Here is a 288,358-nt window from a genome sequence, read left to right as displayed (position 1 = left end):
GTATGTATTCTTACCTGTGTGTCACTGGAAATATTGCTGGATCACTGAGTCCCTGTTGTCCACGTCTTCTTCCTCTGCTTCCTCGTCTTCACTGTCCACAGGCTCCACAGCTGCAACAACACCACCATCTGGACCATCCTCCTGGAGAAAAGGCACCTGTTGTCGCAAAGCCAAGTTGTGAAGCATACAGCAGGCCACAATGATCTGGCACACCTTCTTTGGTGAGTAGAATAGGGATCCACCTGTCATATGGAGGCACCTGAACCTGGCCTTCAGGAGGCCGAAGGTCCGCTGTATTATCCGCCGTGTTCGCGCATGGGCCTCATTGTACCGTTCCTCTGCCCTTGTCCTGGGATTCCTCACTGGGGTCAGTAGCCATGACAGGCTGGGGTAACCAGAGTCACCTGCAAATGGCGACGGACAACTGTTAGACACACACCTGGAGTGATATACCCAGACAACCATTCCCACTGACGTACTTCCAGGTGATCACCTAATAGCCACACACGGTGCCTCTGGAGTTGACCCATCACATAAGGGATGATGCTATTCCGCATGATGTAAGCATCATGCACTGTGCCAGGGAACTTGGCATTCACATGGGAGATGTACTGGTCTGCCAAACACACCATCTGCACATTCATGGAATGATAACTCTTCCGGTTTCTGTACACCTGTTCACTCCTGCGGGGGGGACCAAGGCCACATGTGTCCCATCAATGGCACCTATGATGTTGGGGATATGTCCCAGGGCATAGAAGTCTCCTTTCACTGTAGGCAAATCCTTCACCTGAGGGAAAACGATGTAGGGAAAACGATGTAGCTCCGCATGTGTTTCAGCAGGGCAACACTCTGGACAACACGTTGGAAAACATAGGCTGGGACATCCCTGATGCTATGGCCACTGTTGTTTGAAATGTCCCACCTGCAAGGAAATGGAGTACTGACAGCATCTGCACTTGAGGGGGGATTCCAGTGGGATGGCGGATAGCTGACATCAGGTCTGGCTCCAACTGGGCACACAGTTCCTGGATTGGGGCACGGTCAAGCCTGTAGGTGATGATCACATCTTTCCTCCATTGTCGACAGGTCCACCAGCGGTCTCTACACCGGAGGATGCCGCCATCTCCTCACATGTCCCAGCGGACGGTGCCTATGAAGGATAACAGCGAGCACAGAGTCAAACAACTCAGACGTATGTAAACACATCATAATCTGATATTTGGCCTGTATGTGTGTGGAGGCTAGGCCTAGGTATGTGTGACGCAGTTGAAATTGTAGGCATGTGGGCCCCTGAAATGGCAGCTGCCTGACCAGTAAAGTGGGACAGTGGGATGTGAGGTAACTGCGCTGGCGTTGTACACCGTCGTGGTAGGCGGTCGAAGACCGCGGCGCAATGCTGCATTGGTTAACATTGGATCCTATTGGTCCAAGGAGCCAATGACGATGTACGCCGGCGGTGACGGTACGCACCGCCGCGTACGTGACTGCCATTTTCTATCTCTTCAATCACTCGATACCTGATCGTCGACAGGAGAGGATCTACACTGCAAGTGCTGCTGTGACCTCGGTCTGGAAGAGACAATGGCTCGAGTGTCTAGGGAAAGGGCCCCTGCCTTCACATCGGAGGAGTTGGAGAAACTCGTGGACGGGGTCCTCCCCCAGTACACGCTACTCTACGGTCCTCCAGACAAACAGGTAAGTACACTGGGAGCATGCTGTATGGGCTATGCCTGTGGGGGGAGGGGTGGATGTAAGAAGGAAGGGGGGAGAGTGCGGCGTGCATGAAACAACAGTGAGTGCATGTGCCACATGGCAAGGGTAGGGATGGGGGGCAATCACTTTGACGGTGCAGTTGTAATAACTTTCTCTTCCCCCTGTACAAATCATGTAGGTCAGCGCCCACCAGAAAAAACATATTTGGCGTGCCATCGCCAAGGACGTCAAGACCATGGGGGTCTACCACAGACGGAGCACCCACTGCCGGAAAAGATGGGAGGACATTCGCCACTGGAGCAAGAAGACGGCGGAGGTTCAGCTGGGGATGGCCTCCCAACGTGGGAGGGGTGCCCGTCGCACCATGACCCCCCTGATGTTCAGGATCCTGGTGGTGGCGTACCCGGAGTTGGATGGGCACTTGAGGGCATCAGAGCAGCCACAAGGGGGTGAGTACACTCTCATTCTGCTGATTTTGCGCGCAGTGGAGGGGTCTGGGTGGGGGAGGTGGGCTGTGGGTTTCCCTAGGCCAGGGCGAGTTCCGTAGGCAAGGTCCCTCCGTAAGGGAGGCAATGTGGCACCCCACCGCACCTCTGTAGAGTGCCTAGTACACCTAGTCATGCCACTGTGTCATCCATGTGTGCAGATGTCGTCCATAGCCTAGTAGGCCATTTCCCAGGAATTGAACAGTGGAGCCCAAGAGCGCGGCATACTGCAGGGGGCTTGTGTGTCTGTCGTGTCAGCTAATGGTAGCGGTAATGCATGCACTCAACATGTCTTTCTTCTGTTGTCCCCCCCCTTTTTGTGGTCTCACTGTTTTTGTGTGCATTAGCATCATCAGGCAGAGGAGCATTGGCACCGGAGCACGAGGGGGCTGCATCCCACATGGCCATTGAGGGCCACACTACGGAATCGGACTTCACCAGTGGGACGGAGGGCGAGGGGAGCTCCACGGCGGGGACAGGAGCTGAGACCAGTGACACTGACTCGTCCTCTGATGGGAGCTCTCTTGTGGTGGAGGCAACATCTGTGCCCCCCCCATCTGCAGGTACAGCCGCCACACCCCCTTCCAGCACCACCCTCCCAGCAGCCCCTCAGCCTTCGCCCGTGCCCGCTCACCCAGAAGGGTGGGCATCACCTTCGCCCAGGCACCTCAGGCTCTGTCCCAGTCACCCCTGCTGCCCTCAGTGAGGAGGCCATTGACCTCCTCAGGTCCCACACTGTTGGGCAGTCTACCATTTCGAATGCCATCCAGGGTGTAGAAAGGCAGTTGCAACAAACAAATGCATTCCTAAAGGGCATTCATTCTGGTCAGGCGGCCCTTCAGCGAGCATTTCAGACTCTGGCCTCAGCACTGATGGCAGACATTGTCCCTGTGTCTAGCCTCCCCCCTCCAACTTCCTCCACCCAGAGCCAATCCCCTGTACCTCAGCCTATCCCAAGCACACCTACAGACCAGCATGCACACACCTCAACACACAAGGGTAGCTCTGGCAAACATAAGCACCACACATCCCACAGGCACTCACGCAAGCATCACAGACATGCAGACACATCAACATCCACTGCCTCCACTGTGTCCCCCTCCTCCTCGTCTCCCTCCTCCCTCCATGTCTCGTCTACACTCACACCTGCATGCACTACCTCTACAGCCACGAATACTATCACCAGCACACCCACCACCACACCCCGCTCACGTACAGTCACCACTCCCACTACCATTCACACGTCCCCTGTGTCCTCTCTCAGTGTGTCTGTGACGCCCCCTCCCAAGATACACAAATGCAGGCACACACCCACCCAACAGCCATCCACCTCACGACAGCCTCCAGCGCATGCACCTTCACCGAAAGTCAGCAAACGGACACCTCCTACAACCACAACCTCTTCCTCCACTCCCAAACCCCCTCCAGCTACCCGTCCCAGTGTGTCCAAAAAACATTTCCTGTCCAACCTTGAACTCTTTCCCACACCTCCCCCACCCCATCCGTCTCCTAGGGCCCGAACTAGCACCTCAGCCGCAACATCTCCGGGACCAGTGGTGCCTGTAGTCACCAGAATCTGGAGTGCACCAGCCACCAGGGCAGCCGGTGTGGCACGGAGCCACAGCACAGACAGTCCCCCACCCATGAGGCATTAGAAGTCGGCCAGTGCCCGGCGGGTGAGGGGGAAGACTCCAGCCACCAGAGCCGCTCCCAGGGGTACAGGTGGGAGTGTGGAGTCAGCTGCGACACCTTCCAAGTTGGGGAAGGGGCACAAGAAAGTCAGCAAGTCTGGGAGGAGCAGCATGGCTGAGAAGACCGCCATCATCCCAACTGCCCAGGAGGCCACTGCCAGCACAAGAGCTGCCCAGGAGGCCACCGCCAGCACAAGCCCAGCTGCCCAGGAGGCCACCGCCAGCACAAGCCCAGCTGCCCAGGAGGCCAACGCCAGCACAAGCCCAGCTGCCCAGGAGGCCACCGCCAGGACCAGCCCCGCTGGGGCATGAAGGACCGCCAGCAAAAGCCCCGCTGGGCCATGAAGGACCGCCAGAAAAAGCCCCACTGGGACAGAGAGGACCGTCAGCAAAGGCCCCGCTTGGCCATGAAGGACCGCCAGCAAAAGCCCTGCTTGGCCATGAAGGACCGCCAGAAAAAAGCCCCGCTGGGACAGAGAGGATCGCCAGCAAAAGCCCCGCTGGGCCATGAAGGACCGCCAGCAAAAGCCCCGCTGGGCCATGAAGGACCGCCAGAAAAAGCCCCACTGGGACAGAGAGGACCGTCAGCAAAAGCCCCGCTTGGCCATGAAGGACCGCCAGCAAAAGCCCTGCTTGGCCATGAAGGACCGCCAGAAAAAAGCCCCGCTGGGACAGAGAGGATCGCCAGCAAAAGCCCCGCTGGGCCATGAAGGACCACCAGCAAAAGCCCCACTGGGCCATGAAGGACCGCCAGCAAAAGCCCCGCTGGGACAGAGAGGACCGCCAGCACATGCCCCGCTGGTCCATGAAGGACCGCCAGCAGCTGAGTCACTGCAAAGGAAGCTGCCGCACCAAGCACCGCTGAACAGGGCACCGCCGTCTCAAGCACCACTGAACAGGGCACCGCCGTCTCAAGCACCGCTGAACAGGGCACCCATTCAGTCTAAATAATCCCACTACAAGTACCATCATGCCTCAGTGATATAAAGGCAGGTGAATTGTGACCACGTTTGCATATTAATCAGAACCACCTGATGAAGATGAAAGTTGAAATGCGTTGTAGAATTGTAATATGTTTTGGAAGAAATCTGCCATAACTTGCCTGTTTCAATAAATAAGGAGTGCCGTATTTTACCTCCGGGAGTGCAGCGCATTTTGTGATATAATTTAAGGGTGTTTGGTCAGAATCCCACGCTTGCACCAGCAGAAAGAGTGCTCTGCTTTTAAGACCAGCTGCTTTGGATATATATATATATATATATATGTATATATATATATATATATATATATATATATATATATATATATATATACATATATATATATTTATATATATAAATATATATATATATAAAATAAATAACTTAGTGACGGTCTCCACTAGGTAGTTATGGTTAGGACCTAGTTTCTGTAGCAAATGACTTTTTTGACTTGTCTATATCATTGGGTCTGTTATTGGGTAAATGAGTGGTTGCATAAGTGTATGGGTGTGTGTATGTGGGTGGGTGTATGGATCTGTCACTGGCAGTGTGAGTAGCTGTATGAGTGTGTGAATAGCTGATTAAGTGCTGTATGGGTGAGTGAGTGGTTGTGTCAGTGGCTGTTAGAGTGAGTGAATATGTGTGTGTCAGTAGTTTTATGGGTTATGAATGAGTGGTGTGAGTAGTTGTGTGTTTATGGATGTACAAGAGTTTGGATGGCATAGGAGTGGTTCTGTGGATGATGTCACCAGGGATGTCATCAGTGATGACATTTGAGATGTCATCAGTGATGTAATCAGTGATGTCACTGACCTTGTAAGTGAGTGATGTAATATGTGAGGTTGTAAGCAGTGCAGTACAGGGTCACAGGTTATTGTTAGTTCAGGTAACTATAACTGCTGAATTTCACTGGTTTTGTACAAGTGAAATGTGAGTCTAACTATAAAATACCTGTAACCTTTGTTTTTTTCAGTGAATATATTATTATGCATATATGTATAAATATATATATATATATATATATATATATATATATATATATATATATATATGTATATATATATATATATGGAGAGAGTGTCTCTCTACACATGTCTTTAAAAATGTAGTTTCTCTATGCATATATATGAGTGTATAGAGTCTCTCTCTCTCTCCCTCTCTCTTTATATCTTTCTCTCTCTACATATATATATATATATATATATATATATATAACTTTTTTTTAAATAGATTTGTGGTTTCCCTGAGGCTGATTGTGGCCCTCAGCGAAACCACACATCTATATAAAAAAATTAGCTTGCACAGGGAGTCAGCCCTGCTCAAGGGCAACCCCGTCAATTTTTTTTTATTTTTTTACAGTTTATCCCGGGGTGACAGCGCTCTCCCCAGGGGTAAACCATCATATTTATTTTTTTAAATAATGCCTCCCGGGTGAGGGTAGAGAGCCGCCTAACCTGCTGTGCATCTGCTCCGGTGTGCAAAACAAATTGTGTTTTTGTTCTGTATCTATTTTTCTTGTTTGTCTATCCTGCCTTGTACACTAGCATTTAGCCATGATAGGTGTGATATTGTTGTTGTCCATGTCTTTGGAGGTTTTTTCTGTCTTTACCTCTTTTTCCACCTACCTTGAAAGTTTCTGTAACAACAACAAGATGATTGATGCAATGCTTGAACTGATCTCAGCCACTGGCAAATTCTCAGGTCTCAGCCCAGTCCATCATTTATCTCCTACCATGCCACCTCAGTTTCAGCCCAGCTTGCTTTAATAGGAACAGTACAACCCTAAAGGCCAGGACAGGTCCTCCCAGAACCGAAACACAAGCAACCCAAGACTGGTTTGATCCAGATTAGGGCTCATCGGTTGGGTATAGCTTGGTTCCAGTGGCACAGTGAGCACAGTACAATTGTATAGGCATATCCATTGTACTTAGAGCATCAACTGCAACAGCAGCAAGGTGGTGGATGGAAAGTTTAAATGAATCTCAGTTTCTGGCAATTGCTCAGTGCCGCATCCTAGTCCATTGTCTTTTCGACCACCATGCCACCTCAGTTTGGACCCAGCCATATGCAAATGAGTCTTGACTATGCTCCAATAGGAACAGTCCAGCCCAAACTGAAAGTTTCTGGGACCAGCAAATAGTTATTCCTTTCTAAAGTTGCAAAATAGAAAAGTTCTGGCTCTTTAGATATTTAAGACACTAGTCACCCGTAAATTGTGGGAGAGACACTGACAGTGCTAATTTAATTTAATTTAAGACAGGTTTCTGTCGCAGTTTTAGGTTTATCTGTCTCTTACACAGTTGAAGAGTTTGAGCAGTGCTCTGATATTTCCTTATCCTGTGGTAAATGGTTGCATGCCACAGGAACTTTAAAGGCATGCTTTAATAATGAGACAGTAACATATTTTTGCTTTAAGCACTGCCTTAACTTTCCATTGTATATTAATAGTGACAGTCAAAAAGCAAAAAGGTGCTGTGATCCGTTTCTGTCTTATGTTAGCACTTACATTGCTCACTTTATGTGATGCAGCCCTAGGAGTAGCCATGTGAAAACATTTCTCAATCTCAATCACAGACAAATGCAGTTCATAACTATTGTGATGCTTCGGTCAAGCACTCCACACTGGTAAGATGAAGAATTTAAATATGTATTTATTTAATATGTGCCCAGCAACCAGAGCGTGGCTTTCCCCTGGCCAGTCAACTCCCAGCTGTCCTCTTAGGAACACCTGCGCTACAACTGGAACTTAGAATGCAGAATGCATTGGTACTCTAAGCTCCAACTACAAATCATAACAATAACTAGTTTGAATAGCTTAGTAGTATCAATGACGGCCGTCCCCTAGGTTCTTTCTCAGCAACGTGTTTGCGAAACATAAAATGCTCCCATCCTGACAATGGTCCTGACGCTTGGCCTCATTTGGGGGTCACTAAGGTTCACATTGTAACCACTGGCTAGCCCCTTGTGACTCCTGGGACTGCCTTTGTGATCCCTAGCATCAGACGTAGTAAAGGGAGTACCAAGAGCTGAATATAAACCGTGTTTTGGTGAACACAGTTCATTTTTGGGATCAACTGCTGGGAGCCGGGGTAACTTATTTTTTTGTAAAATAAATAAATTCAGTAGAGCCTGTTCATAATTAAATAAAAATGCAACACATAAAAACAGACCTTTTCAAACCACTTATTTCCGTGTTAATTGCTGAATAATGTACTAACAATAAGCCATAACCTATGTCATTATCTTATGTCATATTCAATTTATAGAACTGATTAAAAAAATAGAAAAAAAACTGCAATATTACTTTCAAACCTATGTCAGAGTGTATTTTTATTACATTTTGAAAGTGCTCTAAGCTGATTGAGATCAGCATGAAAAGCTGTGCTTGGTGCAGATTTCCATGCAGATTCCAAGTGAAATCAGATTTTCCAAGCCTGGAATATATTCTGTCTGTGTAGAGGTCTTTAAGGCAGAGAACTCTACACGGGGGATATGGATCCTCTTTGGAAATTTACATTTTTGTTTAGTTTTGCTCCTTCCAGCCCTGGAAAGCGATTTATGCCTTCACTTGCCTGGAATAAAAAAATGACCCTTTTGATACAGGAATGGTTTATGATTGATTTTTGCAAATGCCCATAAATATATCAGTTTCTCTGTGTGGTCTTACACAAACTTGCAATGCAAACCATGCCATGAAACACCAAAGACCGTCTTGAGTCCCAACTCAAGTGGAATTTATGGCTGTGGAGAACGCTGTACTTCTGATGAAAATGTCCACATTCGTGAAAGGGCTTACGTCTGCTACGAATTCCTTTGTGAATTTCTGGCAGGCATAATTGAGGTAAATCCACTCCCAAACCTATGTTTACAAATTTATTTTACTTTGTGAATAGGCTATGGTCAATACCAATTAAAATTCTGGTGAAGATGACTACTATTGTTTTTTTCAATCTCTTTTCTGCCTCTCCCTGTGAATTATTAATATATTTCTCTTTGAGAGATACTCTACGGAATGCATTAAACCAATGATAGTTTGTGGTATAAACAACTTAGGTTCGCAGCATTGCTCTGTGTAGTGTGGTAGTTCATGCTCCATCCTTATGCATCTACCGAACAAAGGGCCACATGTAGCAAAGTCCGATATTGCGACTCGGAAATTGTGAGTCGGTGCGACTCGCAATTTCCGAGTCACAATATCGGATGCAGAACGGTGTCTCAGACACCGTCTGCGACTCGCTATGGGGTCGCAAAGACCCACCTCATCAATATTAATGAGGTGGGTCGCATTTTGCGACCCCATAGCGAGTCCCTTCACTCACAGGGATGGTGGCCTGCTGAAGTCACCAGACATCCATGTCTGTGACTGCTTTTTAAATAAAGCAGTTTTTTTTTCATTTTGCAGCCCGTTTTCCTCAAAGGAAAACGAGTTGCAAAATGAAAAAACTTCCGAAACCATTTGGTTTCGTTTTTTCTGAGTAGGCAGTGGTTCATAGGACCACTGCCTGCTCTGAAAAAATATTTTTGGCGACATTCACAAAGGGGAAGGGGTCCCATGGGGACCCCTTCCCTTTTGCAAATGAGTTACCACCAGTGTGACACTGGTGGTAACTGCGAGTTGCTTTGAACACCCCTTCCTATTTGCGAGTCGCATTCACAAATTGCGTGTCGGTACCGACTCGCAATTTGTGAATGAGCATCGCGTTAGGCTGTTTGCATGGCGCAAACTGCGATTTTCGCAGTTTGCACCATGCAAACGGCTTCCTACATCTGGCCCAAAGAAACACTCAGCAGTCTAAATACATTATAGGCATTTATCTGTGCTGTGCCATATTTAACATGCAGTTATTATGGAACGTCTGTAATGTCAATTAAGATTATATCATCAGTGCTAAGGTTATGTAACATCACTGCTTGGGTCAGAGATCATTTGAGTACACTTGATTACACTTCCTATGATTTCATTGAGGTCAAAGAGTGTGTGATATCACTTCAGCAAACCCTGCCATTTTAGTGAATCTACATCCATGTCTTGGTGCATGTGCGAATGTGGTCAAACCAGCACACCTAGTTGCACTGGAAACAGTACAACTGGCCAAAGTTCGAAGGGTTATGAAAACTACACACAACAGCTTTTTAGAATACTATGAAGGAAACATCATGGAAGTCCTGAAACATATGCTCTGCTGAAACACACTAAAAACAACTTATATCACCACAAGCTGCAGAATAAATCAGAGAGGTTTTAAGGCATCAGCAAAGTGGGCGCTAGCCCCAGGCTCCATCCTTTCAAAGGGCTCCCTCGCAGACCCTGCTCTGTTCGGCAGAGAAGTCTTGCCTTAATGACCTTAAATAATTGTTAAACAGATTGTTTTAAATACCGTTTACTTGTAGTTTATGTTTAATGTGGGTGATGTGTGAGAGTCTATTACAGATATTTAGCAGACAAATGTTGTTTTTGTTCCATGCAACATCTATTAAAGAATGTTCATTTTAGATGACAACAGGACCTCCCATATGAGAAATGGGAGGGTGTCACAGAGATTATATGCAGTACTTTTAGTGAGCTCCTGCTGTGTTACAGTATTGGAAACACACTTTACTATCCCTCAATGTTAGATGTAAACCCATTTACAATTTGGAGTTGTGTCTGTGCACTGTCAGTGACTTGGCCAAAGAGGACATGAAAGAGCTGAAACTGGATAATACATTTAAAGCTGTTCCAAACAGGGGCCCCTGAAGTAGGTTAGACCCAGACCCCCCCAAAATCCATAAGATGTCCCCGAAACAAATACCATAAACATCTACACTTATTTTTTGCAGACTGAGAATTTAATTGTGTATGAATAGTTTATTTTGTATACATATGCATTACAGGTTTCCCAAAGTTGCAATTTGAACACTAACGCTGTCTACATAATTTATTTTTTTGATGAGGTATACAAGGAAGAGGTCGACATGTGTTCTCTCCTGAAGGTGTTTATAGCAATCCAGTTTGAGTTTTTTCTGAAATCAGGCATCCACCTGGTAGATGGTATTGTTTAAAACAAGTTGGCAGAGAAATAATGAAAATCACTGAAGATCAAGCTCACTAATTATCAAACAAGAGAGATTAAAAGTGAGGTTGACTTGCTCTTTCATTTAATGATATTGTTTCAAAATATGTCTACAAAAGCTTATGTCATTTTCCAGATTGCTGCCAAAGGCAAGCCAATAAATATTGCCTCTCCTGCATCGGCTCATGATGCACATTGAAATTTGAACTGGAAGTCTAGATAGTCATACGATTATTCTACACTGGTGTTACAATAACAGAAGTTTCATTAATTTAAAATGAGGATGCAGTTCTCATGTTACACTGCTGAAAGACCCACACTGATCTATGTATATTTATCCTTTTAATGAGTGTCCTGGCTTGTGTCAGTCCAATTGTTAGCATCTATAATGGTTTTTTAGCAAAAAGAATATCCTATAGGGAATCAATATTTACTAGTCATTCATGTAAGTAGCACTACTAGTATACCTCTTTATGCCACACATACTAGGCATAATTAGGAAATGGGGAAAGTGATAAAATATACTTTAGGGTATCAGAGTGACCAGTGCCATTTCTAGGTGATTCTGCCTTCTAAGCGCATGGAGCATATTGTAAAGTTGTCATATGGTCACAGATGAGTATCAAAAACCAGCAGTCCTAATCTTGAAAGCATTTTAAGTACATAATGCTGCCCCCAGTAATACTACTTTGCATACTCAGAAGTGCTATTCACACACCTTGATCAAGGATCTCCAACTATGCCTGCCATGTCTCTAATGTTTAGTGGCATCAGCTAGGGGTGTAGAGAATTTGCCATGTTGAAATTTAAATTTTTGGTGTAAATGTGGAGGGGCAAAGATCGGTGGCTGGAAAGCAGGGTATAGCAACTTCTACATGTGTAATTTTAAGAGGTATATATAGGGGCATGAAAATATTGAAGCAAACCCAAAAAAGAGTAATCTCTGCTAATGTCCAGAATTACACACACCCCTTCTCCAGTAATACTAAAAACCAAACAAGTTCACATTTAGTCCAGCAATGTCTGGAATAAGTCATGCCACAAATTGGCAGTCATTTTCCAATAGAAATCTTTAATAGAATCCAATACATAGGTGGTCATTCCAAGTTTGGCGGGCGGCGGTTGCCGCCCGCCAAACTTACGCCGCCACTTGGCCGCTCCGCGGTCAAAAGACCGCGGGGGCCATTCAGACTTTCCCGCTGGGCCGGCGGGCGCCCGCCAAGGGAGCGCCCGCCGGCACAGCGGGAAAGGCCCTGCAACACAGAAGCTGGCTCCGAATGGAGCCGGCGGTGTTGCAGGGGTGCGATGGGTGCAGTTGCACCCGTCACGATTTTCACTGTCTGCTATGCAGACAGTGAAAATCATGCTGGGGCCCCCAGGGGCCCCACGACACCCGTTCCCGCCATCCTGTTCCTGGCGGTAAAAACCGTCAGAAACAGGCTGGCGGGAAGGGGGTCGGAATCCCTATGGCGGCGCTGCTTGCAGCGCCGCCATGGAGGTTCAGCCCAGCCAGGGGAAATCCGGCGGGAAACCGCCGGATCCCCTTTTGTGACTGCGGCTTTACCGCCGCGGTCAGAATGGGCAGGAAAGCACCGCCAGCCTGTTGGCGGTGCTTTCCGTCGTTCACGGCCCTGGCGGGTTTTACCGCCAGGGTCGGAATGACCCCCATAATTTCCTACGTTTTGAAAGTTATATTACCAATAGTAGAAGTAACATATCACATATAGAACAAGTGCATTGAAATATAATTGTGATACTATAAAAACATACATTTGAAGTAAAAGAAAGCTTTAAGATTTTCCATAGACCAAAGAGATGGGGAGGGGCATAAAGGGGAATGAAAGAAGGGAAATCTAGGAAATGCAATAAATGAGGAAAAATAGAGTTCTCAGCTAGTAAACCACAACTAAATTAGAGATCTAAAAAATGAATGAAATGAACTAATAACAGTACGCAATTATGGTATTATATAGACTATTAACGAACAGAAAGATAAATATTCAGGGTGAATGAAAATTTCCAGATGACGTACTAACAATGGTTAAAACAGCATTCTCAAAATTTTCAAGAAAAGTAGTTAAAGGCAACCACAACTTGTGTCTATTATTAAAAGGAGAGCCCACTGGTAAATAAGTACTGTCTAACTTAAGCTGATAACATACAGAGTACCACCAAGCTTCGCAAGAGAGGTTAGATTAACATTTTAAATTAAGAACAATTTGTTAAAAAGCTATTGCTAACAACACATCTAACAACATGATTGCAGGAAACTCAGCAGAAAACTACCTAATGAGAGAGCCCAGGAATATATTTGAAATAGAAAAAGGTTGGTGTGATTGAGATGATTGTGTAAGTTGGGCCCAAACCTTATGCCAAAGGGATAGTGTGTCTGGGTAGCAGAATAACGTATGCGTTAAATTACTATTGGGAGAATTGCAAGACCAATATTTTTAGAAAAATTGGCCTTACTAAAAAGAGCAACATAAAGTCTATGCTAAATATAGAATAATTTTTTAGTAGCAGCAGCAGCAGATCTAGAAATGTTGTGGATTTGTAGCCAAATTTTATTCCAAAGTGTACCCTGCAAATTAACTCTTACTCGCTCTCCCAAAGGCATTCAGTCTTGGAATTAGTTTCTTGAGGATTTGGAGGTGAAATTAGCTTGCATTCAGGAGAGGCTTTAGGATGGGCTGAGAGAATGATAGATAAATTAGTATTATGTGACAATGAAGGAACAACATCTTGTAGAGTAATTAAAAAATCCAGAATTATGTTCATAAGTAAAGAAAAACAATTGCAAAAAGATTGTGGGCAATGAAAAATCTGTCTGAATTCGGGAAAGGAAATTGGATCCTCAATAGCTGTGATACTCAAAAAATCTGGAGGATTTCCAAAAATAAGTCTATTATTTATTTTAAAACATGTATTATACCAAATAGGCATGATAAAAAGGTAGTATTAGATAAAATCATATGGGGATGAACTGAACGTAATACAGAACAAGAGTGTTTAATAATAGGAGATTTATTAATGGAGGATTTAGAGGTGAAAGAAAGAATCTCTCTAGTAGTAAAAGGATAAACCAATGATTTGGGGATGTAAAATAGAGGAATAATCAGAGAGCCAATGAGCTACTTGACGTAATCCAAATGCTTTATGATAATTAATAGAATCTAGGAAATTAACACCACCTTCCATCTTAGTTTTTTTGCGTTCTGTGGTGACATTCTGTCCTTTTTATTTGCCCATGAAAAATGAGGGATATGAGCTGGCATCATAGATATGACAAATAGTAGAAGGGGTGAAATCATCATTGTAATGGAATATAAACAGCCCCACTAAAACAACAACTAAGGATTCCATGATGAATGTAAAGATTCCATTTTAGTAAAACATTCTTTAAAAGTAATATTAACAGGTTGTTAAACCGAGGGAGCAAAACGTATACCTAAATATTTTATTTTAGAGGAGGCCCACTCAAAATGCTGTATAGTAGTGTATTTATTTAAAGGGAGAATTTTTGTCTTATCCCTATTAATTTTATTGCCTAAGACTTGAGAAAACAAAGATATTCCAGTAAGTAAACTTGGTAAGGATTGCTCAGAATGAGAAATAAAGAGAAAAATATAATCAGCAAATGCTGCTAACTTTAGATAATGGTTATCATATTGAAATCCTGAAATTGACAAACACATAAGCCCACATTACAACCCTGGCGGTTGGTGATAAAGCAGTGGTAATAAAGCTAACAGGCTGAGAATAAATACCTCCAAATTATGACCATGGCCGAAACAGCTCAGACAGACAGCCACTTTAACACACCGACCGCTAGGGCGGAATCAAAAGGCACCACGGCGGTAACCGCCTACAGCAAGGCGGAAGACAATGTTCCACCCACTGTATTAAGACAGTCCAATCCAACACCTTTTCTGGGGCAGTACCAACGACATCAAAAGCCTGGCGGAAACAGAACACAGAAGTCAAAGGACTCACCTGTGGAGACTCAGGGAAGAACCATGCCGCCATGAAGTGCGAGCTGCATGTCTTCCCCATGCTCTTCTACGTGCTGCTCCACTACAAACACCAACGACGGCAAAGATGACCACGGTGAGTACAGCCGCATAGCACACAGGGGAGGGGGAGGAAAAAGAGAGTGACACACACATGCAACACCACCACCCCCAACACCATACAGACAAGCAGATGCAGTTACATACCATATTTACCCCGCACCCCTCAGGAATAATGCATAGACAACTACAATAGATGAAAAAGAGTGTAATAAGATAAAATAGTAGTAATACGTGCATCCAAATCAAAAAGTATGTACATATTTACAAATGTAGTGACTCTGCCCAGCTCTCAATGTTCGTGGGCCACAGGGCCTCATTACAAAGTCCAAGGCCCACTTCACTCCTGCAACAACACGGAGAGAACACTGCAGGTACATCAGGTCGAAAAAAGGCAGGCACCTCATGGGGACGGGGAACGGAGGACATCTCAGCCGGAAGATGGTACAACGCCACTGGTCCTTGAGGGGGCAACATGCCCTGTGCTTGGTCCTGGGGAGTGCAAGGCCACAGTCTCTCAAGTAGGTGACTTGCCCACCTGCTCTGGAGGGGGCAACATGCCTTGTGCTTGGTCCTGGGGAGTGCAAGGCCATAGTCTCACAAGTGGGTGACTTGCCCACATGCTCTGGAGGGGTCATCATGCCATGTGCTCTTGATCCTGGGGAGGATAAGGTGAGTGGATGGCTTCTTCACTGGTTCTGGAGGGGGACTCGTGCCCTGTGATCTTCATCCTGGGGAGGATGGGGTGAGTGGACGTCATCTTCACTGGTTTTGGAGGGGGCACCGTGCCCTGTGAACTTCATTCTGGGGAGGATGAGGTGAGTGTGTGTTTTCCCCACTGGTTCTGGAGGGGGCATTGTGCAAGGTCACAGTCTCTCAGCTGGGTGTCACACCCACTGGATTTGCAGGGGCCAGGCCGCACAACAGCCCATGGACGCAGGTCTACAGAATGTGTGCCGGCGGTGGAGGCTGTTCAGTGGTGGCAGTGGTGCTGCTGCTGCTGGTGGTGGTGGGGGAAGGCAGCAACCCATCCCCTGCAGCCTTGGACAGCTACCCACTGGTGCTGCTGCTGCCTGTTGTGGGGGGAGGCTCCAGCCCATCCCCTGCAGACTCAGACGGCTGCCCACTGGTGCTGCTGCTGGTGGTGGTGCTGGTGGCGGTGCTGCTGGCGGAGCTGGTGCTGGCGGAGCTGGTGGTGGTGGTAGGGGGAGGCTCCAGCTCATCCCGTGCAGCCTCGGACGGCTGCCCACTGGTGCTGGTGGTGGTGGTGCTGGTGGCGGTGCTTCTGGCCGGAGCAGGTGGTGGTGGTGGGGGGAGGCTCCAGCCCCTCCCCTGCAGCCTTGGATGGCTGCATCACCATGGTTGGTGGCGGGGTCTCTGACTGAGTCCCAGCACCAGTCCCCTTGTCCTTACTGCCTGCTGGTGCAGCCCCCTTGCCCTTCCTTCCTGCAGCTGGGCTGGCTCCTTGCACTTCCTTCCTGCAGCTTGGGATGGCTCATTGCCCTTCCTTCCTGCAGCACCTGGGGCTGGCTCCTTGCACTTCCTTCCTGCAACACCTGGGGCTTGCTCCTTGCCCTTCCTTCCTGCAGCACTTGGGGCTGGCTCCTTGCCCCTGCTTCCTGTAGCACTTGGGGCAGGCACACTTTCCATCTGGCTGGCTGGTGGCTGGGATCCTTTCCCACCTTGAGTTGCTGGGGACACTACTGTGCCCGTGGACTCGGTGGCTGAGGTGCTTGCCCAGGTTTTGACCACCTTGGCCTGACGTGAAGGACAAGGGGAGGGGGAGGGAAGAGGTCAATGGTGGAGAGGAAAAGCTTCTTAGGGACATTGGGGCAGGAAGAGGGAGAAGGTTTGGTAGTAGAGGAAGAGGGAGTGGTTGTAGGAGGTGTCAGTCTGCTGTGTTTGGGTGCAGGTGCATGGGCTGGATGCTGTTGTGAGGTGGATGGCTGTTGGGTGTCTGAGTGCTTGCGTTTGTGTACTTTGGGAGGAGGGGGCACAGACACAGTGGGAGAGGACACAGGGGACCTGTGCATGGATGTGGGGGTGGTGACTGCCAGTGAGCTGTGTGTTCTGATAGGTGTGCTGGTGATGGGGTAGTGGAGGAGGATGTATTGCATGCAGGTGTGAGTGTAGACACAACTGGGAGGGAGGTGAATGAGAAGGAGGGGGGCACAGTGGAGGCAGTGGATGTTGGCATGTCTGCATCTGGATGGTGTTTGTGTGAGTGCCTGTGGGATGAAGTGTGGTGCTTGTGTTTGCCATGTCCACTTTTGTGTGTTGTCCAATGTGCATGCTCATCTGCCTGTGTGCCTGGGATAGGCTGGGTTTGAGGGGAATGGGATTTGGGTAGAGGAAGTTGGAGGGGTTGGGTGGAAACAGGGACAATGGCTGCCCACAGCGAGGAGGCCAGAGCCTTGATTGAACTCTGTTGGGCCGCCAAGCTAGTTTGAATGCCATCCAGAAATGCATTTGTCTGCTGCATTTGGGCTGCCAGCCCCTGGATGGCATTCACAATGGTTGACTGCCCAACAGAGATGGATCACAGGTTGTCAATAGCCTCCTCACTCAGGACAGCAGGGCTAACTGGGGCAGGGCCTGAGGTGCCTGGGGCGAAGGAGATGCCCACCCTCCTGGGCGAGTGGGCACGGGCAACTCACTGAGGGACTGCTGGGAGGGCGGTGCTGGTACAGGGGGTGGCGGCTGTACCTGTAGCTGGGGTGGGCACAGAGGTGTCTGCCACCACCAGGGAGATTCCATTGGAGGAGGTATCCATGCCCAAACTGTCCCCTCCAGGCTCCGCCGTGGTGCTCCCCTCACCCTCTGTCCCACTGGTGCCCTGACCGTCGGTGGACTCTGCCTCCTGAGTCCTGTGGGATGCAGCTCACTCCGTCGCCGGTGCCTCTGCTCCTCTGCCAGATGATGCTAATGCACATAAGGACAGGGTGACAAAACAGAAAAGGGAGGGGAAGAAATAAAGGATACACTTGGTCAATGGCAGCACCAACACCACCATTGGTGTACACAACACACTCATACACAGGGAACAGCCCTACGCACTAGGCAATGCACTACCAGGTACAATGCTAGTCACCAGGTCATGGGGAGGGACACATACTGCCAACTGCAGCATACCTGAGACCCACACACCCCTGCCTAGTAGTTGATGCCTACTAGCTAGGTTGGAGGATTTTCACATCAGAAACCTGCCCAACATGGGACCTACTCAGCAATGTCAGGCCTGGCCTAGGGGCACCCACAGACCCACATCCCTCACCCGGATACCACCCCACCAGGCATAAGCAGAAATGAAGGGCACTGTACTCATCTTGTTGCTGCTGTGATGCCCCCAAGCGCCCATCCAGCTCCAGATAGGCAACTGCCAGTATGCGGGCCATCCGGGGGTCAGAGTTCGACGGGCAACCCTTCCTCATTGGGAGGCCATCCCCAGCTGGACCTCCGCGGTCTTCCGTGCCCAGCGTCTGAGGTCCGACAGTGGGTGCTCCACTTGCCGTAGACCCCCAGGGTCCGCACGTCCTTGGCGACGGCACGCCATATACCCTTCTTTTGATGGGTGCTGACCTGGAGAGAAATGCACAGAGCGAAAAGTATTAGTCAAGCCATCCTGCCTGTTACACTCATGGCCCAACGTGTCCCTTCCCATCCCCATTAGCACCGACATGGCCCAGCATACATGCTGCATGCTGCCCAGGGCCCATCCACCAACTCCCCCCTACACGAGGCCTTCACACACACCACTCCATGCATTCATGCCCCATGCATCGTGCTCACAGTGTACTCACCTGTTGGTCTGGAGGCCCATACAGCAGTCGGTACTGGGGTAGAACCCCATCCACTAATCGCTCCAACTCCACCGAGGTGAAGGCAGGGGTCCTTTCCCCAGTCACACACACCATGGTAGGTTCCAGACACAGGTCACAGCAGCACATGCAGTGTAGGTCCTCTTCTGTTGAAGGTCAAGAGAGCAAGTGAGTGAACAGATAGAAAATGGGGGTCACGTCTGCGGCGGTGCACACCGTTACTGCCGGCGTACATCACTATTGGCCACTGTACCACATAGAGCCCAATGATAACCAATGAGGAGTTGCACAGCAGTTCCTAACCATCTCCCGCAACGGCGTACAATGCCAGCGGAATTACCTCATTTCCACCTGTCTCTCCATACTGGACAGGCGGATGCCATTTCAGGGGGGCAAGGCCATGGATCCTAACTGCGTCACATTTCACTATTTCACATTCTGGACATATATCACCAAAATATTATAACAATCACAATATGCATTGAACTGAAGTGGGTACAATGTACAGATAATGACCAGCTGCTCACTATTTTACCCCATAGATTGCATCCGCTGCGGATGAATAGGAAATGGAGACATCCCCCCTTGCACAGACCCCTGGTGGACTTGGCAACAATGGAGGACAGGCACATTATCCTCACCTACAGACTTGACAGGACCACAATCACAGAGCTGTGTGCCCAATTGGAGCCTGACCTGATATCTGCAATCCGTCACCCCACTGGGATCCCCACTCTTGTGCAAGTTCTATCAGTTCTCCATTTCTTGGCAACTGGTTCTTTCCAAGTGACAGTGGGCTTGGCAGCAGGAATGTCACAGCCAATGTTCTCAATAGTGCTGACCAGAGTGTTGTCTGCCCTGATAAAACACATGTGCAGCTACATTGTTTTCCCCCAGGTGGAGATTTTGGCCACAGTGAACGCTGACTTCTATGCAATAGGACATATCCCCTCCCCCCCTGGCAAAATGCCCCCCCCCCGGCAAAATGAACAGGTCTTCAGAAATTGTCAAAATTAACACTCTATGAATGTGTAGATGGTGTGATTGGCGGAACAGTACATCTCCCATGTCAATGCTAAGTACCCAGGTTCGGTGCATGATGCTTTTATCCTGAGGAATAGCAGCATCCCAAATGTGATGGCCCAACTACAGAGGCACAGGGTGTGGCTAATAGGTGAGCCCTGGTTCCCACCCAGTGGATGTTGAAGTATGGGTATGGTATGGGCCCTATGGCATAGTTTGTGGCTAACAAATGTTCCTCAATATTTGCAGGTGACTCTGGTTACCCCAACCTATCATGGCTACTGACCCCTGTGAAGAATCCAAGGACAAGGGCAGAGGAACATTACAATACGGCACATGGGTGAACCAGAAGGATTATTGAACCTACATTCGGCCTCCTGAAGGCCATTTTTGGTGCCTCCATCTAACAGGTGGATCCCTGTGCTACTCACCCAAGAAGGTCTGCCAGATCATTGTGGCATGCTGTATGTTGCACAACCTTGCCTTGCGACGCCATGTGCCTTTTCTGCAGGAGAAGGAGGCTAGAGATGGTCGTGTGGCAGCAGAGGACCCTGTGGACAGTGAAGATGAGGAGGCAGTGGATGAGGATGAAGCAACAGTGTAGTCATTTGTCAATACTTCCAATGACACACAGGTAAGACAGTGTTAGTTCACATTTCATCGACAGTTTGATGTGTGACATTGTCACTGGCAGGCTGTGAATTCCGACTTCTATGCCTTCTTGCCTTTTTGCAGATGTTGGTGCCCCAATATTGCTCCTGGTGTGGTCACTGCAGGCAACTACAGGACTTTCCCTGTAAACATTACTGTACAGTTAAATTGCAATTTATGAACCTTGTTAAAGAATACTTTTTAAAATCATTTGACATATTCCATACTTGTATTTTTTCTAAGTGTGTTTATTGCAGTGCTCTGACGAAAAGGGGGAAGTGCAATGGGCTGGGGTGATGATGGAGGAAAATCCGTGTTAGAGTCCAGTCTATTTGTAGCACAGGTGCACTGTCCAAAGGGTCATATGAAGGGGAGCAATGGCAGTTCAAGGTGGACAGGGTGACAGAGTGGGACACAAGGGTTACATTTAGGGACACAAGGGTTGTTTTGTTTGTGTGTGTGTATCTTGAGCGCAGCGGTATGTACCGACAATGGTTTACCGCCATTGAATGTCTGCTGATGTGACTCGTGGGTCATACTGTTGTGGGCGTTATTCTGTTGGCGTAACGGTGTGGGTTTTGCTACCGCCAGTTTATCACTGTCCTTTGGTGTGGCGGATTGGTGTGTGTGGCTGAATAGTGACGGATTGGTATGTGTGTGTCATAATATGGTTAGCGGATATCCGCGGCGGCGGTGGTATATTGGCGGCAGTCAGCATGGCGGTAAGTGGGATTTACTGCCAATGTCATAATGAGGCCCATTATTTCTAAGAGAAATCAGTCGTGACAGGGATTAACATTAACAACACATATGAAAAATGCTAAAAAGCAGGAGAATTTTAGGAAAACAGTTTTTTTGTCAAAAATGTAAATGTAAAAGTTACATTTTGTGGTAAATTTTAGATTTTCATTAAAGTAAAATATAACACAGGAACACAATGGTAAGTATAGCTACAATTACTAGTGAACACATTGCAAAAAGGATTCAGTATTGTTTAACATATGTATCAGTGCAAGGGAAAGTAAATAGTCATGACTCACCTAAACACAATTACATTTGGGCTTACCTTGGGTAGAACTTCAAAGCACACATTGCTGTGCAATGATAGGAGGTCGGCCCGAGGCTGAGGCCCTCAAAATTACTGCCATACAGCCTGTGGTGAAGGATGTGCACACATTGACATTTGTGTTTGACTTGGGCAGGATGTCAAAGCTTATACTGCTGTGCAGCAATAGAAGGCGGGGCCCAAGACTGAAGCTCTATAAATCACTGCCAGTCAGTCTGTAGTCTCTTTAGTTGTCTCTTTACTTCTATGACCTCTTCCATTTGATTCTGAGGCTTCCCAGAAAAATATGGTTAAGTGTAAGAACCTGGCAAATGTTGTCTTTAATTTAGTTTAATGTAAGTTGAATGTAAGAAACGTAAGCATTTGTCCTCAATTATGCCATTTATAAATTTGGCAGTGGGAGTGTTAGACTTGGCATCCTTGGCGTGGTCTCCCCTAACTTTTTGCCTCCGTTTCATCAGGTTGTTGATGTGTGCTGGACTTTTTCTGTTTTTAATACTCTCTGCACTTTACCACTGCTAATCAGTGCTAAAGTGCAAGTGCTCCTATGTAAAATGTATGTGTAATTGGCTTATCCATGATTGGCATATTTGATTTACTAGTAAATCCCTAGTACAGTGAACTAGAGGTACCCAGGGCCTGTAAATCAAATGCTACTAGTGGGCCTGTCACACTGGTTGTGCCACCCACATTAGTAGCCCTGTAAACATGTCTCAGACCTGCTACTGCAGTGTCTGAGTGCGCAGTGTTAAACTGCCAATTCAACTTGGCAAGTGTACCCACTTTCCAGGCCTAAACCTTCCCTTTTTCTACATTTAAGGCACCCCTAAGGTAGGCCCTAGGCAGCCCCATGGGCAGGGTGCAGTGTATGTTTAAGGTAGGACATATACTGATGTGTTTTATATGTCCTAACAGTGAACTACTGCCAAATTTGGTTTTCTCTCTCATAGGTTAACATAGGGGCTGCCTTTAAATATTATTAAAGTGCAGATTCCCTTTGGGATCATATGTCGGAACAAGTGTTTCAACCACCCATGCCTGAACAACGAGGACGGAACAACGACCACGTAGTTACCACTAATGCCTTTACCATGAATGCCGTAACAACGATTTTTTGTTGTAAAGGCATTCCTGGTAAAGGTATTAGTGAATGGCATGCATGGTTCCAGCATGCATCCCCCTGGCCCCCCACCCCTAAAAATTGCTGCAACCCCCACCCCCAAAATTACCACAACCCCAACCCCCCTCCCCTAAAACCTAAAGCACCCCAACCCCCTACCCCACCCCTAAATCCTAAACCCTGATCCCCCTGCCCATAAACCTTAATCACCCGAGCCCCCCACCCCACCCCCAAAAACTAAAAATACCCGACTCCCCACCGCTGCCTCTAAAACCCAAAGTACCCCAACCCCCACCCCACCCCTAAAACCTAAACGCTGACCCCCATCCCCCACCAATAAAACTTGATCACCCCGAGCCCCCCACCCCCAAAAAAACAACTCCAGTCACAGCCCAACTTACCTCCTCCTTGATCACGTCGACTCCCTTCTTCTGTGCCTTAACCACGCATGTATGTGGTTCAACACATGCGTGGTTAATGCCCTGAACAAGGAAGTCGTGGAAAACAAAAGCGTTGTTTCGCTTTCGTTTTCCACGACTTCGTTGTTCAGGACTTGTTGTTCGGGATGCTTCCCTCCCTTTGGGAGCAGATAGGAATATGGTGTTTAGGGTCTGTGAACTATCAGTTTAAAAATGCATCTTTTAGTAAAGTTTGTTTTTAGATTGTGTGTTTGAAAATGCCACTTTTAGAAAGTAGGAATTTTCTTGCTTAAACCATTCTGTGACTCTGTCTGTTTGTGGATTCCCTGTCTGGGTCACTTTGACATTTGGGCTGTTTGCACCTCTCCTCTAGACAGTGACACAAACGGAGCTGGCCACACCATACACTGTCAATCTGGTACATGTTGTCTCTCTGAAACTGGGGGTAGTTGAAAGTACTGAGCAGTTAACTTATAAAGTGAAATATTGATGCAGCAGGCATGGTGTCTATTTTTATATAATCATATTAAAATGGTAAGGTGTGTTGATTGAGTGGGGGAGGAGGGGTGAAGTCTTCTTGTGAAGGAAATTGTTTAGCAATGAACTTATATAAACGCGAAACACCTGGTAGGCCATTTTTACAGTTCTAATCTATTTGTGCCACAGATTCATCATAATTGGTGAGGCCATTGGGATTCTTCTATTCCCCCTCCTTTTTAAGAGCACAACATTTATGTCTGCTGTCATCCCCGTATGTGGGCTGTAGAGATTTTCCATACTTTGCTATCCAAACTTCAAACTCATTTGAACCACTTTGCTCCTTACCAGTACTGACTGACAGGATAAATATAATTATCTATCTATCACCGACCGATCCTTTCCCTTTAGTGGCTGTCTCCACTCTTATTTCTTCCAAGACAATTAATACTTTGGAATTTTTTTAGTAGAAAATTGAAGAGCTGGGCACTAAGTTCAAAAATAATAAATGGTTGGATTTTATCTGTGGATTTAGTATTATCTAGTTTCAAGAAACCTGGATGGTCGGTAATACCTTTGGTCGGTAATACCTTCTTTGTAAATCATTTTAGTTATTTTTTGTCTCCAGCAATCCCTGCAGTCTCTGGTAGAGCTAAAGGCGGATTATCTACACTGATCTACATGAAACTAGACTGCAAGGCTTTAAACTTTGACTCTTGTTGAAATTTATTAGCAATTCTGCTATGTTTCTTTAGCAGTGATGAACTAAAATTCCCCATTTCCGCAATGGAGCTCTCATCATCTAAGGACACTATGGGCCATATTTTTACTTTTTGATGCAAAACTGCGCCGGCGCAGATTTGCCTCAAAAACTTTACCGCCGGCTAACACCATTTCTTTGCGCCGCTCGGGCGTCAAATTTATACTTTGACACACGGCGGCTAAACCACAGGTGTGAGTCAATTTTTTTGACTCAAACCAATGCGTCACATCGTAAAGAAAAACGACATTAACGCGACGAAAATGACTGTGAGACGGTTTTAAGACGTCGCAAACCAGATACGTGCCTTTGTTTGACACAATACCGTCAAAAAGCATCGCAAACACTGCAAAATGTGCTAAGGAGAGCCAAAATGGATCCCAGATGATTGGACAGACCCAAGGAAGATGACAACAGACCAGGAACCAGCCAGGAGGACCCACACAAGACCCAGGAGAGGAAGAAGAAGAAAAGAAAGTGTTGCTTCAGTGCAGAGGAGCAGGAAATTCTGGTGAAAGAGGTGACGGAACACCAGCACCAACTTTTTGTCACCTCAAAGTTGCCAATTAGTAGGAGAGAGGCAATATGGCAACAAATTGTTGACAAGATAAACAGTGTGGAAGAAGTACGGAGAACAGTCATCGAGTGCAAGAAATGCTGGCATGACTGCAAGTGCAGGAGCAAGGAAAAGATGGCCAGAAACAGGAAGGCAGTATTGCAGACTCGAGGTGGGAGTCCAGCACCCCAGGAGGCCCTGGACCACATGGAGGAGATGGTGGCAGCCGTCATCCCTGAGGATTTCGTCACAGGGATTCAAGGACAGAACAGCGCAGACTACCAGGAGACAACACAGATGCAGGGTAAGTTGCAAGAGGAATTAAAATGCACAAATGTTAACTGCAAGCGGGGGGACATACCTATTACACAATTCATGTAAATCAGGATATTCAGTGAGTGGCATGGGTAAAGGGGCACGTCACGGGGCCTGGGCTGTTCAGAGGAAACCTGGGGCACAGTACTATACTACACCAACAACCTTTGCATGGGTGTATGCTGCCATGCCAAGGATGTTGGAAAGGAAAAGCCAGTCCAGGAGGGTAGGGTACAACATAAAACTGGCCTGCTGTCACACGACAGCTGGTATTCTCCCTACATGAACTAGGGCTCAATTAACAGTCTCAGGCCATATCTGCAAGTGGAATTTAACATTGACAACAGTTGCCACTACCGCCTCTGCTGTGTGTGCAGATCAAGTAGCTAATGGCAGTAACGTCCCCATGGATCAAACACCCCCAAATTAGAGGGTTCAGGATGACAATGTTATCAATCCCCTGTAATCAATAAAAATGTTCTAATCCTGTCAAATGTGAATGTCCATAGTTGCTACAAACATGAGCCATTGTCATAAACATTATGAGGTACACATCACTAATGTCATACCCATGCTGCATATGTCAGGGTCCACCCTGTGCCTGGGTCACAATAGCTCCAATGACACCATGCAACATCCTAAATGTCATACTGCTCAGACAACAGCATTGAGGGGGAGGACATATGTCACCAGCTAGTGTAATTCACCCTCACAGTCAGAAGAGGAAATGGAACATTGCTAGGACCATCAGTGCAATCGAATGTAGCACACATTCCCCAACATCAACATTACACACTACCAATGCTGACATCTGTAGTGTGCCATGCCAATGCTATATATAGTATATGCTAGGTCTCAGTAACATATAGCTGGATGTGAAATATCTGAGACTGGCTCAGTTCCAGATTGTTAAGTGTGGTGCAAGTGCCATCAGAACAACCACAGCCAGTGCAAGGCCTCACCATGAGAATGGAAGTAGACGGAGGGTTGAGTAGGACAAGAAGGTGGCAAATATACAATTTGGCCAGAACCTACACTTAGAGGATGTGATGCTGACAAGTCCCCAAACTGACCTCACTACATGTGACATGCAGGTGGGGCATAGGCCTGGGAGAATGCTAATATTAAAGACACGATTAATGAACAGGAACCCAGATAAAAATGAGCAACAAATAGGAAGGCAGGCACGTCACATTACAAATCCCACAACACAGACACACTAATTGTACAATATCTCATTGCGGAAGATGATGGCTCTCCTGGGGATATGCCTGTCCTGGAATTCCCTGATGACATGGATGACGAGCTGACAAACATCAGCCAGCAGACCCTCCAAGATGTCCTTGGAACCCTCCAGACCCCACCTTCAGTCACAAGGAGGAGCACAGATACAGCAGCCATCACAGAGGACCCACCCACCACCCCAATTGTACAACCTGCCAGCTCCAACCCAGCTGAGGACTCTGACGACACTGGCACCAGCTTTGAGAGAACTGTAATTGGACTGCAGCAGGAGCTGGCCATGGAGGTGGGGGTGGGGATGGAAAATATGGCAGCCAGCCTAGAGGGGGGGCGTTCGTGCATGATGTCAACTGCAGAACAGGTAGAGCAGGCGAACATCTATTCTGCAAGAACTTGAAAAAAGTGTGAAGGAAATCAGCACAGCTGTAAGAGAGTTGATACAACACCTCCAACAACAAACTTTTCAACGCGTGCACTAATGTAATATTGACCCCCTCAGCGCCTACCTGGCTGCATACCACAGTGATGTGGCTGCTATTCTTAAGAAACCAGCAGCTCCTCCTTGCTGCAGTACTGCCCTTAATAGCCCCACAGTTGGCATCTGCCGGGATGTCTGACTCCACATCACACTGAGGTGTGTGTTGCCCCTTCACAACCACCTCCACCAAGGGCAGAGGAGACAACACACACATCAGAAGATGAAGACATGGAACAGATCACCTTCACCCGTAAGAGTACCCGGTAGCACTAGTCCCTGCCACCTGGCCACTTATAACCAAGGTCCTGTGCTTTGTAACATGCCAGTCTTGCAACAGCTGCTCTCAAGCACTGTCCTCCAACCCACTGTTTATCTTGTCACTCTGCCCTGTGATTGTCTCTTACTACCTCATTGGCAAATCATGTCCATCTGCACTGTCTGACACTTTATCCCAGCATATCCAATGACATGTCCTTTTGCACTTGTGTAGGATCACAGTGGAAGGTGTCACACTAATGGACTCACAATCATGGACAATGTAAATGTAGCACTACAGCACTTTATAATAAATAGCACTGATATAACTACTTTGTCTCTGTGTAATGTGACACATCAACCGTGAGGGAGATCAGTGATGTTTGCCTCATGTCAATGATTATAGAATTTCAATGCAACTGCCCTGAAAGAATGTTGGCTGATAACTATGTACTGTGGTCTGGATTGTACCATTATCTGCCCTTCCTGAGGGTTAATTCTGAGTGAAATAGAAACTATACAGTATAATGATGTGTTGGACAGAATAAGTCTTCCTCAAGGGATGTCTAAGCCAAAAATTATTGTCTTCACATTTTTCTTCAAGCCAATCTTTACGTATGTGACATTTGACCCCAAATTTTCCTAACACACACCATGCAGCAGAAATGGATCTGTATGAATGTACATACAAATAAGTAACCTGGCTGAACAATGTAACAAATGATAGGTGTGAGTATTGTATACCATACTACATGAGATCATACCACCACTCACCTTATAAGGCTTCACTTGAACATCAGGCTGCAGGCAGACATAACACCGTGTTCTTAATACCAAATCTGGTCCCATAGTATGTGAGATTGAAAACATACATCAAAAATTAACAACACTTTGGGATCCATAGTAACCTTGAGTGGTGGGTGCAATGGATGGCAGAATCTTAGCAAAGTAGCTCTGGTGTAGCTGCCAATGTAACAGCTCAATTGGGAATTGGTTGCAGGATGGGACACAAATGCAAATAGTAAAGAGATACTGTTCAGCCATGGCAAGGCCCTGATCCCCAAGCATTTGGCACATACTGTAAAGGAGTACCTAAATATTTATTTAACAGTAAAAAAGGAAGATAAAACCGGGGGAAACACCTTAACTACCCTATCCTATCCTAACTACACATTACCTACAATAGGCCCTAACTAACCTAAGCTAAACTTACTTATCCCTTTTAACTAAACACTTTTAACATCAACCCCCCACCCCCACTATAAGACGGGACACATGGAAGACAACATATACGAACCTAAACACATAGGGGCATATTTATACTCTGTTTGCGCCGGATTTGCGTCATTTTTTTTATGCAAATCCGACGCAAAACTAACTCCATATTTATACTTTGGCGTTAGACCCGTCTAGCGCCAAAGATCTTGGAGTTTGCGTCATTTTTTAGCGTGGACACCTTCCTTGCGTTAGTGATATGCAAGGTAGGCGTTCCCGTCTAAAAAATGACTCTGAGGCATGTGCGCCGTATTTATACTCCCGGGCAAAAATGACGCCCGGGAGTGGGCGGGTCCAAAAAAATGACGTCCAGCCGCTTTTGCGTCATTTTTTAGCGCCTGGTCAGGGCAGGCGTTAAGGGGACCTGTGGGCTCGGAAGGAGCCCAGAGGTGCCCTCCCATGCCCCCAGGGACACCCCTGCTACCCTTGCCCACCCCAGGAGGACGCCCAAGGATGGAGGGACCCATCCCAGGGAACTTAAGGTAAGTTCAGGTAAGTATTATTTTTTTTTTTTGTGGCATAGGGGGGCCTGATTTGTGCCCCCCTACATGCCACTATGCCCAATGACCATGCCCAGGGGACAGAAGTCCCCTGGGCATGGCCTTTGGGCAAGGGGGCATGACTCCTGTCTTTGCTAAGACAGGAGTCATGTCAATGGAGGGTGGGAGTCAAAACAAATGGCGCAAATCGGGTTGAGGCAGATTTTTTGCCTCAGACCGACTTGCCCCATTCTTTGACGCACAAGCTCCATTTTCCCCTACGCCGGCGCTGCCTGGTGTGGGTCATTTTTTTGGACGCACACCAGTCAGCTCCGCCGGCTAACGTCATTCCATAAATAAGGCACCCGCATGGCGCTTTGGAATGGCGTTAGCCGGCGTTAAATTTTTTGACGAACAACTGCGTTGGCGCAGTTGTGCGCCAAAAAGTATAAATACGGCCCATAGGCCCTCATTACAACCTTGGCGGTCGGCGGCAGAGGCCGCCCGAAAAGGTTGAACCGACAAACGGCTGCCTATCGGCCGCAAACCCACCGAACACATTTCAACATCCTCCCTTGGCCGGCGGGGATGTGGGCAATAGCATTGCAGCAGACTCCTAATGGAGCCGGTGGCAATGTGGCAGTGCGGCTGGTGCAGAAGCACCTGTTGCGCTTCGCAATGGGGCTGTGCCTGGGGGCCCCTGCACTGCCCATGCCCCGTGAGTCCCCTTACCGCCAGCCTTTCCATGGTGGTGCCTACCACCATGGAAAAGCTGGCGGTAAGGGGAGCCAAAATCCCCAGGGCAGCGTTGCTGGCACCGCTGCCCTGGCGGATTGCGACCGCCGGGACCGCCATGGTGGATACCGCCAGCCTGTTGGCGGTACGAACACCATTTTAACCCTGGCGGTCGGTGACCGCTAGGGTTAAAACGAGGCCCATACTATCTTATACTAAGCAAGTATATATTTTTTTGTATTTTTTTTAAATTATTTTTAAACACCAAAACCCCAACATCATCCCCCACCCACCCACACAGACAATAAAAAAAATCTTAAAATTATCATACTCCCAACCCCAACCCACTACTACTTACTAAACTAACAGCCTATTTTAACCTAACACTAAGCCCCTTAAACCCACTAATTAAAAGAACCAGGAAAGAGGAGGTAGGGGTTCAAGGCAGAGGTTATATTTTTCATAAGTTCGCCCTCCGCAGGGTCTTCTTGATGGCACACACCCTCTTATTAATTTGTGCCACCTCCTGCTGCAGCCTGTTCATTTTCTTCAACATACGTTGCATGTCACGTTGCATCCTTTGGAAATCTGGAGGGTCAATGACTGCAGCAAGGGTGGTCTGGGTGTCAGTTGTAAAGGTTTGTCCGGATGTTGGTGCCATGCTTGTAGGGGGAGGTGCAGGTGGTGCTGTCATAGGTCCGGGAGCAGTGGAGGTCGATGGTCCTGCAGTGGTGCCTGATATGTGTGGTGCCACCTGGGTGGTAGTGGTGGTGCTGGTGGTGGTTGCTGTTGTGGACACTGAAGGGCCCCCTTGGGCAAACTCCCTCCACACTCCGGAGGCTCTGTCATGGCGATAATGCCGTGCCATGTGGCGGAACCCATACTCCACATCCAGAATGTGGCGGTAACGCATAGCCCGGCACTGAAACTCCCGAATCTGGATAGCATTCATATTGGCTGCTGTTAAAAATTGATAAAACCGAACACTAGGTACTTCATTGAGATAGCTACTGAAGTAAATCAGACAATACATCTAATGTAGCTGAAACAGGCCATATCACCATACAGATCACAGATTGTCCCTGAGGAATTACATGCCAAAACAGCCTACACATGTCCTATCTAGCAGCACAGCAATGCTCTAAAAGATGTGTAACAACTTAAATGACCTATGCATCATTGTTCAGCCATTTATACAAAATACTGCAAGTCCCCACATGTGACAGGCCAACTAATGACTATCTTCTGGATGACAATCAAGGGCCACAAGATCTGTGATTTGCAAATGGAATTACCAGAATGGAATGCAGTTGCCAATCATGAGTGGGTATCCTAGTTTTGGACAAGTGATTTACAGATATACATGTCTGTGTACTAAACTTGGATCATCACTCCTAGGTACACATTTCATAACCCTAAGCCTGTGCCTCGGGGAGGGGTGGACAAGCAACAAATACTTTCCAACATCTAGGACACCCGGGAAGCTTTGGACAGCTGTACATGGGTTTGGGCAGTCCACCACAGGTAAGGAGAATGTCCAACTAGGATACACCCAAACCTTGGACAATCCCATACACATTTATGTTTGTAAATGTAGACAATTGTCAACATCATTTAATACCACTAATACATGTCTTACAACAAGCAGAGAGATGCAAGCACACATCTGGGCATGAGCTGCATGCACACCTATGACATTGTACTCAAGTACCACATACACGTAGCACAACATGTGGAGCTACATGCTGCTAGGAAGTCAAACATATAGTCGAACATGTTCATTAGTGAACAGGGAGGCTCAAGTCTGTGGGTAAGACTTTGGCATCCCTATTCTGTGAGATTCAGGGTCTGACTTGCTGACTAAATCATAAATATGGCCCTCTGCTAAATTTTCTTTATAAACGTTTTATCAACAAATGTCACCCTATTCACATGGCCATGCCTACAGGACTGCACTACAATCCAAAAATATGACTATACGCTAATGATTGTCCAACTCAAAGATGGAGAAAAAGTGATACTCCACTCAAGTAACATATCCGATCATTTACCAGCACATCATACCTTGTATTGTGTCTAACACACAGGAATAAATCACACAACAGCTGCAAAAACAACACAGAACTGAAATATCAACACTTACTGGATATGTCTGGGTCTGCAAATCGAGCCACCTCTCCGATTGTGTAGGGGGCAGGTCCACCTATAAAGCATGGAAGCGAGAAATGTGCTCAATGTCTGGGCACTGTACAATATTTCCAAATAAAATTACTGTGTGTAATATTAAATCTGAAAGTCCAGCCTCTCAGGCATGATGATACTGCAACAGACATACCACTGCAAACATGTACAGACCCGGTCACTCCAGTGAGTGATACACACATATCTTTACACATGCATGGCCCTTCCTTTCATATGGTGACAAACATGCTCCATCAATTGTTTGCAGACTCATTTATGGAGTGTACTCCTCTCATCATTTGTAGTAATGAGAGACATGCAAAGCCACTTTCCTGGAGCACTGCAATACCAGTCACTCAAGTGTTGTGGCTTGTGCATCAAAGTACAATCATTTACTCTGTGACGCACCTTTGTGTTGATTAAGGTCATGATTTATCATGCTTTCTATGGTCCCTTACATGCAGGGCATGTGTTGTGTCTAGGTTACATATGCTACATTAACAGTGTATCCTGAGCCACATATGGCCCCTATGACTCCCTAATGGCAGGAATCCTGTGCATTATTTGGTGACAGTTTGAGGCCAGCCATGGATTAACCAGTTTTAATATTTGGATACAACAAGGAGATATATGTTGACAGTGTATATTGTAGTCATCTATGACATACTGCATGGGCACAGGTGTAGTCATTGCACCTGAAATGTGTCACTCATTGCCCTGTGTACCCATTATGGGTTGAGGAAATCACAGTGAGCCCACATTCATCATCTTACATTTGCCAAGTTGGTTGATCAGCGGATATACAGCAAACTGACACTGTGATATTATTAACACATGATTTAGCAAATGTACCACTGTGTCAATCATGATGATGTAGGTTTCAATTTGTATGTACTTTCGAAATGGCAGCAGTCACAGGAATGCTGGTCTTCTGATCTTAGCATACACCCATGTCTGTGATAGCCTCCATACTGGGAAGTTTGTTATTAAACATATGCTGCACTAGATCAGCATGGGTGTGCCAAACTAAACTAGCAAAGTATTAGTGTACTTTATATGTATGATGTAATTGGTCAAGGCTTCCTTGCACGACATCATGCACGTAATACAGTGTGATCATGCATTCCTCAACGTCAGGTATCCCATGATGATCCCATAACTTATGAGAAGTTCATGGCTATAGAGTAACACAGATGGCAAATGTATTAGCTCTGTTCCAGCTATTGTGCCCAAGACCAATGTAAAACACACAGGTACAATGAACAGAGGGCCATTGATAGTTGTTAATCCTCAATTTGTATCATTTGCTTCATTTTATGTGCCACAGCTATGGAAAGTAGCACCAAACATTTAGATATGAACCCGTGTGCATTACTTTTGGCATCCATCCCTAATTTAATTGCGGCACAACCAATTCAAACTATCAGCCTAAGATGTTACCTGAAGTTAGAAATAACATGGTACGTATATGTCAGAATCCAGTTCAGACATGTATCAGAAATAATTGAGGGACACATTAATTCTTGAAAATATCTGGATCAAAAACATGTCTTTCCTGGTACACTCACAGACCATGCCTAAAACATATGTTAGAGCCACATTTGCATCATCTATTGACGTGAAGGCAGCACTAATTTACAGGCTCCAGTTGTGTTTTGTAACTCAGTGCAGCTGACAAACAACAAATGACGTTAATGATGAGCTATTATTGTATAACTCACGGCCACTGTATGTTTAACTTGCATTTCACATGCCCAACAACATTGCCTGCAGCATATGAACAAATCTGCTACTGTTGCTACAGAGCATTTAAATGTGCACATTACTCTGATTTGTACTCACCAACAGGGCCACCAATCACAATCCCCAGGTGGTCCAGCAGGTCCTGCTCCCTGGCAACAAGGTCAGCCCAACAGTGCTTCAGCTGGTGGTCGTTGCACAGGGTGTTGTATATGCATTGCAGACGGTAAAGGACCTTTACCCACCGGAGCCTCCTTGCCTCTGTGTGATACCCCTGTATCACCCAGCCACCTGCTTCTATCATCAAAGGGAGGAAGTGGCGCACCAGCCAAATGAATCCCCCCAGCTCTTCCTCTCCCATTCTACCAAGACGTGGCCTACCCAACATGCTCGAAAAAATGAAGGAATTAAGGGGTACAGCGGATAATGAAGGGAAAGGAGGAGAGGGAAATGAAAACTAATTAATACTAAAACAGCCCGACTATCCCCAAATTAACACTACCTACAACAGACTGCTAACAGTACAAAGACAAAATTAGACACCAGAAATGACAAAAATATACTTACACAGGATACCACAGACACTTAGAAAACACCAAAAGACAATATAAAGAGCACACAGGGGACAAATTCACAATATTCACAGAGAGACAAGTCTAAACACAGCCACACAGTCAAGAAAAATCACAGACTGCAAAGTGAAAGTGAAAGTACACCCACTGTAGCAATTCTGTAAACAGGATATCCTATCACATCACTTCCTGCCTCAAATGCGGTGCGTTTTTATTCTTATGCGTCAAAATATTATTATAACGCTTACGGTCTGTGAATTATTATTTTTTTACGTACATGCTTGGAAATTTCTCCACATCCATATTTTCAAATATTTTTCATAGTCAACCAATTTCATGGGGTACAGTGTGGGAATTACCGCTCAGGGCCAATGGATGTATCATGGCAGTGAGCGTCATTTTTCTACGCATATGCGGCGTTTTTTGACGTATGTCTTTTACTGGCTTTGGGTAATTTCTCAAATTTTATAGTACATGACAGCTGTGACTATACACGGATAGGCTGTTGCACATACATTGTGCATTCCAGTGTATGGGCACATGTGGCAGATCACACTACTGCAGACCATGATCCTCTAGTTGTTGTACCAGATTTGCACTCTTCACTGATGTAATGGATGCCCAAACTTTTGGAATACAAATTGGTATTACCCAGTTTCTGTCAGAGCCACCAGATCCTCGGGGTCTGCGCAAGTTCCCAACACGTCCACCACTGAACAGCTCCAAGACTCTGATAGATAAATCACAGAGGCTAAGAGAGTTCAAGAGGGGAAGAGGGGATTAGGAAGGGAACAGCTGGGAAAGAGACCTGTAGTAAGAAAAAGATTAGAACACACAATATGAAAATTATATCTCCTGAAATCGATACTAGACTATGATTCTAAGCCTAGTCATTCTGAAAACATGAACAATCCAAGAACTAAGCTTAAAATGACTAAGTTTCAAGATGGTCGGATATCTGTAAGGGAATCAAGATGGATTAAATGAAAACTTTCTTATTCAAGTACTTTCCTTTACATGAGAATCAGAAAAACATTCTGACAAAATTTTAAACCAGTCATATAAATCCTTTTTTGAGAATGCATACTAGGACCATACAATATTGCATCTAGAAACTCTGGCCTTCTGTATACTCTTAAAATGTTTTAACACAAATTGAGAATATTGCAGATTTATATATATATATAGTAAACACCATAAAAGGATTGTGTACCATGAATAACACAATATGGATTCAGGAAACAAATCACATAACTTGTCAACTTGAATATTACATAATAAATATCTTAGAATAGTGGCATACAATAAACAACATGAATTAAACTCGAGGAGAGAATCGTGCGTCTTGCCAATTCGAGTGTCACCATGTAAAATGTCAAGAAATGGTAGCACGCAATGAATATCAAAATCAAATCATCATTAAACGAATCGCACGTCTTGCCGATTCGTAAACCACGATGTAAATGCCAAGAAATAACAGCTCACAATGAATAACAAGATCAAAGTACAATGAAACGAATTGCGCGTCTTTTGCCGATTCTTAAGCTACCATGTAAATGTCAAGAAATGGTAGCGCGCAATGAACAACAAAGTTAAATCCTCATGAAACGAATCGCGCGTCTCGCCGATTCGTAAGACATCATGTAAATACCAAGAAATACCAAGAAATGGTAGCGCGCAATGAATAACAAAGTTAAACCTTGATGAAACAAATCGCGCGTCTTCCCGATTTGTAAACCACCATATAAATGTCAAGAAATGGTAGCGCGCAAGTAATTTGTTAATCATTTCAGAATTAAACCAAGAATATGAAAATTCTCGATAACGGTGTCGGAACAGTCCAACCACCGTCTTACCGCCTGGAACAATGATAACCAATGAAGGATGAAGGGCAGAAGCCTGGAAGATCCAATAGGCCGCCGGGACAGGAGCTCAGGAAGAAGCTGCTGCCCTACACCGGGACCTCTGAATAGTGAGCACTGGGAGTTGGGCTGGCTCTCTTTTATAGAGTCTTGGCCCAGCCCACAACCACGCCCAGGCACGTTGCAGGAAAAGTCTCTGGAAGGCCCTGGAAAGGGGCCACACCCTAACACACTCTGACAACCTGCAGCAATACATTGCAAAGGAACATATTTGTAAGCATATTAAAAATAAGTTTCAGTATGGAACTCTGCAATGCAAAAGGTTAAACCACAACATATCAGCACAATGCATAAATTACGTTGTTTTGAGAGTGCTTGGTTCTAGTCGCCAGTAGAGCGCGTACTGCTCTGGTGTTGACAGTTTCAGCAGGTTGTGCATCAATATAGGATAGCAAGGCTACGCAACTCAATACAGTAACTCATTGCCAGTGTGTCAATGTGTGTGAATTGGCTCTTACATTTTTAGTTGTCCCACTGTGTGAACATCACAAGACGTGTTTTCATATATGTGCTTGTATGCATGTGTTGTCAATGGGGACAACCATCAGATGCTATTCAGTGTGGAAATGAGTAAGGAAATGTGTTTGTCATACACGTAGCAAAAAATGCTGTGTGAACTTCCCAGATTTTTGGGACATAAGTATCTCCCATGACAAACCATGCACAGGATAGATAGAGGACGGTTGATCATGGCAGTGTTCCAAGACTAAGCCATCACATGTGCTGGAATGTTGGATACCACTTCCTGGTTACTTGTTTCGATACTACCCATGAGTCAGGCATTTGAAAATGCTATGTGGGTACGGTGTTTGTGACACCGAGTGCCAAAACCAATCCACAAATGTAATGTCACTCCACAGTTTGAGTCGCATAAATGACCTATGTTTCTCTTGTGGCAGTGGAGGACCAGCAGACCAAGCAGCACTTGTTCACATATTTCCAGTGGTTAATTGCACAAAGGTGCCCAGTTCAAGTGTGTGTGCCCATGTGTAGCTTGTGTCATTATTTGGGTCCATGTTGTCTCAGTTACATGCAGGTCTAGTCATGAGTCTGTGGAGCCATTCCCTCATTAACAAAGTATCCTTCACAGTTAAAAAGAATGAAAGCCAAAGAGGAATTGAGAACACACATGGGGATAGTCCAGCTATGGCACTGAAGAAGTTTTATGAGACAGACAACAGGGCAACCTTGGTATGCTCACAAAGTTAATGGATCAGGAATTTTAAACCGTCAGGTTTCCTCACAACATTTGTACACAGGGTGGCCTCTAAAATTCCCACTGCAGCCGGGAACATCAGTGCCTCTGTGCTGATTAATCTCACAGCTATTCACCATGCAAGCCCCATCAATATGTTGGGGCCTATGTGGATTAGTGTGTGGACCGTCAGGGTACAAACATGTGTTGACATTTCATGCACATTATCAAACGTTGTTTGTTGTGCTGGAGGCACAATACCCAATCCATGCATACACTGTCACTTTTTGTCACTCATGCATACATGAAACCCAGACAAGGGATGGGCCGTGATTAGGCTATTTGAAGACAAGTTACACCCCATGATACGATAAGTAAACTGATTAAGCTATGCAATGTATTTGAGTATTCATTGTAGACCTACCTGACACAATGAGACAAATGTAGCCACAGGGAACCTTTATGGTAACGCAAAGACAGGAACCAGTCAGGCTAACAGGATGCAGGGTCATGAACAAGGCAAATACACAGTGAGCAGACTGAGACTGGTCAAAGCTGGAACAACACTGTGGAAAATGTATACCGTTTTTGTCCTGTGTGCTGCAACGCTACACAATAACCCAAGGCCTGTGTTACACAAGTGATTCACACAAGTGATTCATACGTCAATGCATAACAGTGATATGCATATAATGGCAGTTTCTATGCTGTTCCAGCCAGCTGCATGGGCAGTGCTTGTTCAAATGGCTGGTCTGCATTGAGGTGCTCACAGGTGTGTGCAGCTTCAGTATCTCACAAGTCCTGTAGGTGAGAATCAAGTTCAAAGGGCCAACAGTACACATTCACATGGGAAGCAATGGACAGGTGATTACAGGTCCTACAGACTACAAGGCAGTGCATTATCCGACCAGAAGTCCATGCAGACAGATGAACAATGACTATGGCAGACGACACTAAAGAGGGAAGCACACTGGAGTCAGAATGTGAGCCTGGGTGTGTGTAGATGAGGGATTATCTGGGTACAAATAGTCCATTTCCAGGGCCCCCTCGAGAAGGGTGGGGGGAGACAGAAAACATGGCAGTGGCAGGACTTTTGACCTGGGATGGCATGTGCAGTGGATGTCTTGTGAGCCATGCTAGTCATACCTGGGGCACTCGTGCTATCCATTTGCTGCTTACATGGATTTCTTGTCACACATACTCCTTGCAAAGATAGCTGATGTCATACTTACTGCTGTCAAGGGTCTGGTCATACATTCCTGTTACCAATGCAAAAGCACATCCACTGCCTCATGTATGAGGCATTTTTTCCATATTGAATGATGGTGTCTTTGTTGTGGTGCCATATGCTCCAATGAACCATGTTGCCAACATGTATGTGTGAAATAGCTGAGGTCCTCTGCTATTGCCCTCCAAATGTGAAATGGACAGGATATATGTCATTTACAGTGTGTGTGAAGTTGGCTGTTCATTCATACCCATCAAATGTAATGTGGATTTTTCAGTATCCTAATATGTATTTCTGCAATGAGGCTACACTCTGATTATGAATCTTAGTGATTAGAATAGGTGTTTAATGACTTATAGTAAGACAGTGGTGATGGTGACTATAGTTAAAAAATGTTTTGGACAATGTGTTGTCTCCGATGCAATCCTGCGGCTGTGTTTGGATGGTCCCCCTCATGTTGATGGACAAAGTCATCCTCTTCCTCCTCTTCAGCCATTTGTGGGTCTGGTTCATAGAGGTGAATGTTCCTCCTTACACAAATGTTGTGCGGGATGGCACAGGTCAAAATTATCTTGCAGACCATTTCTGGTGAGTATAGGAGGCTGCCTCCGGTGATGTTGAGGCACCTGAATCTTGATTTCAGGATGCCAAACGTCCTCTCGACTATGGTGCATGTCCTCCGATGTGCCTCATTATAGGCACGTTCTAATGCTGTGCTTGGGTTTGCAAATGGGGTCATGATACATGGCTGGATCCCATACCCCTGATCAGCTGAAAGAGAAAATGAATGAGAAAACGTTGATGTTGCTTGCACCATAATTATCACTTTGCATTGCAGTTGTTCTCTTGTGTTGCCTGTGACTCATCTGTGTTTGTGTTGTTGTGTGGAATCCTAGGCTTCTAGGATGTACCATCAGCATTGGGTTGTTTCATTATCTGAATTGGTGTTTGGCTGATTGACGGGATGTCTGCGGTATTTTTGTAGAGTTGCAGTACATTGTGTACTCCCTTGCATTATGTCATGTGAAAGAGGTGTCCATGTGTCTTAACTTGGGGTGACATGATACTTCCACACACAGAATCAATTCCACAGTCGTGGTAACACGGTTGCATCTATATGGCCTGGACATCCCATCCAATTTAACATATGCAATAGAATTTGTTAAACATCAGTGAGGCCCTTTGATTTGGCTAGGTGTCAATGTACAACACATCTCCATAAGTTGTCAGCACTGAATTGTTGACAATTGACAATGCACAAATATCCCATGTGTGACAAGTTCTCTTCAGACCTATTTCTCTGCCTTTGCCGAGTTGACTCATTTTCAAAAGTGTACCTATACTACTGAACCTGTTTCAGTTCAGCTGGCTAACTTGGTTGTAAGGTTGACGTTTTGAGTGTCAGAAGGTCCATATGCCTGCACATCTGTTGTGTATATGTGTAATTGTCTCAAACCGTATGTGTAGGAATGTGCACTTTCAATATTGTCACATCAATGTGTTCTTAGCACAGTCCACTTGCTTATTGGTAGTGGGGAATGTCAGAGCAGGAGTAATGTGAGATACTGGTACTGCCTCAATGATTCCATGTCACCTTCATTAGAGTCATCATCATGCTATGTGTCTCATGGTGTTTGACCTACAGCAAAACACATTGCACACCCCTTACACAGTACTTATTGTTTGGAAGGGTGTTTGATTGAGTGTTATTGATGTGATATTGAAAGATTAATCTTCCAAGTTGTACTGCCAGTTGAGGCCATGTCATTGTCATTGTGTTGTTTTAAATTGTTCCCTTGTGTCTGTGGAGTGGCATCTGTTGTTATTTGGATCTGTAATTTGTCCATAGGAGTGTATCCCATAGGGTGAGGATATAAAACATGCCTAGCAGTGTCACAACCTCAGTGTCTTCCTGGCCACGTGTCAATGTAGTGGTGTATGTGTTATGTGTCCTACAGGGTTGCTGTGCTGTGTGTATATAAGTAGGTTTCTGTACTTACCAACAAGTAGGCCATTGCCATATCGTCCATCCTGGAAGTGTTGATTGATGGTGCAGTGGCGGAAGATGAATGAATCATGTACAATCCCAGGATACTTTGCCACGATGTTGGTGATCAATCCCCGGTGATCGACAATGGCCTGCACATTGATGGAGTGTGTGTGCTTCCTGTTGCGGTATAGATGTTCTGTTGCAGCAGGTGGCACAATGCGTACATGTGTGCAGTCAATGGCACCAAGCACATGTGGGAAGCCGTTGATTTGATAGAAGCCCTGTTTGGTTCTCCTGCTGCTTCAGCTGTGTGTCAGGGAAGCTGATGTGGCGAGGTGTGAGGGAGTTGATGACATCCAATACCTTGGGTAGGAAGGCAGAGAATGAGGGCTGTAATATTCTGGCAACCAGGGCACCAGTGGCTTGAAAAGAGCCACTTCCCAACATGTGGAGCACAGCTAGCAGCTTGGTCTCTGGTTGAATGATGTGGGGTGTGTGCAAGCTGGGTGCCAACTGTGTCTCAATGTTGCGCAGCAGCTGCTGAATGGCTTGCCAGTTGAGTCTGTACCTCTGGATGATGTCTTGTTGCCGGAGTCCCAGTAGGTATGTCCTGGTGCGCAATATCCTCTCCTGCCTTCTGCGTTGCCTTTGGGGTCCCTGCTGGTGTTGTGGAAGCTGCTGTTGTTGGTCCTGTGCTCTGCGTCTTCGTGCATGCTGGATAAAAAGCACCTCCATGTCTTCCTTTTGGAGCTCTGCTGTTGCTTCTGTGTGTTTTCCTTAAGTGCTGGTGTGTTTGCCCCATTTTAATGCCTGCCCTGACCCAGGCATTATTTTTTGACGCAAATGAGGTGCCTCCCAACTTCTATAAAATGGTTCCCAAGTTGTGGGCCCATATAATAAATCGAATTCTTCATTCTGTAGTTAGAGATGGAATACCTCCTTTTTGGTCTTGATCACACCATCATCCCTGTTCTTCAAAAAGGTGAATAGTCCTATTTCTTTGATATTGTAAAGGTAATGGGCAGGGTAGTTTAAATGGGCTATTTGATTAGGCAGAGGAGAATCATGTTATCACTAATTTGCAGAATGTTTTTAGGGCAGGGCGTAGTACAGTATGTTTGATCAATATTCAGATTTGCTTCCTCTTATAAATAAGTATGTTGTGTCTAAGGATTGGCCTTTATGAGTCTAAACTCTGCAATTGATAAGGTTAACAGAGATAATTTGTGGTCCTTAATGATCTATTTGGGTGTTGATTCTAACATTTGTTTTTCCTTTGGTGAGATATGGCGTGGAATGCCAATGTACTGTGAATTTTAATATTAAGAGGTTTGATAAGACAAGGCTGCATTTTAGCCCTGTTTTTTTCACCATATATTAATCAAATTGAAGAGGCTCTTTTTAAGGGAGCTAAAGATCTCCCTCTTGTAGGTGATAGACGGTTCCTGGCACTTCTTTATGGCAACAATGCTATCTGTTTGCCCATACTCCACTAGTCCTTAAGCATCTTATTGATTCATATGTCTCATTTATGTATTCGTTAGATCTTTTTACCAATTTCAAAAAGTCTCACATAATGGTATAATGGTGGTTGGCCCAAAATCAACTAAATATAGATGACATTTTATTCAAGGTCATGAATTCAATAGAGTTCTGATGTTTATTTGGGGATGTAGTTTGACAAAAAAGGTTCCTAGATGCCACCTTTGGTTTTTTATAAAACATCTTTCTTTTGAGGTCAATTTCTGCTATTTTTGATTTTGCATCTGACTGGCAATAAGCTGTTGAAAACTATGATGAAGATATTCCAAGCCAAATGTGTATCATGTATCTCATATGGCTGTAATATTTTGGGGGACGGGGATATAGCCTCTTTACAAATAGTCAAAAATATTTTTCTCAGGCAATTGTTTCCCCTTTCCTGGAGTACTCCAGCTTTCATAGTCCATGAGGAATTAGGCTTGGGTCATATCTCTGATATCTTTGCCTTACTTCTGTTACTTTTATGGCTTCTTGTCTGGTCTAAAAGGGAATTGATGTTTAATAAAGTGCTGTTGAAGGGTTTGCTGTATCTCCCTGGGGCACATTAGATCCAGTGGTTGAATTACATTAAGTTTGTATTTTATGGTCTTGGTCAACCTGAAGTGTTTGACAACCCGGACACTATCATCTCAGCAGATCTGAAATGGACCAAATATTTGTTTTGCATATTGTAGGGATAAACATCGATCCATGAAGCTTATGAAATAGACTGCAAACGAGTGAGCTTTGGTCAACCTTATGAAAGACTGTAGAGAAGTCAGTAATTGTGGCAAACATGGATGTACATCAGGAAATTACACATTTTCTAGAATTAGATTTATTACAATAATATTGTCTGGGAATGTTGACTTTTTCAAGAAACCTGACTGTTCCTGTGGGAGTATATATCATAATCATTTACACATATTTGTAGATGCTCCAGAATACATCTGCAGAAAACTGTGCATGCTTCACCTAATAATGCAATTTGTGTGTAATTTTGTCTGGTGTATTTGAGATCCTTTTGTCAAAGAGACCTCAATCCAGCCATACCATGAATTGGTGATGACACCTGTTTAGAAACAGTTAGCTGAATACAGGAAAAATGTGTTTTCCCAAGGATGTCATGTATCACAGAGATTTCCTCAGGACGTGTTCTTTCAAATTGTTTAAATTATTAACATTATTGGAGATTGACTTAAGGGAAAAGTTATTAGTGGTGTAACCTTCCAAAGCAGAAACCTAAATTTGAAGGAAATAGAAGTCCTGCAATAAGATTGAAAATATACCTATCATAAACCCGAATTTACATGAATTCTTATCTTTTGATGCATTCGTTTAGGAACTCCTCTGTTTATGAGCCTACTCTGTTCTTGGTGGAATTTGCTAGTCATTTTCTAAGTGGAATCCCGGCCTGCTTGTATGTGGTTGATTTGTTAGCATAGTAATGTCTAATTAACTTACTTGCTCAGTTTGTATTTACATTTTTTCTACTCTCTCTGGAGATAAAAGCTAAGGATTGTACTCATGTTTGGAAGACCTACAACATTCCTGTCTTATGGCAGCTTCTTTTTTATTTTTCTTTACTATGAGAAACCATTCAATCTACAGCTATCTAGAGTGTTGGGACTAGAATCTATTAAGGTATCTGTTAAAGAGTCACCATAATTTGAGAGAACCAATGTACTCTTTGTTGGTATGCACATAGGCAGAGGGCCTCACCATAATTTGAGAGAACCAATGTACTCTTTGTTGGTAGGCACAGAGGCAGAGGGACTGATTCGCAAAGATAAGCTTACAATTTTGTGTAAGTTTATGATTGCTTGCTAGTCACAAAGGTAATTTACTTGAAATGACCTTATGACTATGGAGACTCTGTACATAAAAAGATTGGATAATCAGAGACTTAACAGTTGTGAAGATACTATTAGTAAAATATCTTTATGAATAACAAACAATCATAACTCTACACCAAAGTGTAAGTTTACCTTTGTAAATCAGGCTTAGAACACTTTTCTAGATTCCTGAAAGATGCTGGCTGTATGTAATAGAGTGTTTCTGCCTCTAGCATTGGAAGGTCATGTTAGATAAGGGATAGGTTTTTCAAAACAGTTCATATTATGCCATCAGATAAACAAGGGCAGGCCCAATGCACAGGGCAAGTTGAGTAAAATGTCCTGGGACATCCAACCTGATTAGCCTGTTGCAAATTTCGCACCTCAGCTCCATCAAGAACTCCAAAAGTGTACCACAAACACCAACCTTCTTAAAGCTTGTGAGATTTCTGCTTTGCACTCTGCCTCGCTCTGCTCTTTGTTAGACATATGTGTTAGACAATATTTTGATGAAATCTGCAAAGATAATTTTTTTGATTATGATATATTTGTCAAGATCTCTGCAATTAATCTTGCTGTCTCTTTTAGGATATCATGTTGAGAGACAGGGGAATATAAAAATTGCATAGCAATATATTTGTTTTTTTGTGAGGGTCCCTTTAAGTTGCCTTTAATATAATCTTCTGTACAAGAGCGTAACTGATCAATAAAATGTCATGCTGCCATTCACAATTGTTTTTCAGCACCAGCATGATTATTTGTTGATTTTTGTGAACATGAAGTAACCTCTTAAGGAGAGATTTGCAAATCATCAAGCTTGATGTGTTCAGACCAGTAACAGTTTATGAATAATTAAATCATCTAGTTTTTCTAGATGCCAGAGATAGTCCAGCTTATTAACATATTTTGGAAAATGGGTTATTGGTAGGGCAGGTAGGTACCTACACCTAGCAACAAGCCACCAACCTCCACATAGGTACAGTTAGGTCTCAGTAAATTAATCCCAGCTCAACCCTTGGTAGCTTGGCAACGAGCGTCAAGGCTTAACTTAGGAGACAAAGTGTAAAGCATTCAAATATCACAAAACAGTAATTAAATAAAACACAGGAAACAGTTTAAAAATCCAAAACCAATTTATAAAAATAGTTTATATTTTTATCTTTAAAATGACACAAAAACGATTAAAATCGGTTCAGGGGAACCGGAGATATGAATTTTTAAAGAATTATTACTTTTCTAGCGCTTAGAAACAAAAAGCGCCAATCGGGTCATCTGGTTGCACCTTGACCGGGGCAAAGTCAAACTTTCAGGCCGACCGCGATGGAGCCCTGCTCGGCTACAGGTCGCGGGAGGCCTCGGTTAAAAAGTTACCTTCTGACTTAGTCTTTATTTTGAAGTTTTTCTTCACCGGGACGAACCTGCCAGTTGAATCCGACCTCCTGGAGCCCTTGTCCGGATACGCGATGTGGGTTTCCTCGGTGGAGACTTTTACCTTCGGACTTAGTCGTTTTTTCGAGATGAAAATCCTTCGACCGGGGAAAACCTGGATCTTGATCCGACGTCCATGGAGCCCTTCTCGGATACGATGGCTGGGAGGTCCCTGTCAACTTTTTACGTTCGGACTTAGGTGGTCATTCTGACCCTGGCGGTCTTTGACCGCCAGGGCGGAGGACCGCGGGAGCACCGCCGACAGGCCGGCGGTGCTCCAATGGGGATTCCGACCGCGGCGGTAAAGCCGCGGTCGGACCGGCACCACTGGCGGGGTCCCGCCAGTGTACCGCGGCCCCATTGAATCCTCCGCGGCGGCGCAGCTTGCTGCACCGCCGCGGGGATTCCGACCCCCCCTACCGCCATCCAGATCCCGGCGGTCGGACCGCCGAGATCCGGATGGCGGTAGGGGGGGGTCGCGGGGCCCCTGGGGGCCCCTGCAGTGCCCATGCCACTGGCATGGGCATTGCAGGGGCCCCCGTAAGAGGGCCCCTACATGTATTTCACTGTCTGCTGCGCAGACAGTGAAATACGCGACGGGTGCAACTGCACCCGTCGCACAGCTTCCACTCCGCCGGCTCGATTCCGAGCCGGCTTCATCGTGGAAGCCTCTTTCCCGCTGGGCTGGCTGGCGGTCTGAAGGCGACCGCCCGCCAGCCCAGCAGGAAAGTCAGAATTACCGCCGCGGTCTTTCGACCGCGGAACGGTAACCTGACGGCGGGACTTTGGCGGGCGGCCTCCGCCGCCCGCCAAGGTCAGAATGAGGGCCTTAGTCTCTTTTTTGGATGTTTTTCTTTACCGGGACGAACCACGAAGTCAGGCCGGGTCGCGGTTGAGGCAAGCCGGCTAGAATTTCCGCGGCGGGTCGGTCCCTCTCTGGAGCTTTTTTCCAAAAATTCTCAAATCTTTTCCAAACTTCTGGGGCTTCACCCAGATGTTCTTTCAAGGTTCTTTTGGGGTCCACAGCTCACCCCAAGGGTCCAGAAGTTCTGTGATGGTCATTGGGGGGTGCGGACTTCAACTCCCAGAATGCACCTGGCGCAAACTCCTTTTTGGCCACTGGACAGTGGTCAGCTGGTCGCTTTCTTCAGGAGTCGGTGCAGGGGACTCTGGTTTAGCAATTTTTCACCTGTAGCAAACAGGGAGTCCCTCCTTGAACCAGTTGAAGCCAGGCAAAGTCCTTCTTGTGGTGAAGCCCAAGTGTGCAGCTGGTGCAGTCCTTCTGAGTGCAGGGTCCAGGTGCAGGCCAGGGGTCCAGCAGGGCAGTCCTTCTTCTTCTTTAGTTCCTTTCTTGTTGAATTCTGGAGGGGATCTGAGGCGTGGGTGAAGGTCTGCCAGTTTTATCCTTGCTCCTGGGTGAAAAGCAGGGGGGCCCTGGTTCTCCAATCAGGGACAGGGTCGTCCCCCTGTGATGACCACTTCCTGGGAAGTGTGGCAAAAATCCATCCCAGAAGGCAACAGTCTCTAAAAATCCAACATGGATGAATCTGATTTTTGGAGGTTACATCTGGCTGAGCCCACCCACTGGTGTGGCTAAAAATCATAAACACACCCCTCTCCTGCCCTCTCCTAATCTAATCAAGGGGGCACCTAATTGTCTGGGGTTGCAGGATGTGGGGGTGTTGCTGTGTGCTGCAAATGTCCTTCTCTGCCTTTGAAGACCAGTTTGGCAGCCCTCCCCCTTCCTTCCTCACCATCTGCTGAGGGGAGATTCTCTCCCCCAAGCACATTCCTTTGTGTGAAGTCTGGCCACTTCACACCTCATCAAGGCAGCCTGGCAGAAGCTGCTGCAGGCTGGCCAATCAGAGCACAGCAGCAAAAACAATGCAGAGCTGAAATTGGCAACTTTTTAGGTAAAGTCTAAACTTTTTACCTGGACAAGTTATATTAAATCCAACAACTGGAAGTTGTGGGATTTATTACAACAATCAATTTGATACCAAATTCTTGGTATGTAACATTTAAGGAGACTTTAAAATTTAAAATAAAGTATGCCCATTCTAGCCTATGAAGGCCATTTACTTCAATGAGGGAAAAACGAATTTGGCTGTTTTTACCTCACCAGGGCTTATAAATCTATTTTTATAAAGTCCCTGCTTATAGTTACATGGCACCCAGCCCAGGGGGCACATAGGGCACACCTTAGGGGTGACTTATATGTAAAAATAAGGTAGTTTAAGACTTTGGAAGTACCTTTAATTCCAAAGTCGAATTTGCATTTAACTTTAATTTAAAAGCAGCCAGCAAGGCAGGCTTGCTTTTAAAATGACACTGGGCACCTCAGCAATGCACCTAGGTGTGCACCACCTATGCTGTGGTCCCTAAACCTACATGCCCTACCATATACTAGGGACTTATAGGTAGGTTACCTTAGCCAATTATAATTAGCCTAATTTGCATATCCATTTTACACAGAGCACAGGCCCTGGGACTGGTTAGCAGTACCCAGGGCACCTTTAAAGTCAGGAAAACACCAGCAAAAAGTGGAAAATGGGGGCAAAAAGTTATGGGGCCTCTGCAATCAGCCCTGTTTTCTCACACAACCCCCCCCCCCCAGCCCACACGCCCAGGAGACTCAGCCCAACCCTGGGAGAGTCTTCCTGGCTTGTTAGGCGAGGAAGACAGTGAAGAAAACTGGCTGTCCCTTTGCAGGGCCTACTCTGCCTTACATCCCCCTGTCAGGGTCACTCCCTCTGGGTAGTGAAGCCATCCCAACAGTAAAAGGACCCAACTCAAACTGAAACTTCCCTCTAGGGGGGGTCTTCTTCCTTTCTCTCTGCCAACTTGGGTAGTTAGGTGTCCACCACCCCTACTCCAAACTTTGCTAGGGCAACACCTAGCTTACCCAAAGAGGTCACCCAACACTTGAGCAACCCCACCATGACCAATGGGGTCAGGGGGCCTACTTTGCTATTGGCCCTGGGGTCTGCCTCCCAGGCCAAGTACAGTGCTGCCTGGAAGGCTAGCACCCAGCAGAGACTACTGACAGCTGTCAGTACCCAGAACCACACCCTAAGCTCTCCACTGACAGGTGGCTGAGCTGCTTTAGGGGCATCTTTGGGGTCCTGGCACCCCTCTTGCTGTCTAGAGTGGGGGGCTACCACCTCCTGTGGCAGACACCCTCCTTCCACTCTCCCTTCTGTCAGTGCAGGGGCAACACCTTGCATCTGGACAGCTGCCTGACTACTCAGGACTTCCTTGGGGTCAGGTGAGGCCTCACCAGTGCCAACTCTGGGCTCCCCCCTTACTGGGGCAGAAGGCCTTTGGCTCCCTGGAACTCTCTTTAAGAGTGGCCTACCCTTCCTTTTCTTCTTTCCTTTTCTTGGGGACCCCTGTCTCCTAACTGTAGGGACTGACTCCCCAGGACTTTGGGTTGGGGGGGCGCCTTGGGCGACCACCCCATCTGTGACCAGACTCACCTCTGGGAGGTCATTGCCCAGGATACAATCTAGGGGAAGGTCAGCACTGACTACCACCCTAATCCAGTCAAGGATACCCTCCCTCTCTAGGGGCACTATGGCTACAGGTTTGGAGGTGACCTCCCCTGTGGCTATCCTGACTTTCTTTGTCTTTCCTGGGACATACATGTCTGGGGTCACTAACCGGTCACTCACTATAGTGTGACTGGCAGAGGTGTCCCTCAGGCCAGTGGTAGGGATCCCATTCACTTGAATGTGGTGGAAGTGCCTACTCCCACCCTCAGGGATCACCAGCTTACCATCTGGTCCTGTCTCCCAGCTAAATGCTAGGAGGACTTCATCATCTGAGGAATCCTCCTCTATGGCTACACTGGACAGCCCAGTGCTAACCACCTTCTTTGGACAGGCTGCATCTCCTCTGAAGTGACCTGTCTGCTGACAGTCAAAGCAAGCCCTACTGTCCAAGAGCTTTTTTAACCCTGGGTCTAACTGTCTCTGCTGGTCAGAGTGGGATTTACTCTCCTCCTTCTTAGGGTTCTGGGGTACAGAGGGAGTCTCTGTGGTGGGCTTACCACCTCCCTCCTTAGGTTTTTGGGGACCTGTCCCCCCCTTCTTGGAGTCTCCCCCCTGGGACTTGACAACCACCCCGGTTCTCAACCACTCATCAGCTGCCTCCCCTAGCTCTTTAGGGTTGGTCTGCTTAGAGTCCACTAGATGCTGGCGTAACCTTTCTTGGGTACAATTGGTCAAGATGTGCTCTCTCATGATCAGATTGTATAACCCCTCATAAGTATCTACTTTGTTACCAATAATCCAGCCCTCTAGTGCCTTTAGTGAAATGTCCACAAAGTCAACCCAAGACTGGGTACTGACCTTCTGGGTGTCCCTGAACTTCATTCTATATTGCTCTGGGGTCAGACCAAACTTCTTGGCTAAGCACCTCTTCATACTAGGGTATGAATCTGCCTCCTCCCCCCTTAAGGTCAGAAGCCTATCCCTCCCTGAGTTGGGGACCAACTCCCACAAAAGGGAACCCCAGTATTGAGGCCTAACCCTTCTCATTTGGAGTGCCCTCTCAAAGGCCCAAAGCCACTTATCTATGTCATCCCCCTCTACATAAGCAGGAACTACCCCCTTGGGTAATCTGGGGCAAACTCCCCCACCCATGGACACCTCAGCTTCTTTATCGCTGCTTCCATCTCTTTTCTCTTTGTATGCCCACTTTTTATTTTCTAGGGCCAGCTTCTCTGCTTCCAAAGCTATGTATGCTAGCTGGGCCTCCAGCTCTCTTTCTCTGATGGATGGGTTCTCTCCTCCTGAAAGGACCCCCTTCCTACCACTAGCTTTGGATCTGCCCCTAGTGACTGTATTTACTGAGGACCGTTCTTCCTCATCCTCACTTAGGGTCAGATGCCCTCCCTCCCCTGAGTGGTTAGAGCTTGCATCCTCCCTTCTTTCTCCCTCCTCTGGAGCTTCTTCTGACTCTACCTCTTGGGCCTCAGCCCATGCTGTCAGGGATGTGATCAGGATTTGCTTCCTGAGATCAGTGGTTGCAGGCAACCCTCTTTCAATACACAACCCCCTAAGCTGGACTACTGTCAGTGTGGGTAGGCTAGCCAGATCAAGCTCCATGGTTCCCTTGTTTTGTGTCAACAAAAACTTTTTGCAAAAATTGGAAACAAGAATTTAAAAAAATTACAAAAATTCAATAATTGAAATTAATCCAAATTAAAAATTAAAAACAGTTTTTGCACTAGGACAATTTAAAGGATTTTTAATTTGTTTTACCTAAAACTGTAACGTGATATTGAACACAAGTACAGGATCCCGTCGCTGCTTCCAATTATGTTGGAAAATGGGTTATTGGTAGGGCAGGTAGGTACCTACACCTAGCAACAAGCCACCAACCTCCACATAGGTACAGTTAGGTCTCAGTAAATTAATCCCAGCTCAACCCTTGGTAGCTCGGCAACGAGCGTCAAGGCTTAACTTAGGAGACAAAGTGTAAAGCATTCAAATATCACAAAACAGTAATTAAATAAAACACAGGAAACAGTTTAAAAATCCAAAACCAATTTATAAAAATAGTTTATATTTTTATCTTTAAAATGACACAAAAACGATTAAAATCGGTTCAGGGGAACCGGAGATATGAATTTTTAAAGAATTATTACTTTTCTAGCGCTTAGAAACAAAAAGCGCCAATCGGGTCATCTGGTTGCACCTCGACCGGGGCAAAGTCAAACTTTCAGGCCGACCGCGATGGAGCCCTGCAGGCCCTACAGGTCGCGGGAGGCCTCGGTTAAAAAGTTACCTTCTGACTTAGTCTTTATTTTGAAGTTTTTCTTCACCGGGATGAACCTGCCAGTTGAATCCGACCTCCTGGAGCCCTTGTCCGGATACGCGATGTGGGTTTCCTCGGTGGAGACTTTTACCTTCGGACTTAGTCGTTTATCGAGATGAAAATCCTTCGACCGGGGAAAACCTGGATCTTGATCCGACGTCCATGGAGCCCTTCTCGGATACGATGGCTGGGAGGTCCCGGTCAACTTTTTACGTTCGGACTTAGTCTCTTTTTTGGATGTTTTTCTTTACCGGGACGAACCACGAAGTCAGGCCGGGTCGCGGTTGAGGCAAGCCGGCTAGAATTTCCGCGGCGGGTCGGTCCCTCTCTGGAGCTTTTTTCCAAAAATTCTCAAATCTTTTCCAAACTTCTGGGGCTTCACCCAGATGTTCTTTCAAGGTTCTTTTGGGGTCCACAGCTCACCCCAAGGGTCCAGAAGTTCTGTGATGGTCCTTGGGGGGTGCGGACTTTAACTCCCAGAATGCACCTGGCGCAAACTCCTTTTTGGCCACTGGACAGTGGTCAGCTGGTCGCTTTCTTCAGGAGTTGGTGCAGGGGACTCTGGTTTAGCAATTTTTCACCTGTAGCAAACAGGGAGTCCCTCCTTGAACCAGTTGAAGCCAGGCAAAGTCCTTCTTGTGGTGAAGCCCAAGTGTGCAGCTGGTGCAGTCCTTCTGAGTGCAGGGTCCAGGTGCAGGCCAGGGGTCCAGCAGGGCAGTCCTTCTTCTTCTTTAGTTCCTTTCTTGTTGAATTCTGGAGGGGATCTGAGGCGTGGGTGCAGGTCTGCCAGTTTTATCCTTGCTCCTGGGTGAAAAGCAGGGGGGCCCTGGTTCTCCAATCAGGGACAGGGTCGTCCCCCTGTGATGACCACTTCCTGGGAAGTGTGGCAAAAATCCATCCCAGAAGGCAACAGTCTCTAAAAATCCAACATGGATGAATCTGATTTTTGGAGGTTACATCTGGCTGAGCCCACCCACTGGTGTGGCTAAAAATCATAAACACACCCCTCTCCTGCCCTCTCCTAATCTAATCAAGGGGGCACCTAATTGTCTGGGGTTGCAGGATGTGGGGGTGTTGCTGGGTGCTGCAAATGTCCTTCTCTGCCTTTGAAGACCAGTTTGGCAGCCCTCCCCCTTCCTGCCTCACCATCTGCTGAGGGGAGATTTTCTCCCCCAAGCACATTCCTTTGTGTGAAGTCTGGCCACTTCACACCTCATCAAGGCAGCCTGGCAGAAGCTGCTGCAGGCTGGCCAATCAGAGCACAGCAGCAAAAACAATGCAGAGCTGAAATTGGCAAATTTTTAGGTAAAGTCTAAACTTTTTACCTGGACAAGTTATATTAAATCCAACAACTGGAAGTTGTGGGATTTATTACAACAATCAATTTGATACCAAATTCTTGGTATGTAACATTTAAGGAGACTTTAAAATTTAAAATAAAGTCTGCCCATTCTAGCCTATGAAGGCCATTTACTTCAATGAGGGAAAAACGAATTTGGCTGTTTTTACCTCACCAGGGCTTATAAATCTATTTTTATAAAGTCCCTGCTTATAGTTACATGGCACCCAGCCCTAGGGGCACATAGGGCACACCTTAGGGGTGACTTATATGTAAAAATAAGGTAGTTTAAGACTTTGGAAGTACCTTTAATTCCAAAGTCGAATTTGCATATAACTTTAATTTAAAAGCAGCCAGCAAGGCAGGCTTGCTTTTAAAATGACACTGGGCACCTCAGCAATGCACCTAGGTGTGCACCACCTATGCTGTGGTCCCTAAACCTACATGCCCTACCATATACTAGGGACTTATAGGTAGGTTAACTTAGCCAATTATAATTAGCCTAATTTGCATATCCATTTTACACAGAGCACAGGCCCTGGGACTGGTTAGCAGTACCCAGGGCACCTTTAAAGTCAGGAAAACACCAGCAAAAAGTGGAAAATGGGGGCAAAAAGTTATGGGGCCTCTGCAATCAGCCCTGTTTTCTCACAAAATAAATATGTTGCTAAAGAAAATCTCTTGTTGCTTGCTTCCTTGCTGTGTAATCAATCCCTCTAATTGTAGGACAGACCAGCATAAATTTCCCTAGCCCCAAGAGGTTTCTGCTTCTGTTAAACCTATAAGCCTTAGTGTGGTCAGTTGGTTTTCCAATTTTTGCTGAATTTGTTTTTCTTGGCTTTAGGACTGCACAATTCACCACTGCCAACCAGTGCTAAAGTGCTTGCACCCCCTCCTTTAAATGTGGTAAAAATGCCTTACATCCAATAGGCACAATTAATTTATGTAAGTCTGTAGTAATGTGGTGCTACATGTAGCCAGGTCCTGTAAATTACATGCCACTAATGGACCTACAGCAATCATTGTGGTAGGCTTTTTTTATTTTCAGAAAGATCCTGCTTCTGGATTTTTTATTTAAGTTAAAAAAAAATTTGACAGACAGCACTGTCATGTTGATGGAGCCCTGCGACAAACTTAAAAGAGCATTAACGGCAACCCATGTGATTGTAGTTCCTGCCAATGATGACCAGCTTGGCAGTCATTTCTAAATTTGGCAGGTGGTTACTCTCTCAGGGTTACTGAGTAATTTACTCCATCACAAATAGGGAGTAAAGTGGGTACACCAAGGTATAAATCAGCCCCTTAGGTGTTGAGAGTCAGTCAACCCTGTCAGAGATGCTCTTATCTGCAGGGGATATATATAGACCCTTATCCTGATCACTGAAAGTATTAGACACACACAACAATTGGTGTTTGAAATGGTTAGTTACTTATTATGTATAATCAGTGCATAGACCTTGTGTATAATGATAAGAACTATTAATATTATGTCAGCAGCCATAACATAAAACAAAATGAATATTAGAAAAAAACAAAGCATTTTAAATCACAGATTCTTACTGTAGATAGTAATTAAACTAAACCCTACCTATCTTTACAGCCATGTAATTGTTACCCATCGAGTTATTGCTTTGACTGAATTATTAGCACCATCCATGCCTTAATTATGTGAAGCCATGTATTATACCTGCATACCTCAGAAAGGCTTTGCCATTGGATATCAGTTCTCTGGAATATTCCCCAGCAACCACATTTGGGGCCCCTCTTTAATTTGTGTGTCTCGTCATAACACCTCCCTCAATTACTCTAATCCTTCAACATAGACACTCTCTAAAGGATTGGTGTGGTCATGTTTACCATACAGGTAGGCCCCATTTACATTTAACATGCACAAATTGTCAGGAAAAGCCCTACATCTTACCAGAGCTATTTAGGGTAGCTCAGTGCCAGGCTCAGAGATGAGTGCAGCTGTAATAACTGTTTTTAATAGAGCTTATTGGTTGTCCAAGTTCTGCTATTACTGTGAAGGGTTTAGCATTTTCCAATATCAAGCTCAATAAAGGTTGCCTAAACATAGATCAAGAAAGTTGGGGATTGGTATTCAAATGCTCTCAGGAGGTATTTGTTATGTATAGTTGTGAGTTGGGACATCACATTGATTTCTTTTGCTCATCATAAATCAACATTTTCTAGAACCAAGTTGTAAAATATGCCTGAGACAATATCAACTCTTTATGGGTCTTCAGTTATTGCACTTGTTAGAAATGGGGTCCTTGGTTGGCAGTCAGGTTACCGCCTGTCCAAATAAGGGCCCTCACTCTAGTCAGGATTAAGGAGAATCACACTCAGTAAACCCCTGCTCACCCCCTTTGGCAGCTTGGCACCAGCAGGCAGAATTAACATCAGAAGCAATGTGCAAAGTATTTGTACCAACACTCACAGTAATACAGTGAAAACACTACAAAATGTACACCACAACAGTTTAGAAAAGTAGGTAAGATTTTTTTTAATCAAACAAGACCAAAACGACCAAAATCCAACATGCACAAGTCAAGAAATGAATTTCTCAAAGAATAAGAGTCTTGGGGCCAGATGTATCAAGCGATTTTGCATTCGCAAACGGTGCGAATGTCTGTTTACGAATGCAAAAATGCATTTTACGATGTATGAAAGGCATTCGCAGTGGGAAAATAAGAAATCGCAAAAATAGCGATTTATTGCGAATGAGACACAAATTAGCGTGTGACAAACAGCGTACCGCAAATAGCGATATGATTTACCGAATCGCTTTTTGCGAAACGCTAATTGTGATACAGAATAGCGAATCACAGATAGCGATATCCTAAATCGTGCGCTATTTGCGAGATGCAGATTGCGACACGCAAAAACGGATTCGCAATGTGATGAAGCAAAAAATCGCAATTTGCGATTATTCGCAGAATGGCCGTTTGCACATGCAATTTACCACAAACTGAAACCAGGTAGTAACCAGCTGCAACCTATATAAAGAGGCCCAGAATGCCTCAGCCCCTCTTCCACAATGGCTGCACTCTACATCATGGCGAGGAGAATGAGGATCTTGGCAGGTTTGAGGAGAGAGAGGAAGAGACAGGAGCGTATTTTCAGAGTGCGCATAACCCTTTTTGACCAGACTGAGGAGGAAATGTATGATAAGTACAGGTTGAGCTCAGCCATGATACTTGACCTGATAGCTGAGCTACAACCCATGCTGCAGCGCACAACCCACAGGACCAATAGCATACCCACACATGTGCAGATATTATGCTCCCTGCACCGTTTAGCCTCAGGGAGCTATCAAGGGGTCGTAGCAGCAGCTGGAGGAGTATCACAGAGTGCCCTCTCTAGATTTTTTAGGGCATTTCTCAATGCCATGATGAGCAGAATACAACTGTACATAAGATTCCCCAACACCCCACAGGCATTACAACAAACCAAAGTTAATTGTTACCACATAGCACAGTTCCCACATATGCTAGGTGCCATTGATAGGACACATGTAGCAATATGTCCACCATCGGCCACTGAGTATGTGTATGTGTATGTGTATCGCAACCATAAAAACCATCATTCTATGAACATATAGGTGATATGCAATGCCTCCCACATCATTACCGATCTCGTGGCCAGATACCCAGGGAGCACACATGACAGCTACATCTTTCGCAACAGTGGGATTCACACAAGATCGCTAGCTGGGGAGTTTGGGGAAGGATATCTACTAGGTAATTTGATAGTTCACAATAATGCATTGATGTAAGCATGATGTCAGACAGCAAATGCACTCATTATACTCTCTGTGCATTCAGGAGACAGTGCCTACGCAGTGCGCACCTATATGCTAACGCCCTACCTGAGCCCTGCCACTCCAGCAGAGAGGAGGTACAATGCTGCACATAGGGCTACCCGCAATGTGGTGGAGCGCACTTTTGGGCTGCTGAAGAGCCATTTCAGGTGCATTCATAGAAGTGGAGGTGCACTACAGTACAGACCTGAGACAACATGCAAAATTGTGGCCATATGTGCCATCCTGCACAACAGAGCAACCACCAGGGGCATACCAGTGGAACTCAAAGAGCCAGACTCAGATGAGGATGATGATCCCTTACCACCCTACCAGCAGACAGGAACAGTGCAGCAGAAGGCAGGCAAAGACGTGCTGACATCACGCGCAACCATTTTTGATGTAAGTAATGACAAATCCACTTCAATAATATGTATTTCAGTAGTTAGCATCTTTATTGCCTTGACTTCAGGTAAAAAATGTGTCTTTAGGAATTAGCTATTCACAATGGGCAGACATGATCTACTAACAGTGTCACACTATTAGCATCATAGCATGACTTTATTTTTACATGTTGAGGTGGTCCCCCGTAGCCCTCAACATCACTTCTTCTGTCCATGCACTCCACTTGAGTGCTCAGTGCCCTAGTAGCAGGTTCACCTGCAGCACTGTGTCTGGCACTGCGACACCTCAATCACAGGGACTGTCAGACTACTGAGGCTAGAGGACTCCTCACTGTCACCAACGCCCAGATTGCTTGTTGTGGCACTGCGTGCTGCTTGCATGGCATCCACCACGTTGGTAATTTGCACTAGTCCCTGTGCAATGTCCCGACTGCAATGTGCCATCTCCACCTGTGTGGCAATGGCACGCCATAATATCTGGGCTGTTGAACTTGCACGCGAATTGACTGATCTACAGAAGCTATCAAACTTTGCCAAATATTGGTGATGGCGCCTGCGCTGGCTGACACTCTCCTGCTGTATCTCAGTGCATAGTTCCCCAATGGCCTGTGTCAACTCCTTGGTGTTTTCAGCAACTATTTGCTGTACCCCAATCAGGGTCTCCAAGTGCTTGTTTTGTAACCCCATATTGCTATTGTGAGACACAAACTGTCTGTGCAGTGACTTCAAATGTTTGCATTGCAGGCGCTGCACCTTCAGCATGGAAGCTTCCAGGCCACCAAAGATTGATGGGCCCACTCCTTCTTTTCTGCCCTGTCTGTCTCCCCTGAGGGGAGTTGACTGATGCTGGCGCTGGTGCCGGGGCTGCTGTCTTCCCTTGGGACTCACCTCTGTTGGTGGTGGGTTTGTATTCTGGCATCTCATCTGAGTCCAGGTTGTACTCTGGTAGTGGTAACACCCTTGCCCTGCGTCTAGTCAGAACAATACTGTAGGACTCACTGGTATTTGAGTCTGACTGTGGCTGTGTTTCTGCTTCCCCCACTTTTTCAGATCTTGCAGCAGCAGGGACCGAGTCATCTGCAAGGACAATGTGCAGCATGTCAGCTCTAGCATTTGTCACAGATTTCCACAGTGTTGCTTTAAATGTACAATTAAATTGTGTCACCCTGAGTCATTTGTGGTGTTTCTCAATGTGGCTGACCACTATCTTGCTATTTATGTTGTGTATTCACCTTAAGGTTGTGTACTACCACTCCCACAAGACCCTGTTGTGTTGTAGGTAAGATGTGACATGGACTACTTTTCATTGTGCATCAAGCTATGTTCTATTTCCTAAGGGGCATGGGTCCGGTGCTCCTTGTCTCCCTAAGCCTGCTGGCCACCCTCTCCTTGGCACGGGACCGCAAGTCGTACCATCGCTTGCGGACCTCTTCCACAGAGCGCTGTGCAACACCCACTGCGCATATTTTTTAATGTATGTCAGACCAGTTTCCGCTTCTCACTGGAGTGAGGTCTTGCCAAAGAGTCTATCATGGTTCCCAACAACCTCCTCAATGAGCACCTCCAATTCTTTCTCACTGAATTTCAGCTTCCTCTTCCTGTTTCCCTTCTCCTTCCCATTGCCAGCATTGGCCATGTTGCAGTTTGATCCTGGCTTCCTCACAATGCTGACTCCCTGGTGCTGGGCTGTGTCTCTCTCACTGCTCCTATGGGTGTGGCATCTGGAAACAGCATGGGCTGACTCACTTCCTGGTTGTGATGTCATCAGGCTGTTCCGGTTTGCCGTTTTCGCTATTTGCGATTTTCAGTTACTGAATCACAATTTTTTTTTGCGATTCGGCATTTGCATCTCGCAAATAGCATTTGCGAATTTTAAGAAATCGCTATTTGTGATTTTCAAATTTGATAAATCGCGTTTTGCGTTTCGAAAATTGCAATTTCTTAAAATTCACAATTTGGAAATCGCTACCTAGAATCTTGATACTTCTGGCCATTAATCCTTAAAAAACAGTGAGAATGCTGTTGTTACATAAAGTACCTGGCTAGCATAAAAAAAATCCACATTGGTTGAGCGTACGTCAGAAAAGGCAGTAATGCCTCGATTCCTTCCTCGTTTTCTTCTCTGGTCGGGTTGGCGATGCGTCATTTTATTTTTTTCTCACAAGAGAGCGATGTGTCGATTTCCAGACAGGGCACCCCAGATCCGTGCAGTGTCGGGTTGACTTGGATGGCCAGCGACGATGTGTGGAAAATCCATTCGCACAGTATCAGAAAACCATCCTGCGTAGGGTTTGCGTCGTTATCAGCCTCTGTAAGTGGGTATTGCACATCATTTCTCCAGCTGCGATGCATTGATTTTAGCCACACAGCCGGCAGCACATTGTTTATCAGCTGCGTTGCGGAATGTGCATCAAAAATATCTCCACACCGCGTGGCTTTTCAGTTCTTGCCTGCCATATTCACCTTTCAAGGGACTGGATAGGGCACAATTTTGCAGGGCAGGAGTCTCAGCAGAGAGTCCAGGTGCTGGCAGAGGAAGTCTTTGATTGCCCTGAGACTTCAACAACAGGAGGCAGGCTCAGTTCAAGTCCTTGGAGATTCTTCTCAAACAGGAATGCACAACAAAGTCCAGTCTTTGTCCCCTTTCACAGGCAGAAGCAGCAACTGCAGGATAGTCCAACAAAGCACAGTCACAGGCAGAGGCAGCACTTTTCCTCAGTTCTTCAGCTCTTCTCATTGACAGAGGTTCCTATTGATTCCATAAGTGAGCTAGCTTTCAGGGGTTTGGAGTCCACTACTTATACCCCTTCCTGCCTTTGAAGTAGGCAAACATCAAAGGAAAGTCTCTCTTGTTTGTAGGATCCTGCTTGCCCATGTCAGGCCCCAGACACACGCCAGTGGGTTCGAAACTACATTCTGTAAGAGCAGGTACAGCCCTTTCAGGTGTGAGTGGCCACTCCTCCCCTCCCTCCCAGCACTGATGGCTCATCAGGATCTGCAGGCTACACCCTAGCTCCCTTTGTGTCACCGTCTAAGGGAGAGGTGCAAACAGTCCAACTGTCAATCTGACCCAGACAGGGAATTCACAAACAGGCAGAGTCACAGAACGGTTTAAGCAAGTAAATGTCTACTTTCTAAAAGTGGCATTTTCAAACACACAATCTAAAACCAACCTTTACCAAAAGATGTATTTTTAAATTGTGAGTTCAGACATCCTAAACTCCATATTTCTATCTGCTCCCAAAGGAATCAACACTTTAATAATATTTAAAGGCAACCCCTATGTTAACCTATAAGAGAGATGGGCCTTGTAACAGTGAAAACCAAATTTGGCAGTATTTCACTGTTAGGACATATAAAACAGATGAGTGTATGTCCTACCTTAAACATACACTGCATCCTGCCCATAAGGCTACCTAGGGCCTACCTTAGGGGTGCCTCACATGCATGAAAAGGGGTACACTTGCCAAGTCGAAATGGCAGTTTAAAACTGCACTCACAGACACTGTAGTGGCAGGTCTGAGCCATGTTTACAGTGCTGCTCATGTGGGTAGCACAACCAATTCTGCAGGGCCACTAGAAGCATTTGATTTACAGGCCTTGGGTACCCATAGTGCACTGTACTAGGGACTTACTAGTAAATCAAATATGCCAATCATGGAAAGCCAACAACACATACATTTTACATAGGAGCACTTGCACTTTAGCACTGGTTAGCGGTTCAAGAAGCTCAAGGATCCTTTACAGACAACTAATGTTTTAACCTCAAGATTAGAAGCTCTGCTGTATGATCAGACCCTGAATAGACTTCTCCATAAGTGAGATTATTGAATTTAAAACAGAAATAAGTGTGTGCATAGCATTTGAAATATTCACATAATAATAATCTATTAATAGCCAATCGTTAGAACCCTTTATTACATGGGAAAAGCTGGGAAATTGGAATATGAAATGCGTCCATTCTATTTTACTATGTGTGTGCTATTAATTGGAGCCATAATTGGCTATTCAATGGAATGATCAACCTTTCCAAAGGTTTCATCAATGAAAATCAGGGTGATGTTTATATTTTTTGAAGTACTCTCATGTGGCAAATGTGAAGATTTATCATTCAACACACAACATTTTGCTTTACATTCTGAAAGACCTTATTGAGTATGTATTAATTTTTCAGAGGTCACAACTAGTTCTTGCTGGAGAATGCAGTTGTGGTGATCCCACAAACATAATTATAATTTCAGACCAATCAGCTAATTAAGTTTTGGATCTCTTCTTTAGTAGTTTCTTTTGAATGGTTGCATTCCAACACAAAGGTGAATTTCCCAGTGATTTGTAGTAAGAGTAACAAGAGGAGCAGTGAAGATTTCAGTTATCAGTGAGAAAGGGTATGCTTGTTTTCTGCTTAATGTTCCTTTTGTCATACTGTAGCTATTATAGAAAAGGAATTTTCATGTTTTCTCTTTGTCATTTTGTTAGAATTTCCAGATTGAATGTTTATTCATATTATTCTAGTACATAACTTCCAATGGTCATTATGAAATATCATAACCTCTATTAGTATATAGATGTAGGCAGATGTAATCTAATTGTCAAATTAAATCTGATTATAGTTGTTGTGAAAACGGGCAGGATATGGAAGGTGTGTAGGGTCCAGGGTCACTCAAATAAAGTACTGAAGCAAGTAATGAGGTAATAAAACAAAGTGCTGGGCTAGCCTCCACCAACACCCAATCATCATCTGATATCTAGCCACGAGCTGCACCTGCTGCACCTGACCTCTCCCCAATGACTACTGGCTTCAACAACGATTCCTGCCAGTCCCTGCTTTGAGAGGGTAAGGTAGGAAAAAGAGTCAGCTATGCAGCAACACTCTGATGAACTTCAACATTTATGCAAAAATTAGCTAAAGTCTTGTTAAAATGTTCTAAATGATTAATTGAATAGTGTCTCAACCAATCACAAGGAATCACAGATTACATTTGACAAAGACACTTAGGGCCAAGTTTAAGAACGTTTGGCACAGATCAGTGCAGCAAATCACCTAGCTGCGCTACCCTGTGTCAAAGGGAATGGGCAGGAATGTGTTGTATGTAAGCAATATGGTACTTTCCTACTGCTCTGGAGCAGTTGTAGCTGCCTAGCACCAATTCAGGCACCCTTTCACCATGGTGCAAGGGTGTCTGTGTTGCATGCAGGATAAATCCAGGTTTGTTTTTGGTCAGGAAAGGACACCTTCCTGCACAGAAGCAATCCTGGAAATGTAGGACATGTAAAAAGAGGAAAAAACAAGGAGAAATACAGATATTTCTCCTCGTTGCGCCTCATCTGGGGAGGTCACAGACCCAGTACATGACCCCGAACGTGCCTTTGAAGTGGAGGAGACTTCAAGAGTGGTTTTGAAGTGTACAAGTTCCCCTTTCGACCCAGCCCTGTCTACCAGGAGATCTATGGGGGGTTTGTGTGAGGTACCTTGTGTGAGGGCAGGCCACTAGCCTTTGAATTGTAAGTGAAAGCCCTTCCACCCCTCCTGCTCAGGATGACCCATCAGTATGCAGATGAATCCAGATGCAGCTGAGTGTCCTGTGTTTATGGCTGTCTGGGTGGAATGCACAAGGGGAGATGTCAACTAGCACAGACCAGACGTGGATTGGAGATAGGTTGTAAGGTACAGACAGCAATAAGTGCAGAGAAATGTCTACTTTATAAAAGTGGTGTTTCTAAAATAGTAATGTTATATCCATCTTCACCAGTAAGCAGTATTTTTCACTACCATTCCAAACATACCAAACAGGACAATGACACTCCTTTCAGATCAGAAATTGCCACTTAAGAGTATATAAGGGAATCTCCAATGCTGGCTTATGAGAGGAGCATGCTTCCCAGTAGTGTAAAGCAACTTTGAGAGTATCACTACCAGGATAGCTTAAACTTAGTTTACAAGTACATGTCCCACCTTTTACTAACATAGCACCCTGCACTATGGGCTACCTAAGGACTACCTTAGGGGTGACATGTGTCGAAAAGCATAATTTAAGGCTTGGTCAATATTTTTCAATGCCAAGGTGAAGTGGCAGTGAAACTGCACACACAGGCCTTGCAATTGCAGGCCTGGGACATGGTTAAGGGGCTGCTTATGTGGGTGGTACAATCAGTGCTGCAGGCCCAATAGTAGCATTTAATTTACAGGCCCTGGGCTCATCTTGTGTACTTTACTAGGGATTTATAGGTAAATTAAATATGCCAATTGGATAGGAGCCAATATTATCATGTTTAGGGGAGAGAGCACAAGCACTTTAGATCTGGTCAGCAGAGGCAAAGGGTGCAGAGTCCTAAAACCAGCAAAAACAGGATCAGAAAAATGGAGGGAGGTAGGCAAAAAGTTGGGGGAAGGCCACCCTTAGGCTGTCAGGTCTAACAATACACAAAATATCTCCTTGAAGTGTTGCTATGTAGTAGCCCACTCACACCATACTGAATATCAAGGTTACATGATGAGCAGACCCAAGGATGAAGCATGCCACATTAGTAGATGAGGGTGTTTTGTACTTATAATGGGGACATTAGACATGATGGGCCACATTTATACTTTTTTGACACAAAACTGCGCCAACGCAGTTTTGGGTCAAAAGGTTTACCGCCGGCTAACGCCATTTCTTTGCTCCACTCCGGCGTAAAATTTATACTTTGACGCTTGGTGGCGCGAACCACTGGTTAGAGTCTTTTTTTTTACTCAAACCAATGTGCCACATCATAAAGAAAAACAATGTTAACACAGTGAAAATGACTTTAATCCGGTTTACGACATCACAAACCGGAGAGGCGCCTTTTTTTGACGCAATAGCCTCAAAAAGCGGCGCAAACACAGCAAAATGTGCAAAGGAGACCCAAAATGGATCCCAGAAGCTATGAGAGACCCCAGGCAGATGATAACCGACCAGGAACCAGCCAGGAGGACCCACACAAGACCCAGGAAAGGGAGAAGAAGAAAAGGAAGTGTTGGTTCAGTGCAGAGGAGCATGAAATACTGGTGTAAGAGGTGACAGAACACCAGCACCAACTTTTTGTCACCTCTAAATTGCCAATTGGTAGGAGAGAGGCCATTTGGCAACAAATTGTCGATAAGATCAACAGTGTGGCAGACGTACGGAGAACAGTCAACGGGTGCAAGAAGCGCTAGCATGACTGCAAGCGCAGGACCAGGAAAAAAAAGGCAAAGAACAGGAAGGCAGCACTGCACACTGGAGGTGGGAGTCCAGCACCACAGGAGGTCCTTGACCAACTGGAGGAGATGGTGGCAGCCGTCATCCCAGAGGAGATCGTCACAGGGATTTAAGGACAACAGCACAGACTACCAGGATACAACACAGATGCAGGGTAGTTGACATGGGGAACTAAAATGCCTAATTGTTAACTGCAAGCAGGGGGGACATACCTACTACACAATAAATGTAAGCCATGATAATCAGGTAGTGGAAACGGTACGGCACAGGGGCATGGGCTGTGCAAGGCAAACCTGGGTCACAGCACAACACTACACCAACAACCTTTGCATGGGGGTACTCTGCCATGCCAAGGATGTTGGAAAAGCAAAGCCAGTCCAGGAGGGTAGGGTATAACGTAAAACTTGCATGCTGTCACATAACAGCTGGTATTGTCGCTACATGAACTAGGGCTCAATTAACAGTCTCCGGCCATATCCGCAAGTGGTATTTAACATTGACAACAGTTGCCACTACCACCTCTGCTGTATGTGCAGGTCAAGTAGCTAATGGCAGTTACGTGCCCGTGGATCAAACACACCCAAGTTAGAGGGTTCAGGATGACAACTTTATCAATCCCCTATAATTAATAAAAATGTGCTAATCCTGTCAAATGCTAATTTCCATAGTCGCTACAAACATCAGGTATTGTTATAAACATTATGAGGTACACAGCAGTAATGTCATACCCATGCTGCACATGTCAGGGTCTACCCTGTGCCTGGGTCACAATAGCTGCAATGCCACCATGCAACATCTCAAGTGTCATAGTGCTAAGACAACATAATTGAGGGGAGGACTTATGTGTCTAACTAGTGAAACACACCCGCACAGTCATAAGAAGAAATGGAACACTGCTAGGACCATCAGTGTAATCCAATGTAGCACACATTCCTCAACATCAGCAGTACATAACACCAATGCTGACACCCGTATTGTGCCATGCGATGCTATACATAGTATATGCTAGGTCTCAGCAACATATAGGTGGATGTGAAATATCTGAGACTGGATCAGTTCCTGAATTTTAAGTGTGGTGCAAGTGCCATCGGAACACCCACAGCCAGTGCAAGGCCACACCATGATAACGGAAGTAGACAGAGGGTTGAGTAGGACAAGATGGTGGCAACATACGATTTGGACAGAACCTACACCTATAGGATGTGACGCAGGCAAGTCCCCAAACTGCCCACACTACATGTGACATGCAGGTGGGGCATAGGCCTGTGAGAATGCTAATATTAATGATAGGAACAATGAACAGGAACCAACATCACCATGTACAAATAATAGGAAGTCAGGCACGTCACATTACAAATGCCACAACACTGACACACTAATTGTACAATATCTCATTGCAGAGGACGGTGGCTCTCCTGGGGATATGCCTGTCCTGTAATTCCTGATGACATGGATGACGAGCTGACAAACATCAGCCTGCAGACCCTCCAAGATGTCCTTGGAACCCTCCAGACCCCAAATTCAGTCACAAGGAGGAGAAAAGAAGTTTCAGCCATCACAGAGGACCCACCCACCACCCCAACTGTACAACCTGCCAGCTCCAACCCAGCTGAGGACTCTGACAACACTGTCACCAGCTTTGAGAGGATTGTAGTTGGAGGACAGCGGGAGCTGGCCAAGGAGGTACGGATGGGGATGCAAAATATGGCAGCCAGCCTTGAGGGGGTGCGTTCGTGCATGATGTCATCTGCAGAACAGGCAGCAGCCATGCAAGCTTGAACATCTATCCTACAAGAACTTCAACAAAGTGTAAAGGAAATCAGCACTGCAGTAAGGGAGTTGCCACAACACCTCGCACACCAAACCTTTCCTGCGTGCATGAATGCAATAATGACACCCTCAGGGCCGACCTGGCTGCCTACCACAGTGATGTAGCTGCTATACTTAAGAACCAGCAGCTCCTCCTTGCTGCAGTACTGCCCTTAATATCCCCACAGTTGAGTGCCCGGTAGCAGAAGTCCATGCCAAATGGGCAATTTTATCCTAGGTCCTGTGCTTGTCAACATGGCAGTTTTGCAACAGCTGCTCACATGTACTGTTCTCCAGCCCACTGTTTGCTTTGACACTATGCTCTGTGATTGTCTCTCACTACCTCATTGACAAATCATGTTCCTCTGCACTGTATGATACTTCCCCCCAGCATGTCCAATGACATGTCCCATTGTACCTGTGTAGTATCACAATCGAATGCATCACACTAATGAACTCACAATCCTGGACTATGTAAATATTGCACTACAGCACTTTAAAATAAATAGCACTTACACAACCACTTTGACTCTGTGTAATGTGACATATCAACCGTGTAGGAGATTAGTGATGTATGTCACATGTCAATGGCCATAGAATGTCAAGACAACTGCCTTTAAAGATTGTGGGCTGAGAACTATGCACTGGGGTCGGGATTGTATCATCATCTGCGCTTCCTGAGGCTTACTTCTGAAGTAAATTGAGAACTAACAGTATCTTGCTGTGTTGGACTGAAAAAGACCACGTCAAGGGATGTTTAAGCAGAAAATCTATGTGTTAAAAATTATCTTCTAGACAATATTTATGTATGTGACATCTGACTATAAACTGTCATCACACACACACACCATACAGCAGGAATGGATGTGTACGAGTGTATGGACAAATATGTGACCTGGGAGTACAATGTAAGAAATGATAGCTGTGAGTTATGCATACAATACTACATAAGATTATAACATCACTCACCTTATCAGGGTTCACATGAACATCAGGCTGCAGGCAGACGTACCACAGTGCCCAAGATTCCAAATCAGGTTTCAAACGATGACTGATTGAAAACACACATCCAAACTTAAAAACACATTGGGAACCATAGTAACCTTGAGTGGTGGGTACAATGGATGGCAGATGCATTGAGAAGTAGCTTTGGTGTAGCTGCCAATGTGACAGCTCAATTGGAAGTGGGAATAACCATGTCAATAATGGAATTTGGATACAGGATAGAAGACAAATGCTAATACTAAATTGACACTGTTCACCCATGCCAAGGCCCGTATCCCCAAGCATATGACACATACTGTAAAGGAGTACCTAAATATTCATTTAACCCCTAGGGTGCCTTGGACGAGGTGATCTCGTCCAAGGCACCGGTTCCTGGGTGCCTTGGACGAGATCACCTCGTCCTGCACCCGGGAACTGGGGGGAACGCTGGAGTGCTCCCCACCCACCCCCCCCAAGGCAGGGATGGAAGGGGAAGCCCTTCCCCTTCCACCCCCACCCCCCCTGTGACGTCATCGCGTGCTGACAATCACAGAGGGCCTCCTCCCATCGTGCTGGAAGATGTTTTTTTTGCACCAATGTCACGCAGGGGTAGCGACCCCGTAGACAAGGGTCGCTCCCGGGGGAGGGTTGGGGGGTAAATTTATTTTACCCAGGGGGGGGAAGAAATGGCCTATTATTAGGCTGATCTGCCCCCAGGGGGGGCAGAAACCTCTAGGCGCCAGAGCAATTTTTTTTTTTTGTTTTTTTTTTGTTTGTTTGTTTTTTTAGAGATGGGGAGCGACCCATTAGGCAAGGGTCGCTCCCCTGGGGGGCAAATTGTATTTAGACCCTTGGGGGCAGATCAGCCGATATTAGGTCAATCTGCCCCCAAAGGGGCAGAAACCATTAGTAACCGGGGATTTTTTTTTTTTGCGCCAATGTCACGCAAGGGGAGCGTCCCCATCGGCAAGGGTCGCTCCCGGGGGGGGGGGATGTTGGGGGGGCAAATTTATTTTAGCCCATTTCTGCCCCGCCTATTATAAGGCCGATCTGCCCCCGGGGGGGCAGAAACCTCTAGCCGCCAGGGCAAATTTTATTTTTGTGGGGGTTTTTTTTTTGTTTTTTTAGAGATGGGGAGCGACCCATTAGGCAAGGGTCGCTCCCCTGGGGGGCACATTGTATTTAGACCATTTATGCCCCCCTTGGGGGCAGATCGGCAGAAACCATTAGGCACTGGGTTTTTTTTTTTTGCGCCAATGTCACGCAAGGAGAGCGACCCCGTCGGCAAGGGTCACTCCAGGGGATGAGTTGGGGGGTTGGGGGGCAAATTTATTTTAGGCCATTTCTGCCCCCCTGGGGCCGGCTGAGCTAGAGGCCAAAATCCACAGGTAGGCACTTTGCAAAAACACCTCTGTTTTCTGTGAAAAAATGTGATGTGTCCATGTTGTGTTTTGGGCCATTTCCTTTTGTGGGCGCTAGGCCTACCCACACAAGTGAGGTACCATTTTTATCGGGAGACTTGGGGGAACGCTGGGAGGAAGGAAATTTGTGGCTCCTCGCAGATTCCAGAATGTTCTGTCACCGAAATGAGTGGAAAATGTGTTTTTTTAGCCAAATTTTGAGGTTTGCAAAGGATTCTGGGTAACAGAACCTGGTCATAGCCCCACAAGTCACCCCATCTTGGATTCCCCTAGGTCTCTAGTTTTCAAAAATGCACAGGTTTTGGTATGTTTCCCTAGGTGCTGGCTGAGCTAGAGGCCAAAATCTACAGGTAGGCACTTTGCAAAAAACACCTCTGTTTTCTGTCAAAAATTGTGATGTGTTCACGTTGTGTTTTGGGGCATTTCTTGTCGCGGGCGCTAGGCCACCCACACAAGTGAGGTATCATTTTTATCGGGAGACTTGGGGGAACGCTGGGTGGAAGGAAATTTGTGGCTCCTCTCAGATTCCAGAACTTTCTGTCACTGAAATATGAGGAAAATTTGTTTTTTTAGCCACATTTTGAGGTTTGCAAAGGATTCGGGGTAACAGAACCTGGTCAGAGCCCCACAAGTCACCCCATCTTCGATTCCCCTAGGTCTCTAGTTTTCACAAATGCATAGGTTTGGTAGGTTTCCCTAGGTGCCGGCTGAGCTAGAGGCCAAAATCTACAGGTAGGCACTTTGCAAAAAACACCTCTGTTTTCTGTCAAAAATTGTGATGTGTCCACATTGTGTTTGGGGGCATTTCCTATCCTGGGCGCTAGGCCTACCCACACAAGTGAGGTATCATTTTTATCGGGAGACTTGGGGGAATGCTGGGTGGAAGGAAATTTGTGGCTCCTCTCAGATTCCAGAACTTTCTGTCACCGAAATGTGAGGAAAATGTGTTTTTTTAGCCAAATTTTGAGGTTTGCAAAGGATTCTGGGTAACAGAACCTGGTCAGAGCCAAACAAGTCACCCCATCTTGGATTCCCCTAGGTCTCTAGTTTTCAGAAATGTACAGGTTTGGTAGGTTTCCCTAGGTGCCGGCTGAGCTAGAGGCCCAAATCTACAGGTAGGCACTTTGCAAAAAACACCTCTGTTTTCTGTCAAAAAATGTGATGTGTCCGCGTTGTGTTTTGGGGCCTTTCCTGTCGCGGGCGCTAGGCCTACCCACACAAGTGAGGTATCATTTTTATCGGGAGACTTGGGGGAACATAGAATAGCAAAACAAGTGTTATTGCCCATTGTCTTTCTCTACATTTCTTCCTTCCAAATGTAAGAGAGTGTGTAAAAAAGACGTCTATTTAAGAAATGCCCTGTAATTCACATGGTAGTATGGTCACCCCGGAAGTCAGAGATGTGCAAATAACCACTGCTCCTCAACACCTTATCTTGTGCCCATTTTGGAAATACAAAGGTTTTTTTGATAGCAATTTTTCACTCTTTATATTTCAGCAAATGAATTGCTGTATACCCGGTATAGAATGAAAACGCTCTGCAGGGTGCAGCTCATTTATTGGCTCTGGGTACCTAAGGTTCTTGATGAACCTACAAGCCCTATATATCCCCGTAACCAGAGGAGTCCAGCAGACATAACGGTATATTGCTTTAAAAAATCTGACATTGCAGGAAAAAGTTACAGAGTATAATGTTGAGAATAATTTCAGTTTTTTTCACCTCAATTTCAATATTTTTCTTTTTCAGTTGTTATTTTCTGTAGAAAACCCATGTAGGATCTACACAAATTACCCCTTGCTGAATTCAGAATTTTGTCTACTTTTCAGAAATGTTTAGGTTTCTGGGATCCAGCATTGGGTTCACACCCATTTCTGTCACTGACTGGCAGGAGGCTGAAAGCACAAAAAATTGTAAAAATGGGGTATGTCCCAGTAAAATGCCAAATTTGTGTTGAAAAATTGGGTTTTCTGATTCAAGTCTGCCTTTTCCTGAAAGCTGGGAAGCTGGTGATTTTAGCACCGCAAACCCTTTGTTGATGCCATTTTAAAGGAAAAAACCACAAGCCTTCTTCTGCAGCCACTTATTCCCATTTGTTTGAAAAAAATGAAATGTTCACTGTATTTTGGCTACTTTCTTGGCCTCCTTCAGGGGAACCCACAAAGTCTGGGTACCTCTAGAATCCCTAGGATGTTGGAAAAAAAGGACACAAATTTGGCTTGGCTAGCTTATGTGGACAAAAAGTTATGAGGGCCTAAGCGCGAACTGCCCCAAATAGCCAAAAAAAGGCCTGGCACAGGAGGGGGAAAAGGCCTGGCAGTGAAGGGGTTAACAGTAAAAAACGGATACTAAAACTAGGGGAAACACCTTAACTAACCTAATCTATCCTAATTACCCACAACTGGCTCTAACTACCCTAATCTAAACTTACTTATCACATTTAACTAAACACTCTAAACATCAACACCCCACCCCCTTATATGACGGGACACATGTACGACAACATATACTAACAAAACCACATACTATCTTATCCTAAACAAATATATATATATATTTTTTTTAATGTTTTTTATTTATTTATTTATTTTTTTATACACAAAAACCCCAACATCATCCCCCAACAAATATAACACATGTAAAAATATAATCCCCTCTACCCCTCGACCCACTTATACTAACTTATCAAACCGCCTATTCTAACCTAACACTAAACCCTCTAAACCCACTAAATTTAAGAACCAGGAAAGAGGAGGGAGGGGAGTGAATCATGACTGAGGGTCCAACAGTTACAAGTTTGCCCACCGCAGGATCTTTTTTACCCCACGCAGTCTCCTGCTATTGCGGGACACCTCCTGTCCATCCTGCGTAACATCTGTTGCATGTCACGTTGTATGTTCCTAAATTCCGCATTGTCAATGACTGCAGCAGGGGTGGTCTGTGTGCCACTAGTGGATGGTTGGGTAGGTGCTGGTGCCATGCTTGTAGGGGGAGGTGCAGGAGCTGATGTTAGTGGTCTGGGAGCGGATGATGTTGAGGGACCTGCAACGGTGGCTGTCATCCTTGGTGCCACTTGGGTAGTAGTGGTGGTGCTGGTGGTGGCGGCTGTTGTGGACACGGATGGGCACCCCTTGGGCAAATGCCCTCCAGACCCCTGTGGCTCTCACATGGCGATAACGCTGTGCCATGTTGTGGAACCCAGACTCCACATCCAGAATGTGGCGGTAACGCATCGCCCTCCTCTGGAATTCTCGGATCTGATTGGCATCCATATTGCCAGCTGTAAAAAATAAGATAGCCAAACATTAGTTACATCATTGTGTGATACATCTACTGATGTTATTCAAACACTTTCTCAAAATTAGCTTAAACAGCCCAAATCACAGTACAGATGATAGATTGTCCCTGATGAAGTAAATGCCAACGCAGCCTACACATCTCCTATCTAACAGCACAGCAATGCTAACAAATGTGTGTACCTACTTAAATGATCTATGCATCATTGTTATGCCATTAGTCACATAACAAACACTGCAAGTAGTCCTCATGTGACAGGCCAACTAATGACTATCTTCTGGATGACAATCAAGGCCCACAAGATCTGTGATTTGTAAATGTATTTGCCAGGATGGTATGCAGTTGCTAATCATGAGGGGGTATCCTAGGTCGGAACAATGAATGTTGGAATTACATGTCTGTCTTCTACACTGGGATCCTCACATATAGGTACACATATTTCATAACACTAACACTGTGCCTCAGGGGGTGATGGACATGGAACACATACTTTCACACATCAAGGACAGCCAGGAAGCTGTGGACAGCTGTCCATGGGTTTAGTCAGTCCACCACAGGTAAGGAGGGCTTCCAACTAGGACAGACACAAACATTGGACAATCACATCCAAATGTATGTTCCTAATTGCGGAAAATTGTCCACATCATTTGCTACCACTAATAACCTTTACAAAAATAAGCACATAGATGCAAGCACCAATCTGGGCTTGAGCTGCATGCACACCTATGACATTCTACCCAAGTACCACATAAACGTAGCACAACATGTGGAGCTAGATGCTGCTAGGAAGTCAAACATACAGTCCTACATGTTCATTAGTTAACAGGGAGGCTCAAGTCTGTGGGTAATACTTTGGCATACCTGCTCTGTGTGAATCAGGGTATGACTTGCTGACTAAATTATGAAAATGGCTGCCACCAAAATGTTCATTGGCATAAATGTAGCAACTAATATCATCCTGTTCACCTGCCAATGCCTACAGTGCAGCACTCGGTTCCCAAAATATGACTCTACGCCACTGATTGTCCAACTCAAATATGGAAAAACAAGGCAAACGCCAGTCAAGTCCCATATCAGATCATGTGCCAGCATATCATACCTTACTATGTGTCCGACACACAGGAGTCAATCACACAACAGCTGCAAACACAACACAGAACTAACATATCAACACTTACTGGGTATGTCTGGGTCCGCAAATTGAGCCACTTCTCCAATTGTGTAGGGGGCTGGTCCACCTGTAAAACAAGGAAGGGTAAAGTGTGCTTAATGTCTGCTCACTGTACAACACTTTGAACAAAAAATTACTGTGTGTGACATTATATACGATAGACCAGCACCTCAGGCATGTAGACGCCCCAACAGACATACCACTGCAAACATTTATTGACCCTGTCACTCTAGTGAGTGATAGACACACATAGCACACATGCAGTGGCCCTAACTATCATGTGGTGACAAACCTGAATACTCAATTGGTTGCAGATTCATTTATGGAGGGTACTCCATTTCTTCATTTGTTGTTATGAGAGACTTGCAAAGCCAAATTCCTGGTGCACTGCAATACCAGTCACTCAGGTATTGTGGCTTGTGCATCAAGGGACAATCAGTTACTTTGTGATGCTCATGTGGGTTGGGTTTAGCTCATGAATTATTATGCTTTCTATGGTCCATTACATGTGGGCCTGTGTTGTCTGTAGGTTACATATGCCACATTGCCAGTGTACCCAGAGCCGGATATGCCCCCTATGACACCATGATGGCAGGGATCCTGTGTGTTACTTGATGACAATCCTACGTTAAACATGGATTGACCATTTATCAAAAGCAAAACAACAAAGAAATATATGCTGACAGTGTCTATTTTGATCATCATTGACAGTATGCATGAGCACAGGTGAAGTCATTGCACCTGAATTGTGTCACTCATTGCCCTGTGTACCTATACCGGGTATTGTAAATCACAGTTAGCCACATTCATCATCTTACATTAGCCAAGTTGGGTGATCTGCGGGCATACAACGAACTGACAATGTCCCCTAATTGAAACATGATTTAGCAAATGTCCTACTGTGGCAATCTTGATGAGGTAGGTCTCAATTTGTATGCTCCTTGGGAATGGCAGCAGTCACAGGAATAATGGTCTGCTGATCTTAGCATACACCCCTGTCTGTGATAGTCTTCATACTGACAAGGTAACTATTGTACATATGCTGCACTAGATCAGCAGGGGTGTACCAAACATAAATTAGCAAACTATTTCGTCACTTTATATTGATGATGGAAGCGGTCCGGGGTCCCTTGCCCAACATCATGCAAGTAATGATTTGTGACCATGCATTCACCAAGTTCAGGTATCCCATGATGACCATTAACTTATGAAAATTGCATGGCTATAAAGTGACACAGATGGCAAATGCATCAGCTCTGTTCCAGCAATTGTGCCCAAGGCAAATTAAGACACACAGGAACAATGAACAGAGGGCCAGATATATTTTTTTATCCTCAGTTTGTAGCGTTTGCTTCATGTTTTACGCTACAGCTGTGGAAAGTAGCACCAAACATTTAGATATTACCCAGTGTGCATTACTTTGGCATACATTTCTAATTTAAATGCTGCACAAACCAAGTCAAAGTATCAGCCTAAGTTATTACCAGAGGTTAGAAAGAACTTTGTACATATGGCCATGAATACGGTTCAGACATGTATTCCAATTAAATGGGGACTACATTCATTCCTTGCTTTAGCATTGGAAATACATCTCATTCCTGGTACACTCACAGACCATGAATAAAACATATGTTTGAGCAGCCTTACCATCATCTGTTGCTGTCAAAGCAGCACTAATTTACAAGATCAAGTTGTGTTTTGTAAGTTTGTGCTGCTTTTGCATCAACAAATGATGGTAATGTGTAGCAAATATTGTATAAATCAGGGCCACTGTATATTTAATTTGCATTCCACATGTCCACAAACATTACATGCAGCATTTTAACAAATCTGCTACTGTCACTACAGAGCATTTAAATGTGCACATTGGTCAGAAGTGTACTTACCAACAGGGCCACCAATCACCACACCCAGGTGGTCCAGCAGGTCTTGCTCTCTGGCAACAAGGTCAGCCCAGCGATGCTTGAGTTGGTGGTCGTTGCGCTGTGTGTTGAATATTCGCTTCAGATGGTACAGCACCTTTGACCACCTGAGCCTCCTCGCCTCCATGTGATACCCCTGTATCAGCCTGCCACCAGCCTCTAACATCAGGGAGAGGAAGTGGCACACCAGCCAGATGAATACCTCCAGTTCCTCATCACCCATTCTCCCCAGACATGGCCTACCCAACATGACAGAAATAATAGGAATAGGAAATGGTAAAGAGGAAAATACAGGGAAAGGAGGGAAGAAAATGAAACTTAAATAACCCACAAACAGCCCAACAATACCCCAACTAACAATACCCACTACACACTCCCAACAGTACAAAGTCAAAATTTGACACCAAAAAAGACAAAAACACACTTACACTGAATAACTGAGAGAATTACACAAGCAACAGATGACAATTAGTATGGCACACAGGAGACAAAAGCACAATTTGGACAGACAAAACTCTCAGCACAGCCACACAGTCTAGAAGAATCACAGACTGCACAGTGAAAGTGAAAGTACACCCACTGTACAATTTCTGTAAACAGCATATCCTATTACATCACTTCCTGTCTCAAATATGGTGCGTTTTTATTATGATGCGTGAAAATTTTATGACGCTTACGGGCTTTGCGTCAATTTTTTTTAACGCAAATGCTTAAAAATTCCCCCTCATTCAATGTTCAATATATTTTTTATTGATAACCAATTTCATGGGGTGCAGTGTAGATATTACCGCTAGGGACCAATAGATGTATAATGTCCGTGGGCGTCATTTTTAAATGCATATGCAGCAAACATTTGATGCATATGCTTCTTTTTTTACGCGTTTGCGTCAAAATATCTATCTTTAACTGTGTTTGTGTCATTTCTCTCATTTTTAACGTACATGAAAGATGTAACTACACAGAGACAGGCTGTTAGCACCTGCATTGTGTGTTCCAGTGTTTGGGCACATGTGGCAGACCACACTACTGCGGACCATAATACTCATGTTGTTGTGCCGGATTAGCACTCTTCACTGACGCAACAGCAACCCAAACTTTTGGAATGTAAATTGGTATTCCCTAGTTTGAGCAGGTGGTGCGTCAATAGAGGATAGCAAGTTTATGCAACTTTATAAATTCACTCATTGCCTGTGTGTTTATGTCTGTGAATTGGCTATTTCAATTGTGCCTCTGTGTAAACGTCACAAGACGTGTTTTGAATAATGTGCTTGTGTGCATGTGTTGTAAATGTGGATAACCATCAGATGGCATTCAGTGTGGTACTTCAGTCAGGATATGTGTTTGTCATACCCATAGCATCTAATGCTGTGTGAAAGTCCCTGACTTTGGGGACAAAACATCTCCCATGACAAACTATGCACAGGATAGATAGAGAACGGTTGATAATGGCAATGTTACAAGGGTAAGCCACCACATGTACTGGAATGTTGGATACCACTTCCTGGTCACTTGTTTGTATACTACCCATGAGTCAGGCAATGCTAGGTAGGTACAGTGTTTGTGACAAAGTGTCCCCAAAACAATCCAAAAATGTAATGTTACACCACAGTTTGTCATAAAAATGACCTATGTTTTTCCTGTGGCAGTGGAGGACCAGCAGACCATGCAGCATGTGTTCACATATTTCCAATGGTTCATTGCACAAAGGTGTCCAGTTCAAGTGTGTAGCCATGTGTACCCTGTGTCAGTATTGTCCTCCATGTTGTCACAGTTACGTGCAGGTCTAGTCTTGAGTCTGTGGAGCCATTCCCTGCATTAACAGAGTATCCTTCAAAGCAGAATTGACTGAAAGCCAAAGAGAAATTGATAACACACATGGGGATAGTCCAGCTATGGCACTGCAGACGTTTTATGAGGCTGACAACAGGGCAACCTTGATGTGCTCACTAACTTAATGGATCAGTGATATGAAACAGGCAGGGTTCATCACAACATTGGTACACAGGGCGGCCTCTAAAAATCTCACTGCAAAAGGGAACATCAGTGCCTCTGTGTTGCTTAATCTCACAGCTAGTCACCACGCAAGCACCATCAATGGGTTGCGGCCAATGTGAATCTGTGTGTGGACCATCAGGGCACAAACATGTTTTGTCCTTTCATACACATTAGAAAATGTTGTTTGTTGTGCTGGAGGCACTGTACCAAATCCATACATACAGCCATAGTACACTGTCACTGTTTGTCACTCATGCATACAAGAAACCCAGACAAGGGATGGGGCTTGAATTAGGCTTTTTGAATACATGTCCCAGACCATGATATGATAAATACACTGATTACACTATACAATCTATTTGAGGATTCATCGTAGACCTACCAGACACAATACCCCATGAGGAATGAGAGCGCATGGAAAGAAACTATAAGACACATGTAGCCACAGGGAACCTCTATGGTTTCACAAAGACAGGAACCAGTCAGGCTAACAAGATGCAGGCTCTGTTAGGAACAAACACGAACAAGGCAAATACACAGTGAGCAGACTCTGACTGTGAAAAGCTGGAACAACACTGTGGAAACTAAAAACTGTATTTGTGCTGTGGGCTGCAACGTTACACAATAACCCAAGGCCTGTGTTACACAAGTGATTTATACGGCAATGCACAACAAGGTTATACATAAAATGGCAGCTTCTAAGCAGTTCCAGGCAGCAGCAATGGCAGTGCAGGTTCAAATGGCTGGTCTGCATGGAAGTGCTCACAGGTGTGTGCAGCTTCAGTCTCTCACAAGTCATGTAGGTGAGAATCAAGTTCAAAGGGCCAACAGTACCTTTCACATGGGAGGCAATGGACAGGTGATTACAGGTCCTACAGACTACCAGGCAGTGCATTATCGGACCTTAAGTCCATGCAGACAGATGAACCATGACTATGGCATGCCATACTAAAAAGGGAAGCACATAGGAGTCAGAATGGGAGTCTGGGTGTGTGTAGATGAAGGTTATCAGGGTACAAATAGTCCATTTCCAGGGCCCCCTAGAGAAGGGTGGGGAGAGACTAAAAACATGGCAGTGGCATGACTTATAACCTGGGATGGCATGCGCAGGGCATGTCTTGTGAGCAATGCTTGTCATACCTGGGGCACTCATGCTATCCATTTGCAGCTTACATGGACTTCTTGTCACACATGCTCCTTGCATGGATAGCTGATGTCACACTTACTGCTGTCAAGGGTCTGGTCATGCATTCCTGTTAACAATAAAATTGCACATCCACTGCCTCATGTATGAAGCACTTTTTTAACTTATGATTGATGGTGTCTTAGTTGTGTTTCATATGCTGCAATGGACCATGTTGGCAACATAGATGTGTCTCATAGCAGTGGTCCTCCGATATTGCCCTTCAAATGTAAAATAGACAGGATATATGTCATCAACACTGTGTGTGAAGTTGGGTGTACATTCATACCCATCAAATGTGATGTGGCTTTTTCAATATTCTGATCTGTATTTCTGCTCTGCTCCAGGAGGCTAAACTCTGATTATGATTCCTAGGGATCATGTGATGCATAAAAAATTACCCAGACCATGATTGAGTGATGAAGTGAGTTGTTTAATGACATATGGTAAGACAGTGGTGATGGTGACTAGAGTTAAAAAAAGTTTTGTACAATGTGTTGTCTCCGACACAATCCTGCTGCAGTGTTTGGATGGTCCCCCTCATGTGTTGTCCTTACACATATGTTGTGCAAGATGGCACAGGTCAAAATGATCTTGCAGACCATTTCAGGTGAATATAAGAGTCTGCCTCCGGTGATGTCGAGGCACCTAAATCTTGACTTCAGGATGTCAAAAGTCCGCTCTACTGTGGTGCGTGTCCTCCCATGTGCCTCATTATAGGCACGCTCTGATGCTGTGCTTGGGTTGGCAAATGGGGTCATGATCCATGGCTGGATCCTATACCCCTGATCTGCTGAAAGATAAAATGATTGTAAAAATGTGGATGTTGTCTGCACCATGATTATCACTTTGCATGGCAGTTGTTATCTTGTGTCGTCTGTGACTCATCTGTGTTTGTGTTATTGTGTGGAATCCTAGGCTTCTAGGATGTTCTATCAGCATTGGATTGTTTATTTATTGAAACCGGTGTTTGGCTGATTGACCGGATATCAGGGGTATATTTGTAAACTTGCCGTACATTATGTATCTCCCATGCATTATGTCATGTGAAAGAAGTGTCCATGTGTCTTCACTGGAGGTGACATGATAGTTCCACACAAAGAATCCATTCCACAGTGGTGGTATCATGGTTGCACTATGTGGCCTGAAAATCACATCCAATTCAACATATGTAATAGCATGTGAAAAACATCAGTGAGACCCTATGATTTGGCTAGGTGAAAATGTACAACACATCCTCATATGTTTGCAGCACTGAAGTGTTGACAATTGACAATGCACAAATACCCCATGTGTGACAAGTTCTATGCAAAACTATTTTTGTGCCCTCACCAAGTTGGCTCATGTGCAAATGTGTACCTACACTACTGAACCTGGTCCAGGTAAGGTGGCGAACTTGTTTGTGGGGGTGAAGGTTTAATTGTCAGAAGGTCCATATTCCTGTACATCTGTTGTGTATAGATGTAATTGTCTCAATTTGTATGTGTAGCAATGTGCACTTAGCAATAATGTCACATCAATATGTGTTCTTAGCACAGTCCACTTCCTTATTGCTAGTTGGCAATGTCACCCCAGGAGTGATTTGAGATGTTGGTACTGCCTCAATGATTCCATGTCCCCTTCATTAGAGTCATCATCATCATGCTATGTGTCTCATGGTGTTTGACCTGCAACAATACACATTACACACCCCTTACACAGTACGTATTGCTTGGAAGGGCGTGTGATTGAGTGTTATTGATGTGATATTGGAAGGTTCATCTTCCAAGTTGTACTGCCAGTTAAGGCCATGTCATTGTCACTGTGTGGTTTTAAATTGGTCCCTTGTGGCTCTGGAGTGGCATCTGTTGTTATTTGCATCTGTCATTTGTCCATTGGTGTGTATCCCATTGGGTCAGAATATCAAACATGACTAGCAGTGTCACAACCTCACTGTCTTCCTGGCCACACGTCCATGTAGGGGTGTATGTGTTGTGTGTCCTACAGGGTTGCTGTGTGTATCTAACTAGGTTTCTGGACATACCAACAAGTAGGCCATTTTCATATCGTTCATCCTGGAAGTGTTGATTGATGGTGCAGTGGCGGAAGATGAATGAATCATGTACACTCCAAGGATACTTTGCCACGATGTTGGTGATCAATCCTCGGTGATCCACAATGGCCTGAACATTGATGGAGTGTGTCTGCTTCCTGTTGCGGTATAGATGCTCGGTTGCAGCAGGTGGCACAATCAGTACATGTGTGCAGTCAATGGCACCAAGCACGTGTGGGAACCTGTTGATTTGGCAGAAGCCCTGTTTGGTCTCTTGCTGCTTCAGCTGTGTGTTGGGGAAGCTGATGTGGCGGGTGTGAGGGAGATGAGGGCATCCAGTACCTTAAGTAGGAAGGCAGAGAATGAGGGCTGTGAGATCCCAGCAACCAGGGCACCAGTGGTTTGAAAAGAGCCACTTGCCAACACGTGGAGGACAGCTAGCAGCTAGGTCTCTGGTGGAATGATGTGGGGTGTCTGCAAGCTGGGTGCCAACTGTGGCTCAATGCTGCGCAGCAGCTGCTGTTTGGCTTGCCAGTTTAGTCCGTACCTCTGGATGATGTCATGTTCCCTGAGGCCCTGAAGGGTTGTCCTGGTCCGGAATATCCTCTTCTGCCTTCTGCGTTGCCTTTGGGGTTCCTGCTGGTGTGGTGGAAGCTGCTGCTGTTGGTCCTGTGCTCTGCGTCTTTGTGCATGCTGGATGAATAGCACCTCCATGTCTTCCTTTTGGAGCTCTGATGTTGCTTCTGTGAGTTTTCCTTAAGTACTGGTGTGTTTGTCCCATTTTAGCACCTGCCCTGACCCAGACGTTAATTTTTGATGCAAATCAGGCTCTGTGCCATTTTCTGACTCCGCCTCCCAGCCATGCGGGATTTTTGCGGGGTTTGATAAATATGGCGCACGGGTGTTTAAGTCATTTTTTTGACAGGAACGCCTACGTTGCATGTCATTAACGCAAGGCGGTTTCACGCATCCAGAAAATTACGCACACAGCAAAATTTTGACGTTTGCGGGGTCGTGCGTCAAAGTATAAATATGGTGTTAGGTTTGCGCTGAATTTGCGTAAAATAAATGACGCAAATCCGGCGCAAGCAGAGTATAAATATGCCCAGTAATATTCAACCTGTTTCTCAATTAAAACGTATTCTGTAGGTTCTCTTATCTTTCTGGGCCTGTTATATATCACTGAATAACACAAGAGATGTTACACAAGTGAAAGGGAATTACAAGTGATGGTCATTAAAATAGTTTTACATTAAAACTGTTTCATAAACATTCAAAAACTGTGGGGTGGGTGTGCTGTGTGAGGACGTATCAATGAGTGGCAGTGTTTCCCAGTGGACTCAGGTGCATAACTCTGCCCTGCAACTTTACATAGACATCTGTAAAATATAACCTGTGCCAAATGCATTCATGTCCTCCTCATTGTCTCGGTAAAGCAGAGGATGTGAAGATATTGGCTTCCACAATGGTGATGAAACTCCTTCAGTTTCTTGCATCAGAAGGATTTTCTTTTTGAAAGAGAAATTCTGAATGTTGCACTTTATTTTTACACTATGATGACTTGAATACCCATCACGTTGATTTTACAGTATGAAAGTGAATGCAGTTGGTATCATTAGATGCTGACAGCTTTTTGCTTAGTGGTTGGGGAACATAACATTGCACATCTAACTCCTATCAGTGCAGGAGAGGTACTGCTGGAACCTCTCCCCAGTGATTCTTGTTTAGAGATCACTGACCACCCACAGGATTTTGTTTTAGGGGAAGCTGTGCCACCAGCATTCAGCAAGTGTTCTGATTAGTGTTTCTGCCCCCTTAAGAGGCCAATTGATGGTTTTCTCCCCGATCTGTCTCTCAGGGGCAAAACACTAATTAGCACCTGGAATTCGATTTTTTTTTTTTTATAGAAGGGTTGAGGCAGCCTCCGATGGCATTGCACTATGACCCCAATGCAAAACAGGACTGTTAGACCTGACAACCTTAGAGTATTTTTCCCCCTGAGCTTTTGCCTTCAGACCTTAGGATTTGATTGACTTCGCTTTTGCTGGCTGTGGGACTCTGCACACTTTACCACTGCCAACCAGTGCCAAAGTGCTTGTGCTCTCACCTTAAAATATGTCAGATTAGCTTATACCCAACTGGAATATTTAATTTACGTTTAAGTCCCTGTTCACCCTCTTCAACGTCTACAGCGAGCCCCCTCGCAGCCATCGCACGCCAACACAACCTCAACATCATCTCCTACGCCGACGACACCCAGCTGATCCTCTCCCTCACCAACGACCCAGCCACCGCCAGAACCAACCTGCATGAAGGGATGAAAGACGTAGCCGAGTGGATGATGAACAGCCGCCTGAAACTGAACTCAGACAAGACGGAAGTCCTCATCCTTGGATCATCACCCTCTGCCTGGGACGACTCCTGGTGGCCCCCTGCCCTGGGCAGCGCACCCAAACCAATGGACCACGCACGCAACCTGGGCTTCATCCTGGAATCCTCCCTCTCGATGACCAGACAAGTCAACGCCGTCTCATCATTATGCTTCAACATCCTACGCATGCTCCGAAAGATCTGCCGATGGATCCCCACCGAAACCAGGAAGACGGTCACCCAGGCACTCGTCACCAGCCGACTGGACTACGGTAACACCCTCTACACCGGAACCACGGCCAAACTACAGAAAAGACTCCAACGCATCCAGAACGCCTCCGCACGCCTCATCCTTGACATCCCCCGTCACAGCCACATCTCCGGACACCTGAGAGACTTGCACTGGCTCCCCGACAGCAAGAGAATCACGTTCCGTCTCCTCACCCACGCACACAAGGCCCTCCACGACCTGGGCCCCAGGTACCTCAACAACCGCCTGACCTTCTACACTCCCACCCACCAGCTACGATCGACCAGCCACGCCCTCGCCGCCGTGCCACGCATTAGAAAAGCCACCATGGGAGTAAGATCCTTTTCCTACCTGGCAGCCAAGACTTGGAACTCCCTCCCCATCCACCTCCACCTGACCCAAGACCACCTCTCCTTCAGGAAGCAACTCAAGACCTGGCTGTTCGAGCAGTAGCGGTCCCCCCTCCCCCAGCGCCTTGAGACCCTCAGGGTGAGTAGCTCGCTATACAAATTTCTTGATTGATTGATTGATTGATTGGTACAGTAGCACTACTTGTGACCAAGGCCTGTACATTAAATGGTGCTAGAGGGCCTGCAGCACTGCCATTCACTTAAGTAGCATTATACATGTCTTACGCCGTCTATTGCAACCTGTATGTGTGCAGTTTTCAACTGCCATGTTGACCTGACAAAGTAAGCCCTTTGCCAGGACCTAACCTCCTTGTTTAATACATATGTCACTCCTAGGGTAGGCTGTTGACATCCCAGAAGGCAGGGGGGAATGTATTTAAAATGTAGGACACCTACTTTAAGTTTTCCTTGCCCATGTAGTGAAAACCTCTTAAATTCCTTTTTCGGTACTGCATGGCCTACCTCTCCCATAGGATAACACTGTAGTTACCTTTATACATTTTATAAATGTAATTTCCAAATGGGAATGGATAAGCAAATCATGTTTGGTGTCTCTACTATCATAATGAAAAATTTGAACTTGAAGTCAAATTTTAAATTACAACTCTGAAAATGGCACTGTTAGAAAGTCTAAACCAAGAAGAAGGGGTTGGGCCCATAACGGTCAGCAAGGCTACGTCCGACAAATTGTGTACAAAAAGAATTGCTAATGCTGACAATTATTTAATCCTCACACAGACTTATACTTCCATGGGTGCGTAAATTAGCGTGACCACCATTTACTTTTTTTCCTTATTCAAAACATTAGCAGATCATTGACATATCTATATCTATATCTATATCTATATCTATAAACAAAAATACAATATTATTCAACCTATGTGTAAATATATACAGTACTAATATATGCATCTTAGTTCTGAATTCATCTATCAATAAGAGAGCTATGCCAAGTCCAACCATTTTGTAGCTTATGCCTGAAGGGCTTATACCAGAAAAGAAAGGAACAAATTCAAACAGTGGCACATAACAGGGGTATTGTCTTTACAAATTTTACATAATTTGCCCTGTAAACCCAAATTCACTTATGAACAATCTCTGAAGTGTGTCCTTGTCCACGTGTTTTGAACCCAGAACCACCTGGGGGTTTGCCTCAGAACACATTAATACAGTTCAGCTAAAAGATAAATCAGAGTTTCCTTTGGTAATCATTCAGTTCCACTCAGAAAAGATAGCTTTAACTCCCATGAAAGCCTGCCAGCCTCTAAATACTGCATGTAATGTCCTGTATTCTCTTAGGTGTCACAAATATTGCCCAGCCAGCATGGGGACTCACTCTGACTGCATGGAATGAAGGCCGGGGAGGGATTCATTGATTTCTCAGATGCTGTTATGCTTGCTTTCGTTTATTCTTTCAGTACCTCTGCCCTCAAGTGGGAGACAATTTTAGAAAGTTTAAATTTTCTAGCCATAGCCATTAGGTCACCGCAGCCTGTCTCTGGGTCCCATGACTGGGTGTAGTTGACAGTCGGACATTGTGTATTCCTACTAGACAGCCAAACATAATGGGTGTGACTAGATGGGCCATTGACGAGGATTTAAGGTACTTTGTTCAGAGGGCCTTACTAGGTCCCTGTAGCCAGCCCGCGCTCCTTCGCGGTCAGCCTGAACTTGTGACTTTGCCTTGGCCCTGTGTGTGCAGATATCCACAGTTTGTGCTTTGTGCTTTTTTTGCCGCTATTTGGTGATATTTAAAATCATTAAAATTGTATATTTCTTGTTTTACCGATTGGATTTTTGTCATTTTGGTCTTGTTTTATTTATTAAAGAAAGTTCATTTTTTCAAACTTTGGTGTGGGATCCTTTTTGTGTGGTGTGTTTGCAGTGTTGCAAAAATACTTTGGCGGTGATTCTAATCTTGGCGGACGGCGGAGGCCGTCCGCCAAGGTACCGCCGTCAGAACACCGCACCGCGGTCGAAAGACCGCGGCGGTGATTCTGAGATTTGCCCTGGGCTGGCGGGCGGCCGCCAAAAGTCCGCCCACCAGCCCAGGGCAAATCAACCTTCCCACTAGGATGCCGGCTCAGAATTGAGCCGGCGGAGTGGGAAGGTGCGACGGGTGCAGTAGCACCCGTCGCGTATTTCAGTGTCTGCTAGGTAGACACTGAAATACTTTTTGGGGCCCTCTTACGGGGGCTCCTGCCGTGCCCATGCCATTGGCATGGGCACGGCAGGGGCCTCCAGGGGCCCCGCGGCACCCCCTACCGCCATCCTGTTCCTGGCGGGCGAACCGCCAGGAACAGGATGGCGGTAGGGGGTGTCAGAATCCCCATGGCGGCGGAGCGCGCTCCGCCGCCATGGAGGACTCTGACGGGCAGCGGAAAGTCGGTGGTACACCGCCGACTTTCCGCTTCTGACCGCGGCTGAACCGCCGCGGTCAGAATGCCCAGCGGTGCACCGCCAGCCTGTTGGCGGTGCAACCGCGGTCATTCGCCCTGGCGGTTTTTACCGCCAGGGTTAGAATGACCCCCTTTGTGTCTAAGTTAAAACTTATTGCTCTGTGCCAAGCTACTAGAGGGTTGAGCACAGGTTAATTTAGGGTTTGCCTGTGCCTCACCCTGACAAGGATTGTGGTTACTGCTTGGCTATGCTTGGCTTCAGCTCACACCCCACTCGACCAACGATCCAATTTCTCACAAAAACCAGTAGATTTTCTGATACACTGGTGCAGATTTGGGGTGTTTTCTTTCAATGTGCCCCTAGGGTTAGTAGACAAAGCACTGGAAACCAATTAAATTTTGTTTAAAAAAGTGATGAGTGCAGTCTGCCCAGGTATCGGGTCTTCTCCCTAGTCTTCACGCACCAACAGCCTTTCTTCTCTCTTGAGAGACAGATTGAGAGGTTTTCTTCTAATCTGCCCTGTTGATCAAACAGCCAACTACACCAATGGATGTATTTAAAAGAATGGGTTATATGCTGGCCTGTTTCACTACCCCCCTCGCACCCCACACAGATACACACAAGTTTTCTGCCCTTGGAAGGGCTAAAAGCCCATTGAATGCCAATGATAATAAACAAAAATGGGTTGGGGGTTGGCCATTGAACTTTAAAGCCATAACAGTCTTTCTGCCTTCTTGGGATCGATAGCATCCTGTTCCTCATAGTAAGTGAGAGGACATTTGGGTTCATTGGTGTGAAAAAGTACATTTCACTAAATAATGAGGTAAGCAAGATATCCAGATAGTTTATTGCTGCCTCATCCAGAGCTCCCATCCAACTGCTGTCTCCTCTTTCAAGTCCACACTAACATTCTAGAATAAGAGCACCATGACTAAAATGTGTTTGAAGGCTCAGGACCTCCGAGGTAAATACCACATACCTTTTCCCTTTAAATAAGTATATCTTCAAAATACAACAATATGAGTGAAACATGAGAAAAGATATTGCATCAAATAAATGTTACACAAAATAATATTATCAATTCAACACAATAATTATCTAACATAGTCATGTAAATACACATATTGCTTTGAATACTTGATAAACAAAATAAAATAACCTCTATGATACATTCAATTTCTTAGATAGTCATGTGAATAGTTTAGTATCTTCTGAAATCTTTTTGGCTTAGTGCCCTTCACTGTTATAGTTTTATTCACATGAAAATGCACTCTTTTTACTACTGTTTGAACAGCAAATATTATTATAAAATGTGATTATTAAGATTCCAAGTACTTACATCTTCTGGAGTTTGATTTTTACTGAGTCTTTCATCTTCACATTCAATTCTCCCACACCATCTCCAGCCTCATACTGAAAATTCCATCAAACCATCTTCTCTTGTTCTTTAGTTCTCCAGTTGGTATCAATTGAGACATTCACCTAACCTTTATCCCAACCTATCCATCCTGGAGCTGTTTTTGAATTGGGCTTTCTTCCACTAAAGAGTTCAAAAGGAGACTTGCCTGTAGTCATGTGAGGTGAAAGGCAATGGAAAATCAAACAATTCTGCAATTCTTTTTTCCATTCCAGACTGCTGTGTCAGGCTAACTGATAACACTCTTTTATTGTTGTTTTGTATCTTTCTACCATTCCACTAGATTCAGAATGATACAAAGGAGATCCCCTGTATTTAATTCCATATGGCCCTAAGAATTCTTTAAATTCTTTGGAGCAAAGCTGTACTGTGTTGTGTTATGCTATTACGTACGCCCTCCCTCCTGGCCATTCCATCCAAAAAATGAACTATAGCTCCAGACATTATATCAGACATGCACATCACTTGAGGCCATCTCATGAAAAGATGAACAACAAACATGCAAGGAGTAAATCTCTCTCTCTTCAATAAGTCAACCAAATCCAGAGAAATCTCTTGCCAAGGTACCCTAGGAAGTTCTCTGCAAACCATGAGAACGTATCTGGTTTTATGAATCGTATCACCCTTCTCACATTCAAGACCTTCACAAATCTTCCTCTCAACCACAATATCTAAACCCAACTCCCAAAAAGCCCTTCTTGCATCTGCTGACAGATGTCAGAGCTAGACTCTAGCCACCTCTCACTCATCTCCTTAAGCTGCCAAGGGTCTCCGCTGCTCCGCCACCAAATCTAGTAGAGCACGCTGTGTTGAGGCAGCAGCATTCCATCCTGGTCACCACTGTGAAAAAGTACACTGGATTAAATAATGAAGTAAACAAATTTCCAGATAGTTTATGACTACTATATCCTCAGCTCCCAGCAGGCTGCCATCCACCCCTCCCAAGCCACACCAATATTCTGGAATGAGAACACAATGACAACGATGTGTATAAAGGTGCAGGACCTCCGAGGTAAATACTACATTTTAACATACCGTGAGGCAGAGAGGTACACATCACAATTTCCTCCTACTTGTCATGTTGAATGGCTACACTTCTTAGGTCATTGTATGTCAGCCAGAAAACAGTGAACCCTAGAGACACTGGGCATTTCTGAAACCTAGAGACTAAGACAAATGATCCCACTAAGTTTTCTTACTGACAATGACAAGCAAACTTAAAACTTTGGCAAAAAACACACACTCTCTTCTCATTTCTGTGAGGGAAAGTTCAATCATTTCTGAGGTTCCAAATAATTTCTACCACAAAGCATTCTCACACTTTACTCGATAACATTGGTACCCCACTTATGTGACTGGACCTATTACCCTCAAAAGCATAGTGTGGGTACCCATGGCCATTATATTACTTGAAGCTGTGAATAAAAACATATACTTAGTTAATACTTGAATGAAAGCTACTATTGAAGTGCATTTACACCGAAAAGGAATGTCTTATTTTTTTTTCCTAACTTAAGAATGGTTAGAGGTGACATGATTCTCAGGTGAGGGTAGGTGGTAGAAAGTTACAGTGTTTAGCAGAATGACTGAAAACAACAGCCACCCTAGCTGGACTTTCTGAGCTTTGTAACTTGGGGAAGGTTAGTAAATGCTGAAAGTAAACATCTGGAAGGAACATAGCACGAGAAAAGTGATTAGAGATACACAGATCCAGAATAATGAATGGCTTTATGACATGGAGCTATATAGACATTTTTTGTCACAGCAAGCAATTGTAGGAGTGCTAACTGTCTATTAATGAACGAATTGGTAGGAAGACCTGGAATAGGGTGAGCAACAAATTATGCAACTATTGAAGACCCTGGGTCACGGACAGAAGACTCAAACAGGTTATTGCAATAATCTTGCGTGGACATGATAAATGTTTGGATAATTCTTTTGCAACAATCAAACTGTAGAAGAGGAATCACCTTACTGAGTATTTGAAAAAGTCAAACAAGTAGAAGCAACCTATTTTTGTGATGTGGAAAGCATAGTGCTTTATTGAAAATCACTCTAAGCCTCTATACACAGGCAGGTGAAAAAAGAGATCTTAACTCAACAGCAAGGCCTCTAGGTCAAAATCAAAACTGTGCCACTAAGGCAAGAACATCAGTCGTTTCAATTTTCATGTTCAAGGAATTGGGTTTTTTATCAGTGGAAAACTGCCAATATACAAAATTGAACATGTGCTTTATCATCCAGGTGGTCATTAAATCTGGTTGTCACTAGCACCAGGCATGATTGAGAACCCAAAAGGTTTAAACCAAGCAATCAGAGAAGTGATATAAAGGATGAACATGGTGGACTTGGGTGATGGAACATGAAGCACTGTACAAAATAAAGCTTTAAATGTTGAGTGAAATGAGGCGGTGAACTGCTTCCACATGGTCTGAGACAAATGACTAAAACTATGAAAGTGTCATTTTAGGGCAAAATAACTAATATGCTAGATCAAAATCTTGTGAGACCATGTCAAAGGCAGCAGGTAAATCGCGTAAGATAAGGGCAGTCCTCCTTCTATGAATGAAACTTTGTTGAAAATCTTCAGATATTGCATGATAAACAGGCTTTGTTCCACTGGAGGGGTTAAACCCTGATTGAACAGAATCCAGACTCATTTTGGACATTAAACATCTCTGTAGTTGAATATTATTATTTTTCCCCAAAATTCTAGAGATAAAAAAGCAAAGAGATGTAACAATAGTTCCTCATAATCTGTGAATCAACTGATGGTTTAAACTGACAGGAGACAAGTCAATTAAGATATTTTTCCAAATCAGAAGGAAACTTAACAGAGGGGACAGGGTTACTAATAAATGATGGCTTTATTTTGATTTTGTTGAATTCTTACTTAAAAATAATTTTTATCTGTACCCTGCTTTAACTTTGGCCTATGTTATTCACACATTACAAACACACTATGTACTCAAAATATCTTACTTATGATACTTTTAGAATTAGGTGAGTGTACTGGGAACACATACATGTATTTGATTCTGTTAGCCAACGGTAATTTAAAGGTAGCATTGATGTGCCTACATGCTCCGCAGAATTCTGAGATAAAACTGTATTTCCGCTTGCTGTGCCTAAAACGTTTTCTGTTTCAGATACCAAAGTCCCTGTGTGATCATTAAGATTGTTATTCTTTGCTAGCTTGAATTCTGAAGATCTAGTGATTAGTTAGTTTGGAGAGACACCCCCAATGTCACTTACTCACCTAATTCTGATCGTGGAGACGATGCTAGACCTCTAATCCCAAATGGGGCAGTCAATGAAACAAGTAATCATAATCTTCATCCAACCACCGTCTCTGAGGGGAAGAGAATTGGGATGAAACAAGAAAAAGATAGACTTGCATCACTGGGTCTGTTCTGCCGCTTTGTGACACTGCACAGGAGGATCTGTACTCCCTGGACCTTTGTGTGTGCATATCGTTACAGCGCACTAGAAATAACAAGAAGAGTACTTTACTGATAGTTTCAAGCATATGGTGTTTACATAGTTATTTACAACTATAACACGTACAAGCTTCATCGTAAATAAGGCTTGAGAGCAAATACTAATCCAAAGGACACCAGAGTTTTCTAGCACTTCACAAAATATCCAATACAACAGGGTTCAATTGTAAACTCGAAAATCAAGATTGTGAACTCAAAGCCTTTACGAGTTCCTAATAGAAAAACTTTTCAAGAATATAAATATGAAGACCTTCAGTTCAGAGTCAAATAAAGTTTTGAGCGCCCACAAAGTATTTAGAGAGCTAGAGCTTTCAAATCATAGGAACACATAATATCCATATTTCAAGAGTGGGTAGTTCTCCTTGAAGGAATTCAGTCCTACACAATTCTCAAAACTGAACTAAGGATTTGTGTGCACTAACCTGAGAATCAGTACTTAGCCTAATCTATGATTCTTCAACTGGAATCCAGAGGAAGGCTGAAGGCTGAGGAGCAAAAAGAGACAAGACGATGTAGAATCATAGTTCTGGACATGAAAACACTGGAGACGTCGACGGAGTGAGTATCATGGGATCACAGGAAAACTTGGAAGACTAGAGAGCTGGAGGTTCCAGGTGACTCAGAAGGTCAGTGCAGGGAAAATGCTTGCACAGGACTGGAACAAGGCCAAGTCCAGACTCAGGTTCAGGCGGGATATTTATGTCCGATGGGGAGACTGTTCCAGAAGGTTGTGTGGCTCACATGAAAGGGCTTAAAGCCCCAATGGAAACCAGTGAGAAAACATGTGTTAACCTAACATATGACACATTTCCAGATGGCAGGTGCAATTGATGGTTGGACACAACTAACCAAACTGCCAGAATCAGGAGCATTAGCTGTTAGAGTCAATAGGTCACACCAGTTGGCGCCAATAACCAAGCACAAGTTGAAAAATATGCCCAAATTGTTTCATGGAATAGGTAATGGAAGCTGGAGCTAATAAACTAGGGTAAATAATAAACTGTGATACTCTTACAAGCTTGCAACCAGGAGGAGCAACGGTACAGGAGGTTCAAGGGCGTGAAGAGCTCCAGTAGGGGAACAATGGTTTGCAGAAGGCTGTGAGGTGCTACAGGGAAAAGCAACATAAATCCTGTGTGCAAATACCACATAACAGAGGGCACAAGAGGGGTTTGTGTCATCTAACACCTGCAGTGGGAGGAAAAGGTTAGGAGTCAATACTCCTTTGTATGATATCGTGAAGATCGCAGTTAAAGAAAGAGTTGGCTTTGTACTATTCCATGAGAAGGAAGCGAACTCCAGACACTGAGAGTAAACGGGCTTTGATTGGTCATTGTTTGGTGAGAAACGAAAGAGTCTAACTCTTGAAGTAATACTTTGTTTTAATGTGCAAAACGTGATAGTTAGATCACTTGTCCATGTCCACCCTTACAGGTGGACATCTCTCTCATCTCCTCAGACTCATGCTCCTTATTCTCATCACACTGCGATATTCGAAGACAAGTGCCCCCTTCCTGGTTCTAATGGGAACCTTTGTCTGGTTCGCCTTTTGATCCTCTCTTTCCTAATACCACCTGCCCACATCTCAAAATAGAATTGGGGTATTTCCTTTATGGCGATGAATCTTTGCATTACCTTGCATATAATGCTTTTGACATACTGAACCTTTGAATTACTAATTGAACTGGTTGGCTTATATTAATGCATGTAGTATCCAAGAGAAGAAATTACTTTACTCGAGTTGAATTGATTTGAGATGTAGCTTTACTAATCTAATTATTAAACCTTCATGGTTTGCAATGTAATCCTCTCTGTCTTACGGTTGGGCAAACCTGCTTCACTGTTAATTAAATGTTATTGAAGTTTGTGATTTCAGCCTGAGTTAAAGACAAAGATCCCCCTGGATGGACATAGAGACTTTTCAAGATGGCACCAACATTATCAAGGCACAAGAGACCATCCTTTACCTTAACTAATCTCACTATCATGCTTCAAACATCATATGAAAGATAGAGGCTAGCTATGGGTTTTGAATGACCAGACTTGGTTGCTCTAGCTAAACAAAAACACTGTTAAATGAATGAAGGTTAAAAACACCTTTGTGCTGAGAAACTGAAGCAGATTTAAAAAGGTATCTCAAATCACAGCAGTTCTTTCTGAATTGAAGGGAGACATAGAGTGAAAAAGATCCTGCTAATGACTAATATCCATTGTAGAGGGCTCTAGCTGTGATATATCTGTAACCATCTTGAATAGCACTTCGACCAAATTGCCAGTCAACTTGATTTTAGTGGAGCAGTAAAGAGGACAAGTGCTCGTAATGGCAGCTCTTTACTTTTTAGTAGCCATGTTTTAGAAGATTTTATCATGATAATTGTAGACTACTGTCCATCATCTTTCCAGAACTTCCCATGTGTGTTTACTGTTAGCAAGATCCTCCAATAACCAAGGGGCAGAAGGCGCTTGTGCAACTGACCATCTTTTTTTAAAGAGGGATGATATAAAGAGTCACTACAATACAGCAATCAATGAAGCTACTATCTTAAGACATATAACTTGTTAGAGTTAAATTTGCAGTACAAGCAGTCAGCAATTGATTTAGGCTAAAAGAGGTTAGTTTAGATAACCATTTTATTAAGGTTGGGTGGGAACTGATAAAACAAATGAGGCACAGAAGATGACCAGGAAAAGTAGACTAAAGGCATCATTTAGTAGGAAATGGTGCAGCACAGTGCCACAAGCAATATTGATGCACCAAGCTGCGTAATTTCCAAAATGCAGGGATGCACCCTATTTACAGCAATATGGCACATCCATGTGTTTTCCACTGTGCTGGTGTTAAATCAGCGGCCTAGCGCCAACACAGTCACCCTTGCGCCATGGCCAAGGGATACCTTCCTGCACATAAACAATCATTAATGGTGATTTGTTCATGCTATTTGTGCTGCATTCTACAGCACACATCAAAGGAGCAAAAAATGAGGAGATATCAAATGATTTCTCCTCAAGGCGCCACTGTAATGCCACCCCTGGGGTGGTGTTAGTTTTTTGGAGCTGCCTCAGGTTTACGATTTCTTGTAAATCTGTGGCAGGGTAAAAAACAATGGATGTTGCTGTGGACATACCCACACAAGACAGTTTGCAGCGACAGGGTGGCCCCAATTTACAAGGCCTCATTAAGCCACATAAAGTGGCTTAATGCCACCTTGTAGTTATGGAGCAGGTCACAGAGCCACCAGAGCATCGCTAAAAGTGACGCTCCGTGGTGCAAGGTCCTCATTATTGAGGCCCTAAGTTTCCATAATGGTCTGTCCAGACTGATCCGGGTACTGCTGAATCAATAAAAGTAGAGTATATGGAGTCGAAGGTAGGTTCCGCAGTAAGTGTTCGACATGATACCAGTTCACTAAGGCCTGAGGCTATCATGACATCACAAATACAGATTCAAATCTCCTAGGCTTCTTCAATCTCAAATTGAACTTTCCAAGGAGAACATAATTAAAAAAGACCAATGGAGCAATTTCAGATGCCACATTAATCATAAATTGTCATCAGGAGTTTGGTGTGTGGTAGACAGGAGTTCCAGCAAGAGAGGTTGTGTAGGTGACCCATCAGTACAAAAGGAAAGAGTTTCAGCAAAAATAGCTAATGAGTTCAAAATCTTAATGACGGCCTTTGAAGACCAATAGGTAACAGCAAGACTACTTCCAGGTTTAGAAATATGTTTATAGCATATGGTTTTAGACAGAGGAAAAAACAAAAGTAATGTGTGGATTGCTTGATCTTATCTACTGGTAATCACTCTGGGCTGCAACCTTGTCCATAATTCTTTTTGACCACCAGACAGGAAGCAGCCATATGTAAACTAGCCTTCAAACTGCCCCATAGGAATAATCCAGTCTTTTCTGCCAGGTCAGATCCCATCTGAATAGTAACACAATCAACTAAAAATCTATTTGGGCCTTGTCAATATGGTGAAGCCTCATTCCTTTGCAAGGTGAGCATGGGGCCCACTTCTTTGGCATACCCATAACATTTATAGTGTTTCACTAAGAACAAAAGAAGTTATGTGAGGATTCCCTAAATAATCTCAGCCTCTGATAATTACACAGGGCCGAAAACCAGCCCGTTGTTCTTATAGGCAACCAGTACATTGCCTGGAACTTACAAACTTAGGGGCATATTTATACTCTGTTTGCAACGAATGTGCGGGAAACATTTTGACGCACATTTGGCGCAAACCTTGCACCATATTTATACTATGATGCCCGACCCCGCGAACGTCAACATTCCGCCGTGTGTGTCATTTTCTGGATATGGGAAACCACCTTGCGTTAATGGCATGCAAGGTAGGCATTCATGTCCCAAAAAATGACTTTAGGGCCTGTGCGCCTTATTTATACTCCTGTGTCATTTTGACGCACAGGAGGGGGTGGGCCTTACAAAACTGCGCCCAGCCTGATGTGCGCCGTTTTTTAATGCCTGAGTGAGGGCAGGCGTTAAGGGACATGTGGGCTCATGTCCATGGTCTCTGACCATGAAAGCAGTACACAGGTGCCCATCCCTGCCCCCAGCGAAACCCCCTGCCACCCCCACCCACCCCTGGAGGACTAACTTGGGCCCCCCTACATGCCACTGTGCCCAATGGTCATGCCCAGGGGACAGAAGTCCCTGGGCATTGACATTGTGCAGGGCGGCATGACTCCTGTCTTTGCTAAGACAGGAGTCATTTCCATGGGGGTTGTGCATCAAAAAATGGCGCAAGTCCGGCTAGAGCCATGATTTTTTACTCTAACCTGACTCGCACCATGTTTTGCGCACAACCCCCATTTTCCCCTACGCCGGCGCTGTCTGGTTAGAGTCATTTATTTTTACTCTGACCAGCCCGCAGCCCCGGCTAACGTCAATCCGTAAATAAGGCGCCCACCTGGTGCGTTGGAATAGCGTTAGCCAGCGGTAAAAAAAAATACGCAAACCAGCGCCGGCACTGGTTTGCGTCAAAAAGTATAATTATGGGCCTTAGGCCCATATTTATACTTTTTTTTCCCCACATTTGCGCTGCTTTTTGACGCAAAAGTGGTGCAAATTTACAAAATACAATTGTATTTTGTAAGTTTGCGCCGTTTTTGCGCCAAAAAATGACACAAATGCAACGCTAAAAAAGTATAAATATGGGCTTTACTATATTCAGATTTCAGTAAAAATAACAACAACAAAAAACCAGTACACCAGTACTTACAGCCTGTCATTTCATCAAATCTCCATTCTATTTTTTGGGTTATTGTTGGTAATAAGAGATGGACATCTGTTCTAGTTCCACTTGATCCTGTGCATACATTATTTTTACTGCAGTCAAGCTTATTTTATCATCTTTTCTCATATCGTGTATAGCTCATGTTCTCTGTAGCAGAGATTCCTGAAGAGAAAGTGTTATACCAGTTTATGTTCTCTGGTTTAGACGTATACAGTGCTTGTGTCAGAGGGCCTATCTAATAGAAGCACGTTTAAAGGACTAAAGACGGGAATAGAAACTGGGATGGAAAGATATGACACTGCTCAATGACGGACAAGTCCTGGCTCCTGCTGACAAGGAGGGTTACAGTGAGGCCCTTTAGACCAATGTATTGCAGGAATGACCATAATGCTGTCCAGTACATGTCCGTTATGTGACCTCAGACTTATTCTTCTCTCATGAGTGGTCCAGAGTCAAGTGCATTCTGATATGGATTTCAGAAGAAAGGCACACTTTAACGCCAACTAAATTGAACAATTCTTCGAACTTCTTTTAGAAGGAACTTTTTTTTTTTTAATGCTCAATAAACCCATTTTTTGCAAGAAGAATCTGTTGACCTGGACTGTTGTCCTGCTGGCCCGTGCAGCCCTGACAGGTTATAAAGTTATTGTTCCGACCTAGTGCCCACGTCAAGAGGCGATAACAAACAGTTTGGGGGGTGTCTTACTTCTTCAGTCGTTTAAAGGCTGCTCACAGCGCCTTTGGTTGACATTTTCTTCTCACTACGTAACTTTTCATGTGGCTGCACCTCAAAGGGTAGGCACTTAATATTAATAACAATGACAGTCTTGCAAACTTGAGCCACACACAAATGACAGCCCATAAAAGAATACAAAGTATCATTTGTGAGACTATAGCGACAAGAGTGTGATCGTCATCCAATCGTTGATGACGTTGGTTATCACTTAAAAACTAGCATTGGGAAAGTCTATAGGTCTGGCGGTGGCTGTCAGCCTTTTAAGTTTGTCCAAGCTAATTCTGTGTTGTTATGATTTTTACAAAACTTAATTGTTGGGAAAGCGACCGGGGCCTTCTTCATAAAAAAATAAAAAAATAAAAAAATTGAAGCAAAAGTGGTTTTTGGGTCTAGAATGAATACTTTGCCAAAGCAGTTCCTGATACTGAAGGGAGATACTTTGTGTGTGGCTGCGTTCTTAGTAAAAGGGCAGAAAGCTGTCACTCACAATGTAGTTAGGGAGGTCTAGTTTACATTTAATTCCAGTAAAATCGAAGATCTTGACTAACAGACTTAAAAAGAAAACAATCGGACTCATACCTGGAGATGAAATAAGCCTAGTTTGCCACCTGTTATATCATATTTGATACTGTAAATGGCTTGATAAGGTGACGTGTGTAGTCACAAATATGCTTTTTTAAATGAAATTGTCAACCGTGTAGAGAAGAACCATTGCTTTTTTTTAACTTAAGTTTGAATGCAAATAGGAGAGGCTTTATGTGGCTTGATAACATTCCAGGGGTGAATTTGTATTTGATATGGCTAACTAACCTCTAGTATAGGTTTTACATGACAAGGTTGAGGATTAATTTAATCCACCACCTGGTCGATTTTCCAGTGGCCGGTTCAAGAGTAACTATTCGCACTCGATGTCCAGGTGAGAGTGTTTTAATTCAATGTACGCTGCATTTTATAGTTTTTTTGTAAACTGTATTCTGTGTTTCGGGGACATTTTCTCCAACCCTTTTTAAAACACACATGCACTTCCTATATACATGGCTTGAGGTATCTGCAATCTGTTGCCACATCGGAAGTCTACTATGCTGCTTTGAGTTTCATCAGGGCTGCTTTAAAATTACGGAAGTCATACGGTACTGGGGTTCAAATGTTTAGATTGTTTTAATTTTGTATGTTTATGATAATGTTTTAAGTAAATTCAGAACATGTATTTTGTAGATCTTTATGGTGGGTGTTATATATTTTTTTCCTGTTCCGCATTTACAAGTATCATATAATTTGAGACATTTATAATTTGCTGTTTTTTGTCTTGCTGCTGCTAGTCTCATTAAGGTTGCCATGGACTTTGGAGGCTATATTGGATAGAGTCTTGATTTTCTTTTTGGATTGTTGATTTATTCTTGAGTAACAGTTATTTAAATATTTGAAGCTGACATGTTTTTTATGGTTCAAATGGCGGACCGATCAAAGTTTTTATCATGGTGATGGCTGTTGTTGTGTGTCTAGTTAGTTCTTATGGACGTAAACATAACACATTTTAATGTGATGTAACCAGCTTCTGTAATTACTGTGTTTTTTGGGGGCTAGTCACTCATAAGCTGGTTCGGCTATGAAATATTTGGACGGCTTATATTTTTGATCAATACATATAATATGTGTATTTTTAATCATGTTCAGCTTTGTATTTAGTTTTAAAATTTTATGAATATGTTGATGTCATTTTGAACTTTTATGGTCTAATTGGGCCAAATAAAGTTATTGACTGACTGACTAAATGCAAATATTTTGTACATTCTACTTGTCATCAAAAGTAAAGAAAGGAATGTGTATTTTTGACAATTTCTGGACCCATTCGGAAAGATTTTTCCAGTGGACTTACTCCCAGAATAAGTCATACTTTCATAACTTATGTGTGCATATTTGAGATGTAATTATTAATGGAAAAAATACTTACATTTTTATGAAAGAAATGCAGAAAGTTTAAATTTTTACTACTTGAATCCTGGGATGAAGAACTTGCAGCTGCTGCGTGAGAAATCGAAATTTAAATGAAATATGCATGGCAGTTTCAGCATATCCCAATAGCCTTTGATGCAATTTCATAATGTATCCGGGAGATATCTGTATTTATATTTGTGCATTAATGGGACTTCTGCCAAATAAATACACTGATGTCCTGATTACCTTCCAGTACTGTCCCTTTCCTCATTTAGATTCCACAGAAAGAACATAAATGGGCTCATTTACCAAATGTTCATGCAATCCAGTGGAGCAACCAAAGTTACACTTCTTTATTACTATGGGGGAGGGAGCATCATAGAGCCACTACTAAGATATAGCCTTGCTTCTCTCTTCCCTAGCTTTAGCGCATAAGCTGCACACACCTTTGCAACATAGTCCAAAATGAGTGTGTGATGGTTAGCAGGGTTTTTGTACTGTAGGGGTGCTTTTCCAAACTTCCAGTACAAACAGCTATGTTAAGATGAAGTTTAAAACTTTTCCCACATTGTATGTTTGCAGTACAGTACATTACAAACAGAAACATATTTATTAAGGTTTTGCGTTGCCCTTGTGCCATGCAATATATAAGTGAGAGTTATCAGGCCATGTAAGGCCAACTTACGTGGCCCTGCGTGCTTGATAAATATGGGGTAATACAAGGCAGCACAAATCACTGCCTTGCATTACTCTGCCAAAGGAAGGCATTCCATGAGTGAAGCTTGGGTGTCCCCAAGCAACCACACATGGATTTTCATGCATGCCCAGATTTACCATTAGTGGTAGACCAGGGAATGTATCAAAATGCTACACCTCCCTAGTTGAGATGTAACGAGGAGTGACATCTTTATTTCTCCTCTTTTTTTCATCTTTTTACCTGTGTTAGATTCTGCAGCACACAAAGAAAGAGTACAATGGTTCAGTGGATTGCTTTTGGGCAGAAAGGTGTCCTTCCGTGCACAAAAACAATCCTGCCTACAATGCAGGCATCCTTACACCATGACACGAGGATGCCTGCATTGGCATTAGGCAGCCAAAAGTGACAGTACTAGGAAAGGACAGCAATGAGCAGTATAATGTTAGATGTCATGCATTCCTGCCCTTTCACGCAGTGCATCAAAGTGGTTTGCTGCATTGGGCTCCTTGAAAATATGATAAATATGTTCCACAGTGTATTAAAAGTTTGGAGAAACATTTCTCCTTTTTAGCACCCGCCTTGCGAAAGTTATTTCTAATGCTGCCTAATGCCTGATTCTGCTCCTAACCGATGCCAGAAGAAGGTGACTGCTCTGCTTGATGAACCAGCACCTACTGCTGTCCTATGAGAAGAAGCAAAACTAACTGTGGTTTGTTGTTTTCACTTTTTCAGTTAGTAATTTACACCAGCATTTATTTAGTTAGTATTCTCGTTTAGATGTTTTCTAAATTATTTTTGTCTTCTTTTATTTTTGTTTTTGCCCACATGTGTTAACCCGTCCCCACACATGCAAGTCACAGTTCTGGTTAGTTTTAGAAATGGCCCAACTCTGAAACCTGAAATCTGAAATTGATTATTGAAATTGTATTTTGATGTTGTACTGATGTCCTCATCATCTGCTCTGAAATCTGAAAATAATGTTCATATTGCCTTGTTGCTGATCTACATTATTCTTTTGGAGTGTCTAACAATATTGATGTTTAGTAGATTGATTCTTTTCAGACGCATTGGTTAGCCTATGATCTTCATGTATGTTTATAATTTAGATTTTTCATCATTCATGCAACATTGATTTTGGGATTCTAATAAAGCTTTGAAACTTCACTCAGTTTGGTGTTTGATTTAGTGTTGAAGTATTCATGTTGTTTAATATTGTTTATTGTCTTTTTTGTTATTGATTTGTGGGTTGTTTGATCCTAATTTCTGACTTTGTCATCAAGTCAAAAGATTCAGTCGACCTCCGAGGGTGAGCAATTGGGGTGGTGTCTCACCCGAGCGCTTGTGGTTTCTTGTGGTTTCTGAACCCAAGGTATCTAGAAGACTTCTGTGGGCTCCTGCAACACCTCCTAGACACCTCAAATCTGCTAATTAAATTTCCCTAATCATTCCTGACCTGGAAAATCTTACTTGGGCAACAGAGTGCTCTCAATTCAGGCTCCTCACACTTGGATCTTGTTTCCTTGTAATATTCAGTCACTTGCTAGTCATTTACAATTCAAGAAAGCTCTCAAGACATGGTTATTCCCACGTCTTTAGTGTCATCTGTTATTTTGGTCATGTTTACAGAGTTTAGTCATTTTAGATCAGCACTAAGAGTTGTTAGAGCACTTTATAATAAATATTAGAACATTACAAGAGTTTTGGTAGCCAGGCCTTCTATGTCTATATTATAATATTTTTTACTTATCTGTGTTCACAGTTAAGGTCATCAGTTCAGGTACTCTTCACTATGAATAAATGAAAAAAAAATGTTTTTATGGATGTTGGTGTGCTGCTTCCTTTTATGGTGGCTTTAATACTTAGATAGGCACTCAATTAATCCACCTGGCAAGGATCGAAGCATGAATCTGTTTGCCAGGATTTGACCCCATGATCTTTAGAATAACACATTTTTCAGTGTTGATTGTTCAGCTCACTGAGCTTTCTGTCCAGAAAAGATCCCTGAATTTCTTTTTGACTGATGGAGACTGGGGAAATTGTATCTAGATTTATTTTTGTTAAATAGACAAGTTTATGATTTTCATTTAGTGTTGCTTAGGAGTATATATTTGCTTTATGTAGGTTAATGCTTTAGAACTTGTGGATATATATGTTTTGATTCTTTAGTTGATTTTCAATCCTTCTTTGGCTACTTATGCAGCTAGTGTTGCCCAGAGTGACACTGGTACTGGCACCAGCCTCTCATCAATATCAATGAGGCCATGCAAAGTCTATCCACGGGGGTCATCGCACCCCAAGAGGCTCACTAGTGTTACTCCATGTAATGGGTCCATTGCGGGGACCTTATTGGTGCAGTATTACTGGACAACCCTAATAGATGATCAGGATGATTCATGTAAAGATATAGATGCCCACATTGGACTGTGTAAAAGCCCCATACCTCCACCCTCCACCAAATCTGCTGTCAACGTGCATTACAGTTCTCACAAAACATTTAAATCACATTAACCATTCATGAAACAGTCCTACCTCGCTAATGGGAGCAACAGAATACAGGACACATGGAAACAGACGAGCAAAGGTCACACCAATTTATACATCCTTGTTCAGGCTCTACTGGGGAAGTGTGATAAGTTCAGGACTGTGCCAGGTCCACATGAGTTTCACTTTCATATTACATGTGTAGTACATATGAACACCCACTGCTACCCACAAGCAACACCACGTTGATGCAGAGTGTAATAATGGTATGATCTATGCTTCCTGCCTGTCTTCAATATGTTAGAGGTCATGCCAAGGCATCCATGGTGGTCTAGCATTGCACCTTCAGCATGACCGAGAATCTTGTGCCCCCAATGATAAAAATGAGACTATCCTGAGCACCTTCACATGCTAGCCTATTTGAAAATGCCACCTTAAGTGCCACAATAGTCACACCAAGTGATCTTTGGTAAGAGAGCCACAGGTGCAGAATGGCCTTTTGCACACACTTTGTGGTTCTCCTGTATCCCTGGAAATGCTTGAAGGTGCTGCACATGCTTGTACCACCATTAATTACAAAACTGTGGGATAGGGACACTTAGGGCCTGATTCTAACTTTGGAGGACGGTGTTAAACCGTCCCAAAAGTGGCGGATATACCACCTACCGTATTACGAGTCCATTATATCCTATGGAACTCGTAATACGGTAGGTGGTATATCCGCCACTTTTGGGACGGTTTAACACCGTCCTCCAAAGTTAGAATCAGGCCCTTAGACTAGCTGTGGTATTAATGGAAGGTGCACCCTAGTGTGCAGCGTTGAGTGGGCCCATGCTAATGTGCAAATCACTCTATTTGGACCTTATTCTGTAAGGAAGATGTGGTGCTAGATGCTAAGTACAGTTTTGAGAGGTGCACTGGAAGTGTGTACCATGTTGGGAAGCCCTGGAGAGGGAACGGGGGCATATGACCCCATCCATACATCCCCTTCGAGGTGTGTCCAGCCAAGCAAAGCACTTGCCTGTAAGGGAAACTGTACCCTCCCCCCCCCCTCCCCAGTTGTCTAACAGCCTGCTGCCTACAGTTTGGTACACAACACAGATTGGCAGAATGCTGAGCTGTCTCAGATGTGGGTGCTCAGACCCCATGCCAGTGCAAATATGCGGCATCCCCTGGCGTATCTCAAGCAATGTAATTGGGTGGAAATAAATATTTGGCAAATAGGGCAACTCTTGTAAGGTGTGCTGTTGCACTAACAGATGGATTGCTCCCTATGCGGAGAATGATCCCAGTAATAAATGCACTCTTACATATGTACACTGTCAACACACACATTGCACACGTGTAGAAACAGTAAGCAGGTAACCTCAACTATTCACAGGCAACACAACAATCCCTGTAACAGTTTACATGCAGAGGACATCACACTATACAGAAAAACCCATGCTTTCACCATTGCATAAAAAAAGATGTGTGACCCTAATGTGTGTCGTTTACAGGCATTGTGTCAGCTGAAAAAAAAACATCACGCTGCATGGACCTTTATCAGGCCTTGTGTGATATCCACGCATTGGCTTGAGCTGTGAAAAAAAAATCGCACATCAATTTAAAACATGACACATCCACACAGGAAGTGATGCAATGGCTCAGCAATGCTGCTAACCAGGAAGTGTTGTAAGTTTCATTGTCTCTTTGGCTCACAGTTTATTTGTCTGTGCTTGAGAGATGGTGTCCTGTGGTGTTGCTTGAAAGAGAAGGGTGGTTTTGGATTATCTTGTGCTATCTGCTGTGCCTGTAGCATCCCTAACATGTCCTATGTAACCATATACTGTATTGTTTTGTGCTGTGAATTGTTGGGTGTACGTCTTTAGGGTGTCATTGTTGTTAGAGGTAGTTGGGGTAGTTTGGGGTTTTAGGGTATTTTGTTTAGTCAAATTATGTTTGGGTAGGGACATGTCAGAGAAGGAAAAAAAAGGCAAGCACAATGAATGCCCAGGAGTTTGAAGGGTACCTGTGGTTAAACACCCACTGGGAGCAAGGTGTGCTGGATGGAGGCACGGAAGCTAAGGTGGGAGAAGGTCTGTTTCCACATGCATAGGCTGATTGATGTTTAGTGGACAACCCAACAACTCAAGCATCGTTGGGTGGATGTCATAAGCTGGAAACATGATCTCCTGGATTTCCTTTGCAATGAAGTAGTATTGTGAGGTTATTTTAGCGCTTATGTAGGCACATTTATTTTAGCTTGGGTCTAAGGCCTGCGCCCTTTCACCTAGTCACTTGTAATTTTATTTCCCTAATTGTTTTAGTAAGGCTTCATTTTTAATGGCAATGTTTTATTATTTTTATCTGCTGCACTTCTATGCAGCATTTTGTTATTTATTTCTCTGCACAACATTTCATCCTGTGCTCAGTCCAAGCCGCTAAGCAATAGTTTACCGTGTATTGCCAGTCCAAAGAGTGCAATGTCTACCTTACATATAGAAGATGCATTATCACATCAGGGCAGTTCTCCGAACAACAACATGTTTTATTATAAAATAACATGCTGCCCAAACTAAGGCAAATGGGACATTCCAGCCAGCCTGCCATCTCATGCTGCTCATTGTCACAGTTTCTGTTGAAACTTCACGCTTCCTTTTTGTTTATGTGGGAGGACTCCCAGCAGACTAACAGACCTCTTCTTCACATCTGAACACAGGTATGAGGATTGGGCTTCCTTCTCTGGACTAGATGGGCAGATTAGGGTTACCATTGCTATTTGCTCTCATGTAGAAACATAGTAGTGCAGGTAAGGACATTATATATACTATGGTGACAATATGGTGGGACTCTTAGGCCCATATTTATACTTTTTGACGCAAATCTGCGCTAGCGCAGATTTGCGTCAAAAAGTATAATGCAGGCTACCGCCATTCCAACGCGCCAGACGGGTGCCTTATTTATGGAATGACGTTAGCCCGCACTGCGGCCTGGTTAGCGTCAAAATAAATGATGATAACCCGGCAGCGGAGGCGTAGGGAAGAGTGGGGGTTGTGCACCAAAGTCAGGTTAGCGCCAAAAGTTATGACTCTAACATGACTTGCGTCATCTTTTGACGCACAAACCCCATGAAAATGACTCCTGTCTTAGAAAAGACAGGAGTCATGCCCCCCTGCCCAATGGCAATGCCGAGGGGACTTCTGTCCCTTGGGCATGGTCATTGGGCACAGTGGCTATGCCACTTAAAAAAACAAAAAAACACTTAACTTCACTTACCTGTACTCACTGTAGATGGGTCCCCCCATCCATGGGTGTCCTCCAGGGGTGGGCGAGGGTGGCAGGGGGTGTCCCTGGGTGCATGGAAGGGCACCTGTGTACTGATTCCATGGTCTCCCACCATGGAAATGAGCCCACAGGTCCCCTAACGCCTGCCCTCACCCAGGTGTTAAAAAATTGCACAAATCTGGCTTGGCGCCATGTTTTAAGGCCCACCTCCTCCTGAGCGTCATTTTGATGACAGAGGATCAATAAGGCGCAAATGCCTTAAAGTCATTTTTTGCAAGGGAACGCCTAACTTGCATGTCATTAGCGCAAGGTAGGTTTTCACGTACATAAAATGGCGCACACTCTATAACTTTGGCGGTCTAGCACCAAAGTATAAATATGGAGTTAAGTTTGCACCGAATTTGCATCAAAATAAATGATGCAAATCTGGCGCAAATGGAGTATAAATATGCCCCTTATTGTGTAATGCAAGGAGTGTGTGTGATGTTGGATGCTTTGTGAAATGCCATGCTCAATGTGCATCCCTTACAATTCAACATTCATATGTAGCATAAAGATTTGGTTAGAAATGTAGAGGTAATTTGTTGGATGTGCAGTTTCCCCTGACTAATGTCAAGTTGGATATAAGTGCTGTCACTGAGGGACCACATAATCAATGCTCTGACCGAGAGCCATGACCACAATGCCATAGTCTGTGAACATATGTGGGAGTGGATTCATAGGTGAACATGGTAGGGAATGGGATAACTAACAAATACATTTTACATGCACTGAATTAAGGTTCTTTCTCACACTGTAATCTCTGTCCGATGGGTAGGGCTACTCCACACAGGAGGGGATGATTCATACCACAGTAATGACAGAAAGACTATGGCCCTCATTACGACTTTGGCAGTCTTCCATGAAGACCACCAAAGCCGCGGGCACCAGGAGACCGCCATTGCTGGCTGTCTTCCACCCAACATATCACAGGTACTGCCGCATTTCCACCACACTTTGGGCAGAAATCCATCAGTAGTCATGCTGGCAGATTGAGGTGCTCTGCATGTTCCACCACTGGCCCGCCCCGCCAGTAGGACACCACCCGCCGTAATATGGCCTGGAGGTGTTCTGCTAGTGCGGCGCTGCCAGCGGTGGAAGCGTCCCTTCCTGTTCCCTGCCAGATGACCTTCTCCCCAGAACAGGTAAGATGGTTGTCTGACAGGGCAGGGGCTTGGGAGGGAGGGGGTGTTGTGTGTTCCTGTATCAGTGTGTGGTGTCTATGTGTGTGCATGAATGTGTGCATGCGTGGTTGTAAGTATGTCTAAATGTTGTAGTGAGTCCGTGTCTGCATGTAAGTGTGTATGCGTGTGAGTATGCCTGTTTGGATGGGTGTATAAATGTTGTTGTGAATATGTGTATGGATGCATGCTTGAATGCATGTATGAATGTTGTTGTGAATGCGTGTATGGATGCGTGTGAGTGAATGCGTGTATGTAATTGTGGATGAATGGGTGAATGCGTGGTGCGTGTGGGTGTCTGTGTGCATGTATGCGAGGGGCCATGGCTGAAAGGGTGTGGGGGTTGGCGGTGCTGTGGCTGAAGGAGGAAGGGGGGTCTAACTAGTGCTTGCTAGGGGGGAGCCATCAACCAGTGACAGGGAAGAAATTCCCTGTCACTGGTAGCCTTTTTGCCATGGTTTTCGTGGTAACTATGGCGGAAAGCTGGCTCCAAACACCGCTGATGATCATCTCCGGCCCGATGGATCTGACCACCATGGCGGTATGAGTGGAGATGCAGCGGGTTGGCAGAGGCCAACCCGCCACACTCATAATGTGGCGGTCTGCACCGCCAGCCTGGTGGTAGTGAGACCGCCACATTTACCCTGATGGTCAAAAGATCGCCAGGGTCAAAATGAGTGTCTATGTGCCGTATTTACACGTCATAACAAGCCATGCAGGGTGGCATTAAGTAGTCTTTGAACTATGGCCCTGCTTTGAATGCCACATGACTCTCACAAAAAGATTCTGCTGGGAGTGAGGGACTTGTGAATAAGCCCATAAGTGTAGCAAGGACAGATATCAACATTCCACACATGGTAATTCATTTGATGGGCTTACTCATGTTGTGTAATTCCCCTTACTCTATGATGGATAGATCAACATCCCTACTCCATGTCATCTTCCCAGATATAGAAAGGTGTGTTAGACCAGAGGAATGTTGGCACAGCATAGTCATCGAACATGACAGTACCTAATCCATCCTCAGATTGTGTTGGCCATTGTAGTCTCTAAAATGTATCTCAAACAGGATCATACTGTGGATAGCAATATCTACTGTTGTTACAATCTACCTGTGCAGATGGGATGTAGGGTATACATGCACACACTCATCAAATTGTTGTGCTGAGTGCTGGTGTGCTCAAGGTGACATCCATATCTGACACATAGGGACAGACACTAGGCTGGGTAGTGGGACATATGCTATTGCATTGGGAGTATGTAAAGAATCATTGCATGGTCCAACATAGGCCTACAATAGTTCCTATATGTGATGTTTGATACATCTACGTGTGATGTGAATAAGCTATCCACCCACCATTCTTACATCTAATACCTGGTACATGCTAAGTCTTCGTATCAATGTGTCCAGAAATGTGTCCTTGCCATATCAGCACCCAACGTTGAGACACATTACAGGGACTTTGCAGACCTTGCTCATCTTACTTTGGCTAACGCCAATGGAATCAGGGCCATTTCAGGATGCAGGAGAGACACTGATGATCAGTAAAACATGAAATGCATACCATATCATGGTTACAAAACTGCATTATTCCTAGGCATAACCAGTACTGACATGGTCATACCTAGATGTGCCAAGATGGTGCATTTGTATTAAGCAATATTTGCTTTGCCTTAGTATTTTGACCATAGTAAATTAGGAGATGAGAGATATTGGGCAGATTCCGATCACTTTGGCCTTCATGATCATTTGGGGTTATAGAATGTGCAACATTTGATGTTAAAAGATAGAAATAACATATCATTGAACCAGTCTGTAGTTACACTTTGTCTGACAGTCTTTCGTTCTGATTAAACAGACAGCATAACCCCGGGACAGAAGAGGCATCATTTGATCCAGGAGGAGAGGTTTTTCCACATCTCCCAAGTCCGAAAAGCCTATTGTGCCATGGCCAAACAATTCAAACAGGAAAAGGCATTGCGGAAATGGGGCACATTCCCACAGGGAGCATCGACTGTTGAGCGGCTTGTTCAAGCCAAGGCTAGAGGAGCAGACCAGGGTGGGTCTGCAGGACCAGTAGCAAGCACCTCTACTGTAAGACACACCGGATCCACGGTTCAGCATGCTCCACCACCCATACTCACTGACACCTTTGAGCAAGCAGGTGGAAAGAGGTTTCTGATTTGAAACACAGAGTGGAAGACCTGGAACACAACATGGACAATGTGTTTCTGCTACTAAATGAGATCCAGCAGGCTGCGCAGAGACCATAACGAACATAAAGAGCACAGGGACCCTTTCTTCTCTCCCCTTGTACATAGTTCTTTTTAGAATAGGATGTATTTTATAGCTTAGTTTAAGTTAGTCGTTACATAGGGTGGGTGTTGTAGTTTTTAGATTTTAGTAGGGGTGCGTACATTTTTAGAGGTTTGGGTATTAAGGGGGTTTTTGCGGGTGGGGGTTAATGTGTTATATATGTATTCAAAAATATGTATACAATTAAAAAAATATATATTTGTTTACACCCCTAATGTGTAGATAGTTGATGTATAGATGTAGGGCCCAATTCACAAAGGTAAACTTAGGCTTTAAACTTAGAACAAAAGTCTAAGTTTTAGACCAAAAGTTTATGTTTAGACCTGAAGTCTAACTTTACTCGTAGTAAAGTTAGATGTTTGTTCCAAGTTTACACTTTTGGTCTAAACTGAGTCTAATTTTGCTATGAGTAAAGTTAGAATTTTGTCCTAAGTTTAGGCTTTTGGTCTAAACTTAGAGCAAAAGTCTAAACTTAACCCAAAAGTTAAACATTACTATGAGTAAATTTAGACTTTAGATCTAAACTTAGACTTCTGGTCTAAACTTAGACTTTTGGTCTAAGTTTACTTTTGCAAATGGGGCCCAACTGTTTCTGTTGTATTTGTTTGAATATGTGTTTTAAGTGGGGTGGGGGATGATATTTATCATATGATGATAAATTTATAGCGTGAGGTAGGTTAAGTTAAGGTAGTTGTACTTAGTATGGAGGATATGGTAGTGCAGGTTAGGTTATATATATATATATATATATATATATATATATATATATATATTTATAAGATTACATTAAATATCATGATTTACTGTGTGGGATTTAGCATGTCTGCTCAGGTCATGTTAAGTACATGCCTTTGGCTTTGCTAGCGGTGTTTGGCAACATGTGTGACGGAGTGATTTACCCATTGGACAGGTACCTGTCAGGTTGGCCATGGTATCACATGAGCTATCTACAAACATTGTTGAGCAGTGTATGTGTCAATCTGGAGGTTAATGGATAGACAGGCCAATGCAGACATTTAAATATTGTTGCTCTTTGTGGATAAGTGATGCAAGAGGCATTAGAAGGATGTTGTCCCTGCATTGGAGGGATGCTGGAATAATCCAAGGATTATTACCTCACACACTGATGCCTGCCCCTTACACACTCACACTTGCATCATTTGCTTGTCACAGTAGTGTTGCTTGGTTGCTACTATCCATGGTTAGACCAGACACCTGTGGTGTGACAACTCAGCTTCGACATTGACAGCATGATACCTATGGCAGTTCATGCTTGTGACCCTCACTAACTGCTCCTAGGTAATTTACATACAATGTTAGCCAAACATGTTTAACTCAATCTATGTAGCTTTGTCCCCGGCTCCAATCCACACATGTCCCTTTGGCAAGTAGTCGGTTTATTCACATCACACAATGCAACATGTTCAAATTAGTCCAGGCTCAGACACACATACAACACACAGGTTGTAGTAAGTGATTTCATTTGCAAGTGCAAAATATCATGAGATTTACAGGACCAGTTCACCGGACAACAACCCCAAAAGATGTATAGACCCAGTGGATTGTCAGACAGATTCCATGGGGTGAACATGTCATGGGGCACGTGGAGAAGAGGAGTGCTTCAGTGAGGAGGAGGACCGTATTGTCATTAGGGTAGATTGGCCATATTGACAATCCACAAATGTGTGCGGTCAATGGGGGAAGTATAAAATTGAGGACAGTGCCCATTGTTTTACACTGGCATTTTCATGAGCACAGGACAAAGGAGAAAGTGGGTATGTAGCACAGAGAAATGTTACTGCGTACTTTTGTGGGTGAAATAGGTGAAGTCCACATCTTCCTCCTCTGATGTGTGCAGTGCTTCTCCTGAGAGGAGTTATAGGTTCTGGAGTAGAGGGAGGCACACACACATCAGGGGCAAAGAATGTGGATCCCCTGTCCATAGCAGCATTTATCAGTGCCAACACATAAGGCATCACAGCAGCAAGGATGATCAACTGGTTTTGCAACACAGCAGCAACGTCACAGTGGTAGGCAGCCATGATACTAGTGAAGGAATCCTGCTTCTGCTTGATGGACTGCAAGATGGTTTTAATTGCCCCTATCTGGTTCGCAACCTCACTGGTGCCCCTTTGGCAGGGCATTTGTTCATGCCTCTTCCTCATGACACCAAAGATGTCAGCCAGGGACTACTTGAGACCATGGAGCAGAGAGTAGGTGCCTCTTATGGCAGCAAAGTTGTCCTTATCTGGACTGAGGCACCTATGAACTGCCTTGAGGGTGCCAACCATGGTCTGCATCCCGACCTGCACATGATCTGCCACCTTCTGCTGGACTCCTACCACAGTCTGTTAGAATTGTAATTGTGGGTCCTGGGAGTACAGGGCCCTGGGTGGAGTAGCCAATGGTGTATGTTGGATGGTGGGCAGATCATCTGGATACCCCCATCAACACTGTTTATCCTCCCTGTGGTCATAGATAGTGTCTGTATGGAGCCTAGGATTTGCTGGAGGATGTCTGTGTTCAGGGTTTGCAGCTTGTCCTCCACATTATCACTAGAATCCGGGACGGTCTGCTGGTAAAAAACTGTAAACTTCGCACTTGTATAGCGCACTACTCACCCGTTAGGGTCTCAAGGCGCTGTACTTATACCGCTGTGGAACCCCTCCTGGCTTTTCCCTGTGAGGTGCCCACTCCTGGACAGCCCCAGGGTGAAGCCAGGCATCCAAGCGCTATGAGGGCCATTTGTGGAGATTAAGCAAGCTATTGCCCAGAGTTACAGAGTGGGACCCATTAATTAGATTAGGCACCTATGCGAGAATTAGCTGGTCCAAGGGAATTGAGCACAAGACCCGTCAAGGCGGGAATTGAACCCTGGTCCGGGCCAGATCTCTGTATCAGGGTCTGCCACGCTAACCATTGTGCTACACTTCTATGGTCATGACATATGGGTTCATCCTCTGCAATGAGATAGTGAAATGGTAAAGGTGATCCCTGTCAGATGTTAACACGAGTAACCAGGTTAACAATCAAGGTTTCAGATTTAGCACTTTCAGTTCAACAGTATTGCGTAGAACACCTGTTAGGCATGGGCATAGAAGGCAAATTGCACTGTAGTTCACTTACAGATGGCAGTATCTCTGCATTGTTCTAGCAGGCACTGTGTGCCTGCTCTGAGGGGATAGGGCCTGTCCTACTGGGTAGATTACCAGCACTGACCTTCCTCAGTGCATCATGATCAGATTTGGTCATCTTCACAGTGTCAGTTGTGATTCTGCTCAGACACACACCATTGTAAGTGTACATGCCTCCTCTATTTACCCACTTTTGGATTCTGGGACACACAGTGACACTACTCAGATCGTACATTCACTCTCATGTGCCTATGACACAGAGATTAGCTGTGACCATTGGAAATGGAGCCACATGTAGGTTTGTTACTGAGTGCTATGGGTCAGGCATCACCCCACAAAGAAATAATGCTGGGAAAAGTGCCAGGTACCTACCTACCTATGTTTCCCATATCACTAGGCCCACCCACTTTGGCCTGGGATCTTCTATGAGTCTTGTCATTTGTGGTGGCAAAATAGCTCTTACTATCCCTTGACAAGCCCTTGCCCGACATCCTCCAAATTATACATGTGGCACAGTGAGAACATGTTGCATTAGACTCCCTCCTGGCACGTGCTACATCTTCCCACAGGTCCACATGACGTAAAAGATGTAGTATCCCAATGGGCTGTTCTCTGTAATCCCTACCCAGCTGTGACACAAGTGTGTCAGAAACAGCAGTGCATGTGTGTTGGTTGCTACCTTGCAGTACACATGTCCATTCTTGCCTCCACAGTATGCACAGGCTGGTCATTCAGACAGAGTGGCAGTTTTATGTGCACAGACACCACCTACAATGAACAGCACTAGCAGGGGCACACCAGGTCCACACATCATCATTAGTTTGGATACAGATGGCCCTCTGGAGTGCATCACTTTCATTCCCCCATACACCCAGTCTGATTTAGTTGATTGTAGGAGTTCAAATAATCCCTTCCTTGACAACTGACACCTGTGTGGTGTCACCCTGCATGCCTAGTCAGCTGGGTGCAATATAGTTTCAGGCAGGGTACTATAGATGTGACTCTTGCCATGTCCCTATGTGCAGATACTTTCCATGGTCAACAGCTGACTCCACTCTCAGATGATTGGGTTTTCCTCTGACACACCCATTCCATTACAAGGATTTACTATGTAGATTAGTGTGCATGGGCCCAAGAGAGATTAAGTAGCTTCATGGTGCAAATGGCCTGCATTGTCACAGTCAGTTTGTACAGGGTAGCAATGGGCATGCATGATGTATTGTTCCAGTCCATGTGGCATATTTACAGGCCCCTAGTCCCACCGGAGCCTCATTTTCTATTTCTTTTTGTAGCTCCAGTGGTGCAGTGTGCAGAGTCATATATAGACAGCCATATAAAGCCAGCTTGAGTGGCTCTTCAAGGCTTTGTAAATATGGCCCCTTTTCACGCATTACTCTGTGTGAAATTATCATTCCATGGGTGTTGCCGTGGGTGTTCACATGCAACACCCGGGGAATCTGACACATTCCCATATTTACAAGGTTTATAAACCTGGGAATGCATCAGTTTCATACAACACCCCAGGGGTGGCATACCCATGGTGCAACAAGGAGAAATACATTTCTTTCTAGTCATTTTTTTCCTCCTTCTATGTGTGCTGCATTTTGCCCTTCATTATGGTTTATGTGCAGGGAGGTGTCCCATCCTGCATGTTTTAAGTCATCCCTACAATACAGACACACTTGCACAATGGTACAAGGGTGCCTGAGTTGGCAGTAGGATGCCAATTGTGCTCCAGCATTGAGGAAAGTACAGGGGTGCATCATAATGATGTAAATACAACACATCCCTGCAACTTCCTAATGGCGCAGCTGGGCAATGCCAGATGGCTTGTGACACTGGGCTGCATTGTTATTTTGTTTGTCTGCCCCTCCATGTTTTTTACTTTGTATTCTGGAGATGTAGTTGTGGTGAGTGATGTTGGACATTCCACTGCAGGTGCCAGCATACACAGAAAGGTAAATGTGGACTGATGCTGCACTTCACATATTGAAGGGAGGAAAGTGGCTGAACTTGCAGATTGTAACTGGTCAGTGTGAATTATATTTATTTGGTGTTTAACCATAGATGAACCAGCATACTACCTCTTTGGCCTGCAGACAGAGCAGTGGAGCACTGGAACATAGCTGCCTGCACCTCACAGCATTACCTACTTTCCACAATTCCCCTTGTTGCAACTTACGCAGTGGGTCTTGTTGTTCATCATAATGGCTGCAACCATCTCCTTCAGCTCATCGAGCTGCTCAAGGGGCTCCAGACTTAAATCTTCTGTCTGCAATGCTGCCTTGAGGTTGCTTGCCAGTTTCTCTTTTGACCTGTGATTGCAATCATGCCAGCGCTTCCTACAGTCAGTTTTTTCTCCTATAGACTTCTGCCACACTGTTGACCTAGTTGACAATGGACCGCCATATGGCATCTTTCCTCCCTAATGGTAATTTTGACTTGGCTAAGAGCTGGTGTTGGTGATCTGTCACCTCAGTGATTAGGATGTTATTCTCCTCCTCACTAAACTTGCAATTCCTCTTCCCCTTCCCCTAGGAGTCTGTCTGGACATCCTGGCTGATACTGGGGTCTGTGGGGTCTGCCATGTCCTCTATGGCTGCTTCAGGTAAGCGTTCTCTTTTTTTGCCCAATGCAGTTTTTTCCCTTTTTTGACACTTGCTGCTCTAAAGAGTGAATCTTGAACGCTTGCGTTGCTTTATGCTAATCAGCCCAGCATCACTTTTGCAGCAGCAGCAACAGATTTCTTTACAACATGGCACACAGACTAGTATCATTTTTTTGACGCTGCAGGGATCCTTATGCCATGGTGCGCCATTTTGTAAATATGATGCTACCATGACGTAAGGATCTGTCATTCTGCTATGTTAATTTTTTTGATGCATGCTGCATCATGGCAGCGATGCATCATTTTTTGAATGAGGCCCTATTATTGTAAATCAGTGAACATAGCCACCTGTGGTTGACTAAGTGGTATTGGATTAGGCTTGGTTTCTAAACAAAGCAAGCAGAGATCATCTTCCCAATTCCATAGATGTTTGACATTTTTTTGTTTCTTGGACCAGAAAGAATGGGGCGTATAAAGAAAAGTGAGCAATGAACTCTAATTTAAAACCAGGGGTCAGATTACAAAACATTTTTGGCTGGTGCTGTTATATGTCATTAGTGATAAACTAGTGCGTGGTGCTAACACCTTTAACCACTGTATCATGAAATCAGATTTGAAGCGGTGATAATGTGACAAGAATATTGGTGGATATTTCAGTAGTCAGACTGCAGTCAGGTACTGCAGTACCAAAATACAATATTATGGTAACACCCCACAATAAGAATAATACAAACCGACAACACATCACAATAATACAACAGTGGAAAATGAATGTAAAATCAAACATATACAACAACCCAATACAATTCACCAACAAAATACAGCAAAACAGCAATACTATGACAGCAAAACGAAACACAAACACAATACAATTCCACAACATAGCAACAGAATAAAACCCACATGCAAAACAAGCAAAACACAATAATAGGCAAAACAATACAAATGTATAATTGTACAATGTTAGGTTGTGTTATATTTTATGTATGTGTTGTGCTTTTGTTCTGTTTGTGAGCTATTCCCCTAATGTTAAAGTAGTTTTACTTGGCTTTGTGTTGTTACTCAGTTGTGCTCTGTATTTACTTTAGAGATGTCAACAAATGCTGCACCATTTCCAGACAAATTATTATCTTCTTAGTTAACGAACTGCTGCTCCTGCTCTTCAACCTTTGCACAGATCATGGGCCAGATCACAAAACATTTTTGACTGGCGCTATTCCATGTCCTTGATGATAAGTAAGGCGTTGCTAGGTACAAGCTTCTACTACGGGATCATTATTAACCCCTCAGGTGCCCTGGATGAGCTGGTCTTGTCCTCGGCCATGGTTGCTTTGTGCCGAGGAGGAGACCAGCTCGTCCTGCACCTGGCACGCCCGTGGGCCTCCCGCCCCCTCCCCTGGGCAGGGATGGAAGGAGAATCACTTCCCCTTTCACTCCTCTCCCCCCAGCCCCTACCAGTGATGTCTGATGACATCAGCACGCAATTGCACGCTGACCTCATCAGAGGCAGACCCCATCACATCGGAAGAGAAATGCTTTCATTTCTCTTCCGATCGGGGTGGGGGATGGCAGAGAGGCATCAAAGAAAAGGAAAGACTTTTCCTTTCATGCCTTTCTGAGCATTTCTGCTGCCCGATCGTAAAGCAATCAGACTGCAGAAATGCCTACTAGACACCAGGGATTTTTTTTGGATTTATGTATAAAGGGAGCAACCCCTTGGACAAGGGTTGCTCCCCTGGGGGATTTTTTTATTAGGCTTGCTCTGCCCCCCCAGGGGCAGATCGTCCTATTTTAATTAGGCCGATCTGCCCCCAGTGGGAGAAGAAGCCACTAGACACCAGAGATCATTTAAAAAAAAATACACATGGGAGTGACCCTTTAGGCAAGGTTTGCTCCCCGGGGGGGCAAATAGTTTTTAGGCCATTTCTGCCCACCTAGGGTCAGATCTGCCTTTTTAATTAGGCCAATCTGCCCCCAAGGGGGGCAGAAACCACTAGGCACCAGAGATTTTTTATTTTTTTACAGATGGGGAACGACCCCTTCGGCAAGAGTCACTCCCCTGGGGGACAATTTTATTTTTGGCTATTTCTGCCCACCTTTTCCTTAGGCCAATCTGCCCCCCAGGGTGGCAAAAACCACTAGGGCCAACAGATTTTTTTTCTGCACTAATTTCACGCAAGGGGAGTGACCCCTTAGGCAAGGGTTGCTCCCCTGGGGGCTAAATGTATTTTAGGCCATTTCTGCCCCTCTTGGGGGCAGATCGGCCAATTTTAATTAGGCCAGTCGGGCCCTAGGGGGGGCAGAAAGCACTAGACACCAGGGAAAATTTATTTTAGGCCATTTCTGCCCCCCATTGAGGGCAGATTGACCTATTTCTATTAGGCCGCTCTGCCTCCAGGAGGGCAAAAACCACCTCAGCACCAGGGATTGGTGTGTGTGTTTTGTTTGGGGGGCAGCCCCTTGGGCAAGGGTCGCTCCTCATTGGGGCACATTCCTGTTGCCCATTTCTGCCCCATCAGCCTATTTTTGTAAGGCCCATCTGCCCCAAGAGGGGCAGAAAGCCCACCAGAGATGAGGGAATATTTTTTTTCAAAAAAAGAGGGTGGGGGTATGCTCATAGCCCACCCCAAATAAATGGGAAAAAGTTGTTCTGACCACCGGCAGATGGGGCAATTACCCCCAATCGACTCCCCGGGAGTGGAGAAAGCCTACTAGGTGCCAGGGATTTTTTTTTTTTTTTAAAGTGGGGTTGTGGCGAGCAAGAGGACATTTGATTATTTTCGGTTTTGGTTTGGTTTTACATTTGGGCCACGAGAGCTTGTTTAACTCTCAAAATCATCCCACTTGGAAGGGTGAGGGCTACACTTTTTGGACTTTGGGACGCTACCATGTACAAAAATCTAGGAGCCGTAGCCACATCTGAAAACTAAACCTCTGGGTGATTCACATGTACCCCGTACCATTTTCTTACTCATATTGCCGTGCAAACCTTCACCTTTGCTTGAAATCACACATTTTTCCCACATTTTTGTGATGGAACCTTCCGGAATCTGCAGAAATCTACAAAATTCTTATCACCCATCATTGTCGCATCTATACTGATAATCATTCTGCCCCACTTATCATCCTAAAAAAGTTTTTTTTTTCAAAACTGACCTTTTGGACCCACTTTGGTTCCCCCTCAATTTTGAAATGTTTTTGGCTCTTCCTTGTCACAGGCACTTGGCCCATCTACACAAGTGAGGTATCATTTTTATCAGGAGACTGAGGGGAACGTTGGATGGTAGGAAATTTGTACTGGTGCAGTGGTCCCACACAGAAATGTGGTGAAAATATGATTTTTTAGCTAAATGTGAGGTTTGCTGAGGATTCTGGGTAAGAAAACACTGGGAGATCCACACAAGTCACACCTCCCTGGACTCCCTCGGGTGTCTAGTTTTCAGAAATGTCTGGGTTTGGTAGGTTTTTGGACCCAGGACCAAAAATGCAGGTGCCCCCCTTCCACAAAAACAGGCAAGTTTAATATTTGATCATTTTGATGTGACTACGTAGTGTTATTTTGGGACATTTCCGGTTGCAGGCACTAGGCCTACCCACACAAGTGCAATGCCATTTTTATTTGGAGACCTGGGGAATGCTGGGTAGAAGGAAGTTTGTGGCTCCCCTCAGATTCCAGAACTTTGCAGCACCGAAATGTAAGGAAAAAGTGGTTTTATTTGCCAAATTTTGAGGTTTGCTAAGGATTCTGAGGAACAGAACCTGGCGACAGCGCCACAAGCTGCCCTATCCTGGGTTCCCCTAGCTGTCTAGTTTTCAGAAATGTCAAGGTTTGCTAGGTTTTTCTAGGTGGTGGATGAGCTACAGGACAAAATCCACAGCTAGGCACAAAACAGGTCAGTTTTCTTTAGGAAAATGTGAAGTGTTCATGTTGTGTTTTGGGTCATTTCTTGTCACGGACACTAGGCCTACCCACACAAGTGAGGGACCATTTTCATCGGAAGACTTGGGGGAATGCTGGGTGGAAAGAAATTTGTGGCTCCTCGCAGATTACAGAACCTTCTATCACTGAAATGTGAGAAAAAAGTGTTTTTTTTGCAAAATGTTGTGTTTTGCAAAGGATTCTGGGTAACAGAACCTGGTGAGTGCCCCACAAATCACCCCATTATTAAATTCTCTAGGTGTCTAGTTTTAAAAACTGCACAGGTTTGGTAGGTTTTCCTAGATGCTGGCTGAGCTAGAGGCCAAAATCCACAGCTGGGCACTTTGCAAATGACAGGTCAGTTTTATTTGAGAAAATGTGATGTGTCCATGTTGTGTTTTGGGGGGTTTCCTGTCGCAGGCACAAGGCCTACCCACACAAGTGAGGTACCATTGTTATCGGGAGACTTGGGGGAATGCTGGGTGGAAGTAAATTAGTGGCTCCTCTCAGACTCCAAAACTTTCTATCACTGAAATTTGAGTAAAAAGTGTTTTTTGACAAATTTTGAGGTTTGCAAAGGATTCTGGTTAACAGAACCTGGTGAGAGTCCCACAAGTCACCCCATCCTGGATTTCCCTAGGTGTCTAGTTTTAAAAAATGCACAGGTTTGGTAGGTTTCCGTAGGTGCCGGCTGAGCTAGAGGCCAAAATCCACAGCGAGGCACTTTCCAAAAAACACTTCAGATTTCAATGTAAAAATGTGATGTGTCCCTATTGCGTTTCCTGTTGCAGGCATTAGGCCTACCCACACAAGTGAGGTACCATTTTTATTGGTAGACTTGGGGGAATACAGATTAGAAGAACAAGTGTTATTGCCCCTTGTCTTTCTCTGCAGTTTTCCCTTCCAAATGTAAGACAGTGTGTAAATAAGACATGTATTTGAGAAATGCCCTGTAATTCACATGCTAGTATGGGGACCCCGGAATTCAGAGATGTGCAAATAACCACTGCTTCTCAACACCTTATCTTGTGCCTATTTTGGAAATACAAAGGTTTCCCTGATACCTATTTTTCACTCCTTATATTTCACCAAATGAATTGCTGTATACCAGGTATACAATAAAAACCCATTGCAAGGTGCAGCTCATTTATTGGCTCTGCGTACCTAGTGTTCTTGATGAACCTACAAGCCCTACATACCCCCGCAACCAGAAGAGTCCAGGAGACATAATGGTATATTGCTCTCAAACATCTGCCATAGCTGGAAAAAGTTATAGAAGAAAATGTGGACAGAAATTGCTCTTTTTTACTCCTCAATTTCAATATTTTTTTATTTTAGCTGTTACTTTATGTAGGAAAACTGTTATAAAGATGAGCAAGAGACAATATTGAGTCAGGAACTTTATTTCATCGAACTCTTCATCAGGCCATCCAGCTGCTCACTGTCAACATTCCAAGGTGAGCTCCCAGCTAGACCATTAATCTTTGCATTCTAAGGTGAGTCAGGAATGTACCATTTCAACTATTTACACACTAATAACTATATACTAATAAATAATAAGCATAATTAAAGCTATAATGAATATACTATGTTACTATACTTTTAACGAGAATATCATGTATTATTGTAATAATGTTCCCGCCTATTTACAAAGAAAATAAGCATGTTGTATACGAATGTTCCTTATGTGACATGCCTACAACAAAAACCTTGAAGGATGTACACAAATCACCCCTTGCTGAATTCAGAATTTTGCTTACTTTTCAGAAATGCTTAGCTTTCTGGGATCCAACACTGATTTCACACCCATTTCTGTCACTAAATGGAAGGAGGCTGAAAGCACAAAAAATAGTAAAAATGTATGTCCCAGTAAAATGCCAAAATTGTGCTGAAAAATTTGGTTTTCTGATTCAAGTCTGCCTGTTCCTGAAAGCTGGGAAGATTGTGATTTTAGCACCGCAAACCTTTTGTTGATGCCATTTTCAGGGCAAAAAACACAAGCTTTCTTGTGCAGCTCTTTTTACCCATTCTTTTTTTTAAAACAGCATTTTTGCTATATTTTGGCAATTTCTTTGGTCTCCACAAGTGGAATCCACAAACTTTGGGTACCTTTAGAATCCACAGGATGTTGGGAAAAAAGGACGCAAATTTGGCGTTAGTAGCTTATGTGGACAAAAAGTTATGAGGGCCTAAGCGCAAACTGCCCCAATTAGCCAAAAAAAAAGGCTTGGCCCCTGAGGGGAGAAAAGGCGTGGCGGTGAAGGGGTTAAAAGTGATACTATGTACCAAGAACAACACAACAAAAACATACTAGGGCACAACACACAACAAAACAGTGAGAACAGAGTGCAGCACAACAACCAAACTACATCACAACAGCACAATGCAGTACTGCAGCACAAAAAACAACACAACACACCATCACCGCTGCAACCAAATATAACACAAAAGTGACAATAATTCCTGTCTCACATCACCACCTTCAGACGCTACTTTCTTAATCCTGTGTTAAAGGTGTTTGCAGCAAGCACTGTCTTACTCAGCACCAATAACATTGTGTGAGTTGGTCCCTTGTGTTTGGCAGAATCCCGCCTAAAACGTTTTCTTAAGCCCATGAAATAGCATTGAATTATTTTGAAAGAAGACATTTAACAGTGATATACAGCTACATTGAGCGTTTTCAATGTTAGCACAGATTTGTTGCTAGTGCTCGGGATCAGCAAAGCAGAGGCAAAATGCAAATCACGGTACTTCTAGTGATGCATTTCCTAGCCTGAATGTAGGCCAAACATAATGTATTCCAGCACACACACTTCCATTCATCAGGAAATACATAATATCTATAAAAGGTTAGAAAGGTTGCCGCAAAGCTAAAACGCTTTGATGTTTTATATCTAACATTTTTAGAAACACCAACAGTAATAATTCAACTTAAAAACAATGTTAACGAGCCCCAATTTGTTTTAACTAAAAGTAGATTTAGCGAACAACTTAAGCATGAAAGCATTCTCGCAGCATTATAATGTATTGCGTTTTTCAAATAAATACGATTTTTGCTATTCTGAGAACCGGATCACATTGGCCTTAGAAAAAAGAAAAAAAAAAAAACGAAAACATAAGTAACTGTCTGAAATAGAGCAACTAATTTAGGGTGGTTAAGGGTTCTGCTTTCATTAACATTAAGGCAATAACAACCCCAATTAATTGACTTTGTGAAATTATTAACACAACTTGAAAAACAGGACCGAGTTCCTAAACAAAAAAGGTACCAGTTCATGCACATGCTTTAATTTTTGGATGCAGGATGCAAAGTTGTTATTTTGAGCGTGGATCAATTTTCTTTCTTCATAATATGAACCAGAATGGGCCACACCACGTCAAATCGTTCATTCTCTATGCAGCCATTTAATGACTTTTAAAAAACGAATATATTTCCGACCAGTAGATAGTAACATAATATTATGCATTTAAAAAAGACACAGCTATTTTAGGGGTAGAAGTGAGGGTAATGCCTAATTATCTTATTCTAGATGGCACAGTATTATTGTGATCTAACACTGCCTTTGGCAATAGCAATATTGCATGATTAATTTCTTTACTGATGTATTACAAATCGATTGCATGTTCTGTTGTTAAGAATGAGAGACAACTTAAAAGTGTAACTGTGGCTACAGAAGGTACACAATAAATAAACAGTCCCTAAAGCCCAAATGCAGATGTACCCTTCGCTAATACGTGCTTATCCAAAGTCACCCTGCCACTTTAGCTCAACCAATAACCAACTGCATTCAAGCATGTGGATGAGGTAATTTGTTAAAATGTCAGAATTATGCTGGGACAGCACTCAGTTCAATAGTATTGAGTGGTATTGAGGTAATATGTGTACTGAATAAGTCAACAGTGCTGCCTCTTTTTTCTGTCCTCCTCACTCTAGTGTTGAATGTGAGTTGGACAGTCTGCTCTCTGCTCAGCTCTCCCCATGCCATTTAAAATGGGCCTCTGACAGACAAAAAGCGGACACATTCAGTGGGCGTGCGGCTGGCACATCACTGGTGCACCTAAAGCAAGCCTGTCTGCGCTCGCAAGCATCCCAGAAGCTGCCCGCACCAGCCACTATGCCCCTTTTCTGCAAATGTCTATGGTAACTTTGAAGTACTCTAAAGTGGAGCTTCTTGCCCTTAATAAATCTACTCCCTGCCTCTACATTTAATCCCCTCACGGGCAGATAAACCAGATGTCCTCCACATTATGTAGTTGGGAGCCCGAGCTATCTCCCTTTAGTTTCATACGTGGTAACTTCTCTGCTAATCTTAATAAACCCCTTTTCAAAGACTTTCCTGCTAACATGGGTCCCTGCCAAAACATGCAGCCTGTGTTTATGATCTTTTATGTGATGAGACACCTGACGGCCTCTTCATTACTGAAACCTGAATGTCAGCCTCCTCTAAACCATTCTTGGAAATGGTTACTCCAGCCGGATAAAAGGTTTGGACTCTTGACTGTACCAATTTTAGAGGAGGAGGAGCCATTATCTTCATGAAGACGTATATGTGTACAACATTTTTCGTTGATGATCTAGCAGAGACAGAAGCCCTTGGCTTCTGTCTAACTCTTAATACTCAACAGTTGGTCGGGAACCTTCTGATAGATCGACCCTCAGGCCTTGCTGGCCCTTTTCTTAACTACTTCAAAGTAGCATCACAGGTCTTATTACACTTCTCTCACTGCATTATACGTGGGGATATTAATATCGATTAGGATTTCCCCTCTTATAAGGACACTGTTAGCCTTCTAGACGTCGTGGCCCCTCTAGACTTTTCTCAATCAGTTGTAAACCCCACGCACACCGGGGGACACACAATTGACTTGATTTTACCAAACAAAAAATTAAGTACATCTGACATCCTCCCTCTACCATGGACTGATCATTATTTAATCGATTTCGGTCGGGAGGTAACTTTACATGGAAGTTGGAAAACTTCTGTCCTCATTGATGTACCCCGTCTCTTCTCCAGGATTTCTCAAGACAGTTTGTTAACCATTCTGCAAAACACTGCACCTACCTTTTCTGGTCCACTTGACTTAGACATTCAGGTCCTTGACAACTGGGTTCATTCCTCGGTGGAACAGTTAGCCCCCCTAACCCTTATACACAGAACGCCCCAGGCAGAAAAAAAAACCTGTAAGAAGGCTGTCAGAGTCTGGCTGAGCCACTTTAAGTTGGAGGATAAAATTAAATATGTTAGAACTTAAAAACTATGCTAATCTAATCAAACCTACAAAAGTATTTTTCACAAGGAAAAGATGGATTAGGAAACTGAGATCTTTAAGATTGTTAAAAACTCCTTGATCCTGCAGCTTAGCATAGCATAGATTCTTCGCCTGAGTGGTGTGAACAACTGATGCTCTTTTTTAAGAATAAAATTGCAGAAATTCAAAGTAATCTAACATCTGTATTCCCTCTCCTGATACCATTAATTGTGTATTCTTCTCTTTTGATCTGATTTCATTAGAGGACTCGAGACTTGCCATTCTAAATCTCAGATCAGGTTCTCCCTCTTGCCTCTGTTCTTCCAAAGGGAGTGGATGCCATCAATCGGGTGTTAAACTCTCTTTTTAAGAGTTCTCCAGCGTCTGGGATCATCCCTTCCATCTGGGAACAGGTTAAGATTTTGTCTCCTTAAAAAATCCTAACGCTGAACCGAAGATCTCAAGTAAATACCGAGCTATCTCTCTGTTGCCAGCCTTGTCTATAATTGGAAAAAAGTTTGCAACTTGACAGCATTCCAACTCCCTAGAGTCTAACAGGCTCCTTCATTCTAGTCAGTTAGGGTTCAGACCTCACACTGCACTCCTGAAAATGTTTGGCATGATCAAACACAGGTTAGATGCTGGCAGTAAAGCAGGACTGGCCTTGTTAGACCTTTCTGCTGCTTTTGATATGGTACCACATTATAAACTGCTTGCCTGTCTTCATCAATTCGGTGAGCACTTTACAGAGTTTTGACCATTCTTTTGATGTGGGCAAGCTTAGGGTTACTAGCCTTTGGTTTTCCCCTCCATTTTCAATTTCCCTTAGCCTCATGCAGCCATGATTCCAGGGCAATTGTTCCCTTCAGTTTCCAGGTGATTATTTACTATGTTTGCTTTCATTTTTGGGCACATTTGTGCAATCACTTTTGGTGCAATTGTTTTTACACTACTAGGTGTTTGTTGGCATTATGGCTTTCACACTTCCTTGGGCACATTTTACAGGTGTCATGTCAAGCGTTTCATAGTTGCATTATTAACAATTTACTTTTGTTTTTACTTCTCTATTTCCTTTTTTTTCTTTGCCTTTTCTTTATCAATATGTTAAATGGTTCAAGTATGGCTTGTTCGCTGTTCTGTCCTGATGAGGATCCCTTTATTTCCTTGAGGATCGAAATGTTGTCGACCTTGACACCATGACCCTCTAGAATTGGATTATGTATTAAGGGCTTTGTTGTGTCTATGCTTAATTGTGACTTGGACAATGGTTTAATGACTGTCACACATATGCCTGACTATTTGTGAATTGAACTTGGTTGTTTGGCCCCTCTTGCTTTTTGGTGATTTATTAATAATTTAAAAAACATATTTTTTGGTACATGTTGATTACATGCTGTATATGGGCATGCTGATATTCCCATATTAATGTTCTGATTCCTGTTGTCAAGGGACCATTGTTCCTTGTAATTTACATGTACGCCTGGTCCGTTGCTATCCATGTGTGTCCCTTGTTGTTTAAAACACTCATGACATAGGCATCAGGGGCACAGTGCTAAAATGACTGAGATCCTGTTGCTTTAATGTGAATTTACCAAAAAGCTAAATACAAGAGGCATTTGGCAAAACAGGGACAGATGTTTTAATTAATACTACGGCCAGGAGAACAGTTACATTAATGGGTTCTGAGAACTGTCTCAAAGTACAATTGATCAGAGCAGTGTTTTATACATTTCTCTGAGCAAAATAAAACAATTTCAGCTTTCCCTTTTTAGTTACAGAATGTGGGCTTTTGTCTTGAAGTCATAGATAAGGTCCTGATAACCGATGCAGGTGGGCCTCGAACTTGCATGGACACAATGTGAACCAGTGAGTAACGTGTTGAGATGTTCAGCCTGAGGGGCGCGTGAACGCTGTGTGTTGCTGTGCATGCTGTGTTCTGATTGGATAAGTGTTCCTAACTTCATGTGGCATCTGACTTTATGGTGTTTTGTGAATGCCTGCACTCCTCTGACCATGTGTGTTTCATTGGAGCTAATTTCCTCAGACCATTGTGGATACCTGGGGTCGATCTGAGATTCCTGTTTGCACATTTATCTGCCAGCTACGTGCCACCCAATCTGTGATCTGTCAAGCTGTAACCTCAGGCCTAGGTCTCAGCGCCTGCCTGATCATGTATTTCAGAGACGGGGTTGATGGAAGGTTCGTGACAGGTGAATTTGCTAATAGTGGTGTAATTTCGTTCTTATAAATGATGTATCATTGTGTGCATTGACATCAATGTTTTTCAATATTAACAACCCTTTCTCAAAGACAAATACCTAGAGGTCTGGCTGCCACCTTTCTCATCTAATAAGAGAAGAGTCTTGGTGGGAGTGCCCCAAGGGTTCAGCTCTCAGTCCAACTCTGTTCAATATCTACATGACTCCTTTGGCCAAACTGCCAGGGGTCTTTTAGGGCCAAGATAGTTTCCTATGTTGATGATTCTCAGGTACTCTTCTTTAAGAAGGATGAGCCAATCGAATGACAAACAGCTCACTCTACAAACTAAAATTAGTACTGACGGTCAAAACATTCTTGCAAATCCTCTCCATACCTGTAAGGATCACTATCCTCCTCGCCATGATGGAGTCCAGATTGGATTTACGCAAATGTCCTTCACACAGAACTTCCACAATGCCTACTGCAGAAATTACAAACTGTACAGAACGCAGAAGCCCACTTTCCTCTTCAGTTACCCAGGGATGCCTTGATCACATCTCATTTGAAGAACCTACACTGGCTTCCTGTTACAAAAAGGATCCCGTTTAAGATCTTGACCCTTATGAATAGGGCTTTGCACCAGTCTGAACCTGTATATCTGTCTTCCAGGTTTCAATGCTACACCCCCTTAGAAGTCTGTGATCACCCCTTGGTAATTTTGCCAAAGTTCCAAAGATAAAGTGAACAAAAACTGGAGACAGATCCTTTACCCTCCTGGGACCGCAAGCTTAGTACAGCATGCCTGCTGAGTTACGTTGAATAGGCAACAAAGTTCTTTTTAGAAAGCAATTTAAAACCTGTCTTTTTACTCTTTAGTTCACCCTTTACACTGTCTTACTTTCTAATCCAGTGCCAGGACACTCCCCAGAGTAGCAGTGCACCTTAGAAATCCCAATATTAATTTATTCATTCTAAAACTCAACTCGGGCAACCTTGGAATGGAATGATTGATTTGTTGACATTTGGCTTCTCTGCTGTTTGATTTGTTAGATCATCCCTCACCATTCTCATATGTTAGGTACGGTGCAGAGTCAGTTGATCATCAGATCACAATATATTTCTGACTGATGCTATGACATGGACTTTATGGTAATTAAACCAGTGCTTAGTGCAAACAACTTTAAATATTGTGCAATGAAAGCTGATTTGTGGAAATAGAAATGGGTGGGAAGAATTTTTGAGCATTTATGTTGTGTTGAAATTATTGCGGTGGTGATGCATTCTTATTAGGTTTCACCTGCACAGCAGTAGTGCTGTGCTTGTGAAATCTATAGTTTTTAAAATAAATCTTTAAAGGGGCTTATATCCCGCCCTTGCTTGTCATTGGTTCGGGTGCTTGTCATTTACTTTTCCTATGGTTTCTATTCGCTATAGCATACTATTTTCTGTGTGATCCTCATGTGTTTCTCTCAAGGCCCGAAATACTGTTTTCATCCACTTTGGAGACCTTGTGATCCCAAACTCCCTTGCTTGTTTTTTGGTGGTTTTACATAGACTGATCTCAACCTGAAGCACTCAACATGCTCAACATGAGCACCAGTTAAGTTACACATGGGCACATACAGCAGGGACCCACTTGAGTACATCAGAGCCCAGCACTTGTTAAGATTGGAATACACACTCACCTGTCCCCCCAGGGCTGAAGCAGGGACCTACTCGAGTGCATCAGAGGCCGGTGCTTGTTTACATTGCAACACGCACTCACCAGTCCCCCTTTGGGCTGAAGCAGGGGCCCACTCGAGTGCACCAGGCACCCACTCTAGTTTCAGTGTACTAACTGGTGCTCTCTCCCTCCAGACACTACCCACATGCTGGTTTCTAACACTGTGCACCATGTACCAGCTTTTTTAACACTGACTGCAACACATGTTTACCAAAATGTGTTTGGTCTTTCCCACCCTTCCACACCAAGTGAGCAGTTGTCCTACTGTTCAGTGTAAACAGAGCCAGCTTTTTTCACCAGCTTTTGTCACTGTCCACCAGTGGGGCACTGCTACACATTGCACATTTCTTCTTTTCAGGGATTTACTGGATAATTTTAAGACTCCACTTTTCTCTAGCCATTAGCAACGTTGGATAATGGTATGTTTCTGCTTTCAAGTCCCCGATGGGGAGCTGAGTTTTCAAGTTCCTCAAAGCCGTGCACTTTACAATCTTGTGATTTCAAAGTAGATGTTGTCCAAGATAGTCCTTCGAATGCATTCCAATTGGAATCCTTTCGTCTAAGGGGTTCCTTTGGGAGACTAACAAAGAAGGAAATGTGTACGAGGGTATTTCAGGTTACTTCTTTCATCATCTAAATAGCAGGAAACAGATGGGTTACAGAAAGCTATATCTGCATGCAAGGACTACACGCTGCCAGCATTTTCACGTGGACGTTCTGAGGCCTTTGTGAAATGAGATGTTAATGGGTTCTGCCATGAATTACTTGAAAGCCCCTTCATTCTTTGCAATTATTGTACACAGAGGGTTACCTTGCTGATACCCCCTTTAGCACCATCTAAAACCAAAGATAAACAAACACTGGCAGGCACCATCTGATTAAACTGATAATAGCTTGCACTTTATCCCACCTTTGTACTTCCACCTCTGAGGGTGAGATGAGGCTCTTAAAAACTTCTTGACTGTCTGCAGCGCTCAAGCATGTGACACATAATGTATACCCTTCGCTTGATGCATGGATTTGTTCCTGCGGTATTTATCAGATGGTGTCTACTTTGCACAGGTTGCTTCAGTGCTCCGAGAATACGAGGAGGTGCGCCAGGTTGTAAATGGGTTCTTCATAATACATACACCGTGCCAAGATGGTGCACACTGCTCCAAGGGTGATGCATTTTGAACACAGAAGGGCTGCATTTTGCCCGCCTGTGAACACTGTTCCCAGTATGACAATATACGTAGTATTCTGTGTTAGGACCTGGGGGTCCACAGTGTTTGTTCGTGATACGAACGGGCACTGCACGCGGTGCCCACGTGTTAACATGACCGGCACATGATGCCCTTGTGTGAGCGGATTCTGCACACTGCAGCTGGGTGTGAGAATGCTGGACACTGTGTCCAGGTTCAAGTAACTGCAAAAACACTGCATTGTATCTGATGATGCTGATGCTGCATTCTGTGCTTAAGATCAAAAGGACTGGTAAACGCTTCTGTTTTCTGGTCTCATTGGTGATAGGAGATTTTTCTTTCTCCTGAATGCATATCACTTTCGCTACCACCGTGCCTTCATATCTGAAATTGGCTTCGTTGAAGAGTGTGTGTTGTATTTAACAGCTGTTCTTTTCATTAGGCTTGCAGTGGAGAGATCCAAGGAGCAGAAAATAAGCTTATTCTTTTCTCGGCATCCAGGAGCCATTTGCATTTAGCCCTTGCTCCAAAGTCAATTACCATGCATAGAGGTACTTTCACCTTGCATTCACACACTTATCCGCCTTCATTTATGCACCACTCACCCTGCACAGAGAGAACTCACACCACACTCCTTGCACTCATACGCTGCTCTAACACCGCTTAATTTATTATTAATCCCATAGGCGAAACCAAATGCATTTCCCAAAGCGTGTTTGTATTGCTATGCTTTGTGTTGCATTAGTGTTTATCACCAGGATAATGCCTGTACTATAAATCAGTCTCACATTTCATTAAAACATGCTACAGAACTGTAGGTGAAAGTTATAAACATTAAAACACACTTTTTAAGTTTGTGATTCCTTACACAATATTCTCCTGTATATCAACACATCTGAACACGATAAATTACTCGAGTCATACTTCATGAGTCACCCGAGTTAAATCCAAACTAGCCCCTTTTATGAACAGCAAAGGTTGCTGAGATGGAAACATACACATAGCTTTTTTAAAGAAACTATTTAAACTGTCTACCAATATACTTAGAGAAGATCCTCCATACCTTTCCACAGTACACGTAAATCACCAGTACAACGTCTTGAGAAAAAAACCTTAACGCACACAGTTTCAAAACCTTTTAACACATCATCCAAGGGGAAATGTATATTAAACAAAAAGCTTTAAAAAAATGAAGTAAGTGAACCTGACCCCTAATCTGTAGTGTATGAAGTTCGGGTGATTCAAAACAATGTTACAAGTGCAAAAAACTATGATCGCATCCCTTAAAAAACATAAAATGAAAGGACCGCAGGGATCTATTGTGTATAAATTAATATGCCCGAAATAATGTTTTTATTCTCCTTCATTAAACATTTAGGGCCTCATTTACAAGGAGCTTGTGCCACTATTGCATCTTTTTATTTTTTTACACATAAGCGACGTGTTCTCAGCTCCCCATTGCCCCATATTTACAAACTGACGCATTGGGCCCAACGCATCAGATTAGGCCTGTGTCACATTATCCCTATGTTGGAACTTTCCTATACCATACATAATGTAGGATAGGTGTTCCCACGTAAAAATCCACTTAGAACTGATGCAGTGAAATGTAAAAGTTTTTCACTGCGTTGCTCCAAGCCTGCGATGAGTCAAGATTTCTATGCCTGCTAAATCCAGGAGTAGGAATTGATGCAAAAGTTTCATAAAGGGACTCTCCTGTGTTTTTTGATGCATTGCTGGAGTTGTGTCGTACTAAGGCCAAATCCAGCAAATGCGTCACTTTTGGGGCATTGCGGCTGACTACCCGCTGATGTGTCCAAATTTTCGGCGCATCATTTGGACCTTGCCATGGATCCATAGAGCCTCCTAATGTAATTATGACTCATCCATGGCATCGCAGGCTCATCTGTAGCAGGCACAAGAAATTTGACGCATTTCTACTGCAATGCAGTAATGCATCATTTCTTGTAAATGAGGCCCTTATTTTTTGGCTAAATATTACACAAATCACGAGAAGTGGTGATAGGATGCTTTGTTCTTCCATCTAAGAATTACTTACACTACATGAAGGTATTGTTTGTGCTGATAATGATTCTGAAGTGATTGCATGTATAATGTACTTATAATACTCTGTGTTCCGAAGTGCTGATATAAAAGAAAATTACAGTGAAAGGAATCACACATTTATAAAGATTTATGCGAGATTAACATATATTAGTGACGTAGACAACATCCTGCTTTATATGCGGCCAACCCCTCTAACGAAAAAGTTATTTTTGCAGTAGCGCATTGTGCTGATGTGCTGTGCTCTAATGTGGTTGGTGTTGGCCAGTCTTTAGCTTGACTTCTTTTTCGCACCCTGTTAGGCTTTTGGTTAATTTTAATTCTATTTAATAATATTGTCTTATATTTCTGTGTAATGATCTGTTTCGCGTTCCTATACATTTCCAGTGACGAGTAGCTGCTCACTACTTTCTAAAGTGGTAAAATGCAGCTGCTTTCCCTTTTAACTACGGAAGACAGCGGTCAACCCACAGCTTTGGTGAAATCTTAAATTAGCACTTCTTGTGCTCACGTTATGTGACAGGGCCATTGGATTCATGGGCCACCTCAAAGAATGAAAGAAAATGTTTTGTCAGAAGTCAATAAGAACTGAAAGCACACAATCACAATCATTTTGTAACCGTGCTTTTTTATCACGTGGTCAATAATATGTTGTGGGGGGTTGCTTTTGCTCTTTCTTTATTTCACAAGTGCAACATGACACTACTTATTGTTATATTGGTTAGAACTTGTTTGTAGAAAGGCGCTGAGCGTTTTTTTCATTAAGGTAAAAAATGACTATTTGTAAGACATCTTCCTTGGGTCTGTTTTTTCAGGATAAATGCCAAGAGATAGTTATCTTTGTCCTTAATTATTAATTGATATTCAACATTGCACCTATGTGTCCCTGTTCCTAATGTCCTCGTTCATTTCCTGTAGTATGGCTGAGTTTAGTTCGTGGGTGTTGTTTGATGTTATCTTTGCCTTTCTTCCACATTGAATATTTTTAAAGAAGATTCGTCCTTCAAACTTGGGAATATGCTTCTATCAGCAGATTTTAATAGTAGTTGTGAAATGTCTTATTAATAGAGTTATTACAAGCTGCTCTTGCTGAAGTGAAATTCGGATTCAGTAAGTTTTCCAAACTACTGATACATGCAGCCCGACCGCAGAATCAGCGCAGGCTTTTAAATAAATCGATTTTACAAAATCGATATTATTGATATTAAAATGTGAAAATATTGGACCGCAAATACTTTTGTTTTCATGTGTTTTGTGTGATGGTGCTTCTAGTATATCTTCTTATTAGAATTTCTCTCTGCGTGTCTTTGGAGAAGATTTCCTGTGACATTTGTCCTGTCAGTAAAATGAGCACTCACTCAAATACATCGGGTCGACGCTGAGCAGAGCATCTTTGATCGATTTCAATGTAGATCTATTTTCCCAAAACATCCTTTAGTAGACATGATATGTTCTTCATTTTGACATATGCAAGTGTTCAGTTGAATACGCGTCGGTGTTGTCTTATTGGAAGCATTGATCTATCATTAACGATGTGTTGTGTAACAACCTCACATTCTGCACGACGTCTCACTGTTTTGATGTTTTGATGGAGGGTAGCACAGTAGAATGTATGTATTTTAAATGTGCTTACTGCCACTTCTGTACCAGAATTATGGAATGCCCCGTGGTGCAGTGATGTGTTAAGCCTGCTTTGTGCACACTCTGCTCACTTAGAGAATACAGAGGAGGCACATATTGGTGCGTGGTTCACTCCCACGGTTGAAGAGGGGGCACCTGACCAGAAGTTGGCCAAGAAAGTCATCTCGTGCTTCACTTCTGCACCTAGCTAATTCCAGCAGATTAGCTCCGTTATAGAGCAAAGGTTCTTCAAACCAGGTAATTTTACATTTACCCAACTAACGTTTTGCCCTAGAAGATTTCACAGCTAAAGAGGGGTCAACAGACATGCCTCTTCTACCATGCCAGCCCTGGATGGCCATCTCTTTTCATACTGACGAGCACAAATCAAAAACAGACAAAAATGTTTCCCCAGGACTCATCCCAAATAACATGAAAGCTGAACAGAGATTAACCTACCTACTTCTTCTCGACCCTGAAACGCTTAGACCTCAATGACACAACAATTCACATGTCATATAAACCTACCATGTAATTCCGAAAAAGTGAAAATGTAAAGAAGACACATGATCCTTCCTCAATTTAAGAGGACCCTACAAAGACCTCCCTGAGGAATCAAAGGCACAGCATGGCCTAAAAGCTAAAGTAAGAGAGGAGAATAACTCTTGTGATAAAAATCAAAACAAATATGTTAAAGATGAAGACGTTTTAGACAAGTACTTTACAGCACCTTAAAAACAGCTTTTAGCATAGTGCAAAGCTCTTGATAAGGTTGGTACCATCACAAAAACAATCTGCTAAGTAGCAAGGTCAACTGCATACACTTAAAATGAAGCCATTAAAGCTGAGGTAATAATGAATGTAAAATGTGTGCAATAAGCAATTCCTTCTGTAGCAGAAATTTGGGAACTGGACACATCTAATAACATTCTTTAATATTATGGAAATCAAAATTTGGAACACTCTATTCACAAAATAGTTTCCAACTACGGCCCTAGGATGAGACATGAACTTTAGCTCAATAGGAGGAAAAACTGCAAAGTCCTATTGATGCATTCCATTCTAGCCACCTGATGGACATTCAAAGGAGTGCATACAATTCGCAATTGATTAAACAAACCACTGCCAACTATGCTGGAGCTGAACATTGGAACTATATCAGATAATGTAAGCATTGAAACGGAGGGAACGTCTAATACACAAACAACAAATTATCTGTCACATATCCCTTAGATTTATAAGAGGGAAATGTGTTAAAATTGAAAAACCCTTACGAGTATCACCCGTGCTGCTGTTTTTGGGGGTCATTTTAGATAATCACAGAAGGTTACAGGGTAAATGATAAATTGTATGGAACTGGTCCTAGAAGGTTTAGGGGAGAGTTAAAAACTGGGAATGGAGAAACAAGGCTACACTCAGTGAACGGGAAAGAATGGATGTAAAAGGCTTGTGCATGTGTTGAAATGCGACACAGGCATGAGTAAAAAAGAGGGAAGTGAGAGGTAGTATGAGTGGGAAGTACAGTGTTTGTTTTCACAATGACTGTAAGTTGAGGCTGACTTAAATGATAGGCAATTGGTTCTTGTGCACAGAAGAGTGTAAGCTACACAAAAGAAGAAAACATCGATTAAGCAAATGCTAGGTGTAGGAAGCTGGCTCTGAATATACTATATCATAATGAGGTATAGTGTGCACAGAGTTCAGGGGTTCCCCAGAGGCTTAAGAGAGGCTAAAGTAGATAATACTAATGCTCTCTTTTGTGGTAGTGTGGTGGAGCAGTTAGGCTTATCAGAGGGTAGTGCAAAGCATTTGTTGCACACACACAGTCAAGAAATGAGGCACACACTCAATGACTAGCTCCATGACAATTGCTTTTATATAGCAAAAATATATTTGTTACTTTATTTCTAGAACAAAAAGATTCTTGTTGCAGGTAAGTACAGTTGCAAATATGTGTCAAGCATATGTATCAATTGTAATTTGTTTAGGTTTGGCAAATAAAACAATTTACAGGCAAGTACCACTTTTCACTTTCAAAAGTTGACTGTAATTTTCAGAACAATTCTAGAGGAGGACAAGTGTTAGTACAGTTTTGAGGTAAGTACTCAACTTACAGTTCCAGTTAGGATGTCCACTGGTCAAGGTTAGAGGTGACCCCAAACATACACGACCAGCAACACAGGGCCAGTTGGGTGTAGAGGTCAAAATTGGTGTTGGATTTAGAATAGATCCTATGGAGACTAGGGCCTCTCGGAAACAGATCTGCTGGCAGGTAAGTAACTGTGACTTTGGAGGGCAGACCTGGGGGGCTTTAGGTGAGCACCGGGTGGGGGGGCAACAGGTTAGCACCAAACACACATCCTCAGCAGCACAGGGACAGCCTGGTGCAGGGTGTAAACACAGCATCAGGCTCCCAATGCTTTTCAAAAGAGGGACCCCAGGGGTCATAAAGATGCTGCAAGCTGGGTCTAGGGGGCAGGGTACAGAAAACCAAAGCCTGGACAAGGAAGAGGGCCACCTGCTGAATGTTGCTGGAATGCTGGTTGGATTCCGCAAGGCCATCCGGCTGCGGGTGCAGGGATACCTTTGGGCATCAGGTATCTTTGTCTGGTTCTATTGCAATCGGGGGCGGGTCTGTGGATTTAGGCTGCAGGCATCATTGTGTTGGCCAGGAGGGGTCAACCTAGGGTAGACACAAGGTTGAAACACCTGAGGACCAGCTCTGAACTGGTGGGCCACATGGACATGGGCCGTGGGTGTTGGGTGCAGACTGGACACGATTCGCAAATCCAGGGCGGTTTTGAAGTCCTTCTTGGAGTTTGTTATGGACAGGGCCACTGACCTCTGGAGTTCTTGGTCCTCTGGTGGGCAGTCAGTCTTCTGGGGGTTTATAGAGGTTGCCTACCCTGCAGGATGCATCACCTTTTTGTAGCAGAGTCCTTGAAGCTTCAGAGAGGCCAGTAGGGCTGGGGCCAAGCCAGTTGTCGTCTGGTGTCTTCACTGCTGGGGGGTTCGCTTAGCAGTCCTTTTTTAGGTCGACCACGGCAGCACACAAGTGCTGGTTTTCTGATGTGTTGATATGTATCTGGGCTTTTAACCACACCCACCTCATGCCCATCAGTACCACTCGTTTGTGGGCTTGCCTTTCAAAAATCCTTTGATGACATCGGTAAATGGTTTACATTTGTCCGTCCTTCGGGTGTTTTGTTACCACCTTGGCCATCGCCCCTATTACATGGCAATTGCACTTTTGCTGATAAGTTTGACTGCGAGCAAACTTCTTTTTCCTTTTGTGTGTCTCTTCAAACTGGTGCTAATGGCTGCCATAGGGCTGTGAATCGGCTTGCTTATGTGAAACTGTTTTACTTTTCATTTTAAATTTATGTGGCAAGAAAAAGTCCAGTTAGGAGTTTACAACGCTAACTCGAGCAAATGTGAGACCCATTTAATTGCAAATGCTTGTCTTTCTTCTTGTCTTGAGGTTTGGGGACCAAAGCCACTGCACTAGCCCAGGGACTGTCAGAGGATTCAATAACCCATAACTCCAGCATCTTGTTAGCTTCAACCTTGATGCTGTCCTTAACTTGGTCAGATTGCTGATAGATGTTGTTTTTTACAGGGAAGTTGTCTCCTGTGTCCACATCATGGGTACACAGGTGTGTTTGTCCAGGGGTTAAGGAGAAGAGCTAAGCATACTGCTGCAGGACATGCCTGCAGTTAGCCTGTTGTTAGGCAGAGAGGGTGTCTGAGACGATAACTCCATCAACTGACCCATCTTTAGGGTTGTGTGAGAGGAAGTCAGGGAGAGGTTCACTCTCTCCTTCCTGATCCTCATCAGTAGCCATCCGGATGGTTACATCAGCGCTGTCACAGTAGAGTTTGAGGAGGTTCACATGGATCCCCCCTTTTCGTGTCCTGCCAGTGCCCAGGTCTACAAAGTAGGTGACCTCATTCTACTTTTCCAGGATAGGTTAAGGATCGCTCTTTTTGTCCTGAAGTGCCCTGGTTGTAGCATCACCAGTGTAGCCTTTTGGTCATATCACTGCTTCTGGAGCGTTTGGCTGGCCTCAAGGTTTTTGGATGCATTTTTCATTCACCCAGGCATCCTAGAGCAGAGGCCAAGCACATAGTCCACCACGTCTTGCTTAGACTCGTGGAGAGGTCTCTCTCAATCCTCCTTCACAAGTGCAGGTGGTCCTCTATCATGGCAGCCAAACATAAGTTCAAAGGGGGAAAACCCTACTCTCTTCTGAGGCACCTCTCTGTAGGCGAAAAGAAAGCATTGCAGAAAAGAAAGCTCTTTTTCAGGGAGCCCCATGATCATGCCCTTCAGTGTCCTGTTGAACCTTTCAACAAATGTATTAGTTTGTGGATGGTATGGTGTGGTGAACTTATAAGTTACCCCACACTAAACCCACATATATTTTAGGTAAGCTGACATGAAGTTGGCATCCCTATCAGAAACCACCTCCTTAGAAAACCCTACCCTGTTAAAGATACCAAAAAGATTTTGGCTACTCCAAGAGCTGCAGTAGACCTAAGGGGAATTGCTTCAGGATACCTGGTAGCATGATCCACTACTACTGATATATATATATTGGCTTTCTGAGGCTGTGGGTGGTTCAAGTGGACCCACTATGGCCATACCAACCCTTTCAAAGGGAACCCAATCCACTGGTAGTGGAATAAGGGGGGCCTTTGGATGGCAACCTGACTTACCATTGGCTTGGCAGGTGACACAGGAGGTGCAAAACTCCTTCACCTTTTAAAAAATGTTGGGCCAGTAGAAATGACTGACAAGCCTATTCCACATTTTGGTTTGGTCCAGATGCCCAGCTATGGGGGTGTCATGTGCTAAAGTTAGGATAAAATCCCTAAACTGCAGGGGCACTACCACTCTCCTGATTGCCCCAGGTTTGGGGTCTCTGGCCTCAGTGTATAGAAGTCCCCTCTCCCAATGAACCCTGTGGGAACCACTGATATCTCCCATCTCCTGTGCAGCTGCCTCAGGCCTGCAAGAGCGGGACCGTTTCTCTGTCCCTGGCACAGCTGGTCCCTAACAGGTCATCCTAGGCCCAAGGGCTCTATGTGATAAGGATCAAGCTCCATGGGCTCAGTTCCCTCAGAGGGTGACAAGCCCTCTCCCTGAGAAGAAGAGTCCCGTGTCTTTTGCTGCTCAGAAGCTGGTCCCCAAGTCTTCCTGCCTTTTCTTTCGAAGGTTGGGCTATTATTCCAGGCTCCAACACTTCTTGTTTACCCTGTGCTCAGCTCTGTGCTCTAGTTTTCACACACACCATCTCAGGGATTCCCAGCATGGTTGCAAGGGTTTGGAGTTCTTCAACAGCCCAAGCTGAGGACTCCAGTTCATTCTCTAGCAGACACTCAACTGGGATTGCAGAAGAGACCACTACCTGTTTCATGCTACTGACCCTCCCCATTCTAAGGTCACCACAGCCATGGGATGGACCTTAGTAACATTGTCAGCATTGGTAACTGGATATGACTGTCTAGCCAAGTACTCTCCTGGGGAAACCAGTTTTCCTGTCACCATTGTGACACTGGCACCTATATCTCTCAGGGCTTCTACCTTGGTCCCATTAATCAAGGGATGCTGCCTGAATTTGTTCATATTAGGAGGCCAAACAGCAAGAGTGCAACGTCTACCCCACCCTCAGAAACTAAAGTAGCTTCAGTGTAAACCATAATTTGCTCAGGGCACACTGTTGATCCGACCTGGAGACTGGCTGTACCAGTGCTAACAGGGGCAGTGCTAGGGGGATTATATTTTGGACAGGCCAAGTCACCAGTTTGGTGTCCATGCGGTTTACAGTTAAAACACCAGGCCTGTTTGGGCAACTGAAGCACCTGAAGCTTAGTCTTGGTAGGGTTGGAACCAGTTTGATTTGTTTCAGTCTTCAGAGGGATATTAACACTCTCATCCCAAGATGGAGGGAAGGGGTGAGGTTGAGTTCCACCATCATGTCCTCTGAACAGCTCATTTTGTTACTAATGTTGGGGATTACTTTTAGGAAATAAAAGCTACTTCTAGCTACTTACCCCTAACTATATTAACTTTCAAAACTTATTTAGAAATGCTAAAGGGGACGTAACCAAGGCCCTAGCAGTACTTTTCCAAATTTAGAAAAATGGTCATTTAAAAAAAATCAATTGAATCTAAAGGCAATTTTGATAACTTAGGCCCATATTTATACTCTCTTAGTGCCGGATTTGCGTAATTTTTTTTACGCAAATCCAGGGCAAACTTACCTCCTTATTTATATTTTGACGCTAGCCCGGTCTAGTGTAAAAAATATGGAGTATCCGTCATTTTAAGAATGCGTGAAACCGCCTTCCATCGATGAGATGCAAGGTAGGTGTTCCCGTCCTAAAAATGACTCAAACACCTTAGGGCCATATTTATCCACCAGGGCAAAAATGCTGCACGGGTGGGAGGCGGACCAGAAAAATGACGCAAATCCGATTTGCATCAAATTTTAACACCTGGGTCAGGACGGGCGTTAAAATGAGGCAAACACACCACTACTAGGAAAACACACATAAGCAACATCATAGCCCAACAGGACAACATGGACGTGCTACTGATGCAGCTTGCTATACAACGCAGAGCACAGGACCAACAGCAGCAGCCACCACCACCCCAAGGTGGCCCCCAAAGACAACGCAGAAGGCAGGAGAGGTCTTCAGGAACAGGACAACCCTCCATGGCCTCAGGGAACAGGACATCATCCGCAGGTATAGACTCAAACGGGAAGCCATACAGCAGCTGCTGGGTCAAACTGAATGACAAATAACAGCCAGCCTGCAGACATCACCCATTATACCACCGGTGACCATGCTGTTCTGCATATGTTGGCAAGTGGCTCCTTCCAAACTACGGGTGCCCTGGTCACTGGGGTATCACAGCCCTCATTCTCTGCCTTCCTGCCTACGGTCTTGGATGCCATCATCTCCCTCACACCCCACCACATCAGCTTCCCCATCACCCAGCAGAAACAGCAGATCAAACCGGGGGTTTTATCAAATCCATGGCTTCCAGCATGTGCTTGGTGCAATTGACTGCACCCATGTCTGGATCGTACCACCTGCAGCCACAGAGCATCTATTACAGAAACCCAAAGCACACCCACTCCATCAATGTGCAGTCCATAGTTGACCATCAGGGATTGTTTACCAACATCTTGGTCAAGTACCCTGGGAGTGTACATGTTTCCTTCATATTCTGCCACCATGATCAATCAGCACTTCCAGGAGGGACAATATGGGAATGGCCTTCTTGTCGGTAAGTCCATAAACCTAGCAATATAAACACAGCACAGCAACCCTGTAGGACACACAATACATACACCACTACATTGACACGTGGGCAGGAAGACACTGAGGTGTGACACAGTTGGTTATGTTGTACACCCTGACACAATGGGATACACACTTATGGACAAATGAAGGCTGGCACAAACATTAGCTGCCACTCAAGAGCTACAAGGGACCAATGTCAAAGCACACAGTGACAATGACATGGCCTGCACTGGAAGTATAACTTGGAAGATGAACCATTTACAATTACATTACGCCACATAGTCAATCCAACACCCTCCCAAGCAATATGTAGAGTGGAAGGGGTGTACAATGTGTGTTGCTGCAGGTCTAACACCATGAGACACATAGCATGATGATGCAGACTCACATGTAGGTGACAGTCCCAACATCATACATCACTCCTGTGATGCCGTTGCCAGGTAGCAATAAGGGAGTTGGACTGTGCTATGAACACATATTGATGTGCCACTAATGTAAACTGCACTGCTGCACACACTGAAAGAACCAATTGTCCATCAAAATAACATATGTACAGGGAGATGGCCATTCCTGCACAGATACATCCACCTCCACAAGGCAGTTAGCCAGGTTACCTGGTGCAAGTTTGGTAGTGTAGGTGCACGGTTACACATGAGCCACTGGCAGAGGGAACAACAAAGGTTAACCTAGAACCAAGTCACACACCGGACAATTGTGCATTGTCAATACTCAACACCTCAGTGCTGCCAGTTGATGGAGATGTGTTGTGCATTGTCACCAAGACAAATCGAAGGGCCTCACTGTTGCATTTTATCTGCAATGACATGTGTCTAATTAAATGGGATGTCCAGGCCATGTAGTGCACCCATGCTACCACCACATCGGAATCTATTGTGTGTGTGGAAGTATCATGTCCCCTCCAGTGAAAGTACACTAAAACATGTTGCTCACTACACAACGCATGATGCATACATACTGACCAGCAGTTTGGAAACAAAATCATAGATCCCAGGTCAATGAGCCAAACACAAGTTGTCAAGTCAAACAACCCACTGCAGCAAAAACCTCACAGAAACCCAGCATCTCACACAATACCACAAACACATATGAGTCACAGATGACATAAGATATCAACTGCCATGCTACATAACATTCCTGTTGCAAGCACTAACTAAATACTCACTCCTATTATCTGTTGCAGCGGATCAGGTTTACGGGATCCAGACATGGATCATGACCCCATTCCCCAAGCATAGCAGCAGAGCGTGACTATAATGAGGCACATCAGAGGACACGCACCATTGTGGAAAGGACCTTTGGCATCTGAAATCCAGATTTAGGTGACTGGACATCACCGAAAGCAGACTCCTGTATGCACCACACATTGTTTTCAAAATCATACTTACATGTGCTATCCTGCACAACACTTGTGTGAGGAGGAACATCCACCTATATGAGCCAGAGCAAGAACTGCCTGAGGAGGAGGAGGAGGAAGAGGATGGTGAAAGGGAAAATGAGGGGAACATCAAAACACAGCAGCAGGAACGCACCACAGACAGCAAATTGCTCAAACTGTTTTCCACCAATAGTCACTGTTAGAAATGGGGTTTTTGGTTGGCAGTCAGGTTGCCCTCTGTCCAAGCAAGAACCCTCACTCTAGTCAGGGTAAGTCACACACAATCCAAAATCAGCCTGTGCTCACCCTCCGGTAGCTAGGCACCAGCAGTCAGGCTTAACTTAGAAGGCAATGTGTAAACCATTTGTGCAATAAATCGTACAACACCATAGCATAACACCACAAAAATACACCACACAGTGTTTAGAAAAATATATAATATTTATCTGGGTATCTTCAGGTCAAAACGATCAAAGTTGCATTATGAATTTGTAAAGATATCACTGAAAAGTGATATAAAGTGTCTTAAGACTTTAGAAAGTAAACAAAGTCTCTTTCAAACACAAAGTACCTGGTTTCTGGTGGAAAATCTCCTCAGAGGGCCACATGAGAAGAGGTACGTGGAAAACTGGTGTGTGCGTCAATTTCTCCTCAGCACACACAGACTTGTGTCGTTATTTTCCACGCGGGGAGTCGTGCGTCGTTTTCCGGCGCGCGGACAGTCTCTTTCTGTGGTTCGCGGGGAGTACCAGATGTCCCGGGTCTGTGCGTGGATTTTCCTGCTTGTTTTCCGGCTGCGCGTCATTCTGCGAGGCCGTGCGTCAAAGTTTCGGTCTCACGGCAGGCGTTGCGTCGATTTCTCCAGGGAAGTCGGGCGGCGTTGTCCTTGCGAGGCCGTGCGTCCAAGTTTCGGTCGTCCCGAAGGCGTCGCGTCGATCAGCGTCGGTGTGCGGCATTTTTCTTGCCGCGGAACAAGCTGTGCGTCGAAAATTTCGGCGCACGGAGCGTCCAAGAGGAAGAGAGAAATCTTTTTGGTCCTGAGACTTCAGGGAACAGGAGGCAAGCTCTATCCAAGCCCTTGGAGAGCACTTTTACAGCCAGACAAGAGTTCAGCAAGGCAGCAGGCCAACAGCAAGGCAGCAGTCCTTTGTAGAAAAGCAGACAGGTGAGTCCTTTGAGCAGCCAGGCAGTTCAGCAAGGCAGCAGGCCAACAGCAAGGCAGCAGTCCTTTGTAGAAAAGCAGACAGGTGAGTCCTTTGAGCAGCCAGGCAGTTCTTCTTGGCAGGATGTAGTTTCTGGTTCAGGTTTCTTCTCCAGCAAGTGTCTGATGAGGTAGGGCAGAGGCCCTGTTTTATACTAAGTTGTGCCTTTGAAGTGGGGGTGACTTCAAAGAGTGTCTAAGAAATGCACCAAGCCCCCTTTCAGTTCAATCCTGTCTGCCAGAGTCCCAGTAGGGGGTGTGGCAGTCCTTTGTGTGAGGCCAGGCCCTCCACCCTCCCAGCCCAGGAAGACCCATTCAAAATGCAGATGTATGCAAGTGAGGCTGAGTACCCTGTGTTTGGGGTGTGTCTGAGTGAATGCACAAGGAGCTGTCAACTAAACCTAGCCAGACGTGGATTGAAGGGCACAACAAGATTTTAGTGCAAAGAAATGCTCACTTTCTAAAAGTGGCATTTCTAGAATAGTAATATTAAATCCGACTTCACCAGTCAGCAGGACTTTATATTACCATTCTGGCCATACTAAATATGACCTTCCTGCTCCTTTCAGATCAGCAGCTGCCACTTCAACAGTGTATGAGGGCAGCCCCAATGTTAGCCTATGAAGGGAGCAGGCCTCACAGTAGTGTAAAAACGAATTTAGGGGTTTTACACTACCAGGACATATAACTACACAGGTACATGTCCTGCCTTTTACCTACACAGCACCCTGCTCCAGGGGTTACCTAGGGCACACATTAGGGATGACTTATATGTAGAAAAAGGGGAGTTCTAGGCTTGGCAAGTACTTTTAAATGCCAAGTCGAAGTGGCAGTGAAACTGCACACACAGGCCTTGCAATGGCAGGCCTGAGCCAAGGTTAAGGGGCTACTGAAGTGGGTGGCACAACCAGTGCTGCAGGCCCACTAGCAGCATTTAATCTACAGGCCCTAGGCACATATAGTGCACTCTACTAGGGACTTATAAGTAAATTAAATAGCCAATCATGGATAAACCAATCAATAGTATCATTTACACAGAGAGCATATGCACTTTAGCACTGGTTATCAGTGGTAAGGTGCCCAGAGGTCAAAAGCCAACAACAACAGGTCAGAAAAAATAGGAGGAAGGAGGCAAAAAGTTTGGGGATGACCCTGTCAAAAAGCCAGGTCCAACATAACCCCCTACCAGCCTAAAGCCAGGGGAGAACAATCACTATACTGATGTACTTCCCTGTTTGAGGCGACAGAACAAGGACCCAGGCCCACAACAGCAGGGGCATGCTCCAGTTCTTCGCCTTCCTGACTCCAATTGGATCCCTCTGTCCATACTCTCAGGGCCCACTAAGCCAACCCATGGGGAACCTTTCTCCTTACCTGCGGATCCCATCTGTGCAGCACCTAACCTTACTTTGCTCACAGATGTATCCCAGGAGCAGGATAGTACCACCATGACCAACACAGTGGTGTTGCCCACTCTACCCCCAGGGTGTGACACTTGTCCCCTCCCCAGGGATAACTCTGTCCACCCGGACAGCAAGCCACAGTGGTTACTGACAGCTGCCAGGGATGAGAGCCAGGCCCCAGGCCTCTCAAAGCTCTCCCACCACTGTGGCTGTGGAGAGTGGGGGGCGGTAGCCCCAGGTGCTGGGCACCCTTTAACCACTCTCCCTTCCACCAGGTCAGGGATGACAGCCTGAACCTGGTCCTCCCCTCTGGGGCTCTGTACCCTCCCTCCTGGAGCGGTACCCCCAGATTCCAACATGGTCAGGGTGCTTATAGAAGTCGCCCGGTACCATTCCTCCACCAGTGCAGGGCTGTTAACCTGCAACTGGCCCTCCAACCTGGGGTCTGTACCTTCTGGTTGGACTAGGGCCCGGGGTGAGGCTTCCCTCCCCCTGCCCTCCCTTCTGGGGTCCAGCACCCTCCAACTAGGAGGGGCCTCCTCAGAAGACAACATGGTAGGGGCACTGTTATCAGTAGCCCCTCCCTCCAGGTCCGGGGGGACACCCTGAACCTGCTCTTCCAGCCCAGGGTCTGTACCCTCAGACTGGATCACTGCCTGGCAAACCAGGACTTTCTGGGAGGCACACCTACCCCCCACCAGGTCAGAGTTTAACCTCTGCACCTGACCATTCAACTCAGAGTCACCACCCTGAAGTAGAACAATTGCCTGGCACGCCAGGACTTCCTGGAGGGCACACTGACCCTCCACCAGGTCAGAGTTTAACCTCTGAACTTGACCATCCAACTCAGAGTCACCACCCTGAAGTTGAACAATTGCCTGGCACGCCAGGACTTCCTGGAGGGCACACTGACCCTCCACCAGGTCAGAGTTTAACCTCTGAACCTGGTTCTCCAACCTAGGGTCACCACCCTGAGGTTGGGCAACTGCCTGGCACACCAGGACTTTTTGGGGGGCACACCTACCCCCCAACAGGTCAGAGTTTATCCCCTGAACCTGGTTAGCCAACCCAGAGTCACCACCCTGAGGTTGAACCATTGCCTGGCAGGCCAGGACTTCCAGGGAGGCACACCTACCTCCCACCTGGTCAGAGTTTAACCTCTGAGTCTGGTTCCCCAACCCAGGGTCACCACCCTGAGGTTGGGCAATTGCCTGGCACGCCAGGACTTTCTGGGGGGCACACCTACCCCCCACCAGGTCAAAGTTTAACCTCTGAACCTGGTCATCCAACCCAGAGTCAACACCCTGAGGTTGGACAATTGCCTGGCACAGCAGGACTTCTTGGGAGGCACACCTACCTCCCACCAGGTCAGAGATTAACCTCTGAACCTGGGTATCCAACCCAGAGTCACCACCCTGAGGTTGAATCTTTGCCTGGCATGCCAGGACTTCCTGGGGGGCACTCTCACCCCCCACAAGGGACACACCGTCCCCAAGGGCCACACAAGAGTCTGGTTGGCGCAGGTCTCCCGACCTCTGCCCATCCGGCAGAGTCTGGGTTTCCCCCAAACCAGAAACGGTTTCACCTGGGTCATTCCTGGGGGGCTCTGCTCTCAGAGCTGTCCCCTTACTCTCAAGGTCCTCCACTGGGGTCTGCAACCCCCTCTCAACCCTATGTCTGGACTTCTGCACCCCCTCACTAGGAGGGGTACTGCCAGACACCAGAACTGTTGGGATGCTGGCTACAGTCACCCCCCCAAGTTCTTCTGACACTGCAGGGCTTCCCTCAAAAGGTGGCCCTACGTTACAGGCTAGGCTTCCCTCCTGGTGTTCCCTCATGGAACCCTCTAGGACCTGGGACCTACCTGGGACACTACAATCCTTTCCCACCTCACTCGGTTGGGAACCACCTAGACCACTCCCTTCAGGAGCACCCCCAAATGCCTCTTCAGACTCTCTGGTGCTCACCCAGAAGTCTGCCTCCATTGTAAGTTCCCTGGGGTCAGAGAACTCACACTCCACCTGGTGTTGGCGTAGCTCTGGAAAATAAGGACCAGACATATGCTCTCCAGCAATTACATCATTCTGCCCTTCACAGGTATTAACCACATTACCCTTCACCCAACCACCCAGTAACTCAACCTTGGAAAAGCACTCTACCTCACCCTCCTGAGACTGGTGAGACAGTATCTGTCTGTCCTTGACACTCAACCCATACTCTTCTGGGATGTCTCTACACTCTATATCCAGGACGTCCACCAGGGGGGAACCCTTTTCTCTGTCACTCTCTGCTAGAGTCAGTAAAGTGTCCCTCCCACCAGTAGGAATATGACTCCCTGTGCCAGTTCCCCAATCCTTCTCAGGGACCCTGTGCATAACGGGAACTACCTCATACCCTTGAACCGCCTGGGGTTTGTCAACTCCCTTCTTCAAGTTGGGCACCACATCTCTGGGCTTGTGCCCTTCTTCAGCAGTACCGGATGCAAGATTTTTGCTGCCACCATCTGAACTGGACTCCGCCCTTCCGGCCTCCAGTTTCAGCTCTTTACAGCTCATCTCTTGAGCTGCAATCTTTTCTTCTTCCAGGGCTAAGAGTCTTTTTGCCTCAACCCTTGCAAGATACTCCTCTAATTGTTGCTCCTGTCGCCTTTGACCTCGGAGCCATTCATCTATCTCTGGGTCTCTTTCCTCATCTGAGTAGTCTTCCTCCTCATGTGAGCAGTCTTCCTCCTCATGTGCGTAGTCCTCCTCCTCATCTAAGGGGTACTTAGTCATTTGGTTTCTTGCTGCCTCTCTCTCTGCCCATCTTTCCTCCCCCAGACTATGTAGTTATGTAGCATCTCCGCCTTAGTAGATCTCCTTGCTACAGGAAGGCCCCATTTTCTGCAAAGCTTCCTTAGGTCAGCCTTAGTGAGGTGGTCAGTACGAACAAAGAATGAGTAGGTAAGCAATCCCATTCTGATAAGATCTTACCAGCAAAAACCAAAATCCAAAGTCCAAAATATCAATAGTATATCCAGGAGGACATCAGAGAATCAAAAGCCAAAAAAAGATGAAAAATCAAGTTGACCTTCAACTGTGGGTAGGTAGTGAAATACTTAGCTACTGTATGTCACTGCACAAACACAAGTCCTATCCTCACCGCTGATCAGCAATGTTAGAAATGGGGTTTTTGGTTGGCAGTCAGGTTGCCCTCTGTCCAAGCAAGAACCCTCACTCTAGTCAGGATAAGTCACACACAATCCAAAATCAGCCTGTGCTCACCCTCCGGTAGCTTGGCACGAGCAGTCAGGCTTAACTTAGAAGGCAATGTGTAAAGCATTTGTGCAATAAATCATACAACACCATAGCATAACACCACAAAAATACACCACACAGTGTTTAGAAAAATATATAATATTTATCCGGGTATCTTCAGGTCAAAACGATCAAAGTTGCATTATGAATTTGTAAAGATATCACTGAAAAGTGATATAAAGTGTCTTAAGTCTTTAGAAAGTAAACAAAGTCTCTTTCAAACACAAAGTACCTGGTTTCTGGTGGAAAATCTCCTCAGAGGGTCACAGGAGAAGAGGTACCTGGAAAACTGGTGTGTGCGTCGATTTCTCCTCAGCACACACAGACTTGCGTCGTTATTTTCCACGCGGGGAGTCGTGCGTCGTTTTCCGGCGCGCCAACAGTCTCTTTCTGTGGTTCGCGGGGAGTACCAGATTTCCCGGGTCTGTGCGTGGATTTTCCTGCTTGTTTTCCGGCTGCGCGTCGTTCTGCGGGGCTGCGTGTCGAAGTTTCGATCTCACAGCAGGCGTCGCGTCGATTTCTCCTGGGGAGGCGGGTGGCGTTGTCCTTGCGAGGCCGTGCATCAAAGTTTCGGTCTCACGGCAGGCGTCGCGTCGATTTCTCCCGGGAAGTCGGGCGGCGTTGTCCTTGCGAGGCCGTGCGTCAAAGTTTCGGTCGTCCCAAAGGCGTTGCGTCAAACAGCGTCAGTGTGCGGTGTTTTTCTTGCCGCGGAACAAGCTGTGCGTCGAAAATTTCGGCGCACAGAGCGTCCAACAGGAAGAGAGAAGTCTTTTTGGTCCTGAGACTTCAGGGAACAGGAGGCAAGCTCTATCCAAGCCCTTGGAGAGCACTTTTACAGCCAGGCAAGAGTTCAGCAAGGCAGGAGGCCAACAGCAAGGCAGCAGTCCTTTGTAGAAAAGCAGACAGGTGAGTCCCTTGAGCAGCCAGGCAGTTCAGCAAGGCAGCAGGCCAACAGCAAGGCAGCAGTCCTTTGTAGAAAAGCAGACAGGTGAGTCCTTTGAGCAGCCAGGCAGTTCTTCTTGGCAGGATGTAGTTTCTGGTTCAGGTTTCTTCTCCAGCAAGTGTCTGATGAGGTAGGGCAGAGGCCCTGTTTTATACTAAGTTGTGCCTTTGAAGTGGGGGTGACTTCAAAGAGTGTCTAAGAAATGCACCAAGCCCCCTTTCAGTTCAATCCTGTCTGCCAGAGTCCCAGTAGGGGGTGTGGCAGTCCTTTGTGTGAGGGCAGGCCCTCCACCCTCCCAGCCCAGGAAGACCCATTCAAAATGCAGATGTATGCAAGTGAGGCTGAGTACCCTGTGTTTGGGGTGTGTCTGAGTGAATGCACAAGGAGCTGTCAACTAAACCTAGCCAGACGTGGATTGAAGGGCACAACAAGATTTTAGTGCAAAGAAATGCTCACTTTCTAAAAGTGGCATTTCTAGAATAGTAATATTAAATCCGACTTCACCAGTCAGCAGGACTTTATATTACCATTCTGGCCATACTAAATATGACCTTCCTGCTCCTTTCAGATCAGCAGCTGCCACTTCAACAGTGTATGAGGGCAGCCCCAATGTTAGCCTATGAAGGGAGCAGGCCTCACAGTAGTGTAAAAACGAATTTAGGAGTTTAACACTACCAGGACATATAACTACACAGGTACATGTCCTGCCTTTTACCTACACAGCACCCTGCTCCAGGGGTTACCTAGGGCACACATTAGGGATGACTTATATGTAGAAAAAGGGGAGTTCTAGGCTTGGCAAGTACTTTTAAATGCCAAGTCGAAGTAGCAGTGAAACTGCACACACAGGCCTTGCAATGGCAGGCCTGAGCCAAGGTTAAGGGGCTACTGAAGTGGGTGGCACAACCAGTGCTGCAGGCCCACTAGCAGCATTTAATCTACAGGCCCTAGGCACATATAGTGCACTCTACTAGGGACTTATAAGTAAATTAAATAGCCAATCATGGATAAACCAATCAATAGTATCATTTACACAGAGAGCATATGCACCTTAGCACTGGTTAGCAGTGGTAAGCTGCCCAGAGGTCAAAAGCCAACAACAACAGGTCAGAAAAAATAGGAGGAAGGAGGCAAAAAGTTTGGGGATGACCCTGTCAAAAAGCCAGGTCCAACAGTCACTCTATACACCTTGTTAGGATATGTAATTAAAAACCTTGCTTGATAACAGAATCCTTTCTCTGGTTTCTTCTTTCCCCATCACATGTTCTTTAGGAATGTATTACCCCAAGGAGCATGTTACAAAGACAAATCTGACTACTTCTGATGCAACATCACATGTGATACATATGATTGTACTGCAAACATCACAACATATAAAACATACTCATCTTTTGAATTTCACATATGAAGGACAAAATCAATGGACCACAGCATATGACAAACATCCACATTGCCAACATGGTCTACTGTAACACATGACACATAAATATGATATCTCCAATCATTAGGTAAATAAGCGCCCCACACATGAGGCATTCGATGGGAAATATCAGTGGAAACAGGAATGTATGAACAGACCCCTGACATTAGTAAGTGTGACATTTGCAATCTCTGCATGGGGCTTGTGTGACAAGAGGGGCATCATTTCTGAAAATGGATAGCATAAGTGTCCCAGGTATGACAAGCAATGTTCACAACACATGCCCTGCTCAGTTCATTACTGGAAAAAAGACCTGCAACTGCCATGTGTTACGTCACTGCCCTCCCATCTCTAGGGGGTGCTGTAAATGGACTATCTGTACCCTAGGGATCATCATTAACACTCACCCAGAGTACGTTTCTGACTCCTGTTTGCTTCCCTTTTCCATATGGCATGCTATAGAAGAACTAAATGAGCTTGCATGGAATTCAGGTCCCATAATGTACTGCCTGGTAGTCTGTAAGACCTGTAATCTTCTGTCCATTGCTTCCTATGGGAAAAGTCTGGTTGTCCCTTTATACTGGATTCTCTATTTCAGGACTTGTGAGAGACTGAAGCTGCACACACATGTGACCTCTCTTGTGCAGCCCAACAATGTGATTCTGCCTGGTCTTGCTGCTGCCTGGAACCGCTTAGAAGCTGCCATACCCTGAAGCTCCTTGTTGTGCATTGGAGTACGATTTATTTGTGTTACAGACCCTTTGTTGGATTGTGTTACAGTCCTGATTATGCCTGAACCTGCTCTCTGTTTACATAGTCCTGTTCCTGCTTGTTCCAGTCAGAGGTGGCCATTACAAACCTGGCGGTCGGTGTTAAAGCGGCGGTAAAACTGCCAACAGGCCAGCAGTAAAAAAAATTGAATCACGACCGTGGCAGAAACCGCCAACATAGACAGCTACTTTAACACTCCGACTGCCACGGCGGTACAAACACCGCAGCGATAACCGCCAACAGACAGGCGGAAGACAATGTACCGCCCAAAGTATTACAACAGGTGTGAGAAAGTAGCCTCTTTCTAGCCTTGTTACCCCCACTTTTGGCCTGTTTGTGAGTGTATGTCAGGGTGTTTTCACTGTCTCACTGGGATCCTGCTAGCCAGGGCCCAGTGCTCATAGTGAAAACCCTATGTTTTCAGTATGTTGTTATGTGTCACTGGGACCCTGCTAGTCAGGACCCGAGTGTTCATAAGTTTGTGACCTACATGTATGTGTTCCCTGTGTGATGCCTAACTGTCTCACTGAGGCTCTGCTAACCAGAACCTTAGTGGTTATGCTCTCTCTGTACAAATTGTCACTAACAGGCTAGTGACCAATTTCACCAATTCACATTGGCATACTGGAACACCCTTATAATTCCCAACTATACGGTACTGAGGTACCCAGGGTATTGGGGTTCCAGGAGATCCCTATGGGCTGCAGCAATTCTTTTGCCACCCATAGGGAGCTCTGACAATTCTTACACAGGCCTGCCACTGCAGCCTGAGTGAAATAACGTCCACGTTATTTCACAGCCATTTACCACTGCACTTAAGTAACTTATAAGTCACCTATATATCTAACCTTTACCTGGTAAAGGTTGGGTGCTAAGTTACTTAGTGTGTGGGCACCCTGGCACTAGCCAAGGTGCCCCCACATTGTTCAGGGCAAATTCCCCGGACTTTGTAAGTGCGGGGACACCATTACACTCGTGCACTATACATAGGTCACTACCTATGTATAGCGTCACAATGGTAACTCCGAACATGGCCATGTAACATGTCTAAGATCATGGAAATGTCACCCAAATGCCATTCTGGCTTTGGGGAGACAATTCCATGATCCCCGAGTCTCTAGCACAGACCCCGGTACTGCCAAACTGCCTTTCCTGGGGTTTCACTGCAGCTGCTGCTGCTGCCAACCCCTCAGACAGGTTTCTGCCCTCCTGGGGTCCAGCCAGGCTTTGCCCAGGAAGGCAGAAGAAAGGACTTCCTCAGAGAGAGGGTGTTACACCGTCTCCCTTTGGAAAAAGGTGTCAGGGCTGGGAGGAGTAGCCTCCCCCAGCCTCTGGAAATGCTTTGATGGGCACAGATGGTGCCCATCTCTGCATAAGCCAGTCTACACCGGTTCAGGGATCCCCCAGCCCTGCTCTGGCGTGAAACTGGACAAAGGAAAGGGGAGTGACCACTCACCTGACCTGCACCTCCCAGGGGAGGTGCCCAGAGCTCCTCCAGTGTGATCCAGACCTCTGCCATCTTGGAAACAGAGGTGCTGCTGGCACACTGGACTGCTCTGAGTGGCCAGGGCCAGCAGGTGACGTCAGAGACTCCTTCTGATAGGCTCTTACTTGTGTTGCTAGCCTATCCTCCTTCCTAGGTAGCCAAACCTCCTTTTCTGGCTATTTAGGGTCTCTGCTTTGGGGAATTCTTTAGATAACGAATGCAAGAGCTCATCAGAGTTCCTCTGCATCTCTCTCTTCACCTTCTGCCAAGGAATCGACTGCTGACTGCTCAGGACTCCTGCAAAACCGCAACAAAGTAACAAAGACGACTACTGCAACCTTGTATCGCTGATCCTGCCGCCTTCTCAACTGTTTTCCTGGTAGTGCATGCTGTGGGGGTGGTCTGCCTCTTCTCTGCACTAGAAGCTCAGAAGAAATCTCCCGTGGGTCGACGGAATCTTCCGCCTGCAACCGCAGGCAGCAAAAGACTGCATCACCGGTCCTCTGGGTCCCCTCTCAGCACAACGAGCGTGGTCCCTGGAACTCAGCAACTCTGTCCAAGTGACTCCCACAGTCCAGTGACTCTTCAGTCCAAGTTTGGTGGAGGTAAGTCCTTGCCTCACCACGCTAGACTGCATTGATGGGTACCGCATGATTTGCAGCTGCTCCGGCTCCTGTGCACTCTTCCAGGATTTCCTTTGTGCACAGCCAAGCCTGGGTCCCCGACACTGTAACCTGCAGTGCACAACCTCCTGAGTTGTCCTCCGGCGTTGTGGGATCTTCCTTTGTGACTTCAGGTGAGCTCCAGTTCACTCCTCTTCGTAGTGCGTGTTCCGGCACTTCTGCAGGTGCTGCCTGCTTCTGTGAGGGCTCCTTGTCTTGCTGGGTGTCCCCTCTGTCTCCTCACGCAATTGGCGACCTCCTGGTCCCTCCTGGGCCACAGCACCATCCAAACACCCTAACCACGACCCTTGCAGCTAGCAAGGCTTGTTTGTGGTCTTTCTGCGTGGGAACACCTCTGCAAGCTTCTTCACGACATGGGACATCCATCTTCCAAAGGGAAAGTTCCTAGTCCTCTTCGTTCTTACGGAATCCACAGCTTCTACCATCCGGTGGCAGCTTCTTTGCATCCTCAGCTGGCATGTCCTGGGCATCTGCCCAATCTCGACTTTGTCGCAACACTTGGACTTGGTCCCCTTGTTCCACAGGTAATCTCGTCCTGAAATCCACCTTTGTTGCATTGTTGGTGTTGGTCTTCCTTGCAGAATTCCCCTATCACGACTTCTGTGCTCTTTGGGGAACTTAGGTGCACTTTACACCTAATTTTCAGGGTCTTGGGGTGGGCTATTTTTCTAACCCTCACTGTTTTCTTACAGTCCCAGTGACCCTCTACAAGCTCACATAGGTTTGGGGTCCATTCGTGGTTCGCATTCCACTTTTGGAGTATATGGTTTGTGTTGCCCCTATACCTATGTGCTCTCATTGCAATCTATTGTGACTGTACATTGCTTGCATTGCTTGCATTGCTTTCTATTGCTATTACTGCATAATTTTGGTATTGTGTACATATATCTTGTGTATATTGGCTATCCTCATACTGAGGGTACTCACTGAGATACTTTTGGCATATTGTCATAAAAATAAAGTACCTTTATTTTTAGTATATCTGTGTATTGTGTTTTCTTATGATATTGTGCATATGACACCAGTGGTATAGTGGGAGCTTTGCATGTCTCCTAGTTCAGCCTAAGCTGCTCTGCTAAGCTACCCTTTTCTATCAGCCTAAGCTGCTAGACACCTCTTCTACACTAATAAGGGATACCTGGACCTGGTGCAGAGTTTAAGTACCCCTTGGTACTCACTACAAACCAGGCCAGTCTCCTACAACAGGCCAATCCGCCACCTTTTCTGGGGTGGATTCACCGCAAACAAAAACACGGTAGAAACAGGACTTGGAAGGGAAAACGCTCACCTCTACACACCACACGAGGAACCAGGACGCCATGGAACTGGAACTCCAGATTCTCCCTGCCTTTGTCTTCCTGCTCCTCTACCAGGAGCACGAACACCGGCGGCGACGACCACGGTGAGTACTGCACCTACGACACGGGGAGGGGGAGGGAAAAAAGTGTGACACACACTCGCAACATGAAAATGATTTGAATGTTTGTAATCTATTAACATCCAGTACTCAAAAATATATATACACTATAAACAAATATATACACCAAGAATACAAGTCCAGGTATTGCACCATTAAAGTCCGTGGACCTCTGGGCCCAAAATGCATGGGTGAGGCCTACACTCAATACCCGATCAAAACGGAGAGAACACTGCAGGGGCATCAGATAGAAATACAACAGGCACCTCAGGGGGAAGGGAAGGGGGGACCTCAGCCGGATGAGTGCACAACACCAGATACACGAGGGGCTCCATGCCCACTGCTGTATCCTGGGGAGTGCAAAGCCACAGTCTCACAAGTCTTTTCAGTGGGTGGTTTGCCCACTGCTTTGTCCTGGGGAGTGCAAAGCCACAGTCTCACAAGTCTTTTCAGTGGGTGGTTTGCCCACTGCTTTCTCCTGGGGAGTGCAAAGCCACAGTCTCTCAAGTGGATGCCTTTCTCCACTGGTTCTGGAGGGGGCTTTGTGCCCAGAGTGCTTCATCCTGCCAAGGACAGAGGTAGTGGATATAACTCTCCACTGGTTCTGGAGGGGGCTTTGTGCCCAGAGTGATTCATCCTGCCAAGGACAGAGGTAGTGGATGTAACTCTCCACTGGTTCTGGAGGGAGCTTTGTGCCCTAGAGTGATTCATCCTGCCAAGGACAGAGGTAGTGGATGTAACTCTCCACTGGTTCTGGAAGGGGATTTGTGCCCAGAGTGCTTCATCCTGATAAGGACAGAGGTAGTGGATGTGAATCTTCACTGGTTCTTGAGGGGGCTTTGTGCCCAGAGAGCTTCATCCTGCTCGTGGCAGCCTCAGTAGTGTCAGAGCTTTCGGCGCTCATTGGCCTGCGGTGCTGGTGTCGGCGGTGTCCTGTGAAGCAGTGCTTGTGGCGACGGTGTCTTTGGCAGCGTTGCTGATGGCAGCAGTGTCCTTGGCAGTGGTGCTAGTGGCGGCGGTGTCCTGTGAAGCGGTGCTGGTGGCAGCGGTGTCCTTGGCAGTGGTGCTGGTGGCGGCGGTGTCCTTGGCAGCGGTGCTGCTGGCGGCGGTGTCCTTGGCAGTGGTGCTGGTGGCGGCGGTGTCCTTGGCAGCGGTGCTGGTGGCAGTCTTGTCCGCTGTGCAGGTTTGCAGCGACTTGCGTTGCTTTCTGTGCCCCTTCCCCACCTTGGATGGTGGCGCAGCTGTCTTCCCACTCCCAACTGTACTCCTGGGAGAGATGGCAGATGTTTTGCCTTTCTCCCGCCGGGCAGTGGCCAACTTTTTATGCTTCTGAGGTGGGGGACTGTCTGTGGTCTTGCTCCATGGCAAACTGGCTGCCCTGCCTCTTGGCGCACTCCAGAAGCCGGTTACTGCTGGCACCACTGTTCCTGCTGATGTGGTGGCTGAGATGCTGGTTTGGGACCTGGAAAGGTGGGCCCTTGGGGACTCAAGGGGTGGGGGAGGTGAGGGGAAGAGGTCTGGCTTGGACAGGAAAAGGTTTTTGGACACACTGGGACGGGTAGATGGAGGGGGTTTGGGAGTGGAGGAAGAGGTAGTGGTTGTAGGAGGTGCACGTTTGCTGACTTTGGGTGAAGGTGCATGGGCTGGAGTCTGTCGTGAGGTGGATGGCTGTTGGGTGGGTGTGTGGCTGCGTTTGTGTACCTTGGGAGGTGGGCTCACAGACACACTGGGAGAGGACACTGGGGATGTGTGAATGGTAGTGGGGGTGGTGAGTGCACGTGAGCGGGGTGTGGTGATGGGTGTGCTGGTGATGGACGTAGTGGCTGAAGATGTAGTGCATGCAGGTGTGAGTGGAGACGAGACAGGGAGGGTGGAGGAAGACGAGAAGGAGGGGGACACAGTGGAGGCAGTGGATGTTGGTATGTCTGCATGTGTATGATGCTTGTGTAAGTGCCTGTGGGATGCTTATGTTTGCCAGAGCTTCCCTTGTGTGTTGAGGTGTGTGCATGCTGGTCTGAGGGTGTGCTTGGGATAGGCTGAGGTACAGGTGTTTGGGCCTGGGTGGAGGAAGTTGGAGGGGGGAGACTGGACACAGGGACAATGGCTGCCATCAGTGCTGAGGCCAGAGTCTGAAACGCTCACTGTTGGGCTGCCTGACCAGAATGAATGGCCTCCAGGTATGCATTGGTCTATTGCAACTGCCTCTCTACACCCTGGATGGCATTCAAAAAGGTAGACTGCCCAACAGTGAGGGATCTGAGGAGGTCAATGGTCAATGGCCTCCTCATTGAGGGCAGCAGGGCTGACAGGGGTAGGGGCTGAGGTGCCTGTGGCAAAAGAGATGCCCACCCTCCTGGGTTAACGGCCACAGGGCACACGCTGAGGGGCTGCTGGGAGGGCGGTGCTGGTGGGGGGGGTGGCGGCTGTACCTGTAGATGCGGTAGGCACAGAGGGGCCCGCCACTGCAAGGGAGCTCCCATCAGAGGAGGAGTCCGTGTCACTGGTCTCAGCTCCTGTCCCCGCCGTGGAGCTCCCCTCGGCCTCCGTCCCACTGGTGGCTTCAGACTCCATTGTGTCTCCCTCCAGGGCCATGTGGAATGCAGCTCCCTCCTGCTCCGGTGCCACTGCTCCTCCGCCTGATGATGCTAATGCACACAAGTACAGGGAGACCACAAAAAGGGGGGAGAAGACAGAAGAAAGACATGTTCAGTGCATGCAATACCGCTACCGTTGGTGGACACTACAGACACAGGAGCCCCCTGCACTACGCCGTGCACTTAGAGTTCCCTAATTAATCACAGGGACATGGGTTACAAAGCCTATGCCCGATTGCTGCACACAAGGAAGTCACAGGAGCTTGACTAGGTGTAGTTGACTCTGAACACAGGTGGGGTGGGGTGCCACATGGCCTGCCTTATGAAGGGACCTTGCCTACTAAACTCGCCCTGGCCTAGGGGAACCCACAGCCCACCTCCCCCACCCAGACACCTCCAATGCGCACTGAATCAGCTGAATGAGAGTGTACTCACCCCCTTGTGGCTGCCGTGATGCCCTCAAGTGCCCATCCAACTCCAGATACGCCACCACCAGGATCCGGAACATCAGGGGGGTTATGGTGCGACGGAACCCCTCCCACGTTGGAAGGCCATCCCCAGTTGGGCCTCTGCCATCTTCTTGCTCCAGCGGCGAATGTCCTCCTATCTTTTACGGCAGTGGGTGCTCCGTCTGTGGTGGACCTCCAGGGTCTGGACTTCCTTGGCGATGGCACGCCAAATATCCTTCTTTTGGTGGGCTCTGACCTACAGGAATAGTACAGGGGTAAAGGAGAAAATATAACCGTCCGCACCGTCACAGTCATTGTCCTGCATCCCTACCCTTGCCATGACGCCCATCCACTCACAGTCGTTTCATGCACGCCTCATTCTCCCCCCTCTATCTGCCATCCACACCACGCCACACAGGCATTGCCCATGCAGCATGCTCACGGCGTACTTACCTGTTTGTCTGGGGGCCGTGGAGTAGCGTGTACTGGGGGAGTACCCAATCCACTAGTTTCTCCAACTCCTCTGTGCTGAAGGCAGGGGCCCTTTCCCCAGACACATGCGCCATTGTCTCTTCCAGACTGAGGTCACAGCAGCACTTGCAGTGTAGGTCCTCTCCTGTCGAAGATCAAGTATCAAGTGAGTGAACAGAGAGAAAATGGCAGTCACGTCCGCGGCGGTGCATACCGTCACCGCCGGCGTACATCATCATTGGCTCCTGGGACCCATAGGGTTCAATGTTAACCAATGCAGGATTGCGCCGCGGTCTTCGACCGCCTACCATGACAGTGTGCAACGCCAGCGCAGTTACCTCATATCCCCTTGTCCCACATTACAGGTCAGGCAGCCACCATTTCAGGGGGCCACATGGCATTAATTTTAAATGCGTCACACATATCTAGGCCTTGCATAGACACTAAGACAGGCACATAGCTGATTTAAAAAATTGGGGAATAAAGTAGTGTTTTTGTACCTCAGTGTTGGCTGACTCTCTGCTCGCTGTTCTCCTCGATAGAGCACGTCCACTGGGGCAGGTGAGGAGATGGCGGCATCCTCCGGTGTACAGACTGCTGGTGGACCTGTCGACAATGGAAGAGCGAAATGTAATTGTCGCATACAGACTGGACCGTGCCACAATCCAGGAACTGTGTGCCCAGTTGGATCCAGACCTGATGTCAGCTATCCTGTCGCGTGGTCTCTCATTATTCTAAATGAGACTACTGGATTTCTAGGTAGCAGGATCTATAACGGTGTGGGGGACTGAGTCTGACCCACGTGTAATGAACTCTGTCACCCTAAATCCGTTTTTTGCTCCGGCTAACTAGCAGTGCCTCATTTCTCCCATGTGGAAGAAATGATTTGGCAGCCGAGCGCATGACATCTTTGGAACTTCTCAGGGAAGTCGTGGTTACTCAGATCCAAACCAACTCTCTTATTTCCAATATGATCTCATACACAAATGACAAAGACAGTATAAGTTTTATATAATATTTTTAATAAAACGACTGTGTTTTAGATATTAAGGCGTGAGCCGCAATAACCAGAACGATACAACACAGTAGGATTGAAATAGTCACCAGGAGAGTAAAACATAAGAACAAAGCTATCATATTGTCTAACAGTTTCTACTCTCCCTCTGCTTGTTCTATTTAGAGCACAGCATATTAAGCTTCTAGCTTGCCTATTAGAATCACTGTGGAGACATCAGCCCTCATACCTGAGTAAAGACCTGTGATCTTGGTTCAGCATCTGCAACGAAGCAGTCAGCGTCTAGTTGTGGTTCCCTGGTCGGAATCTCCCTCTTCCGTGTATTGGGACAAGGAAGTGATTTATAACTAACATGTCATCGTGATCACAAAATGTCCCTACGCAGGAATGCCAAGTCTAAACTCCTACCACGTCTATCGGCAATGTACCAGACTGTATCCTTGACTGAAGCACAGAGTAAATATGTTATGGAGAACTCCAGTGCTGAAGTAGGCAAAACAGTGTGATATGAATAAAAAACAACACCGTAGAACTGGCTATTTGAAAAATAACAGTACGAAGCCTAATAAAAAGCATGTAGAGCAAAGTGCACAGAGGCTCTAAGCTGTCAGCAAATGAATAAAATATATTCAGGGCAAAGTGCACAAAGGCCTAAAGCCTGAAGCTAAAGCGCAATGAATACGTAAAACTAACCACACTACACCCTCCCCTTGTCGGTAGCAAGTGGTTCCAATAATATAAAAGGATGCCCCAAATATAAACAATACCTAAAACAATTATTTCGACAAGGTGAGAAGACAACAAAGTCATAAATTTAGGTAACATGTGACCATAAAGCCAAATTCAATATAGTGTCAATTTCGTAAAAATCCAATCGTCAGATAGAAGCAAAAGAACGCAGTAGTTCCTCCACTTCGATATATGTCAATATCGGAAGATACATGCCACAAAGTACCATGGAGCAGGTGTGATCCAAAGCCCCAAAACCATTCAGGGCGGCACCCCGTGCAGGGCCTATGAAAGAGACAATACCATCTTCCTCCAGGAAGGGAATCTCATAAACTGCCTCACGAAGCAAGCGCATCCGTAGTACACAAGTCTGGGAATGAGCGCTAATCGGGAACATCAACAGATCAGTATCGACCATTGGAGGGCGCAGCAGTGAGAGACAGAGAGCCAGTGCATGTTCAAACGAGCACCAAAGGCATCGAAACACGGGTTGCACACAATCCAAGACCGGTCTGAATGACAGAGACCAGTCACACTCCAAATGTCCCAGGAGTGTCGCTCCAAAATGCTGCATCATGCGTTCACGACACAGCTGCGCTGACGGGAGCAGCAATACAGGATCTCGTCGTGACGGGACAGCCATTGCGAAAAAATAGCAACAACATCAAGACTCCAGCCAATAAAGCCAAAGTAATCGGGAAACCCCAAAAAATGCTTCCGAAAATATAATGTATAGCCGAAGGTATCAAACCGAATATGGAAGAGAAGGTATGAGCAAAACCAACACCAACGACTTTGAAAAAATGTGCAATACCAGCAGCGCTGGATGCATTAAATATACGTCCCACAAGTTCACCGAAGTGATTCGGAAAGTTAGTATTCAAAAGGGACTGTATCTCCGCCGATGACCATGCCACCTGAAGTGCGTAGGTCTCGCTAGCAGATGTAAGGGCCACATGCTTTTGAAACAATAAAGCTTTTAGCCGACTCAACTTGTCGAAATCAACCTTGGAAGTAGCAATATGAGGCCAGATATCCGCTACCTCCCTAAATTGAGTGGGGGGAAACAACACATTCCTGCAGCACGTAACGGCCTTGTTGACAACGACGATGTAAACTATTCCGGCACGCATGCCACAGCAGCGTTCGCTGTTAAGAACAATGTAACTGCCGTTAGAAAGCACCTGGAAAGTGTTCTTAATAACCGGGACTGGAACTCCCTTCAGATAACAAGCTAAGTTAGCAATCGAAGCGTAACACGCCCCGTGCAAGGACAGCTGTTTACAAACCATTGAATGGCTGACAGAAGCTTCGCATTCGCTGCCGCTAAGAAAAACCTCCTTCAAACCATTAACACATCTGTACTGAAAGGGAAGGTCCCACACCTCGTGTATGTAACTGTCTCCCAATAGTTCATATCTACCCACCGGAATGTGCTTCAAACACGAAGTAAATTGCAAAGTAGAGATAGGCAAATTAATAACCCCATGAATCAACCATTCAGCTGACGGAATCTCAGCTACCGTGAAAGGCCGTTTCTCTAATTTCTCAATATTTAACATAACATATGTCGCTTCCTTTTTAGCCATCAGTTGTTGTTGACGAATCAAATTAAAAGAGATAAAGATCTCTCTGGCACGAACGTGCTGCCATGGTACTCGACCCGCCTTCAAGGTCTGAAGAGTCCAACCCAGCTGCATGATGGACCGCGTCTGACTCTGCCCATGATATAAAGAAGACATGTCCGATTTAATAATGTCAATGGCAGAGGAAACAATGCTGTCAATCGTGTAAACACGGTCAGAAAGGGTATGCATGCCATTATCAACAACAGACAAAGTCTGCATCAGATTTTCCTGATCAATCTGCCTCAACCGGGCTGCAGCCTCTTGTTGTGAAAGCTTCCAAATCTCATTATAAACCTCGTATAAGAAACTTTTCTTCCGTGGTACTTTGGGACCTGACAAAAAATCTTGTAAGTCAGTATCATTAGACAGTAACGTGAGATGTGACTTAACTGCATCCAGCGTGGATGACTTCAACCATTGCTGATGACTTCCCCACACTGTATGTAGTTATAAAATCAGCATGTTCTGGTGATACATAACGAGGGTCTGCCCTACTAGTCCTGAACCCCCCTGAAGAGGTGACAAAACGTTGATGACACACATTAGTGTCTACAGGCCATAATAACCACCCGCCTGGATGTAACGATGAAGTGTTAAGCGTACCATTTTGGACCCAATGTGTAAAGTCACTAAAAGTAGCATTTACATAGTGCTGCCAATTTGTTAATTTAGAAGGGACAGGTATACTAGGCAAAGTCAACTCCTTAATTGTCGCTAAGCCCAAACAGCTAGTCTGTTGTACTGTGTCATTGAGGAAAATCATTTGGACCGGGATAATACATGCTCTAAATAACGTGTCCCTGCCCCGCATATGCCAATTTTTCGAACTCCAAACACTTTTTAAGTCAACAGTTTTAAACCAGTATTCATATCCCTCGACCGAAAGTTTAGATACAAACAAATTGGAATACAGTAATTTAGTATCGGTCAATAACATTTGCTTATTAGAATACGGTGCAACTTTAAAATAGTAGGACTTAGCATTACGTTGATCATGCCCAGAAAAATATGCAAATTTATCATAATACGTTTTCGAACTACCTTGTGGAGGAGTCGAGCAATGTTCCCATTGCACATAATTAAACATGTGCTTAGGGCTACTAGCTTTATGAATAAAGTGGTGTCCATAATATTTATAACAAAACATGTCACCATGATTATCTCTAAACTGGTAAGCATCTTCATCGTCATAGACAGTATAGCATTGCAAATCCGTTAGCATAGAATCTACTGTCTTCACATCCCAATCATCAGAAACAATGCCAGGTATAACAATATCATTCATTGATAATTTGAGGACATACGGTATTTGAATCAATTCAGTGGGACAAAATATATCAAACATTACTTTATCCCACACAATTCCATCCGGAACTGGTATAGCAGAAATGTTCACTGTGGACAAGTCTCTTCGAACCATATGAGACGAAAAATGCGGTTTTAACACAGTCTCTACGTGCTCAATGTCAGATCGATCAGGAAGAAAATGACCATGTATTATCAGAAAAAAAGTAACCACAAATCCCAACCATAATAAAATAGTCATCACGGCCAAAAACAGCCAAAAATAGTTCCAAGGAAAAACAAAATATGTTCGTTTAAGCCATCCCAGCAGCCGTCGTGGACCGTGGACAGAAGACATCGAGGACGAGGAGCCGGACCCATCATTATCAGCGTCGTTGAAGCAGCCAGAAGCAGTTCTAGCAAAAGGTGCAACTGTGAACGAAGAAGCAGATGGAGGCTCTCGCCGTGGCACGCTATAAACCACATGTTCAGAAACGTCAGTAGAACGTACAGCAATTTGATCACAAGATTCCATATTAATCGCCGTCGGTGGAACAATCGCAAGATCATTATCCACCCTCCCCAAGCTCGGAGAGGAAACAGTGTCGGTGAAAATCACCTGCAGCTGGACTTTTTCCCCAATAGTGAGAGGGATTCCGGAACTACTGGGTGTCCCTCTGGGTCTGCTGTGCAGAATCGGCCACATGTTGTAACTTGACATTATCCATGGAAACAAAGCGATTTCCTTTGGCCCCTCGCAGGGGCGGTAAAATCACAGTTCTCGTGCCGCTCACCCCTAACACAGGGACAGGTTCTCGATAAGAAGGACCAAATTCTTTTTTAACTGCGACCTTTTCACGCACTAGATCCCCAATCCTGGGTATATAACCAGTAGGTGTTACTGGCTCATCCTTAATTCCTGAGGAGGCAGCACTGGCAGAAGAGTTATCTTCACGGAATTGTTGTAAATCCTGCAAAACAGTGACACGATCATTTATGTCAAAGGGCGTATCTGCCGCCTCCACACCAGGACCATCTAGATCAGGAACATACATTTGTGTTCCAAACAGGCACTCATATGAAGTACGACCCTCCAGTGACCTTCTAGGCAAGTTATTAAGTGCTCTCTATACTCCATATAGGTGGGCAGCGACTTGCGTTGCTTTCTGTGCCCCGTCCCCACCTTGGATGGTGGCGCAGCTGTCTTCCCACTCCCAAATGTACTTCTGGGAGAGATGGCAGATGTTTTGCCTTTCTCCCGCCGGGCAGTGGCCAACTTTTTATGCTTCTGAGGTGGGGGACTGTCTGTGGTCTTGCTCCTTGGCAAACTGGCTGCCCTGCCTCTTGGCGCACTCCAGAAGCCGGTTACTGCTGGCACCACTGTTCCTGCTGATGTGGTGGCTGATATGCTGGTTTGGGACCTGGAAAGGTGGGCCCTTGGGGACTGAAGGGGTGGGGGAGGTGAGGGGAAGAGGTCTAGCTTGGACAGGAAAAGGTTTTTGGACACACTGGGACGGGTAGATGGAGGGGGTTTGGGAGTGGAGAAAGAGGTAGTGGTTGTAGGAGGTGTACGTTTGCTGACTTTGGGTGAAGGTGCATGGGCTGGAGTCTGTCGTGAGGTGGATGGCTGTTGGGTGGGTGTGTGGCTGCGTTTGTGTACCTTGGGAGGTGGGCTCACAGACACACTGGGAGAGGACACTGGGGATGTGTGAATGGTAGTGGGGGTGGTGAGTGCACGTGAGCGGGGTGTGGTGATGGGTGTGCTGGTGATGGACGTAGTGGCTGAAGATGTAGTGCATGCAGGTGTGAGTGGAGACGAGACAGGGAGGGTGGAGGAAGACGAGGAGGAGGGGGACACAGTGGAGGCAGTGGATGTTGGTATGTCTGCATGTGTATGATGCTTTTGTAAGTGCCTGTGGGATGCTTATGTTTGCCAGAGCTTCCCTTGTGTGTTGAGGTGTGTGCATGCTGGTCTGAGGGTGTGCTTGGGATAGGCTGAGGTACAGGTGTTTGGGCCTGGGTGGAGGAAGTTGGAGGGGGGAGACTGGACACAGGGACAATGGCTGCCATCAGTGCTGAGGCCAGAGTCTGAAACGCTCACTGTTGGGCTGCCTGACCAGAATGAATGTCCTCCAGGTATGCATTGGTCTATTGCAACTGCCTCTCTACACCCTGGATGACATTCAAAAAGGTAGACTGCCCAACAGTGAGGGATCTGAGGAGGTCAATGGTCAATGGCCTCCTCATTGAGGGAAGCAGGGCTGACAGGGGTAGGGGCTGAGGTGCTTGGGGCAAAGGAGATGCCCACCCTCCTGGGTGAACGGCCACAGGGCACACGCTGAGGGGCTGCTGGGAGGGCTGTGCTGGTGGGGGGGGGTGGCGGCTGTACCTGTAGATGCGGTAGGCACAGAGGGGCCCGCCACCGCAAGGGAGCTCCCATCAGAGGAGGAGTCCGTGTCACTGGTCTCAGCTCCTGTCCCCGCTGTGGAGCTCCCCTCGGCCTCCGTCCCACTGGTGGCTTCAGACTCCATTGTGTCTCCCTCCAGGGCCATGTGGAATGCAGCTCCCTCCTGCTCCGGTGCCACTGCTCCTCCGCCTGATGATGCTAATGCACACAAGTACAGGGAGACCACAAAAAGGGGGGAGAAGACAGAAGAAAGACATGTTCATTGCATGCAATACCGCTACCGTTGGCGGACACTACAGACACAGGAGCCCCCTGCACTACGCCGTGCACTTAGAGTTCCCTAATTAATCACAGGGACATGGGTTACAAGGCCTATGCCCGATTGCTGCACACAAGGAAGTCACAGGAGCTTGACTAGGTGTAGTTGACTCTGAACACAGGTGGGGAGGGGTGCCACATGGCCTGCCTTATGAAGGGACCTTGCCTACTAAACTTGCCCTGGCCTAGGGGAACCCACAGCCCACCTCCCCCACCCAGACACCTCCAATGCGCACTGAATCAGCTGAATGAGAGTGTACTCACCCCCTTGTGGCTGCCGTGATGCCCTCAAGTGCCCATCCAACTCCAGATACGCCACCACCAGGATCCGGAACATCGGGGGGGTTATGGTGCGACGGAACCCCTCCCACGTTGGAAGGCCATCCCCAGTTGGGCCTCTGCCGTCTTCTTGCTCCAGCGGGGAAGGTCCTCCTATCTTTTACGGCAGTGGGTGCTCCGTCTGTGGTGGACCTCCAGGGTCTGGACTTCCTTGGCGATGGCACGCCAAATATCCTTCTTTTGGTGGGCTCTGACCTACAGGAATAGTACAGGGGTAAAGGAGAAGATATAACCGTCCGCACCGTCACAGTCATTGTCCTGCATCCCTACCCTTGCCATGACGCACATCCACTCACAGTCGTTTCATGCACGCCTCATTCTCCCCCCTCTATCTTCCATCCACACCACGCCACACAGGCATTGCCCATGCAGCATGCTCACAGCGTACTTACCTGTTTGTCTGGGTGCCGTGGAGTAGCGTGTACTGGGGGAGTACCCAATCCACTAGTTTCTCCAACTCCTCTGTGCTGAAGGCAGGGGCCCTTTCCCCAGACACATGAGCCATTGTCTCTTCCAGACTGAGGTCACAGCAGCACTTGCAGTGTAGGTCCTCTCCTGTCGAAGATCAGGTATCAAGTGAGTGAACAGAGAGAAAATGGCAGTCACGCCCGCGGCGGTGCGTACCGTCACCGCCGGCGTACATCATCATTGGCTCCTGGGACCCATAGGGTTCAATGTTAACCAATGCAGGATTGCGCCGCGGTCTTCGACCGCCTACCGTGACAGTGTACAACGCCAGCGCAGTTACCTCATATCCCCTTGTCCCACATTACAGGCCAGGCAGCCACCATTTCAGGGGGCCACATGGCATTAATTTTAAATGCGTCACACATATCTAGGCCTTGCATACACACTAAGACAGGCACATAGCTGATTTAAAAAATTGGGGAATAAAGTTGTGTTTTTGTACCTCAGTGTTGGCTGACTCTCTGCTCGCTGTTCTCCTCGATAGAGCACGTCCACTGGGGCAGGTAGGAGATGGCGGCATCCTCCGGTGTACAGACTGCTGGTGGACCTGTCGACAATGGAAGAGCGAAATATAATTGTCACATACAGACTGGACCGTGCCACAATCCAGGAACTGTGTGCCCAGTTGGATCCAGACCTGATGTCAGCTATCCGTCATCCCACAGGAATCCCCCCTCTAGTGCAGGTGCTGTCAGTACTCCATTTACTGGCAAGTGGGTCTTTTCAAACTACAGTGGCCATATCATCAGGGATGTCCCAGCCTATGTTCTCCAATGTGTTATCCAGAGTGTTGTCTGCCCTGCTGAAACACATGCACAGCTACATCGTTTTCCCTAAGGTGGAGGATTTGCCTACAATGAAAGGTGACTTCTATGCCCTGGGACACATCCCCAAAATCATAGGTGCCATTAATGGGACACATGTGGCCTTGGTCCCCCCCGCAGGAGTGAACAGGTGTACAGAAACCGGAAGAGTTACCATTCGCTGAATGTGCAGATGGTGTGTTTGGCTGACCAGTACATCTCCCATGTGAATGCCAAGTTTGCTGGCTCAGTGCATGACGCTTATATTCTGAGGAATAGCAGCATCCCTTATGTGATGGGGCAACTCCAGAGGCACCATGTGTGGGTATTAGGTGAGGACATGGACCCTATACTGTGTGACTAGGTGTCTGGGTCTGGGGATATCCCTAGGAGTTAGTGTGTGTCTAACAGATTTCCCTCAACATTTGCAGGTGACTCTGGTTACCCCAACCTGTCATGGCTATTGACCCCAGTGAGGAATCCCAGGACAAGGGCAGAGGAACGCTACAAGGAGGCCCATGGCGAACTAGGAGGGTTATAGAGAGGACCTTCACCCTCCTGAAGGCCAGGTTCATGTACCTCTATATGACAGGTGGTTCCCTATTCTACTCACCAAAGAAGGTGTGCCAGATCATCGTGGCCTGCTGTATGCTTCACAACTTGGCTTTGCGACGACAGGTGCCTTTTCTGCAGGAGGATGGTCCAGATGGAGGTCTTGTGGCAGCTGTGGAGCCTGTGGACAGTGAAGACCTGGAAGCCGAAGAAGGGGATATCGACAACAGAAACACAGTGATTCATCAATACTTCCAGTGAGACACAGGTAAGAAGACATCACTGCCTGCCACATCTGATACCCTTGTTCTACCTCTCATCTGTCTGTCACTTTCACCCAGTGTATGGACCCTGCGTTGTCACTTTCCCTTTCAATTTCACAGATGTGGGTCCCACTGTTTGACGTCTGCTTTGTTTCCTCATGGACTAGAGCTGTGTGACATAGGTATGTTGACAATACAATGGATGTAGCAGTTTTCCACAGTTATTGCAAATACACATTTTCGAAAGCAAAGACTGACTCCAGATTGTTTTGTGATTTAAGGGTATTTATTTAAGTGCTAAATAGTGGAGGGTGTTGTAAAATGGTCAGGGGTGATGGTGGAGGAATGTCCATGGCAGAGTCCAGTCTATTAGTCTCACAGGTGCTTTGTCCAAAGGGGCACAGGAAGTGGAGCTGGGGCAGTTTAAGGATGGACAGGGTGACAAAGTGGGACAGAAGGATGACAATCAGGGTGGTCTCATTTCCTTCAGCACCCCTACAATGGTGCCCAGGGTGGTATTGATGGATTTGAGTTCCTCCCTGAACCCCAAATACTGTTCCTCCTGCAGCCGCTGGGTCTCCTGAAACGTGGCCAGTACCGTTGCCATCGTCTCCCGGGAATGGTGGGAGGCTCTCATGATGTTGGAGAGGGCCTCGCGGAGAGTGGGTTCCTGGGCCTGTCCTCTCCCTATCGCACAGCAGCCTTCCCAGTTCCCTTGTGTTCCTGTGCCTCTGTCCCCTGAACCGTGTGCCCACTGCCCCAGGTCCCTGGTGTTGGTGGGGTGGTGGGTTAGCCTGGGTTCCCTGTAGTGGTGGACACACTGCTGATTGACGTGTCCTGGGGACAGAGGTATGGGCCCGCTGGGTGGGTGCTGTGCTGGTGTTTCCAGAGGGGGGAGGCTCTGTTGTGGCTTGTGCCAGTGTGAGGGGAACCGACTGTCCCGAGGTCCCAGATGGGCTGGGCTGGTCATCTAGATCCAGCTGGACAGAGCTGCTGTCATCACTGTGGGTCTCTTCTGTGGGTGGAGTGGACATGTCTGGAACCTCCTGGCCGGTGACGTTGGGTAGGGGTCCTACAGGGGTGTAAATGCATGATTATTGCATCTGTGTGTTCCATGGTGTACAATGGATGGGTGACCCTGTACCCCAGTGCTTGCATTCTTGTGTAGGACCTTGTGTGCTAAATGTTTAGGGGTCTGTGTGGGTATGTGCAGTGGACATGCATTGGTGATGGGTGTCCATGCTTTGTTGTTGCATGCAGGGCTTGGTGTTGGGATATGTGGTTTGTGATAGTGGGACATCTGTGAGGAGTTGGAGGGATGGGGGTGAGGGCGAGGGTGGGATATGTGATAACATGCAGGTAGGGTGGGGGATGAAGTAGTTAAAGATTTGCCTTACCAGAGTCCATTCCTCCAGCTACTCCTGCGAGGCCCTCAGGATGCAGTATAGCCAAGACCTGCTCCTCCCATGTTATTAGTTCTGGGGGAGGAGGTGGGGGTCCGCCGCCAGTCCTCTGAACTGCAATCTGGTGTCTTGACACCACGGAACGTGCCTTCCCTCGTAGGTCATTCCACCTCTTCCTGATGTCATCCCGTGTTCTTGGATGCTGTCCCACTGCATTGACCCTATCCACGATTCTGCGCCATAGCTCCATCTTCCTAGCAATGGTGGTGTGCTGCACCTGTGATCCGAATAGTTGTGGCTGAACCCGGATTATTTCCTCCACCCTGACCTTGAGCTCCTCAGAAAACCTGGGGTGTCTTTGCGGTGCCATGGGGTGGTGTGGGTGATGTGTGGGTTGGTGTGTGTTGTGATGTGTGGGGTGATGTTTAGGGGTGTGTGGTGTTTTGTGCATGGATGTTGTGTGAGTGATGGTGTTGAGTGCCTGTGGATGCTAGTTTGTAGATGGTGGTGTCTCCCTCTGGCCTTCAGTCGCAATTTTGGTCGTAAGGGTTTGTGGGTAATGTGGGTGTGTGTTTTATATTGTATTGGATGTGTGGGAGTGGTGTGTGTATGTGTATCAGGTGTGTGTATTTAGAATTGTCCAATGTTGTTGTGTTTCTAAATGTGTGTGTATTTTGAGCGCGGTGGTGTGTACTGCCCATGGAATACCACGGTTGAAAGACCGCCATGTGGATTCGTGGGTCGTGATAGTGTGGGCGTATTCCTGTTGGCGTGATAGTGGAGGTTTTGGTATTGCCAGTTTATCACTGACCTTTGGTGTGGCAGACTTGTGTGGGTGTCTACATTTTGGCGGATTCCGAGCTGTGGGTCGTAATAGCTGTGGCGGAATTCCACGGCCGCGGCGGTGTGTTGGCGGTCTTCTGCACGGCGGTAAGCGGCATTTACCGCCAATGTTGTAATGACCCCCAGAGTCTGCTCCTTGTTTCTCAGCCTTGTTCATGTTTGTTTCTGCCGGAGTCTGCTTTCTGTTACCCAGACCTGCTCCAGCCTTTGAGTCAACCTGAGCTTGTTTCCGGTGCCTGGCGTTGCCTCCTAGTTGGTTCCCTTGCTTTCTGTTTTCTCTTGGGTTATCGTGTCTGTTAAGTGTCCTATCAGTCCTCACCTGTCTAGAAGTGTTTTCCTTTGTATTTGGTCTGGCACCTGGTTTTCAGGAGGCAAATCCACCTCCCATCCTTTGTCTAGTGCTGCATGTAGTCATTAGTGCCTAACAGTGACAGTGTGCTATGGCTGTATTCCAGGAATTGCCACTGTGTCTCCAGCTGGACCAACAAGGGCTAGTCTCCTGTATGTAAGTACAGTCCTTGTTTGTGCCCTAAAGGTCCAGAGACAGAATCACTTCTGCTGCCTCCTTCCTAAGGGGCTTGTGTGGTGACTAGCTGTAAGATTAATCTGCACAGAGACACTGACGTTCCTCTTTGCTGTTGGAAGTTCTAAGCCCTGCCCTGTGAACAATCTTAGTGATAAGCCCTGCATGATTTGTCCATTACTGACCCGTTCCATATTGGTTCACACTAAGGTTGCTCTGCCTTCACTTTTCTGTTTTCTCTGCCTTGCCATACCCCGCTTTTCCTCTTGTATGCCTTTAGTTGCTCTTCTGCTTTGGTACACTACTTCCTTGCAAAATACTCTGTGAACTCAAGGGGTGCCCCTAACAGACTCCGGACTAGACGTGCACAAAACTGTAACACCATGGAGCCCAATCCTGACACAGGGTACACATGCCCACACACTTGAACTGGACACTTCTGTGGAATGCACATCTGAAAATATGTGAACACATGTAGCCAGGGCAGCAGGTCCACCACAGCATTGTGAGTGACATAGGTAATCCTTTTGAGTCACACTGATGCGTACATAACATTTTATGGGTGGAATTAAGGCACATTGTCTCAAACAAACACTGTACGTACCAAACGTGTACACATGGCCGACATATGGGTAGTTTGCACACAAGTCACCATGAATTCGTTACCAACAATTAATGACATATGAGGGGTAACATATCCAACATAGCACTCATCAGCCATCCTCAATCATACCTGAGTTTTGTTTGTTGTGTGAGATGTAATGTCCCCAAAGTCACACAACTACACACATCAAATGAGTCAAGAAATTTCACAAACACATATCATCACTGTTGTACATCACTGATTTCCATCCGATGTACATACATATTTGTAACACATTCATACATGAGCATTATGTCCAATGTATTGCATGCCTTTCCTTCAGTACCACACAGATCATTCACATACAAAACACACAGTTTCATGCTCTGCCACATGTGGCCAATCACTATACCACACACTGCAGCCCATACCATCCTATCTTCATCTTGATGCAGGGTGCATGCATGTTAAATAATTGAAAATCATGAAAACACAGCTTGAGTCAAACTTTTTGATGCAAATGCGTTGAAAAATCATGCAAACATTAATTAAACATACATGGGCCCTTGGCGTTAATTCCACCAGCGCACCACACGCATGTGGATATCCATTGAAATAGAAGTTTACAGGTAATGCGCGATATTTTGCCGCACTTGTGGGTTATGCGTCGAAAATATTCACGCAAACATCGTAGGTGTAAAAAAAAATACACGCATGGCGGAAAACGGGCCGCAAAGGGGACAGGAAGTGATGTAATAGGAAATCCTGTTTACACGCATGGTAAAGTGGGTATACTTTCACTTTCACTTTCCAGTCTGTGCTTTTTCTTACTGTGTGGCTGTGTCTTGGTGTTGCTGGTGTCTGGATTGTATTTCTTGTATCTTGTGGTGTTTCTCTTGTGTCTTTTGTGCATTCTATTTGTTTATTGTACATGTTTATGTGCTTTTGGGTAGTTTAGTGGCTTTTGGGTTGTATTTGTACTGTCTGGTTTCTGTTTGGGGGTTACATTAGTTGGGTTAGTTGGGGTTCTTAGGGTTAGGCTGTAAGTTTCCTTTTTTTACATTTTTTCTGTTTTGCTTTGTTGTGCAAGGACATGTTGGGAAGGGTGAGGCTGACCCCATGGGGGAGGAGGAGCTTGGGGGCTTTGTGTGGCTGGTGTGCCACTTTCTGCCATTGATGCTGAAGATGGGTGGGCGTGTGATACAGGGGTATCACACAGAGGCAAGGCAGCTTCGGTGGGACAAGGTGCTCTACCACCTCAAACGAGTATTCCACACAACCAGGAATGAGCACCAGCTGAAGCATCGCTGGGCTGACCTGGTTGCCAGAGAACAGGATCTGCTGGACTACCTGGGTGTGGTGATCGGTGGCCGTGTTGGTGAGTATCACATTAACAAATGTGTACAGTAGAATGCTCCTGAGTGACAGTAGCATATGTCTTGATGTGCTGCATGCAATGTTTGTGGCCATGTTGAATGCAAGCAGTACAAACGGTTAGTGTCCCAGTATTGAGATGTAGTCCACATATCTATACATGTTAACAATGTAGTCCTGAGGTTTGTTGAGTCATGTCTGACTATTACTGAGGTCCACATGTACCAAGCTATTTTTAATTGTCACAAACGGCCTAGTTTTCAGATTTTATGTGTTTACGTCAAGAAAAAATGTTTATTCCAATGCACATCCCCAATTTCGCCTTTCTGTTATCACATTGCCCAATCACAAAACAGGGTTTGCTAGTGGCATTTAGGAAGGGGCGTTCCTTTCCTATTAGTGAGTCTCAGTCCGCCAATTGATTGTTTGGTGACCGCAGATGCTGTTACTAAACAATTGCAGTTACCACCAGTTTCAAGTTGGTGCTAACCCATTTGCAAAAGGGGAGGGGTTCCCATGGGATCCCTTCCCCTTTGTGAATGCATGCCCAAACTATGATTCAGAACAGGAAGTGATCTCACGGACCACTGGCTCCTTCAGAAAAATTATCAAAGTCATATTATTGGTTTTTTAAATGCTTTCTGTTTACCCTTGATGAAATAAGGATGCATTTAAAAATCTCTATTTGAAAGCAGTCACTGACATGGTGGTTCGCTGAGCCCAGCAGGCCAGCAGGCCAGCATCCCTGTGAGTGCTGCCATTCCCAAGAGGTTTGCAAAATGAGACTTCCTTCATTAAAATTCATGAGGTAGGTCATTTGCTACCCCAATTGTGATTTGCAAACAGTGCCATTGACAGTGTTGTACCTCTGATCATCCTATCTGCAAATTGCGAGTTGCTAAGTCTCGCAATGTGTGACTCACAAAACCTGCTCTTGGTACATGTGGCCCTTAGTCACACATTTCAAGTGCAATTACAACACCTGTCCCATGCATTCTGTCAATGATGATCAGGAAAGACACTGTCAGCATACCACATTTCACTGTATCAGGACAGCAAAGTGGCTAATCCATGTGTAGCGCTACATTGCCATCATTACACACACATGATCCCTGCCATTATGTTGGCAAAGGGGGCATACACTGCTTAGGGGACACTTCCAATGGGGCATTTGTTACCTACATACAACTGTGTCACATCTGTTATGGACCACTGAATGCATGATAATTGTAGACTGAAAATTGAGCCACATGTACATCACACAGTAACTCATTGTCCCTTGATGCACAAACCACAACACCTGAGTCACTTTTATTGCAGTGCACCAGGAAATTGTCACCCAAATACAAATCATGACATAGAGTGCCATCTGAAATGGATTAGCCACAAATGTTTGTTGTCGGGTTTAGCATTAGCACCACATGATTGTTAGGCCCAGTGCATGTGTGTAGATGTGTGTCTATCAGTCACTGGAGTGTCAGTGTCAATGTGATTTTGTAGTGGTATGTCTACTGGAGTGTCTACATGCAGGATCACCAGCTCACTCATATAAAATGTTACACAGTGTGATATGTTGTCCACACGTTTGTATAGTGATCTGACATTGACAGTGGTCGGTGAGGGATCCCTTAGGGTGGCATAATACATGCTGCAGCCTTAGAGACCCTCCCTGGTCACAGAGTCCTTGATACCACTAGTACCTTTTACAAGCGACTTAGCTGTATGCCACGGGTGTGCCAATTGTGGGTACAATGGTACAGTTTAGGGAAAGAACACTGGTGCTGGGGCCTGGTTAGCAGGATCCCAGCTCACTTTTTGTCACGTCAGCATCAATATCAGGCAAAATGTGTGAAGGGGGGTAACCATGGCAAAAGTGACACTTTCCTACACTATATATTTGAAGGGCTTTTTTATGATTGAGAATACTGCAAGCCATATAAAGGAGTAGATATGGACTTGGCAGACAGTGTCTACTTAGCAGTGTTGAAGCAATATAGATTGGATTTACAGAGAGATATAAAGCGAGCAAAGGAATATTATGTTTTTGTATTTATTTATAGATTGCTGTAAAAACAGATAAAAGTGAAATTGTGCTAAAAACTATTTGAGTGCACTGAAGTTGGCAGTTACACACAACAAGTATCTAAGCATGTCTGGTGTGACAACAGAAATACTCAAGAGCTACTCACAGACATGACAAGTATGTTAAATCTGGATCGATTAAGTAAAAGTAATCTATGCATTTCTATGCAGAGGTCAAATAACATAAGCTGCTTCTGTGTTTTAGAGGGCAAGACACACCAAGGGGTCTACTTTCTATTAACAGATCTGTTCTTTTCTGTTACCCAGCGCATTGGGACTTGGGCTTATCACTGGGTACACCTACAGCGATTTATACTTGTGACCAGGAGGTTAAACACGTGTCACTGCAGTGGGTGCGTTGGTCCACTGAGCAATCATCCTTGACTTTTAGAGTAGGTGAGTTATCCTAAAGCTTTTTAATAAAGAAGTACATCAATATTCAATTACTAAATGAAATATGAAGCTAGGCCAAACCGCAGTTGCTTTTCGTAGGTATAAACTTGCTTTAACCTCTTTGTGACCCATGTTGCCTGACTTGCTGAAGGAAAAACTGGTAGCATGTTGCAAAACGTCTTCCATCGTAAACAATAGAGGCAGTATTATGTATAAATTCTTGCTTGCTATCCTGGTTTGGAATGCGCTGATATGTACAGAATATTTTACTTAATTGCATCTTTTATTAACAGATCTACAGTGTGGAAGCTATGAGAAGGAGGATGGCGAATGTATTCATGCATGTTTCTTACTCTGTAAGAAGTAAACTATGCAAGGGAAATCATCCTGGTGTTTCAATTCACCTCTGAAAATGAACAAGCATGTTGTATTGAAAGTTTCAACATGCGCAGAGAAAAGCACCATAATATATAAACTGTTAATGACTGTAACTTTTAATTCATTAGAAAAGGTGTCTGAGGGAGAGGGTTAGGGGCACCCATTGAAGAGCAAGACAGAAATGAGATGGTGCTGCTGGGGTTCCTGGCATTCTGATTATGTAATCTCGTTATGTATAGATATGTAGCTTTATTGCTTCTCTGCAGTAAAGCTCTCTGATTATTGCCAGAGGGAAAGGGAGAGCTGGATAAACTGTTGCAGAACAGCATGATAGCTGAAGCTTTTTGAGTTGACAGCTGTGAGAACTGTTTTAGAGATAGGCCGAAAAATTACTTTAAGAATAGAGAAGGGACAGATTCAGGGCACCCTACATGCATTTGTTCTGTAAACTATTTTAACTATAAAACCTATTAATGTATTATTGAATAAATACTTTAAACTATCATAAGCTCTCATTATTGTCTCCTATGGAGTTAGCATGTGATTAACAATATTCATGTTGCAGCTTATTCTATACCTAACGGCTGTTAGGTATAGAATAAGCTGCAACATGAATATTGTTAATCACATGCTAACTCCATAGGAGACAATAAAGATCCAAAGACCAATTGTGGGCTCAGTAGCAGGGTGGTGTAATTATATGAGCAATGTTTAATGAGGAAACAATGTCCTAAACAATTTGGTAGCAGAGGAATAGCTGTGAGTGCTTGGGAATTATGAGCTGCAAAAATTAAAAAAGATGCAACGACTATGATATAATAACTGAGTGTTCAATGCCTGGCGCCTGAGTGTGAAGTCTGATGTCTTGCGAAGAATGTTATCTCTGAAGCAGTTGTGGTTGGTGGTCGCAGAGTTGGTGAACAAACTCAACGGGTGTGAGTATTAATAAAGTTGATGCGCTCCAAAATATGTGGAGATTGTAATACTTTCTATGTCAAATTTTTCTCATTTCTATGAGGTATCATAAGCTGATGAATAGATAACAAGGTTATTGGTCGAAAAAGTAATCTAAGATCCCAGGATAGATAGATAAATACAGATAAGAAAAATTGTCTGCTTAGAGAAGTGTAAGTCGGAAGACGTCTTCCACATTACACAAAGAAAGGGACATAATAGACCTTTGCTGTGATTTTACTAACAATAAATTGGTGATTTGGGAACCTGATGTGAAAAGGTGACTCATCACTAAATAGTGATTTCCCACAGGTCTAGAATTCACCTGAGTAAATAGTGGATTCTTGTATGTTTGAGAATCTGAAAGGTTTCAAAATCGAGTTCTGATAGTTGACAATGCTGTTGTGATGTGTCTTTAACTGTGATGTACCTAATGGATTCTTAGGTACATCACAGTGAACGACAGCAACAAGGGGAGTTGGTGAGGAAAACAACAGGAGAAGCAAGCTCTGTTGTGCTGGCTGTATACTCTCAACCTACAATAAAATACTTGAAACACTACCTGTGTTGGATTAAGAACTTAACATTTGGCGACGAGCGGAAAATACACAGATACCAGCTGCATTTGGCAACTACTTGGAACATTGGATTTACAATGACTGTTACATCTGCCTCACTAAGACGGTGAGTTGTGTGTTTAACCTTCCACATCTCTCGACGTGTTGAACAAGGAATCTACATTTTACTTTTTACTTTTTAGCCTGTGATTTTTTTGAGAGATTGTTGACGTCTCATTCAGGCAGTTGTAGCACGTGCTCTGTTTTCTTTCAATTGTGCGTGAGCTCCGTATCTTCATAGGGCCACACGTTATGTGCACGACATCTACTAAACTGGCAAGCATAAATATAACAACTGAGTGCCCAAACTTGCCTCCAGTGCAGGGAACATCGCACTTTGCATATCACCGTCCCTCCCACATCACCATCTCTCGATTACACTGCCCTCCTTGAGGAAGTGTAGAGATAAAGAGAGGACGGCACGCTGCCTACCACACACGCTGTCTGGATGGGAGGAGGCATGAATGCATGGAGGGGAATGTAGTAATGGTAACACAAAGAGGACAAGATGCTGCTTGCCAAACATTTCAGGAGTAATTACAACAATTAAAGAAACACAACCCTCACAGTTTGAGAACAAGAAAAAAAAACTATAAAATAAAATATTACCCAGCATTATCAAGTTTAAGGAAAAAGACATGAATGCATGGAGGGGAATGTAGTAATGGTACCAGAAAGAGGACAAGACGCTGCTTGACACACATGCATGGAGTAATTACAAGAATTAAAGGAACACAACCCTCACAGTTTAAGAACAAGGAAAAAAAAACTATAAAATAAAATATTACCCAGCATTATCAAATTTAGGGAAAAAGAGAAAACAATCAATCACAGCCACCACAACAATCATTTATGTACTTACCTTATTTTACGTAAAATACGAAAAGGCAGCAGGGAGCATGTTACCACCTCCACAATTCCTGTCTGATGCAGGGGATCCTATACTACCCAGGAAAAGATGAGAAAAATGCTTGACTCTTACATAATAGTGGTAGGTGGAGAGAAATTCTCTCCAGTGAGGAAACAAGGTGTACTCCTACACAATTTGGGAATTGAAGGTCGTAACATTTATGAAAGTGTTGATGAAATCACTATAGGCACGGTAGAAGGGGAACCACAAGATATTTTTTAAATGTCTATGTTAACGGTGGAAATAAATTTTGGAGGAAAATAAATGTAGTTATGGAAAGACACAAATTATTTTGAAGAACTCAAGGGAAAACAGAAAAAGTGGGAAATTATATGGGATCACTTAAGAGCTTGCCATGTACATACGATTTTGGAGACGTCACTGACTCATTAATTAGAGACCAATTAGTACGTTGCACCAATAATCCACCAGTGCAAGAAAAATTGTTGCCAAAGAATCCAACCTTGAAAGAAGCCCTGGACATTGTGGAAGGAATGGAACACACAACAGGCTGGGTTCGAGAAATGCGAGAGAAAACTCTTAGTACAAGTGTGTCTCAAGTGAACACAAGTGAAGAGGATGATTATGATTTGATCAACCGAGTGGAAATGCTTAGTGTCAAGAATACACAGAGCAAGGAGAAACTTAAAGCAAGGATAACAAAAGATTCTAAAGACAATTTCAAAACTAAATTCTACAGATGTGAGAACCCAAATCATTTTTTGAATAGTCCCACCTGTTTTGCAAGAAATTTAACATTCAAGGGTTGTGGAAAAAAGGGACACATCATAAAAGTATGCAGGGGCATTAAAGTGAATAATATTTGACTACCGGATATGCATCAACACGCTTTATTATGCATACCGCAGGATGCAACAAATGAAATCCATTAGGATAACGTGGATGTTGGCCGTGTAAAGATGCTGGAATGTCAAATCACTATTGATGACAAAGAAGTCACAGTTTTGGCAGACTCTGGATCACTGTGTACCTTGGTTGGAGATAACAATTGGAAGCGCATTTTTGGCGAATTAGGCATACAATTGAAGGAACCTGATATCAATCCTGGAGGGTACGGAGGAATCGAAATTGACCTCATTGGCTATACTGTAATGAGAATTCATTTCTAAGGACGAGAAACAGTGGGAAAGGTTTATGTGGCCAAAAGAGGTGACAACTTGTTAGGTTGGTGACACCAGAAGGATTTGGGTATCATATTAAATCCTAATGCCACTGAGCATGTCATGTTAGTAGAAAGTGTAAGTGGTGGAGAGGATGTAATCAAGGAATTCCCAGATGTGTTTACAGATCGACTTGGAGTTCTCAAGAATTTTGAACATGACTAATTCTCAAGAATGGCGCTACGCCTGTTGTTCACAAAGTAAGGAAGGTGCCGAATCTTATGGTAAACCTTTTGAAGCAGGAATTAGACAAACTGAAGAAAATTGATGTAATTGAGGAAATTGAATCATCGGAATGGTTGGCCCCAGTGATGTTAGTACCAAAAGACAACGGCACTAAGATCAGGATTTGTGCTGACTTGAGGTATTTAAATCAACGAATATGGGTGGATCGACAACCTCTACCCAAAATAGCAAAAACGTTGTTCATGCTTAAAGGTGCGAAAATGTTCAGCATGATGGACCTATCAGCAGCCTATCATCAAATAATGTTGCATTAGGACTCCCGTCATCTCACGTCTTTTGTAACACCATTGGGGGCGTTCAGGTTCAAGAGGTTACCATTTGGATAAGAATTGGCAGTAGCTTGTCTCCAGAGAATAATGACGAAAGTCCTGGAAGGGGTTCAAAATGTATTGTTTTTTCAGGATGATATCCTCATTCATGGTGACAATGAAACAGCTCATGACATTACTTTAAGGAAGTTTTGATGAGGCTGAGAGATAATGGACTCACAGTAAAAAAAGAGAGAAATGTTAATTCAGAGTTAACACAGTGACATATGTGGGACATGTAGGGCCATATTTATACTCTGTTTGCACCGGATTTGCGTCTTTTTTTTTACGCAAATTCGACGCAAAACAAACTCCATATTTATACTTTGGCGTTAGACGCATCTAGCGCCAAAGTTCATGGAGTTTGCGTAATTTTTTAGCGTGGACACCTTCCTTGCGTTAATGATATGCAAGGTAGGCATTCCCGTCTAAAAAATGACTCCGAGGCATGTGCGCCGTATTTCTACTCCCGGGCAAAAATGACGCCCAGGAGTGGGCGGGTCAAAAAAAATGACATCCAGCCGCTTTTGCGTCATTTTTTAGTGCCTGGTCAGGGCAGGCGTTAAGGGACCTGTGGGCTCGGAAGGAGCCCAGAGGTGCCCTCCCATGCCCCCAGGGACACCCCCTGCCACCCTTGCCCACCCCAGGAGGACGCCCAAGGATGGAGGGACCCACCCCTGGGACATTAAGGTAAGTGCTGGTAAGTATTTTTTGTGGCATAGGGGGGCCTGATTTGTGCCCCCCTACATGCCACTATGCCCAATGACCATGCCCAGGGGACATAAGTCCCCTGGGCATGGCCATTGGGCAAGGGGGCATGACTCCTGTCTTTGCTAAGACCTTACTTGCCCCATTTTATGACGCCCAAGCTCCATTTTCCCCTACGCCGGCGCTGCCTGGTGTAAGTCATTTTTTTTCACGCACACCAGGCAGCTCCGCCGGCTAACGCCGGCTAACGTCATTGAATACATACGGTGCCCGCATGGCGCTTCAGAATGGCGTTAGCCGGCGTTAACTTTTTTGACGCACAACTGCGTTGGCGCAGTTGTGCGTCGAAAAGTATAAATATGGCCCGTAATTTCTGGAGAAGGTATCAAACCCAAGATGAGTCTGACTGAATCTACTGATAAAGCACCTGCACCGGTGGAGAAAGATGGTGTTCGATCATAAGTTTGTTCAAGGTTTTGCCAGTATGGTTATGCCATTAAGGATGTTGCTCAAGAAAAAAAGCAAATTTATCTGGTCTGATGAGTGTGAGGAAGTGTTTGTGAGTGTCAAAAATGTAATAGGCAATATGCCAAATTTGAACCATTTTGATGTAGCCGTGAAGACCATTCTTACTACTGATGCTAGTCTCAAGGGACTAGGTGCAGTTCTGAGCCAAGTGGCTAATGGAAAAGAAAAAGTGATATCATTTGCCTCTTGTTCTCCGAAGGGAGCAGAAGGAAAAAATTCTGTCATTGAACGGGAGGCACTTGCTTGTCTATGGGCTATCCATCATTTCAAGTTTTTCTTGTGGGGTATACCTCTTACTTTAAGGTCTGATCATAAACCATTAGTACAAATTTACAAATGTAAGGGGTCAGATAGGGTTACTCCTAGAATTAAGAGGTGGTTGGAGAGTGTGTTGGAGTTTAACTTCAAAATTTAGCATTTACCTGGAATGAGAAATGCCACAGCGGACTATTTGTCTAGATTGCCTGTTGAAAGAAATGATGTAATGGATCAGAGCACCTCTGTGATGTGGGTGATGGAGTCAGCTTTATCTCAGGATGCGTGGAATCTAGAGAAGGAGAGAGATACTGTTTTAGCAGAAATTAAGGGCATGATAGTAAGTGGATGGCCTGAATGGAAATATTTGAACATGGAGGTACAAAACAAAAATTCTGGGGAGTGAGAGATGAATTTAGTATCTTAGATGATCAAGTTTTCAAAGGAGATTGTGTGATTCCACCGGAAGGGTTAAGAGATAAAATAATGAATCTTGCACATGAGGGGCATTTAGGTACAAACCTTACCAAAGCCAGAATATGGTAAAAGTGTTGGTGGCCTGGGCTTGACAAAGAAGTAGAAAATTTAGTGAGGGATTGTTGGTTATGTTCCAACAGTGACAAAACTAAAGTGCTAAGAATGGCACCTTTATCTCCCATAGAGATACCTGATGAACCTTGGTTAAAACTAAGACTCGACATTGTGGGACTTTTCAGTTTATTGAATCCCAATGAGAGGTATGTGATAGTCCTTGTGGATTATAAGCCGAATTGGGTTTCCACTTGTTGTGTTGGCTCAGTTGCTACAAGGACTGTGTTAGAATTTTTGAAGGATGCATTTGTTTCGTAAGGTATTCCCAAAATGATTGTCAATGACAAAGGGGTTCAATTTGTTTCTGATGAAATGAGAACATTTTTGGAGGATCTGTTGATTGATTATCAACTCACATCACTTTATGCTCTGCAAGCGAATGGACTGGTAGAAAAGATGAATGGGCCCGTAAGAGATTGTGCTCAGTTAGCCATTACACGCAGAGGAGTGCTCAAAGCATGTTGAGGGATAAACTTTAGGCTCATTGCACTACTCCGAACATTTTAACAAACAGATCTCCATTTCAATGCTTGAGGGGAAGAGTGGCGTCAAATCAAAGTTGAATCCCAAATGGTTAGTATGTCACAGTGGTTATGAGAATGTAGATGGGAGCAAAGTTCTTATTCATCAGAGGAAGTATAAAGAGCAATTTGATAATAAACATGGTGCTGTGGCCAGGAACTGGAGATTAGGAGAGTTGGTGTTTGTGCAGAAACCAAGGTGGTCATCTAAGGGGAGTCTAAGTTCAAGGGACCATTTCACATCAAAGAGCTAAAGAAAAATGTTGTAACTGTGGAAAATGGAGAGGTATGGAGCATGTCTAGATTGGCTAAGTGTAATTGGAATTCCAGTGTGATGGAAGCCAATCAACATGTTTTTGATTGGGGAATTAGAAGGGAAATAGGTCAAAATCATAAAATCACCACTTCACGCAGAGGTTCGCATGAGAAGGAAGCTGGAATATCTTAAGGACTATGAGTGTGATTAATTGTGGTAACTGCACTTCTATATTCCGTGTCTTAAGGTTAATAAAGTAGATTGTGTTGAATATGTTCTTTGGATTTTATATGAATAAAATGTTTCAAACAGTTAGGAGCGCACCTGCCTGACATCCCAGCAATTAATCTGCCCCATTGCATCATGGTAGATGTAGTATCTTGAAAAAACGAACTCCTGTAATACAACAACCAACTACTTGTGTTCCTGCACAAGTCAGAACTTCTCAGACAATATCTCTATCGAATATACCAGTTAACATGGTTACAGGGGCTTAGATGACTCGAGTAGTTACTCAGCAGACAGTACCTGTACAGGTTACACTGACAGCAGTGATCCAGCAAACAACTGGGGATACTCCAGTAACTAGGTTTGTTCCAACTTCACAGAATTCACAGATTGTTGCATGGACTCCACTACAAAGCAATCTGGCATTAGGGGAAGGTAGGCATTTTGACTTTATGACACAGACTACGCTGGCGGAAGAAGATGCAGAGAAGGATGGGTTCCTTCTTGGATTGAAGAGGTTATTCAGAACTGTATGAATGTAGAGGTTGCAGAAATATCAAGTACTAGTACAAGGTTAGAGACTAATCTAGTTCCTCAAAGGGAAAGGCCAATTAATGTGACATGATTGAAAGTCAAGTTAGAGGAAATTCTGAGGAGATGCTTAAACCTTAAGCACATAGAGCAGGATCAAGAAAAATAGTTGGTTTATTTATGCAAGGAAATGATGAGAAGGGCTGCATTGGTGCATGGCCAATTAACTGAATTGGCAAATAAATATGATGTAACTGAATGACAAGACAATTGAAAACATGCATTCCCCAGGGTTGCAAATTGATCTCACAGAATTAATTAAATGCATGCACAAATGGAGTAAGATGGAGAAATATAAACATAAGTGGGCACAAAAGTAGGATAAGAAAAAGAAACAAGCTGAAGAGGCTGAGGAGAAAATGAAGCTGAAATGGTTGCTAGAGAAAAAAGATACAGTTTCACCATACCCACTGAGCAAAACACCAGGCGGAGCATATTGTAATAGTATAGTATTTATATAGGGCTCACTACCCCTGATGATAGGTGTCAAAGTGTTTTTCGGCGAGTAGCACGCTACTCCGGAACCCAAAAAGGAAATTAGTATAGAGTTAATTTGAGCCGTGGATTTGTGAGTTTGTTAGTTTGTTAGTTGGATTGACTGGAGTAATGGAGGGGTGGAGGAGGAAAGAATCCAGAAGTGTTAATTGGGAGTCTGTAGTAATAGGATTTAGGCTTGGGATGAGTAAATGGGGGTGGAGGAGGAAAGAGTCTGCAGGAGGGGTTTTGGATGAGTTAAAGGTGAGATAAATGAGGGAGAATTTAGTAGGGTTGTTTGGGAGATCATGGTAGTAAACTGAGGTTTGGGTGAGTTAGATGTGGAAGAGGAGGTAAGAGTTTAGGCAGGGTTATTTAGGAGATGAAGGTAGTAGAATGGACTTGGGATGAGTCAGAGTGGGAATGGAGGATAGATTGATAGAGACGTGACATAGAGTGATGGGCAGACAAAGTAAAGCTTACAAGAGAGTAAAAATATATAATATTTGTTATTTATAATTTTATGTATATATATATATATATATATATATATATATATACATATAAATACATATATAAATGTATATATATGTATATATATACATTTTGATCATTATTTTTATTTAATTTATTTTTCTAATACAGTAGGACTAGAGTAATAAATACATAGATATGTAAGTACATAGTAAGGGAATATATGTCCAATGATTATAATAATGGGTATAATATGAGAAGAAAAGTAGTATTGTATAAACACATACTTTCAAAATGTGTAATATTTGAAGTTAATTAATAAGTGTACTTTTCTAACATTTATTTATCTTTACACAATTTTACTCAATTTCCGAATAGCCAAATAACTATGATAATAAACATTTGATCAGTGTGATATAAAATGAGAGCAGGGATTCATAAGTATCTAATATAACAACTTATCTAGGAGCTATTCTATGACCTATGAATATGTTAAGCATAGAATAACACACACACATTATTATATATATATATATATATATACATATATATATGTATACCCGAATACACACACATATACAAACACCTGTGTACATACATATACATATTTAAACCGTGAGTAAATCTACATTAGTTAAACAGGTTTAAAGAGTATGTGTAGTTTATTGTTATGACATAGTAGTGATACATATTTTCTAAAGAACTATATATAACTAGAATATACACATAATCAGCTAAAAAATATATATCAACAAAGGTATATGCAGTTGATAGCTGTTTGAATATGGTGGTTATGAATGAAAGAGCTATTTCTTGAGTAGTCTTCTGAAGACAAGATAGTTATCTGTGGATCTTATAGTTGGGGGTAATGAATTCCATAGGTTGGCTGCTTAAAGGGAGAAGGATGTACCACCTCTAGTCTTTTTCTTGTATGGTGGTGTTCCAAGGCTGGGTGCCAATCTTGACCGGAGGTTTCTTTGTTGAATGTATTTGGTTATTTTGTTTCTGATGAAAAGTGGTCCTGTTCCATGTATTGCTTTGTGGGTGATACAAAGCAGCTTGAAGGTGCATCTTCTAACAACGGTTAACCAGTGTAGTACTCTAAAGGCAGGGGAGCTGTGGGCTTGTGGCTTTACATGTAATCGTAGCCTGGCTGTGGAAATTAGCTACGCAGGAGGCGTATTGCACTGTCAGGTTGGACACACCTCTAGGGAGGCCTGAATTGAACACAACCTTAGGAATCTCACTATCTTGTGTGTGGTTGAATTAGGAATTCTGGGACAAGGTGATGCCCACTCCCAAAGGGAGTGGTCATCTAGGGGGCATAGTGACCCCAGGGGTAAGTATCTCCCTCACTCCCCTTAACACCCCCTAAATGGAGTACTAAGGGGACCCCCCTCTGATACTAGGAAATCAGATTTTCTTTGGACCCAAAACAAGTGGACAGAGAAGACTTCTGACCTGTGCACCGAGGAGCACAATTGATTTGGAGCCAAGCTTGCCAGCTTGCTTGCTGCACCGACCCTTGCGGAGCAACTGACCTGCCCAGACTCCCAAAAGCCCAGAGAGCTGCCAGTGCTTTACCAATCACCAGAAGAATCTCCCTTGGATTAGATGGGCTGCTTCCCTGTATATGCAGGCACCAACAAAGAACCGAAAGGACCCGGACTGCCAAACACCAGATAGCGGACAGCACCCCTTCACCCGAGTGACCTAGCCCGAGTTGAAGTGGGTCAACGGTGTTAGTGTGGTTCCCAAGCCCTACAGAGACGAAATCCACCTCGAGTTCACCCACTGAAGACTTCCCGACGGCACCTGCATCCTGTTTATGCAGACTCCCTTTACCACCAACGGTAACAGAAACCAGACGGTCCACTGCACCTCTGTACCCGGATGTCCTGGATCAAGGAGGAGAGGACCACAGGTGTCCCTACAACCCTGAGGCACAAGAGACTTGAACCCAGTTGTTGGTTTGGTCGGTATGGACCCCTAGTCCATGCCTGCAGCCTTGTTCTGCAGACCCCATCTACCACGACCACTAACGGTGACAGGAACCTGACAGTTCAAGACACTTCTAAACCAAGCCGCCCCAGAGCAAGGAGAACAGGACCACTGGGGTCCCTACATTCCTGAGCACTGCACAACTTGAACCCACTTGCTGGTTCACCTAGAATTGGTTCCACCGTCCAAACCTGCAGCATCTTTTGGACCGAACTGATCCCCATAGACTTCCATGGGGCAGCAGACGCTGAACTGCACCACTGCACTCGGCAGCCCCAGTGCCGCCTGAGGTGAACTGTTGGTGTGGCCTAGTACCCTATCCTGTATTCACTTTAAGTCCAGAATCACCCCCCCTGCTTGAAAACTAAAAGTGAATGATTTAATATACACTAGATGGTCCTGATGAAGTGATTATTGCTGTAAAATGTGTGGGCCTTTTTTCTGATCAATATTTTGGACTAAGTAAATTTTCTCTTTACTGTGAAAAAACAGATGGTGTCCCTCGCCTGTTTATTTATTCAATAGTTTGAAACTATAAACAAAGCTTGCAGAATTGTTAGACACTCTATGAAAAGAGCTAGGTGTTACACAAAAGAAGATGTGCAGATGCCAAAATGTAACAAATGCAACAAAAGAATCACTATGTTCTGCCCACACACCAATAAAATTGTGAAAATAATTAAGAAGCACTGGAATATACTATGGACTGTCAACCTTAAGTCTGGCGGACATTATTTTGTTACAAATGAGGCAGCGATAGTTAAGACTAACTGCTTGATTATGACCCAATTGGGCATTTCTACCATCATAGGTCACTTCAATGTAGCATCTGAGCTGCTTGTGACTTTACTGTCAATACAAATCCCTGCTCTTATAAAAATGTGAAGGTAGTGTATTCTACATTGACCAGACATTTCATGATATTATACGGAATAAGCAAACACAGGAGCAGACTCAGGTGCAAGTTAATCAATGCCTGCCTATTCAAACATTATGTGCAGGCTAATCACAATGAAAGACCTTCACTGTCGAATCCTCAATACTAGCATTAAACCATCTGCTTGTGAAGCAGAAATTGTGCTGAAAAATTACACACAGTAACTTTATTCAAAAACATTTTTTTATTGTTCACTAGGATATAATTCTTTACTGCGTGCAATTTCAACAACATGGAAATGGATTGTTGCACTCATGAACATTGTTCATTTATTTTAATTTGGTCCCAAATGCATTTCAGAAGAATGGCCTTTATCAGGGTGTGTGCTTTAATTGTATTTACTCCAAACTGCAATTAACAAGCTGAAAGTAAAATATTCAATTCAATTAGATGTTCAACACATGGACTGTCTTCATACAATCATTGATTAGTAATAGCTTGATTGTTCATAAAAGACTTGACTAAACGTATAGAGTGCTCCCCTCTATTTCTCGAGTGTACTAAAAATTGAAAGACGGGCGTTCTGCCCCCTTGCCCCAGCAGAACATAACAGATTAACACTCACTGTACAATATGATATGAGAAAATAAGTTCCATCTTTTCCTTGTAATCTGATCACCCCCTCAAGTAAAGTATAATTGAGATAAGCTGGCAACTATTAACATACATGTCTTATGTCTCGGATCATTGCCCTCTTCATGGGATCGACCAGAAGCATGTGTTTAAGAAGGCCAATTACAGTAGGGTTTAGATACTGAGGAGTATAAAAGATACCATCACAAATCGTCTTAAAAAGCGTTGACACCTGGTCATCATCAAATGGAAGGGTTCCACAGAGCAATGTATACAGAATCACACCACTGCTCCAGTACGTACATGTTCCTTGGAGTAGGGGAGACTTTTTATCATTTATGGACAATATTCCAAAATGAAGGAACAGTCCAATACATTGGCATACACAGGTTGAAAGGTCTGCAAAATTTTCTAAAGCGCTGTCGGTTAATTCGGACACTTTCTTTGGCATTGTAGTTCCAAGTGACTTGTGAACAGAATGTAAGATTGCAGTTCACTGGCCAGATTCAAAGCTTCCAACAGATCCTGGTAATAATGTACAATCACCTGTGGTTATAACAAAGTTTAATGAGGTGATAACATTTTTAAAAGGAAGAATTTCACCTAATGATTTGAATCATCTGAAGTTGAATGCAGCAGGAAGTTAAGGAGACGGTGTATGGGTTCTATGAGCGATTGATGAAGACTTTCCAGCAGCAGAGAGGGCAAACCCACCAAGATCCCGGAGACATGGGATTTTTCACTACAACATTTGTGCTTGGTTTGAGGTCCAAGATTTGTCAGCATATACAGAAGAATGTGATGTGTTAGCAGACAAAGATGTTAGATGAAATCCTGAAGTATGCACTTTAGTGATGAGCAAGAGATGAAGCTGTTGAAAATTAAGGAGAAATTCATGTTGGCTCGAAGTTTGCACAACAGATTTTTCAAAAAAGAAAAAGAAAAGACAACCTGCTATGTGTGCAATAGGATGGGGCACTGGAAGTAAACTGTTGCCTTAACCCGGATAGAAATTAAAATATTCAGATGCAGGATGGGAATCAATTTCAAATGACAAATGTTCCAGTAAGACGAATACAAGCCCTAGATCTAAAATCAAAATCAAATTATACCTATTCCACAAGCTCCTGTGATTCAGCCTATTGTGAATGGAGTACATTTTAATCATACCCAATTACCTAGAATGAATCAAAATGTGGTGCAGACTCAATATCCAAGGTAATTTAATAATTACCAATAATTGATAACAGCGAGATGCTAAACTCCATCATGTCACAATGACAGTGCCTGAGGGGGAGGCAAATTGCATGCTTCGTGCAATCGTGGAGAAAGACCAGAATAGACCATATCTAGATGGAAGTGTGAATGGCCACCAATTGTCAATTCTTATTGACATTGGCGCTACCTGTTGCATTGTGAGAACAGCCAAAATGCAAGGCCTTCCTCTCTTGGGAAGAGAATTACAAGTTGTGGGAGTTGATAATAAACAAGTTACCAACCCACTTTCAGAAGAAGTGCCTGTTAAAATAGGTTCTCTTGATGAAAAACATCAGTTTGTAATATGTGATTCAAGTCCTGTAAACTATTAGGAAGGGATGTGTTGTGCAAGTTAAATCGCACAATCAGTTGTACTCTAAATGGTATTTCGTTACAGACACATGACGATGATGTTGAGTTCAACATTAACCCAAGGGAAGCGGCAGAGTTCTGTCCCATGTTAGTGTTATACGATTTACCCTATGAGGTAATTGAAAAGGTTAAACCTGAAGTGTGGGATGTCACAGGAATAGACATTGGATTGGTCAAAGGAGTTGAGCCAGTCCGAATAAACATAAAGCTAAATGCAGTTTTTCCAAGGAAACCACCATACCCAATAACTCCAGGAGTGATAGAAGGGATTACACTTTTGAATAATAAAATGTTAGAGAAAGGCATTTTGAGGGACCATATTGTAAGTCCATGCAACTCACAAATTAGGGAATTATGAAAGTCTATGGTAAGACCATAGTGCAAGACTTAAGGGAGATCAATGAAATTGTAAACCCTTGTTGTCCTGTGGTACCAAATCCAGCCACCATGTTTTATCAGATTCCATGCACAGCTGAGTGGTTCACAGTGATTGGTTTGTGTCAGGCCTTCTTTCCCACAACATTGTACAAGGCAGTCAATTTTTGTATTCTCCTTCATGTTCAGAGAAAGGGTATTAACATAGTTCCATGTCCCACAAGGGTACACAGAGTTCATCCCATTTTAATCAGATACTGAAAAATAATCTAGAGTCCTTAACATTACCCGGAAGTTCAGTTCTGATTCAGTACATTGATGACCTACTGGTTTCATCAAGTATTCCATAGCTTTGCTAAGCCATTTGGCTGATAATGGACACAGCATGTCACCCAACAAATTTCAATATTGTCAGAGAGAAGTACAGTACCTTGGACACATTATTGAAAAAGGTGTGAGGAAAGTGTTCAGAGAAAGAGTTGAGATGATTTAGAAAATGAGTCATCCAAAAACACAGAAAGAAGTCAGGATGTTTCTTGGAATGATTAGCTACTGTAGAGAGTGGATATGCAACTTTTCCCTAGAGGCAAAACCTCTACTGAGGATGACTCACAAAGATGTAACTGATCTGATTACATGGGACAATGAATGCATGAAAGCATTCCTAGAGCTGAGAGAAATTATTTGTCATGCCCCAGCACTGGGAATGTCAGATTATACAAACTAATTCATTTTGTTTCGCAGTCAGAGGTAGGGCTGCACTCTGTCAGTGTTAACTCAAATTCATGGAGGTTACAAAAGACCTAGATACTATTTTTCTGTGACTCTGGATTCTGCTGTGGCAACTTTGTCAGGTTGCCTGAAAGTGGTGACTGCAGTGAGTGTGAGTCTTGAGAAGTGTGAAAACATGGTGATGGGATTTTCTTTTGACTGTCATGGTCCCGCATTTGGTTGCGGTGTCACTAACAAAGACTAAGGGGGTCATTCTGACCCTGGCAGAAGACTACCGTCAGGGCCAACGACCGCGGATGCACCGCCAACAGGCTGGCGGTGCATCCATGGGCATTCTGACCGCGGCAGTACAGCCGCAGTCAGAAACGGAAAACCGGCGGTGTCCCGCCGGTTTCCCGCTGCCCTGGGGAATCCTCCATGGCGGCGCTGCAGGCAGCGCCGCCATGGGTATTCCGACCCCCTTACCGCCAGCCTGGTTCTGGCGGTTTTGACCGCCAGAACCTGGCTGGCGGTAACGGGTGTCGTGGGGCCCCTGGTGGCCCCTGCAGTGCCCATGCCAATGGCATTGGCACTGCAGTGGCCCCCTAACAGGGCCCCACTAAGATTTTCAGTGTCTGCATTGCAGACACTGAAAATCGCGACAGGTGCCACTGCACCCGTCGCACGCCTTCAACTCTGCCGGCTCCATTCGGAGCCGGCTTCCTCGTTGAAGGCGCTTTCCCGCTGGGCTGGCGGGCGGCCTTCTGGCGGTCGCCCGCCAGCCCAGCGGGAAAGCCAGAATGGCCGCCGCGGTCATTTGACCGCGGTGCGGTCATTCGGCGGCTCCCGCCGGCCCTGCGGTTACCGCGGCCGGCGGGAGTCAGAATGACCCCCTAAAACTCAACACCTCACAAATTCAAGACTGACAAAGTATGAGAAACAGATGTTATCTGGAAACAATGTTGTGCTGAGAAGATATCAAGTTCTGAACGTTGTTGCCACTCTTGTAGCAAAATGGAATTGATCACTTTGAACATGATTGCCTTGATGTCACAGATTTATGCACCAAACCTAGATCAGATATAAAAGATGATACTTTGAATAATCCAGATTATGTCCCAATTGTAGATGGCTCATGTTTAAAAACAAACGAGGGATCCTTGAGAGCCTCATATGCAGTATGCACCATCCAGGAAATAATGGAGGCTTAATGGCTTCAAGGTATTTCTTCAGCGTAAGTTGTGGAATTGATTGCCCTTACTAGAGCTTGCAACTTGTTAACCAAAATGAGAGTGACTATATTCACAGATAGCCAATATGGGTTTGGTGTCACCTATGATTATGGGTAATTGTGGTCAGAGTGAGTTTTCATGACCTCTGCTTAAAGTAAAAGGACTGTTGGAAGCTTTGCAGGAACCTATTGAAATTGCTGTTGTAAAATGTGCGGCGCATAAGAGCGATTGGAGATATGTCACAATCGGAAACAGGTATGCTGATGAAGTAGCACACTACTGTGAGACTATGTCATGCATCTACAAAGGATCATGCAGGACAAAAAGCCTTGAGGGAAATCTTCTCTATACGATTTTGAGATTAGCTGACAACTGGGACGAACTGAGAAAAATGCCCGAAAATGTGCCTGACGGAGAGAAACAAGCCTGAATCAGGACATGTTGTAGAATTGATCACAACAATGTATGGGTGTTAATGGACGAGTCCAATGTTACCAGACAGTTTACTTTTCCCAGTGACCCAATATCTTCCTGGGCAAGTACATTAAAGCAGGGATGCCATGGTTAGGACTGTTAGAGAGTTCTGGTGTAATCCTAAATTCAGAGCCCATGCAGAAAAGGTATGTCACAGGTGTGTGACATGTTAGCAAATGAATGTTGATAAGAGAAAACTTGCCACTTTGAGTCACACAGGAAAATCAGGAGGTCCCTTTAACTAGATGCAGATGGATTTCATAGAAATGCAAATTTGCAAAGGTTTAGGGTATGTTCTGGTTGTTGTTTGCATCTTCTCCAGATGGGTGGAAGCCTACCTAACAAGGAGAAATAATATCCTCACTGTACTCAAGTTACTTTTGAGGGAATTATACCTAGGTACGGAATGCCTGTCTCTCTAAAATCAGATTGAGGTACTCACTTCAACAGGGAAATTAGTAAATTGTTATGTGCAGCATTACAAATCCAACAGAAATTAAATTGCAGTTATTGTCCAGAAGACTCAGGCATTGTGGAACAGTTAAACAGCACCATTAAATCCAGACTGGCAAAAGTTTGTGCTTCCACTTAGTTAAAGTGGCCTGATGCTTTACCCTTGATACTGATGAGTCTGCGAAGCACGTCTGATAAAAGAATTGGTCTGGCTCCTCTTGAGATTCTGATGGGGTGAACAATGAGATTGCGTGTAGTTTCAGCAAATGCACTTGTGAATATTTCAGATGACATGGTATTTGACTACTGCAAAGGATTGACTGATGTAGTGCATCCTGAATCTTAACAGGTTGAAGCTGTGACTGAAAATTTAAGCCAGGACCAGTGTCATGACTTAAATCCTGGTGCTCTGTGTTTGCATTACAAAAGTGACCAAACCAGCACAAAATATCATGGGGCTTATTTACAAGCCCCTTGTTCCTTAGTTGTGTCTTTTTTTTACGCAAAGGTGGTGCTAAGCAGTCTTCTACAGTGTACCATATTTACAAACTGGTGCAATAGGGTCATTGCGCAAGTTTGTGAAGCCTAGCGCCACATTATACCTGCTCCAGGAAGAATGTATGCAAGGTAGGTGTTCCCCCATTAAAAGCCACACAGAACTGATGCAGTGAAATCTACAAGATTTCACAGCATTGTTCTGTGATTTCAATTTCAGTTCAGAGCAGGCATTAAACTGACGCAAGGCTTTTTAAAATGGGAGCCTTCCATGCATTGCCGTAGTAGCATCATTTTTTTACGCTAGTCCAGCAATAAGTGACTTTAGTGCCACAGATGCTTCAGAATTTCTGATGCATCTGTTGACATTCTGTGTCATGGAGTAAATACAGAGCTACCATGGCGTGATTAGGCACACAGGGCAGCACAAGAAATCTGACGCATCGGAGCCAATGCATCAGATTCTTGTAAATGAAGGCCCTTTATTTGTTATTTACTTTCCAGTGCAAAACTTGTTCTGTGATGGAAAGTTGTCTACAATTACATCAAAGAGGCATTTTAAAGCTGGTACTTAGGCGTTCCCATGTAACCACTGATGCTTTTTGATGCAAAAACCTATCTGCCAAAAATTTCAGAGAGGATTTTGCTTAAAAAATTAACACCACTTGAAAGCAGGCGATACAAATAGAAATGTTTCATATCTAATTTATTTTCTGAATTTGCATGTTTGCTGTATTGTACCACATGCATAGAAAGTAGAAAACATTCTAAAAGGTGTCTAGGCATGGTATTTTGTACTGAAAGGAAATTCCTTCAAAGCAACTCACTGTGTTGCCTTACTCTGTGTGAGGAAGCCATTCAATGGGTGTTGCAGTGGGTTTTTCAATGCAATAACCATGGATTTTGACACTGCTCCAGATTTACTCAATAACATAAACCTGGGGCAGTGCCAAAATTATACCCCTGTCCAGAGCAGGCGTAACAAGGACGAATATTTTAATTTTTCCTCTTTCCATGGGTGCTGCATTCTGCAGCACACAAAGAGAGAGGAAACACCTCTCTGAATTGTTTTTGTGCAGGAAGGAGTCCTTTTCTGCAACAAAACAATCCTGCATGGAACACTGACACCCTTGCACCATGGTGCCAGAGTGCCTGCATTGGTGCTATGCAGCCCATTGTGTGCCAGCACAGAGGGAAAGGACAGGATTGCACCATATTGCATAAATACTGTGCATTCCTACCCTTTCGCATAGGCGTAGGGCAGCACAGCATGAAGACTTACATCACTGCTCTATGCCAATTTCTCATAAATAAGCCTCAAAGTGTGTAAATTGTTGCAAATAGTGTAAATATGGCATAGAAATCAATACACTCTCTGATTAATCAGTTTACATCGTTGTTAGAAGAAACAAAAGGAACACAGTAGTAATTAATTAATATTCATATCTGTCTAACTCAGACAACAAATGTATGCACTGTGTGCACACAAACAAAGATGGAGTATGCGAGGATAACACATTGCACGTGCAGTCAGAATACCGAAGGAGGAACCTTTACTCACACACACTAATTTGCATACACTTTTTACCACAATTTCAATTCCTGGACACATTTTGTAATGGATAAGAAAGACGAACCATTTTATTATTGAATTGTAGTGAGAAAGGCAAGAAAACTAGACTGGATTTGCATGAGCAAAAGACATTCTGATCTGAGTAATTAAAAAATATGGGAGCCTAAAAAATGATGATTAGGCTTCAGTTTTATTCACTTTCCTTTTGTAGCATAAGCCACAAAAATCATTATTGTCAACATTAAAGGACATATTATTTTGAGCTGTTGTAATATGCTTTTATGGGCACAAATGCAATTTGGTGTAGTTTTCCCCTCCTATAAAATATTTGTTAATTTGCTTTGGGTTTTATAAGCTTGCGACTTCCCTGAAATGGGTTGTTTTGGTGCTAGCATTGAAAGCCAGGGATGACTAGTAATTAGGGCAGGGAGGGTGGTGGACAGGACACTTTTGCACACATATACAATCCCTCACACCCATGCATTCACACACACATGTGCACACACACATATATTCACAACACTCAAAACCATATATTCATACATACAGGCACAGATACACCAAACATTAATTAAAAAAATCACATTTACCTGCAGCTCTGCTTGGAAGCTCCAGGAGGGTGTGGGACTGCAGTCTTCCCTCATTGGCTGCCCTTAGGGGGAGACAGGAATCTCTACTCTGCACAGAGTGGGATGGGGTCATTGCAGTGCTTAATTTGTGTTGGTGGTTGGTGGCGATGGCAACAGGATTATGCTACTTGAGTATTACATGCTCGCACATTCAACTGCAGCAGCTGTGTGTTTCAGAGGAGAGCTTTGGGCACAGCACGTTTTTATTTACAAATTAAGCACTGGGTCAGTGAGATTTGCTGATCCCACCACCTTCTGTGACGAGGTGCTACTGATTGACTCTTAGCCCTGGGCACTTCAGTTCTTAAATCCGTAGTGCCCAAGCCCAAAGGAATCAGTGACGGCCCCCCTTCACCACAAGGGGAAGGGCCTTGAGCACCCTTGTGGAGCTGAGAAGGTCACACCACAGGAGCTGTGACATCCCCAGCCCAGCAACGTTCAGATCAGGCAGCCAGGAGCTTGCACATTTAGCACATGTCTAGCTCCTGGCTGCCTGACGTGAAAATGAAGAGTGCCTGTCAGGCTGACCTTTGCTCACCCTGACAGACATGCTGCCTGATGGGCAAAAAGTGAGGGGGTGTTGCCCCTCAGTTTCTATGGGCTGGCCACAGCTGTTGAAAGCCGAGCTGGACCTAGATCAGACAGAACCCCGGACAGAAAACATTTGAGCCCAAATTTAATTTAATCATTTTTTATGACACTAATGTGGCTCAACGAGGCTAAATTCGCTGCGCCAGATATACAAAGTGGCACAATGCATGCATTGCACCACTTTGTAACCCCTTGCGGCACTATGCCTGCCCCAGGAATAATATATTCAAGGAGGGTGTTCCCCCATTAGGGGGACTGCAAAAATAGCACAGATTTCACTGCACGTTTTTTTGCAGCATTTTTTAACACAGAATGAGGCACACAATTATTTTGAATGGGACTCCATGTACTCTGCAGGATTAGCAGCAACCTTTTTAGCGCTAATACTCCAAAGTACAACAATAGCTGCAAAAATCTTGACGCTATTGTCCCTAACGTGCGCCATGGTGATCCATGTGTTTAATACAGCGCACGCATGGTGACGTTAGAGGGCACTAAGGGGCAAAAGAAAAGTGGCACTACAGCGTCACTTTTCTTAAATTTGGGCCTTGGTGCCCTGATTTCTGTTGGTGAATAAAATGAGATAAAAGGAGACTCCTTTTGTGTTCACAGTTGAGTTCCTGGCTGATTACATCGACTGGCCTCTGAACACAAATATCTCCGAAACTACACCAACTCTCCAGATTAACCAGTAGGTTTGCTCCATCAAACTGGCGACGAGTTATTTGTTGCTGAGGAGTGGTTGTTGGTGTTTGACATCAGAAGTGAGAGAGAGCTGGAAGACGAAGGCAGAAGGCTGACTGAGAGTCAAAAAGGGTTCTTGAGGCAAGATAAATATGATTAAAAGCCCTTTAAACGGAACCGCTGTAGACAAGTCAGAGGGAGAATATTTGCATGGCCTTAATGCAGACAGCTTCATGTGCCCCTCTGAAAGATGTCGCCCGGAGATTGGGCCTACCTCTTCCATGTCAAAAGCAGGCCCTTGTTGAGAGCAGATCATGGAAGAAACATTATCAGTTGCGGCGCCTGTAGGGTTCCGTGAAAATGTCACGAGAAAACAGGGGTTCCAGTTTCAATATGGTAACACTTGCGAGAAAACAATTTACAAAGGCGAAGGGAACGTGGGGATCTCCTGTGGCATGGAAAATTATGCACAGCACAATATTTTTCTACTCCATGTTTTAGTAGCTGTGCCATATAAGAGGATGAGGTCATTTACAAAATACAGTATCATTTCAAGTTTTTTTTTTATTTTTATCGGCGTAATGTGCACTATTCAAGAAACGTTGAACTCCTTGAGATTCATATCAATCAACATCTCAATATATTCGGATCTTGAGAACAACGCAAGGCACCCAACATTATATAAATGTTTAGCGACATTGCCATGGGCTAACATCCGCAATGCAGCGTACTTTCACATGAAGCAACAACAAAAAATATTTTATCATTAGCCTGCCTCTAAAAAGCAGGCGACTGTTAATGAGTGACAAAGAACGAGACTGTTACATGCTAACGTAGTCTTCTTCAATGATTACTTTCTATCACCACTAGATGGTGGTAAAAGATTAAAAACGGCAAGCAAGATCTGGCATCAAGGACGTTGATCAATGTAACTGTAAAAATGAAAGCCATCGTTTATTTCAGATTTTCCTCCCACATATAGTGCAGTGATATATAATGTTCTATTTGACCTTTAAAATAACTGAGGACAAGTAATTTATTGTGTGATTTTATGACATGACCGTATCACTGTTTCTACTCATGTTAATGCTTGTTTTGTACTGTTGGATGTGTGTATGTAAAGTTTCCTGTAGTCCATAGGTTCAAAATGTGTATGAAATAAGTAAATGATAAAAATACGATGATGGAAAGAAAAATGTGTATATATATATATATATATATATACACACACACACACACACACACACACGCACGCACACACACACACACACACACACATATATATATATATATATATATATATATATATATACTCTCCTATTTATGTGTACATAACTTAGTGACGAGCACTGGCGATGCACCTGTGCGCCTACTGAGTGGTACAAAAGCCTGTGAAGACGTTTGGCGGCATTTCAAGCGACCCCTTCAGTTACATATGCTCTCTGCTGATGATGGCCGAAAGCCAGAAACACGTGTCCAGAGATACGGCACTTGCTGCACCTACCCTAGGTGAAGGACTTTCTACAGCGATACGGCACTTGCTGCACCTACTTAGGGTGAATAATTTTTTTAAAAATTCTCGCTATTTATATTTAAATGACTGCATTTACCATGATGCCTTGGGGCTATTTTCCGCATGAATGCAAGGCAGTGTGCTCCCTTTTTCTTTTTGGATAACTTAGTGACAGTCGCCACTAGGTAGTTATAGTTAAGACCTAGTTTGTGTAGAGAAAGCATTTTTTCAAGAAAATACGACTAGGCAGACAGTGAAAAGCATGCTGGGGCCCTGCTAGGGGGCCCCTGGACACCCGTTCCCGCCATCCTGTTCCTGGCGGTAATAACCGCCAGAAACAGGGTGGCGGGAAGGGGGTCAGAATCCCCAAGGCGGCGCTACTTGCAGTGCCGCCATGGCGGATTTGGGCAACCGGGGGAAATCCGGCGGGAAACCGCCGGACCCGGTTTTCTGACCGCGGCGGTCTGGCGGTCTATGACCGCCAGGGTCGGAATGAGGGCCATAGTAACGTGTTTTATATATCCTAATAGTGAAATACTTCTATATTCACTGTGTGTAGGAGGCTGGCCTGATTTGTAATGAGTACCTTGGGTACTTACACCTTATACCAGGTCTAGTTATCCCTTATTAGTAAAGTAGTAGTGTTCTAGCAGCTTAGGCTGATAGAGTTAGCCATAGAAGAGCAGCTTAGGCTGAACAAGGAGACATGCAAAGCTCATGCAATACCACTTATAGTTACACAGTATGTATACACAAGTAAAGACAATACTCAGTGTTACCAAAAATAAAGGTATTTATTTGGGTGACACAGTACCAAAAATATGTTAGAGACAATACTCCTTCTGGAGTTAAGTATTATACACAATATATACACTAGACACCAAAATTAGACAAGTAAATAGTCATAGAACAATGCAAACAGCAGGAAATCCTATAGAATGCAATGGGAGAAAATAGGTCCAGGGGCAAAACAAACCATATACTAAGAAAGTGGAATGCGAATCACAAAATCCCCCCTAGACAAGTGCAGTGTGTGCAGAATCGCTGGGAGAGTAAGAATACACTAAAGGTAAGTAAATTACCCCACCCTAGAGCCCAGAAAAGCAGGAGTAAAGTACTGCAATTTTCCTTAGGACACACTACCCCTCGTTTTAGGGATTTTGCAGCAGCCAACCAAGTCTGCAAAGAACAACTGCTGGATTATTGGACCTGAAGACATGCAAAGGAAGGGGACCAAGTCCAGAAGTCGAAAAAAGTTCCAGGAAGGACACAATCCCCTGCCAACCCAGAAGAGGGTGCAAAAGAAGAGTCCACAATTAGTTGAAGACTGCAGAATTGCACCCTGGGAAGATGCCAGCGGGTTCCTGCATGATGCAAAAGATGTCCCACGGTGTGAAGATCGGTGCAGACAAAATGTTGTGTTGGAAGGTGCCAGTAAGCCCTGGCAATGAAAAAAGTGCATTTTATGTCAAAATGGATGGACCCAGGAGACACCTGGGGGCCTTAACTCTGTGTGAGGAGGAAGAGGTGGCTCTTAGCACTTCAGAGAGCCCTCAGGATACAAGCCAGCACCCCTGTGAGTCACAGGATACAGGTTCAAAGGAAATGCAAAATGCAGTTGATGCAGCACAACAAAAGAAGGTCACACACCGCCGGAGAACAATTCAGCGAATTGAGCATTGCAGAATGGACTGCTGGGGACTTGGGCCAGGCTGTGCATGAAATAATTTTGCAAAGAGTGCACAGAGGCCTCAGGAGGTGAAAAAGATGCAGTACAAAGGGGTACCATCGCTCTCGGGGAAGGCAAGTTCGTACCTCCTCCAAATTGCGTCAGCAGGACCTCGGGACAGTCTATGTCAATGATGTCCACCCTCTGTGTCCTTAGGAGCATGCTTGTTGCTGTGAGAGGAGTCCCAGGGTACCATTCGTCATCTTGGAAGGTGCCTGCTTGGAGCAGGGGAGTGACTCCATCACTCCACAGGAGATTTCTTTGCTCCTTTTGGTGCAGGATAAAGACAGGGAGTCCCTAGAGCATGGACATCATGGAAAGTGTTGCAGTTGCTGACTTGGAGCCGAGGTTGCTGAAGAAAAGTGTCTCTTGTAGACACTTTGTTGCAGTTACAGCGTTTCTTGGAGCAGGCTGCGGTTGATCCGAGGTCAGAAGAGTCTGAAGTTGTTGCAGAGGATTCCTGAAGGAATCTTGCAAGCAGAATCTGAAGAGAACTCACAGGAGAGACCCTAAATAGCCCTGACAGGGGGATTGGCTACCCTATCAGGTATGGACCTATCAGGAGGGGTCTCTGACATCACCTGCTGGCACTGGCCACTCAGAGGCCTCCAGAGTGCCCCCACACCTTGCAAAGCAAGATGGCTGAAGTCTGGGACACACTGGAGGAGCTCTGGGCACCACCCCTGGGGTAGTGATGGACAGGGGAGTGGTCACTCCCCTTTCTTTTGTCCAGTTGTGTGCCAGAGCAGGGGAGAAGGGGTCCCTGAACCGATGTAGACTGGTTTATGCAAGGAGGGCACCATCTGTGCCCTTCAAAGCATTTCTAGAGGCTGGGGGAGGCTTGCCCTTCCCAGAATGTAACACCTATTTCCAAAGGGAGAGGGTGTAACACCCTGCTCTCAGCGGAAATGCTTTGTTCTGCCTTCCTGGGACTGGGCTGCCCAGACCCCAGGAGGGCAGAACCCTGTCTGTGAGGTGGCAGCAGCTGCAGCTGCAGTGCAAGCTTCAGAGAGCAGGTTTGGCAGTACTGGGGGTCCATAGTGGAGCCCCAAGGATGCATGGAATTGGCTCCCCATTACCAGATTTGGAATGTGGGGACAATTCCATGATCTTAGACATGTTACATGGCCATATTCGGAGTTACCATTGTGAAGCTACATATAGGTATTGACCTATATGTAGTGCACGCGTGTAATGGCGTCCCCGCACTCACAAAGTCTGGGGAAATGGCCCTGCACTATGTGGGGGCACCTTTCCTAGTGCAAGGGTGCCCTCACAACTTAGTAACTTTGCACATAGCCTTCAGCAAGTGAAAGTTAGACATATAGTCAACTTATACGTTACTTAAGTGCAGTGAAAATGGCTGTGAAATAGTGTGTGCACTGTTTCACGACGGCTGCAATGGCAGTCCTGTGTAAGGGTTTGTCTGAGCTCCCTATGGGTGGCAAAAGAAATTCTGCAGTCCATATGGATCTCCTGGAACCTCAATGCCCTGGGTACCTAGGTATCATATACTAGTGACTTATAAGGGGGGTCCAGTGTGCCAATTGAAATTGGTAAATAAAGTCACTGGCCTACAGTGACAAATTTAAAAGCAGAGAGAGCATAAGCACTGAGGGTCTGATTAGCAGAGCCTCAGTGACACAGTTAGGCACTACACAGGCATACACATTAGGACACAAACTATGAGCACTGGTGTCCTGGCAATCAATATCCCAGTGAGACAGGCAAAGCACACTGACATATGGGTTTTATCTAAGAGGACTGGGGTCCTGGCTAACAGGATCCCAGTGACACAGAGAAAACACACTGACAAACAGGCCAAAAGTGAGAGTAACTATGCTAGAAAGAGACTACTTTCCTACACTGTTGAAAGGCCTGTACCTCTCGTACCTTAACATGGGGGCTACCTTTAAATCTGATTAAAGTGTAGATTCCCTTTGGGAGTGGATGGACATGTGGAGTTTGGGGTCTTTGAGCTCACAATTTAAAAATACATCTTTTAGTAAAGTTGATTTTAAGATTGTGTGTTTGAAAATGCCACTTTTAGAAAGTGAGCATTTCCTTGCTTATACCATTTCTGTGACTCTGCCTGTTTGTCAATTCCCTGTCTGGGTCAGTTTGACAGTTGGGCTGGTTGCCCCTCACACTAGACAGTGACACAAAGGGAGCTGGGGTGTAATCTGCATTTCCTGCTGAGCCATCTGTGCTAGGAGGGAGGAGAGGAGTGGTCACTCACACCTGAAAGGGAAGTTCCTGCCCTTACACAATGCAGTTTCCAACCCCCTGGTGAGAGTCTGGGGCTTGGCCTGGGCACAGCACAATTTCACAATCAAGAGAGACTACTTCAAATGAGAAAATGGGTATAAGAAGGGTACCCAAAACCTCAGACTTTAGAACACTTCTGAAAACCAAGAGGAACCTCTGCCTGGAGAAGAGCTGAAGAGCTTAGAAAGAAGAGCTGCCCTGCCTGTGACTGTGCTTTGTGGAGCTCTACTGCAGTTGCTGCTTCTGCCTGTGCTAGTGGAAAAAGACTAGACATTGTGTTGCCTTCCTTCTTGTGAAGAACTCTCCAAGGGCTTGATTTAGAGCTTGACTCCTGTTGTTTGAAGTCTCAGGGACAGCAAAGACTTCTCTCTGCCAGCACCTGGAGTCTCTGGAGAGATTACTACTCTGCCAAGTGGTGCCCATCCAGTTCCTGGGACCCTGGATGCTAGTAGCCCAAGGGTGAGAAATCCACGCACAGAATGCCGTGCGGAGAAAAGATCGACACAACTCCGATCTGCGGCTGAAAAATCAACGTGCTGCTAGCTTTGCGGCTGAAAATCGACGCTCACCTGCAACCCGAAGATCGACGCCTGGGCTGGAGAAACGACACACAGCATCGCTGATGGAGGCTGGTGAGATCGCAACCCGCGTTGCCTGGTTTTCGGATCATCATGCAGCTGGATTTCCGACGCAAACACCGCTGGACGTGTAAAAACGACACAAGGCCTGCCCGGACCCGAGTGTGTTGACCGGATCAACGCATCGTTCTCCTGCGGAGAGAAGAAATGACAGACGCCGACCCAACTAAAGGAGAAACAACGCAAGGTTTAGCTTGTGAGTGATATCGACACTTCGCAAGCCCTTTTTGATGCACACTCGCCTGTGCGGGGTTATTTTTGACACACCCAAGGTGCATTTTCACGCTAACAGTGTTAGTGTGTGTTTAAAATTACATGAAGACTCTTTTTTGCATTTTTAGTAATAACTTGACTTGTGTATTGTGGATTTTTGTTGTTTTGGTCTTGTTTTGTTTAGATAAATATTCTCTATTTTTCTAAACCTGTGTTGTGTCATTTTGTAGTGCTTTCATTAAGTTACTGTGGGGCATATTTATACTCCGTTTGCGCCGAATTTGCGTCGTTTTTTTCTACGCAAATTCGACGCAAAACTAACTCCATATTTATACTTTGGCGTTAGACGCGTCTAGCGCCAAAGTTCATGAAGTTAGCGTCATTTTTTGGCGTGAACACCTTCCTTGCGTTAATGAGATGCAAGGTAGGCGTTCCCGTCTTAAAAAATGACTCCCAGGCATGTGCGTGGTATTTATACTCCCGGGCAAAAATGACGCCCGGGAGTGGGCGGGGCAAAAAACCCCGCATTTGCGCCTCTTTTTAACGCCTGGATCAGGGCAGGCGTTAAGGGACCTGTGGGCTCAGAATGAGCCCAGAGGTGCCCTCCCCTGCCCCCAGGGACACCCCCTGCCACCCTTGCTCACCACAGGAGGACACCCAAGGATGAAGGGACCCATCCCAGGGAAGAAAAGGTAAGTTGTGGTAAGTATTTTTTTTAAAAAAAAATTGTGGCATAGGGGGGCCTGATTTGTGCCCCCCTACATGCCACTATGCCCTATGACCATGCCCAGGGGACAGAAGTCCCCTGGGCATGGCCATTGGGCAAGGGGGCATGACTCCTGTCTTTGCTAAGACAGGAGTCATGTTAATGGCGTCTGGGCGCCAAAAAAAAATGGCGCAATTCGGGTTAAGACGATTTTTTTGCCTCAGCCTGACTTGCCCCATTTTTGGACGCCCAAACGCCATTTTTCCCTAAGCCGGCGCTGCTTGGTGTACGTGGTTTTTTTTCACGCACACCAGGCAGTGCCGGTCGGCTAACGCCGGCTAACGCCATTCAATAAATACGGCGCCCGCATGGCGCTTCAGAATGGCGTTAGCCGGCGCTAATTTTTTGGGCGCAAAACTGCGTTAGCGCAGTTTTGCGTCAAAAAGTATAAATATGGCCCTGTGTGTGTTGGTACAAATACTTTACACCTAGCACTCTGAAGTTAAGCATACTGCTCGTGGTAAGCTACCAAGGGGATAAGCAGGGGTTAGCTGAGGGTGATTCTCTTTTACCCTGACTAGAGTGAGGGTCCTTGCTTGGACAGGGAGTAACCTGACTGCCAACCAAAGACCCCATTTCTAACAGTGACCTCTGCTGTTGCACGTATCACACACACACACACACACCAGCAATTTTGTGACTGTCATCATAGACTAGTGTTTTAGAGTGACTGTTTAGCCAGTAGCAGAGATGGCATCTCGTTGGATGACTGCTGCTCAAGCCCTAACTCGGGTTATAGAGGACAGCTCTGATAAAGGATCAGAGACTGAGACAGCAGATACTGAGACAGCATCTCAGGGATAGGAGAATGAGGCAGACTCTGGGAGTGATTTTTTAGTCGGAGGAATCCCATTTGATAACTCCTCTTCCAGTGATTCTAAAGGAGGTGATGAGGACAGTCCTGCTGTTTCTTCACCAGCACGGTCAGTGCAGCGGGACAATAGCGGGTTAGCCCAACCCAGGGAGCAGGTGCATGCGGAGGCAAGCATAGAGAGAGTGCTCTCTTGGGAGCTCCCCAATTTAGTTTAGCCCCAAATTCCACTGCCCAAATCGTATTGTGGAGACATCAAAATTATCTCTCAAAAAACAACCTGTAAGGCAGGCACCTGAGTTTTTGGTCCTAGGCTCGACACACATATAGGAAACCCTTCCAAACCCAGACATTTCTGGTAACTAGCCCCTGAGGGGGTGCACAGAGGTGTGACTAGTGTGGATTCCCCAACATTTTCTTACCCAGAATACCCTGCAAAGGTGTATTGTTGAATACAAACTTATTCCTTTCAATTCTGTCACACAAACTACAGGAATATGCTGGGATCCACAAAATGTCTACCACCCACTGTTTCCCCACCTGTCCTGACAAAAACGCTACCCCACTTGAGTGCCTGAACCTAGTGCCTGCATCAGAAATGGATCACCCCAGGGTCAACAGTTGCCCTGATGTAAGGACCAACATTGACCGTTGTGTGATCTATTCCAGAAACAGGCACTAGCCTACCCTCACAAGTGAGGTACTATTTTTATCGGGAGACTTGGGGGAATGCTAGGTGGAAGGAAATTTGTGGCTCTTCTCAGATTACAGAACTTTCTATTGTCGAAATGTGAGAAAAAAGTGGTTTTTTTGCCAAATTTAGGTATTCAAAGGATTCTGGGTAACAGAACCTGGTGAGTGCCACAAGTTACCCCATCCTGGGTTCCCCTACGTGTCTAGTTTAAAAAAATGTACAGGTTTTGTAGGTTTTCCTAGCTACTGGCTGAGCTAGAGACCAAAAATCCACAGCCAGACACTTTCCAATAAACGTCAGTTTTCAATTAAAAAATTTGATGTCTCCATGTTGTGTTTTGGGGCGTTTTCTGTCGCGGGCACTAGGCCTACCAACACAAGTGAGGTACCATTTTTATCGGGTGACTTGGGGTAATGCTGGGTGGAAGGAAGTTGGTGGCTCCTCTTAGATTCCAGAACTTTCCATCGCAGAAATTTGAGGAAATCTTTTTTTTGGCCAAATTGTGAGGTTTGCAAAGGATTCTGGGCAACATAACCTGGTGAGAGCCCCACAAGTCACCCCATTCTCAATTTCCCTAGGTGTCTAGTTTCCAAAAATGTATAGGTTAGCTAGGTTTCCCTAGGTGCTGGCTGAGCTAGAGGACAAAATCCACAGCTAGGCACTTTGCAAAAAACATGTCTGTTTTCTTTGGGAAAATGTGATGTATCCACTTTGTGTTTTGTGGCATTTCTGGTCGCGGGCACTAGGCCTGCCCACACAAGTGAGGTACCATTTTCATCGGGAGACTTGGGGGAACGCTGGGTGGAAGGAAGTTTGGGGCACCTTTCAGATTCCCAAACTTTGCAGCACCAAAATCTGAGGGAAAAGTGTTTTTTCCCCCATATTTTGATGTTTGCAGAGGATTCTGGGTAACAGAGCCTGGTGAGAGCCCCACAAGTCATCTCATCCTAGATTTCTCCAGGGGTCTAGTTTTAAAAAATGCACAGGTTTCATAGGTTTCCCTAGGTGCCGGTTGAGGTAGAGGCCAAAATCCATAGCTAGGCACTTTCCAAAAACACTTCAGATTTTAATGTAAAAATGTGATGTGTCCATGTTGCGTTTCCGGTCACTCACAGTAGGCCTACTGTAATGACATAAACTGGAATGCCGGTGTGTCGTGCGGAATCCTTTGACATAGCTAAGTGATGTCTTGGGATTCCAAACGACACTAACGGATGGCTGCTCACGTCAAGACTCTGTGTCCCATTTTTGGATTTTACTTTATTCTCAACTGCTTCTTATTTACTGAATAAATCGCTGTTCATGAATAAAAGAACAGAATTGACTTCTTTTCTTCACAAGTGACGACGAGGATGAACTAAGCCGCACTTCACATCGGTTCTCGGCTCTGCTTTGACCCGGTTTCGACGATTTCTGGTTGGTGAAATTTCTAACACCCTTGGTTCTTGGCTGTATTCATTGGAAGGCGCTTTGGGGCACAAAGTAAGTTTACAACGTTGTATTCATCGTTTGTTCACAACGTTGTACTTCAACGCGAGTCATCATTGACAGCGCGCGCTGTGGTAAACGTTACACGCGTGTGCCGTACTGAACATCGCTCACGCATGAGTCATTTTTTTTCGTGACAGCGCGTCTGGTAAAACTGTAAAATATGAAATATGAAAGAAGACTTTGCTGAGCACTCACCTGAAAATCTTCTCGCTTGGGAATCGATCTCTTCCCTGCCAGCAGAAAGCTCTACGATCAGCAAAACAAAGGAAGGACTGTTTTCTTTTGGTTCCTCTTTGAGGTAGAAGAAGGACTTCTACAAAGAAGAGTGGCAACACAGTTCAGCCATCTTTCTTTGGGACAGTGTGAACACCCAAAAACAAAAAAAAACAGAAGAAAAAGAAATACATACATATTTTTTTTCCTTCATTGGCTAATATTGAATTATATATTTTTTTCTTTTCTTTCACTTTCTAAAAGATAAAGAAGATAACTTATAAAAAGGAAATGGCAGCATGTGATGCCACCCGCTCCTTTCTTACAGGACCCTGGTGATCCTCCTTTGGAATGGAAATTATGGCTGAGTTCTTTCAAGGCATTTCTGGGAGCTATTGATGGGCACAAATTTAGGCCTGAAAGGAAAAAGAGTTTAATGTATTATTATCTGGGTGTGGAAGGACAGAACATCTTTGATCATTTACCAGTCTATGAGTTACGTGAGGATGAAGAATTGGATGAATTTGAAATGGCGGTCGCACAACTGGACAAGCACTTCACTAAAACTAAGAATATTGTAGTACATAGGTACACATTTTTTACAAGGTTCACAAAATCCTAATGAAAGTGTAGATTTGTTCATTACAGCATTGAAAGTTTTAGCCGCAAAGTGCGAATTTGAAAACTTTACTTCTCAACTCATACGTGATCAATTAGTAGCGAGGTGTTATTCCAAAAGGATCCAAGAAAAATTACTAACATGTAAAGACCCATCCTTAGATAAAGCTATTGACTTAGCAAAGAGTATTGAATGTTCATTGGAGGATGGAAAACAATTGGAGTTGTCGTTGTCTAACATTTCCATTTCAGGTGCGGTGATGAGTACACAGAACAATGATTGCAAGAAACCAGCTCGTGTTGAAAGAAAACAAGAGAACACCTCATTCCCCAGGAATACTTTGTCACCGAAGTATAACCACAAGACTATGTGTTCCAGATGTGGTTCTTCGAATCATATTTCCTCTTTTAAGAACTGTCCAGCTGTTAACCAACAGTGTAGGAATTGCAACAAACTTGGACATTTCTCATGAGTGTGTAGAAGTATTAAAAAGAGTAAAGTTCGGTGTTTACTAGATGGAGACAAGGAAACAGTACAACATGAAGACAATGAATTTGTATTAGTGGTCAGGGACACTTCTGCAGTTAACAAGCTAGTAGTAGATCCTGATATTGATGTGTTAATTGGAGGAATTGCAGTTAAACTATTGGTTGATACAGGAGCTCGCACTACAATTGTTTCACTAGAAAAATTCAATGAGTTTTCGGCGGAAAAAAACCCTCTCTCCTCCTGATGTTGCTACACTAGCTTTTGAAGGTAGCAAAATTGACTTGATTGGGTACTTTTGGACTGCATTGTCAATTTTTGGTAAAACTATTCAAGGCAAAGTCTACGTAGTTAAAAAAGGTATTAATGTGTTGGGGCTAATTCATCAAGCTGAGTTTAATTTGATCATCAAACCGGGAAGGGAAAAACCTGTGACCATTGAGAGAAGTGATGCCAATTGTGTTAAAACTATTTCAGACACTGCGAACTTCTGGCAAAAAAAATTTAAGAAGTTATTTCAGGACAACTTATGGAAAATAACAGATTTCACACACGCAATTAAGTTGAAACAAGGGGCAGTACCTGTTAAACATAAATTGAGAAATGTTCCCTTTAGTGTGAGAACAGACTTATCCAATTTGCTAAGAGACATGTGTGAACAGGGTATAATAGAGAAAGTGGAAGCAACCCTGTGGTTGTCTCCCATAGTTTTATCAAAGAAGAGTTCTGGAGATTTGAGAATGTGTGTGGATTTAAGAAGCTTGAATGAAGTGGTTTGGGTTGGCAGTTTCCTGTTACAAAGAATTGATGACCTTATTACGATGGTAGGTTCTGCTAGTTGGTATACGAAACTAGATTTAAGATCGTCTTATCACCAAGTGGAATTAGATATTAATTCAAGATATCTTACCGCCTTTGTGACTCCTAATGGGACATTCCAATTTTGCAGATTGCCATTTGGTTTAGTGTCGGCAGCTGCCGTTTTTTCAAAGATTGATGACAATATGTTTCCCAACAATCCCAATGTGGTGATATTTCAAGATGATATCTTGATTTTTGCTGACACTGATATTGCACATGATAAAATCTTGGAAGAAGTCCTGAAGACTTTGGAGGATAGAGGGGTTACTCTAAGGAAGGACAAATGCATTTTTAAGACTAGGGAAATTGAGTATCTGGGTCTTGTCTTATCTGAAAAGGGGGTCAAACCTAAGCCAGGATTAGTGAAAAGCATTCTTGAAGCTTCTGCTCAAAAAACCAAGGAACAGTTATTATCTTTTCTAGGATTATGTGAATTTTAAGCAAAGTTTTTGAAGGATTTTGCCAAAACCACGGAATGTCTCAGATCAATTCTTAAGAAAAAACAAGCATTTTATTGGTCTGAAGAATGCAATGAGGCATTTGAACAGATACAACAAAGCATTGTTAAATCTCCAGTGTCGCAACCCTTTTCAGAAAGTAGTAAGAGCATAGTTACAGTAGATGCATGTGAGTATGGTTTGGGTGCAGTTTTAACGCAAGTTTCAAGTGAAGGCAAGGAGAGTACTATTGGATTTGCATCAAGGACTCTGCGAGTGGTGGAACGGAAATACTCCGTAATTGAAAAAGAGCTCTTGGCCTGTGTATGGAGTGTAGAAAAATGTAGGCAATATCTCCGGGGTAGACTTTTGTCTTAAAAACTGATCATCGGCCTTTGGTAGATATTTTATCGGGGAAAAAATTTAACGCTTTACTGCTCTTATAGCCAGATTATCAGCTAAATTGTTAGAATTCAATTTCTCGGTTGAGTATATCCCTGGTGGGAAAAACAGTAGAGCAGACTGTTTATCTCGCTTACCTATCAGAGAAGATGACGAACTAGAGTGGGAGACTGAAATTGAGGAGTGTTTTATAGCATGCATTGTTAAATTTGATAAAATCTTTGATGAAGGGACTTGGATTGAGTCATTAAAAATGGATAATTTGTTATGTGAGGTAATGCATTTGTTAAGATTGGTTGGCCAAGAGAGAAGAGTTTGCCATCTGAGTTACAACCTTTCTGGAAGGTGTCAGATGAGTTATCCATAGAGGTGATAAACTCATTCCGCCTGAGTGCTTTAGATCAGACTTTTGGTGGCCTAGGATGGACAGAGAAATTGAGGAATTTGTGAGAAACTGCTCTAGGTGTTGCATGAGTGACAAAGTACTAATTACTCAAGAAGTGGGGGATTCCTTTGTTCTGTCCCCAGCTAGAGCTTGGCAAAAACTTGGTCTGGATTTTCTAGGTCCCTATCATGTGTTACCACCTGACATGAGGTATTTCATTGTGATGGTGGATCATCTTTCAAGATGGGTAGAGGTCCTACCTGTAAGGTTTCCAACTACACAAAGTGTCATTAGATGCTTGAGGAATGTTTTCAGTCGAGAGGGTTCCCCTGAACAGATCTTGACAGATAATGGGTTTCAATTTGTATCCGTGAAAATGCATAAATTTTTAAGCAAATGTGGAATTAAACACATAAGAACTCCATTATATCATCCCCAAAGCAATGCGTTGTGGAACGTTTTCATTGTGTACTTGTAGAATGTATTCAAGCTGCTCTTAGGAGCAACATGTCGGTAGATCAAGCTATTAAGGAACTAGTCTGGTCTCATCGTACTACACCTCATATTGCCACTGGTAAAAGCCCTTTTGAACTAATGAAGGGCAGAATTGCTACAACAGAATTATGTCCTTTTTGGATGATTGAGTTGTTTCATGAAAGAAGTAACTTGAAGGAAGCTTGGAGTGTGGCAAGAGGTAATTCTGATGTTGTGGGGAGGAAAAGGCTGAGTGGGATACAAGGTAAAAACAATAGTCTGCAGGTTGGCGATTGGGTGAGAGTAAAGGATCCCTTAGTAGTCAAGAAAGGTATGTTGAAGTTCAAAGAACCTCAACAAATTCAAGAGGGACGCAGAAATGCCACAAGACTGACAGATGGTAGTTGGTGGTGTATCACACGGTTAGCATTAGATCCCAGTGTTCGAAGGAGAAGTGCGGGGAGTGAGGAGTATGGTCACAAATCTTCTGATCAAGCTGGTGGCAATGGTTTTGGTAGTCACAAATCATCTAAACAAGTGGGGGATAGAGTTCCTGTAGATCAATTAAAAGTTGGCAGAAGAAAGAGTATGAGAAAATGTCATAGGCCCACAAAATTTCAGGACTTTGTTTTGCCTTAAAAAAAAAAATACAATATATATTGTTTAATTATTGGTTTAGTTAGTTATTATGTTGAATGTAAACTTTGTTTTCCTTGTTGGTTCTAGTAACTTTTGTCATATAAGCATGTTTCTTCTTATTACTCTGATTATTACACTCTAATTGTATTTTCTGTAAAAAGGGGGAGAAGTGTAATGACGTGAACTGGAATGCCGGTGTGTCATGCGGAATCCTTTGACATAGCTAAGTGATGTCTTGGGATTCCATACAATGCTAACGGACGGCTGCTCACGTCGAGACTCTGCGTCCCATTTTCGGATTTTACTTTATTCTCAACTGCTTCTTATTTACTGAATAAATCGCTGTTCATGAATAAAAGAACAGAATTTACTACTCGTCTTCACACCTACTCACACAAGTGAGGTACCATTTGTATTGCGAGATTTGCGGGAACACAGAATAGCAGAACAAGTGTTATTGCCCCTTGTCTTTCCCTACAGTTTTTCCTTCCAAATGGAAGACAGTGTCTATTTGAGAAATGCCCTGTAATTCACATGCTAGTATGGGGACCCCAGAATTCTGAGATGTGCAAATAACCAATGTTTCTCAACACCTTTTCCTATGCCTATTTTGGAAATACAAAGGTTTCCTTGATACCTATTTTTGACTCTTTATATTTCACCAAAAGAATAACTGTATACCCGGTATACAATAAAAACCCATTGCAAGGTGCAGCTAATTTATTTGCTCTGTGTACCTAGGGTTCCTGATTTACCTACAAGCCGTTATTTATCCCTGCAACCAGAAGAGTCCAGCAGACGTAATGATATATTGCTTTCAAATAGCTGCCATAGCTGGAAAAAGTTGCAGAAGAAAACGTGGACAAAAATTGTTATTTTCTCACCTCAATTTTAATATTTTTTATTTTATTGTTACCTTCTGAAGGAAAACCTTGAAGGATCTACACAAATGACCCCTTGCTGCATTCAGAATTCTGTCTACTTTCAAGAAATGTTTAGCTGTCCAGGATCCAGCATTGGTTTCTATAGGAGGCTGGCCTGCCTTGTAGTGGATACCTAAGGTAGTTACACCTTATACCAGGTCCAGTTATCCCTTATTAGTTAAATGTAGTCAGTGTCTAGAACCCAGGCTGTCTAGGAGTAGCTGTGGCTGAGCAGCCAAGGCTTATCTAGGAGACATGCAAACCTCATGCAAAACCACTGTAGTCACACAGTACTTACACACATGAAAGAAAATACTCAGTGTTACAAAAATAAAGGTACTTTGGGGCATATTTATACTCTGTTTGCGCCGGAATTGTGTCGTTTTTTTTTACGCAATTCCGACGCAAAACTAACTCCATATTTATACTTTGGCGTTAGACACGTCTAGCGCCAAAGTCCATGGAGTTTGAGTCATTTTTTAGCGTGGACACCTACTTTGCGTTAATGATATGCAAGGTAGGCGTTCCTGTCTAAAAAAGTGACTCCGAGACATGTGCGCCGTATTTACACTCCCGGGCAAAATTAATGCCCAGGAGTGGGCGGGTCAAAAAAAATGACGTACGGCCGCTTTTGCGTCGTTTTTTAGCACCTGGACAAGGCAGACGTTAAGGGACCTGTGGGCTCGGAAGGAGTCCAGAGGTGCCCTCCCATGCCCCCAGGGACACCCCCTGTCACCCTTGCCCACCCCAGGAGGACACCCAAGGCTGGAGGGACCCATCCCAGGGATATTAAGGTAAGTTCCGGTAAGTATTTTTTGTAATTTTTTTTGTGGCATAGGGGGGCCTGATTTGTGCCCCCCTACATGCCACTATGCCCAATGACCATGCCCAGGGGACAGAAGACAGGAGTCATTTCTATGGGGGTTGGGAGTCGGAAAAAATGGCGCAAATCGGGTTGAGGCGAAAAATTTGCCTAAGCCTGACTTGCCCCATTTTTTGGCGCCCAAGCTCCATATCCCCCTACGCTGGCGCTGCCTGGTGTACGTTGTTTTTTTTCACGCACACCAGGCAGCGCCGGCGGCTAACGCTGGCTAACGTCATTGATTAAATACGGCGCCCGCATGGCGCTTCAGAATGGCGTTAGCCGGCGCTAATTTTTTTGACGCAAAACTGGGTTAGCGCAGTTTTGCATCAAAAAGTATAAATATGGCCCTTTATTTTTAGTGACACAATGCCAAAAATACCTTAGAGGCTATACTCCCTCAGGAAGTAAGTAATACACACACAGTATATACACTAGAATGCAGACATAGCTGTAAAACAGTTAGAAAACAGTGCAAATAGTGAAAAATCACAACAGGTTGCAATGGGCCTGGTGGAACACTAACCATATACTAAAATAGTGGAATGCGAAAGTCAGTTTCCCACCTAGGCAAGTGTAGTGTGTAAAGGGGTGCTGGGAGTGTAAGAAAACACTCAAAGTAAGCAATAGAACCCACCCCAGAGCTGAGGAAAACAGGAGTAAATCACAGTAAGTTTCCTAGAACACACAAGAAGTTGTGATAGTAGATAATGCAAGAACCAGAAGAGACTGCAAGACAATTGATTCCTGCATCTGAAGACCTATTGAAGAGGGGGACCAAGTCCAAGAACCACTTAAGAGTCCAGGGAGAACAGGAGCCCCGGGACCCGGATGAAGGTGCCAAAGAAGAACCACTGGTGAGGAAGAACAGTCAGTACTGCACCCAAGAAGACGGATGTGGGTTCATGGTTGGTGCAGATGATGTCCTACGCCGGATGGAAGATTGAGTCTGATTTGCGTTGCTGGATTCTGCCAATAAGCCTTGGGACACGCAAAGCTCGCGGTTAGCAGAAAAAGGTGCTGTCTGCACCCAGGAGAAACCTGGTGGCTTCAACCCAGGATGGGGAAACAGAGGGGGCTCTCAGCAACTCTGAGAGCCCTCACAAGACCAGGCAGCGTGCACAGGAGTCCCACAGCACGTTGACAAAGAAGTTGCAAATGGAGGCCCACACAGCATGACATAAAGGGATCCCACACTGCCGGAGAACCACCCAGGATGCTGTGCATTGCATGGAGTGCTGGGGACCAGAGCTGTGCTGTGCATGGAGAACTTTGTGAGAGGTCCCAAACAAACCTTGGAAACTGCAAATCACATGGTGCACGGGGGTACTGTCTTACATGGGGAGGCATTGTCTTTCCTCCACCAAAGTTAGGCAGGTGGACCTAAGGACCAGAAGGACAACTTCAGTCCACCATTTGTGTTGATGAATCCAAGCAATACCAATGCCACCAGTCGTTGCTGCAAAGGGGTGCCTGCTGAAGCAGGAAAGTGACTTCTTCACTTCAAAGGAGATTCCTTCATTCTACTGGTGCAGGCTGAAGACAGGCAATCCTCAGAGGATGCATTACCTGGAAACAGATGCAGCTGCTGGCATGTTGCAGAAGCCATCTTTGCTTCTTTGTTGCAGTTTATAGAGTTCCTGGAGGGTTCAGATGCAGTTGGTAGAAGGTGAAGTAAAGGATGCAGAGGATTCCTGCTGGAGTCTTGCAATCTGAATCAGAGGAAACATTCAGAGGAGGGACCCTAAATAGCCCTGAAAGGGGGATCGGTCAGCTTCACAGGTAAGCACCTATCAGGGGAGGGCTCTGACATCACCTGCTGGCACTGGCCACTCAAATGCTCCCAGATGCTTTACCACCTTTGAATCCAAGATGGCAAAACCCAGGGACACTTTGGAGGAGCTCTGGGCACCACCATTGGGGGGGGTGATGGACAAGGGAGTGTTCTCTCCCCTTTCCTTTGTCCAGTTTTGCGCCAGAGCACGGACTGGGCATCCCTGAACCAGTGTAGACTGAATTCTGCAAGGAGGGTACCATCTGTGCCCATCAAAGCATTTCCAGAGGCTCTGGGAGGCTACCCCTCCCATGACTGTAACACCTATTTCCAAAGGGAGAGGGTGTAACACCCCTCTCCCAAAGGAAATGTTTTGTTCTGCCTTTCTGGGCTTGAGCTGCTCAAGCAACAGGAGGGCAGAAACCTGTCTGTGAGGTGGCAGCAGCTGGGGCTGCCTGGAAAACCTCAGAAGGCTGGCATGGTAGTACTGGAGGTCCACTGTGGAGCCCCTAGAGTGCATGGAATTGTAAAACCAATACTAGAATTAGTATTGGGGGACAATTCCCAGATGTTAGACACCTTACATGGCCATATTCAGAGTTAGCATTGTGAGGCAATGTTCAGTGCATGGGTAAAGTGGCATCCCCGCCCTCACGAAGTCCGGGAAAATGGTCCTGGACAATGTGGGGGCACCTCGGCTACTGCAGGGGTGCTCTCACACACAGGTACTTTGCTCCTATCCTTCAGGGTTGGAAGGCTTGACATATAGGTGACTTATAAGTGACCTGGTGCAGTGTAAATGGCGGTGAAATGGTGCATGTACAGCTCCAACCATAGCAAACAGCTATGTTCTGGAATGGGCACCCTGTGACGTAGCAGCAGCCAGCCCAGGGGAGGTGGTGGTACCCAGGGCCATTATTGGCTCCTTGGGGGGGACATGTGACCTCCTCCAACATTTCACTTTTTCCCTGGGAGATAGTGGTCTTCAGGGCTGTGGGTCCACAATGGACCCCTTTCATTCTTTCATTTCAGCCCCAAGGAGGTGACAGTCCCTGGGGCTGTGAGGGGGTCCGCAGGATTCCACTGCTTATTTTACACACTTTGAACCGAGGAGGTGGTCATCCCTGGGGCTGTGGGGGGCCATGCAGTTCCCCACAGATAATTAAATATTAGCCCCGGGGAGGTGGCAGTCCCCAAGGCTGCAGGGGGTTCAGAGGACCTCCTATTATACTTTACTGATTTAGCCCCGCGGAGGTGGTGGACACAAGTTATGGGAGCTGTGCGGCCCCCATACATACTATTGAAATGAATCCACAGGGATGTGGAGGTCCCTGGGGCATAAATATGCCCAGGAGGGGGGCCTTGTGTGCTCCCCTCCTTTATTTTTTACATCTCCCCATGACCTGGCCCAACCGGGGGCTCTATTAAAACAAGCGCAGGAGACCACACTTGTTTTTTTTTTTGCTGCAGATTTGCAACCTGTCTCAAATTTGCGACAAAAATGTAAGTGCTGTTTTGCTCTGGGGAGGTACCAGTACCTGAGCTAAAGGGTCATGGTGTCCCTACACTGGCCCCTTTTGTTTTTTTTAATCTTTTTTTTTCTGGGTCTCGGCTGAAGCCAGGTCTCAAAGTGGCTACCAACACTTCTTGTTGAAGTGTTGGCAACCAATCAGAGCTCTGCAGATCTCTGCACAGGTTTGTTATTATTCGTGAATTATTCACACCTCTAGATATCTACATTTATTTTCCGTTTAATAGCTCAAAGGCTACTCAAAGGCTCAAATAACAAGATGCACTCTTTCTGGGCCAAGGGCTACATTGCTGGCAAATTTGGTGTAATTCCGTCCAACGGTTCAAGCTGTAGTTGTGTCTAAAATCCTTATTATACTATATACTGCAATGGGAAAGACACTTTTTTAAACCCCCCGTTTTTTCAGCCCCCACTTGACAGATCACCCCGAAACTTCCCATGTAGAACAAGATTCTCATTTACACTTTGTTAGAACATTTTTGTAAAGATTCGTCAAACGGTGCCAAAGATCTCTGCAAGTCAAAAAACGTTTGCCACAGAATCTTTAGACATGCCTGCAGCCCGAACTGCAGGACAGAATTACACAAAATTAGCAGAAAAGTGCCTTTTGGCCCTGAGATCATGCTTTTTGCTATTGGTGTAAATCTGTTCAGTAGTTTTTAAGATATTAAAGGAAGTCCAAATTTGTATATCTGGACAGAGCATAAGCATAGATCTCATGATGAGATCTGATTGGCTGTCAGCACTTCAACCAGAAAGTATTGGCAGCCTTCTTGGAACCAATATACATAATAGCCCCCCATTCAAATGCACTGTAGTGAATGGCAGGTTTTGAGGGTCACAAAAAGGAGAACCTATAAAGGGTGATACTTTTTTTTTAGCTACAATGTATATCATTTGTTGATGGTACCATACTTATTGTAGGAATTGTGGTGTGTTTTTTTAAGATGTTTTAGGATTTCATTATTCATGTTTGAGAGAAAACTGTTTACTCATGATTTTCCCATAGGGGTTATGGAAGGTGCTCCTGGAGCTAAAATGAGAGCATATTTTCTTTCAATTCACACTATCTTTTTCAGCCATATGAGAATGAAGTCTGACATTCTCAGTAAAGTATGAACTTCCAACAGGAGCAGTCTATCAGATGATTCCTTGCATTCTACTGCCTCTCGGAGTGCTCTAAAGAACAACTAGAGCCGTAATAGTCTTTCTAATGACCAAATTGTGACACACCTGAAAGCATCCTGGTTGAATTAAACTGGTAAAACATAACACATTTAATTTAGAATGGAACCAAATAAGGGGATTCATTTTGACACATAAATTATAGTGAGTGCTGTAGAAAGAAAAAACAGGACCCGTTTTGAGTTCTCAGATATCTTCCTCTTCCATTTCATTAAAACATTTTGACATGCAGACTTAAACATGCCCTTTCAAAACCAGCAGCAGACTGACAGTGAACTCCCTAATGATCAGCAGCTTCTGTACAGAGTTCTAATTTGCAACAAGAGTGCTAACATTCTGAATCATGCCAAAAGTGTGATACATCTGAATGTAACCTTGATGTAACCGAAGTTGAAAACTGAAAGTATGTTCTACTTCGGACACTACAATAAATGAGGAACTTAGGGAACATCATAACAAATAAGTCTCCCAAGATGGACACCAGAGAAAGAAGAGCCTACATTTTCTTCTTTTTCAATGTAAGTCAATGGGGAAAGTCAATTTCCCCAGGATTCTTTTTCCAAATCTCCCTCTTACCAAAATGTTGGTATGAATGGCAAAGACAGCACCACAGGCTCCACAACAATCCTGTCTCTGCTTTCATGCTAAACCTACAACACAACAGAGCCTCACTTAAATTATTATGGGCCTCATTATGACCCTGGCGGCAGGCGGTAAGCTGGTGGTAACACTGACAACAGGCTGGCGGTATTCCGCCAGCTATTATGACCGTGGCCCAATAGCCACGGCCATACCACCGGCCCCTCCACTATAGCGCCAGGCTTCCGCCTGGCGGTCGTAATCCCCAACCACCAGCCTTTCCATGGTGGTAAACACCGCCATGGAAAGGCTGGCGGTAAGGGGGATTAGGTTGCCCCTGGGGGCCTTGCACTGCCCATGCACTTGGCATAGGCAGTGCAGGGGCCCCCAGGCACAGCACCATCGTGCATTTCACTGCCCGAATTTTGGGCAGTGAAATGTGCGAAGGGTGCCACTGCACCAGCTGCACATCAACATTGCTGCCGGCTCTATTACGAGCCAGCTGCAATGTTGATGTGACTTTTCCGCTGGGCCAGCGGACGGAAACACTGTTACCATCTGATGGCCCAGAGGAAAAGTCATAATAGGGAGCCAGAAATACCGCCAGCACTGGTGGTATTCTGGTGCCTGCAGCTTCAGCGGTCTTTGGCCAAGACCACCGAAGTTGTAAAGAGGGCTTATGTGTTGTCATTTGTACCACTGCCCCCTAAAAAAAGGAGGCTAGATCCATGTTAATCTCTGGAAAAATCTTTTGTCTTGTAAAAATGGGTGTTGCAGATCAGGAATAGGCCTCCCTGCTATGCTCCAAATATAGACCCTGGATCACTTTTTGACCCCTTCCAACTGTATCAGTAATTGTCATCTCTTGTTATGTTGTTCACAAGCATCACTCTTTACTCTGACTAGGAATGTTTTTAGGAACCTAAGGGCCTGTTTTATACTTTTTAGCACTGCATTTGCATAATTTTTTGATGCAAAAATGGTGCAAACTTAAAAAATTAGATAATATTTTGTTAGTTAGCGCCGCTTTTGCGTAAAACAATGAGGCAAATGCAGCGCTTAAAAAGTATAAATCAGCCCATAACTAGCTGGCCAGTCTAGTGGTAGCCATCTAATCATCTGGGATGTGGTACGCTCATGTACAATCTACTTGAGGAGAAAGTAGTGTACAGTTAAACCAGAACAGTTAACTTGTAAATCATGGGTGGAGTTGAAATGCTGCACTTCTCATCCACTGCTACTTGTGAAATGATCGGGATGTATGTTTGGTACTTCGAAGCTGAGGCATCTCTGGATGAAGCATCGGGTCTCATCTAGAGTCTGGTTTGAGTGGTTACTCCGTCTCAAACATGACGGATAGCCCCCTGTATTATTACAAGTGCATTATATATTATGGTATTTGTAGTACAGATAGGATATCCGTCACATTTGTGCCAGTGCTACCCATCCACCAAATTCTAAATCAGGCACTATGTTGACATATTTGCTTCTGAGTATTAAGAGTTAATGGATTAGAGGTCTCGAAGATGACCCTTTAAAAAGATCAAATATTCCATATCCCTCATGATAAAAGGAGCAATACACTTTGAAAAAGAAGGAAAGAGACCATTCACATTTTTCAAATATGAATCACAAAACATTCGCTCACTATGAATGCTGTGTTGATGTGATGCACAGGCATATTAACACAAATAAAAGGGTGTTTAGAAACTCGTCTATTTGCACACAAATAATCTGATAACAAGTCAGAGACAAATTATTTTCCACAGCAACCGTTTTACAGAACTTCCCTTCACAGATCATGATTCATTTGGACCTCTTTTGGCCTCCAGTTTTAGTGTGACATTACCACAGTGTGTGTAAAATGGACATTCACTGAGTTCCATAGAGGGCATTGTGGTAATGGCAGAATGCCCTCATCAGTGCACCTGCGTCATAACGAAGATGCGGGTGAAAAGGGCCGTGCTGCAAGCACATGCAAAGCCTATGTCATACAGGATGTGGAGTACACTTGCAATAGCCACCGTGGTCACCAAGTGGGTGCAGTCTGTGCCTTTACTCCAGTTAGCAGTGAAGACACCGACTGCACCCCGTGGTAAAGGATCGCCCAAATGTAAAACGAGCCTCTATAAAGAGAAACAGACAATTAGGAAGAATTTTAATTTTCAGTATCTGCGCACGTGCACCCTGGAACAAGTACCTATAAGACGCATCGGATTCTCCTAAGCGGGTGTTCTCAGTCAAGCACTGTACCGAAATTTGAGGAGGGTGTCAAGTGCTTTTCTACTGTCATTGTTTTTCACTGTTCTATGCTAGTACACATATACAAAATCGGGAATTTGACATTGCACCTGAAGTATTTTTTCAGTAATGGGGCACAATGGGGAACTCCCGTTGTGAATGACTGGCACGACAAACAGGGAGGCAGTCCCCTTGTTTGTCATGTTTGAACTTTCAGTCTATTCTTCTCCTTAGTTCTATTAATGGTGCTCTCTGTTAGAGATATTCTGCTAGATGGATTAATGACCTACATTTTTAATATTGGCATTATTCCTATATTGGTTGGATTGTTGTTAAGTAGTGCCTAAATCGTAACAAAAAGAAGTGGGGGGACTAACCAAATTAGGCAGAATGCAAGTGACATCATTACGCATGACATCACGGCACGTGATATTGCACTTGGCATCACAACGCATTACCTCACAGGAAAAGACATCAGATCTTTCTTAACACCTTAGACATATGTTTAGTAGTTCTATCAATACTACATTTGACTGCATTGTGAGATTTAACCCCTTCGCTGTCACGCCTTTTTCCCCTCCTGTGCCAGGCCTTTTTTTGCCTATTTGGGGCAGTTCGCGCTTATGCCCTCATAACTTTTTGTCCACATAAGCTAACCAAGCCAAATTTGCGTCCTTTTTTTCCAACATCCTAGGGATTCTAGAGGTACCCAGACTTTGTGGGTTCCCCTGAAGGAGGCCAAGAAATTAGCCAAACTACAGTGAAAATTTCGTTTTTTTTAAAAAATTGAAAAAGTGGCTGCAGAAGAAGGCTTGTGGTTTTTCCCCTGAAAATGGCATCAACAAAGGGTTTGCGGTGCTAAACTCACCAGCTTCCCAGCTTTCAGGAACAGGCAGACTTGAATCAGAAAACCCAATTTTTCAACACAAATTTGGCATTTTACTGGGACATAACCCATTTTAAAAATAAATTGTGCTTTCAGCCTCTTTCCAGTCAGTGACAGAAATGGGCATGTAACCAATGTTGGATCCCAGAAACCTAAACATTTCTGAAAAGTAGACAACATTCTGAATTCAGCAAGGGGTCATTTGTGTAGATCCTACAAGGGTTTCCTACAGAAAATAACAACTGAAAAAGAAAAATATTGAAATTGAGGTGAAAAAAACATAAATATTTCTCTACGTTTTACTCTGTAACTTTTTCCTGCAATGTCAGATTTTCAAAAGCAATATACCGTTACGTCTGCTGGACTCCTCTGGTTGCGGGGATATATAGGGCTTGTAGGTTCATCAAGAACCCTAGGTACCCAGAGCCAATAAATGAGCTGCACCCTACAGTGCGTTTTCATTCTATACCGGGTATACAGCAATTCATTTGCTGAAATATAAAGAGTAAAAAATAGCTATCAAGAAAACCTTTGTATTTCCAAAAAGAGCACAAGATAAGGTGTTGAGGGGCAGTGGTTATTTGCACATCTCTGAATTCCGGGGTGACCATACTAGCATGTGAATTACAGGGCATTTCTCAAATAGATGTCTTTTTTACACACTCTCCTATATTTGGAAGGAAAAAATGTAGAGAAAGACAAGGGACAATAACACTTGTTTTGCTAATCTATGTTACCCCAAGTCTCCCGATAAAAATGATACCTCACTTGTGTGGGTAGGCCTAGCGCCCGCGACAGGAAACGCCCCAAAACGCAACGTGGACACATCCCATTTTTTTTAAAGAAAACAGAGGTGTTTTTTGCAAAGTGCCTACCTGTAGATTTTGGCCTCTAGCTTAGCCGGCACCTAGGGGAACCTACCAAACCTGTGCATTTTTGAAAACTAGAGACCGAGGGGAATCCAGGATGGGGTGACTTGTGGGGCTCTGACCAGGTTCTGTTGCCCAGAATCCTTTGCAAACCTCAAAATTTGGCAAAAAAAACACATGTTCCCCACATTTCTTTGACAGAAAGTTCTGGAATCTGAGAGGAGGCACAAATTTCCTTCCACCCAGCGTTCCCCCAAGTCTCCCAATAAAAATGATACCTCACTTGTGTGGGTAGGCCTATCGCCCGCGACAGGAAATGCCCCAAAACGCAACATACACACATCACATTTTTTTAAAGAAAACAGACGTGTTTTTTGCAAAGTGCCTACCTGTAGATTTTGGCCTCTAGCTCAGCCGGCACCTAGGGAAACTTAACATACCTGTGCATTTCTGAAAACTAGAGACCTAGGGGAATCCAAGATGGGGTGACTTGTGGGGCTCTGACCAGGTTCTGTTACCCAGAATCCTTTGCAAACCTCAAAATTTGGCTAAAAAAATACATTTTCCTCACATTTTGGTGACAGAAAGTTCTGGAATCAGAGAGGAGCCACAAATTTCCTTCCACCCAGCGTTACCCCAAGTCTCCCGATAAAAATGATACCTTACTTGTATGGGTAGGCCTAGCGCCCACGAAAGGAAATGGCCCAAAACACAACGTGCACACAACATATTTTTTCACAGAAAACAGAGGTGTTTTTTGCAAAGTGCCTACCTGTGGATTTTGGCCTCTAGCTCAGCCGGCCCTAGGGGGGGCAGGAATGGCCTAAAATAAATTTGATCCCCCACCCCTCCAAACCCCCCCTGCCCGGGAGCGACACTTGCCTACGGGGCGCTCCACCTGCGTGACATTGGCGCCAAAAAAAAAATCCCCGGTGCCTAGTGGTTTCTGCCTCCTTGGTCTAAATACAATTTGCCCCCCAGGGGAGCGACCCTTGCCTAATGGGTCGCTACCCACCTAAAAAAAAGAAAAAAAAAAAAAAGAAAATGCTCCCTGGTGCCCTAGAGGTTTCTGCCCCCCCCCGGGGGCAGATCAGCCTAATATTAGGTTGATCTGCCCCCAGGGGGGGCAGAAAAGGCCTTCCCAAAAAAATGCCCCCCCTGGGAGCGACCCTTGCCCAAGCTCCCTTATGTCTATTTAAAAAATTAAATTAAAAAATGCCTGGTGTCTAGTGGGGTTTCAAAAGCCGGATTGCAAGCAATCCGGCTTTTGAAACCCCTGGGCCTCCCCCACGTGATTGAAAGAGAAATGCTGAGCATTTCTCTTTCAATCGCGGGGAGACCCTGTGACTAATCAGCGCGCGCTCGTGCGCTGACGTCACGGGGGGGTCGGGGGTGGAAGGGGAAGAGCTTGGGGGGGTGGGTGATTTGCACAGGGGGGGCGTGCTAGCGCTCCCCCAGTTCCCGTGCCTTGGACGAGGTGACCTCGTCCAAGGCACACAGGAACTGTAGCCTTGAACGAGGTCACCTCGTCCAAGGTACAGAACGGGTTAACAGGTGAGATTTTGCATTGGGGTTGTGCCAAAAAAGTTACATTACCCCGACACAAAATCTGGGCCTCAATTTATACATTTTTTTTAACTCTGCCACTAAGAAATTGGCATCAAGAAGAAATCTTCAGTAAATCAGATCTACTTCGTTGATTGCAATGTCTGCATTTAAGAATATGAGGTTAAGGCGCCTGCAGCACAGATCTTTGTGAGCCCAGTAATTCCCAGGGAATAATAATAATGGTAAGATAAGTCTGGAGGTTAACACATTTACTGGAGGGATCTGTGCTTTGCTTAGTCCTAGTATTGAATCAAAGCAGAATTGAGGGTTAATCTGTTCCTTGCAAAGCACATGATGTACAGTGTAACATGCAGATGACAGATTTTTATTTTGTGTAGATAGGTAAGTGGGTTACTGCATTTAAGACAAAGATCCTTTTGTAACATGCAAGGACAGGTGACTCCAACATCTTGCAACCCTCACTGTATTATGTAACACATTGTGTGCACTGACCTACACACATATAGTTTATTGTCAATGTATAATGATTGCGTATGATGTAAAGCGCTCAGACACCCTGCATTAAGTGAGTAGCGCTAGAAAAGAAATAAAGCAAAATAGTGGCATTTAAATTGTTATTTGTGTAAATATTGAGGCAGACCTCAACATTAGACATTCTTACAGTGCATGCATGTCTCTTATATACAGGGATTGAACAAAGTGAAAACCATGGCCTCTCCTAAGCACCAGTTAAGGGAGAGCAAGCTGTGTGCCTTTGTTTCCTCCATTGCAGCTAGGGGTGAGGCTCCAGACAACTTCCAGCCAGGATAATTAAAGAAAAGGAGGTCTGATGAGCCCTTAACATCGGCCTTTGTCCCGGGAAAGCAGGGATTTAAAATAAGAGAGCCCTTTCTCGTCCTTCACATTGCTGCTCACAACGAACGAAAACATACAACGTGCAAGCGCTGTTGGAAGTCTGTGCAGGAGCTGCTAAAATTGTACCGCTATATCAGGTCAAATTCACCATATTTTACTGGGGTCCCAACTTTTTGGCAGAGTGGATGGCGTCCACCCATCAAAAATAGTGGGTGGACGCCATCCACCCACATGTACCCATGACTCGTGCACTGCTTTTAAGGAATAATTTCCTGAGAGGGTAGGAGCTGAGGTAAATGTTACCTCTTTTGCTGTTGGGCTGCTTTCAACATTCTAATAGTGGGATGATGTCATGTGTGTAACTTCCTTTTTCTGTCTTATGAAAGGAGTAGTAGTTCACTTTGGGAGCATAGTGTGATACTGACACCCTAAAAGAATAGATATCTGCTCTGAGCAATCTAACTCAGGGTTATAGGCACCTATCTATCAAAAGAGTTTTTTGTAACATAGTTTAGGCGGTATAGTTCTACAAATTGTGTATGAACATATAAAAAGGGCTTTTCACAATAATACTCTTTATTGTAAAACCCAACACTAATTACAAAGCAAATTATTAACAACATATAACTTGTGTAAACCAAGCTAGTTTACAGCCACAAACCCAGGTGGCAAATCCTACAAGAGCACAACATGTATATAAGGCTAACACAACATGGTACAAGGCCATGTTAGTCTTGATTGTTTTGTTTGCTTTAATATTTAGTTGCTGTAGGGAAAATACATTCTAGGGATGTGCGAAACTGTAATTTTGTTGTATGTGAATTTTACAAAATTCCAAGAAACTTTCATTAAACTATGTGAAATTATGCTTTCAAAATGAAATTTAATTTGCCAATGTATTTGCATAACTTTTTAGGGACCTTAAAATGGTCTTGCAATATGTAAGAGACTGGTTTGAAAAGAAAATGTTACATGGTGAAATACTTTTTTGTGTAAATCAGTCTTCTTGTGGTATCTCTTGAGATTTTTTTATTCAAATTGTGTTTATTTAAAATTGTTATACAATATTACCTATTGCAAACTGTAGAAACATTTTGCAAATTTCAATTAAAGCAAAATATGGGAATTTTCCAAATTTTGCCAGCGTAATTAAAGTTTTGCCCAGGTCTAGTATTTACAAACTACCTGTTTCAAAATTCAAAGGTCACCACTCGGTGTAATTTGACTATTATGCAAAAGTAAAGGGAAATCAGGATTAGCTATTTATCTCTGTCAAATGGGGCTTTGTGTGTTGAGACTGGTATTACTTTGTGGTTAATGATCTGTCCTCTCAATCTTTATCTGCCAACAATAAATATATGTTTACACTAATATAAAATACAATATATTATATATATACTCATTATATACGGGATAAACTACTCCCTACTATGCACAATAAGGAAATTGCAAGTCATCAAGGAGTTATTTGACCGTATAGAGAAAGGACACTGAAGGCCAAAATCCTATACACAGTCATGGAACTCTGAGATGACTTACAAAGTCCTTAAAATACATGGTAGAGGGAGGGTATGTTTTTATTTGTTAAAGATTGTCACACTATCGCCCTTCCTTCAAACTGCTTGAATCATGGGGCCCAGATTAACTAACACAGTGCTCTGGGTTTCTAATACTTTTGTAATGCAAATCTGACACAAAGTATTATGCAAGAATGTACTAGCCAACCCAAATTCTGATGTGGTTTGGATAGTTTCCCAAAGTAACACAAACTGTTGTTTTGCATTACTTTGTGTGAAGGAGGTGTTCCATGGTTGGGCACATGGGAATTGCCATGAAGCCACCAATGGGTTGTGATGCAAATCCTTATCTCTAAACATTTGTAAACATGGATTTGAACCAGCTTCATATGCCTCCTAGAGGCAAGCATAACAAGGATAATGTTTTCATTACATTCTTTTTCCTAGTATCTAAGCATGTTGCATTGTAGAGCACAAATACATAGCAGAGAAAGTGTTAAAAGGATTGCCTTTCCAGTTCTGCTGAGATGTGACAACTTGACCCCTGTGCTGACACATCATATGAGGTGAGTAAGTGTTGCATTGTGCGGGAATGGCACAAGTGATACAGCAAAAACCCATCTGTAGCACGGGTGAGGTTGCCGGGTCCAGTTTGTTGTGGATGAACCCTAGTTTCTGCATGGCATAAGATGGAGTGTAAGTCAAGCTTCCCTAAGGTGGGTACTCACACACTGAAGTGAGGGAGGATGGAGACAGGGATACCTTTAGAAATTCCATGAGGTCCTTTTAGCAAGGGGTTGCTGAAGAATTCTTCCTGAACAATGGGGTTTGGGGTGATTGGGTGATCCTTTTGTTGATTATGTTTCTGTATAGGGTCTGTCCTTTTGTCAGTCCCTAATTACAGCTTAAAGGGAGCTAATGTCAGCTAGGGGTAGAAATCTCACACTTCCTTTTACCATTTTTTAATAGTCCTGCTTAGAGCCTGCCTCCTCCTTACCTGCTGTAAGAATCATCACCTTACCTAATGACCCTCTCTTCACAACAGCCAGAAAGTGACATTTGAATGGGAATCACCTCAAAGCGCTCTATGACTCTTAAACAGTGGCTCCACATTCTTTGACTGGAATTGAGTATGGAAGTGGGACTCAATCTACCCACTTCATTCCAGACCCAGGCTTTTCTTGATCCAGTAATGGAGTGTTCCACATAGTCCTGAAAGGGCTGGTGTGCACTAGGGCTCCTGTGCACTAAGCCTGTTTATGCATTACAGCCACTCTTTCAAAAGTAAGGGACATCACCTGAAGCCTGCACAACCTGCTAAAGATGTTATGGATCTGACTAGCACCAGCATGCCTGCCTGCGCAGAGAGGGAAGGAGGGTGTCCAGCCATGCAGCTGACTTGTGTGGGAATGCATCTGGTGCTTACCTGATCTAAAAGAGAGTGCCTCACAACCTCTTACAAGGTTCATTTGCAAACTATGTGAAGTGACAACCATAGTCAAAATCAGTGAGAAATCTGGCATCCCCATTGTGACTTGAAGAGACTGTTGCTTCCACTGCAGAATGTTGTGACCTGACACTATAATCTGAGAAACTGAAGACTTCCCAGAAGGCACAGAGGCCACAACTGCCCGTAAAAGATGACCACTGATAATGTCTTGTCTGAGAGGTGAGTCCGCCTCTGTGACCCTGCTCCTGATGCCAAACTTTTTTTCTATGTGTCAGTGAAGAACACAGGCCAAGAGGTGATTCCTGCTGCTTTTCTGCATCTCTGACTTGACATGAGGAGTGCTGATGATCCCCACGCTCAATAGTGTTTTACCCAGCCACATAAAATGAATATATTCATAATGAATAAGGGCCTAATTTACAAGGCCCTAGTGGAACACTGCACCACCATAGCATTATTTTTTCAAGCTCCAGTGGTGCAGTGTGCCGGCCCATATTTATAAGACCACACAAAGCCATCTTGTGTGGTTTTTAATGGCCTTGTAAATATGTACCCCTTTTACACATAACACTGTGTGAAAGGGGCACCCCATGGGCGTTACTGTGGGTGTTTCCATGTAACACCTAAGGAATTTGAAGGAATTTGATTCATTCCCAAATTTATAAGCCTGAGATTGCATTAAATTCATAAGCCACCTCAGGGGTGGTGTTAAAGTGGTGCAACTGGCAGAAATGACATTATTTCTCCTAGTTGTTTTCCTCTTCCTATATGTGCTGCATTCTGCAGCATCCATAGAAAGAGGAAGACGCCATTAATGATTGTTTATGTGCAAGGTGGTGTCCCTTCCTGCACATAAACAATCATCCCTGTAACACATGCACCATTGCACCATGGGGCAAGGGTGCCTGCATAGGTTGTAGGCAGCAGTTTGCACACCAGCATAGCGGAAAGTACAGGGATGTGTTGTATTTTGGTAAATATGACACATCCCTGCACTTTCAAAATGATGCAGCAGGGTGCAGCAAGGAGGCTTGCAGAACCACACTGCATCATTTCCTCTTAAATGAGGTCCTACGGAGCTTATTTACAAGCACCTGTGCACCATCAGAACATAACTTTTAGTGAAGGTCAGGTGGCGCACACTGCAGGACCATGTCTGCAAGGGCACGTAAACCCACCCTGTGTGGCTTTTCATGGCCTTGTGGATATGGACTGAGGCAATGCAGTGCAAGTCACTGTGTTACCTCACCCTCCAATAGAGGGGAATGCCAGGGGTATTAGAGTGAGTGTTCACACATAACACCCATGGCATTTGACACATTCACAAATTTACAAGATTTTGTGAACCTGGAAATGAGGCAAAAGCCTTCTCATCCCCAGGAGAGGCATAAGAACAGCATAACAAGGAGAAATACCTTTATTTCTCCTTGTTTTTCCTTTTTCTATGTGTGTTGCATTCTGCAGCACACATAGAAAGAGGAAACTGCTTGTTTTTGTGCAGGAAGGTGTACCTTCAATCATCCCTGCAACGCAGACACCCTTGCACCATCGTGCAAGGGTGCCTGCATTGGGCTGTAACAGCCCATTGTGCACCAGTGCAGGGGAAAAGGACAGGAATGCACTTTATCTCATAGATGCAATGAATTCCTGCCCTTTTCTTTTGATTCAGGGTGCATGCTGCCCTGTGCCAAAACCTCGTAAATGAGGCCCTAAAGGTCTTATTTTGAGTATGGGAGTTTTAACTCTGTTTGTCAGGGTACCGGAGGACTTTACATCCACCACCCTTATTGACAGAGGACCATCATATTTAGAGATCACCGCCAGTCCAGAGGTGATATCTGTGAGTTTACAGAAGTTGATGCACGACAGTCCCTATAAACATGCTGAAAGGTTGCAGTCTTAATTCGCCTGTGCACCCAACTTTTTTGCTTTTCAAAAGCAAGCTTCCTAAGTCGGAGAGTGTTTTTTAAAAACAAGTAATTATTGACCCTGGGAGTTTTCTTCTAAGGTGTCAGAGCCATTATACTTTTTTCTCTTCGTGACCACTAGGGGGCAGATCTAAGAGCACCTAGTGCCTCCTTGTACTACATTAGCGTAATATTGTTTATGCTAATGTGGTCCAACGAGGCCAAAATCACTGAGCCAAATTTACAAAGTGGGGCAATGCACTTCATAACACTTTGTGCTACATTATGCCTGGGGGGCGTTCCCTCGTTAGTGGGGAGCGAAAAATGGCACAAAGAATCTGAGAGATTTCTTTGCATCATTTTTTGGCACTTTTAACGGTAAAAGGAGGCACACCACTGTTTACAATGGGTCTCAATGGGCTTTGCAGGATTAGCGTCAACATTTTTTATGCTAATCCTGCAAAGCTCCGATCTAGCATCAAAGTTTTGACGCTAGTTCTCTACCTAGTGCCATGGTGCACCATATCCTAGAGACTGCGCACACATGGTGGCGTTAGGGGGGCGCTAAGGGGCGTAAGGAAAGTGGCACTTCACTGGATGCTTTGCCATTTTCCTTAAATCAGGCCCTAAGTTTTCTCTGCCGGTGAATGAAGGAAAAAACAAGGATATCACACCATCCTCTCTAAATAAGGTTGGAGTTCTGATGTCCTTCCTCAATCAGTCCCTACATCGTCAGGCTGCTTGAGTGAGTTTTCAGATACCGAAGGTGTTGGAAAACTAACAGTTTGTCTGACTCCAAACAGTGTGCGCGAACAGAGGGTTTGTCAGACATTATATTCCATCATGTTTGTTTGTGATGTCTGTTAAACTGTAAATCAGATCCTTGGAAATTACAGCTTGCCCTAGAACTGCATGTTTCAACCCATGGGCTTCGTCCTGTAGTTTGTGTCAGAGTCACATAACCATATTCTTGAGCTGCCACTCTTCCGTCTCTCACTGTCTACATGAATGACTATATACACAAGAATATGAAGGCCAGCGGAAAAAAATGACTCCCACTCATACTCGTCACTTATGCAGGGCTCTGGAAATTGAAATGCGTTGTTTAAAGGCAAAAAGAGATAATGTAGTATTTTATGATGTCCACAATAGAATGTTGATGTAAAATCCAATGTTGCATGTAGAATATTGTGGTGCACTGTGGCATCTTTCTGGAATTTACCTACATCACTAGTTGAAATCATATACTGAGTTCTGTTTTGGTGTGAAATTTACAATTTTGCCTTCGGAAGTCGTAGGTCGTAAGTGCAACAGTGAATGGATATAACAGGATAAATTCCTCAGACTTCATTAGTATGCAATCTTTTTTGAAGCTTATATTAACTGCTGTGAAACTACAAAATGATTAACATCTCTTGTAAGTATTATGAAACTCTGAATACCTTGCACATTATCAATAATACATATCAGTTGCAAACATAATTCCGGAGTAGGAATCTTTTCTGTTCAGTCACTTGATATTTTTAAGTGTTATGGCATTATCAACAATACACATCAGTTGAAAACATAGGGGCATATTTAAGAACCTCTGGGGCATATTTATACTCCGTTTGTGCCGAAATTGCGTCGTTTTTTTCGACGCAAATTCGACGCAAAACTAACTCCTTATTTATACTTTGGCGTTAGACGCGTCTAGCGCCAAAGTTTCTAGGAATTAGCGTCATTTTTTTGCGTGAACACCTTCCTTGCGTTAATGATATGCAAGGTAGGCGTTCCCGTCTTAAAAAATTACTCCGATGCTATTGCGTGGTATTTATACTCCCGGGCAAAAATGACGCCCGGGAGTGGGCTGGTCTAAAAAACCCGCATTTGCGCCGGATTTTAGCGCCTGGGTCAGGGCAGGAGTTAAGGGACCTGTGGGCTCAGAATGAGCCCAGAGGTGCCCTCCCCTGCCCCCAGGGACACCCCCTGCCACCCTTGCCCACCCCAGGAGGACACCCAAGGATGGAGGGACCCACCCCAGGGACATTAAGGTAAGTCCAGGTAAGTATTTTTTTTTTTTTTTTTTTGTGGCATAGGGGGGCCTGATTTGTGCCCCCCTACATGCCACTATGCCCAATGACCATGCCCAGGGGACATAAGTCCCCTGGGCATGGCCATTGGGCAAGGGGGCATGACTCCTGTCTTTGCTAAGACATGAGTCATGTTAATGGCTTCTGGGCGCCCCCAAAAAATGGCGCAAATCGGGTTAAGACGATTTTTTTGCCTCAGCCTGACTTGCCCCATTTTTGGACGCCCAAACGCCATTTTTCCCTACGCCGGCGCTGCCTGGTGTACGTGGTTTTTTTTCACGCACACCAGGCAGCGCCGGTCGGCTAACGCCGGCTAACGCCATTCAATAAATACGGCGCCCGCATGGCGCTTCAGAATGGCGTTAGCCGGTGCTAATTTTTTTGGCGCAAAACTGCGTTAGCGCAGTTTTGCGTCAAAAAGTATAAATATGGCCCTCTGTGCCTCTTTGTTCCACATTAGCATAATTGTGTTTTACATTATTGTGGCCCAACGAGGCCAAAATCACCGTTCCATATTTACAAAGTAGCGCAATGCATGCATTTATTGTACCAGTTTGTAACCCCTTGTGCCACATTATGCATGCGCCAGGCATAATGTATGCAAGAGGAGCTGAAAAAATGACACAAAGGAATCTAGAAGATTTCTTTGCGTCATTTTTTATCTGCATTTTTAACCCCCTTTCAGAGCCAGCATTAAAATTAGGCTCCCATTGTTTCATTGGGCCTCTGGGTGCTTTGCAGGATTAGCGTCAATATTTTTTACACTAATCCTGCCAAGGACCGAACTAGCGTAAAAAACTTTTACGCTAGTTTCCTAACTACCACCATGGTGCACCGTATGTTAAATATGGCACACACATGGTGGCATTAGGGGGGCACTAAGGGGCGCAAGAAAAGTGGCACTGCACTAGGTGCAGTGCCACTTTTCATACATTTTGTGTAGGAATCTTTTTTGTACTGTCACTGGATAAACATAAGTATAACAACAATCCTGCAGTCTTTTTGCAAAGTTCAAGGTACATATTCGAAACAGTTCAATGTTTATTTCAATAACTGACTCAGCTTTTAGAATACTTCTCTGTATTCGCAATGGCCTTCAAATAAACTCCAAAAGGAAGCAACAGTTCTTGCAAAGGAAATCTTAGATCCAGACAGCAAGGCCTTTGCTACAGCAACATAGATCCACAATTGCCTGATAACATAATTGTAGACCATGAATATAGTTACACCTAGGATTCTAAGATGTCCACAACATGTATAAACTATGTAGGAATTGATACCCGGCTGGGAAATGTACATTGTTGTGGCACTGTTGCATGGTACTTTCTCACACATGCGAAGCCTTTTCAGACAGTGCTGACACTATGCTAGGACCATCCGTTTCTCCTTGCCCGTGATGGTCTTAGTGCAAATGCGCTTGGATAATCGTTTCTATGCATGTGCTGACTCTTAACCTGTGCATTTTCTTCAACAATACTCCCTGTCAGTTAGAAACTGCTGGGTTAATTCCACAAATGTGTGCAGTCCAAGAGGAAGAAGGCAGAGCCTAGGGTGTTGGCTTTATTTATGTGCCTTCAGGGTTAATTTTTGTCAGGTGATTTACCTACCTTACTTGAATGTTGTTTACCTATTCTTTACCATTCATAGTTATGCACAGCATAGGCAGAGATCTATCCCACCACTGTGGAAAACTCCACTTCCCAGTCTACACTTGAAATATTTCCTCCAAAGATCAAACCTGAATGTGAGGCAGTGGAGACATGCAGACCTATTACTAGGAAGCACTCTGCTTCAAAATAGTGAATACTATTAGAAAGGTGTATCTGGAAATTTACGTGGCCATGGATCTTCCCCCATAGATTATGTTATGCGAGTATAGCCCTGTATCTTCTCCTAGATGCATTCCCACTAGGGATCTTACATGAGGTTTAACATGCCAATCAAAGCCTGGTGTTCCTTTCTCCCCTTGTGAATATGCACAGAAATCTGTATTGAAACATTAAACACTCTCTCTCTCTCGATCAAGCAAAAGTGTTCCTGTTAAATAGAGCTTCTCTACACAACTCTAGTCAGTGTCCATGATATGGGCTGCCCACAATGTTATAGCACAATTGTTCTGTCATTATGTTTGTTTAACAGGCATACAGTGGCCTCAGATCATTGTCCTCCTTTCCTACAGCTTAAAGCTCCCCTTCAGATAAGGGTTGTTCTTTATGGACTTATTTGATAGCTGGCTAAGGCAAGAACATATCTTAATAGTGTAATTGTTTTAATATTGTCGGAAAATAGGGCTAATTGCAGAGGCCCTCTGACTTTTGCCCCCATTTTAAACTTTTTGCTGGTGTTTTCCTGACTGTGATGGTGCCCAGGGTACTGCTAACCAGTCCCTGGGCCTGTGCTCTGTATAAAATGAGTATGCAAATTAGGCTAATTATCATTGGCTAAGTCAACTTCCCTATAAGTCACTAGTATATGGTAGGGCATGTAGGTTTAGGGACCCCAGCATAGGTGGTGCCCCCATAGGTGCACGGCTGAGGTGCCCAGTGTCAGTTGAAAGGCAGGCCTGCCTTGCTGGCTGCTTTTAAATTAAAGTTACATACAAATTCGACTTTGAAACAAAAAAGTCATAAACTACCTCATTTTTACATGTAAGTCACTCCTAAGGTGTGCTCTATGTGCCCCTAGTGCCCCTAGGTATAGGTGCCAAGCAGGGACCTTATAAAAATAGTTTTATAAGCCCTGGTGAGGAGAAACAACAAAATTTGTTTTTCCCTCATTGTAGTGAATGGCCTCCATAGGCTAGAATGGGGAGACTTTATTTTAATTTTAAAAGTCCCCTTAAGTAAAAGATACCTCAAGTTTGGTATCAAATGAATTGTTTTAATAAATCCCACAACTTCCAGTTGTTGGATTTAATATAACTTGTTCAGGTGAAGAGTTTTAAACTTTACCTGAAAGTTGCCAATTTCAGCCCTGCAGTGTTTTTGCTGCTTTGCTCTGATTGGCCAGCCACTGGCAGCCAGGCCAGGCAGCCTTGATGAGGTGTGAAGTGGCCTGGCTCAAAGAGTTGTTCCCTCAGCAGATGGAGGGGCAGGAAGGGGGGAGGGCTGCCAAACTGGTCTTCAAAGGCAGGGAAGACAATTTGGAGCAAGGGGAAACTTTCAGTGAGATATTACAATTGTATTCAAAGATGAATGCACACATAATTAAAACAGCAACCACATTTTTCTGAAGAAAGTGCAGTGAATAGGAATAAGTGAACACATTGTGCTCATGACTAGGTGCCTGTGAACGGCGCATCTGAAGCACAAACAAGAACTAAAACGAAGAATACCGCATGTTGACTGAAATATAAGATTTTAGTACATGTAGTTTAACAATAGCAAATATTTTTTGGGTACCATGTAATAAATCAAAGGATACGGTTTAATGCTTCAGTTGGCGGTGTTTCGACCCCAGTAACTCAAGATCATCATCAGGACAAAATTGCACAGAGAGATTGTAGTATTGTTAAGTAACTAGGAATTGGGGCAAAAGTCCACAAGAAGATCACCAGAACATTCCAGTACCAGGAATGGCAGAAATGAAATAAGGGAAAAATTCACCAAAGATGACCTCTCGATATTGGACTTAATGGTATGGAAAACATCTTATGGTCAACCATAGATGGCATCATTTAGATCATCCCTCATCAAGAATCAATCAAGGACATCTAGAGGCGGAAATTGGAGGTGCTGCATGAAAAGTTGATTTATTGGAGTGCGGGGGAAACAAAACTACCTGATGTCCACTCCGAATTAAACATAAGTGCCACTTCGAACAGCGCGTATGCCTCCCATGGTAAACCCTCTGCGTCGGACCAATATTGAGAGGTTATCTTTGGTGAATAATTAACTTATTGAATTTGATATTAACCTTGAGCTACTGGGATCGAAACGTCATCGACAAATGAAGCAGCGAATTGTTGCCCTTGATTTATTATATGTCATCTAAAAACGTTTTGATATCATTAAAGTATATGTACTAAAATTCCATATTTTTTTGGTCAACACGTATTCTTCTTTTTAGTTCTTGTTTGTGCTTTACATGCACTGTTCATGGGCACCTAGTCACAAGCACAATGTGTTTACTTGTTCTATTCACTGCACTTTCCTTAGAGAAATGTAGATGCTGTCTTAATTTTCTGCCCAATGATCTTTAAATACAACTGTAATATCTTACTGAAAGCTTGTTGTTTTTAATTTTGGTTTTCTTTATCCATTATGTTATTTAAATTATGATTTAGATTAATACCTGTTGATACGTTGTTGATACAATAAACTATTGAGGTCTCAACTGGGTTTATGGGTTCCCCTGTGGTTTGTTTTATTGCAGGCACACTAGTAGCATTTAATTCACAGGTTGTAGAGGCATGTAGTAAACCTTTATTAGGGACTTTAAAGTAAAGTAAGTATGCCAGTCGGGTATAAACCAATGTTACCATGTTTCAAGGAGGTATCACATACACTTTATCACTGGTTAGCAGTGTTAAACTGGCAAAGTGTGCAGAGTTCCAAGGCCAACAAAAACAGTTTCAGAAAACAGGAGAGCGAAGGTAATAAGTTTGGAGATGAACCTTCAGAAAGGGCCAAGCCCAACAAAGCTGCTTTCCATTCTTCCAAGGTCAGTAAATTGAGAGTACAATTCAAATCAGTAATAATAGTCTCTATTATTTGCATCATTTAGAGACAGCAGAAGTATGGTACAAAGCACTTAGAACATATTATTATTTCATATTCTGATTACATTGTCTAAGTTGGCTTGAATACCACTTACAACTTTGGTGGCTATGAAATACTGCAACTAGCCCCTTTGGATCCTGCACACATGATTTTAGGAGCCTGTGTGAACATCAAGAAACCCATCATTTTATTGTGCTTAAACGAAAGATCAGAATCTGCCACCATATTTCAGGACCGTATAACTAATTTAGAACTGGGAATTCGATATTTATGCCATCCATACTACCTCGTTGGCACGGAAGACATAAAGATTTAATTCTCCCACTAAGTGGATAAAATCGTTCTGGTGCATCCAATTAGAAGGATTTTATTTTGATCAAATAATCACAATTTGTGAGGGAATAGATTCCCTACACAGCTCAAGATTGTTTTTTTACTCTGTGCACCATGAACATGCACAATGTGCTGATGTCACACAGAGTGAAAGTAAAAGCACTGGGCACCTTTCGTTTTTTTTATTTTGATAGCTGCTCAGGGAACATATCTCAGTTCCCTAAGCACCAATAAAGATGGGAGATGTAATGTTGGAAAGGCAGCAGTGTTCCCTTTTCAGGAGCACCTGGCCATATTGAATCCCTGCTTGTGGAACACCAAAGGAGAGTGATCCTATGAAGGAATCCACCTACTGAAAACTGGGGATTGTTTTGGGACACCCCCAGACATGGCTAAGTCATCCAACAGAAAGACTGAAATTCCATACATTGATGTTTCCATGTACATTTGGGGACATATCCTGTTGCGGGTGATTGATACAATCACACAAGTGGGGTATTGTTTTTAATAGGAGATGTATGGAAATATTGAGTGGTAGATATTTTTGTGGATTCTCGATTTTTCTCTTACAGAAATATGAGGAAAATCTGTGATTTTAGCCTAAGGGCGAGGTTTGCAATGCAACCTGGATATGAAACTGTAATGGCATCCATGCTAGTCACACCTCCCTGGACCCACCTTGTTGGCTAGTTTTTAGAAATGCTTTACCTTAGTAGGTTTTCCTGGGTGACACCTAAGTCTGATCTCAAACACTTCCGCTACTAGCATTTCTCAAATGGGTCAAATTTCAGAGTGAAAACATTTTTTCAGATTGCGTTTTGGGCCCTTTCCGGTCAGCTGTGATAGTCTCAGGTAGTGTGTTTATCAAGTGTGACAACAGAAATAGTAGAATATTTGGAATTATCAACTGAATTTCTCTCCATTTTTGGCTTCCAAATATAAATAGTGTGCAAGAAAGAACATACTTTGCAAGATTCCCTATGAATCACATGACAGTATGATTAACCATCAATTCAGTGTTGTACAAATAACCTAATTTCCTTCAATGGACTACCTTGTGCACATTTAAAAGATGCATACGTTTTCTTCACACCCATTTTTAAGTCTATAAAATTGAATTAACGCAAGCTTGGTACACAGAGAAAGGTCATGATAAGTTGCAGCTCACTTGTTGACTATAGGTATCTCATGTTTTTGGACAGCCAACAAACACTCTGGCTGATATTTAAGAAAAAGTGGAGCATCAGAGCTGATGCATCACTTTTTCTGCGCCACCTAACGAGACCATGGTTACATTGCATCTATAATACATTGTACCATGACAGTCATTAGCACAATAGCATCAACTTTTTTTACATGCATGCATTGCACCACTTTGTAAATATGGCGTGTGGAAAAAACCACTTTAGCGCCACCTTAGCGTAAAAAAAGACCCTATAGAGGCACCAAGGTGGCGGTAGGGACTCTTACATATACCCCTCTGTATCCTGTGGGGCTTGTAAATCAACCATCGGGGCAAAATACTATAGATACAAATGTTTTCAGCTTTTTCAAATGTTTCTATTTATTTACATCATTTTTATTTCAATAATTACTTTATTTTGAGAATTTATAAGCTACTTTCACAAATTAACCCAATGCTTAATTTAAATTTTGCCCACTTTTGAGAAATGTGTAGCTTTCTGAGTTCACCCATGGCTATCACACCTATTTCCACCACAAACTGCAAAAATATTTTTATATATCTCTGCCTGCTCCTGAAAGCTGAAAGTGGGTGATTTTAGCAAGGCAACACTTTTGTTGATGTAATGTAAAAAAAAAAACACTTTCTTGCACAGCACATTTTCAAAACAGTGCCATATGCTTACTATTGTCTTGGTTCCCTCAAGGGCATTTCTATATTTCCCCAAAGTGTTGGGAAAAAAGCACAAACATTCCACCTGACTACTTTCGGTGGAAAAATATAAAAGCTTAAAAGTGAACTGCCTCAATTATAAAAGGACATAGCACTTGGTGAGGGCAATGAGGGAGACTCTGCACTTAAGGGGTTACACTTGAATCATGTGTTACTAGACTATCGCGGTCAGAATACCATCTGACACACATATTTTATTCCTAAGTTTTGCATACAAAGATAATTCTCCATTGGAGTTATTAATAGAAAGTCTACACCTAATGGAACTATATTTTGGTAATCAATACTTAGGACAGTATATTTACTGTCACTTATGATGTGTACATCTTCAAACATACTCATTCATGCTCCGCACATACCCAGTCACAGCCTGACTCTTCTAACACAATCCAGTATTCACTCAGTCAGGTTTTTTCTATGCATCACCAGGCTCTAGTTAGACATAAAAGGGATCTGCTAAGGAACAAGCAGTCTCTGCTGCATCTCAAGCATGTTCTGCACAACTAATCCAACCTCTGTAGAAACACAAGTAGGCTATGCCCTGACCCAGACAAGGTCAGCATCCCCACCAGATCTACAGACGTGCACCCAGGTATTGCATGCCTTACGCCAGATGGTTCTACAAACCATCTGTGAAGCACTTCACACCCTCAATTACGTCTTCAAGACCTTTGACTAGGCTAAGCTTACATTCCCCACCTTCCCTTTGAACGCCACCACATTACTTTTGTAAACTTCCAATGAACTTCAAACATGTCAATCTGGTTTTTCACATCCTAACAACTAGTCATTATGAATGTCCGTACCAAGATGCACATTCTCTGCCATACACAGTCATGTTTTGCAGACCACCAGCCACCTTCTACACCCACCCAGCACATTTTTGCACACACTGACCAGGCGTTGTGCAGGACCAGCACTATCCTGCATGCAGTAAGAACAGCTCTGTACATGTCAGGAAATCTCTGCATGCCCTAGCCAGTACTTCTGCAGCTTTTTCTAGGCTAGGCCAGGTCACCTCACTGGGATGCTATAATGCCAACCATGCAGTCCTACTTCTCTTTAAAAGTAAAAGACCTTAGGGGATGGGGTACCCAAGACCTAATTGGACTCGAGGAGGAGGGGAGGGAAATGGCCTCTATACCCTTTATAAAAAACGGCCCTGGAGGATGGAGTCCCCAAGGCATAATGAGGCTCAGGGAATAGCCACATGGCCCCCTCCCCTTGGAGCATAGGGTCCCTGAGGCTTAGGGGTGAGGGGAGGAAACCACACAACCCTCTCTACTTTTTCCCTGGTATGGCCCCATGGCATAGGATCCTCAGGGCCTAATAGGACTCTGGGAGGGAAGCAGCACATTGCCATCTTATTAGATTTTGGCCCTGAGGATGGGTTTGCCGTGTGCCCAAGAGGTCTTTGGGAGAGGAGCTGCTTAATATGAATACAGCCTGAGGTATGGAGTCCGCTGGGCCTGTCAAAGGTTGAAAAAGAGGGGCTGCACACCCCTCTCCCCAATTTTTTCAAAAGAAAGAATTTCTATCCCCTGCCAGAAACCAGGATGGGTGCTGGTGGGGTTGCGGGTGAGTCCCTGTAGGAGGCTGGCCTGGCTTATAGTGGGTACCTTGTGGTACATACACTCTGTGCCAGGTCCAGTTATCCCTTATTAGTAGACTAGAGGTGTTTCTAGCAGCTTAGGCTGATAGAAGGTAGCTATGGCAAAGCAGCTTAGACTGAACTAGGAGACATGCAAAGCTCCTACTACACCACTTATATCATATAGCACAATATCATAAGAAAACACAATACTCAGTTACTAAAAATAAAGGTACTTTATTTTTATGACAATATATCAAAAGTATCTCAGTGAGTACCCTCAGTTAGAAGGTAAGTAATATACACAAGTTATATGTACACAAACCCAAAACAGGTAAGTAATAATAAGAAAAGTAATGCAAACAGTATAGAATTACAATAGGATGCAAAAGGTGAACATAGGATTAGGGGCAACACAAACCATATACTTCAAAAGTGGAATGCGAATCACGAATGGACCCCAGACCTATGGGAGCTTGTAGAGGGTCGCTGGGACTGTAAGAAAACAGTCAGGGTTTCCAAGATACCCCATCTCAAGACCCTGAAAAGTAGGAGTAAAGTACCCCTACTGCCCCAATAGAACACAATAGTCGTGATAGGGGATTCTGCAAGAACCACAAACACCAGCAAAGCACTGAAGACGGATTCCTGGACCTGAGGACCTGCAAGGCAAGGGGCCCAAGTCCAAGAGTTGCGATAGTGTCCAGGGGGGGCAAGAGCCCAGGAAACCCCAGATGAAGGTGCAAGAAGGCTGCCTCTGGGTGGAAGAAGCCAAAGATTCTGCAACAACGAAAAGGGCTAGGAACTTCTCCTTTGGATAAAAAATGTCCCACGACTTGCTGGAGGTTGCAGAAGTGTTTTCACATAGAAATACCACAAACAAGCCTTGCTAGCTGCAAGGGTTGTGGTAGAGGTTTTTGGGTGCTGCTGGGTACCAGGAAGGACCAGGATGTCGCCCCTTGGAGGAGGAGACAGAAGGGGTGCTCAGCAACTCAGAGAGCCCCCACAAAACCAGGCAGCACCTGAAGAAGTGCCAGAGCAGGCACTTAGAAGATTTGTGAACCAGAGTCCACTCAGAGTCACAAAGGAGGTTCCCACGATGTCAGAGTCCAACTCAGAGGGTTGAGCACTGCAGGATGGAGTGCTGGGGACCCAGGCTAGGATGTGCACAAAGGAATCCTTGGAGAAGTGCACAGAAGCCGGAGCAGCTGTAAATCACGCAGTACACAGGTTTGCAGTCTAGAGTGGGGAGGCAAGGACTTACCTCCACCAAACCTGGACTGAAGGATCACTGGACTGTGGGGGTCACTTGGATATAGCTCCTGTGTTCCAGGGACCACACTCGTCAAGATGAGAGGGGACCCAGAGGACTGGTGATACAGAAGTTTGGTGCCTGTGTTAGCAGGGGGAAGACTCCGTCAACCCACAGGAGATTTCTTCAGGATTTCCAGTGCAGGGCGAAGGCCGACAGCCCTCAGAGCATGCACAACTAGGAAGCAGTCGAGAAAGCCGGCAGTATTAGGTGCTACAATGTTGCTGGTAGTCGTCTTGCTACTTTGTTGCGGTTTTGCAGGCATCCTGGAGCAGTCAGCGGTCGATCCTTGGCAGAAGTCGAAGAGGGAAATGCAGAGGAACTCTGGTGAGCTCTTGCATTCGTTATCTGAAGAATACCCCAGAGGAGAGACCCTAAATAGCCAGAAAAGGAGGTTTGGCTACCAAGAAAGGAGGATTGGCTACCAAGAGAGGCAGCTGCTGGCACTGGCCACTCAGAGCAGTCCAGTGTGCCCCCAACACCTCTGTTTCCAAGATGGCAGAGGTCTGGGACACACTTGAGGAGGTCTGGGCACCTCCCCTGGGAGGTACTGGTCAGGGGAGTGGTCACTCCCCTTTGCTTTGTCCAGTTTCGCTCCAGAGCAGGGCTGGGGGATTCCTGAACCAGTGTAGACTGGCTTATGCAGAGATGGGAACCATCTGTGCCCATCAAAGCATTTCCAGAGGCTATGGGAGGCTACTCCTCCCCAGCCTTTCACACCTATTTCCAAAGGGACAGGGTGTAACACCCTCTCTCAGAGGAAATCCTTTGTTCTGCCTTCCTGGGCCGGGGCTGCCCAGACCCCAGGAGGGCAGAATCCTGTCTGAGGGGTTGGTAGCAGCTGCAGTGGAAACCCCAGAAAGGCAGTTTGGCAGTACCCGGGTTCTGTGCTAGAGACCCGGGGAATCATGGAATTGTCACCCCAATACCAGAATGGTATTGGGGTGACAATTCCATGATCTTAGACATGTTACATGGCCATGTTCGGAGTTATCATTGTGACGCTATACATAGGTAGTGACCTATGTATAGTGCACGCGTGTAATGGTGTCCCCGCACTCACAAAGTCTGGGGAATTTGCCCTGAACGATGTGGGGGCACCTTGGCTAGTGCCAGGGTGCCCACACACTAAGTAACTTGGCACCCAACCTTCACCAAGTGAGGGTTAGACATATAGGTGACTTATAAGTTACTTATGGGCAGTGAAAAATGGCTGTGAAATGACGTGGAAGTGTAAGAATTGTCTGAGCTCCCTATGGGTGGCAAAAGAAATGCTGCAGCCCATAGGGATCTCCTGGAACCCCAATACCCTGGTTCCCTAGGTACCATATACAAGGGAATTATATGGGTGTACCAGTGTGCCAATGAGAATTGGCAAATTTTGTCACTAGCCTGCAGTGACAAATTTAGAAAGCAGAGAGAGCATAAACACTGAGGTTCTGGTTAGCAGAGCCTCAGTGATACAGTTAGGCACCACACAGGGATCACATACAGGGCACATACTATGAGCACTGGGGTCCTGCCTAGCAGGATCCCAGTGACACAAGGGCTAAAACAAACATAGATACAGTGAAAATGGGGGTAACATGACAGGCAAGATGGTACTTTCCTACAGTCCCAAGAAGAAAAAAAGGTTGCAGGTGCCCTGAGTGTGACAGGGACACCCACTATAATATTAAAGAAAAAAATACAGGAAAAATGAATAATAAACAAATGGCTGGAGCTGCTCATTTATTATTTTCTGCTCCTAGCAAGGAGTCCCTCCCCAATAATACCTTAATGTTGGAAAATGGCCTGTTCTGAAGGGTCACAACATTCTGCCTTTTGCCTTCCTCCTCCTCATGTTCTGACCTCGTTTTTGTTGGCTTTAGGACTCTGGGCACTTTATCACTGCCAACCAGTGCTAAGGTGCATGGGCTCTCTCCCAAAAACATGGTAACATTGGCTCATACCCAAATGGCATATTTAATTTACTTGTAAGTCCCTAGAAAAGTGCATTACATGTGCCCATGGCCTGTAAATTAAATTGTTGGATTTAATATTACTATTTTATTTTAGAAATGCCACTTTCAGAAAGTGGGTATTTCTCTGCAGTTACTTCCATCTATGCCTTACAGTCTGTCTCCACGTCTGGCCTGTGCTGGTTGACAGATCCCTTTGTGCGTTCCACCCAGTAAGCCATAAACACAGGGCACTAAGTCACATCTGCATTCATCTGCATACTGAATAGGTCTCCCTGGGCAGGAAGGGTGGAGGGGCTCTCTCTTACACTTCAAAGGCCAGTGGCCTGCCCTCACACAAAGGACTGATAACCCACCACAGGGATCCTGGCAGACAGGACTGGGCAGAAAGGGGAACTTGTGAACTTCAAAAACACTCTTTGACTTTTCCCCCACTTCAATGCATTTTTGGTTATGTACACTGGGTGCCTGACTCCCAAATCAGACACTTCTGGATCTACACATAAAATCTGTCAGAGGAACTGCTTGGCTGCCCCAAAGGACCCATCTAGACTGCTTTGCTGAGAAGGACTGCTGCCATAGTCCAGCAGGATAACTCCGCTGTTTCTGGAAGTGACCCGCAGGATGTGAGACTCTCCGGCCCTGGACCGACACCTGAGGATGAGAGAGGCCAGCCCAGCAGAGCCATGCCAGCAGCACTGACCAGAGATGCAACAGACGCTGTCGATGCAGAGGTCGGAGGTCAGAGAGGTGTGAGGAGGCACGGAGCAGAGGAGTGGCGGTGAAGGCAGTGAGGGTGTGGACCTAACTGCTTGAGTAGGGTCTGCATGCTGGGCTCCGGATCAGCGAAAGCGCGCAGGGCTGATTGGGGCTGAACGAAGCAGATCAGCGCTGAGTCGAGAAGAGCGGAAGAGCAGAAAACAGGTCAGGCCTTCTTCGCCCTCTTGATGTAGTCCCCGGTCCTTGCTTCCGTAGCCTTGCAATCCAGCTTACACCCCCAGCATTCACCTGCCACAATACTGGGGAGTATCTGGGGGGATCTCTAGGGGGATCTCTCCTGCATCCCCGAGGGGGATCTCTCCTGCATCTCTCCCCTATTTACCTTCGCTTGTCCTGTCCTGCCCCTCAAAACTAACTGGCAACACGGCAAGGCAGCTCCTGCTTCCTGGACCACGCGTTGGCCAAAGTCCTCGCGGCGCTCTCATCAAAGCATCTGAAGGACTTTGAAGCTCTGACTTAAACTGTGCAGAGGACGCGGAGAGGACGCTCAGCACATACGCTGCATGCCACACGTTGACAGGTAGGGAAGGAGCCATCGCTGATTGCTGGAGCAGCTGGGAGTGGAGCAACCAGAGCAGCTGGGGTGGACGGCAGATGGCGTTTGAGCTTCGGCGGCCCTCAGCATGCCCTTGGCCTCGGTCCCAATGGCCCAGCCCCTGCATCTTGGCCCCTGTCTGATCTCCTGTCTCCTGCAGGAGGATCGTGAACAGGATGTGTACAGGGCTTGGCAGGACTTGGCACACAGCACTGTGAGTAGACGCCGGTGAGGCAGCTTCTACCAGGTTCTGTGGGTGGGTGCCCAGAATATGGCAGCAATTAACACCATGTAATTGTATTAGAGGTCAGTGCAATGGGAAAGTAACCTAGACTTCCACGGAATATAACCAACTTATAAAGAATTTGAAAAGATCTCTATGTACCATAAATGTAAAACAAACAAGATTTATTTTTCACACATAATATTAATTCAGATGTTTTTTCGGTATAAATCTTGTAATAACATAATTTTTAGTAACAGAGTATCATATTTTACATTTGTTTAGGTAGGTGCTCCTAAAAAACAGTGAAAGTGCTAAAGTGCAAGTGAGTGACGGTGATATATACAAGTAGTGCAGAGTGTGGTTGTGCAAAACATATGGACTCCCAGTAGCTAAACAGGGACTAAACTTCTCAACGGAAACCTAAATCCTTGTCACTATGGGCATACAATCTCTATACACTAATATCCCCCAGAGACAAGCACTCGCTATCCTATCCAAAATACTTGATACCCGGGCCCAACCGGTACAAGTACCCACATGGTTTCTGGTGGCCATGATGAAGATAGCCATGGGAAAAAAAAGACTTTGGGGGTGATTCCGACCCCGGCGGTCCTTGACCGCCAGGGCCGGGGTTGGCGGGAGCACCGCCAACAGGCTGGCGGTGCGCCTAAGGGCATTCTGACGCGGCGGTATGGCCGCGGTCAGAAACGGAAAACCGGCAGTGTCCCGCCGGTTTTCCGCTGCCCTGAGGAATCCCCCATGGCGGCGCAGCTTGCTGCGCCGCCATGGGGGATTCCGACCCCCTCACCGCCATCCTGTTCCTGGCGGTTTCGACCGCCAGGAACAGGATGGCGGTGAGGGGTGTTGTGGGGCCCCTGGGGGCCCCTGCATTGCCCATGCCAATGGCATGGGCACTGCAGGGGCCCCCGTAAGAGGACCCCACTTTGAATTTCAGTGTCTGCTTAGCAGACACTGAAATTCGCGACGGGTGCTACTGCACCCGTCGCACACCTTCCACTCCGCCGGCTCCATTCGGAGCCGGCTTCCTCGTAGAAGGGTGTTTCCCACTGGGCTGGCGGGTGGCCTTTTGGCGGTCGCCCGCCAGCCCAGTGGAAAACCCAGAATGACCGCCGCGGTCTTTTGACCGCGGTACGGTCTTCTGGCGGTTCCCGCTTTGCGGGCGGCAGGCTTGGAATGACCCCCTTTATGTTTTATACTGAAAAAACATCTGAATTAATATTATGTGTGAAAAATAAATCTCGTTTGTTTTACATTTATGGTACATAGAGATCTTTTCGAATTCTTTTTATGTTGGTTATATTCCGTGGAAGTCTAGGTTACTTTCCCCTTGCACTGACCTCTAATACAATTACATTTATTACCCTGGTCATGAGGGTTAGTGGGCACTTGCCTCATTGTGTTACTTAGGAATTACCACCATGACACCAGGCCCAGCATTGTCAAAGCTCACCTATTAATAACGCCAACCAAGAAATCTAATTAGAATCTTGTCTGCTGCACGCCTTTCTGCTACAGTGCTCGTGCCCTCCACCTGTGTGTTACAAATTCGGAGTCTTTCTGAATGACTGCCAACAACTGTATGGAATCGAAGTGACCGCTGGAGTATTGGAGCAATTGATTTGTTTCACACTCTGCTGTACCCTGATGTGCTTGCTGGTCAGTGTTGAGTATTGAGGGTTGTGGGCAGTTGGAGTCTAGAAAATACAGTGTTTGGAGGCGGCAGTAGCAGAATTAGAACTAGGAAAGCTGGGAAGCCGAGAATTGGAAATTTTGAGAAGTTGGAGAAGAAACTCCTTAACAAATCTTACCTGCGCATAAGGGAACTAGGGGCCTTAGCATGCCCTCAAGCAAAGGGCGGACATGTGGGGGTGTGGCCCAAAGAAGGGGACAAAGGGGGGCGCCAGGACAAAGTTAACCCCAAAGGGCAGCCGGCTTTTGTGAAATACTGTTATTCGTCCTAAAGGAGGAGGAGATGTGCTCCCATCATTTGCATTGATATCACATCAGGAGGACACCCCGAACACTAGCAGGGAACAATCATAACACCATTAGGTGCATTCATTAAAGAATTTGTAGGGAAATACTTTAGAAAGGCTTCTAATGTACCCCACATCATAGAAAAGAAAAATTCATAAACAATCTATCAGCCCAACACTGAATGGCTCATGACCAGTGACTCTTTTTCTTTACAGGCTGAGGAGCTGTTCTTAGGGGAAGGGAGTGGAAGGTTTCATTTTCTGGGGTCACAGCCAAGGTTATCCTCCTTGCTCTGTGTGTCCCCACAAGCAAGGCTTAGCCCTGGGCTGGAGGAGAGTCATTGGTTTAATCCTGTGTTGGAGATGGAAGGGCTTGAAGAGTAAGATAAAGGGGATATATCAGGTTTTGAAACAACTGCAATCCCTGTGATATCTCTGTTAGAAGTTATGTTTTTGATGCAGAAAACTTTACAGGCTATCCTAGAAGTGCCTAGGCAAATCACATAAAAACCAACTACAAGGGATAATGGGAGAGTTGAGACAAATAAATAGCTGTGTGCCAGATCTGGTGCAGCCAGTGATAGAGAAAAGGTATCAGGAGAGAAGTACACCGGTTGAGAGTAGTGAAGGAAGGTTAAGTGATATAATAATGCCAAAGATGATCCACACAGAATGTATCTCAAAACAACCAATGCTGGTGATAAAAAGAGGCCAATGGTGGAGCAGAAAGGGTTATATGTTATCCCTTGACATACTAAGAAGCAAACAGGGGAAAATTAAAAGGAAAAGGCCCATGAATAGAAGGGGGAGGAGAGTTCCTAATGTAAAGTCTATAACAACCCAGCAACATGAGCAAGAAGTGGTTATGTTTAAAAGTGGAAATATATCTCAGGGGAACACTAGGTTAGCAGATGATATTCAGCTACCAAAAGAGAAGAGGGGCCGCAAAAGGATTATAATGAAAGGAAATAAGGAAAATAAGGAAGATAGGGTCAAAGAAAGGAAGGCAACAATTGGTAAAGCCAGAGCGAAGGAAAGATTAGAACATCAGGAAAATCCACCATCGATGGAACTCAGGGAAACGAGGAAGTTGGAGTGTGTTAATGGAAGCTGGAGCATGTGGGTGTACCTGGAACCATGGGGAAGGGAGATTAGGAGGAAACGGCAGAGGAAGCTTAAGCCCTTGAATCACTTTCGCCTATTAGATATTATGAGTAAATGCCCTAGCCTATATGGGATTGGGTGAGAAGACATAAAGCAAATAGGATTCTTTACAAATCATGAGGGAAATGAGGTGACAAAGGCCCTTTTTTATTCTAGATATGTCAGACAATTAGTAGTGAAGGGAGAGAAAGAACTAGAGAAGGAGGAGGTAAGGGTGGTCCCTCTGAGGGAATTGGAGAACGGAGAGGTAAATTATAGAGCCCTCAATTGCCTTGCAGGGCTGCTCCCTGATGAAGTACAGTACAGTTATGTAAGTCCTAAAAAATTAAGAACATGTGTAGATGGGAACAAGGGCAGATTAAGTGTAACAATAGTGGCAGACCCAAAAGACCCAACATGGGGGAATCGCTCTGAGCCCCTTCAAAAACCCCCTCGATGTCTATAGTGAGAGGGAATTGAGTGAGGTGGATTAGGAATCAGCTTCTTCACACATCCATTTGTTTTTTTCCTAGAATTTAGGAGGCTATAAGAAACATGAAAAACTAGATTAATTTAAAGAAAGGTTAGGAAAATATGATATAGCGTGTTTCCAGAAAATATGGTTGTGTGAAGAACCAGAGCCAATAAAAGGTTTTTTGAGGCTCTTTAAAGAAGCTATTAGGAAAGGCCCAGGCCACCCTTTGGGTGGCCTAATCACGTTGACCTTAACTAGAATAACTAATAGATTTTCAGAAATAAAAACAAAAAGTCACTGGTTACTAGCAAGCAAGGTAGATCTTTATGACGTCATCAGAGAGACTAGACAGCTTATCATAATAAATGTATACATCCTGCCGGGGATGACAGCAGATTATCATACACAGCAGAGTCTATTTGAGGAGGATTTGGAAGTAATATGCGCAGGGAATATAGAGCAGTTAGTCCTGATCTTGGGAGATTTTAATCATAAACTAGACCCAACAAGTAATAGTATATGCTATAAAGAGTTGATGTTAGCTGCACATATACCGGAAGCCATCTTCCCTAGAACAGAGAGTAAGGCTCGGGATAGGGCCTTAGTTAGATTCTTAGGCTCCCTAGGTCTGTTCTGTATTAATGGCCGCTTAGAAACAGACCTCCCAGCAAAGCAGACTATCCGAATTGGCACCCAGGGTTGCCCTATTGACTATGCCTTCGTAAACACCTGGCACTTCAGTGAAGTGACAAGCTTTGAAGTTGTTCACCTAGAGGTTAGTGACAACTGGCCCCTAAAGCTAACACTCAGGAAAGGGAAAAATGACACCAAAGAAAGACAAAGAGTGGTGGCACTGCAGGTGGGGTACCCGTGTCGTTTAACTACCCGAATTACAGAAAGTAGCTTAGAGGTACTTAATGAGGTGATCATAAACTATAGAGATCTTAGAGTAGAGGAGGATAGTAACGATATATTTAAGGGATTTAATAGGGCAATTGAAAAAGTAGTAGATTGTTTGAAGGTAGAAATAAAAACAAAAAATAAAGCTGAGGGCCATATCAGAAGGGACAAGAAGAATACCTGGTATAATCGAGAGTGTAGAATCCAGAAGCTGAAGGTAAGGAAATTGGAAACAGAATTTAGGAAAAAGCACACCAAAGGAATAGAATAGACGTTTGGCTTGGCTAAGCAAGAATATAAGAAAATTCGGAGGAAGAGGAAACGTGAATATATAAATACAAATTGGGAAGAAATGTTAGATATGATAGAAACCTGCAATATCAGGAGATTCTGGCAGTTGGTTAAGGAGGGGAAAGCTACAGGGCATTTGAGGTGTTTAGTTGGAGAAGAAGATTGGAATAAGCATCTTTGTAAACTATATGGAGGGAAGGATGTGGGAGCAGAACAAGGAAATAAAACTGAGGTAGGTGGGGTCCTAAGATCATCTTACTCCCTACAAAAGATAAAATATGTAATTATGGCTCTTAAATTAACTAAAGCAGCAGGCCTAGACAACTTGAATGCAATAATAATAAAAAATAATATTGATTGGTGGGCAGACCTTTTTTATGTCACCTTTCATTAAATCCTGGGCTCTGGATGTATCCTGGAGAATTGCAAAGGTGCAATAATAAGGCCAATCCACATAAAAGATGACCCAACACATCCAAATAATTATCGCCTTGTTAGCTTGTTGGACGTGGGTGAGAAAATCTTCTCAAAGTTATTACTGGGACAAATGAAAGCATGGGTAGAGTCAAATAATTTGATCCCTGTAGAGCAAGGGGGCTTTAAACAAGGCCACTCGACAATAGATCATTGCTTTAGTCTGTGGGCACTAGCAACAAAATCAATCAAGGTACGAGGATGTCTGTTCTGTTGCTTTGTGGTCTTCTGTGCCGCTTTTGATCTAGTGGACCGAATTTTGTTATCGGGTATGTCGAAGCGGCTCAGGGTTGATGCCGACTTACTTTTCCTCCTTCAGGGACTACACTCGCAAAACTGGGCCCAGGTGATCTTGGATACTGAAGGAGCACTTTCTAAGAAGATACCTATGAAGAATGGGTTGCGAAAAGAATGTGTCCAGGCCTTGCTATTGTTTGCTATATTTTTGTCTGATTTGCCAGGGGTATTGAAGGCGGTTAAAGGCCTTTCCCCAAAAATGGATGGCACTCATATCTCCTGTTTATTATATGCTGATGATTTGGTGATAGTTGATATGACAGAACTGGGGCTGCAAAGAAAATTAAATACCTTTTACACTTATTGTCAAGATAAAAAAGTTATAGTAAATTTGGACAAAATAAAAATAATGGTGTTAGGGAAAAGAAGAAGGGAGTTCTCCTGGTCCCTGGGAGCTGATAAAGTAGAACTAGTTGATAAATATAAATATCTAGGAATGTAGTTTGATTCTAAACTAAGACATTAAAAACCACGGAAGTAACAGCGGCTTGGAGTTTAAAACAATTTAGTCTTAAGTATGGAGGTCCGTCCCTTTGCCTGGTACTTTCTGCCTTTAATGCTATGCTGCACTCTCAATTTCAGTATGGGGTGGAAATTCTATCCCTTGCTGGGAGGCCGAATTGGGATGCAGAAGAAAGCAAATGTGTAAAACGATTGCTCTCGCTCCCACTCACAAGTATGATTCAGGCAATAAGGGTGGAATGCCAAATGACGGGGTGGGGCTATCAGGGAATGCAAGCAGGATTGAAATATTGGCTAAGGCTGTCCGATGTGGAGATTCCCAAAAATGCAAGATTATGTAAAAGGGAAATACAGGCAAGTGAGCTGAACTGGGCAGCCTAAGTGAGAGGATGGCTAGAAAAGGTATGTGCCTCTCTAGGCTTAACACCTACACAGTGGCAAAGAGAACAGATTCCAAAACAGGAATTGCATGCTGCGGTTAATAATAGGACTAGAGAAACAGATCTAAGGTATCTGGGGGTGAAAATATCCACCCAGTTTCTGTTGCATAGCTGGAGAAATGAGGAAACTTTCACCTATATAGAGTCTCTACTGAACCCAAAATGAAGGGATGCACTGTTAAAATTTAAGGTTGGGCTAAACCCCTGCTATATTGATCAAAAAATAAAAATGGTAATTAGAGATGAATTGGGCTTATGTACATGTGGCTTAAAACAAAAATGTAGTGCCCAACTCATTGTATTGTACTGCCTATGATTTTTAGATGCACGCAAGAAGTTTCTAAAGCCAATTTTACTGGATCATATAATGAGATTTTCAAATGTGACTTGCACTTTAGGCTGATTTCTAATCCAAATACAAGGGGTTTTAGAGGATGATATGATGTATCATCACATGAATTGGCAGGTCGGGTTATGAATTTGTTTTTAAATATTTTACTATTTAATCTTGAATGTGATATTGTAAGTACAGGAGGAAAGTGAACCTAGACTAAATCCCTCTCTTATTATTTCCTGAAGATGTTATATATTGGAGTTAGAAGGGTGGAGGTTTCCTCAGTGTGTCCTCAATGCTAGGCTCTAAAGTGAAGCATTGACACTATATTAAGAGGTGTTCCCTATTATTAAATAGTAGAGTTTTTATAGGATTGATCTAGGGCTAGGGCGTATATTGTACTGAAGGTGGGGATTCCAATTATGAATTGCTAGGGATTTCTTGTGTTAAATTGATTGCCTTCATTTTAAAATTGTAAATATTTGAAAATTATTTTAGGATCTTGAATTAATTTTATCTCATAATTATTTTTATCGAAGTGCATTGTCTCACTGCCACAGTCTTATGCATTGTATTTCTTTTATGTTCTTTTATGGCCTAGGAGCCGAAATAAAGTACAAATGACTGGCTGACTGCTGCCCTACTTGTTGCCCTGCTGCTTGCTGACCTTTAACTTTGCTGGAAGGACTCTGCCTTTCCCAAAAGTGGTCTCCAAGGGCTTGGATTGAGCTTGCCTCCTGCTCTGAAGTCTCAGGGCCAACAAAGAATTCCCCTACTAGCTTCTAGCTAGGTCACCGACCTCAGCGACTCCAGTACCGACTTCAGCAACTCCAGCACCGCCACCGCTGCCTGACACCACACCACTGCCTGCTCTGGCTCAGTGGTCCTTGCTGCATGCGATGACCACGGGCTGCAATGCAAGTCTGATGTTGCTGTGACGCCGCTGACATCCCGCAGTGTGATCGTGACATGCTGAAGTCAACACATCATATCATGACCTACTAGATCCATCGACCCCGCCAGGTCACAAGGAACTGATGCCTTGCCACAGATGTTGCACCAGCTCCCCCTGCAACTTGACAGAACCGACGCCTCACCTTCCCTCACAGTACAGAGCCAGTGCCTCACCTCTCCAGATGCTGCAATGGACTTCCGCCGCACTGACTTTAGTGACGCATCACCTCCATGCCTCTGTGCGACATCTTTGTTTCTTTATTTTCAAAGGTACCATGCCTAGGGTCCAGGCGACTCCGTGACTGGTGCCTGTGGCGTAGGAATATTGGGAACGTCTCCATCAATGACGCCATGAAAGCCCCAGTTGGAGCTATTGTGTTTCTGTAGGATTTGGGGGGTCATTATGACCCTGGCGGAAGGCGGAGAAGCGGCGGTAAGACCGCCAACAGGCTGGCGGTCTTTTTTTTTGTATTATGACCATGGCGGTTACCGCCATGGTCATCCGCCGGTTCTCCGTTCCGACCGCCGGGCTGGAGACCTGGGTCTCCAGCCCAGCAGCCGTCACTATACCGCCAGCGGTATTTTGACCCGGCTTACCGCCGTGGATTCCCTGCGGTTGGAACTGCCATGAAATCCATGGCGGTAAGCACTATCAGTGCCAGGGAATTCCTTCCCTGGCACTGATAGGGGTCTCCCCCACCCCCACCCCCATCTCAACTCCCTCCCCTACACCCCCGACCACCCCTGCCACCCCCCAAAGGTGGCAGGGCCCCCCTCCCCACCTCGACCCCCAACATCACATAACTCACACACACACGACACGCACGCAGGCACCACCAACACACACATGGACACACACCGACATACATGCCAACATACACACACACAGTCAGACACGCACACCCACATACAAACATACACGCACACATCCATACAGACATACACGCACTCATTCCCAAAACATGCAACACCCCCGCAAGCATACACGCACTCACACACCCCCTCTACATACACAGCCGCACACCCCCATGCACTAACACAACACCCCCCCACCCCCCTCCCCTAACGGACAATCAACTTACCTGTTCTGTTGATCCTCCGGGAGGGGACGGGAGCCATGGGGGCTGCTCCGCCGACACCACACCGCCAACAGAACACCGCCACGCTGAATCACAGGACGTGATTCGGTGGGCGGTGTTCTGTTGGCGTGGCGGTGAAGGTGGAGCAACCTCCACTTTCCCGCCGCCCGCCAGTATGGCTGTTGGCGGCTCTCCGTCGGAAAAAGGACGGAGAGCAGCCAACAGTCATAATACGCCGAGTGGCAAACCGCCACTACTGGCGGTCTTCCGCACGGCGGTCCCTCGGCGGTCTTTTTACAAGACCGCCAAGGTTGTAATGACCACCTTAGTCTTTAAAAATTGATAACTTTGCTTGTGTATATCACATTTTCTTTGTTTTGCCCTTATTCTATTCAGATAAACAATACCAATTGTTCTAAACTTGGGTCTCCAGCCCAGCGGCCGTCACTATACCGCCAGCGGTATTTTGACCCGGCTTACCGCCGTGGATTTCCTGCGGTTGGAACCGCCATGAAATCCATGGCAGTAAGCACTATCAGTGCCAGGGAATTCCTTCCCTGGCACTGATAGGGGTCTCTCCCATCCCCCACCCCCATCCCAACTCCCTCCCCTACACCCCTTCCACCCCTGCCACCCCCCAAAGGTGGCAGGGCCCCCCTCCTCACCCTGACCCCCAACATCACATAACTCACACACACACGACATGCACGCAGGCACCACCAACACACACACGCACACACACCGACATACATGCCAACATACACACACACAGTCAGACACGCACACCCACATACAAACATACACGCACACATCCATACAGACATACCCACAGACATACACGCACTCATTCCCAAAACATGCAACACCCCCGCAAGCATACACGCACTCACACACCCCCTCTACATACACAGCCGCACACCCCCATGCACCCACACAACACCCCCCCGCCCCCCTCCCCTGACGGACGATCGACTTACCTGTTCCGTTGATTCTCCGGGAGGGGATGGGAGCCATGGGGACTGCTCCGCCGACACCACACCGGCAACAGAACACTGCCACGCCGAATCGCAGGACGTGATTCGGTGGGCGGTGTTCTGTTGGCATTGCGGTGAAGGTGGAGCAACCTCCACTTCCCCGCCGCCCGCCAGTATGGCTGTTGGCGGCTCTCCGTCGGAAAAAGGACGGAGAGCAGCCAACAGTCATAATACGCCGAGTGGCATACCGCCACTACTGGCGGTCTTCTGCACAGCGGTCCCTTGGCGGTCTTGTGAAAAGACCGCAGAGGTTGTAATGACCACCTTAGTCTTTAAAAATTAATAACTTTGCTTGTGTATATTACATTTTCTTTGTTTTGCCCTTATTCTATTCAGATAAACATTACCTATTGTTCTAAACCTGTGTGGTGTATTTTTGTGGTGTTTTCACTGTTTTACTCTATCAGTTATTGCACAAATACTTTACACATTGCCTTCTACTTTAAGCCTGCTCTGTGCCAAGCTACCAGAGAGTGAGCACAGGATTATTTGGAATGTGTTGTGATTTACCCTTACTAGGATTGTGGTCCCTCCTTGGACAAGGGTGAATACCTCTGCCAACTAGAGACCCCATTTCTAACACCTGAGGCTTTTTTCTTCCTGGTGGTGCCCCTAGAAGAAGCAGAGCCACAAACAGGCAGAGTCACCACTAAATATTTTTAAGGTTGTGGGAGGCTGCAGGCAGTGCAGCAGCACCCCAGCAACATTAACAGTAAGTCTCCTGGGTCAATAAATAAATCTATGACCCCAGGAGAGCTTATCATGTTTTTTAAAAGCACTCCGAGCTGGAGCTGTATGCTCTTCAGTTGAAGAGTGGAGACCTCTAGTGGTTGATTCTACGGTTGCAATTTCTGACTTGAAAAATGTTAAAAGAAAAACTCATGTTAATGTATTTTTCAAAAAAGTTGTATTCAAAATATTTTGTGACAATCACTTTATTAATTATTGATATGTGTGAATTTATTAAATATTCATTTGATTACAGTTACTGGTGACTTTTTGACAAAGTCGTTATATTTGCATTACTTAAAATAACACCCTTTACTTTGTTGCACATAGTCAGCTCTGCTCTCCAGATGAGGGGTGGGTATGGAGTCTGACTACAGGCCAGACCCTGCACCCAACTTTGGGTTGGCTGTTCCTGCTTCCAACAACATCCAAGAGCTTAAAATGACCCACCCATTATCCAACCCCAAACCCTCTGGTCCTCAGGGCAGGCTCACAGGAACCAGGTCTCTCTTCAGCAATGGGTGTTTCAGAGTCCTTTCTTGAGTGGCCAGCTGGACCTTTATCATATCAGTTAGTCTTTCAGCTTTTTGTGTCTTTGTAGCAGCAACAGATTTGAACCACTTGACCCTTCAACATAAGTTCCCTTCCCTGGTTAGCAGGACTCAGGAGTCCTTCAATCTTTTTTCCCAGACGTTAGGCACTGTCTTCATTGCTTCCAGATGTTTCTTTGTGAGTCTGAGCAAGTAGTGTTGAGGTGCCATTCTAATCATGTTCACTAGCAAGTGACTGGAAACTTCTCTATGCCAAATCCCGGGATGCAGAAATCCCATCTCCCTTCTCAACACTTTCTTTTTCTTGGACTCTACTAAAGTGGCCATCGCCTTCCTCCACCTGCAGAAGATCTGTCTTTTTCTCTTGACTCTCGACAATGGAGATGAGGCTCACCTCCTATTTTAGTGCTAAGACTGGTTTCCCTCCTAGTGGGTTTAGAGACAGAAAGTCACCAACGACAAATCCTTGCTAAGTTACAACTTGGTGACATCATGCCTGCCTTTGTGCTGCCAAGCACAAACCAGTGTCTTCAGGAGGAAGGCCATTAGCAAGTCAGCCAGGGACGTTTATTCAATTTCTGGAGCAGACCTAAGGCAAACCAGTTTGCCAACCCGTTTACATTTAAGAAGTACAGATTGCACTTTTCTAAAATTACTTCCCACTAAAGTTATCCAACATCGACTTGTCCACAACAAGTCCTGTTCCTGGCAAATACAACTCTTTCTACAAAGTAAAAACAGCTTTTAGTAATTGTTTACTGTGAAGGCATGCTTTTTCCAATAAAGAGTATGTCACATTTTTGTATATTAGGCACCAGACCACATGGGTTTACAAGGCACATTATATAGTGCCTTTGTTAAAATATAAAAGCATGTTTTTTTCTGCATACCAAAGTTACTACCCTTTGCCACGCGCCAGTACAAAACTTCTAAACTACAGCCCAGCAAGAGAATTATGGTGCTCTCTAGAGCTAGATAGTCACGCCATATAGGTGGGTGGTGAATATACACAATGCAAAGGACATATGCTATTTAACTTTCTCATGACTGGGGCATTTAATGTTCAAATTCAGCATGGGCCTAACTCGTAAAACGGGTTACTCCATCTCAAAAGTGAGGGATATCCTGTCCGCTGAAATCTAAATCCCATTTTATTCTATGGCATTTAGATTTCGCCAGATGGGATATCCGTCATCGTTGTGACGGAATAATCTGTCCACCGAGTTCAAAGTCAGACCCGATGTCCCTAATGGAGAGTTAAAAGAACCAACTGAGTGTAACTATTTATACATTAGAGTCTTAGGGGCGTACCACATGAACTGTGAAACTGAATGGAAGTGAAATAGAGCAAAATCATAATACCAGCAAAAATAGTGTCCACAGAAAGGTGAATAATCACGAGTGGTGAGCAGAAAGGATGGATTTTCGACGGTTAAGTATTAAAAAACTAAAGAACGTCAGAACATGAATTTGTGAAATTGTATAACGTTTTCTATACAGACGATTGTTCCACTGTCAAAGTCATTTTAAGGCATCCAGGGATGATCGTGGTAAAAAGTAAAACATGATGAAGTAAAAATAACTTCTTCATTCTTAATTCTAAGATGGAGAAGCATACTCAGCCGAATGCATATGAAAAATTTACATCTGAAAGAATCTCCCTAATCACTTACAAATGCCAAATCATTTGGCTTTGATCTATGATTTCCAGTGGGTTGCATTTATCACACTGGAAGATAATTCATGTACAAGGTGGAAGCGATATGAAAAAGATGAATATTTCATCTTATTTTCAGGTTTAAATGGAAGCAGCCAAAAACAACTCAACAAAGTCACCATCAACATTTCACCCGTGTCCACAGGCATCATTAGGCACCTGACAAACAGTTATTCCTTTCACAGGACAATTAACTTAATTAAAACCAGTGATGAAACATTCCTCGTAATTGAGGTTTCTGAAGTCCTTCGTTAATTAGCACAATCTACTGTGCACATAGTATATATTATGTTATTTTCCAGAGCACAATATTTGAATAACTCTCTATAAAGCAACATAATCTAACTCACGGGCATGTGTGATGCAAAAGCTCATTTGTTCGAGGAGCTTTATTTGTACATCCACTCACTGATGACTGGATTATCGAGTTAGAGTTCATCTACATCCAATGCTTCTGCACATAAATGAGACATAAAATCTGCAATAGGAAGTTCAAAGCTGTATGCGAATGTCTGCAGAGTTCAATTTAATCTCTTGCCGCTGCTAAAATAAATCTGTTTTCAAGCAATTATTGTTGAGCTCCCAATTGTTGCACACTTCCGTAGTCATTATCTAGTATCATACATAAACCTTTTTACAGTTCTAATGCATCACTCAGAAGTTCACATTAGCAGAGGGAAACAGCCTTCTTGCACTTAGATTTGGCAAACCGATGTTTTGTGTCAAGTGAAACTGTTCACTGTACTGTTAATGTCGTTGTTTTGTCAGGCAGAGAATGCAATATTATTCAATTATATAATGCCAGCATTTTGACAGTTCATTTAATCTTCCCTTTTCTTCTTCAAGATACATGTTTTGCTATGTTAATATGTGCAGTATGCTTTAACTGCAACAACTTGTTTTGGATACCCATAGCATGCTAACATTTTTGTTTTCTTTTAAATATATTTATACATGTTATAATATATGAAGTATGCACCATTTCTGAATGTAAGTGGTATAGCAATCAAACTGATTGAACCCTGGCCCTGACATTCCTCTTCTAATTTTTCGTAGGTACCTACATTTTGTTTTTGTTGAGAATCTACAAACATAGAGGGCAAGGGTACGGCTCTATCATACTGATAGCATGGTTCAGAATCTCACAAGGTGCTACCAGCCTTCCCCGGTAACCCACCGCGCAAGCCTATTTGGTCTGCAGTATGTAACTAATGTTTAGCTTAAAGTTGTCATCTTTCAGCACCATCATCCCCTGACTGATGGTCTTCGACAACCATTAACCCCTTAACTGCTGTGGCTTCCCATTGTCCCCCCTCCCCCCATCCCAGTGGTGGGCCCTTTTTTGGCTACTTGGGCAAGGTTGCTCTAAGGGCTCTGTAACTTTTCCACATAAGCTATCCACACCAAATTTGTGCACTTTATTTCCAATATCCTGGGGATCCTAAAGGTATCCAGGATTTGTGGATTTCCCTGGAGCAGTCCGAGAAAATAAGCAAGAAAAATGAGTCTGTAATATGGGAAAAAGACCTCGGCATAAAGGTATCTGGTCTTTTTCATAAAAATGGCTTCAATGAACATCTTGCTGTGCTAAAGTCACCATCTTCCAAGCTTTCAGGAACATGCAGAGTTGAATCATAAAACTGAATTTCTTACCACAATTTAGCCATTTTTCAAAGAGACCTCACATTTTCCATTTTTTTTGTGCTTTCAACCTACTTCCAGTTTGCGGTAGGAACCAGTATGGAACCCATTGGGGATCAAGGACAGCTATAGATTTTTGAAAAGAAGATAAAATTCTGAATCCAGCAAGGGGTCCTATCTGTTGATCCTTCAGTGTTTTCCCAAAGAAAAGGACTACTGAAATAAAGAAAGATTGAAAATAAGTAAGAAAACACAGCCATCTGTGACGATGTTTTCATCTCTAACTTTTTGCCATGATGGCTGATTTACTAAAGCAATATACCGCTAATTCCACGAGATCTATCTGGTTATTGTGATCCATACAATTTGTACGTTCTTCAAGAACCCGAGTTACCCAGACCCAGCAGATGAGCTGCACCGTACAATGATATTTCATTGAGTGCCAAGTATAGACAAATTCATATGGTGAAACGTGTAGAGTGAAAAATTGCTATCAAGGAAACATATGCATTTCTGAATTAGATATGGAGTTAAGGAGAAGTGATTATTTGTACATCTCTGAATCTGTAGTTGTCTGTACTAGCATATGATTTAGAGGGTATTTTTCAAAAGGCTTTCTTTTTTACTCAATGGCTTACAATTGAAAGGCAAAAATGCAGTGAAATCTAATTTGATAACAACACATGTTCTATGTTATGCTACCACATGTCTTCTGATAAAAATGGTACTTCACCAGTGTGGGTAAGGCCTAATGCCCATGAGAGAAAAGGGCCAAAAATGCAACATGGACACATTCATTTTTTTTCACGCAAAACTGACCTTTTGTTTTTTGCAAAGTGAGTAGCTGTGGATTTTGAGCCCTTGTACAGCCGGCACCTAGTAATACCTAGCAAACCTGCACATTTTTAAAACCTCAATGTGAGAAAGGGCCTCTTTTGTCATGGTAGCCCCACCTCTTTTTGCCTGGAAAATGATGTAATTGTCCTGGGTCCCGCCAAATATGGCCCCAGGGCCAGATCTCTTTCCCCAAAACTGTACTATGTTTGGCATTTCAGCCACGTTTGTAAATCCCTATTAAATGGCACCCCTGGTACCTAGGGCATGGGTACTGAAGAGAGCCCCTCAGAGCTGCAGCACCAATTGTGCCACTCTAAGAGGCCCCACAAGAGCCTCATGCAGACTGCCATTGCAAGTGCATGGCAAGGTGCATCCAAAGTTGCAAATTCAACATGGCACGTCCACTAACACTGCATTCAGTATAGGTAAGTCACCCTTCTGGCAGGCCTTACAGCCCTAAGGCAGGATGCACTGTAATGCATGTGAGGGCATATGTGTGCATGAGCAAATATGCACCTACTGTGTCTTTGAAAATTCTTAGACATAGTAAGTGTAAAGGAAAGCCATAGCAAATGCATGTGCTGGACAGTGGTCATTACAAGTTCCCCAGCTACATGATGGCCTCGCAGAACCCTGGGTTGTTTGGTATCAAACAACTCAAAATAATAAACACACACTGATGCCAGTGTTGGGTTTATTATAAAATGTACTCAGAGGGCACCTTAGCGGTGTCCCCTGCAAAACCTAACAACCCTGACATGGTTGTTGATTGGTCCTAATCAGCCTGCCACCACCAGAAATGATTCTGGACTCTTTGGGTGAGAACCTGTGCTCTCAAGAACCAGAATACATAGCATTTCCTGAATAGAGATGTCACACCTCCTCGTTCAGGCAGGCACCCTGCACCAGCAGTCAGCTTCAAAGGCTTTGCCACCTTTGAAATCTGTCCTCCACCTCAGCTGCTAATAGCAGATGACCTCAAAATTGTTTTGCCCCCACTTTAGGTTGGAAAGGAGGAGTGGCCATCCACAACCTGCACCACCCCTCATGTGTGGCAGACGAGGTGAACACTATATTTAATTTTCCTCCATCTTGGATGGTAGGAAAATAGTCAATCAGGGTTAGGGATGTGTCCCCCCTCCCACTGGAAGGGGTCACTTAGTAGGTGTAGCCACCCTAAGGCAAGTGGTCCATTGGCCACTACTAGCTACTCCCCTAATGCCCCCCAAATACAGTATCCAGAAAGCACCCCTAGACCAAGACCTCAGATTCAATGGACACAAAGAAGACCAGAAAAAAGAAGATCCAAGGCATGAGAACTGAAGCCTTGCTACAGAAAGAAAAAGGCACCAAACCCCGTCCTGCTGCTCCAGGGAATCAACCATCACCGGTGAGGTGTCGCATGGAAACCTGAAGTACTCTACATAACCCCAGAGCCCTTACAGCCTTCTGAAAATTGTCAAGAAACTCCCCCAGAGTGAAGTCATTACTCTCCTGCACCCTGCAGGTAAGGAACCTGTAAGGTTCAGTAAAGTGATCAACTGATGACCAATGACCAACACCCATCAGCCCATCCCAATTCTGTACAACTGCCCTTAAGGACAAGACCTGCCACTTTGCCAAGTTTGGTGGCACCACCATTCTCCAGGGCTGTGGTATACCACTACTCAGTGTACCTGACCCCCAATAGCAGACGTCCAGAAGCAAAGTCCATTCTGGACTCCCAAAAGCCCAAAAGTAAGCATGAGTTGAGGGACTTCAGGACAACAAGGAACCACCTCCCAAAGTGGCCCTGCTGATCTGCAATCCACTCTCCAAGTGACCTGCTCCTAAGGACTCTAACATGCACAACTCCTGGCTGACCGATCTGTGCTGCATTCGGCCTCCCTGACCCTTGCATCAGCCAACCAGCTGTGCTCTAGGGAGTCCCTAACCCCTTGCGACCTCCACTCTCCAAGGGGACCCACCAGACCTACCTTTAAGTCCATCTTTGCAATGTGTTTCCAAGGGGTCCCATTTTCCTTTAGGTGCCAGCTCCAGGACATTCAGCAGCTGCTCCTGCTTGAACCAGGAACTGCCAAACGTTCTTCGGCTTGCCCATTTGACACTTCAACAGCCTCCACCTAAAAATAGAAGGTGACATTTGTGAGAGCATTGCCTGATTTTATATGCATTTTAAAAGTTTTTTCCCATTGATTCCTATGGTGTGTAATTACACACAGAAAAGCAACACTTTATAAACTTTGAAAAGTCATAAGAAAAGAAGTACTTACCATATATTGATGATCTTTGTCATAAAAGTTTATAAAATGCCGAAGTATTTTTGTAAATTGGTCTCAAGTTATTTTTCTGTCTGTGTGTCTACATTTATTGATACGCTTATGCTTAGCACATCTCCTGGATTAGTCTAACTGCTCGCCCACACTACCACAAAAACCGAGCATTATGTGGTCTGCTTTTTACCTGGGGATACCAAGATGGGGTTGCTCGGACTCTCTGCACAGTGCATGTCATTTTTGTACACTATATAGAGAGCAAGCCTCCTACATTTTGTTGCTCAGTGGTGGGATCTAAGACTTTGCATTTACTGATACCACTTTGTCACTAATGATCACATGATTAACTCTAAAAATTGTCTTTAGCCTAATTGTATTTTTGAATTTGACTATTTTTCAAAATTTTAAGATTAATTGCTAAGGGTCCACGAAATCGTGATTAGACTTCAAAAGTCTCTACTATAGTTTTTGAAAAGTTAAAAAGGTCCCAACCTTAGTGAGAAAATAATGTCTGATGCAGAGAACCAGGATCAGTCCTTGGATGGAAATGAAGTACACCTAGTAAAAAGGGCTCTCTATAGAGGTTGCCTGTCAGACCTGACAGTCTTAGGGTGATCAACCCCAACTTTTTACCTTGATCCCTCCACTTTTTTGACACTGTTTTGCTGGTGCTAAAGTTCATATGCTTTCTCCCTTAAAACGTGGTAACATTGGTGCATACCCAATTGGCATACTTGATATACTACATGTGCCCAGGGCCTTTTGATTGAATCCTACTAGTTGGACTGCAGCACTGGTTGTGCCACCCACATAAGTAGCCCCTTAATTATGTCTCAGGGCTGTCATTGCAAGGCCTGTGTGCAGTTTCTGTTGTATGTATGAATTGTCAAATGGAGGTATGTTTTGTGGATGCTTAACGGTGCTTATGAGGTGTTGCAGTTGTGGTGCTGTTGTGTCATTTTGAGGTGTTGCATGTTCCTGTGCCGGTACTGTGTATCTGGGGGTTAGTGTGTTTTTTTGGCATGTGTGTGTGTGTCTGTGATGGTCATATTGTGTGTATTATGTATGTGCGTGTGTGTATGTGGCTGTGTGTGAGTGTGCGTGTCAGTGTGAGGTTACGTGTGTTTGTCGCAGACACCACCCATTCCGGATGTGTATGTTGTGTGTGCGTGGGTACATTGGCATTTAAAAGTACTTGCTAAGCCTTAAACTCCCCTTTTTCTACATATAGGTCACTCCTAAAGTAGGCCCTAGGTAACCCATAGGGCAGGGTGCTGTGTAGGTAAAAGGCAGGACATATACCTGTGTGGCTTATATGTCCTGGTAGTGGAAAACCCCTAAATTTGTTTTCCACTGCTGTGAGGCCTGCTCCTTTCAAAGGCTAACATTAGGGCTACCCTCATGTACTGTTCGAGTGGTAGATTCTGATCAGAAAGGGGTAGAAAGGTCATATTTAGTATGGCCAAAATGGTAATACAAAATCATGCTGACTAGTGAGGTTGGATTTTATATTACTACTTCAGAAATGCCACTTTTATAAAGTGAGCATTTCTCTGCACTTAAAATCCATCTGTGCCTTACATTCTGTCTCCTATCCAGGTCTGGGCTGGGCTGGGTGATATCTCTCTTGTGAATTTCACCCAAATAACCACAAACATAGGATGCTCAGTCACACTTGTACACATCTGCATACTGAATGTGTCTTCCTGGGCTGGAAGAGTGGAGGGGCTTGACACTTAGATTTCAAAGGCTAGTGGCCTGCCCTCACACAAAGGACTGCCACACCGCCTACTGGGACCCTGGCAGACATCCCTATACTGAAAAGGGACCTTGTGCACTTCAAAACCACTCTTTGAAGTCTCCCCCACTTCAAAGGCACTTTTGGGTATATAAACTTGGTCCCTGACCCTACCAACTCAGATACTTCCTAGGACAGATACTCTGAACTTGATCCTGTAGCCTGCCAAGAGGAGCTGCCTGGCTGCCCAAAGAACTCACCTGGACTGCTTTGCTGTGAAGGACTGCTGCCTTGCTGTTTCCCGGCTGCCTTGCTGGCCTCAGGCTCTGCTGAGAAGTACCCGCCACCCCAAGTGGAGATCGATGCAGCGCCAGTGTTACAAGCAGAACATTGCTGCACAGCCCACCAGATCGACTCATCACTGAGCCAGAATGATGCAGCCCGACTTCCTGCGTGAGGAATCAACAGAGCGCTTGCCATGCAACAGAAACTCCACTGCATCGGCCACCGGATCGACGCAGCACCTGTGTCTTCGCCCAGAATGCCTAGGATTTCCACGCACCGTTCCTGGGCATCAAAAGACCCCACATCACAAAGAGGATTCAAGCCTCCAGACCAGAATTCGAAGCAAAGTGCTTGCCGCATGGAAAAGAATCAAAGCAATGTCTGTGTGCACCTGGAAATCCGATGCACACCCTCTGTTTTCCACGCATCTCCTCCTCCGCAGTCTCTGTGCATGTAATTTTGATGCATATCAGGTACTTTGTGCACACAAGAGACATTTGTTGCTTTTTAAAGAGTTAAGACTCTTCTTATCATTGCAAAAGTGATATTTCAACTTGTACTTATCAAATCTTGATGGCTGTGACCTTAATTCATTCAGATAACTATTTTATATTTTTCTAAACCTGTGTGGTGTATTGTTGTGGTGGTTTTACTGTGTTATTACATTATTTATTGCACAAATACTTTACACGCTGCCTTCCAAGTTAAGCCTGACTGCTCAGTGAGAAGCTACCAAGGGGTGGACACAGGATAATTTGGATTGTGTATGACATATCCTGACTAGAGAGAGGGTCCTTACTTGCACAAGGGTGTATTCCTCTCCCAACTAGAGACCCCATTTCTAACATTGCCAAATTCACACTGGTGCTTGTGCTACCACAAAAAAAGCTTAGGAGGCTTATGGCAGAATATGAGACTAAACACTCAGTGAATGAGGGTGACACTTCAGAAAAAGAAAATCAAGAAAACTCCAATGAAGCTGAGGATGAGGAGATAGGATCCTTGGTTTCAGATGTAGGGTCCCCTCAGAGGAGGATTTGGCTTTTGGCAAGGTTGACCAAAAGGCTGGCTTAGAAGCTTAACCTTTGGAAATAGAGATGAAAAGAAGAGTGTTGGGTGTATAAACCATCTCTGATGTCAGCATACAAGTAACTAGGGTGGAAGAGAAGTCTTTTAACCCAAACCTCCCCAAATGGAGCTGTCCCCTCTTACACAGAAGGTGATGACATCATCAAATGGGTTTCTGCCTATGAGAGAGCCTGCTTAGCCAGGGAAGTGTATAGGAAGCATTGGGGCTCTCTATTGTAGGAACTGTTCTCACGTAGGGACAGACTCGTGACATTAAATGAGGCAGATGCTAAGACCTATGACCTCATGAAGGCTAACCTGATTGAAGGCTTTGGACGTACCACTGAAGAATACAGAATTAAATTCGGGGAGACTTGAAAAACCCAGAGGCAGTTCTGGGTAGAATTTGTGGATTTGTCAGCAAAAATGCCAGATGGCTGGTTAGAAGGTAACAAGGGACAAGATTTTGATGGGCTTTATAATCTGATTGTGAAAAAGCATCTTTTGAGTTATTGTTGCAATGAGAAACTGCATCAGTTCCTGGTAGATCTATGTCCACTTTCTCTTTTAGAGTCAAGGAAGAAAGCAGGCCACTGGATCAAAGCAAGAGTAACCAAAACTACAAATGGTGGGGGAGAACAGACTAACAATCCAAAAAGCCCTCCCGGGGAATGATGGGAACTAAAAAAAAAACAAAGGAGTCTTCATCAGGCCCCCAACAGCCTGCCCAGGAGGGTGGGCCCAAGACTCCTCTCAGTCTAAAGTTGGGTGCAAAGGAAAACTCTTTGATCCCAACAAGTCTTGGTACCATGACTGTGAAAACAAAAGACACCAAACTGGAGACCCTCGTTGTAAAAATAAAAAGAATGCCTCTAGTCCACCTGTAGTAAATGCAGTTGCAAATCTCCAGATGGTATTACAGTTGTGGCCTGACCATGTTAGTGAACCCTACAGAGGCAACATTAGTCACAGAGAGAGGGGTAGACTTACCCTGTGCTGCCTGGCCTACTAACATGCAAAAATACAGGTAGCACCCCTTGATTAATGGGACTAAGGTAGAAGCCTTGAGGGACACAGGAGCTAGTGTCATCCTGGTGACCAAGCGCCTGGTCCACTCAGATCCGTGCCTGATAGGGAAAAATTATCCTGTCACCAATGCTGAAAATGTCACAAAGATCAATCTTATGGCTATGGAATCCTTGACTGGGGGGACTAATTGGACAGAAAGGAGTGACTGTGTCCCCATCCATCCCTGTAGACTGTCTGCTTGGCAATGATTTGGAGAATTCTCCCTGATCTGAAGTAGATCTGAGGACTGATCCAGCCATGCTTGGGATTCCAAAATGGCAGTGTGTCAAAACTAGAGCACAAAGCAAATTCCAGAGTGAACAAGAGGTGTTGGATCCTGGAAGAATAGACCAACCCTCCTAGAGGAAAGGTTCATGATGAGCTCTCTGAACCCTGGTTTGTTTGGTATCAAACAACTCAGAATAACAAACTCACATTGATGCCAGTGTTTGATTTATTATAAAATATACCCTGAGCGCTCCTTAGCCTTGGTATGGTTTCTGACTGACCCTAACCAGCCTGCCACTACCAGACATGATTCTGGACTCCTGGACTGAGAGTGTGTGCTCTCAAGAATCAGAAACCAAAGCCTTTCCTGGGCAGAGGTGTTACACCTCCTCCCCCAGGCAGGCACCCTGCAGCAATGGTCAGTTTCGTCCCCACTTTAGGTGGCAAAACTGACAGAAAACCTAGCAAGGATAGGAGGAGTGTCCATCCTGATCCTGCACCACTCCTCCGGTGTGGCAGGTGAGGTGACCCCTCCATTTCATTTTCATCCACCTTAGATAGAAGGAAAATAGCCAATCAGGGTTAGAGATGTGACCGCTTCCCACAGGAAGTGGTAACTTAGTGGGTGTAGCTGCCTTAAGGGAGGTGGCCCATTGATCACTACCAGGTACTCCCTAATGCCATCTAAATGCAGTATTTAGTGGGTATCCCTAGACCACGACCTAATATTCAATGAACACAAAGAAGACCAGGAAAAATAAGACCAAGGCATGAGAAATGAAGCCCTGCTTCTGAAGGAAAAAATGTGCCAAACCCTGCCTACTGCTCCAAGGACTTGACAATCACCACTGAGGTATCGCCTGGAAACCTGAAGGACTCTACAAAATCCCAGAACCCCTACAGCCTTCTGAAAATTGCCAAGAACCTCCCTCAGAGTGAAGGTATCACTCTTCTGCACCCTGCACACAAGGAACCCATGCTATCTGCTTAAGTGACCAACTGCTGACAATGACCTGGACTGATGAGCCGAGCAAAATTCTGTACAACAACCTTTAAAGACAGGATATGCCACTGTGACACGTTTGGTGGAACCACTACCCAGGGTACCAGACCGCCAACATCGGTCGCCCAAAAGCAAAGTCCACTCTGGACTCCCAGAAGCAAGCACCAGTCAAGGGTCTTCAGGACACCGAAGAACCACCCCCCAGAGTGACCCTTCTGACCTGTAATCTACCCTCTAAGTGACCTGCTCTTGACTCCAAGGACTCAAAGACGCACAACTCCTGGCAGACCTATTTGTGCTGCACCCAGCCTCCCTAACCCTTAAGTCGACCAACCAGCTGTATTCTAGGCTACACCTAACCCCTTGTGACTACCATCCTCCAAGGGGACCCACCAGATTTACCTTTAAGTCCATCTTTGCAGTGTGTTTCCAAGTGGTCCCCTTCTCCTTTGAGCGTCAGCTCCAGGACCTTCAGTCGCTGCTCCTGCTTGAACCGGGAACTGCCTGACATTCTTCAGCTGGTACAATTGGATACTGTAAATTTTTTCCCATTGATTCCTATGGTGCGTAAGAAAAAAAGTACTTACCGTATATTGATGATTTTGGTCTTAAAATTTTATAAAAATATGCAGTATTTTTGTAAATTGGTCTTGAGTTATTCTTCCTAATGTGTTCCTACATTTATTGATACTGTGAGTGCAACAAATGTTTAGCACAAATATTGGATTAGCCTAACTGCTCGCACACACTAACACTTAAAAAGAGCATAAGGTGGTCTGCTTTTAACCTCTCGATACCAAGGTGGGGGTGCTCAGGCTCTTTGCACAGTACACGTCATTTTTGTACACTATATAGAGAACCAGCCTCTTACAATAGACACATGGGGAAACTGAGAGTGGGGTGACTTGTGCGGCTCTCACTAGGTTTCTTTTTCCAGAATCCCTTGAAAACCTCAAACTTTTAAATAAAAAAGCACATTTTGTTCACACTTCTATGATAGAAAGTTCAGGAATCTGTGAGGGAGATACAGTCTTCCCTCCACCCAACATACCCCTAATTCTGATTAAAATGGTACATGACTTGTGTGGGCTAGTGCCCATGAGAGGAAAGGGCCCAAAACACAACATGGACACATCACATTTTTCCACTTAATTCTGACCCGTTTTTGCAAAGGGTCTGTGGATTTTAGACCCTAGCTCAGCCAGCACTAAGGAAAACCAGCAAACCTGCACATTTTTCAAAACAAAATACTTGAGGGAATTCAGGGTGAGGAATTGCACGGTTTTCAGAAGATTATTGTATGAAGAATCCCTTGCAAACCTCACGGTTTGACTGAAAAGGAACATTTTGATCACATTTCTGTTATGGACGTTCGGTAATATGCGGGGAGCTACAAACATTCTTCCACTCAGCTTTTAGTCAAGTCTTCTGATAAAAATGATATCTCTCTTCTCTGGGTAGGCCTCATGACCGCAACAGGAAACGGCCTAAAACATAACATGGTTACATCACATTTTCCCACTAAAAAGTAAAGTGGAAGTGCTTGGGTTTTGGACACTAGCTCAGCCGACCCCCAGAGAAACCTAGCAAACCTGCACATTAAAAAAAAAAAACTAGACAACCAAGGTATTCCAGAGTGCTGTGCCTTGTGTGGATCCCATGAGGTTTTCTTACTCACAATACTGCAATGGATACCCCTCAATGCCCTTGCTTACTTATATGAGGGCACAGAGGGGTATGCACAACAGTGCAGTGCAGAACCGTTGATGCCCTTACATAAGTATGTAAGGGTACCATGGGGTATCCACTCCAGTGCATAACCCTCAATGCTCTTACATTCTTATGTAAGGGCATCAAGGGGTGTGCAGTGTACTTAAGTGTAGTGCCTACCTCTCAGTGCTTTTACATACTTATGTAAGGGAAACAAGGTGTATGCACTGCACTGTAGTGCAGTGGATGCCCCTTGGTTCCCTTACATAATTATGTAAAGGCACCGAGGGATATGCACTGGAGTGGATACTCATTGGTGCCCTTAAATACCTATATAAGGGCACTGATGGGTATGCACTGCAATGGGATAGGTACCCTTACATAAGCATGTAAGGGCACTGAGGGGTATGCGCAGCACTGCAGTGCAATGCATTTCCCTCTGTGCCCTTACATAAGTATGTATGGGCACTAAAGTGGTATCTATTTCAGTACATACCCTTCAGTGCCATTACATACTTATGTAAGGGCACAGAGGGGTATGTACTGTATAGGTTTTAAACAGGTATGGAAGAGGGAGCAGTCCCTTTATATTTGAATCACTGCAGATTAAAGTTATTCTGCAGTGGTTTTTAAACATAGAGGTACTACTCTCTGTTCGAGCCCTGTTTAAGGTGCTGATTTAATTCAGCCGACAGTTGGTGGAATAAGATATTAATTCTGCATTACATGAATAACACAGAATTACTACTCTGATTCCGCTGGCAAAATTTAAAAAAAACTAGGCCCACCCCTAGTCAGCGTGGCCTGGCATGCTCTGCGCACTGATCGTCCTTACACTAAAGAAAAAAAAAGAATCAGGCTGCTAGGGAAGCTCTTCCTGAGCAGCCTGAGCTAAAAATAAAATAAAGGAATCCGTCTGGTGCAGAGTACTAAAAGGGCCTTTATATACCTACCCAGGTTCAACCAATGGCCGACACATACACTGGGAAGGTATTGGTGGTATCGACCATTGGCCAACACCCGCACTGAAGAGGGTAGTGACACACTACATTTCCATCATCCTTGCATTTGCCATGTAACTATTGTAACTATGTCACTGGAAGACTCAGAGTAAAAATGGTGGCTTAGATCTAATCCATGCAACCCTTTCCTTAGCCTAAAGGGAACTACCCACATTACAAAAGCAAAATTAAAACTGGCTGCTGATCAGAGATTCAAATTTGTAACTCTGTACCTCAATCAGAAGTCATAGGGCCTGATTCACAAATGTAAGGTTAGATGTTTGGTCTAAACTTAGATCAAACATCTAAGTTTACGACTTCGCGAATTTACCAAGAGTATTTACGAGTACTATCTTTTGGTCCGTACTTGGAGCGAGATTTGATCAAAATGTTGATTTTACCTTTATTTTTGTTTCTTTTTGCTAATGTTACAATCAAAGTGAATAATTCATAATTTCAGGAAATAGACTCTTTTTTTAGTAAATTCATTTGAAGAAGTAAACGTCCGAGACACTGTTTGGCAGTATTGCAACTTAATCAGGAACAGGAGAGATTTAGCTCAACTACAGCATTACTACTCAATTCCCTTTTAGATAGCGGAGTCCGCATCCATCCAGACAGGCTATTTGATCATTTTCTTCTGCTCCAGATGATTAATGAATCTGATTTAGTCTTGCAGGCATTTTTTGAAAATGCCAAACTACCAAAACACAGCTATAATGTGGTTCACGATATGATGATTCGTAGCAGTTTTAAAAAAAAAGAAATGCAACATTCCTTTATACCATGCATTCATAAAGTTAGTTCACTGTCAGTACATGGGATTAAAGATTTCTGGTACTCTTTTAGAAAGATTGAACGTTGAAGGGTTTTGTCTAGTAGGCGATATCTTTACTAAACAGAGGTTGAAATCTTGGGCCGAGGTTGAGCTAGAGGTAAATCCCATGCAGGATACTCAATCCCTTTCTTGTAGCTTTCTACTTGTACAAACGTTTTCTGAAGGACACATGTACGATGGGGACTTGGGGGGAGCAGAGGGCTTGCCCGGTCTCCCCCCAGGCTTATCGGGCGTCAGTGGTACAATCAACACCCTGAGTTTAGTTATTGGTCTAGGTGCCGGATGGGGCGGGGAATAAAGCACGGGAATAACAGGCAGTGGCAGGGTGTGGGCGGCCTCTTTGGCCGTTGTCACACCCAGTAGGCGTGTTGTCTTCGTGCCCTCCCGAGTACTTGGGTGTCTTTTCCGTTTGGTCATGTTTTCGCCTATTAGGGTTGGGGGGTGGTTAAGGGTTTTTAATTTGTTTAGTTCTCTGTGGGTTTTTTCCGGTGGGTTCATGGTCAAGTGGTTAACTTTAAAAGGGCAGGTCTGTTGTTGGTTGCGGGGAAATTGATGTTTGATGGGGGTGGGGGGTGTTTATTATTTTTGCTGCTGGTAGTCAGGTCTGGCTGCTGGGGTTTTGGTCAATGAAAGCATTTTGGGTGGGGAAGGGGATCGATCTAAAGATGAGAGGACAGGGAGTTTGCACAGGCAAGGGTAATTTTAGAAGGGATGGGTAATGGGTAGGTCAGGTCAAGGTGGGGATGTGTTAAGGGGTAGTGCTGTATGGTTATTTCGAGGGAGGGGGAGGGAATAGGAGGAAATGTATGTATTAGTGAGGATTTCGTAGTTTTGTGAGGCTTTATGCCAAGGTTATGTTTTGCCAGACCTGTTCTATTAAAGCGGCCTTTTACCCCTTGAAAACGAGTTTGTGGTCTGATCACTGTTATGCCCGATACTGAATGAGGGCTTTTTACATTGATGAAGTTATTAGTTAATATCAGACTGCTGGGGGTTTGTAATTGGTATGGGACTCTACGACACATTTCAAAAGAAACACAGATTCCAAAATCCTAGAAAGAATCTAAAAAAACACTTGATGTGATATTGCTCAGCAGGAATAGCGATCCATAACATAAGTGGGGCATAAAACCCTTTGAACTGTGAACTTTAGGAGAACGGCTTTTCTATTTGGATGGCATGCCTACTGCACTCCTTCCATTCTTCACAGGATAAATTCCCCTGTATAGGGCCAGTGTTTTAGGGGTCAGAGCAATGCTATAAGGAATTGATATGCTCTTTACCTGTACAGTACTCTATGAATTATGGCACCAGATTTTCACTAAAGATTAAAACATTTAGTGGAGCGGGTCAATATTTTATTTTATAGCCATGGCGTAGCACGTTCTTTGGTACTACAAGCTCGGAAGTAAACAGTATCTCCTACGATGGACCATTTGATCAATAAAATGTCCAGGATTAAAAGGTTTGAGTATCAGTATGCTTTGTGAAATAAGAGAGTGAGTAGATTTCATTGAATCGGGAACCTTTTGATCATGTTGAATATTGTGAACCTTACGTTTAAAATCAATGAATTGTTGCAGTAAGATGTGCTCTACAGGATCCCTTCCCCCAGGAAGACGTCAGAGTATCAAGTGGGAGTTTAATGACATTCTTCAGTTTGAAATGCATTTTACCATGAGCACGACCTCCTAGACATTCCTTTTTAAATCATATGAGCGAGCATTTTGTACTTTAATAATACAATAATACAAGTTTTAGAGGGTCCTAAAAGCGAGGTTTGATGTTTGAAAGAAGACCGAAGGCACTTTACTTTTGTATAATTTATTGTTTTGCATTGTTGCACAAGGCCACTGTACTCAGTAGTGGATCAATGAAATCTAGATACTAATGCTGATGGTTGACAAATGCTGGTCAGTAAAAAAAAAGATAATAGGGAATTTGTGACGCACTTAGTCACCTATTAAAAATAAATGACGTAGCCACTCAACTGTAATAACTTATTGTGGTTGAGTTCTGAGTCATCACAATGGTGGCTGCCAGGAGCCAAGGTGAAAGGAAAGTCAGGCCAGGAAGGATAACTAGAGCAGCACCTTAAAGAAAAAAAAAGAAAAAACAGCAAAACATTGCTTTTCTTTCTTCTGTTTTGTTTTCTATCTGTACAGTGACAAATAGAAAAGAGGTATTTAAGGCAATATGTATATTTTTAGCACTTTTTAGGTAATTATCAAAAGTTAGAATCTTTCTGCATGTTTCTACACATTCTGAGCTACTGCACCTTTCCTAAAAAATGGCATGTATTAGACTGATTCTAAAATTTCTTTGCCACAAATATCTAACAGCTTTTTTGAAATGTTTAATCTTGCACAAGAGGTTCTTTTTTTATTCATCATGTTTGCAAACATGCTTTCTCTTTCATATGAAAGAGCTACACAGCAAGGATTTATTTGGTTTGTGGGAAAGAGGACGCTGTTACCATTATAAGGAATAAAGTACCCCTTAGCATACTTCATAAGGAATTTTTAAGTCACCTTGGTGGCCTATAACCTTATAAAGGAACTCCTTGGTAACTTGGAATATCCTTATATTGTACAGTGCGGTTACTTTACCCTATATAAGATACTTTCCCTGTCACCTATAGTGCTATCCTAACCTCAACACCTCCTTGTGATCTTCATGAATAACATTTCATAGGCATCAAACTACTGCCTCACAGTATGTATCACTCCATGCCTTCTTTCCTCTCTGTGCTCCCAGGCTCTTACTGGAAATCAATGTGGCCCTTTTTAAGAATGTGGATGTACTGCTTGACAAACCCTTTACATATAAACTCAAATATTTGCCTCAAGCAGCTGCTTCCCTTAAAGAAACACAGAAGACGGGGATTGAAAACGTCTAAATGCTTTTGGCCAAAAGGTCTGAGTTGTAGGCAATTGTTACTGGTCTGGCCTAAGATGGATTACTTTGCCTCTTTGTAGTCTCTCTCACCTTCTATTCTCTCCTCTCTACTGACACTGGCCCCCTCTCTTCTCTGTTCCTCTTTACTACTCACAAGTGCCATGATGGAAGTGCATTAGTGAGACACTTTGAAACAGCAAAGGGGGATAGAGATCCCCCTTGCAACAGGGCAATGATTGCATCCACCTGAGGAGGGATGTCTGGGGTGTCGATGGGACCCCGCTCCCTCCTGTCAGTGTGCACCACCTTGGGGTGCACTGCCTGTTCACAATATTTTTGTGGTGCACATTCAAACATCCATATTAAAAAAAAACTGTTGGACATTACAATATTTTGTATGCTGTACCCTCAGATTGTCACCTTGACGGTTTTAGCTGGCTTTAGAAATCTGTGCACTTTACCCATGCTACCTAGAGGTAAAGTGTCAAAGCTTCCCCTTTCTGCATGATAAAATTGGTATACCACTAATTGGCATATTAGCTTACCTAAAAATCCCTGCCATAAAGTGCACCCAGAGTCTGGGTTAAATGTCACCAGGTGACCAGTGAGCTGGAGCATCCATTGTGCTACCCCCTGCAGTAACAGAGCAAGCCTGACTGAAGACACAACATTGTAGCCTGCCGGTGCAGTTTCTACAACTGCAAATCTGGCCATTTGACAGGCCTAAATGTTCTATTGAAATATTAATAAGTCTCCTAAGTAGGCCTTAATTCCCATAAGGAAAGGTGCATGGAACTTAAATGTAAGGCATGTAAAAGTTTAAAGATAAACATGTTGTTACAGTAAAAAGACCCCATAAGGTATTTCCAATGGAGAAGGATTGGCATTTCCATAAGAAAGCGTCGGGATACAATTTTAAACTTAATGATGTTATTTCCTGCTAGGAAACACTACAGATTTTATTCTTGGACCTTTAAAATATTTATTATAAGCCAAATTCACTGGTGAAGTTGGATTTGCAATAAATATTTTGAAAAGGTACTTTTAGAAAGTTATCTTTTCCCTGCCTAAATCATCGGGATGCCCATTTGCATGAGCTCCAACTGTCCTCCAGGAGCTGAATAGCCAACTTGGTGAGGTGTGAACTTGATCCTGGAGCTGAGTAAAAGGACTTGGATATAGCATGGTGTTCTATTCCTCAGGAAGGATGACAATCTGGGCTGTGCCTAGGAACTTTGTAAACTTCAGAGACCTATGTGTCACAGGCAAATGTTAGCTGACACTTGGGTAGGGGCCTTCTTTGTTCCTGCAGTCAGCCAGGCACCATTCCCAGCAGGAGAGCAGTTGCCCCTAGAACAGGTTTGGATTCACCACAGAGGAGGGGTTTCTTATTTCCCTGGACACACCTCTGGGGTGGGCAAGTATGCTGTTACAAGGAAGAAGGGTTTCACCATCTTGTGTTTAGGCAGAGAGGGGTACTGTGGGATTGTTTGCAGTAGGGTACACAGGGAGTGCTGTAAAAGTGTGTAGGGTTAAAAGTGGGAACTTTTACCCTATTGGTTAGGGAGGGGCTAGGAGTCAATCCCATCCACAGACTGACACCATGCATAAATGTTACACCCATAGTATCCTTCTCAGAAACCATCAAAAGTCAACAACTTCCCGAAGACGTTGTCTATCAGCAATCTGATGACTTAGAACCTTCTTTAGCCACAGCCTATTGCCCTGCCCTCCTGAGGAATGTTAACTTCCATCCAGTCTGAAAGTATCATTTCTTACCAGATCGAACCTGTTTTGGATCCAACTCATGTTCCATCACGCTAAACCTTAACTTGCACCTAGGTACTGGTCAAGCATAATCAGATGACTACAATTGACACTTCATGCTCTTTGGCAGTATTTTCACATTAAGGGGCATATTTATACTCTGTTTGCGCCGAATGTGCGTCAAAAACTTTGACGCACATTCGGCGCAAACCTTGGCCCATATTTAAACACTGACGCCCGACCCAGCGGACGTAAAAATTCCACCGTGTGCGTAACTTTTTTGGAGAGGGAAACTGCCTTGCGTTAATGATATGCAAGGTAGGCGTTCCCACCCAAAAAATGATTTTAGGCCTGTGCCCCTTAATTATACGCCAGCGTCATTTTGACGCACAGGAGGGGGTGGGCCTTACAAAACTGCGCACAGCCTGTTGTGCGCTGTTTTTTAATGCCTGGGTCAGGGCAGGTGTTAAGGGATCTGTGGGCTCGGAAGGAGTCCAGCGGTGCCCTCCCCTGCCCCCAGGGGCACCTCCTGCCACCCTCACCCACCCCTGGAGGACACCCATGGATGGGGGGACCCATCCCAGGTAAGTGAAGGTAAGTTCAGGTAAGTATTTTTTAAAGTGTTTTTAAAGTGGCATGGGGGGCCTAATTTGGGGCCCCCTACATGCCACTATGCCCAATGGCCATGCCCAGGGGATAGAAGTCCCCTGGGCATGGCCATTGGGCAAGGAGTCATGTCAATGGGGATTGTGCATCATTTTCCCCTACACCAGCGCTGCCTGGTGTGCGTCATTTTTTTTTACTCAGACCAGTCCACAGCGCCGGCTAACGTCATTCCTTAAATAAGGCGCCCACAGGGCGCATTAGAATTGCGTTAGCCGGCGGTAAAATTTTTGCATTGGCGCAGTTGTGCGTCAAAAAGTATAAATATGGCCCTTAAACTTTAAAAGTTAATGATCCCAGTTTCCCTTATTGAATTTTTGTAATTTTGTTTATTAAAATGTATTCTATTTTTCTAAATGTCTTGGTATTTTTCTTGTGTTCTGATATGGCTCTATTTCTGTACTATGTAAATTCTTTATACATTGCCTCTAAATTATGCCCCTCTGCTCTGTACCATACCTACCTGTGGATTGAGCTCAGGTAAATTTAGTGAATTAAGTGATGAACCAAAATAGGGATTTTGTTTTTACTTGAGGTGGGTATCTACCCCCCTTAACTAATACTCAAATTTTCTACAAAAACTAAGGGGCAAAAGTATCATTATGTCACTCAGTGCAGCACAGCAAGCTACGTTGCTGCACTGTGTGAAAGGAAAATGTCAGAAATCAACTTGTTTAACATGGAATTGTGCATTCCTGTCCTTTCCTTGCATTGGCCCACAATGTGCTGCCTTGCACCAATGCAGGAACCCATGCACCATAGTGAAAAATGCAGCACACTTAGAAAGAGGAAACAATGAAGAGAACAAAATATATTTCTTCTCTTTGCACCTCCCCTGCGAAGGAGTAGCATTTTGATGCATTAAAGGGTTTACCATTGTTGGTAAAAGTGGGAATGCTCCAAATTCCATAGCTGATATGTGGGACCACCCAGGCTCCCTCTATGGAACGTCACCCTGGGGCAGAGTAACTTAAGGCAGCGATTTGTGCTGCCTTGTGTTACTCCAGATTTATCAGGCCACTCAGGGTCACACACAGTAGCCTCACCTGGCTTGATAAATCTGACATAGGTTTCACATCACCCTTCCACCCCCTTGCATGGTGCTAGGGTGCACAGATCCATAATAAATATGCCCCTAATTGTTTTTACTAAATAATGAAAGAGTTGGTGCACTCAAAGAATGAGCATCTGAGTCCAGGAAGATGAGAGTGTTAGCAAGCTTCAGTGAGAGACTCTAACAAAGGAAGAGAAAGTTGCTACTTTAAGTAGAGCATCTCTTTGGCACGTTCACTGTACAAAAACTAATCAAAAATAGAAATTGCATTTTGCAATTCCCCAAAGAGTGCCTTCACGTATCAAGTGGACTAAAAATAATCTTTCACAAACAATACATTTGCGGCTAGGCAAAATGATGCATATTATAATTCAGTTTCAGTAAATCATGCAATGAACATTGTTACAAGAGCAGTGCATGCAGCAGAAAATTGGCTTTATAGCTCCTCGCAATATTTTTACTGCTTGAACCGGGTTACCAGTAAGGTAGATGGACAAGCACAAACATAACCTGAGTGCATTGAGCACTTTACATTTCACATTTCTTTAGACACTATGGTCTATATTTATACTTTTTGAGGCAAAACTGCAGGATAATGGAATCCCGCAAGCCGGTGCTAAGGGTGGGCCTGTGTCTGGTAAAATGACGTTAGCCGGGTGGGGGAGGTGGTATGGGGGAAGGGGGTTTTGCCTCAGAAAATGATGCTTGGCTGGTTAGAGGCAAAGAAAATACCATTAACCAGCCTAGTGTCATTTCCTGATGCAAAACCATCCATACCACATGACTCCTGTCTTATAAAAAGACAGGAGTCATGCCCACCACCCCAGTCACCAGCACAGGGGACCAGTGTCCCCTGGGCATGCCCATTGCACCCAGTGCCATGTAGGGGGCCCATTGCAGGGCCCCCAATGGCACTTAATTTTTTTTAAAATGCTCACCTATACTTACCGTACATACCTGAGATTGGGCCCCCATCCTATGGTGTCCCTCTGGTGTGAGTGGGGTGTTCCTAGGGCTTGGGGTGGGCACCTGTGGGGTCTTTCCATGGTGTTTGACCATGGAATTGGGACCACAGGTCCCCTAACACCTGCCCTGACCCAGGCATTAAATAATGGAGCGAAGGAGGCTTAGCGCCATTATTTAGGTCCGCCTCACACCTGTGCACCTTTTTTGCACAGGATGATATACAAGGTGCTAGGGGCTTTGAGTCATTTTTTGGACGGGAACGCCTACCTTACATGTCATTGACATAAGGTGGGTTCACGCATCCAAAAAATGACATTAATTCCAATATTTTGATGCTAGACGGGTCTAGCATTAAAATATAAATATGGAGTTAAGTTTGTGCTGAATTTGCATTAAAAAATACAAGGGTATTGTTAGACCTGACAACCTGAGGGTGGTCCTCCCCCAACTTGTTGCCTACCTTCCTCCATTTTTCTGATCTGTTTTCTTCTGGTTTTAGGAGTGCGCTTACTTTACCACTGCTGACCAGTGCTAAAGTGTTAAAGTGCTTGTGCTCTCCCCTCTAACATGGTACTATTGGCAATTGGCATATTTAATTTACCTATAAGTCCTACTAAAATGCATTAGATGTTCCTAGGTCCTGTAAATTAAATGCTACTAGTGGGCCTGCAGCACTGATTGTGCCACCCACATACGTAGATCATTCGCCATGTCTTAGGTTTGCCATTGCAAGGCCTGTGTGTGCAGTGTCACTGCCACTTTGACCTGGCATTTAAAACTACTTGCCAAGCATTAAATGACCCTTTTCTTATGTGTAAGTCCCCCCAAGGTAGGCACTAGGTAACCCATAGGACAGGGTGCTATGTAAGCAAAAGGCAGGTCATGTACTTATAGCTGTTATAGGTGTTACATTTCCTGGAAGGGAAAACCCCACTTTTTGACTACTGTGAAGCCTGCTGCTCCCACAGGCCAGCCAAAGAAATTACCTTATTTGCTTTGAAGTGATAATTTCTGATTTGAGAAGAAAAGACGTGTCATGTTTGGTATGGTTAGAAAGGTAGTGGGAAATCCTACTTAAAGGTGAATTTGGACTCTACATTACTATTTTGGAAATGCCACTTTTAGAAAGTAGGCATTTCTCTGCCCTTACTGCTCTATGTGCCTTACAGCCTGTCTCCAATCCACGGCTGGTCTATGCTGGTTGACAGCTCCCCTTGTGCATACCACTCGGATAGCCATAAACACAGGACACCCAGCTGCATCTTCATTCATCTGCATACTGATGGGTCTTCCTGGGCAGGAAGGGTGGATGGGCTCTCACTTATACTTCAAAGGCCAGTGGCCTGCCCTCACACAAAGGATGAATAACCCCTCACAGGGTTCCTGTAGGCAAGGCTGGGTTGAAAAGGGAGCCATTTAGGTATCTTTAAACTGAATCTGTGGCCCCATCAAATCAGACACTTCTGCACCTATAAGTGGACTATGTCAGAAGGACTGCCTGGCTGCCCAAATAACTCATATGAACTGTTTTGCTTTGATGCTTGCTGGCCCCTGGCTCTACTGAAAGGTCTCTGTCTTCCTCAAAGGTGCCTTCCAAGGGCTTGGATCGAGCCTGCTTCCTGTTCTGAAGTCTCAGGGCTATCAAAGGCTTCACAAAAGAGAAGAAAATTCAGCAGGTTGGAAAATCGATGCAGTACCTGTCTCGCCACTGAAGAATCGCCACATCACCTGCTGGATCGATGAAGCACCTTTTGCCCCTTCACATCTTGTTCTGGATTTTCAACACATCGTCCATGGGCGTGAAAATATTTCAGCATCACAGTGAGGAACCAAGGCTGATCTCTGTGGAAAGAAACTAAGCATCACCTTTGTTGCGCCAGAGAAACGGATGCATCGCTTTACTTTTTGATGCATCTCCTCTGCAGCGTTTTTTTTACACATCCCAAGTATTGTGTGTTAAAAGGATACAACCCCTGATTCTTGAGGATTGGAACTAATCTAAAACTTTAAAAAGTGATATCTTGACTTGTGCCTATTGGATTCTTTTCATTTTAGTCTTATTTTATTCAGATAAATATTGTTTATTTTCTTAAGCTGGCGTGGAGTATTTTTGTGGTGTTTTCACTGTGTTACTGTATGAGTTATTGCACAAATACTTGACACATTGCCTTCTAAGTTAAGTGTGCCTGCTCTGTGCCAAGCTACCCGAAGGTGAGCTCAGGATAATTTAGGTTGTGTTGTGACTTACCCTGACTAGATTTGTGGTCCCTTTTTTAACAGGGTAAATACCTCTGCAAACTAGAGACCCAATTTCTAACAGGCATGAAATGCAGTAAACGGCACTGGGTAGCAAATACAAATCTACAAGGAAGGGCACATCCAAAAATTCTAGAGCTGCTCAAGTCCTGTGCCTTGTACTCATGAGAGTAAACAATGATGTAGATTTTCTCTGTGGTTTATGTAGTGTGTATCTTGTTATGTATTCAGATGCAGGAGTAGAAGAGGCAAATGGAGAGAGGATGGGGAAATATTTAAATCTCCTACTTGCACCAATTTGTATATACAGCAACATACAAATGGTGGGTGCAAAGAGATATCTCTTCCCAACAAAAAAGTTGGGGGCCTCATTTACAAATCTTTGCACCACTGCTGCTTCATTTTTTTTTACCCAGCGGTGGCTCTAGCCATGCACTAAACTGTTCCATATTAATAAACTGACGCATTGGGCCCAATGAGTCAGTTGGTAAAGAACTGTATCACATATTACCTGTGCCAGGTATAATGTATGCAGGGCAGGCATTCCCACAGGAAAAGCCATCCCGAAGTGACACAGTGAAATGTACAACATGTACTCTATCATTCTTCATTTGGCTGATAGCCTTTCTTATCTTCTGTTGGTCAGTGGAGTTACCATGGAGTCTCTCTCTGGTGTGAATGATTATTGGGTTGGTGGATCTTTCGTATGGTTGAGAAGTTTCCAGGTACCCCCCCCTAATCTAGTCGTGTACACTGTCCTCTGACACCCAGCAAACACTTGCTCTATCTGGTCGGCTTCCATCAGTCAGATTTCCTTCTTTTCCAGTATGGCCCCCCCATGTCTGCCTCTGTTTATACCTACTAACTCATGATAGTAACCTTCTTCTTTCATTTCCCACCTCATAAAGCCTCTTTTGTTTTGCCACATTGTAGCAAAATTGCATACTATATCCTTTTAAGTTTCAGTATTGCACAATCTTGTGGGTCTCGTTCTTCCCTGTATGACTTTTCGAGGTCCCTGGTTTCAGTTTTTTTTAAGCTTCCCTTTTTTACTCTTTTCACAGTCCCACTATGCAAGACATGGTCTGGCCTCTCACCACCACCATAAGCACCTCCCATTGTGTTACGACAGAACACACCATTCCTGAATTCTCTTTAAAATAGTTAAGTGTTATCCCCTGTGATCAGTGTAGGGAAAGGTGAGGAAGACATTGTGACGTTAAGGGTTAATTAGTCTGAGCAGTGTAGATGAGCGTGATGCCTGCAGAAACCTGAACCATACGTGGAAAAGTCCAAAATGTCGCTTTCAAGCATGTTTTCCAACATTCCATAGATAAAATTATCCGCAGCCTGCATGTACAAGAAGCAGGAAGTGTGGGAGAGGGATGTGAAGGTCGCTCTAACCCTGAGAAAGGGAGTCCAGGAAAAGGCCAGAAAAATAATGGCTAGTGAACAACAGGGCAGCCAAGGGACGTGTGCTGATAACATAGCTAGAAAATGCGAGAAAGGGATAGAGTCCAAGCTTCAGATTATTTAAGCACCGAAGCGCAGGTGAGGGGATTGAAGCTCGCAGATGGAGTTGTGCAAGCTGCCATCGCACACATCCCTGCCTGTGCTGTTCTTAGACTGTGACGCTCGAGGGGGAGAGAGGTTCGAGCAAACAGGAGAGGGCTTCCCAACATTGTGGATAAAGTTAAGTTCCACCCAGGGATGAAAGGCCTTTGTTTCTCTGCTTTATTCTGATTGATTAATATACTAGGCCTATGTTTATAATCTGATGTATTCTACTCATTTATATTTGCTTTTTCCTTGAACGCCTTAATGTGAATCTGATGCAGTAGCTGAAATATGCATTTCGTAGGCAGTCAACTAATGCAGTGTTCATATTGGTGAACTCTTTGCTCACATATAAATAGATACCTTTTATTGCTTTTTTAATTCTACTTCGTTGATGTGCCAAACACATATATGTCATTGAAGATTCTATTAAAGCTAAGTTGTGTGAATTATTGGTGCATGGTCCTTCATTGAGCATCCTTATTGACTTATATCGATCAGATCAGGTGTCAATCAATCACCTGGATAAGACACCTTACATGTTATTGGCTACTGTCTCATTTTTCACTTCCCGGGCATCAAATCTAGGCACTAGACCTACGGTGATTGTTTCCCATCAGTGATAACCAGCACCCATAGGGGAAAGTTGTCCAATGTCCTGTGAGCCAGAACGGTGACCTCCCTAAGCCTATGAATGGAAGTGGAGGTGGTCAGTTAGAAGTAAATTCTTGAAAAGGTGTTATGTCCCCCCATTAAAATGGAATAGCTTTTCTTCTGTATCTTTCCCTTATACATCTACCAAGTTTATGCCAGTAACAAATTGTTGCAGGTGTGTTGGTCCATTAGTATTCATTCTTCCCACTCATACCTGCTATTAACAGGTTCATGTCCCTCCTGTGATTATTGGAAAATTGACAGTTTTGGGATCCCAGTTTGTGTTGTGTGCTTTGCTGCAGGCCTGTTGGGAGATACACTGAAATCGGCCCATATTCTAATACTCATTGTCCACTGTTGATTTCTCTGCATTCAAAAATGTTGTGAACTTTGTAAGATTAATGGCTACCCCATAGAACCTGATGTGAAGTCTACATGTCTCAATAGAGAGTATCTTCCTTTTCACATGAGCCTGATGACCAGGAACATCTCCTGCATGAACACCATATCTGGCTTATGTCAATTAAACCAGTTTGGTACAATCCTTCTTTTAATTAATTTCCTGTTTACACCCTATACTATGCATCCAAAGGAGTCCTTATTGTTGTTCGTAGGGTGTGGTATATGAGACTCAGAGACAGGAGATACCATCCGCCCATCCCATGTTAAATGTTTGCATATTTTAGTGAGTGTGTGCGTAGGTTGACCAGATCCCTAATACTCTAACCATGCAACACTCTCCCGTAAACACTGTGGTGTGGTCCTAAACTACCCACATCACCCTATTCGAGTGGTAATTTAGAGGTCTTTTTGTCGCTTGTTAGATTATATATCTGTTTCTTACACTACAGATACAGGCAATGATTGCCCAGGGTCTGCCCAGTGACAGAGGATAGGAACTGGCACTCTGAGGCTCATTTACCAGCTCCTTGCCCTGCCGTAGCATAATTTTATTTTAAGCTACAATGGTGCAAACAGTTCCTGAAACAGCACTACATTTACAAACTGGCGCAATGGGACTATTGAGCAAGTTAATAAAGCCTTGCGCCACGTTATACTTGCACCACGTATAATGTATGCAAGGTAGGCATTCCCCCACAAAAAGACCTGCAGAAATGCCTCTGTAAAATCTACAAGATTTCACTGTGCCATTCTGCGCCTTCACAGAGTAATTTTTTTAACGCCTATTCAGGGAAGGAGTTAAAGTGATGCTGTTCTGTTTAAAATGGTGTCCCCCTAGCATTGCTGGACTAGCGTCAACATTTTTTACCTACTCCAGCAATGCTAAGGTTTAGCATTACAACAGAATTTCTGATGCATCATGGAGCACTGTAGTCTAAATACAGTGCTACCATGGCATTGTTCGGGGGGTGCGGGGCAGTGCAATTAAACTGATGCATCAATCACAATGCACCAGTTTCTTGTAAATGAGGCCCTGTATGTGCTCTCTCAACTGAGAACAGTTTTGTGCACCCCTTTGGCTGCATCACATCTTATGTAAGTGATTCAATGAACATGTCTATCACAGATCATTCAATATGCATGGTTACCCATATTATTTAAAGATTGTTCCTTTGAGAGCACCCTTTGCTTTCCTTACTCCTCACATCTAGTCATAATGTCTACCATGACTTGATGGCTGTCTTCAAGGTGGGTGTGGTGGGTGCTTCACCAGGCCTGTTGCCCTGTTACAGAACTTAAACTTTTGTCGAAGATGACTTGCATCAACCTTCCACTACCCCTCAGCTTGTCTGCCCACACCTCCTTTCTCTGGATTTTCTTGTCAGGATTTTCCACCATACTGTGGAGGTTTTGGCTTAGATGGCCCTCTTAGCTTGCTGCCAATGACACCTTCTTGAAAAGCTATTTTTATAGATACCAATTTGGAAGACACCTATCAGCGGTTTAGAAAGGAAGCCCTTACAGCAATATAAATGTGGTGGATATCTTCACTATGTGGTGTTGAAAGCAAAGCAGAAGGAATAGTTAAAGCAATATGAAAAATAATAAAAGTAAGTAAACTACAAAAGAGTCTAGTGATAGCCAATGCAAAGTTTAATATGGAATTCAAAAAGAACGGGGCATGAAAAGAATTGCGTTGATCATCACATATATTCTACAACTAAGCAACATTGGAAATCATTCACAAACACCTAATTTACAATACGAGGGCAGAGCTGGGAAAGATCTAATGTGGAAACTATGAGGCGAGCCAGAAGATTTCTGTTTGTTTTGTTCTGTATTTTTTCTTTGATAGTAGATTCACTGCTCCAGTCATCAAGAAACAGCTCCACCACCATCGTCCAATTGACTATGCCTTTTCAGCAGCAAAAATCATAGGAGACAAGTCATTAGGTGCTTCTGCTATTTGTAGAAATTTATTGCAGTAGTTTTTGTCAATTTTTATTTTTTAATTTCTGTAACAAAAAAGTACCTACACAAAATATAGGTTATTATACCTAGGTGAATTATATATCATTGGTCCCAGGGAGCTGTATGCTGACAGGTTCCTCAAAAGTAGGGCACAGCTCTGATGTTAGTAGATTTGCCTATGTAGCAGTCCCCAGCCTCCACAAGGAATACAAGAGATACTGACACATGTTGCTAGGCATCAATCTCAATTACTCACCAAACGCCTAGGGATGGCTGCCCAAAACGCTTCTAAAATGGAGGTGATCTGTTTGTTAACTATTCTGGAAAAAACTCTTTCTTCTTATGTCAAAATGTGTTTGTATATTCACTGTAACCCCAAACCCCCATATCTGTTTCCAGAAATCCACTTGACTCTGTCTAGAGTGGCTTCTGAAAAGATATGTAAACACACTAAGGGCCTTATTTATACTTTTTGGTGCAAAACTGCACTAATGCAGTTTTGCATCGAAAAGTTTTGCACCGGCTTGCACCATTTTTTAGCACCAGCTGGGCACCATATTTATGGAATGGTGCAAGCTGGTGCAAAGGGTAGGCTAGCGTAAAAAAAATTATGTTAGGCAGGTTCGAATCAAAATAAGTGGTTTTCTGACCTCTACTGGTTCACCAGTGAGAAATGGCGACAAGATAAAAGAATTGCTGTATGCAACACAGTTACCTGAAGGAATTGCTGTGGTAAAATGCAGTGCACATCAAAAGACACAGGATTACATCTCATTGGGAAATGGGTATGCAGATCAAGTTGCAAGGTTTTGCGCATTGAACAGTATATCATTTAAAGACAAGTGGGAATTGATGACAGAAGATGACAATACATGTACAAGTTTTGCATTGAAAGTGATTGATACTTTAGAAGAGTTGAAAACATTGCAGAGTAATGTTGACAAGGAAGAAAAACAACTCTGTGTAAAATCCAAATGTATCCGAAGACCTGATTACATTTGGGTTTCTGAAGAAGGTCAGATGGTTCTGCCCAATAATTTATTGTCTCAAATGGCCAGTTACTACCACAGACAGGCACATACTGGAAGGGATGTCATGGTTAGATTGTTCAAGATTGACTGGTATAATCCTAAATTCAGGCAAGCAGCGGAGGCAGTATGTTATCGCTGTATGGTTTGTCAGCAACTAAAGGTGGGAAAAGGGACAGTGGTGAATTTGAGCCACATTGGAGGAGCAGGAGGTCCATTCAGCAGAATACAACTGGATTTCATTGAAATGCCTGCGTTTGGAGGTTTGCAGTACGTGTTGGTGATTGTGTGTGTCTTTAGTCACTGGATTGAAGCGTACCCCACAAGAAGAAACGACAGTCTCACAGTAGCAAAGCTATTGCTTAGGGAGTTAAAACCACGTTTCAGGTTTCCGATCTCTTTAGAATCAGATAGGGGAACTCACTTCAATAACGAGGTGATTAAACTCTTATGTGCAGCACTAAACATCGAGCAAAAGTTGCATTGTAGCTATCGCCCTGAAGCATCAGGACTAGTGGGACAGATGAATGGTACTTTGAAATCAAGAATTGCCAAGATGTGTTCAGCTACAAATCTGAAATGGCCAGATGCATTACCTTTGATGTTGATGTCAAAGAGAAACACACCTGAGAGGAAGACAGGGCTATCGCCTCATGAAATCCTCATGGGCAGAGCAATGAGATTACCAGCAGTTCCAGCCAATGAACTTGTAAACGTTACAAATGATATGGTGTTGGACTACTGGAAGGGTCTGGCTGATGTGGTTCACTCTTTCTCTCAGCAGGTGCAGGCCACCACCCTGCCACCCATCCACGATACAGGTCACAATCTGAGAGCCGGAGACTGGGTCATTGTCAAAAGGTACATTCGCAAGACCTGTTTGGAACCATGTTGGAGGGGTCCTTACCAGGTGGTGCTAACAATTACGACAGCTGTGAAGTGTGCAGGACTCCCAAACTGGATACACGCAAGCCATACAAAGAGAGTGGTATGTCCACCAGAGCATGAAGAAGTGTTGCTGAGAGCACCAACAACAGAGAAACAGGTCGCCGCACCTGAGCCGGAAAGGGAGCCAATAGAGCTTGAAATTGAACCAGAGCTTGTGGAAGATGGTTCTATCACCCCTGTAAGAGTCAAGAGTGAAGAATTGCAAGAGTGTGCGCAAGAGTCCATCTCGACGGATTCAGCAGGAGAGCCTAGCTCAGGAGAGGTTCTCCCAGAAGCAGACGGTGCTGAAAAGCAGACAGAGAAAGTGCCAGACCAAGAGGGTTAAAGAGTTGACACGGATCAAAGTCAAGGTGACTCAACTCCTCCCGGGCCCGTTGCAGGTCCATCAAGAGAAAACACCACAGAGAAGGAGAAAGAGAAGAGTCCAATCTTGAGAAGAATATTGACAGAAGGAACAAGAAAGGGAGACAATTGGCCTGACTCACAGATTGGGAAGAAGAAGGAACTGGTCATATATGAAACAATAGAGAAAGAAGTGGATACTACGAGAAAGGAAGAATTTAGTGAAGGAGAATTAAGTGGTGACTGAAGGTTGAAAAGAAAGAGAATAGCAAGTCAACATTACGCAGGTCCTGAATGGGCATATGCAGCTACCTATGAATGGCAACACATGTTTATGTCCTACTGTTTTGATAGAGAAGTTCCAAATCAGTATTTTGATGTAACCTGAAGGTGATCGAGAAGCTGAATTGTTGAGCTAATCAGGAAACTTAAGAAGAGACTGTTTGGATTAAAACTAAAAGAGACATTGATAACCTGATTTGACAATTGGAAAACTGGATGTGACAAGCTGCTAATCGATTTTTTACAAAGGAAGAGGGTTCCTGGATGTGAAACTGAACTGTGAGAGAAGATTTGTTTTTATTTTTTAACTGCACTTTATCTAAGAGTTACTTCTGCTCTCTGATTCTTTGTAGATCATGGCTGAGCTAAATAAGCAAGATAGAAATATTAGGCGCTGTAGATACATAAGCAGTGGATTGGCAGTTATGTGTGGAATAATGTTTATAATAATGATTGTGGGAATGTCTGTTCATGATATGAAAATAGTTACTATTACTTCTTCTCCTGAAACTACTACACTAACAGCTTCAGAGAGGTTTAAATTAGATGAAAAATACTTGCATGACTATACTAATGCTCAAGGAAAGCTTTCTTCTAACGTTTTCTATCGCTTGTTGAGTGAGTATGTTGAGACAATTGATGTGAGGAATTGTCTTCTGTGTACAGTAGAGGAAGGAGTTACCTACCATAGCCTTCCCCTAACCTATGGAATAAGCTGTAGTTTGCTACTAACAAGATTCTATAACCAAGAATACATACAGTATTTTTACTCAAATTATGACGTAGTGCTTTAATTTATTCCTATTATTATATACCTGAGTAAGGTGGTTAAAGAACATGATATAGTATTAGTTAGAGGATTCTTTGAATATACACTAACTTTTGGAACCGCATACGCACACATTTAAAACACAAGGGAAATTAGCAATAGATGCTTTACACGTGCTTTACACGTAGGGAAGATTTGGATACATAGGCCAAAATCACGCATTGACACTTTATTTGTGGGAACGAGTGAATGTAGGCATGTATTTTTGTTTCAGAGTAAATGGACTTTTCGGCTAAATGTTCAGGATGCTGTGATTCCTGGGATCTACTATATTTGTGAACTTAATGCTTATTACCATCTTCCTAGAGGATGGTATGGGATATGTTATTTTGGGATAGTTTTCTCTAAAACTTATCAGATAGATGACTTAAAGAAATTTACAAAATTGACTGAATTACATCAAAAGTGACAGAGGAGGGAAACCTCTTCTGCAATTGTAGGAGATATTTTTGGTGCCGTGATTCATTCAGTGGGAGTCATTTTAAATTCAATCAAGATACAAAAGTTGTCTACTATTCTGGATAACATGCTTACAAATTTTACAAGGGCAATACTCCTGTTAGATACTGAATTAGCCGCGGATAGGTTTTTGACACTTCAAAATAGGCTTGCTTTAGACACTCTTTGAGCGAAAGACGGCGGAGTTTGTAAAATGATTAATGCTAGGCATTGTTGGTCATATATACTGAACAATGATAAAGAGATAAGTGATTTACTCACTAACTTAACTATTTCTAGTAAGGATTTGAAAGGATTGGAGAAACCAGGTGTTTGGGAAAAGGTTGGAAAAGGATTTGCTTCAGTGGGTAACTGGCTTGGTCAAATTTGGAATGGGGTATTATTAAAAATCATACAGGGAATATTAATTGTGATTGC

The sequence above is a fragment of the Pleurodeles waltl genome, chromosome 5 (genome assembly GCF_031143425.1).
Source record: "Pleurodeles waltl isolate 20211129_DDA chromosome 5, aPleWal1.hap1.20221129, whole genome shotgun sequence".
Classification (NCBI taxonomy): Eukaryota; Metazoa; Chordata; class Amphibia; order Caudata; family Salamandridae; genus Pleurodeles; species Pleurodeles waltl.
The sequence above is the reverse complement of the archived record's forward strand: the minus strand, read 5'-3'. Positions refer to the sequence as shown.